Genomic DNA, 288,358 nt, shown 5'->3' with positions numbered 1-288,358 from the left:
TTATTTCCTAAATAATAGGGTGAAAAACTTCTATAAATTGTGAAGTTGAATTCATTTGTAAGGGTCCCCAAATTGATGATTTGTGGCCCACTTAGAGATTTTAGAGATTTTTGCAAATTGTTAAGAAGTTTGAGTTATTTTTGCTACACATTCAGGGAGATTAATATGAAAAGCAGCTTGTAAATTGCCTGATTTACATCTATATTCTACCAAATTGTTCTATGTAATTGGTAACGTCTATTATTTTGAGTTAGCAATGTGGTAATATTTTTGTCTATTATGATATGAACCATATTGCGCATGTCAGTGGTGTATGGGAATTACTGTGATAGGCTATATTGTTGATGATTCTATGTCCACAGATTTGTGAAAATGATGATTTTGCAGGTTTTATGGAAGTCCGTTGTTGAATGCTAACTTGGATAATATTTGATAATTGCTCAAATTGTAGGGAACTAATTGAATAGTTTATTGAGTTGTCATTGTATTGATTTTCATTGTTATTTTCTTGTTTCCCTTACGCTTTGCATTTTATTTCCCTAGAGAGTCTTAAATCATAAAATACAAAAAAAAAAGTAGCATTGTTCGTAAACCAGCGAGATTTAGTTCTAACCAGCAGGCCCCTTTACAGGTATAACCACATCAACCATTGAGTTATCCATCACCATCGAGACCCGACTACAGAGACCTTGGGGTAGTGAGTTCTTCTGAACCCGTTACTTTTCAGGAGAGGTGGTGAGTGTTTGCATAAACTACCTGACTGGTGGTGGGTGTATCAAAACGCCTGTCAACAACTACAACCCGTGCTAAGATTTCTAAGAGAAGCACAATCTCTCTGTGTTGAAGTGGGCGCTCTCATTAACAAGTCTATGATTTTTATTGGTCCTAAGCTCCTCATAGCCCAGGGTTTAATTCTAATGTTGTATGCTGCTCAAGATGAAGATTTGAGAGAGAAAGGGGTTATAGACCGCAAGCAATTAATCAGGAGGACTAATGTCTTCATCAACCAGCACAGGGTGATCATGCATGTATCAGCAGTGCTTGAGCCTTTATAGGATTTCAGTTCCAAATATCAAGCAACGCATAGAGAGGTTTGTTTCCTTGGGTCTGCCTTCTCCTTTTTCCTATGGATGGTTCTATGTTAGGGATTGAACAAGTGTTGAATCAGATAGACAAATTACAGCAAGATAGGACCTTCCTACAGTGCCTGAACAATTCTACTTCGACAAAGGAGGTTGAGTGTCTCCTGCATCCCCTGGCCCAACTCTACGCGCTTCTGAAACTAGTCCATGATGAACTAGCAAACTTGTCGTTCGACGAATTAATTTGTTTAGATCAACACTACCAAAATTTGGAAGCACATGTTTTGCCCTTCAAGGATGAATGGTTTCCGTTGCAGCAGGTGTTCAATCTACTTCGCCCCGTTCTAACATGAAGTCTGGTCTCTGAACCAGCAATTTTGGGTTCTAGCATTTCGCAGGCAGAATTCTCCATTTAGTCGCCAAGAAATATTAACATTGTTTTGAGATTGCTCATAGGCGGTGTTTTAATCAAGTGGCATCATTTCTTTTTATCTTTGGCCATTTCCCGTCCGCTAACGTGTGTGTTAGGTGGTGTCTCGACATTGCCTCTAGGTGATCATTTTTTTCGTTTAAAGTTGAGAGAACACGGAGCTACCGCGTGGCTCAGTTTTTATAGTGTGGTATGCTTCTCGGCCCCACCATTCATCGTGCGAAGGTAAAGACACTTGGTGTCTCTGCGCTGCCTGATCTGGTTCTCTTTTTGTGCTCGACTTCGGGTGTCCCCCGAGCTGCCGCGTGTCTTCCATGATAGTTTTTGAACCAGGATGTAGTTTGCATCGTGGTTTTCTTGTTGGGAAAGTGCAGGGATCACCACAATGCGGTGGAGATAACAACTTTGAAGGTTGTTTTGTTGGATAGTGTCTTGTTGTGTTCCACGTTAGGTTTTCTTGTCAGAAGCGATTGCTAGGATGTTACTGACACCGCAAGCTGTTAGTTAGGAGTCGTGGACTCTATTTAGGCTTTCTTTTTCTTGCTTAGAAGGGTTCAAATTTTTAGATAGATTTTAGACTTTGGCTCATTTAAAGAAGCCTTTATGTTGATTTAATTTGGTGAATGATAGACATGTCAAATTGTGCCTATGGCCTTTGTGATGGTTTTATTTAAAGCTAAATATATTGACTTCTGTGTTGTTTTCAAATTCAATAACTTCTATGATATTTGTTGTGAGACTCCACGGATTAAACTATGTTTTGAGACTTGTTATCTATAGGATGAATAGTTAATATCATTTTATGTTGAATGAGAATTTTGTTGAATTATTCTCTCGAATGGTTCTGAGCATGCAGATTGTTGAATGAGCTTTAAAACCATATGTTTCTAGGTTTTATATGTTGTTAATGCTTTTCTAAAAATGTTCCGGTGTATCACCTAAATAGTGTAGACCATTTTGTTTTAAGTTTTCTCCTTCCCCTTTTCTCTCCCAATTGTATGAAGAGAGGGCTTCTCATACCCGAAGGTCATTCAGTGAGTTTCACGCAACAGGTCCCCCATCACTGCATTTCCCATAAGGTTGTTCACATTTAAGGTAAAATTAAGAGTCAACATTTATGAATGCTACTTTAAAAATAAAAAATAAAAAAATTGATATCTCTCGACATCCTCTACATGAATTTTATTTATAAAATATAAGTGTGCTAGTTATAATATTCTAAAAGAAAAAAGTATTTTAATCTTAAATTAATATTTATTTCTCTAATAAATTTAATAAAATGGCATACATAAAAAACTTGCACACAAAACCAAAAAATCTTAAATTTATTATTAAATTAAAAATAATTCTCTATGTTGATATTTAAAAATATTTAAGATAATATATAAAATATTCTTTAAAAAATCATTATAATCTTATTTTTTAAAATATTTAACAAATATTATATTTACTTATAATATTTTTAAAAAGTTTTACTAATAATCTCATCTATAATATTGTAGTTATAATATTATATAGAAAATATAACCAAACAAAATTATAGAATTTTAATAAAATTGTATAACACATCTTGATGTAATGAAGTTTGAGATGTCAAAGAGGCTGCGAAATTAGATCAACCAGAGTTGGACACATGTCCTCTTTGTGAGCTCAGAAATACTAATGATTAAAGTACCTAAAGTTTGTTCCTTCAATCTAACTAATTTATATAAATATCAAAATAAATCAAAGGCAATGTCAAGTGTCTACACCAAACTGTAATCAAGTATTTTATGAATGAACAACTCTAGATGATTATGAACATGTAATAATCGTTCGTTATTGATAGAAGCATATGTCTTAGAAAATGTGAGGTAGCTATACATTTTCAAGGAAATTATGTTAGTGTCTCAAAAAGGGTCCTCATTAGCTATGAAACTAAAGTGTTTTTAATACGTAAGAACAAATGCCTTTGAGGTTTGTGATACAGATAGGTGTGTACTTCATATCATTTTCAATAAAATTTAAGACATTTTTAAAACCTATCCTCATGAACAACAACAATAAGGGTTAATAGTTCATGTGTCCTCCTAGCAAGGTTTTAACATAAGTTTAGTATCTCACGGGTTATTTAGCCCACTATGTCCTCTTCCAGCATGGCTACCTTTGTCTATTTTCATTTTTGAATACCTTCAAACCTCTGTTCAGAGAGACCATGAGCTAACTTTGATAGTGAAATAGAGAACATTGAACAATGACTCAATAGAAAACACCAAATGAAGGATCACATGATTTTTATTGAAGTTGTGGATATTAATTAAAATTATCATCTTTCAAATTAAACCTAAATCTCTCTCTCTTACCATCCATTATCACAATATTTGTTTTATTTCTAATTTCATATAATAATAAAAAAAAAATCTTTCTAAATAGATTTTTTAACGTTATCAATGATAATATTTTATTATTAGATTTCCATTTTAGTATTATCGTAGTTTTCATTTAAATAGTTAGATTTTAAGCAAATTAGAAGTTTGATTTTTGTTTATTTGATTTATATTAAAAATTATTTATTAAGAATTTGATTTGCTATTTAGGTTGTAAAATTTATTTATATCATTCTTATGCTTTTTAAATATAACTTAGGCTTTTGATATTGATAAAATAATATAACATAGTTTCTAAAATATAAATACACTTTAAAAATTTTAAAAAATAATTTAAAATAAATACATGATTAAAACTATTTAGATATAAAAAGTAGATGTCAATTTATCTTTTTGATTTTTGTTGAATTAGCTTTTTTAAGTTGTCAACCACATAATTTTTTTATTATTGGATTTTTTTTAGGGAGATATCATATCCATTTTTTTATTATTGTAGTTTTCATAGGTAATATTATTAGTACTTGTCATAGGCAATACTATTGCATTAGTGAAGTTACTTTATTCAATTAGTTTGCACCAATCAAAAGTGATTATTACTTTTTCTTGAAAAAAAAACTTGGTTTTTGTAAAGTTAAGATTTATAATTTTAAATTTAAGATATTGTAAAAATTATTTATTTAACACTATCATTGGTTTAAAAAATTTGGTGTTATAGGAGAAATTTTTTAGGGATGATAGATTTTTTAAGTTTTTTTTTTTTTCTGGATTTCTTTGTATTTTAAAAACTAGAATGCCTATTTTAAATAGTTTTTTTAATTTTTTTATCATTTATAATATTGTAATAAAATATTTTTTCTAAATAAACATATAAATTTTTAATAATTATTTTTTATCTGAAAATATAGATAATAAAATCAATTATAAGGATTTCATTTAATTTAAATGAAATTAAATGAAAAATTAAATACAAATAATTATATTAAAAAACTAAACCTAATTATATATTCTTTACATGATCCCCTAAAAATCAAGGGCTTTGCAATTTTCGTTTACTTTCGCAAGGTCTTTGTTGCACGATAGACCGTCGGCATTCTAGGGAACCCTCGACTTCTGGCAGGGCTCCCCCTCGGCAAGAATAGCCATGGCAAACAGTGAAAATCAGGCGGACACGGATGAAGGAGAGGAGGAGGGAAAATTAGAGCAGTGATGAAATTCACCCAAATTCTAGATTATGAGTGACATCGGTAACTTCATTGACTCCCCCCTTCGCATCCGGTGCAAATAGAAAAGAGCTTGGTCGTAGAAATTAAGATCATTCCCAATATTGGCAAGGGTCTCACCCATTCCAGAACCGTTTTCAGCCACTCAACCATGCTGAGGGTTTTCTAAAACCTGTCAGAGGTCGGGGTTTTCAAAATAAGGTCAAATTCAAAAACAGTATGAACAATTGCAAGCAGAAAAATAATGCAAATTATCACACAAGACTCCCCAAGAACTTCGCGCACCTAGGGCAAAATCGAATCAAACATCTCAGAATCCTAGAATCAAAGAAGATGCACCCATCGTGATCACAAAGAAAATTCACTCAAAGACTCTTTGAAATTACTGTTCCAGACACGACATTTTCTCCAGATGGAGCGGCAATGACACTCCCAACTCTGTGATTGCAGAATGGTGGGAAGACAATTTCACCGACCAGGTAGGTATCACTCGACTCCCAAATAATTTTATTTATTTAGAATGCTATACGAAATCCCTTAAAGAGGAACTGCTTCATGGAGACTTTGTTTTTTATAAAGGATTCAACTTTAAATATATATATAGGCACCCGAAATTTGATGCCAAAATGTATAAGATGGATAGGATACCAAGATGGGTAATTCTTAGGAATGTTCTAGTAGAATTAATGCATGCACAAATATTATTTGAGATAGGAGATATATTGGGTGGGTTTGTAGGGTTAGAAGAAGACTGGTTAAGCAACACAGATGTCAAAATCTTAATAGATATGGATGTCAAAGCTATGAATCTAAGTCCGATCAGTTTTGAAATTTCGGATGATAAATATTGTCTGTTGTCAGAATTTTACTCGGGGCCAATTTTAGAAAATATTATGTCTCGAACAAGGAGGAGAATTCAATCAAAAGAGACACAATAGGTACCACGAAAGGAATCTGTGGTAGGGGTTGGGATTGAATTAAAAAATGATATTGGGGGATTCATAATAGAATACCAAAAAAAGGGAATAAAATAAACAAATCTCTTAGTCACCCCCTGGAGAAGTCTTATTCCTAGAAATAGAACATTGCACAGAAAGCGCAAACATGCCCTTTGGATGAACGCATACAAAGAGAATATGATGATGTCATCAATAAGGTAGCAGGGAAAATTGTAGAGGAGATAGTGGATGATGCAAAGGTAGAAAAAAAAGAGTCAAACGCACAGTCAGGAGGAAACCAGATTACAACAACCAATGACGAGGTTGAATAGGGTACAATTTCCCCTGAATGGGATGATCAAGAGAAGATTGGTTTGAATTAGGTAGAAGTTGTTAAAGATACTCCCATGGACGTGGATGACACAAGCCTGGTGATTAAGGGAGTGAGCGAAGAAGAAGAAAGAGAATACATTATTGAGGAGTTAACCAGAATGCAGGAGGAAGAGGGCAGAATGGAACTAGCAGACAACCATGATTCCATAAATGAAGGAGGCATATTACAGGAGACATATTACAGGAGGCAGGTAATAAGAAGACTCTTGATTGTGGCAAAATATTTGCAAGTAGAAGAGGAAGGAAGTCTTTTTTAGACAAATTGAAGATGGATGGGGAAGCTGAAGGACAAGCGAAGATAACAACCATGTTAGGACTAGGGAAGGAGAACTTGGCCCCAAAAGAACAATAAAGATTCTTACTTGGAATGTTAGGGGCATGGGGGCACCTAACAAACAACGCATCATCAAGTGTAGTCTTTTAAAATACCAAATGCACTTAATCTTACTTCAAGAAACAAAACAAACTTAGGATGAGATGGCCTAATTTGGAAAAAAAATTCCCCAATGGCATATAGAAGTAGTAGATGTAGAGGGCACCTTTGGTGGTTTGGTAGTACTATGACGAATAAGAGAATTAAATTTTACATGTTTAGCCAAAATGCACCATTGGATTGCAGGGTTCGTAAGAGTACCTCAACATAACTTAGAATTTGGCGTGGTGAATGTCTATGGGCCAATCCCAACAAACAAGAAGAAACATGTTTGACTGGAAATAAAACACTTCCTGGAGGGACAAGGAATCGAAAAAATTATTATTGAAGGGGCTTTCAATACGATTCTTCACTAGTCTAAAAAACATGGTAGGGTAAGGGTGATGAGACAACCCCAAAAAGATTTCAAGGACTAGGTGAATAGCAATAACCTGCTAGAGATCCAAATAGAGGAAGGTACATACACTTGGAACAATAGGAGACTTGGTTTCTGCAATATTGCGGAAAAGATAGATAGATTTTTCTTGAAAGGGGATTTGTCTTCCTTTCCTTCAAAAATGAAAGCCTTAATTTTGCCTTGGTCAGGCTCGACCCAGTTATACTAGAAATCATGGGGGAATCCAAAATTATCAAGAGCCCTTTCAAATTTGAGCTTATGTGCATGAAACATGAGGATTTATATTCTAATATTCGGGATTGGTGGTTTGAGGAACCCCCCACAGGGTCCAGAATGTTCTGTCTGGTGTCCAAACTCAAGATGATAAAAAAGAGATTACTGAAATGGAACAAGGATGAGTTCAAGAACATCTTTGAAGAAAAGGAAAGGATAGAAAGAGAATTGGAACTGGTTAACCGGGATGTTATGGCTAGAGGAATTTATCAGGACACTCACTTAGAATATAAGAAATTGCTTTGCGAGTATGAAGACGTATTGGCCAAAGAAGAAATATTCTAGAAACGAAAATCGAGGGAGACTTAGCTAGAGGCAGGAGACAAAAATACCAAGTTCTTCCATAATAGTGTCAAAATAAGGAGAGATGCAAATAGAATCACACATATATCACAAGAAAATGATCAGGTTTTAGAAAATCAAAAGCAAATTGCAGAGGATGCAATGACATACTTTAGGAACATCCTAAATAATTGGGAAGCTTAAGATCTATCCAATACCATAGAACTATTAGAAAACATTCCCAAGTTAATAAGAAGAGACGAAAACATGATGCTCAACACAAAAATCATGAAGAGTGAAGTAGAACATGCATTAGCACAATTCCAAGCAGACAAGGCTCCTAGTCCAAATGGTTTTCTAGCTGGATTCTACCAAAAATGTTGGCACATCATAGGAGATGAGGTGTTAGAGGCTATTGAGTCTGCATGAAATGCAGGGAGATTTTCAAAAGAAATAAACAATACATTCATAGCTCTTCTACCAAAGAAAGAGAATCCTACAAAATGGGAAGAATTCAGGCCCATATCCTTATGTAATATGATCTACAAATTGATGGCTAATAGACTCAAAAAATTGCCCCCAAACATAATCTCAGAAGAGCAAACAGGTTTTGTGCCAAATAGGTCAATATTAGATGGAATAATCATCGTCCAAGAAGCCATACATTCAATCCAAGATCAGGGAAAACCAAGCATGTTGATCAAATTAGATATTAGGAAAGAATATGACAAAGTGGATTGATATTTTATGTGCAAATGCTTGAGTGTGTTTGGCTTCCACGGGCAATGGGTAAACTGAATTTTCTACTGTATCTCAAGCCCCAGATTCTTAGTATTGGTTAATGGAATTCTTGAAGGATTTTTTGAGGCTTCTAGGAGGTTGAGACAAGGGAACCCATTATCTCCTTTTCTATTCATAATAATGTCTGAAGCTTTAGGAAGATCTCTGGTGGCGACCAGGGGGAGAGGGAGATTATCAGGCATTCAAATTTCTAATGGTGTTGAGCCAAGCACACACCAACAGTTTTCATATGACACAATGCTCATGGGAGGAGGAAAGGTTTCAGAGGCTCGGGAATTCAAACGGATACTAACCCAGTATGAGATGGCCTTAGGGGAGGAAGTCAATGTGAGGAAATTTGAAGTCTTCTTTTTCAATATGACAGAGTAAGAGGATAGATACATAGCTAACCTTCTTGGATATAACATCGGACAACTACCCTACACCTACTTAGGATTGCCCATTCAAAAAGGGCTTAGATCCAACAAACTATGGGATCCCTTGAATGGGAAACTTCAGAAATGCTTGTCTTCTTGGAAAGGTAAATCGTTATCAGTGGCGGGGAGATTAAAAATGATAAAATTTGTAATGCCCCTCCTCGACCTAGTTGATGCGATACCTGTGATAGGTTTGCCAAGGCCATAAGAGGATGTTCAAAATTACGATTAGGATGCTAGGTATTTTAGTTGCTTAACGTGACGCTAGGCATTATGCCGATTCATGTTATCTGATGGTTGTACGGAGGATGGCGTAGTGTTCACCTTTTAGTAGATTCCCATTCCACTTTGGTAGACTTGATCGGATCTTTATTTTTGAGCGATGGATATGATAGACAGGATTAGATATACATGATGCATGGAAGTTATTTTTGGCTTTTCATATGTACCTCATTGTTGATCATTGATAGACATTACATGATTTCATGATTTCTGATATTAGTGATTATGCTCATATTTAGTTACGTCTTTGTGTGATTTAGATGTTTAACATAATGATAATTGATTGCTATATGTATTGATGTCATGACTGATGCATAGATGGATAGTGTTAGCACAGATTATCATGTACATGGATTTTGCTTTATTATGTAATCGACATACTAACCCCAGTTCTTATTTATTTATGATGCAATGTTTGTTGTCTAAGTATTGTTTGCGTGGGGGAATCAACGTCACATCACTCATTATGAGCAGATGTGCCATTGCAACATTCTCTCACATCCTTGTGATGTATGGATATATGCATATGTATATGCTCATTTACTTTGTCGTGGTTGTAGGTTTGTGGGTACTAAGGCATTCATTCCTCCTAGGCAACCGAGTGCGAGCTCCCCTGGCTTGATAGGTGCGAGCGTGCCTCTTCCCAATGGAAATATGTGGTCGGAGATGTCATTGGTTCCCTACTCACACCCTAGGTCTAGTTTGGTTGCCAGTGTCGTCGTAAGTCTTGGCGTGATACGCCATGTTGTCATGTCTTTGATTCGTGAGTATGTGGCGTGGTGAGTTGTGTATTTGGTCAATTTATTTAATTTGTTTAATTATGCCTGTTGAACAATTATGTTCAGTGGTCATTAAATACTAATTATTGATTTATTTAATAATGTTTATATTGATTTATTTAATAATGTTTATTTGGATTTATTTAATAACGTCTACTTTGATTTATTTATTGTGCTTATATTTCGCCTTAAAGATTTGATTCATTATTAACGATTTGATTTTTATTATTTATTATTATTGTGATTTGATTATTTAGTCGTCTTTAATTAATTAGCAACATTTGAGTTATTTTGAATAATGATAATAATAATGAGAGAAAACTAAATAGTTTTCTAATATTCATTTTTGTATTGTTATTAAAATATCGTTTATGTGATTTAATTTAATAGAAATAATAAAATGCATTATAAGTTGATTTTTACATCCCATGAAATAAATGAAGATTAAAACTTAGTAATAAAAGCTTATTAAATATTATATTGAGATATTTTAATAATTTAGCGAGGGTTTTATGGAATTTGGGGGAACATTATTGTGCTTTCATGTGAATGCATTTCCTCCTTCTCTTCTACATTATTTTTGCAAGCTTTCTCTGGTTTTTGGTTCTCTTTTGACAATTTGTGAGTTTGGAGGATTTTAGTTCATGGGTTTGTTGATTTGGGTGTTGAAGGCTTGCATTAGAGGAGTGTTGCAGCTGTGCTGGAGAGTGAGCAACTACAAATTCCTCTTCCATTACTCAGGCTAGAGGTAGGTTTCATACTTCCTTCTCCTTTCAAATCTCTCAAGTCAAATTGAAAAGAGCTCTTTGTTTAAAAATTCTCCTCTTTGTTTTAATTTTTCCTAATCTGGAAGTATTTATGGGGGAGAATTTTGGGTTGCAAGTCAAAAGTATGTTATTTTTTTTTTGAATGGCTGGGCAAAGGGGTTATGGTTTCAATTTTGAAATTGTTGTGATTACTTATTGTTTGGATTGAATAAGGGTTTAGTATTCTACAGATGTAAACTATTTCCAACCATGCTTGAAATTGTGATTCAATTTGCATTAAAACTTACCCATGTTCAATAGGCTTGAAACCCGAATTCATCTGTTATCCCAACAAAGGAAATTATCACTATTCTTTTAAAATTTTGACAAGGGAATGTTGTGCTTAAATTTTCAATGTTCTTTTTTTTTCATCTTCCATGTTTCCGTTATGTTGTTGCTACTGCAAGTTTTATTGTTTTTTAATAATGAAAAAAAAATTAAATTAAATTAATTTTTTTTTTGCCCCATGTGGGGTGTGCTGCCCTCCACCCCCCCCCCCCCCCCCCCCGCCCGACCCCCAAAAAAAATAAAAAATAAAAAGAAAACATTTTATTTAAATAGAAAATGGCATCCAAATAAAATATGACAAAATAAAACTAAGTTTTAAAACAAAAAAATTTATCAACAAAAGCTAGAATAGAATTTAACTGAACTAAATAATCTCCAATCAAAATCAAGGAGAATTAGACTTGTTGTTAAACGTCAAAACAATACCCTGCTGAAAGTAGTTTGCTAATCCACAATATGGGTGTAAATCCGGTTCTCTCTGGTATTATAGATTATGAGATTCATTTATTATCAGCCTGCTACACTTATGCACAATTTTGTTATTTAATTTATTCGTTACAGTTGGCACTAAGGTGTTTTCAAATATGTGACTCTCTTTAACTGTTATTTTAATTGGATTTGATTTTCTTCTTGAATTGTCAAGTGTAATGTCAATGTGCATAAATATGTCTTCAGCTGTAGTTAGTATTGAATGCTAACATTCGGTTATGAGTCTAAGTGTGTTGTTGGTGAAGTTTATCCGTAATTTTGGGGTGAGCCCGCGAGTGTTAGCGTGGGCTAAGTGTGAAACACTCGCTGCCCTAATTCATTTCATCACTTATTTCAGTGTTAGTTAAATTTCAAGTGTTGGATGTTTAGTTCCAAAGGCCGTTTGTGGGAATTGTTTTAAATAAAAACTAACTCTACTTTTTCTTCTGGTTATTTAAAAGTTGGATTTTTTCGATAATATGTACCCTCATGATGGTTCTTACCATGAGGATGGATTTATCATGCTGCTGATTGTGTGGCAGCGAGTGTGAAGACCTCGCTAAGTTGCCAATTACTTAATAATAGTTGTATTATGACTTACTTTATGCCTTCCTTTGGTCGGGAGGCTCCCCTTTGTTGAATTGATGTTGGTCTTTTGGGTATGTGATGATTTGCGGTATGGCTTGAATGTTGTTCGTATTAAATTTACTTGGTTGTTAAAAGCCTCTTGACTTGCTTCTTTGGATCCATGTCAGGAGAGTGGGCTTCTTTACATTACCGGAGGTCTTTACTAAATAATGAATGGGTATGGGTAGTTATATAATCTAAAAAGATAATAATTTACCAGTGCCTCATGAATCAGACCTAGGGAGGATGTTTTAGGCTGAGCATGAGAAGACCATGGAGACGGTAAGTCAATCTCCCTTGGTCTCTCTCCCAAGGTCGAGATGGCTCTGCATGCCCATGGGCTTGTGCCTAGTTCTTATTTCAGCATGTGATGATACTTCCTTGTACATTCGAGTCCCTTGTGTTATTTTGGAAGTATGTTTGAGTGTGTGAAGTGTTGAAGTTAGTCCCTTTGGTCAAGCATCAAGTTAGGCTTAGTGTGTGAGTTGGGACCTAATGACATCTCCTAGCTTGGGGGGTGGTTCCTTGTAGGTTCCACATTGGTCGGGTGATTGAAGCTTTTCTCCATTGGGGTTTCTCCCTCTTGTAGGTTCTTCTCTTCTTGTGTGGATTGGATCTTCCTTTGTGGTGGCTATGGTTTCTTGGAGCAGATTTATGTATTGTATACTTCATGTTTGTGAGATGTTCTTATTATGTATTAGAATAGGAATGTTGGAAAGGAAGTGTGTTGAACTCATGATGATACTCCTTATGTAGTAGTAACACTCATTGTATTCATGGTTTCTTATTAGACTTAGACTCTTATGGAAACTTGTAAGACATCCTATGAAAGGATGATGATGTAATCATGTTCTTGTATATTGCATTTCATGACTTGGAGCATTGTAACCTAGATTAGAGAACACAAAACTATGTAATGGAATTGCTTTACTTATATTAAAAAGTGATTAGTAAGTTGTAATGTAAGAGTTCATGGTTAAGATTAATTTGGATCAACAATGTAGATATTTACATGGCATCAATATGTTTAAGTAGAAGCATATATGTACGTGGCTATGATCATAATGCAATGAAAGGGAAAATACTTTATTTACTTTCATTATGTTATGCCTTAAACAAAGGAAATGAAATAGCAAATGACAATGATGTATTCTCATGAGAATGCTGATGCAATATAAGTAGATGTTAGTATTTCATTTATGTGATTCTTGACTTGAGTAAAGACGCTTAAAATAAAACCTTATCAATCTATCAATAGTAGGGCAAAAAAACTTAAGACACAATGTTGACAAAAGAAAGCATCATGAGAACTAAATCAGCCATAAGGCTGAAAGTCATAATGAAACCAAGTAGAATGATATAATAAAGAACATATATGGTCATGCATGCATTCACTGAGATAGCTGAAAACTATAACAAAACTAGAGAATTGATAACCTCAAGACTTTATGGGATATTTGTACTTGTGTGAATGTTGCAATAAAACTAATAACGCATGAACAATGTCATGGTGGTATATAGTTGCATAGGTAAGTTAGTGTGCATGTATTGGTGATGGAATTAGTTAATATAGCACTTAAGTGATGCATTATGTAAGAGGACAGCAATATGGAAATAGTCATTGTAATGGTAGTAGTTCATACTTGTCATGTTGAAGCATAATCATGAAGGTTATAGGTTATGCAATGAGTTGGATGCATTATTCTCATAGGTATTACGCATATAATGGTAGCTCCTTATTTCATGTCACGCACTAGGAGGGGTGTGGTGTATCAATGCATTAGTAAAGTCATAGTTTGCAGATTTTGATATGCATATGTGATTGTAGGCTTGTAGGAACGTACAGTTTTAGTTCCTAGATGAGCTAGTGATTAGAAATGTGTGTAACATACTTAGTATGCAGTTGTTAAGCATTATTACTGGTAGGATGCATTAGGAGAATACAAGGCAGCATATGTAGCATATTCTTGGGTGAAGATTCTATGTTAGATAGTACACTTGGGTGTACATGTAGTGGTGTTCCTTGATAAGTAAGAATATTAGGTGTATATATGTGCATTGTTATGATGATGGTAATGTAATGAATTGATCATGAATTGTAAGTAAATGTGATTTAAGTAGTGATGTCATTTCCCTAGGGAGATTAAGAAACCCCATAAACATGATTCCACTTGAATTGGAAACATAGAGTAACAAACAACGATTAAGCATTTAACTTTAAGATAAAATTTATGAACCAACTCTTTAACTCATTGCCTAATGTAAGTAGATGGAAACCTAGTTAGTAAAAAAAAAATATTCCTCTCTTTTAGGATAGATGTTGTAAGTTTCCTTGGGGTTTATTGTTGGGCACTACAAAATCTGTCTTAATAGCTATGCCCATCTACCTCATGTCATGTATTCCCCTTTCAAAAGGAGCCCACAAGAAACTAACTCAAACAACTAGAAATTTCTACTGGCAAGGGGTAGAAGATAAAAAGAAATTAGCACTAATAGAATGGGAGAATATCAGTAGAGAGAAACAAGATGGAGGCACTGGAATTCGCAATCTGCTTTGGCAAAATAAGGCTCTAGGAGCCAAGCTGGTCTGGAGAGCTTACACTTTCATGGAGGCTAAATAGGCTAGAATACTTCGATATAAATATCTAGACAAGAATAATTTGGAGTCAATATTTAGGACCAGGGATCCACAAAAAGGATCAAGGATTATGGAACTTTATGATTGATTGTAGAAGGCACGTTATCAAATATTTAACCTGGAACATATTTGACGGCAGATTAGCTCTATTTTGGAAAGATTCATGGGGAGGACAACCACCTATCGAGAAACTTATGGACACCAATGCCTTCAAGGATCAGTTAGCTCAAAAGTGGGGTAGATTTGTTAGTGACTATGTAGTTATGGATTTGAATCTTGCTATTGGATGGAGATGGAAAGATATGAGCAATGTTATGGAACTAGAAAAATGACATGAGTTGATCCAGATATTACAAAAGAGACGGATAATTTTTAGATCAGGATCAGATAAATTAATATGGTTAAGATTAAAGGATGGTCAATGCAACTACAGGGATGGTTTCAGAACAATTTACAATGAAGCAAGAGTAAACATAGACTGCTTCCCAATCAGACTTTGTTAGGATAAATTTTGCCTTCCCAAAGCTGGAGTTTTTGCATGGGCTGCAATGTAGGAGAAAGTTTTGACAATAAAGAAATTTAAAAAGAGCAATTTCGAAGGTCCATCAATGTGCATGCTATGCAGGCAAGATGAAGAAACAAATGCACATTTGTTTGTGACATGAAACTATACACAATGTTGTTGGAAGTGGCTTATGGGTCAGCTGGGATGGTCAAGTGCACTACTCTCCAATCTATTGGATTGGCTCAGAAGTTGGCCAATCATCAAAAAGAAAAGCTTGTTCCACAACCTTTGGATTTGTATCCCTGCAATAGTAATTGGGAGGTGTGGAAGGAAATAAATCATAGAATTTTCAGAGAGTTCGGGATGCAGGTAGAAATTTTGATAGCGAAAATTAAGGCGTCCATCATAGAGGTAGCCAATAACAAGAACACAACAATTCCTCAACATAATAAAACATTCTTCGAATGGGACAACCTTATTAGGAAAAAATGGATTGGCTTAAAAATTCCTTCATTCTTTGGAAAAGAAGGGAATGACAAGTTAGCAACATGACGGGCATGTAAATGGTATCCCCCTAAATCAGGATGGTTCAAACTCAACTTTGTCAGGACATCAAGGGGAAATCCTAGGAAAGTCAGAGCGGGATGTATCATCCACAAAGACAATAGGGAGTGGATCGGTTCAAAATCAATCTATCTAGGGCATTTCTCTAATAACACTGCGGAACTATTTAAACTCAACATTAAGAGAGTGCAAATCGAAGGGGATTCTACAATAATAATTAATGCTTTAAGAAAGAAGAAGATGCCAAGATGGGAATTGAAATGTCTCTTGGGCAGAGCCATCTCCTTGTTAGATAACTTAGGTGACTACACGATCAATCACACATATAGAGAGGCCAACACATTGGCTGACAAACTACAAAATGATGGGGCTGATGGAATTAATAAGACTGTTTCCACTCATCCTTTGGTAGGCCCTAATAACACATGAATTAAGGACACCCTGTTGGGACTAAGCTCAGATTCCCGAACACAAGGCCCTTGACGCTACAAGGCGATCATCGAATTCCTAATATGCAATGTTGGTCTCCACAAGCAGAGGCGAGGTCGATATAATAGGTTAGGCACATGCTTGGGTTGGCACGGTATTTTTCGTAGTAAGAACTAATAGACAGTAATGCCTTTGATCGACAATTCTGGTCAATATCGATAAAACTTTACCCAAGGGAACAAGGTCGCCTATGATTTCTCATAGAACTTAGTCTGGCTATGGATTGGTGGTCTTTATATTTACATAGAACGAAGTACAGTCTTATTTCAATCTAGGGGATAGAATTACATGTATATAATTTAGATATCTACTTGGGTTCTTCGTTCCACGTTCTACATAAGTATTATGTTATAATAGATGCAATTTACCCAGGGGATTCATGACGGCTGAAATTTTACTATGCTCAATTAGGTATGATTATACAACAATGATAAGATTTAGGTAACGTCAAGAAAAGAGGTTGTTCTCATTTGACAATTAATGGAGGTTTCAACAAGGAGCTTTAGCAGACAGAGGTAATATTCTGGCTTTAGCTATTTATTTCAAATGTTGTAGCTTTATACTTGGATTTCATAATGGAATACACTTGTTTTATGGTGACTTTCTGGTTTTTGTGATCAGATCTCATAGCATCAAATTATTATTGGGAGAGATCTTGAGTTGACTAATTATAAGGACTGATTTCTCATAAGTTCTTTCTGGGATATATCTTTTTGGACTCTGAATTAGGGTTATTGATATCAGTTTTTGAGTAACATTAGGAAGAAAGCTATATTCTTTGTCAAAGTTTTGTAGGACTTAACGAGGTGTTATGCACAGGCAAAGGTAACCTCAAAATCTACAATACTTAGGTAATATGAGCCATTATTAGCCACATGCCTTCGTACCAAGATAAGGTGGTTAGGACTTTGTTAATGGTTATTTGGGGATTAATTATGAGCATGATGACTAGTCTGGCTGGTCAAAGGGTAATGTAGACATCTACATCAAATGTGGCACAAAAATCAAATGAGGCTAGAAGTGGGTGAGTTTGGGAATGCAACTAGGAACCGAGAAGATTTTGACAATTCACTGATGTAATACAAGCACATATATGCTTGTCAATGCAATAGGTTGAATAAATTTGTATGATTATGAAAAAGGATGAAAATTATGTATGTAATGATAGCATGAATGTACAGGCCATATATATGGCGTCCAAACAATATCTATTGTTGGAGTACTTAGAAATAAGAGTCCCAAGCGTGACCCGAGTTTTTCTCGACTCTGTTCTTTCCTACTGGTGCCCATACTGAACGGAGTTGTATTCTAATTTGCAATTAATAAAATAAATTTGGTTACGACCCATTACTTAGTAAAAAAATAAAAAATAATAAACCTAATTATTATATGTATTCTTTATAATTATATTTTATATATTTTTTGAAATCATTCTATTTTTTAATACTTTTTGATAAACATAAATTTTTTAATCATTTTAATATATACAAAATAATTTTATAACTTTTAGTCATAAATTTAAATATTTTTCATTAAGTTATTTAAAAAATGTCTATTTTCACTTTTATAATTATTAATAGTTATTTTATTAAAACTAATTAAAATTGATATCACATAAATATAAAAATAATATATTGCATTCAATGAAGCTGCTTTATTCAATTAGTTTGCACGAATCAAAAGTGATAATTATTTTTTCTTTAAAAAAACTTGGTTTTTGTGAAGTTAAGATTTATAATTCTAAATTTAAGATATTGTAAAAATTATTTATTTACACTGTGATTGGTTTTAAAAATTTGGTGTTATAAGAGAAATTTTTTAGGGATGATAGATTTTTTAGGTCTTTTTTTGGATTTCTTTGTATTTTAAAAACTGAAATGTCTATTTTAAATAGTTTTTCATTTTTTTCTCATTTATAATATTGTAAATAAAATATTTTTCTAAAGAAACATATAAATTTTAATAAGTATTTTTTATCCCAAAATATAGATAATAAAACCAATTATAAGGATTTCATTTCATTTAAATGAAATTAAATGAAAAATTAAATATAAATAATTATATTTTTAAAAAAACCTAATTATTATATGTATTCTTTATAATTATATTTTATATATTTTTTGAAATCATTCTATTTTTTAATACTTTTTAAAAATCATATATTTTTTAATCATTTTAATATATATAAAATAATTTAATAACTTTTAGTCATAAATTTAAATATTTTTCATTAAATTATTTTAAAATTGTCTATTTTACTTTTATAATTATTAATAATTATTTTATTAAAACTAATTAAAATTAATATTACATAAATATAAAAAATAATATAATAATAACTATAATTAGTCATTATATTTGAGATTAATTTAATTATTATAATTATAATTATATAATTTTTTTGAATTACATTAAGATTATGCTTTTAAGAAAAATATATATATTCACTCTTACCCCTCTCTATATACCTTTTTCTAGCCCTATCTCAACCTCTCTCGCATGCTTACCCTATTGCAAACATAACATGAGCTTGTTTCTAATAAAACTTGATTATCTTCTCAATTCGAAGGTTTCATTTTTGTTATGATTGAGTTCTTGTAAGTGGATGCATAGTTGATTTTAAGCTATCACCTCTCAATTAAGTCCTTTGTTGCACAAACAACATCAACATACCCATTTTTCCCAATTGACCTCATGAACTACACAAATATATATAAAAAAATAAACCATTTTTTTCCCAATTGACCTTCCACGCCTCTTCAACATACCCATTACACACCAAAGTATAATTGCTAGTTTATATTATTTTATTAAAATAAGAGTTGTAATTAATATTACATAAATATAATTATTCTAATATAATTTTAAATTAATAATGATTCAAAATTACAATGATTAAAAATTAAAACAAATATTTTTATTACAATTTAAAATTATAATAATTAAAAATTAATAATAAATAATAAATTTATTAATCAAATAAAAACTAAAAAATATTTTTTAATTTATCAAAATTAAAATACTAATAAAATTGTACCTAAAAAAATAATTTACAAACGATATTAGTTAAACGAAAGATAAACTCAATATTAACAATTATTTTATTTTAGAAAATTGATTTTAAAGAAAGTGAAAATATTAAATTAAATTAAATTTAAAAAATTATACTTCAAATAAAATATTAAAAATAAAAATAAACTATATTAAAATTTGTTAAGTTAAATTTTAACTTATAAAAGTTACAAGTACAACCAAATTTTTAAAAGTTGAAAAATACAATGAAATCTTTAAAAAATCAAATGAGAATTCATAATTGATAATTGTCTGCAAGTGAAGTGCTTTATTCAATTAGTTTGCACCAATCACAAATGATTATTATTTTTTCTTGAAAAAAAAAACTTATTCAATTAATTTGCACCAATCACAAATGATTATTATTTTTTCTTGAAAAAAAAAACTTGGTTTTTGTAAAGTTAAGATTTATATTTTTAAATTTAAGATATTGTAAAAATTATTTATCTACACTATGATTGTTTTAAAAATTTGGTGTTATAGGAGCAAATTTTTAGGGATGATAGGATTTTTAGGCTTTTTTTTTTGGATTTATTTGTATTGTAAAAACTAAAATGTCTATTTTAAATAGTTTTTTCATTTTTTTATTGTTTATAATATTGTAAATAAAATATTTTTTCTAAATAAACACATAAATTTTAATAATTATTTTTATCTCAAAATATAGTCAATAAAACCAATTATAAGGATTTCATTTAGTTTAAATGAAATTAAATGAAAAATTAAATACAAATAATTATTAATATATTTCAATGGTTTATCCACTTTTATCAAAAAAAAAATTATATTAAAAAAATAAACATAATTATTATATGTATCCTTTATAATTATATTTTATATACTTTTTGAAATCATTCTATTTTTTAATACTTTTTAAAAATCATAAATTTTTTAATCATTTTAATATATACAAAATAATTTAATAACTTTTAGTCATAAATTTAAATATTTTTCATGAAGTTATTTAAAAAATGTCTATTTTCAAAAAAGAAGACATCAATACCTGGGGCATAGATGAAAAAATGGCGTCGCAAAGGAGATTGGGTATGCAACCAAGGGATTTTAGGGATTTCAGAAAAAATTACCGACCAAAATTCTTCATGAACCCTAGTTCTAGATCGTGGTCGAAACCAAAATGGGTATGGGAAGATCAGAACAAGCATGTAGGTTTTGAGTTGGATTTCAGAAACCTAGAAAAATGGCAGAGAGACTTCCCAAGACCCAATGGGGAATTTCGACATAACCCTGGAGAACGCAACACTCTAAATTTTAGGGCAAATATAGACTGGCAAAGGATGCGAGAGAAAGAATGGCGACCTAAGAAGATATCAAGATCTAGACCGACTGCAAAATCAAAAACCAATCCGGATAACATGCATAAGGTGTCATTTTTTCTGGATAGTAAAAGTTGGAGTGATTCAATGACTTTTTTCAAAGACAGAGGCTTCTTCATGAAATGTTTCGGAGATTGGACGACCTTTAGTCCAGTGAAGAAGTGGTGCGAAGAAACGTGGCCCTTCAAGGTGGAGATCAAGACAATGCCAAATGGGTTTTTCCTCATCATAGTGGAAAATAACAAGGACAAGAACTGGGTTTTCCAAAATGGCCCTTTCTTCCTGGGAGGACGAGGAATGTCAATAAGGGAATGGGAACCAAACTTTAACCCTATTAAAGCCTAAGTGGAGGAGGTCCCAGTCTAGCTACGCTTATATAATCTTCCCAGAGAGCATTGGAATGAGGATATTTTTCAGATGATTGGGAACAAATTAGGGTTTTACATCAAGTCGAATGAAGCTATTTCTAGAGAGGATTTTAGCTCTTATGCGAGGATTTATGTTAGCTGGAAACCAAATTTACAACTCCCGGCATGGATAGAAATCAACACAAACGTGGGGAGCTGGTTGCAGAAAGTGGAGGTTGAGGAAACTCTGGAGAAGTGTTTAGTTTGTAACAAAGACGGCCATTCGAAAGAGGTATGTTTGATAGGCCCAAAAGGAAAACAAATTAATGATTCCTTGGAAGCGAGAGTTGAACACTTTGCTGAAATAAATCGAGAGGATGGACAATCGAATTGTCCCAAGGCAGGAGAACTTCATAAGCAACTGACAGAGAGGGTGAATTTGGCACATCCAGTTGTGAACCCAAAGATGGATGATAATTTGGGAGGGGTACTTCAAACAGTCCATCTGGATGCCACACAGTTAGCGGAGGAAGCATTAAACAAGATGGAGGCTGCTATGAATGTAATAGACGCAAGTATGGGGGGATCCCAGGGGGCCAACCCTTTAGAGAGAAAGGATCTTCACTTGTAGGAGAATTGTGAAATCTGGACCACAGAGGCAGATAAGTTGGAAGAAGAAAATGCAAACAACTCTTGGGATGTGGAGGATGCTGAAGAAGAGTGGGGAGTGTTTGATGAAGAAGATATTCTAGAATGCAGAACTATTCAACAGTCAACCTCTCAAACTGAAAAAATGGCTATTGGCGAAAATAAAACGAGGGGTTGTAAACCAAACAGATTTCGGATTGCAATAGCAGGTAATGCAAAAGGCCAGTCAAAGTTATCAGTAGGGAAGGGAGCTACCCTTCCTGAAGAATAATGAAGATCCTTAGTTGGAATGTCAAGGGCTTCAATGCCCCTGACAAGTGACGTCTGATTAAGTGAGGGCTTGATTAGGTGAATCCAGATATTGTCTGCTTGCAGGAAACTAAGCTCAGTAGAGAAGATGCGGCAACCTAGCTAAGTGTTGGGAGAGTCTAGGAAGGATTAATCTCAAGTGTAGAAGGATCTTCAGGGGGTTTGGGTATTATCTGGAACCCAAATCTCATCAATATTGAATAAATTTATCGATCACGTTCATGGAAGGTGTGTAAGGTTCACTCTTTTGGAATCAATTGTGACTTCTTTCTGATTAATGTTTATGGACCCATGAGAGGAAAGCCTCAAATGGATACCTGGAATCAAATTTCTATCATTCTAAGTAATCTTTCCTGGAATTGGTGGTGCTTGGGGGAGATTTTAATGCTATTCTAGAATCTAGTGATAAGATAGGGGGAAGGGTGGGTATCACGGCATCCCAACTGAGCTTTCAAATTTTCATTTCTAATAATGGATTACGAGAAGTTAAGACCAATGAAGGTTCCTATACTTGGTCGAATAGGAGGATTGGCAGAGACCATATTGCTGAGAAGTTGGATAGATATTTTCTGGGAGGTAACTGGATTGTTAAACCTCTTTTGTTTGAAGTCAAGGTTTTACCCTTAGCAGGATCTGATCATTTTCCCATTGAGATTCTCATTTGTTTAGATTGTGCTCCAATTCAGTGTCTATTCAAATTTGAGAAAATGTGGTTAAGGGACCCTACTCTAAAAGAGTTTGTTGCATAAACATGGAGGGAGGCTCCTGTGAGGCCAAGCTCGGAAGCTTTCAAATTTTTCAAAAAACTTCAGTACCTCAAAGGCAAATTAAAGGAATGGAACATAATTAAGTTCAGGAACATCTTTGATAACAGAAACAAGGTTGAAGCGGAGTTAAAGGACCTAGAGTGCTCGATTGTAAATCATGGAATGACAATGGAGGCTTTTAATAAGGAGAAGACCTTAAAATTAAAATTGAATAAATTATTAGAAAGGGAAGAATTCTAATGGAAGCAAAAATCAAGAGAAGGATGGTTAAAGAAAGGTGACAAGAACACAAATTTTTTCCATAATTATGTCAAAGTTAGAAGATCTTGGAATAAGGTGACGAGTATTAAGAATAGAAATAATGTGGTTTTAAATGACTTGGATGAGATCAACAAAGAAGCAATGGATTTCTTCATTAAGTTTTTATCAAAGAATCAGGACTTAGACTCCCAACATCAAGAAACTCTTCTAAAGAACATTCCAAAAATAATTTCAGACAACCAAAATTAGTTTTTGTGCAAGCCTGTCTCTATGGAGGAAGTCAAACAAGCTGTATTTTCAATGGGGAGTGATAAGGCTCTGGGTCCAGATGGTTTCCCCGCCCTTTTTTATCAACAATTCTGAGACATTGTGGATCAGGAACTATGGCAGGTGGTGGAAGAAGTGAGAGTAAGTCTAAAAGTGGAGAAAGAACTAAAGTGCACATTCCTTACACTAATTCCTAAAGTGGAGAAGCCTTCCTCTTGTGGGGATTTTAGGCCAATTACTCTTTGCAATGTGATATACAAGGTAATTACCAAAGTCAATATGAGCCTTTTGAAACCTTTGCTCAAATTTATAGTATCAGAAGGGCAAAGTGGATTCGTTCCTGGGAGGTCAATTGTGGAAGGCATAATTATAGCGCATGAAGCTATTCATTCAATCAGGCAAGAAAAAGTGGATCGAATGCTTATCAAATTAGATATCAGGAAAGCATATGATATGGTGGATAGGGAATTTCTATTCCGTGTCCTAGAAAATTTTGGGTTTTCATCCTCTTGGATTAACTGGGTGAAAGCTTGCATAGATGGAACCTGGTTCTCAATTCTTGTTAATGGCAACCCTCAAGGATTTTTTCAAGCCTCTAGGGGATTAAGGCAGGGATACCCAATCTCCCCTTTTCTTTTTATAATTCTAGCGGAAGCCCTGGGACAATATATTCAAAAGCTAAAAAGTGAGAATAAATGGAAGGGTGTCCGGATTGCTGAGGGTGTGGACCCAATAACATACCAACAGTTTGTAGATGATACAATTCTCTTTGGAGACTCTTCCTTAAAAGAGGCCCGCACTATAAAAAGAACTCTGGATATTTTTTGTAATGCTTATGGGCAACAAGTAAACTGGAGAAACTCTGATATTTTCTTTTTTAATACAGATCTTAGAAAACAAAAAGAAATTATCAAAATTTTGGGTGTGAAAGTTGACACCCTCCCTGGGAGATTTATGGGAACGCCTTTGTTTGGGGGGGCCAATAGGACCCATTTGTGGCAAAGATTATTTGATATACTCCATGATGTGTTTTAAAGTTCCAATCAAGGTCTCTAGCAGTATTAATCAATTGATGCAAAAATTCTTTTGGAATGGAAAAGGGGACCAGGACAAAATTCCCTTGGTTGCTTGGGATAAAGTATGTCAACCCAACAGGCAGGAGGGGCTGGTCTAAGAAAGTGGACATCTTTAAATGAAGCTTTGGGAGTGAAATTGGTCTGGCAGATGTATGCAAAACCAAATCAGAAATGGGTTCAGATTGTAAAAAATAAATATCTAGATTCATCAGAGACAGAAAGGATTTTTACTGTGCAAGAACCTCCTAGAGGCTCTGCAATCTGGAATTTCCTGTTATCTTGCAAGAAACTGATAACAAAACATATAACTTGGCAAGTGGGGAATGGGGAGAAAGATAAATTTTGGACAGACTCTTGGGATGGTCAACCAACTCTCAAGTTGAGGGAAAATATAGAAAGTATCAAACAAATCACTGAGGATTACTGGGGGATAGCATTAAAGGATTATGTAAAGGTAGAACGATCCAATGGAATTGAGATTTGGCAGTGGAAAAATATGGAGGAGCTGTCTCTATCTCCTCAGTAGAAGAAATATTTTAAAATTATTCTGGAAGAATACTCCCCAGTTCTCACTTCAAAGGAAGATTCCATTAAGTGGTGTGGTTCAAAATTAGGTGCATACTCGGTTAAAATTGGATACAATCTTATTGAGAATGCAAATCTACAGATGAAGTGGCCTATCAGATTTTGTTGGAGTTCTAAGTGCCTCCCAAAGGCGGGAGTCTTCACTTGGTTGGTCTTAAAAAGGAGGATCTTGACAGTAGATAGGATGGTGTGCCTGGGTTTCAATGGGCCTTTTCAATGTGTCATGTGCAAAAAACATGAGGAATCTTTAGATCATCTTCTATTAAATTGTGATGTGGCTCAGGGAGTGTGGAGATTTGTCTTGAATAAATTAGGATGGTCAGTACCTCTTCCAGATAATATTACTGACCTCTTTCGAAGCTGGTTTGAAGAAAAGGGCAAATCGGTTCTCTCGAGTGTATGGACAATCTCGCCCTCTACAGTAATTTGGGAATTATGGAAGGAAAGGAACAAGTGGGAAGGTTTAGACAAATTGTGCAGGAGAATTGAACAGGCAATTTCTGAAATTTTCTCATCGGCAAAGCACAATCACAATTTTGTGAAGCACCCATATAGTTTGACAGATAGTTTAATTCTGGCTAGGTGGCCTCTTATCTTGCTCAGACCCGTTCATGGGTTCCCAAGGGTTAATCCTGCTAACAACCGTCTAGATAGAGAGACGATTAAATGGTCAAAACCAGAGAAGGGGTGGGTGAAAATAAATTTTGACGGAGCTTCAAAAGGTAATCCAGGGATCTCAGGAGCGGGATGTGTGGCTTGTGATGAAGAAGGAAAGGTCTTATGTAAAGGGGCTAGAAGACTTCAAGACGACATGAATAACGAGGCATAAATCCAGATGGCTTTACTTGTAGTTGATTTAGCAACTAATCTGAAGGTGTCGAATTTACATTTAGAAGGTGATTCTCAAATTGTTGTCCAGGCTCTGGTTAAAGGACACACCCCATGTTGGAAATTAGACAAGTATATAAAGATAATAAGTGAAAAAATCAAGTTGTTTAATAATTATTGCATCTCACACGTGAAAAGAGAGGGAAACACTCTTGCAGATGAGCTTTCAAATGAAGCATGTGGCCTCGAGCCAAGGTAGGTGAGGTGGCGGAACGACATAGTCAAAATTGTTGAATGGAGTTAAGATGCACTGCCAAGTTGGTACGACATTAAATTCAAATCCCTTGTCAGAAGCTGGTTTTTTCCCTACGCAAGTGTGAGTTAATGAGCAGTTATTGTGATATGCTCTGAAATGGTGGCGATGGTGGAGAGATATGCATTCAATGCCAATTTTGTAATGCCCGCACGGATTATGAATAGACCTGGCGAGTTGATGAAACCAGTTTTGAATCTGGTTTTATCAAAAATCTCTACATTTTTTCTGCAAGCTCAGATATGGAAGCTAATTTCACCTTGGAGTCTTCCAAACTGATGTCGGCATTTTGTGGTCCTGTTCTGCCAAAGAAACTCGAGAGGATGTTTCTCACTAAAGACTCGCTGCTTATAAAAGTGGTTCAGTTGGTTTTAGGTTAAGAGGTGGCTGTCATTGGTCATCGCTACAGATGCAGAGAGGACATCTATTTGTTGCTCTTGGCATGGGGTCTAGAGGTGGGACACACGATGGATGAGGTGTGAAAGGTGATGCAGAGACTAATCCCAAGGGAATATCTGTTAAACCTGGAGACTTTGCTGGAGTGGGCGGTGTCAGGATGGGGATTTGATCTTGTAGAAGGTATCTCGAAGACAAATGAGGAAATAAAGGCGCGTCACTCGCACATTCAGTTTCTTCGACAGCATGAGGAAGTTAAACTACGGTTTAAGGATGATGCGCAAAGAGGGTGGGAAGTTCTTTTAATCTTCGTCCAGATCATGGACATAGAAGATGTGATAAGACAGGAGGGTGGCAGGAGAGCGGTGGAGACCGTGAGCCCTAAGAGGAGAATAACAAGGAGACTATCTGTAGAACTAGCTAAACTGGTGGGAGATTATGCAGATGATGGAGGGGATGGCGGGGTGGTTTCTCCGAGCCGATGAGGTGCAGGGAGCAAGAAGGCAGGAGGAAGAAGGAGGTGACAACATGTCGAAAGTGGAGAATCTCGTCGTAATTGGATGACTGGTGAATTGAGTGCCTCGGTTGTAAGAGGCATCAAGGAGGAACCATGAATAGCTCACTACAGGCACAGTACCCATAGGTTCTAGTTATCTCTGTTTTTTTATCAGTTAATTTCACAGTTGAACTTTAACTTTCAGTTTGAAACGCCTATTTTTAATAGGCAAGATGTAATAAGTTTTTTCGTACTCTTAAGTTTGGGGAGGGGATGTATGGGTGTCGGTTACTGGTTTTGAATTCCAGTTTTTGGGAGGGTGGTGATGGCAGTCATGTCTTGTTTTGGGAGAATTTTGATAGTTCATTATCTTTGAAGCTGTAATACTTTAAGTCTAATTAAATAAAAATATATATTTTACTGATAAAAAAATTATCTATTTTCACTTTTATTATTATTTATGGTTATTTTATTAAAACTAATTAAAATTAATATTACATAAATATAAAAGTAATATAATATTATACTTCAAATTAGTAATTATTTTTTAGATTAATTTAATTATCATAATTATATTTATATAATTTTTTAAAATTAAACTAGGATTATGCTTTTAAAAAATATATATATTTTCACTATAACATTTGTATTATATTATAATTATTGTGTCAACGCATTCCTTGTATGAAATGAACCACCTACTTATTGAAATCAATGGTTTAAAATTGGGGAGAAGAATGAAGACTATACAATTAATCGTTTAAATTTATATTAATTCTAAAAAAGAGATCTTTTATAATAAGTAATATATATATATATATATATTATTTTTTAAGAGTTAATTTTTCATTAAGTTTAAAATTTATTTTAATTATGATAGAATAATTATATTTTGAATTAAAATCTTTCCTTTCTTACTATTTTCTTTTAATATTATCTTCTTTTATTAGATATTCTATTATTTATTTATTTATTCTAATTCTTCCACTTCTTCTTTTAAGGGTTGATTTTTAATTAAGTTGAAATTGTAGTCTAATTATTTGTGCTTTTAAATGGAATTACAAATAACAATTAAAAGATATTAGAATTTATACATTTTATCTTATTTAAATTTTATTTATTATAGAATAATTATATTTCAATTTTATTCTAATTTATATAATAAAATAAATTTCAACTTAGCACCTAAATTAAATGTTTAGAGCGAGAGAGAAAGAAAGACTAAATAACTTTTGATTACTCATTTCATGCAAATAATTTAAGGATATCATATGTCATTTGATTATTATCTCCTTACCTCTCCCTATATATCTCTCTCTCTTCCCCTTCTCTCTCTCTCTCTCTCTCTCTCTCTCTCTCTCTCTCTCTCTCTCTCTCTCTTTATATCTCTCTACTTCTATATCATCTCTCTCCCTCTCCCCCCCCTCTCTAATTATATATATATATATATATATATATATATATAAAATACAAACACAAACACATGCTCCAGCCTATTTCTCCCTCCCTATCTCTATTCTATCTAACTATCTCTAGATATAATACACTCATCTTCCTTCATCTCTCTCACTCTCTCCATATCCCTCCCTACCTCTCCATATAACACTTCCTATATCTTTATCTTTCTATCTCTCTATCTCCCCCTCTCTAATTCTCACCATATTTCTATCTCTATTTCTTCCTCTCCCCCTTTTTCTCTCCTTCTATCTATCCCTCTTGCTCACCTCCTCTATATTTTACAAGTTATATTTACTCTCTATATCCTTTCTATCCCTATATTTATCTCTTTATATCCTTATATATCGATTATCTCCCTCTTTCTATCTCATCTCTCTCTATGTCCCCACCACTCCCTCTTTTTATATTTCTCTACATCTTCTCTCTAATGTATATACACACACTCCATGTTTCTCTCCCTCTCTCTCTATCTGTCTATCTCTATCTTTCCCCCTCTTTATCTCTCTCCCTCTCTCTTAAGTCTATACCTTTCTCTCTCTATTACTTGTCTTTGTCATCTCCTTTCTCTTACTCTTACCCCCCCTCTCTCTCATTTGCTCCATATCTCTTGCACAATATATCTTTTTCTATATTTCTCTCCATCTCTTTTCGGCTCGTCTATCCATCACTTTATATATATATATATATATATATATATATATATATTCCTCTATCTATATCAATTTACCCCCAACTCTCTCTCTTTGGGCCATGCCTCTCTTTATCTTACCCTCCTCTCTATTTCTCCCCATCTCTCCCTCCCCCATTCCCTCTTTATCCCCTTATTTATCTCTTTATCTACCTCTCTCCCTCTCTCTCTCTCTCTCTCTCTCTCTCTCTCTCTCTCTCTCTCTCTTCTTTTATATCTCTTTCTATCTCTTCCTATTCGTCTCTCCCTCTCTATCTCCTCTCATTCTATCTTTATCTCCCCCTCTTCTGTGCTCTATCTTTTTTTACCTCCTCTTTTTCTCTATCTTTATCTCTACCTCTATCTTCATCTCTCCCCCTAATCTCTAGACATGCCTCCTTCTATCCATCCATCTCGCTCTCATTCTCCCTCTTTTTGGACCTCTATATCCATATCTCTTTTCCTCACTATATTTACCTCTCCCTAACACTTCTTTCATCTATCCCTCTATTTCTATCAATCTCTACCACTATATCTTTCCCTCTCTCTATATATCACTTCCTATCTCTATCTTTATCTTTTTATATCTTCATCTCTCTCCAACTATTTATTTTTCTCTTCCATATCTATTTATTCCTCTCCCATCTCTTTTTGTCTCTCTCATATCTCTCTCCTTCTCTCCATCTTCCTCTCCCCATTCTCCATCTCTATCTTATTCTCTATCTCTATATCTATCTCTTTACCAATCTCTCTCTCACTCTTACCCCTCTATTGATAAACTTTTAAGGCACTAAGAGGGGGGGTGAATCAGTACAAGCAAAAACAATATGAATCTAATCACCAACTTAAATAACTTAAAACTTATCAAGCACAAAAGAAGTATCACCACACAAGCTATCATCCAATATAACAAACTCCACATAACACAAGACATTTATACGTGGAAACCCAAAAGGGAAAAACCACAGTGGGAGTTAGTACTCACAAGATTCACTATTCGTAGAATAGAAATCTCTGACTAGTTAAGGTCTTACAAATATGCCATGTTAGGAGCAAACCCTGTTAGGAGTCACCTGGTGAAGGGATTTTCTAAGATGAGCCCTGTTACGAGCTTTGCCATGTTAGGAGCAACCTCGCAAGAGGATTTAAACTCAGATGTTGAGCTACCCTGTTAGGGGATTTACAAATTAAGGTCTGATAGAACCTACCCGTTTAGGGGATTTGACTGTTGTAACTATTAGGATAACAATAGTTAAGTGATCTTGATGCAGGAGCATCCTCGGTTCACAACAATCTTGCATCAACCAAAAACATTTTCCTTTCTATTTTGTCTCTGTTTGTAGTTTTTAGTTTTCCTTTATGTGTATCTTGGTTTTGGCTCAACAGATCCTATGGAGTTGGATTCTACTCGAATACTTGATCATCTTTCTTTCTTTCAAGACCACATCGCATTTGGATCACTTTCCGACAAGATATCACTATCGGTTTCCATGACAGTTTCTTGTTATCGGTTGTTCCTTTGTTATCGGTTGCCTGAGACCTATTCTGGTAATCTACCAGAACCCATTCCATAATTTGTGGAGTCTTGGACATTGATTTTGATGTTCCTTGGCACGTGGTCAACCTTCTACATTTCATCCCTTGGATTTTTCGGAGGAATCTCTTGGCGGAGGCCGACCTTGGTTATTTTCATGTTAGGTCTTGTTCTTCGGGTTTTGATCCCTTTTGGGCTGATTGGATTCTTTGGATCAATATATATATATTTGTAATCATGCTTTAGAATGAGAGAGGATAATCAATCAGAGAATCCAATAGTTATATTATACATAGAAGATAGATCTTTCATTTCAAGGTCCCGGTGAGACCTATTCTACTAGGCCCATGTGTCGGTATGTTGTAACTTGGTTGTTATTGGTTGGATGTAATCAATTTTCATGCAATAAAATTATCTATTTTGCATTTCCTCCATCATATTTGTGCCTTTCCATTGTGTTTACTCTTATTGACCAGTCCAGATTGATCTCCTTGAGGTCCCTCCTTATCGGTGACTGCACCAAGTGGTATTAGAGCGAAGTTTCGTTCTGAAGGTTGCATTCCTGAATTTCTTGTTGTAGGGTGGCAACTTGCGGATTCAACCTACAATTGCAGAGGACTAGCGTGAATCAATGGTGCGTGGGAATGCAGACCCTGCTATAATGGAGATGTTGCGAGGAATAGAAGCCTAGTTAGAAGTTGTGGAAACAGCCCAGAGAAGAGCTCCTACACATTGAAGATGTAAGTGAAGATGAAGGAGAAGAAACCCCATCAGAACAAGTAAACCTATCGGCGGTTGATCTGAATGAAGAAAGGTTTTTAAGGGTTTTGAGTAGGACGAACACTAAACCTCATTTTACCCCACCAAAATATGATGGGAAGTTAGATTTAGATGAGTAGATGGATTGGATCTTGGAAATGGAGAAGTATTTCAATTTTGAAAACACTGCAGAAGAGAGGAAGGTGAAATATGCCTCTACCCGATTGAAAGGTCATGCATCTCTTTGGTGGGAACATTTGTAGGTTCATAGAAAAATAAGAGGTAAATAAAATATTAAGACATGGGATAGGATGATTGCTAAGTTGAAATCAAAGTTTGTGCCGGCGAATTATCAAGTGGGTTGTTCCGGAAGTTGCAGAATCCGAGACAGAAGGAATCTAGTGTGAAGGAGTACACCGAAGAATTTTACAAGTTGAACATCAGATCCGAACATATTGATGATGAAGTTGAACAAATTGCAAGATATTTGAATGAACTACGGATGTCTATACAAGATGAACTTAGTATGATCAAATTGGAGAGTGTTGAAGAGGCTTACCAGTATGTCCTAAAGGCTGAAGAGAAATTGAACAAAAGACATGAGCAAATACAAAGAGGTAGATGTGGAAGGTTTACCGGAGGAATATTTCAAGGTGGAAGAGGATATGCCAAAGCTTAGTACAGATCAGAACAAGGACAAGGAAGTGAGCAAAGAAGGTAATTCATACCAGAAGAATGATATAAATTTCTACTGGAGGAGAGAACCGGATGGTTACCGAAATGAGAACTTTGGAAGACAAGACAAGAGGATATTCAGAGGAACCTGCTTTAAGTATGGAGGATAAGGACACCATGCATTTGAATGTGAGAAGCAAAGGCTACTAGAAGAGAATCAGTGGTGGAAGAAAACCCCATCGGATCAGACAATAAACTGGAAGATGGAGAACTATTGATGATGAGGAGAGCTTTGTGTCATACTGGAGGAGATGAAAATCCCTTGCAAAGGAAGAATCTATTCAAAACTAGATGTAAGGTATTCGATAAGTGTTGTAAAGTTTTTATTGATAGTGGTAGTCAAATAACCTTGTTTCAGAAGAGATGGTGAATAAGTTAAAATTGGAGAGATTGAAACACCCTAAGCCTTACCAGATAGCATGGATTCGAGATGAACATAAGTTGCTAGTAAGTGAACAATGTTTGGTGGAATTAAAAATTGGGAATTATCATGATGAAGTTTTATGTGATATTATGCCTATGGATATTTGTCATCTTTTGTTGGGTAAACCTTGGCAGTTTGATAGACAGGAATTACATGATGGAAGGAAGAATACATACACTATTGTGGTCAATGGGATGAAGCAAACCTTGTTACTTTTGGAGGAACCTTTGAAGACTGAATTATGTACCAATGCTAGAATCTGTTTACTAAATGGAAGAAAATTCATGGATGGACTAAGACATGAGAATGTGTGTTTTTCCTTGATTCCTAAAAAGACTGGGAGACCCGAACTGGAAGGAGAACACCTGGAAGAGATAAGCGATTAGCTGACAGAATATGAGGATATCATTTCAGATAATGTACCTGATGGATTGCCACCTATTAGAAGTATTAGTCATTGCATGGACTTAGTTCTCGAAGCTAGTTTGCCTAACAAAGTTGCACACCAATTGACACTGACAAAGAATGAAGAACTGAATAGACAAGTGCAGGAGTTGTTGAAGAAAGGTTTGATCAGGGAAAGTCTGAGTCGTTGTGCAGTACCAATGATATTCACACCTAAGAAGAATGGATAATATGTACCGATTCAAGAGCAATAAACAAGATCATAGTTTAATATCGGTTTCTTTTGCCTAGGATGGATGACATAATGGACTGTTTGAGTGGAGAAAAATACTTTACAAAGATAGATTTGAAGAGTGGATATCATCAGATTAGGATCAGAGAAGGTGATGAGTGGAAGACAACATTTAAGACAAATGAAGGACTATATGAATGGTTGGTGATGCCTAATGTACCGAGTACTTTCATGAGGCTGATGAATGAGGTATTAAAGAAATTCTTGGGTAAGTTTGTTATTGTGTATGTGGATAACATTCTGGTTTTTATTAAGACAAAAGAGGAGCATTTGTTGCAGTTAAGACAAGTTTTGGAGAGGCTGAGAGAAGAAAAGTTGTTGATCAATATCAAGAAGTGTACTTTCATGAAGGATGAGTTAGTCTATTTGGGCTTTGTGATATCTGAGGATGGTTTGAAGATGGACCCTAAGAAAGTGAAATCCATTGTTGTGTGGCCTACACCGGAAAGCATTGGAGAGGTAAGATCATTTCATGGATTGGCTAGTTTTTACCAGAAGTTTATCAAGAATTTCAGTTTAGTTTGTAACCCTGTGGATGAGACCATGAGAGGAGATCGAAACGAAATCAAGTGGACCACCAGAGAAAATAAAAGTTTTGAATTGTTGAAGCAAAAAGTGACTGAGCAGCCTATGTTGGCTTTACTAGATTTCTACAAGGTATTTCAAGTGGATTGTGATGCAAGTGGAACAACGATAGGAGCAGTCTTGAGTCAAGAAGGGAGAGCAGTAGCCTATTTTAGTGAAAAATTGAATGATGCCCGAAGGAGATATTCAGTGTATGCTCAGGAATTGTATGTCATAGTTCAAGCCTTGAAGAAATTGAGACATTGCTTGTTGCCTAAGGAGTTTGTGTTGTATACAGATCATCAAGCTTTGCAGTATTTGAATAGCTAGAGTAAGTTGAATCAAAGACATATGAGATGGGTAGAATTCTTGCAGAGTTGCACCTTTGTGTTGAAACATAGAAGTGGAAAATATAATAAAGTTACTGATGCATTGAGTAGGAGAAGGAATTTGTTGACAAAGATGAGAGTGATAGTATTATGTTTTGAAGATTTGAAGACCTTGTATGATGAAGACCCAAATTTTGCAAAACCTTGGAAAGCATGTAAAGAACCGGTTGTGGTAGATAGAAACAAATGGTTGGATTATTTCATTCAGGATGGGATGTTATTCAGGGGAGTTTAGTTGTGCATACCTAAGATTTCCATGAGAGAGAATCTGATAAAGGAGAAACATTATGGAGGACTAGTTGGACATTTTGGCATTGACAAAACAGTGGCATTAGTGAGTGAGCAGTACTTTTAGCCCCAGATTCATAAGGATGTTAAGAGATATGTGCATAGTTGTAGAGTTTGTCATGTTGCAAAAGGTAGTAGTCAGAATGAGGGATTGTATTAACCTTTGACAATACCGGTAAGACCTTGGGAGGATATAAGCATTGATTTTGTACTTGGATTTCCTAAGACACTGAGAGGGAATGATTCTATATTTTTCGTAGTGGATAGATTTTTGAAGATGGCTCATTTCATACCTTGTAAGAAGACATCAGATGCATTGCATGTAGTAGACCTATTTTTCAAGGAAGTGGTGAGATTGCATGGATTACCTAAGAGAATAGTTTCAAATAGAGACACTAAGTTTGTTGGCTATTTTTTTAGAACACTTTGGAAGAAGATGAAGATAGATTTGAATTTCAATTCTACTTTTCATCCACAAACTGATGGAGAGACAGAAGTTATTAACCGAAGTTTGGAAAATTTGTTGAGATGTTTAGTGGGAGATAAAACCGTAAGTTGGGATTTAATCCTTGCACAAGCAGAGTTTGCCTACAACAATTCAATGAATTGAAGTATCGAAAATACACCTTTTGAGATTATTACCGGAGTGCACCCTAGAGGTATAGAAGAATTGAGAGACATTAGAAGTGAAAACTGAAAGAGTTCAGAAGCAGAAGATTTTGCAGATCACATGAAAGTATTGCATACTCAGATTAAACAACATTTGGAAGACATGAGCAGCAAATATAAGGAGAAGGCAGATGGGAAAAAGAGATGTAAGGAATTTGAAGTTGATGATGAAGTAATGGTATATATGAGAAAAGAGAGATTCCCAGTTGGAACTTATAATAAGTTGCAGATGAAGAAGTTTGGACCCTGTAAGATTTTGAGGAAATTCGGTTCTGGAAATGCATATGAAGTGGAGCTACCAGATAGTCTAAGTATTTCACCTATATTCAATATTTCAGATCTTCATAAGTACCATGAACCAGAATTATGTAAGGATAATGTTGCATACTTGGAGAAATAGTTGCCCCAGAAGGAACCAGATCATATTTAAGATATTTTGGACAATACGATTGGGCATAGTACCCAGAGTAGTCAGTATAAGGAATATCTTGTGAAGTGGAAGGATAGAGCAGTTGTAGATTCATCTTGGATTTCTCAGGCAGAGGTAGACCGCCTTGGTTTTCCTCTGACCCTAGTAAAGTGAGAGGCTCAATTTTTCAATAACCTCGGATGTCTGATGCAGGAGCATCCCCGGTTCACAACAATTTTGCATCAACCAAAAACATTTTCCTTTATGTTTTGTTTTATGTTTGCAGTTTTCAGTTTTCCTTTCTGTGTGTCCCAATTTTGGCTCAATTGATCATGTGGAGTTGGATTATGCTCGAAGAGTTGATCATCTTTCTTTCTATCAAGACCGGATCGCATTTGGATCACTTTTCGACAAGATATCGCTACCAATTTTCATGACAGTTTCTTGTTACCGGTTGTTCCTTTGTTACCGGTTGCCTGAGACCTATTCTGGTAATCTGCTGGAACCCATCTTGTAGATTGCGGAGTCTTGGACGTTGATTTTGATATTCCTTGGCGTGTGGCTGACCTTCTACGTTTCATCCTTTGGATTTTGTAGAGGAATCTCTTGGCGAAGGCCGACCTTGGTTATTTTCATGTTAGGTCTTGTTCTTCGAGTTTTGATCCCTTTTTCGACCGCTTGGATTTTTTGGATTGGTATATATATTTGTAATCATGCTTTATAATGAGAGAGGAGAATCAATAAGAGAAACACATAGTTATACTATACATAGAAGATAGATCTTTCATTTCAAGGTCACAGTGAGACCTATTCTACCAGACCTGTGTGTCGGTATGTTGTTACCAGTTGGATGTGATCGATTTTCATGCAATAAAACTATTTGTTCTGCATTGCCTCCATCATATTTGTGCATTTCTATTGTGTTTACTCTTGCTGACTGATCCATATTGATCTCCTTAAGGTCCCTCCTTACCGGTGACTGCACCAAATCTTCATATAACACCTTCGTGCTGGATAAGATCCACTTCAAATCCTTCAAAAACTTCAACAACACATCAATACAAAGTTTTACTAATCACCGCACAATCAAATACACATCCTTCGCTTATGATCTCACACACACCGACTCATAACTCATCACACTTTTTATAAACATCTCTTTATTTGGCTACAACCTTGGAACAATTTCCTAGGTTCAATGAATCTAGATATTCTTACATTATACGCCTTACTTATGTTGACCACTAACATAACAATCCAAAAATAAAAATAAAACTGTATTGGTTTACCGATCCAAGTAACTTTATCACTATTGGTTAAATGTTCTTTAGGTTTGTCTTCTATGTACATCAAAACTCGATCATCCTGTTGGTTGCCAATATGGTTGTGAATATAGCTCCAAATACCTGTCTCCAACACTCCTATAAAACCACATCATCCAACTTTTCATCAATCGCCTATACCGGTTGCTTGAATGCAACTTTGTTCCTCATTTACCGGTTGATGTCCTATTTACCAGTTCACTATTAAACTATCTTTTGTACCCGTTATGCCTTACCAGTTGATCTACAAGACTTAGACGGCTAAAAAAACATTGTTACTATAAATGAAAACATAAAACTTAGTCATCAATCAACAATCTTAATCTCTTCATCACATTCCAACACCAGTCCTTTATTGATTGCATATCATCAACTATGCCAACATTTTCCAAAACATCATAAAAAATGCCAACATTCTCTCCCTTTGGCATTGATAGCAACACTTAGGAAATTTTTGGTCAACTAAGTGTGCAATACAAAAAATTACTTGACTCGTGACATCTACTCCCTCTTAGCAGTTACATGCTATTACAAAAAAATTGACTCATACTACTACTCCCCATTATAATTACAACAAATTTTTTACTAACTCTTACAACTACTACTCCCCCTTTAACAACAATGACAAAGGAAAGTAAATACATGAAAAGATAAATATATTTATATCAAAATTTCATATCATATAAATGTGAAAGTTATAATGTCTTTTACAATGCAATTCTAGAAAAAGCGTCACTAAAATGAGATTTCAACTACTTCAGATCATTACGCTATAGTGTCGGTTATCTCCACATGTGTTCTAATTTTTCCAACAAGCTCCTCCATGGAATCTATGGTGCTCATCTCTAGTTTTGCAACGATTGCTTCAGACTCTTTATAAGCTCTCTGCAAGATTTCAACCTTCAATATCAACCGTTTTTGTAGCTCCTGCAGGGATCTTGTCCTCTTAACCTATTCATTCTCATAAGCTTTCAACTTATGTTGAAGGTCTACAACAGATCTTCCAAAATTTATTGCAGAGTCATTTAGGGGTTTAAATGACTCACTAAGAAATTCAAGTTCTTTCTCTGCTTCTTGCTTCTTCTTGTTCAAATCATCACAAAATAATGAAAATTTGGCCATAGTTGAAAGGATCTTACCACCATTCTCCAATGCTTCCTTCAAGTGGTCCTTATTCACAGTCAAAGAAACTTTCCCTTTATCAATATCTTTCATTAATTTCTTAGTCTGTTGCTTCTTGTATTCCTTTTCAACATTTACATATGTTACATCCTCAAAGGATTTTATCTGTTCTCTAGAATCAGCTATCAAGTGACCAAGCTTGTCAATTGGAGTAGCAAAGTTATCTGTATCGGTCTCTGGGAGTATATTAGGAAAATTTTCAACTGCAATCTTTATTGTTTCAGCCTCTTTCTGTTGCTCCTTCATCCTCTTCTTCTTGGCTTAGGATTACATAGTCATTGCAATCTCCGACAATTCAGCTGAACTCAAGTTATCTATATCAATCGGTCCTTGAATGCTTATAGCATCATCATCATCCACATCATCAACAACTTTCTTCTTAGAAGTAAATGATACAGGTGTCACTTTGGGCTCTGTTGTCTCTATTTTCTTCTCCTCTTCCTCCTTCATTTCTTCAGTCTTCTCCTCTTTCTTTTCCTTGTCATTTTCTCTTTTCTTTTCTTCTTTACTATCCTTTACAGATGGTGGTTGTGTATCAATAGTCTAAGTTATTACCGGTGGCTCTTATGTTCTCTTTTCTTCTTCATTTTTCTTGTCTTCCTGTCCATGTTCCTATTGGTCATTCATCTGGACATCTTCAACCTACACATGAATATCATCAGTTGCATCAACATCATCATTACCACTGTCATCATCAGGGATGACAACTGTCTTTGTCTCAGTCTGTGCATTCACCGGTTGATCATCTATCAGGTGATCACCCATCACAATTTCATCAGGCTTAAAATCCGTTATTTTAACACCCTCCGGAAGATCTTCAGCCTTAGGCCTCTCTGGTTCATCTTCCTCATCTTTTTCCTCTTTATCCGGAATCAAACCCAGTAACTTTTTCAAAATTTATTCAGTTTCCATATGATCTAATTGGGTCTTACCAATTAACATTCTTGTCAACCTTTTCTTAGACCTAAAAGATGATTTTACCTTTGCAATAATTTCACCTATCTCCTCTTTTGTAGCTTTAGGTTGCAGATTTTTAAGAATGAATTCAATAAATTCTCTATCTTGTCTCATGGATGTCTCCATCTTGCATCAATATTATTATATAAATAATTTGGAATTTTCCCTTTCAATTCAATTAGGGCTTTGTTGTATTTATTCATCGTGAAAACAACTAAATCCTCTATCTGTCTTTGTTCATCCTCCTTAAAACTATTATAGAGTTTCTTCACACCAGACAATAAACCATACTCCATAATGTTTATTATTGAGTTTTCAAGAGGTGTGAGCTTTGTTACCGGTTCCTTTGAATATTTCATAGTTTAAGTACCAACACCTTTAGACCTTTTTCTGCTGGCCTTTAGGGCTTTCTTCTCTCCTTTAGATTCGATCTCTTCATCATCTACAACTGTCGGTTTTTGTGCTTGTTGTTTTTTTCTTTTACCAGTCTTTATCGGTGCAGCAGGTGGTTCAACAATTTTACCTTTTCTTTTGAATTCAATCGTAGAAGGTTTTTCCTTCTTAGTCTCTACTGGTTTCTCCTTCTTAGCTTCTGCTGGTTTGTCTTTCTTTGCAGCTTTCTCATTTCCAGCTCTTGTTTCCACACCAATGGAGGTACCAGCTGGCGTACTTGATGCACTTGCCTATTGTGCAACATGTTTATCTCTTGCCTCCTCAATTTTCTCCTTGGCGAATCCTTGTTGCTTAGCAAACGCCTCAACTTCTTTCCTTACCTTCTTAGCAATAACTGATTTATTAAGTTCTGAATGCACCTATAAGGATTTTTCTTTGTAGGTGCCAAACCGTTCAACAATTGTGTCTACCGTTTGGGCTAGCAGATGATCAGCATAGGCTATTAAAAGATCTTTTTCTACTTCATATCCCATGGGCATCACCCAAGTTATCCTGGGATTAGCTTCCTCCATCGTGCAAGTATCTATGCTGACCATAAAACAAATTGTATTCTCGTACTGGTTGACAACTTTTGTCGGTATTCTCTCCCTTGCATGCATTTTCTTCTGAAAATATTTGAAGTATCCCCATGCAATTTTACCAAAATCATTTCCCAACATTATTATGTTGTTCTTCATCAGCATCAATGCTGGAGTGCCATCTATCTAGTGCACATCACCGATACCGGGGAAACAATTATGAAAATAGAAGAATAAACCAAGAATCAGCTGTCCAAATTTAAAATTTAATCTTTTTTCCTTCTTCATGGACTCAAGATTCAGCATTAGTTGACTCATCAATGCCTCAGATAAATCATAATCAATATCCTCCTTTATCATCTGGTAGGCAGTGTGAATGGCAGCAATTGGAATGTTGTTCATCCTACTAGAATGATAAATCCAGTAACTAATAACCATAGAAGCATATCTAACTGCCAGATCATTGATATTATTTACTGTCATAGCTCTTCCATTCCATTTTGAACCTATCAAATTAGATACATCATCCTTCGGAACGAATCTTAAAACTAGAACCTCACCGGTGGCACAAACTTCGATGACTGCGTGAATAGCTTCTTTTGAGATTTTAAGTGGTTTTTCGAGCCACATAAATTGGTCATGAATCCTGCTAACAATATATCTAATGAGTTCATCATCAAAATCATCAATAGAGTTAAGGGCATGGCGAAACCCTTTCTCGGTAACCCTCTTGAATTGTTCCTTTAACACACCATTCTTATCGCACGACACTCTATATTGATTAAAAATCACAAAAATACCAAGATCCTTCAGTTTGCAATGATAAAAAGATCTAACATCTTCTACATGTAACACTTCATAAGGAACTCCAGATAAAGCTCTAGTGGGATTAGTTTCCTTAGACTTAAATGGGTGCCTTTTGAATTCAGGTCGAGGTCTATGGGTAACATCTACCAAATGTGGGGTGTCCATTCTCAAATATTTAAGTAGATAAATAAATAACAAGATAAATACCTTTCAACGCTTCCACACTAGGGTTCCAAACATCGGCAATGTTCTCTCATTGATTACCGATCACAAATCACACCAAATCTCCTGCCAATTTGTTCAGATGATGCATACACAATCTCTACACTACTCTATTCGCTCTCCATGTGCTCACAAGAATGCAACATGACAAATGATTCAAAAAGTTCCTTTTATTTACCCATTATCTACTGCATTAATTGCTTTTATCGATAAAACCCTAAAACTTCTTTTAACATACTACTGGTTGCCAAAATTATAACATTTCTACCAGTTATGATCCAAAATCACTTCATAACATCAAAAAGTATCAAAATATGTAGATCTTACTTACCACACTTCATCCAGGGGTTTCTGAAAAGATATGACAATAATCTCTCCCCGAGTTGTATAAACAACTTAGTTTACCAGTGAAGGGTTCTCCACACTAGGTGAAGAATGAGACTCTTCTGATGGTTTCTCATCGCTCTTTTTCATCCAAATTTTGTCCATTACAACTCTGGTTTCCTCAAAACTAACTTTCTTCTTTCCTTTCCGGTCAATAATTGATTTACCAATTGATTTATGTTTGGTTTACAAAACTTTCCAAGGTGTCCAGGTTGGTGACATTGAAAACAAGTCATTCCAAATGGTCTCCAAGGTCTTGCATTACCTCTACCACTCCTCCTTCTACAATTCATAGCCACATGTCCAAAGTTATGACAGATTGTGCAAATCACATTCATCCTCTTTTCCATCTCATAGGGGCTAGACCAGTTAGCATAGGGTCTCTGCAAAGTAGGGTTTCTCCGGTCATTAAAATTCCTTCTCCAATCACCACCAGATCTTTGATTCATGTGAGGTGTTGGATTATTAGCTCTAAACCTGCATTCAATAGATCTATGCCCACACATGTTGTATGTGTAACAATGTCCATTAAAGTTTCTAGGCACATATCTTTGATGAGTATTAAATTTATAACCAGTATCAGCATTAGATCTGCTTCTACAAACATTAGCAGTATGTCTTGCCTTATGACAATTAAAACAAATAGGCTTATAGGATTTCTTATCGATGGATTTCTGAATTTTAGGTGTAGATTTACCTTCTTCGATGTTGTCCTTAGTATCGGAAGACTCACCTTTCTCAAATGTTGTATAACCCAATCCAGTTGTGTCACCTTTCATCCTTTGTGATTGAATCTGTTCATCAAGTATGGTAGAAATTTTGTTAAACTTAGCAAGTTTTTCATTAGCATCAACAATATCTTTAGTAAGATCTTCATTCTTCTTCATAAGGGTCTCTCTAAGAGACATTGCCATATCAAGATCTACCTTTATTTCTTCTTTTTCTTCATGCCAATGAGCATACAAAGTGCCAACTTCCTTATTCAACTTAAAGATCTCATGTTCTTTCTCTTTAATCTTGTCTTTTGTTGTCCTCCTTGCTTCAAGTTCTTGGCTCATTCTGATAGTTAGTTCTTCTATCTCTCTCCTCAAGTTAGCATTCTCATTATTCAATTTCTCAACTTCATCAACCAATGCATCTATGTTTGCCTCATTAGAAGAACTGCTTTCAGAAAACTCCAACAGTTGTTCAGTTAGCTCTTTTCTCTTAGCAAGAGAGACTTTATACTTGCCTCTCAATGTTTCTAGGGCTTCCTCAGTTTCTGCAAGTCTTTTAGGCATCTCTCTATAGCTCATTCCTTCCTCTATGTCTTCCTTTTGGATCCTTCCCAAGCGGTTAAGACTCAAGGAAGTTAGGATCTGATACCAATTGATAAACTTATGAGGCACTGAGAGGGGGGGTGAATTAGTGCAAGCAAAAATAATATGAATCACCAACTTAAATAAGTTAAAACTTATCAAGCACAAAAGAAGTGTCACCACATTAGTTATCAAACAATATAAAAAAATCCACATAACACAAAAGATTTATACATGGAAACCCAAAAGGGAAAAACCATGGTGGGAGTTAGTACCCACAAGATTCACTATCTATAGAATAGAAATCTCAGACTGGTTAAGGTCGTACAAATATACCCTATTAGGAGTAGACCTTGCTAAGAGTCACACGGTGAAGGGATTTTCTAAGGTGAGCCCTGTTAGGAGCTTTTCCCTGTTAGGAGCAACCTCACAAGAAGATTTAAACTCATATGTTGAGCTACCTTGTTAGGGTATTTACAAATTAAGGTCTGTTAGAACCTACCCGGTTAAGGGATTTGATGTAATGCCCCGCCAGGAAACCCCGAAGGGATAAGCCAAAATTACAAGAATAGAGTGCAAATTTTTTTCTTAAAAGTTACAACACATAAGATGCAACAAGATATCAAAGATTCAGATTACATAGCGGAAGACTTCAACTAACTCCTAAAGAGTTTCCCAACGAGATTACTTAAATTTTCACAATACACTTTACTCACACAATTAATCCAAAAGCCGAATATCTTAATAACGAGATAATTCACAATCAGGATAATATCATTCAAAGATGGAAATATAAATCACAAGCAAGATTCATCATAAGATCCATTCCTAATACTCATTCAAGCTTTTCAATTAAAATTGCAAATCAACATCTAACATCCTAATACACTAGGAATTTCACCATAAACATAAGAGGTCTTTCCAAGCATAATTTAAATTTCTTAACAACAACTGAGTATAATTCATTACTCTAAGATACATTGTTCCATATTCTAACTTATTGCATTAAAAAGGGTCGATTACACACATGCATTACGATAAATCGCATCTCAACCAATTGTGCATTCAATTAACATGGCATTCAAGGAAGAAATGAATATAAGCATTAATAGTTAATTCCAATTATCCACTTAACCATTTTACATAAATTAATCATACATGATAAAGCTGAATAAAGGAAACATAAGAGAATACACCACATAACACCATAATGATCTCGGAGTTCACCCCTAATGGGCTACATCTCCGGGTCTGCTCAACTGCAAGACCCCCTCTGATAAATAATAAGGTTAAGAGTACAAGAGGTTACACCGTACAATCCAGCCATCAAGGCGATACATACAATATACAAACGACCACATCGGTCCATAATACAAAAACGATCCTTACAAGGAACAGGATCCAACTAAACATAATCGAAGCTAATAACATAAGAGTCCATGAGAGCATCCATAAAACTGAACCATCACTACCCCAGGGGCTAACATGAAACCGACACTCACAAGGGCAGCGACAAAGGACGACTCACAAAGGTACCCAAAACAGGACAAAACGACAACACACTAGCGAACGTAGGGACAAGTGTCATCACACAACCTGGTATGGATACCATGGCAAGTCTTCATAGGTACCGGCCCATACACTGGTAACCCTGGCAACCTAATCCGAACTTCTAGCCCATCCAAGCCTCATGTGGACCCACACATCCTCTCGTGAAGACAAGGAAGGTAGTTTGCCATTTCAGGCCTTCTCACAGCATGCCGAATCTATGATAGCATTCGTCCCATGTGTGAGGCACATTATCTTATTTAGAGATTATTTTCTAATCTACTTAGGTTATCACTTATTAGACTCACTTTCGATGGGTTACCCAGCAGCCACTTTGGGCGCGGCCCCCAATCGAAAGCCACTTTCCCATACGACACTAGACTAACTCAGACGAACTCAAACCACGGAATACACATGGTAAGACGAACGGAGTTCAAGAAGGAGAACAATCATCTGGTCAAACACGACTCAACGGTAATCACTTACTGACGGTACTCTAACTAGATACCCGACCAACAACGGTCAACCACAATCATCATTCGACTCACACACACAAGGAGGAGATGATCAAAACGACACTACCACAATACAACAGTCAACTCGGAAATCGAGGACTAAAACAGGAACACCAAATCATCCATACGACAGGGTCCTTTTAAACAAAGCAAAACATGCCATTTCATAAATTAAAGCAAATACAGTAATTAAACTCGCAAAGCAATAATCAGAAAGGACAATATTTCCTCAATTTGATTTAATCATTAAACGACGATCAAGATTTCTACAAGATCCAAATCAGATTACAGTTATCTATCTCATCAAGGGTTAAGTTGTTCTTGGGTTTCTAACTCCTAAGGTTCAAGCATTGAACAGGCAATTTAAGCCATAAAGAGTTTCAACCAATTCATATTATTAAATCTCAGACAACCGTTAACCAACTCAAATAAGGTATTTAATCTCCCAATCAAAACGTCATTACATACTGGTCTAAAATTAGTCTCGACAGATTCATAATTTCAATTCCAGTTACATAACACGGATTACGGAATTAAAGATAAAGAAATTCAGTTGTAGATACTCATTTCCAACGCACATGATATAAACTTATTAATCTAAGAATGGACCCAAGCATAGCCAAATAACATTTGATGATGAAATTATCAATGTTAGAACTCAATTAGACGAGGTGCACAAATCATGAAATGAACTTGAATGACTAATTCACCTATAACTTCCATTATATACTCAATCAGAATCAAGTTATCATTTATCGTGATATGCCCTTTAATCATAATTCAGAACAAATAAAAACTTAACATTAAAAATTAACTTCATTGACATGATACTAAAATCATATGTATTTTTTTTTTTATACCAAGCCAAATACAATGAAACAACCATTTTATTTTATTTTTTTTAAACCATGTTTGAAACAACAAAAAACGCACTTTAAATAAAATGATGCTTCTTTGTTATAAAGAAAAACATGATCAACACAGTGAAAACGCGGCGGCCGTGCCCTAACCCTAGCCGAGGGAGAGGGCGGCGGCGCTCGCGGCGGTGCCACTCCACACAGCCAGGCGGCGGCGGCGGCGCCCTGCGGTGCCCGCAGGTCCGCGGCGCCCTGTGGCCACCGCAGTGTGCTGCGGCCCGGGACAACGCACCAGCGAAGGGTTTGACGAAAACCAGGGGAAACGAGTGGGGCAAAGGGGTGCGAGCGGTGGAGAGGGGAGGGAGCGGGTGGAGCTCCGCTCCCCGCCTCCCATCCCCAAAACACAGGGTTGCGCTAAACATAACGCCCAGCTCGGCTTTGAGCATAAATTTCGCTCATAAAAAACCATAGTCCGAAACAATAACAAAGACGCCCAGCTATGATTCGAACCACAAAGCACAGGGGGGGGGTAAAACAATAATATATTCTTTTTTAAAAAAAAAAAAAAAAATACACACACAGTCCGAAAATTACCACCAACGCCCAGCACAGGTAATTTCATAAAAAAAAATTCGAATTCAACATACAAGAATTCCATCTTTTCCTTTCAACACAGCAAACCCCATAATAATAAAACACAGTCCAATCAAGAGATTAACACTATGATTCTTCAATAACAAAACCAATTCTTTCAACCAGAATTTCTTTTGGCAACAAGAAAATGATTCAGACTCCTACCTTTATTCGCAATACTGGCTAGATCGGCTGAAGAATCCCAATCTCAGCTGCCAAGCCTCCAATTTTCCATCTCCAATCCAAAACTTCCCAAAAAATGTCCATCCTCTCCAATTTCCCCAAATTTGGGTAATATGGAAGAGTTGACTCCCAATTTCTATTTTTGGGATAAAATCTTTTATTTACAAATAATTCATAAAATTAATCCTTTTCTAATTATTAACAATTTAACTTGCTTTATCAATTCAAGACGATTTTCTCAATTAAACAAATTTAACCTTCTAATATAATAATCCAACAGATTTCAATAAAATTCTGTTGCGATAAAGTACAAAACTTCATTTCATCAGCATATATAAAATGCATTAAATATTCGAAAACAGTCATTTAATCAAACTTACTCCAAATTTAAAACAGGCAATTCATTAACAACGAAAATCGCATAACGAATACCTGATTAATTAAATCCATTAATCCTCAATGCACAAATGCATATATTTAGTAAAGAAAATTACTAAGGACTACTAATCAATTTATTCATGCACACCAAGCACGCAAACCGAGAAGGTCAACCAAACAGACGACTTGCAAACCCAGACAAACAGGGATTACCGACGACGACTGGCGATGCTCACTTGAGCACGACTAAGGCCGACTAAGGTCTTACGACCACCTAATCCAACTCTAAGGATTAAAAAGTATGCTCAAACCTGCAAAACCAGGTGACGACGAACCTCGCACTCATGCGACTTCGTACCTGAAATCTCCTGCAACAAAAGATCATACATGCATACATTTATAAAATCTAATGAAATCATTAGTCCGATACTAACATCACGAAATAGGTACACTGAATAACCTGCATACAACTAGTGTGAGAACCACATCAATAGCTATGCGTTAAATCAAACATCTGATTGTAACATCATATTACGATTAACTAATTAAGATTAAACCAAGGTTAGAGATCGATTACAGTAGGGGTACTACATTTGACAACTGCAGCTATTAGGATAACAACAGTTAAGTGATCTTCATATAACACCTTTGTGTTTGATAAGATCTGCTTCAAATCCTTCAAAAACTTCAACAACACATCAATATAGAGCTTTACTAATTACCGCACAATCAAATTTGCATCCTTCGCTTATGATCTCACACACACTGACTCATAACTCATCACACTTTTTATAAACATCTCTTTAATCGGCTACAACCTTGGAGCAATTTCCTAAGTTCAATTAATCTAGACATTCTTACATTATACGCCTTACTTATGTCGGCCACGAACATAACAATCTAAAAATAAAACAAAAAATGTATTGGTTTACCAATCTAAGTGACTTTATCACTACCTAATTAAATGTTCTTTAGGTTTGTCTGCTCTGTACATCAAAACTCAATCATCTTGTTGAATCTACCAATGCGGTTGTGAATATAGCTCTAAATACCTGTCTCCAACACTCCTGTAAAACCGCATCATCCAACTTTTCATCAATCGCCTGTACCGATTGCTTGAATGCAACTCTATTCCTCATTTACTGGTTGAGGTCCTAATTACTTATTCAATGTTAAACTATCTTTTGTACCGGTTATGCCTAACCGATTGATCTATAAGACTTAGATGACTACAAAAACATTGTTTCCATCAATGTCAACACAAAACTTAGTCATCAATCAACAATTTCAATCTCTTCATCACATTCTAACATCAGTCCTTTACCGGTTGCATATCATCAACTATGCCAACATCTATATATCCTTCTTCTAGCCCTATCTCAACCTCACTCTTGCACTCACCCTATTGCAAAGATAATACGAGCTTGTTGCTAATAAATTTTGATTATCTTCTCTATTCAAAGGTTTCATTTTAGTTATGATTGAATCCTTGTAAGTGGATGCATATTTGATTTTAAGATATCTCCTCTCAATCAAGTCCTTCATTGTGCAAACAACATCATGGCCACAAATCTACCTCATGCACTACACAAATTTATCCAAAAAATAGACCAAATTTCACCAATTGACCTTCCACACCTCTTTGGCGTACCCATTGCACACCAAAGTGCAATTGCTAGTTTATATTATTTTATTAAAATAAGAGTTGTAGTTAATATTACATAAATATAATTATTCTAGTATAGTTTTAAAATAAGAATAATTCAAAATTATAATAATTAAAAATTAGAGCAAATATTTTTATTACAATACTCTGATGGCAAGTACTCGCCACTAGGTGGCACTTGTTGTAATGAGATTTTCCTTGATTAATTAGTACTAATTAGATTCATTTTTGCTTATTTTAATTTTTTTACAAATTATTTATTAGATATTTGATTTTCTACTTAGTCATATGACTAAAATGGGATTTTACATGACTACTAAGTTAGATAGAAAAATATATACTTTTCATGTCTAGTTTAATAATTTAATTTTAAATTAATATAAACTTAGATTGATTAATTGAGAATGAAATTGAATAATTGGTAAATGAATATATATTAAAATTGATTAAATTTGACTATAATTACTTTGACTTTACTGTAATCTTCATCTTTATATTTTGATGTTGACAAAGATTTAGAAAATCTCTCTCTCTCTCTCTCTCTCTCTCTCTCTCTCTCTCTCTCTCTCTCTCTCTCTCTCTCTCTCTCTCTCTCTATTTATATCTCTACTTATCTTTATTTTTCTATCTCTCTATCATTTTCTCACTCCCCCCCCCCCCCCTCTATATCTCTATCTCTCACTTTACCTCACCACCTATATATATATATATCCCTCTTCCTATATATCTCTCTATCTCTTCTTCTCTATCTCCCTATATATGTCTCTCTTTATCTCTCTGTCTACCTCTTTATATCTCTTTATCTATTTATCCCTCTTCTTTTGTCACTCTATATTCATCTCTACTTACATCTTCCTCTCTTTCCTACTATCTCTAGACATGTCTCCCTTTCTCTCCCTCTCCTTTTTCCTAAACATCTATATCTATATCTCTCCATATTTATTTAATTCTCCCTTTATCTCTATTCCATTATTTCTCTCTCTCTCTCTCTCTCTCTCTCTCTCTCTCTCTCTCTCTCTCTCTCTATATATATATATATATATATTCCTCCTTCACTAGTAGAAATATGGCCAATAAATGACCAAGTGACTAAAATTTTAGTCACGATAAGTAAAAATGACTAGATTTTAGTTATTTTTTGCAACACAACTATAAATGACTAAATTAATGACTAATTTGGTCATCGGGTAAGAAAACACAACTATAAATGACTAAATAAATGACTAATTTGGTCATCGGGTAAAAAAAACACAATTATAGATGACTAATTTGGTCATTAGGTAAAAAATACAACTAAATGATTAGCTACATAAATAAAAATGACTAAATAAATGACTACCACTCCTCTATACTATTAGTCATGAGGTATCCCTTATTTGATAACATGTTATACAAAAGTTGGACATTAAACCAGCAAGTATGGGGCATTAAATCAACAATTTCTTTCACAAGAATTGGAACATGCTCAACTACAAGGTACTTTCCCCTATTTAGCTTTTAATTGAAAATGAAACAACATTGTTTTCAAACTAGATACTTTATATTTTATGCGCATTTATACATAACTTTTGATTTATAATAGATTTATTTTTTTAAATGATCGATTGTAATATTTTTGTTTGTAAATTATTAATTATTTTAAATATTAATTTTCTTTATAAATAATAAATAATTATATTAGCATATGTATTATATTTTATTTTAATTTTATTTCCATTAAAAATATAATAAGAATAAAAGTAATAACATTTCAGCACTGCTACATAAAAAGGAGGTTTAAGACAATTTTTAAAGACAAAATAAATATTTTCTTAAACGTTTAAATTATTATTTAAATTATCTTAAATTAAAAGGAACAAATATATTCGGTGGATTCACTCACTATCTATTGTACATGGAGTCAATTTAAAAGGAACAAGACATGCAAATGAAAATATTTTAAAGGTCACATGTCATGCCCACTTTTCGCAAGATGGAAACATGACACATGAATACACAAACTTCAAAAATAATATGTTTAAAATTGCAAATAGTGTGGAAGGAAATAGATAAAATAATTTGCCTCCAACCATACGAACCTAGCGATGTGGTTATGTGTTAGTCCCTCTAGTTAAAAAAAATCCAAGGTATTTAAAGTTTTAATAAGGTCACCTACTTCAATGGTACCCTTAATAGCCATTGTCATTTGCTATGAAACTATTTTAAATAAATTTCTCAACTTGTGTGTGAGAATTAAGTAGTAGAGCATCTTGCATGTTGTTGGTGGTCCATAAGAGTAGACAATAATTATTGGACTCATTGAGAGTTTGGAACATGAGTCATTATAAAAGAGTTGCATGTCAAATATGTTGTTTATTATTAGTATGGAGGTTATTTTTGTTATTCATGACTCATTGAGAGTTACGTTTACTATTCTCAAAAGAACCTCTTCATTTTAGATATGAGAGTTTTTGCATTTCACTATGATTTGATAGGACACTATTTTGGAAAAATCTTTGTGATATCCTTCGATTTCTCTTTAAAATGAGAACATAATTATACAATAGTTTTCCAAGCAACTTTGATAATTCTAAAACTTCCCTCTTGAAAAATAATTGAGCAAATTATCCTAGCACATTTTTGTTAGACAGTTTAAATAACTAGAAGACAACTGAGAGGGGGGGGGGGGGGGGGGGGGGTGAATCAGTTGTCACAGATTACCGGAACTATAAGCAATTTAAAACTTTAATACTGAAACCCGAAACATTAATACCGGAATAACAGTTAAACCAATTAAGCATAAAAAATAATCACAGAATAAGAGCCATCCACATGACACCAATATTTATATGTGGAAAACTCGATAAAGGGAAAAACCACGGTGGGAATCCTACCCACAGTCAGATAATACTTTTGCAGTAAGTATGTGAATTACAATTGAAGGGCCTGCACTTGCAGGAAGGCCAACAGCCTAGAGCGCACTGCTCATCACCAAAGGAGCATCACTGACTACATAGAAATCCATATTACAATCCAGAGAAGTTTTGAACTGCAAAAGATAGCATCTTCTATGCCTGAGTATAGTTTCAGTTAAGCTCAATACCAGAGGACTAAATCCTCTTACATAAACTGAATTTGATCTCCAATGTTTGACCAAGTTCTCTTCCTAAATGATATTACATTATTCATACATTACATTCCTTGACCATGACCTCTAACATAACCACAATGATCTACAATGAGATCTTACATCTATATATACAAACCCTCGACCATAAACAATTAGGTCGACCACCAGATAATAAACCAATTACATAATTACAAACTATGTCGACCTTAGACCAAACAAATAATATCCAACACATAAGACATCCCGAAAATACATCGAGAGGTGCAATCCACTTGTTACATTAAAGTCAGTTCATAACCTAGATCAACTGGGACCCAATATAGGTCCACACGCTACAACAATGATCTCCATTCACCAAGTCTCGAACATGATCACCAATAGCATCCTGAAACTCCACCAGAAGCTTCACCAACACCACTTATGCAATTCATCAAAGATCTTCATCAAAAGCTCTACCGGTGAAACCCTCGTCGGAACCAAAAACTAGGCTTCTGAGCAAACAGGATAGCATCCGATCACCAAACCAAAACCAACTGACCAAATATGAGCATGAGTATCATGAATAAGCCAATTCCATCACCAAACTATATCGGAGCCTATTGGATCATGTCGGATCCAAATCAACTAGAAACCACTCAACCTACCAGGACCAGAAGGGTGTCGGTAAAGCATCCAAACAACTAGTGTTGACATCAATGATAAAACATCAATATAACACATAATCAATTCCACAAAATGGCTAACAATCTCTCCCTTTGGCATTGATGGCAACACTAGATGTGAAAAACATCTAAGTACCAAGAAATGCCAAACAAGTCTCCCCCAATGGAAGACAACCAACAATCTCTCGCATACAACTCTAAATGTCAATATCTCTCCCTTTTATTTTCTTATTCATATATTTCCATTTTTGACTTTTGCTTTTGCTTTCTTTGTCTTTTTCACATCAATATCGCTCCCCCCTTGACATCAATGTCAAAAAATGACAAAAATATCAAAGCAAAAGTCATAAACCACTGAATCCCAAAGCCAACTACTCCCCCTAAGCGGTAACATCCCACATCATTGCTGGAATGAATGGTATCTCTGATAGTGCATGCCAGACTGATGCCAAACCGCTTCAATCAAGTCTCTATCGGAGGGGCAGAAACTCCCAATCTGTCTCTCAGGTACTCAAATGATTCCTTGGGCAAAGGTTTAGTGAAAATATATGCAACCTACTCTTTAGTGTTCACATAAACCAGTCTAACTTCATTTTCTTCCAACTTTTCTTTCAAAAAGTTATACTTGATAGATAAGTGCTTTGTTTTGAAATGAAATACCGGATTCTTTGATATATCAATAGTGATAGATTTATCAAAGTGAATAACTACCAGTGCATCGCAATCCACCTTTATATCCTTCAACATTTGCTTCATCCACAAAACTTGTGTACAGTTAGTAGTAGCAGCAACATACTCAGCTTCAACAGTAGACAAAGAAGTACATGATTGTTTCTTGTTGATCCATGAAACCATATTCTTTCCAAGAAAGAAAGCTCCACCAGAAGTACTTTTCTGGTCATCAATATCTCTAGCCCAATCAACATTTTTATATGCACATAAGGTAAATTTATCATCCTTAGGGTACCACAAACCATATTTTGATGTACCTTGAAAGTATCTATTAATCCTTTTCACCACAATCTCATGATTTTCTTTAGGATCACTTTGAAATCTTGAAACAATACAAATAACATTCATAATGTCAAGCCTAGTCTGAGTCAAATAAAGCAGACCTCCAATCATAGATTTATATCGTGTAGGATTTACTGGTGAAATATATTTTCTTGTCAATTTATCACTTGTAACAATAGGAGTACTTACCGGTTTAGAATCTCCCATACCAAATTTCTTCAACAATTCCTTAGCATATTTAGTTTGACAAATGAAAATACCTTTGTCAGTTTGAGTAATCTACAAACCTAAGAAAAATTTCATCTCACCAATCATAGACATCTCACATTCTTTCTCCATATTCTTAGAAAATTCTATGCATAACTTATCTTCACCTCCAAAAATAATGTCAGCAACAAATACTTCAATAATTAGTATATCATCACCAGTGATCTTATAATATAAATTACTGTCAGCACTACCCTTAGTAAAACCAAGATTCAAAAGATATTTATCCAACATTGTATACCAAGCTCCAGATGCTTGTTTCAATCCATATAAAGCTTTCCTTAAGATGCAAACCATATATGTATCATCTGATAGTGAAAAACCATCAGGTTTCTCAATATAAACTTCCTCATCAAGATCCCCATTCAAAAATGCACATTTAACATCCATCTGATAAACCTTGTAGTTTTTATAAGCAGCATAGGCAAGAAATAATCTTGCAGCTTCAATCCTAGCTACAGGTGCAAAAGTCTCTCCATAATCAATTCATTCCTTCTAAGAATATCCTTTACAAACCAATCTAGCCTTATTCCTTACAACTTGACCATCCTCATTCAATTTATTCCTAAAAACCCATTTAGTTCCAATAACATTTTTATTTTTAGGCCGGGGAACCAAGGTCCATGTGTTATTTTTCTCAATCTGATCTAATTCTTCTTCCATAGCTTTCAACCAATATTCATATTTACATGTCTCAATTACTGATACCGGTTCAACTTGTGAAATTAAACATACCTCATTAGTTGTCAGTCTTCTTCTTGTCATCACTCCATTTCTCTTATCCATAATGATATGATCTTCTGAATCATTCAATCTCACATACCTAGGAGTCTTCTGACTTTCTGTTCCTCTTCCATGTTCTTCAGTCACTGTATAATTCTCTAATACTGTCAGAGTAACTGGTTCAACACTCTATTCTGGTAAAGGTGCTACCGGTTCAGATATAATCATTTCCACTGTCGGTTCCTTCTCATAAACTCTGATTTGACTTCTGTTGAGCTCATCTACTTTGACATTAGCACTCTCCATAATTCTCTGCAATCTCTTGTCATAACATATATATGGTTTGCTTTCATTAGAATAAACATGAAATATGCCTTCATCATATCTAGGATCAAATTTGTCAATGATATCATCTCTCCTAATATAACATTTACTACCAAAAATTCTAAAATACTTAACTGTAGGTGTATTGCCAAACCATAATTCATAAGGTGTCTTACCGATTTCTCCTTTGATATGTACTATGTTGAATGTATAAACTATTATGCTCACTGCTTCTCTCTAGTAGATATGAGGTAGACTATCTTCCATCATCATTTTTCTAGCAGCATCCAAGATAGTTTTGTTCTTCCTTTCCACAACTCCATTCTATTGAGGTGCTCGGGGAGTCGAAAATTGCCTTCTTATACCATGCTTCTCACAAAAGTTATTAAACTCACCAGATGTGAATTCTCCACTGTGATCTGACCTCAAACATTTAATCTTCAATCATGTCTCGGTTTCTACTTTGGCCTTGAAAGATTTTAAACTTTTCAAATGCTTCAGATTTTTCTTTTAGAAAAGTAACCCACGTCATTCTAGAAAAATCATCAATGATTAGCATGAAATATCTATCACCATGAAAACTTTTAACTCTAGCAGGACCACACAAATCAGTATGAATAAGATCAAGAACGTCATTTGATTTATCCTGTATACTCCTAAAAGAGGTTTTGACCTGTTTACCCATTTGACATTCTTTACATACCGGATTATAGGGCTTCATAATCTTAGGTATAGCCCTAACTGCCTTAGTTGAATTGATCTTCACAATGCAATCAAAATTCACATGACATGGCCTTTTATGCCATAGCCAACTCTCATCAATCTGTGTAATCAAACATGTCTTCTCACTGGAGTTCAAATGAAATATATTACCTTTTGTCTGTGTACCCGTTGCAATCTTCAAACCAGTTATGTTAATGATTTTGCATTTTCCATCCTTGAACTGTAATTGAAATCCCTTATCTACCAATTGTCCTACACTCAAAATATTATGCCTTAAACCTTCAACATAATAAACATTGTCAATATTGTTCTTACCATCTAATGATATAGTTCATTTTCCTTTGATCATACATGCTTTGTCATCTCCAAATCTAACTAGACCGCCATCAAATTCTTGCAAAGACAGAAACTTCCCTTTATCTCTAGTCATATGATGTGAACAACCGCTGTCAATTACCCATTCATCCTTGTCTTCAATTTTAGAAGCAAGTTCCTTCTCTTCAAGTACATTATTTTCCAGTGTCGGATCATCTTCTTTGATAGCTAGGAACGCCCATTCCTTCCCATTGCCGAAACCACTAGCAGTCTTCTGTCGGGTCATCATCAGAATCAGTAATGCCTTCTTCATCCGCTATGTAGCATGATTTGTCTCTATTTTTCTTGTACTTATACTTGTTCTGATATCTAGGGTTAGGCTTAAATGATCTTCTAACTCTTTCTTTAAATCTTGAACTCCTTTCAGGACATCTAGATGCAAAATGACCAATCTTATTACATGTAAAACATTTAAAAGGTGCTTTCCCTTCAAACTTACTTCCTACCGGTCCTTTAGGTACTCTTCTAGCAAATAGTGTTTCAAGTTGCTCAAACTTATCATCTTCTTTCTTCATATCTTCCAATTCATTTGCATACAAAGCTTTCCAATCTTTCTTACTGGTTGTAGATGCAGATGTATGAAAAGTAGGTTCAGACTTCACAGCTCCAGAAGGTCCAAATTATTCAAACTCAAAAGCAGATATTTTCCCAACCAAAGTATCTATATTGACAGATGTATTAGCCATTATTCTCAACTCATTAATAGTAGTAACCTTCATTTTATAAGCCGATGGTAGGGCTCTCAATACTTTAGAAACAATTTCATCTTCACTCAGAGTTCCACCACAATATTGAATTCCCATGACAATCTCATTTACCCTTTACATGAATGCAATAATCCTTTCATCTTCTTCCATCTTCAAGTTTTCATATCTTACCCGATAACCATCAAGTTTAGCAATCTTCATTGTAGGGTCACCTTCATTAAGAGTCTCTAACTTATCCCATATAGCCTTTTCAGATGATTTGTCTGTTAATCCCATTATTTGTTGATCAGAAAGTGCACACAAGAGGGATTCTCTTGCTCTACAATCATTCCCAAGCTCCTTATCTAGGTTTTCCGGAGGAGGATTGTCAGATCTCGGATTATAAGGTGTGACACCATTCTATGTGATCTCCCAAATCTCCTTGCCAAGACATCTCAGATGAGTCTCCATCTGAATCTTCCATACTGTGTAATTTGTTCCATCAAGCCTCAGAATATCCCTCTGAAAGATAGCTCCAGAAGAACTGGATGAACTTGAGGATCTTTCTCAAGCGGTTAAGCTTTCTACAGAGAGGACCAAAGCTCCGATACCAATTGTTAGACAGTTCAAATAACCGAAAGACAACTAAAAGAGGGGGGGGGGGGGGGGTGAATCAATTGTCACAGATTACTGGAACTATTAGAAATTTAAAACTTTAATACTGGAACCCAAAACATTAATACTAGAATAACAGCTAAACCAATTAAGCATAAATCACAGAATAAGAGCCATCCACATTACGCCAAGATTTATACGTGGAAAACCCGATAAAGGGAAAAACCATGGTGGGAAGCCTACCCACTATCAAATAATATTTCTGCAGTAAGTATGTGAATTACAATTGAGGGGCCTGCACTTGCAGGAAGCCCAACAGCCTAGAGCGCACTGCTCATCACCAAAGGAGCCTCACTGACTACATAGAAATCTAGACTATAATCCGGAGAAGTGTTGAACTGCAAAAGATAGCATCTCCTATGCCTAAGTACAGTTCCAGTTAAGCTCAATACTAGAGGACTAAATCCTCTTACATAAACCCAATTTGATTTCCAATGGTCGACCAAGTCCTCTACTTGAATGATATTACATTATTCGCACATTACATTCCTTGACCATGACTTTTAACATAACCATGATGATCTACAATGAGATCTTACATCTATATATACAAACCCTCGACCATAAACAATTAGGTCAACCACCAAATAATAAGCCAATTACATTATTGCAAACCATGTCGGCCTTAGACCAAACAAATAATATCCAACACATAAGACATCATGGAAATACATCAAGAGGTCCAATGCACATGTTACATTAAAGTCGGTCCATAACCTAGATCAACCGGGACCCAGTGTAGGTCCACACGCTACAAAAATGATCTCCATTTGCCAAGTCTCGAACATGATCACCAACAACATCTTGAAACTCCACCAGAAGCTGCACCAACACCACTTATGCAATTCATCAAAGATCTTTATCAAAAGCTCTGCCAGTGAAACCCTGGTCGGAACCAAAAACTAAGCTTCTAAGCAAGCATGATAGCATCTGATCACCAGACCAAAACCAACTGACCAAATATGAGCATGAGTATCATGAACAAGCCAATTCCATCACCAAACTATATAGGAGCCTAGTGGATCATGCCGGATCCAAATCAACCAGAAACCACTCAACCTACCTAGACTAGAAGGGTGTTGGTAAAGCATCCAAATAGCTAGTGTTGACATCAATGACAAAACATCAATGCAACACATAATCAATTCCACTAAATGGCCAACAATTTTTACTTCAACTCCTCTTGCTCTTTTTGATCAATTTTCTCTAACACGTTTGTAGTAGCAGAGTAACAAAAAAATAATCTTTCAAATGCCAGAAGCTTAATAGAAAAGTAGTGGCGTTGCCCTAACAGAAATATAAGCACCCATCTCTTTCCTACAAGATCTGTTTACCTTGATGCCCAGCTCATTCAAGGATTTGCTTGCCCAAAAACCCACCAATATGCTTAATGTTGAACAAGATCTTCATTGTATACTTAGTCAAGAGGTACATATTTAAATTCTCTCCTTGCTTATTTTTAAATCTTGAAAATAGGGCAATATTTTAGAGTTTTATGTTTAAATTGTAAAATGATTTGAAGGCAAACTCATGGTTTTTAATAATTAAAAATTGATGATTATGTCAAAAACCCAACAACCAAGCACCTATTTTGAATTTCTCTTAGCTCTTTTTTTTTATTGTTGGGGAAGGAATTTTTTTCAAGGGTTTTAACTCTTACAATTATAGGAAGTTTATTCACTATTATTACATGATTTTAAGTAATCTTGATGGTTAATGTAATTTTAAGTAGTGTTATGGTCATTAGATTGAAACCACTCGATATTGAAGAACACAATCATTGTTTAATGAGCTAGGAGGCACACATTTGGAATCTTTGCATTTACATTTTTAAAAATGTTTTAAAAAATGGAAGCATTGTAACTATATTACATGGAAATGTAATAGGGTTGAGTTCAAACCTCATACTGACATGTTCCACGCCATGATAGCTTCAATCTCTCCCTTGAGATAAAATAAAATAAGTTTAAAAATTTGTAAATGACCCACCAAAGTATCGTTCAAATCCTGGACATCAGAATCCAAAGCGAGTTTATTAATCCCTCCTCAATCAACACAACCCCAACAAATAATAATATTTAAAATTCTACCAGCTCTCCAAATGTGGTGCAACATGTTAATAAAATATCGTGTAGAGATTAGTTGCCCAACTCTAAGGGAAAATTTGTTAAAGAAACCAATGCAAGCCAAGGTTGCAGATTTAAATGTATACAAGCATACATTGGGTCAAAATAATTATTTCCAGCCATTTAGCAACATTATTAGGTTTGTATTATTTCTCTATGATTAATAACTTTTTTGAGATAGCATACATCACAAGGGTTAAACTTTGCTTAGCTTTATAACATAAAGGAACAAAATTAGGAGCGTTTATTGAGAAAATAAATGGTGCAATTTTTTTTTAAAATTTTGGAATCCGAATTTGGAAGAAATTTTTCTAATTATAAATATTGCAATCCTAACTGGATTTATGGCCACAAAATTTAGTGGCATAATTTTTGGCTACTGAGTTTATATGCAACAACTTGTTGAAATTTCTAGTGAGATGTATTTTGGTCTCTGAAAGTTTTAGAAAGTAGTAGTTCCTATGGAAAATAAATAATTAGTTTTGTTTGAAAGATTAATCTATGAATCATTTCTCATTTGTGAGTGTTTTTGTTGTTATTGGCTAATTTTCATGGTGGCAGGTTTTAAGTAATAGGTTTTATCAGAGGGATACATGATATGCCTTTTGTAGCAAAGAATCTCTCTCGTTCTCAGCACGATTTTAGGGTCTACATAAATGTCAAATGGTATGTTGAGATATCTGATTCAGGCATTGAAATGGTTGTTGTTCAATGCTAAGAACTTTGGTTTCTTGATCTTTCTTACTTACATGTATGTGGATTTCAATCCAACCCTATTTCTTCCTAGAAAATAAAACTAGTTATTAAAACATGCTTTTATAATTTTATTTCAAGGTTCATTGTTTGATCTTTGTTTGATAAGAACATAATAAAAAATAATTTATGATAATCTGTTGACCAAATGATATTAATTGATTTTGTAGGCTATTTTTTATTATTTTATATGTTTTATAACCTAGGCTAGTCTAAGGAGATAGTACATAGCATCATCATGGTGCATTTTCCCTTTATCCTACATTGACAAGTCCTCATTTGATTGATAGGCCAAGGTTTTTTTGTTTACAAAAGTAGGGATCTAAGAGGTTCAAGTATATGCAGAACCAACCAGTACTAATGTTGGTGATATAATATAATAGTAGAACATATTTTTTCCTTTTATGGTTAAAAAGGAATTTTCTTCAATTGTAGAATTTGTTGATCCTGAAACATGTAGATATCCATCATTGCCAATTCGTTATTTTGTAGAAGCCTTGGCAAATATATTTTATGTGTTGTTCATACATGTAGCCTATTGGTGGATTTTCCTGAGCCCATTCCATTAGTATTCCCTAAAAAATGTTAGAATCCATTAGCGTAAATCAGAGAAATGGTTTGACAGATTCTATGCTTGGTCACATGAATCCTACAATGTTCATTGGTGAAAATTACTATTGGCCTTTTATGCAAAACAGAATATTTCTAGTGCTTAAAAAGGTCAATCCTATAAATTCTTAGGATTGTTGGTCATTGGGGAGCATTCTTTTTAAATGGGCAAATTCATATTCATTGTCATTGTAGTGTCAAAAAGAAGAGATGAACTTAGGGATACTCTTAATGCAATGCTTTGTGTTGCAGAAAATAAACAAATCTATAGCTTATATGGCACAACTTGAGTGCCTAGAGACCTTGGTATTGGTTGGGTGTGTCTTTGTAGATGATTAAAGCCTTGATTTTTTGAACGATAGCTTCAAATCACTCTAGTTATGTTGGAAGTTATTGCAACAATATTGGAAATATCTGCCCATCATTCTAAAATCTAGGAATTGTGTTTTACTTTTTAATTGGCTACGTAATGTTCTTCTTTTGTATTTTTAAAGCTTCTAGTTTTTGAACAATCTCAGGATAATGGGTTGGATGGTGCAGCAACCTTGGAAGATGATGATAGTTGGTTATGTTCTTGCACGTGCTTTACCTAGTTTTCTAATTGGACACTATAGCATGTTGCACTTGTTCTTGAAACTTTGAGACTGGATATTAGTTGGGATTCTGACATTTTTTGTTATAATTACGTGATAGTTGGATGATTCTATGTTTACAGAGACATGACATTTAAAAGTGTTATAATGTAAGTTTTAATGGCATAATCTTTGTCACAAATGATTTTATACCCTTGCAACACCTTGGTTTAGATGATGGAATGACCTATCTTTGATAAGCTTATTTTAGGTGTCTCATTGAGTGTATATGTATTTTGTGAACAACAGGTCACAAGTGTTCTTTTTGCATCTTTGCAAAAGTTTGAATGTCACCAGTTAATTAAATTTTATGGCAGTAAAGTTTTCAACTCAAGGCTTGAGTCTATTGGGAAGAGCTACGAATATTTGCAGGAACTAAGCTTACAATTACTTTGCCTAGACAAAACTCTGATTACTAAGATAATTAATACACCAGGTTTAAGAGAATGTCATAAAATTAAGAACTTGTGATAGTAATGTTAATTATAATTTATAATTACAAATTAAAATTTCTGGTGTTTTAAAGAAAATCAAGGTTCATAATTCATATGCAGTTGCATGAAACTATATGAACAATTTCACATGCTTGCCAAAATAAATAACGAGTTACAACCTTGCTATTGACAAACATTTGACAAATGCTTCTTTGTAGGGATTGGACTCCTTTTTTAGGATACCTAACATGAGTTGGATCCACATGATAAGAGGGGAATAATCAAGCCAGGGTCCTTCAACATGGCAACGACTTCTCCAAGACACCAAGCCGAGTCTGTGTAGCCTTTAGAAAATACAGGAATGAGTATGGCATAGCTCTTGATTTCTTTTTCCAAGATAAACCCAATCATTTCTCATTTTTCCAATTTGTCATTGTCTAAGAAGACATTGAGTCATGTTGTAGGTAGAGCATGGTAGAGATGATCAACATGTCTTCCTCGCATCTAGTCCCTTGACACTCAGAAATACATGAAACCTTTTACCATTGTGGAAGGCAAGTTTAGTTGTGAGAGGCTTATATATGGTTAAGGTAGGAATTAAGGGTCCATGAGAAGCAAAATTAGATGTAGATGGTGCTAATTTTTCAAGCTATGGTGACAAGGCTCCAATACTATTAGGGAGCTTATGTAACCACAAACACCATTTCAAATTCAAGTGTTACAGTTGTGATGGGTTTCCAATTTTATCAGGGAGACTATTTAAACTCCAACACCATTCCAAGTTAAAGTGTTGCAACTATGATAGGTTACCAATGGTGTCAATGAGTCTATTCAAATGCCAACACCCTTTCAAGTTTAATTTTTGTAGTTGTGCCAAGTAGCCAATGTTTTGAAGAAGGTTATTTAAATTCAGACAACTTTGCAATCCTAAGTGTTGCAACTGTGATTATATACAATTGCCCAAGCCCAAATTTTGTAGCTGTGAGAGGTTGCCAGTGATCAATTACAAGTAATAGTTATCATCTAGTTGCAAAATATGCAGTTGCTCGATGTTACCCACAAATCTAAGGTGACGTGGCTTTCTTAGTGCTCCATCCGTCCTCCTTATTGTTGTAAGAAGTTTCTTTAGTGCTCTTTTCTTCTCAATTGCAACATGACAATTTGTCAAGTTTAACCATATAAAAATTGGAGGAAGCATGGCTAAGATTTCTTCTATAATACCTTCAATAAGCAGATCTTGTAAATGACGATGACGAAGACTAGGTCTATACAAAATTTTTAGCCTTTGTGGAGTGCCTACATTGAGCCGCAAGTGAGAAAAATCGTTGTCTTTAGACACAGTTCTTAAATGGGTAGCCTCCCATAGTCAAGTACCTAGTTTTTCTTTTCTAGAAATGACCCACCCCATATCTTGCAAATGGTCATGCATCTCAAATACACCTTCATCATTAATCCTACCCCCACTAATTCAAAAATATCTTTCCCACTAGGAAATTTTTTTACAAGAGATATATGCACGAATCTTTTGAGAGCATGGGTGTGTTCCTTGCAAACAACCTCTACATTCCATGCTTGGTCGTACAAGTTCCATTGTAAGTATAAGTGTTTTGATAAATTTACAATTACTATTTTGGTGCCAATGTTATGTCTTTGCAGAGTGTTCAAGTTGAAGAAGATCAAATGCGGTAATTGCTTGCCATACCACATCAAAAGAGGAAGGTATGTGAAAGAACCAATTGAAGCTCCTATGTTTTGGGGCACATTCATCCTATCTTAGAGTCACCTTGAATTTATTTGAATAATCCATGTAGTTTTTTGTGTGGAAAAGAGAACATATTATGAGATACATTGATTTTGTGCTTGTTGATCCCGCAACATCGACAATAGTAATGTTTAGTTTCAAACTTGTTATGCGTGTTTTGTTACATCAAACTGAAATATCTTTCCTTCCAGTATGTTGAGTTGAAGCTTGGATGTGTCTTGAGGTGTCTTTCAGTTTATTAAATATTTGGTGGTGTGTTGGGAGTGAGTTTGCTACGATTTATGAGCATTTTACATGCTATTCAAACTTGTCCAATGTGTTTGTAGTGCTTTTCAAACCCGTATTAGCAATAACACTCAACATCATTAAGGTATATTGTTGTTGTTTCAAGTTGGGAGGGTTTTTTAATGATTTTGGGGTTCCATTTGATGTGTTGCGACAATTTATTTTCTATCAACACCCTTATCAGCGTTTAATTAGTGATAATATTACATATGGACTAATATTGCAATGCTTTGGATGGTCATATTGCTAGTGAGATTTAACTTTTGGTTTATTACCGATACTCACCCCACTGAATAAGTGAATTATTGTATTCACTCACCATTGGATAAGTGGAAGAAGTTGTGTTTTATTTGTAGTACTATATAAGCTTTCTCACTGAGCAAGTGGATGTGCCCATAAGATTTCACATTGAAAGGTAGAAGTGCCATTTTAATTCATTGAATAAGTGGATGTTTACTTCTCTTAGTATTGTATATGATCTCAAATGAATAAGTGGTATTGGTTGGCTTGCTACCTGATGCTTTCCAAATTCATATAGCATATGGTCCATGTTGATTATTTTTCTCAGTTACTCCTAAAGCCATTTGTTAATGATATAAGACTATGGCATAATTGCTTAGACATTTGAGTTGTTTGATAAAATCAAATGATTTTTTTTTTGGTCAATATCCATTGTCTATGTGGCTTGAACATTTTAACTTGGGATTTGCTTAGAAATCTGGGTTGTTTGGTATCAAATGATTTTTTGTTTGTCAGTATCTATTGTCTATGTGACTTGAACATTTTGACTCGGATATTAAAAATTTGTTACCATCAATATTCTCTCAATGGATCAATAATTATAATAATATTATTGGACTCTTTTACTATTAAATTTTACAAGTCATCAAAGAAAATTGACAAAATCACTATATAGATTTTGCATATTATTTTAAGTTTAATTTGCTTGCATGGAATTTCAGTTCCTGATTTATAAAACTACTCTGCCAAAATTTGGCAGGAACTTCGTTGCAATGCAGCTCTTGTTGTAGATGGGTCGTGATCTAAATTGAGTTATTCATATTGATTATAAGAAATTTTATATTCATTTTACTACTACATGTGTTAATCTTACACCAATTTGTTTTTGGTAGTGGGGAGTGCAATATCTCATACGTATATCATGCTCTTTGATAGAGACAAGATAGCTTTGCTAAGATTTTCAAAGCAAGCACTCTGAAACATTGGTTCTGGTGAGTAGAATTCATGGCAAAATATTTTCTCATTTGTAATTTAAATTTGCAGGTACTTCAAGGAAGCCAGTGATGAGGAACAAAATCTTGTAGAAATGTTAATGAAATATCAGGATTGTATGAGATCAAGGTCTTTTGTTTGTGTTCCTTGTCTGTTATGTGACATGTTTGTTGTTGCTCTTGTATGTGATAGAAATGAGAGGCGAAAAAAGGTATGTTGCAATCCATTTTGACGCATATCATGGAGTTTGACCAAGCCTATAAAGGAGATGCCCTCTATGGTGAGTTTTATATACAAAACAATCTTATATTTAATTGTTGTAATATTGGAACATTTATTTAATGTACATTACTATTTTCTATGTTTGTTGATTAGATTTTTGTGTTTTGATTTTTTATAACAGCCATGGAGCTGGCCTTATCTCTAGAGAAGCTCACCAACAAGAAGCCTCTTAACTTTCACAGTGTAAATAGTCTTTTATTTTCTAATCTTTAAAATTTGTTGGGTATACAGATATTCCTTTGCTATATTATTGGGACCGTGTCTTTAATGGTGGGTTTGATTTGTTACAAGCAGGTTTCTCAGGAAACTAATGATAGTTAGATTACATATTACATTGAGGGTAGTTTCCTCACAAAGCAGGTTATAACCTATTCTTATTTCTACTTGAACATTTAGCTGCAAAGTTTCTTCAAAATATATAATAATCTGGAGGGATTTCCATTTTATAAGATTAATAAAACATATATATTTTGGCAAATTTATTGCTAATAGTTGAAGTGATCTCATTCAGGTGGAAGGAATAAGCAGGTTTCATAATATGTTTCCCAATTGAGAAGGATAAGCAAAGGACAAAGTATGCCTAGGATAAATCCAGTTTCTTATTTTGGGAAAAGTTTTACTACAATGAATAGGATCTGATAAACCTAAAGTTCAATTTACACCGAAATAGCATTTTAAAATTGAACTCAACTTTTTTGATGTAGTTGTATGGCATTTTGATATCAAGTGCTTCTCAATGGAAACGATGTTGCTGATACAGGAGGAGTTGTAGTTGCTTGATCTGTTTGTTCATATATCTCTTACATTTTTAGAAAGTTGCCTTTGATCCATTAATTAACATCTTTGAATGAACGCAACTACATCTATATCTTAACCTTAACATGTATCTTATTAGTTAGAAAGCTTTGTTTTGACCTCCATCCCTGGATTAGACGTAATACTATTTCAATTTCATATGTGCATTGATTTTACATTATATTCATATAATTGTTTTGTATTACATTCTATTGGAAAATGAACTCTAGTGATATGTTGTAGATAACATCTAGAGTAAACTAACACCGATTTCAAATTTACTGCAATATTGCAGTCATATTACTGAGCCATTCTAATTCAGTTTAGGTACAATACACTCATATCTATTGTAAAGCGGAAAAATCGAACCCTAGTTGTTCTCCCCTCCCCAACTCCAAGGAGAGAAAAGGGAGAGTCACTAGGGTTGATGGTTTTCACTTAGGAGAGACTTTACATTCAAAAGAGGGGTTGAAACCCACAAGATCCATTCCCACGCAATGCAAGATTGGATTCTATATGAGTTTCAAGGGTTATGACATCAAGGATACCCTCTTTTGTAAAGAATGTAGATAGAAAGATTGAACTAGGAATGCATGTAAAGTAGGAAAGATTCGCTTATAAACAGAGATAGGGATATGGGATGAAGCTGCGGACCTAGAATTAGCAGTAAAATGTCGAGATGGTGCTGTTCTGCAAATTTGAGCGAAAGTTGACGGGACGATGGCGCCCGGCGTGCACACGGTCCTCCGAAAAATCCGCGAAACGAAGGGGGATCTGTTCGTCTCTGCACAAAGATTCCAGATCTTCAATTACAGCCGCGTACCTGCAACCTACACACAGAAAAGAGAGGACGATTGGGGGGTTAGGGATGAGGGGTTTGCCTTTAGGTCAAACCCCGGTTTTGGAATTAACCAAGAAATGAGAATGTTGTAAATGTAAATGTTTGTAATGTAAACAAGTACTGATACCTTGTTGTAAGAATGTTTGTATTCTTACATGCGAAGGTGTAATGTATGTAGTATGTTGTATGTTGTATGTGATCTCCTCTTCAATGGTTGAATCCTTGTCTTGAATGCAACACCTAGCCTTGAATGGAGACTTAGAATGCTCAATTGCTTGAAGGAATGCTTGAATGCTTGAATTCTTGAATGTTTGAATATCGCTTTCGCCTTTTGTTCTTGCTTATTTCCTTTTTTCGACCTCCTCAAATGGGAGAGGAAATGTAGTTTATATACTTGTCAATTAGGGCTGATAGACTGATTTTCCTGACCTTAGGCCGACCAGGAAACATTATTTTCCAATTTGCAAACTTAAAGACCCGAAGCCCCATAAGAGACCGGGCCCAAAATAGGGCCAGGGACCAGGGCGCTGGGCGCCATGGTCCCACCTCCAGGGACAGCAGGGTGCAAGGAGGATCAGGCCAGGGTGCTGAAAAATGCAGTTTTTGATGTCATGAACAAGTTTCGGGGTCTCCATTCAGGTTCCATGTTGCGCCGCCATCGTGAAGACCCAAATGCAGTCAAAATTGCAAGTGTCGCAATTTTAGGACGCTACATTTAGCCCCCACTTTAGCGGGAGTATAAGCGTACACTCATACTTCCGGTAAAGTACAAGGAAACAACATTGAAAAACTTTCACCACGTCAAGGAGGCAAGATACACTAAGCCCCCAGTGGACTAAGGATCTTATGACTTCGATTGACAAAGTAAAAGGGAAGATCACGAGGGAGAACCATGACTGTCAGTAGTAAGGTTCCCTCACTATGAGTCATGCAAGAAAGATATCAAAAATTTTCAAGGCAAAGCTAAATTTGTCAAGAAATTTTCAATTATCTTGAAAAGATATGGACAGGATGTATGCCCCCCTACGTTAAAGCGATCGCACACGCCTCACCGGGGGTGATTGCTTTAAGGTAGTGATACATATAAGAAATGAGAAAGGAGCACGTTATCACAAGGATTTAGCCCCCAAGTGTGAGATAAGCCCAAGGATAATAGACACAAAACACAAAGCACAAGGTGACTTCGCTTTCCTCGGGGTCAGTATGTTGTATGATAATTCATGTATATCATATGTATGTATGCATAATTGTTCTTCATTCCCCAATCAAGGAAGGTCACCTAGAAGAAGGGAACACATGTGTCTTTTGAGTCAACATGAGAGAGACCAAAAGAGATCTCAATGTTTTGCATCGTCCTCAAGTAGACAACACTAAGGACAACAAATAGAAGAATGAGAATAACACATAGAAGAAGTAACAAAAGAGAGGAGGAGAGAGTCTGCTATGCTAATGAACTAGTCTAGCACGTCATCTACCCCCCGATCTTGCTGATCAATATTTCGGGAAGGCAGGAAACACGCTAGAGGAGGAACATCCAACACAGCAGATCGAGCTATCACAAGATCCAAACAAGGGCTATGTTCATATCCCAAGCCACGGTGTTCTTGTCTAGGAGCTAGGATAAGTGCTTTAGAAAATTCGTTAGATAGATGGTTATCAACATCAACATATTCATATTCACTATCAGAATGAACAGGAGTAACATTTTCATCATGAATAACATTTTCATCTATATCATCATCAAGATTTATAAAAATAGGATCTTTAACTCACACCGGATCAAGACCATCATGCACCTTATGTATAGGATATTTCGGCTCAATCGTCGGCTGAGGAGAAAATGGAATAATACTAGCTGAAGGTGTTTTTGGGGATTGCAAAGTTTTAGAAGCAGCTGCCTGAGCTCTAAGACGACGCTTTCGTCGGCGTTCACGTGCAGAACGATTTCGTCTAGTCTTAGTAGGAAGTTGAGAAGATTGAGGAGGAGGAATGTTCTCATCCTTATCACTTGGGTGTTTAGGTTGTGGTCTCTTAGGTTGAACAATAGGAGAAGAGGAAGGTCTCTTCTCTCCATAAGAGGAAGGAGGAGGAATTGCTCCATATAAGGGAGGAATATTTGGTTTAGGAAGGAGACCAAGCCCCTCATGACGAGGAGGTATAGGTCTACTTTTAGGAAGTTTATTAGATATAGGCATAGTCACATCCATAGGGATGGGTTGGGAATCTTCTTGAGGAAAGACATTAGTTTTATCTTTCAAAGGAAGAACTTCCTTCTCAAGAACAATAGGAATGTCAAGTTTGGGTGTTCTAGGTTCACTTAGAGATAGGATCATATCTTTTTTCCACTTTTGATAAGATTTGAAAAGATGATCACTTCATGGAGGAAGAGATTGGAATTGTTTAGACCAAAAGTAATCAATAGGAACGCTAGAAGTTCTTTCAGCTGGTTTAAAGAGACTATGATTGACAGTAACAACTTCACCATTATGGGGAAATTTCAAACACTTGTGAATAGGAGAAGCAATAGCTTTCATGGAAGATAGCCAAGGATAGCCTAGCTTCACACGAAATTGTTCGGATGATGGAATAATAGCAAAGTCCACATCAAGGGATTTGTTATGGACCTCAATAGGTAATGTAATAGAACCAATTGTAGGAGAAGAAAATGCATCAAATAATTTCACAACCACATTTGTTTCGTCATAGATCACTTGATTCAATTGCAAAGTAAAAAGAAATTCTTCAGTAATGATATTAACCATACAAGAAGGATCAATAAGCACTCCATGGCAAGGTGTATTCTTGACTTTTGCAACTATATATAAAGGACCATCAGGTGCCCTGATAGTTTCACTGGAATCAAAGGTGATGGAAGGTTCTTTAGGGATTTTGTGCTGCTCTACAAAGTTAATCACATTCGGAGTCATAGACACAAGATCATCAGGTGAGACAGAGGAATCATTAGTATCAATCGCATTAGAGGTATGAGAAGGTAATGGATCAGTAAAAATTTGAAGATTTTGGTTAGGAGGAGCTACAGATATGTTGCCTTTATCATTCATACCAGAAACAGAGATAGTATTATTATCAATCAAATCTTGAATTTTTCCCTTTAAAGCAAAGCATTTTTCAGTATCATGCCCAGGATGATGATGAAATTGACAAAAAGATTTGTTATCAAAATAGGGTGAATTAATCTTTGCAGGATCTATTTGCCTTATAGGAGGAAGAGTAAGCACATTTTGTTCCAATAACTTATTCATAATACTATGCAATGATTCATTCAAAGGAGTAAACTTTCTTTCTTTCTTGAAAAACTTAGAAATAGGAGGCACACCTGATGCTGCATTCACATTGTTGTTGATGATGTTTTCATTGAATTTAATGGACTCTCTGTTCGGTTTAAACTTCCCAAATGGTTGTTGACTACTATCACCCTTATCACTCGGAGCCATAGGATTTACTTGTTCCATTTGACTCACAGTCAGTTGATAATTGTGAAGAGTTGCGCACAACTGTTGGAAAGAAGTAAACTCAGAAAACAGGAGTTTTTCTCTAATATCTTTTTGTAAATTAGAAATAAAGATTCTTTGAATATCATTGTCAGGCACTGGAAAAGAAATTTGAGCATACAAATGCTTATATCTACCAATGAAATCAGTCACTTTTTCTTTAACACCTTGTTTACAATGCATTAAATCAATCAAAGTAACTTTAGGACTTATATTGTTTTGAAATTGTTGAATAAAAGCATTTGCAAGTTGTTCGAAAGAAGTAACAGAATAAGAAGGCAACGAGCAATACCATTGTAGGGCTTTATCTCTTAATGTTCTAGTAAACAGTTTTGCAAGCAACCTTTGGTCATAAGCAAAATCAGTGCATATTGTTTGAAAGGTCTTAACATGTGTTAGAGGATCACCCTTACCATTATAAAGCTCCAAATGTGGAATTTCAACATGTTTAGGGGGAATAGCTCGAACAATGTCAAGAGAAAGTGGGCTCGCAACATCAAATGTGGGCACACTAAACTTAGATTGATTCATAGAGGCAATTTGTTGCTGTAAAGAAGAGACAGTTTGTGCAAGATTGTTAATGGTCGCTTCAATCGAAGAGTTCATATTAGACGTATTAGATTGTGATGGAGGTGTTATGTTATTGAAAGAAGGTAGAGAGTAAGGTGGTGGGACACTATGATAGTTAGTCATAGGAGATGATTGGAAAGGAGGAACACTACAAGGAGGAATGGAATGGTTAAATGAATTGCCCCCTTGTGTCATGTTCATTTGTGGAGATATAATAGGAACACTCATTGAAGGAATGAATGAAGAAGTTGGATTGACTGAAGGAAGAGGGTTGATTGAAGAAGAAGGATTGCCCCCATGACTAGTGATCATAGGAGGAATGTCTTGTATTGAAGTAGTCATTATGTTTGATGTAAAAGTAGGTGTACTAGCAATAGGAGTTGTCAAAGGAATAGAATGATTAACTTGAGTAGGAGGTTGTGTATAACCTAAGGTTTCGGCACAACTCTTCATAGGCATCACATTCGAATCCACAATGTGTGCAATACCACGCAAAATATCAATTCCATGCTTATCACTTTGAACCATACGTTTTAGACCCTCAATTAAAGGAAGAGCTTGACTATCATGGTATTCTTGAGACATCCATTGTCGAAAATCATCAAATTGGTTATCCAATTTTGAAAGTTGTTCTACAGAAACCTCATGGAGAGCTTCTTCATCATTAAGAGGATTAGAGGAATTACCCATGTCCTCATTAAAAAGGCCATTCAAATTAGGTTCCATCTCCTTGGTAATTACACCTTGGAAAGACTTAATTCTAAGGCTTCGTCTAACAGGAATAATGTAAGTAGGGCTTATTGTTGTAAAACTCATGCACTAAAGAGAGAGAGAAGATTTTGAATTTTAGAGGTAGCAAATTTCAATAAAATCAGCCAATCTCCTAGATTTAAGCTGTTAAATGCAATCAGGACAATCTACCGAAATTTTGGAAAAAATGTCTGGGACCGTGGCGAACGGAGTGCACACGGTCCTCGCAACTTTTTTCGAAATTTTCAAGGATGAAAGTTATGATGATTTTAAAGCTAATCTGAAAAAATTGCGTGATTTTATGATCTGTAGATAGGCCAAATTAAAGTTGCAATCTCAAAATTGAACCCTACCAAGATTGTTGAAAAATGTAAATTTTGAATCTTGAAAAAGAGGGGGAAACTGAAATTTTGAATTTTATGATTTTAGAGGGAATACTAAAAGCAATGCAAGTTTTAAAATTTAAAAGTTGACTCGATTTCATGCAAAATTCGAATTTGAAAGTGGAAATCAAAGATGTTGCAATTAAACACTTAATTTCAAAAGTCACAAATTGTAAAAATTTGAATAAAGCACTGAAATTTTGAATGAATGCTAACACACTTTTCAAATTTAGGACTGTAAGAAACACAATTTTGATATGAATTTCAATTTCAACAATTTTTGAATGATTAGAAGCCTCAATCCAAGCAATCGCTAGACCAACTTTGACTTTAATTTTGAAGGTGTTAAAATTGATAAAATCAGCCAAAATTCTGGATTTTAGCAGAAAAATACAGTAAGATCTAGCTCCCGAAATTTTGGAAAAAATGTCGGGGACGATGGTGCTTGGGGTGCACACGGTCCTCGCAACTTTTTTTCCAAATTTTCAGGGATGAAAGATATTGTGATTTTATTGCGGAATCCAAAGTTACAGCCAATTTGGAGGTGTTTTGATCAGTGAAATTATCAGTCAAAGGTTGAATCAAGAAGGTCTTAAAAATTAGGGTTTTGACATTTAACCACTTAATTTTCAGAATTAAAGCACAAATATGAATTGACAATTTGCAATAGAAGGGTAGATCTAAAACAAGCATTAACAATTAAACATTTCACAAGTTTAATTACTTAAAAAGAAAATTTTAGGGTTTTTATGCAATTAGCCTCTAAAATTTGCAAAAAATCAAACATGGAAATGTAATTAAGGAAACAAAATTTTTAGATCTAACCATGAATAATCAGAATGAGGATGTTCACGTCGGGTTCACCAAAATGTAAAGCGGAAAAAATCGAACCCTAGTTGTTCTTCCCTCCCCAACTCCAAGGAGAGAGAAGGGAGAGTCACTAGGGTTGATGGTTTTCACTTAGGAGAGACTTTACATTCAAAAGAGGGGTTGAAACCCACAAGATCCATTCCCACGCAATGCAAGATTGGATTCTATATGAGTTTCAAGGGTTATGACATCAAGGATACCCTCTTTTGTAAAGAATGTAGATAGAAAGATTGAACTAGGAATGCATGTAAAGTAGGAAAGATTCGCTTATAAACAGAGATAGGGATATGGGATGAAGCTGCGGACCTAGAATTAGCAGTAAAATGTCGAGACGGTGCTGTTCTGCAAATTTGAGCGAAAGTTGATGGGACGATGGCGCCCGGCGTGCACACGGTCCTCCGAAAAATCCGCGAAACGAAGGGGGATCTGTTCGTCTCTGCACAAGGATTCCAGATCTTCAATTACAGCCGCGTACCTGCAACCTACACACAGAAAAGAGAGGACGATTGGGGGGTTAGGGATGAGGGGTTTGCCTTTAGGTCAAACCCCGGTTTTGGAATTAACCAAGAAATGAGAATGCTGTAAATGTAAATGTTTGTAATGTAAACAAGTACTGATACCTTGTTGTAAGAATGTTTGTATTCTTACATGCGAAGGTGTAATGTATGTAGTATGTTGTATGTTGTATGTGATCTCCTCTTCAATGGTTGAATCCTTGTCTTGAATGCAACACCTAGCTTTGAATGGAGACTTAGAATGCTCAATTGCTTGAAGGAATGCTTGAATGCTTGAATGCTTGAATGTTTGAATATCGCTTTCGCTTTTTGTTCTTGCTTATTTCCTTTTTTCGACCTCCTCAAATGGGAGAGGAAATGTAGTTTATATACTTGTCAATTAGGGCTGATAGACTGATTTTCCCGACCTTAGGCCGACCAGGAAACATTATTTTCCAATTTGCAAACTTAAAGACCCGAAGCCCCATAAGAGACCGGGCCCAAAATAGGGCCAAGGACCAGGGCGTTGGGCGCCATGGTCCCACCTCCAGGGACAGTAGGGTGCAAGGAGGATCAGGCCAGGGTGCTGAAAAATGCAGTTTTTGATGTCATGAACAAGTTTCGGGGTCTCCATTCAGGTTTCGTGTTGCGCCACCATCGTGAAGACCCAAATGCAGTCAAAATTGCAAGTGTCGCAATTTTAGGACGCTACATCTATAATTCATGGAATGGATTATATAACATCTGGTAATATGATCAAGATAGGATGCTTTAGATTAGATTTGCATTGTGACCAAATAATTAAGGTTAATTGGGGCCAAATAAATATGAGAAGAGTATATAATTGAATGATGTCCAATGATTCTACTACATTTGGTAGTATGAAAATTTGTGTATTCATTTTTTCATAAATCAGGATAAATGGGTATTCATTTCTATCAAAGTTGTATGGTTCGATCAAAGATATTGAGTCTTCAATTGAATTACAATTTTGTGATGAACAAAATTTTAAAAACTTACCCTAATTTATATCATGGTAAAACTCTTCTATTTTCATGAAGGTTAAGATGATTAAGCTAGCCAGTATGTTGTGTGTTCATGTTAATTTTTTTGGGAATGAACATAAGATTTATGAAGAATATGCTACATATTGAAACTTGAAATAATTGGATTAGAATATATTCTTTACGAAAAGAGATTTATAAATGTTGTTTATTATAATTATTTTTTCTATCTTTCTTTATCTAAATAGTGGCTTTCTATTGTGAAAAAATAGTTTTATTTATAAATCTTGTGTGATAATTTAGTAAAAAAAAACTTAAAATTAATTTTGTGATGATGAATAGCTTGAAACAATAAAAAACCTAACACTTCCTTGATTGTTGGTCTCAAACAGGTGAGAATGGAGACTCTTTTCCCATGTTATTCTTTGAAGAGTTGGTTTTGGAAATATGAAGGAAAAATTGTCTATTTTTTCACATGAGTAAAAAAGTGGAGTTTGGTAACTCTATTGGTATCTTAACTTTTTGGTGCTTTATTTGGTGGTTGATTTAAATGTGACATAAATACACACTCTCTCTTTGTTTGATTAAGATCAACAGTACTCCATTACCTCTTTTTTTTTTGCCTTTTTCCATGAATATGAATTTAGTAGACAATAATACTCAAGTGCTTTATTTTGTCTTTGACTATATTGCATATTTTCTTATGTACTCTACTCTTGTTTTTTTCACAAGCCTAAGGTTGCATTAGATGCCTTGGATACATATCATTATTATCAGCTTTTTTCTTGGTCCATATCATTATTATCGGTTTTTTTCTTGGTCCATATCATTGCATGAGGTAATCTAATGATAACTCTTGCTGATTGGATTTATCAGGATAAACAAAGTATATCACTAGAGCCAGGGGAAATTTGAGCTCAACAGTGCTACATTAGAAACATTGCATCAAACATGTGTTGAGGTCAACTCACATCTATACCAATTACGGTTTTGATTCTATGAATTCAAATTTGATGGTTGATGTAAACTTGAAATTGTACAAACAGAGAGAGTGTGTGTGTATTTGTGCCCTTGCATGGTTGTCTTGTAGCAGCAATGAGACAAAACCTAAATTTGGTTAACAACTTCAAAATTTAAAAAAATTGTGTTTAATAGAGAGAATAGTAGTAATTTATAATGAAGAAAAAAGAGGTGCTATAGAAAATAGTAAGAATGGATCTTTTTAAATAAACAATAAAGAAGATTACTAAGTGAAAAGCAAAGAGGAAAAAAACCATTATTACTTCCAAAGGCTTGTGTCTTGTCCCTTGGCACTTGTCCCTTGGCACTTGTCTTTCATATTAGGAATATGACCTTGTCTCAAATACAACTTGACCCTTGGCACTTGTCTTTCATATCAATAATATGCCCTTGTCTCCAAGACAAATACAGGGACGAGCCTACATGTTGTGATACTTCAAATCATAGTTACTAGACTTGGACTTGGCAAGTTGATTTTGATTTGGACTTGGAATTTACACTTAGTCTTGGGAAAGACTTGAAAAGATTGAAAAACAATGAAAATTTAGAGATTTTTAAAGATTGTTTATATATGTTGCAGTCATTGTTCAACTTTATGAAGACAACATTTCTTGTTCAATTTAATTACTATGGATCTTCTTTCCCAATTCTTGACATTTGTACTCTAGTTGACAATTTGGGAAGCATTTACCTCTATCAACATCTTCTTTCCCAATTCCTAACATTTGTACTCTAGTTGACAATTTGGGAAGCATTTACCTCTATCAGCATATGACTTTGTCATCAAGAAAATTAAATTACATCACTAGGCCACTAGGAAATATAATATGACAAATTTTGCATATTATTTCAAGCATTACTATCCTTGCTTGAACTTGGGACTGCCCTTTGGGTGAATATTTTAAAACCTTGACATTGATCTTCATGTATGTTGCTAACCCATTGTTATGATAGTGTTCCAAAACAAAGTGCTACTCTTTGATATTGCTTTGGACCCTTTTTGATAACTATCGTAACCCTCTTCATGGCATTGATCTCTACCCTATCTTTGAGATCATTATTACTTTAATAGCACTGTTATGCTTCTGTCCTTAAAGTTGCACTCTTTGTTTTTCGTTGTGACTGGCCCAAGGGTTTGATCTCCTGTGTGGCCTCCTTGGACTATCTCAAGCTGCAACAGGATGCTTGAAGTTATTGTACCATACTTTTTGAAAGACCATATTGACAGTAAATCAATGCCCTTTATGACTTATTGTCATTCATAACAGTCCTTCTTCTTTGCATCGAAGATGTTGTCCTTTGCTTTCACTGCATCTCTCATTAGATGGGGGCTCATTGCTTATTGCCCTTATTGAAAATGGTGTTCTTTTAATGAGATAGGGTTGTGATGACTATGCTTTATGAGATAATTTTGAATGCTCGTACTTAGGATTAGCCAACTATCCATGATGCTCCTATGGTTTAACTATCTCTCTTACTGCTCAATAGGTTTCTTTGTGAAAAATAACCCATCTGTGTGCCTTTGTTCCATCAAACCTTAATGCACTTTTGAAAAACATTGATGAGCTACACTTGGTCTTCATCCACCTCTATCATGCACAATGCAACTAAATGCCCCTTTTTATTGAATATGTCATCTCTTAATATAGGCATCACACTATCAAATCTTCACAAGGACTGCTCTAGGATCTATCAATAAGGTTATTGACTGTGGGTGGGCTTTGTAACTTTTGACCACTGCCTTTATTTTTATACAAGGACTAAAGTGTTGCCTCCTCAATATTTATTGTTTTTGTATGACCTTGAAGCTCATATAGGCCCCTAGAGTGTTATCATGACCCTGTAGCTTTTGTGCATCTGAGACTTAGACTCTCATTATGCTCTATGACTGGTCTATTAGGCTCTTTTGATAATAAATAGATTTGGTCTATTAATGTTGATATCGACAAAGGACTGTCAATATTATGTTTTCTCTACACTTTTGTTTTCTTCTATTTAACTTAGTTGTTACTTGAATTTTCTTTGAGTAATGCCAAGGATTGTCTCATACTGCCTCATGGTTGCATTCTTTGTCATAGGTTTGAGTTTTTCTCATCAGATGTCCTTTTGACCTATGGACTACAACCAAACCTTGTATGTCATTTACTATTACTGTACCTACTCCTCTGTGAGAGTTGAGAAATACAACACCACAGGAGCCCAAATGATCTCTACAAGCTGAATAACCTGTTACAAGGAGAAGCAAGGAAGCAATAATAGAAAAACAAATACACATAAAATATGCTCAAAAGATGAGAGCTCAATATTCACAAAATGTGTAATGTGATAATGGAATGATACAAAAGGAAATAATTCAACCTCTAATAGGTCAACAAACCCTAAAAAGGAAAACTTAGGCTTGCACATAATAATTAATAAAAGAATTAATTATTATGCACCTAAAGTTAGCTTAAGTGTGAAAGAGATAAAGGGAACATAAATAATTAAACAAATGTTGCTTAATTAATCAAGTAAAGACCCAATTACTCTAACACCCCCCTTAAGCTAGACTTAGGAAGAAGCTAAAACCTGGAACAGCTATTGAAAGCAAGAAAAATGGGTCCCGGCAACAAGGCCTGATCAGGTACCCAACTATAACCAAATCTCTGTGAACCAGAGAAATAGAGAAAACCACATGGGAAAAAACTCTACTCCAAACAGAGATGGAACAGGCAAGAAGAAGGATTGAAAAAGCCTCCAAACAAGAATGTTCCAAAAATATAGGAACAAGAGAAGATCAGAAGAATCATTGAAGCATGAAGAACCTGCAAACACTATCGAAGAATAACTACTGATCTAAAGAACCTCCACTAAAATATAACATGACCAGGTAGAGAAGACTGTAATTTGTATGAGTGCCCTCAAATGACACTACTCGAATCAGAAGGCAAACAAAGGCAAACAACTGAACTCGAAGCTGAACTCGAAGATACAAATGGCATGAGAAACCAAAGCTTGAAGAGTTGATCAATCAAACCAAGGAAGCATTAGAACCACCAGGACAAACCTCCCCATAATATTGAAGAGGGAGAGGGAGAGGGAGAGGTACAGGTACACTGAAAAGAACGGCCAACAAGAACTGCACGATGAAGAACCAGGAACATTGAAGGCGCAGAGAAAGAACATAGTGTCATGGAAGGAACACTCACTTGACACAAAACATGAGGTGAATGTCATGGAAGTAACACTCACTAGAAAAAGGTAGATGGCAAACAAGAGGCAAACATCAACCCCCTCATGGCACTTTATAAGTAGTGCATGTACAATAAGGCACAAGATGTGCAAGATTCCAAGTAAATAATGCATGATGGCACTTTATCTCAGTGTGTTTGCATAAAAGAAGCTACAATGGTAAGAAGATTGGAAATAGAAAGAACAACCAAAACTAAGACATCCTACTCAAAGAAGAAATCCCAGGACCTGAAACAACCAAGATATCTACCAAAGTACTGAAAAGCAAAAAAATTGAATAAAATATTTCTGGAGTAGAATTTGGAAAGAAAACCCATATTTCTGGAAAGTACATAGAACAAGCTTTCCAACGATATAAAGTTTTCGAAAAACGAAGTTCGGATGCTCATTTTACGACCCCAAAAGTGCAAACAAGAGACCCCACTTTGATCGGAAAAAGTACAATCAAATGATTTTTTTTTTAAAAAATTCCAACACCACGAGGTCCATCTCAGAACTAGCTTTTCGACACCTATTCATTTACAAAAAAATGACTCTGTTTGCCCAAGTTATGGCAAAAAAACCAACCCCCCCTAAAAGAGGCAAGAGGGAGGTGCAACGGGGGCAGGGTTGGGTGGAGGTGGCATGTGGGCGATGCTCCGGTGGCGGGCGGGTGGCACAGCGGTGGCTAGGAGGAGGTGCTAAGGTTTCCAGCGGGCGTGGGCAGCGCAAGGGGCGGTCAAGCGGGGCAAAGAGAGCGACGACCGGGAAGCGGCGGGTGCGGGCAGGAAGGTCGGCGACGACTGAAGGAGAAGCGGTCGCGGGGGAGCAGCGGGGCCGGTGGGGGCCGGGAAGGCAGGGCCAGCAAGGGTCGGAGGTAGGGTGTGGGCCCTGACAAATCTGCGGCAGCTAGGGGGCCCCAAGGTACCCTGTGGGGTAAACCCGAAAAACAATGATTTTTGATTTTTTTTTTTAAAGCTTTGCCGTTTTGATTTTTTGGTGATGTTTTGAATATTTTTTTTCAAAAAAAAAATTCATTCGGCCTACATGCCGTAAAAAAAGGCATTTTAAAAAAAAAATTGATTTTTTTTCTCGAACTGCATGCTAGGGCCATACGTCTTGGTACTGGAGAAAAAATACCCCCATAGGCTCAAGAGCCAAAAATGGTCAAGTTTTATATGACCATAATGGTTTTTGGGCCTTCTAAGCATGATAGTGAGGTCCGTTTAGGCCCAAAGTGCTCAGAAAAAAAGGCCTATCCCTAGGTGCATAAAAAAAACTTCCCAAAACCCCAGATCTACTTCCAATGCAAAAAATTCTCAAAACAAGAACAGATAGCTACAAATCTTAAGCTTTGATACCATGTGAGAGTTGAGAAATACAACACCACAGGAGCCCAAATGATCTCTGCAAGATGAATAACCTGTTACAAGGAGAAGCAAGGAAGCAATAACAGAAAAACAAATACACAGAAAATATGCTCAAAAGATGAGAGCTCAATATTCACAAAATGTGTAATGTGATAATGGAATGATACAAAAGGAAAGAATTCAACCTCTAATAGGTCAAGAAACCCTAAAAAGGAAAACCTAGGCTTGCACATAATAATTAATAAAAGAATTAATTATTATGCACCTAAAGTTTTGATTAAGTAAAAGCAGGTATTTGAAAGGTACCCGAACCTTTTACAAGCCAGGAAAACAGAACTGCTAAAAAAAGTGTCTGATCACTTCAAAAAGACAAAATGAACCCACCGGAAGGGAACACTTAACACATCATTACATTAAAAACTCGGAACAAACAACAAAAGGAAAGCACAAAGACATCAAAGAGACAGAACCAAGGACAACAACTGAAACTAAATACTATTTAGAATTTCCTCAGCGTGAACAACCATTTGTTTCATGTTGTTCGCTGAGGTCTTCATATCCTCTAGCTCACGACCTTCGATGTCATCCTTATTCTTTGTGTTAGCTCTAGTCCTCCTTTCATGATCCTTCTTGTTCACCTGCTCTTTATCACCATCCTTCTCTACATTATTCTCGAACCCATTGATAAAGATGTTCATGTTGTCCACCGAAGATTTGAGGATTTGGAAATTTTGATCAGCAATCTGCTTGATGTTGTGCTCCAGCCTGTCAATTCTGCTGCCAAAATCTTTCACTTTGTTTTCCATTTCCTTTCTATCTCCCACCTCATTGACCTTTTTTTCCATTGCTAAGAATTTTCCAACCATACATTCAATAGCTTCCGCATTATGCAGAACGACCACTGACTCTTTAACATGCTCTGCCAAGGGCTTGTCACCAACTATAATTCTTGCCATGGCCTATGTATCAGTTTTCAAACTGTTAATATCCTTCACCATAGTAGCAATGGTCTCACAGAAGGCCTTAATAGTATCTTTGTCACCACTGTCACTTTGACCCCCTTTTTCCTCCTCATGCAGGCTAGTGGTATTCACGGTCTCCAAATTGTCCTTAACCAGGTTACCCTCCCCTTCTTTGTCCTGACTATCAATCCTCTTATTTTCTTCATCCTCCTCAGATTCAACCAGAACATAATTGAGATCAGAATTGCTACCCTTTTTAGTGTTCTTTTTTTGAGCCTTCTTTCTAGGGGCTTTCTCTTTCCTCTTTTTAACAGATTTTTCCTCGAGGGATTCAGTTTCAGAATCCGACATTTCAGATTCCACAATAATCCTCCTCTTCTTGGCCCTAATCCTCCTTTTTTTCTAGTTTCTTCTGACTCTCCCTCGGTCTCCGAATCAAAGTTGAAACCACTATCCTTGCTTTCCGTAGTCTCATCTCTGGCATTTTTGCCTTTAATAGGCTTTTCAATGCACTTCCCCTTTAGCATTTTATAAACCAGGACCATAAGCCCCTGGTGGAGGGCATGATTACCTTTAGGGTCCTTTTGGATCTCCTTTATAGTATGATCCATTGAACAGGCAAGGTAATAGGGAAGGCTAACCCTTTCTCCATGACGGAAATGGTTGAGAAGGACGAAGTGATCCCCATATGCCCTGGTAAAGCTACCATCTAAGGTAATGTATTCAATAGAAGAAAATAAAACAAACCTCCATGGCTTGTGAATTCTCTTTGGGGAGTGGTAGGAGTTGTCAATTTTGATCATCTTTCTTCTCTCACCATCCATAACAGGAAACTTGTCTGCTGCTTTATCTGATATCCCTTTGTCTTTGTAATATTTCATACCCTCGGTAGTCATCCCCGTGGCCTCAGTGATAACCTCTTCGTCTACATTCATCATATGTGATCCAATCAGAATTTTTCCATTTTTCCAGTTCTTGATGAAATAACTGGTGATTGTGGGGTCCTTCCCATTTAGTCGTTTCATGAAAACATTAAGACCCCCGTGCTGAAGGATATCCTAGGCTTCTTTGTTCTTTCTCCATTCAGAGCAGGAAGCAGGTTCAAATCTTTTCTTGTTACCTCCCATTTTTCCAGCACCTTCCTTGTAATGCCTTCTCTCATTTTGATAACTTTTCCTCTGGTTTCTGTGGTTATTCTGTAAGAGCGCCCATAATCCGTGCCAAATAATAATGATAAGACACCTATTTAATAGCTCATTATCTTCAAGCAAGCCCTGCATCGAAAAAGGAGGTCATTAGAAATAATGATTAAAAGTACCACGTTGCCTTGTATAGCTTCGGTCCTGATTGAGCAAGGATTTCATTTCACTTGCAATCTCCATTTCACCATAACTAGTAATGATGTCTCCAGATTGGCAAGCCAGTTTGGCTGCCCAATCAGTGCAAGAGTTGGCCTCCCTGTAAATATGTGTAAAAACACACATTTCAAACTCTTCGTTGATTTTCCTAGTAGCTTAAATAGCATTACTAATTGACCAAGATGGCAGGAATTTCATATTTAAACAATTGATAATGTTTAAGGAGTCTCCTTCACACCAAACTTTAGTGCAATTGGCTTCCTTGGCAAGGATAATCCCATGATAAGCCGCCATGGCTTCGGCAACATGATTGGTCTGATTTCCTATAGGAATACATTTTATGATTTTACGTATTCCCCATTCATCCCTTAGGACCACTCCACATCCTGCAACCCCCGGGTTTCCCTTAGAGGCCCCATCAAAATTGATTTTCATCCATCCCCTAGGTAGGTTGATCCATATCATTCCCTCTCTAGGATTACTTTGGATGCTCTCTTGAGCTTTTAATCTCCATTTTTTATAGATAAATTGATCCTCCTTAGTGTTAGGATTATCAATACCACCTATAATATTCATATTTTCCACTATACTTCTTATTTTTTCAAACACAATGTTAGCCTTAGTATTCTTTTCTCTGAAAATTCTATCATTTCTCTCTTTCCATAAACCCCAGCACATGTGAGGTAAAGCAATTCTCCACAATAAGGTAGTGGTTCTGTTTTTTGAAGGATGATGCCATGACTTGAAAATCTCCTGAATCGAGTTGGGGAAGCTCCAACTGATATTGAATTGATCCAGACAACTTCCCCAAACATCAGCTGAGAAGGGTCAATGAAAGAGCATATGATTTATAGTCTCCTCATTCTGCTTACAAAGAGTACAGAAACTTGGCCTGTTGATACCTCTTTTTCTGATATTCTCAATAGTAAGAATTTTGTCTTGAAGGGCTATCCAAAAGAAAATGTTGATCTTGGGGGTAAGACCTTTCACCCAAGCTTTAGCCCAACAAGGACTTTCCATGTTATTGTATTGTTGATGATATAGAGAGGCCACAGTAAAAGTACCACTAGCTGTGAGTTTCCAAATTAACCGGTCTTCTTCTTCAATCCTCACCATTGAGTTCATGACTTTGTTCAAACTACCCAAAGACTGATCCACTTGAGATAAGTCTTTCCATTGTCCATCTTTCCAATAATCCTTCACCTTGGTTCCAAATCTTTCCTTGCATTGGTTTTGATATCTGTTCCACTCAGGGTTTTCATTTAAAGGGGGCTCTAGAAGCCAGGGGTCCTCCCAGAACTGAATAAGATTCCCTTTCCCCAACTTCCATTTTGTGCCTTTGATAATTAGGTCTCTATTCCTAGAGACATTTTTCCAAATATTGGATCCAATTGGGATAATCTCCGCTTTGAAGAAACTTTGAAGATTTGGACATTGGCTTTTATATTTGTTGTCCCATATTTTTTTCCACTCTCCTTGATTTCTATATCCTCTCCAAATCTGCTTGGCCATAAGGTAATCATTTATGTCTCTTATTCTTCTAAGGCCCAGACCTCCTTTATTCATAGGCTTATAGACCTTCTCCCAAGCAATTAAGTTCATTCTCTTATTCTCCTCAACCCTAGTCCATAAAAAGGATCTCTGAATTTTTTCAATGGCCTCGACATACTTAGTAGGAATCCTGAACAAATTGATGGCATATAGAGGGATACTTTGAAGAGTGGTTTTTAGAAATTGAACCTTACCTGCTTGACTAAGAAGAGCTCCCTTCCATCCAGATGACTTTTTATGGAATTTATCCACCAAGGCTCCCCAAAAGGTATCTGGAGGATCTTGGCCTAAGGGGAGCCCCAAATAGAAAGCAGGCAAGCTACCAATTTGGCCGCTCAGAATGTTACTAATTTTAATCCTCCTTCTCTCTGGGGTATTGATAAAATAAACAAAGCTTTTAGACCAGTTTATAAGCTGACCAATAGCCTCTCCATAGTTATCCGAAGCCTTTTTTAGTCTTCTAGCGTCCTTCACAATGGCTTTTCCCATTATTATAGAATCATCCACAAACTGCTGATGAGAACATATTTGATCTGCCGAAGAAGGATTCAAACCACAAAACTCCCTTTTCTCAACCAGCTTTCCAATACATCTCCCCAAACATTCCGCCATGATGATAAAGATCACTGGAGATAGAGGGTCCCCCTGCCTGAGGCCTCTTGAAGCTTTAAAGAAAGGAGAGGGGGAACCATTCATTAACACAGAGAAAGAAGCCAAATAAACAAGTTGCCTGATAAGGTTAACACTCCTAGGATTAAAACCAAAAGCAGAAAGAACATCCATCATAAAATCCCAATCCACTCTATCGTAGACTTTAGAGAGGTCAAGCTTCAGAAAAAAAACCTTCTTTTTTAGAAAAGGCTAGAGAATGGATGTTTTCATGAACGGAGATGATAGAATCCAAAATTTGCCTTCTCGGGACAAAACCACTTTATTGAGGCAAAATAATGGAGGGAAGCAATTTTAGAATTCTAGAGGTAAGGACCTTAGAGATAATCTTATAGAGAGAGTTGCATAAACTTATAGGTCTGAAAAGATCCATTGAATCCGCCCCCATCTTTTTGGGTATAAGAGCTATAAAAGTACCATTAACTTCTTTCAAAAGTTTTCTAGCACCAAAAAACTCTTTCACAGCTCTGGTAACATCATCTCCAATAATATACCAGTACATTTGGAAGAAGAACATGGGAAAGTCATCCGGACCTAGGGCCTTGTTGCCCTCAAAGGAATTAACAGCTATCAGAATTTCATCATGGGAAGGAATGGTCGTTAAATTATCATTCTGATCATTCCCCAAAATGGTAGGTATGTTGTCCAGAAGTTCCCTTTGGGCCTGTATATTCAAATTTTGATCCTTCGCAAGTAAATTAGAGAAAAAATCCGTAGCAGCCTTGCTCATGGAATCATCATCTTCAACACATCTGTCATTCACTTTAATCTATACAATTCTATTTATGGCCTTATGTCTTAGGGTGGACATATGGAAGTATTTAGTGTTCCTATCCCCCTCCTTTAACCAGACATTTCTCGATCTTTGTTTCCAGTAGGTTTCCTCTTTAGCTATTATTTCATGATATCTAATAAGAATAGCATCTTCAGTGTTTCTAGACATATAGGTGTAACCATTGTTCTGTATCTCATCCTGGATTTCCTTGAGTTCTAAGAGGGTTGTCGCTTTTGAGGTAAAGATGTTCCCAAAGCAATCCTTATTCCACTTCTTAACATTATCTTTAACATTCTTCAACTTTTTGATCACTTTATACATGGCATTGCCTTCAATACTGACTTGCCACCAATCCTTAATCTTACTTTCCAGATCTGGGTGTCTAGTCCACATTTTTTCAAATCTATAAGGGAAATGTCTCCTTCTATTCTTTACTTCAGCCATGAAGGGTATAGAGTAATGATCTGATCCTGCCCTTATGTGAGAAGATAAAGAACATTCATGGAGATTAAACCAATCTAAGGAAAGAAGAGCTCTATCAAGTCTAACCTGAATCAAATTCTCACCACTTCTTCTATTAGTCCAAGTGTATTTGACTCCTTGCAACTCCAGATCATGAATGGCATTATTGTTTATAAAGTCCATTAGGTCCAATCTGCTATCCAGATTAGCATGACTCCCTCCCTTTTTCTCATTTTCCTTCAAGGGAGTGTTGTAATCTCTCATAATTATCTAGCTGTCCTCAACAAACCTTCTTCTCAGCCTAGTAAGATATCTCCACATCTCACTTCTACCAGTCTTGGTGTTAGGAGCATAAACATTAGTTAGGACCCACGTAGTGCAATTCTTAATGTGCTTAAATCTTATACAGGCCAGATTGTTGTCCTGAATTGACACCTCTCCTTCTACATTGTTTTTGTTCCAGAATGTAACAATTCCTCCCGAAGCACCTTCTGAACTACCTCTGCTGACTCCTTCGTTTTTGAAAATATTCAAACTTTCAACCTTATCTTTAACCATCTTAGTTTCTTGAATCAAAAAAATGTTAGGGTTTTTTTCTCTAATCATATTTTTAACTAAATTATGCTTGTGAGGACTATTAAGTCCCCTAATATTCCTGGAGATGATTTTCATGGATTTTTAGAAATACCTGCCTCAAAGATGGTTCTTTGGGTACCATCTACTAAATTCCTGCTTGTTTCCAATGATCTTTTTTTGGCATTTGAGTGTCTTCCTAGAGAAGTGTGTTGCGCTCCCACATCACCAAGCCTGCTTCTAGTGTTTCTAGTCAGCGCACTATTTACTGGGTTATTGTTATTCTTTTTTTTGTGCTTGTTCCTTCTTTTATCCTCTGCTACTTCTTCGTCCTCCTGCTTTGTTTCATTCTTCCCCAGTGCCTTTTTTATGTCCTCTTCATCTCCCCATTTTGGATCTTGTTCCTCCGAATAGGCCAACTTTCCCTTTGCTGGGGTGGTTAATGAGATTTCCGATAGCCCTTGGCCCAAAATGGTATCAGGTTGGGCCTCTTGGAACCAGTCTATTTCTTTATCTTGATCTTGAGATTTTGAAACAAGGTTGAAGTTATCTCCTTCCTCTTTATTATCTATGGTCTTTTTATCTGCTTTCTCTACCTCTGTCTTGTCCTCTTTCTGATCCTCTTACTAAGTGTTGTCTTTTTCTTTGTGTACTGAGTCCTTAACACTCTATTTCAACATCTGAATCTTTAGTTCATTACCCACTTCACTGGTGATTTCTTCCTCCACCCGTCCTATCTGAGACTGCTTCTCCTGATTAGGATCATTGGATTCCTGAGCTTTTAGTGGCTTGTCCACTTTTTTCCAAACCTTAGTTTGGATATGGGGTTTATCCTCTATAGTTGGACATTTTTTAGCCCAATGTCCAACTTTTTTACAATGAAAGCAAGCGAAGGGGATTGTTTCATAAACAATATTCTGCTTCCACTTCCCTAGTTTTGATTCTATCTCTATTTCCTCTGGCATGTTCGTATCAGGTCCAACTCCAACACAGATCCTAGCATAGATCAGCCTTCTTCTAGAACTCGTGATCTGGTCAATAGCGATAAGCTCCCAAAAGGTATTGGCAATACCTGCAAAAACATCTTCCTCCCAGAATTCCATTGGGAGCCCAGGGAGCTTGACCCACACTGGAACTTGGACCAAAAAATTCTTTCCTTTCGCAACATTAGGGTACCACTTCTGGATGCACATGATGTATTTGCCTATTGCCCAAGACCCACTACATAGAATGTTTCTTCTATACTCATCACAAGAAAAAGAGAAGGATAGACAACCTTTGTTCATTGCTACCACATCAACCTGACCTTTCAGGTTCCACTTTCTTTTGACAAATCCATGAACTATTTCTATATTAGGTCTAGATCCAAAGAAATAACCAATTAAAGTATTTTCCATTCTAGCGATGTTTTGATCAATGATTTGGTCAGGAACAACGATAGCAAACTTGCCCTGAGACACATTTGAGGAGTTTTTAACAGGAGGCGATGAGGACTTACCTTTAGGCTTAACCCCAAACAATGAGGACCACTTACGTGTCTATCCATTGGGTCCCCCTTTAGGGTCCATTGACGAAATAACCTTTTCCGGATGATCTTTACCTTCCACCGTGTTCTCTGAAACACAAGTCGTTTGTTGTCCTTGGGCTCCTTCCAAGTTGTCGTCTTCTATTTTTGAAGTTTGAACCTACCCTTTCCCGCTCTCAACTGCTACCCGCTCTTCACGTGGTGTTGGTCCTCCCCCTGGGTCCCCCAAATTCACGGGATCATCAGGGTCCTTACCATCTGAGCCCCCTCCTTCAGCAAGAATCTCTAAATCATCTGCCGCATGTTGTCTCAATGCCGATCCAGACTTCCCGCTCAAATTTGAATTCTGGAACTGCCCGCCTTCCATGCACCTAAAGTTAGCTTAAGTGTAAAAGAGATAAAGGGAACTTAAATAATTAAACAAATATTGTTTAATTAATCAAGTAAAGACCTGATTACTCTAACATCCTCTTCAAGATTGATTGGGATTGATTTTCTTGACTGTGTGTGACTACTAAGGCTGCAATATTGTTTTGTAACTTCTACCTTGGCTAATAGAACTTGAAACCTCTACCTTTTGGGACCGTGTCACTGTTATGACTCTTTGTCTTACATCTCTACAATGGAACTTCCATTCTTTGTAACTGTACCTTTGATTCTTTATCAATATTGGTTGGTGATAAACTTGTGTTTTTTGTAAGCTTAAATCACTTTGTTGTTAGACCTCTATTTTGCATACATGGTTGATCCTTTTCACTGTGATATTTCTTTTTCTATTCTTTATTCTAATATTCCCCATGATTCTAAAGTTGCTCATGCATTATTTTGATTGGTTTGTACTTTACTTACTATGTCTTTAATCCTCAAAGCTTCTCATTAACTTTATATTGCCTTCAAATTGATCAATCTCTTTGATGAGTTTGAGAAAGCCTTTCCACTATTTATGTCTTGAAGACTGTTTGAAGATCAATCATTTACTTCTCTTTTGATCTGTGCTTGATGATTCTCACTGTGTTTGAGCCTATATACCTTAATTCTTCACTATTATGATTTCATTCTACAAAACTCCTCCATGAAAGCTCCACATCCTACCACATTTCTTCCATTAGCAAGGGGTTGTTACAATCATTTATGCCTATCACAGTCATGGATCCTTACTTTTTAGATTATTTGAGATGTCTCTTTTAAGGTCTGCAATGCTTATTAGTAGCCACTATTTTGATGCTTTGATTTCTCTCATCATGGAGATTTGGTGTTGAACTTCTAATCATGCAGCTCCTAACTACATCCTTCATGGATATTGTGTATCAAAAATCAATCCTAAACCTGTGGCTTCCATTAAACGAAGAATCTTCGTGTTTGTTCACGAGCATACATTCTTATATTCACTATCCTTTGAGGATTGTAAACACAAAAACCTCATGTGGACTGTTATGTTGTTCAGAAGCTCTGTTATAAGCCTTATGACTATTATCATACCATTTCCTCTTGATTCTTCACTGATATTGATGCTCTTTTATGTACTTTGTCATGGTTGTATACCTTAGATGTAGCTCTTGATTGCTCATATTCAATCATAAATATTGTCCATGGACTTCTCTAAGACCTTTTAGACCTTAAAGCTCTTATGATTGTTATGACTATTTACTCATTAGGACTGCATTGTTATTTCACTGTGCTAACAGTCTTATTGCTTAGCAATATCCTTTGATTGTAAATACCCTATACTTCTGTAAGCAAACATTCTCATAATGATTTAGAACTATCATCTAACATCTTGCCCTGCCAATATGATTGCTCTTAATGCTCTGGGTTGTCATCATGCCACCATTAATGGAGCATGTCTTCTTTCTAGAGGTCGCAGCTTGCCTGGAATTGTCTTTGCATGCTTTTGTGATTAATAAATGCTATTGATTGATGGTCACGAGGCTTATTCACTACTTTAACAGTCTTTCGACTGTCTTTGGTGGCTTCTTAAAAGTTGATCTAATAGCTCTTACATAGATTTAGGCCTCCTTTCTACCATTGCACACCTCTATCTATGAGAAATATCTCATCATGTATGTGTCTTATATTTAACTGTCTTTAATAAGACTGTCTTTTGGTCTTTTTTATGAATGTTTGCTCCACATTTCCAGAAGACTAACCCTAAAGGGTTTCAAGAAGAAATCTTACAAACTAATCAAAAACTTCCTTTCATTATGACTATTACAAGTTGTCAACTCAACCTACTTGCCTACTTGCAGTGTCTTGGTTGACTTTGAGTAATTGATTCCATTTGACAATCTGTGTTCTCCTATTTTCTTGTATAGTAGGTCAAATCAGGAACCTTATTTGATAATATTTTAGTTTCCGATGACCTTGAATATGCAAAGAAGTTAGTAGAAGATATATGGGGAAAAAACAAAGATGTCAGTAAATCTTGTAACAAGGTGTTTATCATTGTATTGATTCTGATGTTCATCGATATCTTTTGCTTCCTTATTTTGTAGGTTCTCTAAGAGGCATTGACTAGACATAGAGTAAGCTGGGAAAAAGCCCTTCAATTTCTAAATCAACGATTCTCAGAATCAAAGCAGACAAGAAAGAATGATTGTCAACCCTACATTCTACTTATATATGAGCTTGATCTTCTTGTCACAAGAAATCAATCGGTAATTCTATACTTAACTAATTTTTTTTAATTGTAGATATGGAGAAACAAGCTAGAAATAGAGAATCAATGAGAAGCTTTCTATTTTTAAATCCACAACTCTACAATTTACATAAATTGTATTTTTGTTTCCATGTGGACTATTTTTTGTATATGACATAGAATAACCAAATTCTAAAATATCTATTTCTCCTTTTTAGGTTCTAAACAATATTTTTGATTGGCTAACTAGAGCCCATTCTTAATTGATAGTCATTGGTAAACAAATTTCAAACTATTACTTGCACTAACTACATAGATCATAATAAAAGCACTATATTTAATTTGGATTGTTGAGATGTTGATTGTTATTTGAAATTTATAATAGGTATAGTAAACACAATGGATCTGCCAGAGAAATTGCTTCCATGTATAAATAATCATATGGGAATGAAAAGATTATGCTTTGGCCCCTATTCTTATCAGCGACCGCAAGAGATTATTTCTAGTCATCTAAATGGAATTAAGGCATTTAAAAAATAGGTTGTTGAGTTTGTTTTACGAAAGGTATGCATATAGTAATGAATTTATTATTTATACACTTTGCATAATAGGATTAAGAGATTTGCTAGGTTTTTGTAAGAGATAAGTTGCTTAAACTAATGCAATTTTTTCTTGTTGTATCATCAAAAAATATTTTAAATAGTTTCTTTCCAAATGAACTTTTGGATAAACATGTATTACAGGTTGCAGTAGTTTTTGGAGATTCTCGTTGAGCATTGGAGCTATGTAGACATGCTGCAGAGCTTGCAAAATTTAGAGTCCAACAGTTGGATGCTCCTCAATTTGTTATCTTGTTGTAGATTATCTCCCCCTTTGTGGATGTTGGGGATCCTCCTCTTGTGAGCTCGAGCTTCTGGTTTTTGGCTTCTTGACTGTTGGGTTGATTGGGTCTCTATTTTGGGTTGCATCTACATGGTTGATGCTTTTTGTTCTCAACTGTTACTTGTATCGAGGTTGGTAATGATCTTCATGTATTCGACTTCTATATGTACTGGGGGACTTTTGGTATCTCGACTTGTGGGGCCTCTCATATGTAATGGGTTTTTTGGCATTTTGGGTAGCGTTAGGCTTTTCTTTTTATGGGCTACAACCAAAGGTTTTCTTTCGGATTCTTTCATGTCGGTATGCCCTTTTGAATCCGGTTGTAAATAACTTAATATTAATAAAAGTTTAATGGCTTTGCCATTTTTATCAAAAAAAAATGATTAAATTAATGACTCAATATATGAATAAATAAATGACTAGATAACAACAATCAATGAATAAATTAATGATTAAATATATGACTAAATTAATGATTAAATATATGACTAAATTAGTGACTATCATGACCAAATAACAACAATATATGACTAAATTAATGATTAAATATATGACTAAATTAGTGACTAAATATATGACTAAATCAATGACCAAATCGATGACCACATCGATGACCAAATTGATCAATCAAAACAACCAATGGTCACGTGACCAAATTGATTTACAACTTGCAATAAACTACCAGTGGTCACATGATCAAATTTAGTCATCTACAATTTTTGGTAGTTTATTTAGTCATGTATTGTTGTTTTTGTACTAGTGCCTCTCTCTCTCTCTCTCTCTCTCTCTCTCTCTCGCAAACATAACACGAGTCTATTGGTAATAAATCTAGATTATCTTCTTGATGTATAGATTTTGTTTTAGTTATGTTTGAATCCCTGTAAGTGGATGCATAGTTGATTTGAAGACATCACTTCTCCATTCAAACTTCTTTTGTACAAACAATATCATTTTCCAAATGGCCTACCAATTGATCTCATGTACTGCACAAATGTATGCAAAAAATAGACTTATTTTTTTCCTAATTGATCTTTCACACCTATTTGGCGTACCTTTTGTACACCAAAGGGCAATTTCTAGTATTTAAAAAAATTACATCTTACAATTTGTATAGGTGGCCCAACAAAAAACTCCATTGACGCCACCAGTATTGAGAAACAACAACCCTACCTAGTATGGGAAATTGATTACAAACTTCAAAATCCTTTCCCAACCCAACAAAAAGGAGAGAGCCCTAGAACCAAGCCAAAAACCATAGACGAAAAGATACAAAAAATGAGACCAACTATATCAAGATAGACTCAAAATAAACTAGGGACAAGTCATCCTCTTGGTAGAAAGCATCTGCCACCACCTTGAGGAAAAATTGGTCCAACCAAAGGGAATTGGCCCCCAAATCTACTTGGTAGTGCACTTAAAAAATTCACATCCTCTAGTCACCCACAACTGGTGTCGAACCAATTGTTCAATATTAAGGTTGAGCATAAATGGTTGTCTTTCTAACACTTCTCAAGGTTGTATACTCTTCAAAAAATCCCTTGGCCATATAATTCCTTATTTGATTATAAATAATTCCATTGGCTCCACGTTGTTTCCTAGGAAATACAACTCGATAAACTCTCGACCATTGCCAATGCCATTGCTTTTTGTTCTCTTAAGTTTAGAAGAGAGGCCAAAAATATTGATGAGATATTAGTGTTTACCCAATATCTATCGATCGAATTCAACACATCCTAACCCAGAACCATGCAGAAAACCTCCAACTATAGCTTGGTTCTCACCTTAAACACCAATTTCAACTGGAACTCAATTATCTCCAAAAAAAAAAGACATTTCCATTTTGTTGCTAGTGATCTTGATAGGAGTCTCCATAGAAAAATGGTGCTAGAACTTACTTCGACCTTTATATTTATTTCATTCCACCATAAATTCACATGAACTAGCAAAATATTTAAATAAATTGTGTGCATTACATAGCTAATTATTTGTACATAATCAAACAACCATGGGTGTAGGCACCTTACGGGATGGTCAAGTGTTTCATAAAACATATATTCAAATAAATGCATATGTTACAACCACTCCAACACGCAATATATCCATGTCACTTCCACTTAGATGCCATTACAGAGGTGATACATCTTCATTCATTGCCATCTACAACCTCGTTGGCCAACAAGTCAACATGCTTGTTTTCTTCTCCATAGGCATGGTTTATCAAAAAGGATTCAAAGAATTTTACAAGATCAACCACTCTATCCATGAAGGCACAAAATTTCCAATTTTGGGTAGCTCCTATATACATAACATTAATAACCAAAGAAAAGTCTCCTCCAATTTCAAGCTTAGAGATTCATAAGTCTTTGGATAAAAGTAATACACAAATGAGAGCATTAAACTCTAGCTCATTGTTAGTGCCTATAGTGTCCTACCCCTTTTTAGCACCCAAAATTTTGACTTTCCTTCCATTTTAGTTCATTGACAACTCTGTAATTTCCAACCTCTATTTGCCAATGAATTTCTTTTGCATTCTTCTTGAAATAATTTTGTCAAATAGTTTGCTTGCGAGACAATGTTGGTTATGTATATAAATAGATCTCTTTTAGTTATGCATGAAATAACATTCACAAAATATTTTGGACAATGTTTCATTAATGTTTCAATGTCACAAATGCTAATAAATAAGACCAAAATCTCCAGTACTGATCTGACTATAAATTCTTTGGTTCAATCATAACATGATACTCGATAAAATTGATAAATGCAATAAGAGAAATTAAACTCAATTCTAACCTTCTTACACTTGTTTAAATTTGTACATGGACCATAACAACAAACTAGACGCCTTTTAAATTCATAAGTCTCTGCTTTGTGAATCAACAACTATAACTCAAACTGGAGATATACGAAACTATGCATAGCAAGGGCTCAATATTAGCCTTCACATTGCCTCCTTAAACTTCAAATTTAGCTTGTCCACAACTAAACAACAGAAAGGGAATGGTTTTAGATTTAAAAATCAAATATTGTAGCTACATTATTGTTCATGACCACTATAGCATTCAACATAGACTCATTACCTCCTAGCAAACTCTATCATAGGGGCAATTAGCTGGAGCTTCACGACCATTAATTTATTCCATCATAACTATTCAAAAGATGCTTATTTCATACTAAGATTTGTCCACAATTTTCTCTTTTTTTGTTCTCCAAACCCTGGCAACTATAGACCTACAAATAAATGACAATTCCATCTCCTCCTCAATGCCAAATACTTGCAAAAAGCTTAATGTGAATTCTAGATTGAATCCACCCAATAGGTTGGATGGGTTTTTGTCCACACAACTAAGAAACTCCAAGCACGAGGGTTTCCATCCTCAAACCTACTAAAAGCCAAAGTTCCCAATCCTCCAAGAGGAATAATAAAAATAATTAGAAATCCAAACTTCCAAGCCCCCCAGATGAGCTTCTCAAAATTGCTTTTATAGCTCTCTTAAAGGGGTCGATCCTCTTCTCCAGGCCAATGTGGGATTAAAATTTTTACTTTATTTTATTTCCCCATTTTGGCGTCCAACTTAAGAGGCACTTTTATCGCCAAAAATTGAGATAATTAACTTTTAAAACTTTTTTGACACTTAAATCATTTTTAAAGCATCCCATCATTTAAAACTTTCCATTATCTTTCCAACGAGCTATAGCACTAAGGTGCTCGATAAATAAATTTAATTGAAAAAGCAACCTTAGTGAAAATAATTAAATATAGCTCATTAATGCACCCAATTGGTGGCAATGGTTGAAATGCATCGAAATTGAGATATGATTGCATAAGAGCGATCTTGATGATAAAAGATGACAAACAGATCCGATTGGGTGGCTTACTAAAAAAAAGACTCTCCCTCCAAGAATCCTGGAGCTTAAACTAGAAGATAGAACTAACAACTAAAAGCATCATATGGCTCGTCTAAACCCTTCAATCTCACAGGTAACATCAAACTACCCCTTTGAACATGCTGACAGAAACCCAAAAAGTCGGCAACAACTATATTACTAGAGAACTTGAAAATTGGGGACATTACTGTGCCTATTTCGATAGGAATAACTAATCGACCCACAAGGAGCCATCCCAAAGTATCACATTGCAACCCCACCCTAGACTATCCCAAATCACCTCTTGAAGCTCCATCAAAATTTAATTTTAACCAACCCCATATAAGAGGTTTCCATATAGCTTGGGCTCTTATATTTTCTACTTTTTTGCCTCCTACTCCAACAAATGGATGGATTCTCAATCCATTCCATTGCAGATCTCATCTTCCCATCCCAGTCCATGAAAGAAGTGTGCTTCTTCAAGTGCAATGAGGATCTGTTGTTTATAGCTTCCACTTTATTTAGGAAAGATGAAGTTGGCATATCTTTCTCTTGGAAGATCCATTTATTTCTTTCTTTCCAGAGCTCCCACAACAACAATGATGGGGTTGGAATCCATAAGCTTTCAAATAGAGCTAGTATGTGTAGAATTAGAAAACCCTTAAATAAGATCAATATGTTATTGGGAAGAGCCATCACCCATTCAAATTTGGCATATTACAATATCCAACAAGCTTGTGAGAACGCACAACCGAAAAATATATAGTCAATAGATTCTTAGTATTTTTTGAATAATGCATGTCTCTAAGAGCCTTGATACCCCATTCTCCTAAAAAAAAATTATGGTAAGGATCATCCTTGGAAAAATGTGTGGTTATGATCTTCCTTGGAGAGAAGCCCAAGCAAAAAACCCTACTTTGGGTAAGAAGAACTTTGTCCAACACAAGTGTATCAAAATCTTTGTTTTGTGTTGTAGGCCTATACATGCCACCAAGTTATATCCATCTTTGGCATTACATTGACCATTTGTGGTTCCACACCAAATTAATTTATCCCTTCCCTTTCGAAACACAAGCAATATGTTGGCAAGGATGGTACCCACTTGATTAACCTCATTGACCAACAAAGTTCTTACATCCAATTTCTTCCACGATGAACCCAATGAGTAATCTTCATTATTAAAATCCACATAATATTTCACATATCATTCATAATTGTGTTTTAAAAAACCCTTAATTTTCTACACTATTACTAAATGGTCAAGGATTGGATAACGCACCCCCCCCGGAAGAGTCCTCCCCGAAAAAATGTTGAGCCACCATAAAAAATATCCCAAGATAGGTAATTTTTTATCCCTGGTTTGTAGCTTTGAAGGAAGTTCCATATCCTGGAACCTCAAGGTGATTAAAAGTTTTGAGGATATTAGATGGGTCATTACCATCCAAATGCTTATGTAAAAATACCCATTTCAATTGAGGTTCCTTATGCATCTTCCAAACCAAATTTTCTCCTAAGGCCTTATTTTGCCATAGTTGATTTTTTATACTAACCCTCCCCCACCACCCACTCCCCCTTATCCCTACCACCTGCACATTCTTAGGTTTACAAACTGTTAGTAATATGAGTTTAGTGTTTTCATTGATGCCAACTTGATATGTGTGGACTGCAACCTAATATGTAAAGGTCTAGAAATGAATGTCTAGATGTTGTTATGATGTCTAATGGTGATATTTAGTTAGTATGTGATGTTTTCAAAAGGTGAAATTAGTGGAAGTTGAAATATGCAAGAAAGAGTATTTAAAGTCTTTATGGGATAATTTTTAAAGATAGTGACTCATGGCTCTAGATTTAATGTTTATGTTATGTGGATGATACACTATTATGTTTTCTTGTTCTCAACAGTTCAAGTGTTGAAGTTGGTTGTTGCAGTTTTCTGACAGTGTGGTTGTCTGTCAGGACTAGTCAAGAGATTGCTTTGTAGTGTTGGTTCAAGTATTGTGGCTTGGAGGTCATGTTTCATATTGTTTATGTAGTGTTCTAGTTTATAATTCAAGTTTTGGTTTGCTCTACAACTGAAGTTATGTTGTTTTGTTGTTCGACATTATCATTTGTGTTGATCTCTGGTCAACTCAGTTGGTTTATCTTCATACTCTTTTAGTCTGGATATACATTAGAGGTTGGGTTAAGGTGTTATCATGGGTCTTATCGTGGCATGGAAAGATCTGCATTGTGTAATTTGCATTGGATAATGTTTTTGGGCCGACTGGTTAACATGCTTCATTGTTTATCTACATGTTTTATTTGATGTTGATCGACTTTGGAGGATGTGTTGTTGTGTGTGGTTTGTTTGAATCGACTTGGATATTTGCCCAAACCTGATCCTGATTAGTGTACCAACGCTCATGTGGCTTGGTAATAAAGCTTGGCTAATAAGATAAGCTTGATGGAAGTCGAGACCTCCCTCTTGCTTAGGTCTACAAATAGATTCATATTTAAACAAAGTCCACTTAGATGAAGCCAAGTTACCAACCTATAAGAATTATTGAGAAAGAACATCCAAATCTCGAATAAAACTTAAGGGAGCAATTTGGATGAAGAACTTATAAATGGGCATAATGTGGAGCATTGATTTCAATAATAATGATCTTCCAACATAAGAGAGCCACCTGAAGGTCCGATGATTAAATTTCCTTTGAAACTTATGAAGCACATATTGCCAAGTCCCACTCAGCAAGGGCCTAGAAGAAAGAGACAAACCCAAGTATACAAAAGGGAGATCCCTGATCATAACTTGAGAATATGAACTATTTGAGTATGGATAAGAGGGGGGTGTTGAAGAAAAAGATGAAAGACTTCCCTTCATTAATCTGCATACCTAAAGCGGCAAGGTAGATATCCAAAGCTTGTATTAAATTAGTCACCTCTCTTATTCTGGTCATTCCTATGAGAGTTGTATCATCCAAAAACTGTAGATGTGAAAGAGACAGGAGACTATCACCCCATCTCCATCCTTAAATCAACCCTTGATTCACATGAGGTTTTAGCAAATGACTCAAGCCTTCAATTGGTAAGATAAATATATATGGGAAGAGAGGATCTCCTTGCATAAGATCCCTCAAAGCACCAAACAAAGTAGTGGATCAATATTAAATAACATAAAATATGAAGTGGAGATAACACTATACATTACCCAACCAATCCAATCATCTCTGAATCCAAAGGCTCTAAGAAGACTTTGAAGAAAAGACCATTTGACCCAATCATAGGCTTTCACCATATCAATTCTGATGAACATTTCCTTCTCACTAGAGGACTCCATATAGTGAATGGTTTCAAACACAATAACCACCGCATCAACTATTTTCCAACCTAACATAAAAGAACCTTGTGCCTTTCAGAAAATTCTATTGAGCCACCTCTGCAGCCTTTTGACTATTGGCTCTGAGATAATCTTGTAGACCACATTGCACAGAGTGATTGGCCTAAACAAGTCAAAAAAAGTAGCTCCTTCTTTCTTAGGAATAAGCACCGTAAAGGTATAATTCATAGCCTTAAACATTTGCTTATTTATCTAAAATTCCTTCACCGCTACTAATAAGCCAACTTTGATAATTTGTCATGTTTGTCGCTTGTGAAAAGTGGGCAATTTATAGATTGTATTTTAATAAATTTCTTAGGAGATGCTTATTAAGTTCTATTGTAACTTGAGAAATGTGTTTTATATTAAGATTAAATTATGTTGATGCAACTTTAGCTTAGTTTTATTGACCATAGATGGTGTGTTTTCTATTGCGTGTTTAGGATGGACGAGTCCTAAGAGGTTGAAAGCTAGTAATTGGAACATAATGTAAGGGGTTCACAAAATTATGGCATTTAAACCTTGTATAAGGAATGGAAGTTTCGTATAACTAGTGTTTTGAGTGGTGCCTTACACCATGCATCCTTTATGTTTTAGGGATTAGTCCTTATTTGCCAAATAATAGATGTAGTATCCTAGTTATGAATTTTGTTAGTTATAAGGATGCATTGTAAAGGGTTAGTTTAAATTTAGTGCAAGTATGGTGAAGACATCAATGCCCCTCCTCCGCTTCGATGGCTTAAGAGAAGCCATGCAATTTGTTGTTGTGTGTGAATTTTTCATAGTTTCAATTCCTGGAGTTTTTATTCATTTAACCAATTATACTACCAATAATATTTTAAATTCAAAATGTTTGGTCAATTGCCATATAGTTTGAGCAAGGTCCTTTGCCTCAAAGATCTTATCTTTTATTTCGATTGAATGAATTTTTTTATTTTTACTTCATTGATGTTGAAATTTATGTTTTTGTCTATGAATCTTTATTGTGATTTTGTGATAAATTGATTTACGCTCTTTGATTTCCAAGCCTTGTAATTTGAGACCTTTCGATTTTATTGGCTGCTGGTAGATTTTATGCGATGTGATTTGTGTGCACTGTCATATCTAGAAGGATCCCTAGCATGGTTGTGTAGGGGAGTAGCCACACCGAGGAATTGTTGCAATTAAAGTACTTTTGAGGAATGGTCTAAGGTGGTCTTAGCTACTTATAGTTTTAATATAAGACTTTTTGTGTTGTGGATATTATTGCCCTTGTTGATGAAGAAATTGTACTTAAGTGATCTACTCTTGTTGATGAAGAAATTGTACTTAAGTGATCTACTAGGATGATAAATTTGTGTATTTAAATATACAAGTTTTGAGTCTAGTTTGAACAGATTTAAGTAAGAGTCTAGTTAAACACAAGTATGTCAGGTTTTGTCACCTTCTCAAGTAGAATGTTGGGTTGGTGATGTAGACACGAATAAATTAGAGTTTTGATATCTTGTCTTTGAAAGAAATGAAACTAGGTTGTGCTTGTAGACTTATAGATAAAAATGCTATCAGAGAGGAGACTAGGGTGCATGGCCTTGATTGTGACACAAATGTCTTATTCCCATGGTGTATAGATTTAGTCATGATAGTTATGTCCTATAGATGATTATCTTGTCAATGAATGAACTACTTGTGTCTCTATGTTTCAATGTTGGGTTAATAATTATTTTGACCTTGGAATTATAGAAACTTCTAGGACGAAGTTTGAACTAAGGGAGAGAGAATATAAGGCTACTCCCATTGTGACCTTGATATCCTAGTGTTATGATCTAGTTGTGCATTCATCTTTTAATATGTTCTATTTGAGTGATTATATGTTAAGGTGTACTTGCATTCTTATAGTTCTATCATAAGTGTGATGTTGTTAGATTGACAAGGTTTTGTATATTGAACTTTGAATATTAAGATGCTAAAAGCATATAGTGTTTTGTGTTGAGGTTATTCTATATTGTGATATTGGATATTTCAGATATATGAGATTGGGTTGATGTGATTCATGACTATGAACCACTCTTCTTCATTTGGAGCCTATGCATCAAGTTGTCCAGTATCTGTAATTATGCTTGAAATTAATATTTCCATTTTCATTGTATGTCATAGATGATTAACAATTTGTTGATGAGATGTTACAATCAATTTCCATGTATGCTTGATTTTGATGTTCAATTATGGTGATGGTGTCATAATGATAACTCAGTATGTTTTAGATATATGAGGATGATGTTATTCAACTACTTTATGGTGATGATGTTTAGTATATTATGATGATGTTTTATGATGTGTATTCATATGGGTAAGATGATGCGATGATTAATGATGTGATATGACTATTAATCCTTGGATGTAATTCATTTGATGGTTGGTGTATTTCAAATTTTCATTGTTATCTTCTAATTCGACTATATTATTTATGGATATAAACTTGACACCTATTGCGAGTGTGGAGGTATTTGTCAATGGACATTGAGGGTTGAACTCCTACTCCTTGTTGTGATTCCTCAGTATGGTTGATTCTCTTTCATATGGAGGAGAGTGGATCATATTTTAATGTTGTAAATACATTTTATTTTGTAAATTTTAGTTTGAGTATGATTGTTATATTGTGTTAATACGTTGTAATATTGTTTTGATTCGGAACCCTGAGATTTCGTGAGGTATTGAGTGTGGTATTTTTTCATCTTTATAATTTGTACTTTCTAGGCCTTTATTCGATTCATTAGGCCTATTGGAAAATAAATTTGAAGCCCTTAGGGGTATAGTATGGGTTTAGGGGTATTTTTAAAGGATTATATTGAAAAAATTATGAGTTTTACCCATTTAAAAAGTCATACACTGATTTGGAAAAGTGGTCGGAGAGGATAAGATTCCTCTCTCAACCTCTTTTCTTTGAAGAGTTGGGAGAGAATTGGTTGAGAGGTCAGGTGGAAGTGAGAGGGCAAGTTGGTGGTTTAGGGTAAGGAGAAGTGGAACCATCCTATGGAGTAGATGGATTGAATAAGGAAAGGCTACTTGGCGTCCTCTCATCCATCCTCACATTCAAACCCCTTTGCTATAAAATAAGGTAGGGATGACAAAGAGGGGACTTTTTTTCGGCCATTTTTCAAATTTTGGGAGAAGAGGAGGATAGAGAAGAAGTTAAAGGAGAAAAGGCAAGGATGGGGAAATTTGGAGAAAGTTGTAGAAGACCTATCATTAAGGTGAGTCTAAGTCTTCAGCCTATTATTTGTATTTTGATTATTATTGGAATTGTATGTGCATGTTGATGGGGGTTTTTGGGAGTATTGTACATGATATTTGCCATGGAGTTACTTCTCAGAGTGTTTTCACTTTAGTTGATTTTTTTTAATTTTATGTTGAGGAGAGAATCCATATTTCCATGGGGGAAAGAAAGAGGATCTCCTTAGGTTCTCTAGGGTTAGGGAAAGTACACTCCCGGGAAGGGGTATGAGTACCCATAGTACTATTATGTGGAAGTCATTTTGATATAGGCATGTATTAAGAGATAGGGATTTGGAGGTATAAGGAGAGAATTAATGTATATCTTTAAATATTTTACCCCAACATGTACCCCCTACACCCTTTGGAGGGTAATTAGTACACTCTCCTTATGTGGGTGTAATGTGTTGAACCTCTAATGTGAGTATCAGGGTGTAATGTGTTGAACTCATAATATGAGTATCACGTGGATACATAATGTTGTAAATATGTTTTGATTGTATCTATGTACAATGTTGTGATTTTTATTGGATCGAGCATATCCTAGAGTAGAGCTTCAACCCCTAGCTTGGGGGTAGAAAGCTTTGATTTCCTAAGGTGGGCTCCCCATTAGCTTATTTAGCTTTTTTTTTTTTTCTTTTTTTCTTTTTCTTTTTGCAAGTTATGGTTACAAAGGTGGTATATCGTATTGGTTTTTTGGAGCTCATTGTGTTGTAACATTAAAAATTTATGTTGTAATTGCACATAGGATGTAAAATATATTGTATTCAAAGAAAACTTTGGATGTGTTAAAGTTTGTGTAAATAGTGCTTGTTGATAGGAAACTATTCGTTGTGTAAAAGAATTTCTACCTTCATATTTAAAGAGGAGGGGAAAAAAAAACAATTTATGATATAAATGTTGATTAAATAAGTTTTGGCTTGGGATAATTAATATGCTATTTACCTTAGAATCTGTGATTTAAATAATGTTGTGTTATTGAATGTTAATACTAGATTATGTAATAATTTAAATGTTTTATTGCAGGGCTAAATTGTTGTCATGGAAAAGTATTTCCTAGGGCTAAAGTTATTCTTGTTTATTTATCGAAGAAGAACTAATTTATATCTAAAAAATGAAATATAGACCCCTAAAATTATATTGTAAAACAAAAAATAATATATAATTACAAAGTGAAATTTGTTATTGATTTTCCTAAAGATGGAGTATTTTTGGGTGTTCTTAAAACTCTTCGCTTGTTGTGTGGGAAACCCTTCTTCCAACTTGGACACAAGTAAAAAATTATATATATGTAAAGTAGCAAGAGATTGACAAATCTTTGGTTAGAGAAAAGAGTAGAGAATATTTGCATCAACACGCAGAGGAAAAATCTCAATAGAGACCATTCATGGCCATTTGAGTGGGGACTCCTTCCTTTGTGGATTATTTCTCTTTCATTTTTTTTATTATTAAAATTGAAATTCCTCAATACAAACGAGAAACAAAAGAAAACAATAAAAATAAGAAAAATAGGTTTAAAAGGAAGAAAAAACAATCTATAAGCAAAAATAAAGGTGTAGATTGATGCATAGATTTAGTCATGTCATAAACATGATCTTTTCATACTCCTTCTCACCATTGGCATCTTGCCTCTGTCTTCTCCTCGCAGCCAAACCTGCTTGTAATAGTAATTGGAGAAAAAAAAAGATCTTCTTCTGTTCTTGTTAAAGGATTAGGGCTTCATGTGATAAGTTCTAAATCTAATGATCTAGATTAGTTTAATCCAGTGGTGGCAATTTAACAACACTTAAAGTTGTTCTTATTATTATTAAATATAAATTGCCTTTTAAAAATTTTAACCATATATACCTTTTGCACTTGTTGAGGTAATGAAATTGTTATGAATACTATTTATGCATGCTTTACGAATAAACAATCTTGTGTATCTATTTCATTTTCTAGTTAATTATAAGAGTTGTAACAATTTGAAATATAGAATGGATGATATTTCACCCATCTACTAGTTAATTTTAGCTTAATCCTTACTAAGTTGTTAACTTTAATTAGTAAGCATTCTTTAAATCTAATTTTGATCTCGCCATGGACATCAATTCACTTCATATATTTGATCTACTTTTAGGGTTTTTTTTTGTGTTTGTCAAATTTGAATCAAGCATAAACTATGAATCAATGAGTTGTGTCAATAATGTGTCATGTTTTTTAATTGTGAAAAAGTGGGCATATGACATAATCTCCCATAAATTTTGAAAGAATCCATCAGGACCTGGGGCTTTCCCTTTCTTCGTTTTAAAAACAATACCCTCAAGTTCATTGAGAAATACGAGACTGATGAGTATCACATTCATCTCATTAGTAACTAGAGAAGGAATACACTCTAAGATAAGATTATCCTCATCAACAGCTGATAGAGAGTCTTTTGAGAACAAGGAAGAGAAACAATGTATAGAATTTGCTAGGATATCATGAAAGGAGGATATCTAAGCCCCTTGAGAAGAGAAAATAGAAGATATTGAATTTTCATGTTTTTTATTCTTAATAGAGTTGAAGAAAATGGGTGTAGTTTTGTCCCCTTCTCGGAGCTAATCAATGTGAGACTTCTCTTTCTAGAAGATATCCTCTCAACTCCCATTCCTATAACTCCTTTAGGGCTTTAACTTATTCTCTTAGATACCCCTCAATAAGCCCATGCTCTTTGTTTTGTCTAGTGATGTTGTCCAACCGAGTCTAAGCCACAACCTTGGCTAGGAAGATATACTCGAAACACTCCCTATTCCACTTCTTAAGTTGGAACTTAACAAATCGTAACCGTTTGACAAAAGAGTACATAGATGTTTCGTGATCAGGTTGCCACTTTCTCCACCAGACATCTATAAGGTCCTATAATGAAGATTCACGTAGCAACATGAGCTAAAACTTGAAAGTAGTATTCTTAGTTGTACTGTACTCTATCACGATGATTTTGATAGGAAAATTGTTAGAGCCTCTCCACTCCAAAATTTCAAAGCTAATTACCCAATCTCTACTAAGCCAAAAACTTGAAACGAGACACCTATCCAGTCTCTTTGAGATAAAATCCTTACCACATCTCCTATTGCTCCAAGTAAACATCCCTTTACTTGGATTTATGTCAAGCAAGTTTAAAAAATAAATATTTTCTTGGAACAACAAAACAAATGACTTGAGCCTTACAACCCCAACTCTTTTATCCTCTAGGCTAGTGATTGGGTTAAATTCACCAGCCAATATCCACATAAATAAAGGAGCTGAAAATTTTATAGATAGGATGTGATTCCAAATCCGAAGCTTTCCAGAATAATCAAAAGGAGCATAGATATTGGTAAACAAGATGAGCTCACCTGAATCAAAGCAAGTAGCAACCATGGAAGTAGAACATCTACTAGAAAACCACCAACGGGTGGACAACTTACACAAATTCCATAAGCAAGAAATGCCTCATGCAATAACATGCACACCTACACCTTAACATTGACTCCTCCACTAAAGCCTCAAAGCAATGTTGAGTATTCCTACCACCTACAACTTGGTTTCTTGGATAAATATAACATCAGGAGAATGAATCCTTATCAAATCTCAAACAACTTGTTGTCTAGGTATGTTATTCAACCCCCTTGCATTCCAAGATAACATAACCATTTACGAGAGTTAGAGAAATTAGAATTGATGGTCTTAACAAACTATAACTCCACCAAAATTTTCCCCATAAGCTCAATTTTATCTAGGTCTTTTTTGCCCCTGACCTTGGACACTTTTTCTGGTCCACCCTTTTTGATATTCTTCCATTGTAATCCCAAAGAAGGTGAACTTTTACCACTTTTCAATATCTTTGGAACCCCCTCTTCTAGAATAGAGGCCAAAATAGTTAGAAGCAAAGTCTCTAATACCCCACTTTTCAAATATGATTTGGCGTGTAGCCATTTAAGTTGTTGCTACCTCAACTTGCACTTTACTCTACTTCGACTGTGCCTCTCGAGGTCCACCTTGCATTAGAATGAGACTATACATTTCCTTAGATTATGCACATGAACACTATCCAAAGGGCCAACCCCAGACTACACACCTATTAGGAGTCCCTCCTCGTGAGTCAGATCTTCCAAAGCATCAAACTAATTAAACCTCCCATTATCCTATATGTCCTTGAGAGTTCTCTTTTGACCCTTGCCCTTATTCTGAGGTTTGATAGGAATAAAGCCCTCTTTGTCTACACCCTCATCAACCATAGGAGATTTCCCTTTATCAACCTTAAGAGTCGACTAAGGAGAAGGTTTGACTACAGATGTTGCTTGGTTTACTCTGGGGATCTTCCTTTGCAAGTGACTATACTCATGATATATTCAATATAAAAAAGGAAGTGTTTCATTATCTAGCTGCTAAGTCTAAGAAGGGGTTCCTAGAAAGAGCTCCACGTGATTTGACAAAGGATTATTCAAATAGAGTTCTACAAAAATATGAGCGTAAGAGATTACCTTTCTATCTGTTGTCTGTTGCGACTAGCCCACATGTTTTCCTAATACGAGAGCAATCATTTGAAAGATATCGTTCCTTCACAACTCTAATGACACCCTCAAAGGCCAAACCCACACTAGAACTTGTGAAGATAGCTTCTCCAGAGAGTTAAAACCTATGTGCTAAGGTTTGATGAATAATCCCACTTGATTGTAGAAATAGGGACCTCCTTCAAAAACCCTATTTCTATCCACCATGCATGTAAAAACTACCATGAAGTAATTGTTGGCTACCACTATAGTCTCCATTTCCCTCTCCATATTTCATGTTCATTGGGCCCATGAATCCAAAAAGGACAACAATGCATGAAACCCCATGAACTTACATATTAGCACATGATTGTAAAAATAATTGACATAATCCATGATGAAAATAGGTTGAATCACCAAAATTGGATTCTCATGGCTTCTCTCCAAATAACCATTAACTTTCTTGATTTTGGGTATTCCTCTTGCAAAAGATTTTTCACCATTTGATGCCTTATGTATTTGGTCCATTGCCTTTGCATACATCTAAGAAGAAGGCTCTTCCCTCTCCATGACCTTATAGATTGCCAAATTTAATGCGACTCCAGAACCATCCATCAAAAGGCTAACAAAAACACCAAAAATAGAAGATCAGAAGAGAAGAGAGAAACCCCTCTTTCCAATCTCTGGGGTCCAAATCCCTCCTCATCTCTTAAACTCTCCTTACATCAACTTCCTTCGAACCCCAAGCTCCCTAATTATTATGAAACCCCACACACAAAGTTGTACATCAACTCATGCTTCATCCCCACCGCATGTTGAAATGCACTAAATGCCACTTGTCCAAACACCTCACACACCACCCTGCTCATTGTAGAAACAAAAGACCTTGCCCCAAACACTTGATAGCACTATACAAACCAAAGTAAAGGGCTAGGGCCAACCCTAGCCAATAAAATCTCCTTCGCACTACATGACTGCACACCCATCCTTTTGTACCGTGGGCGCCCCATCTAAAAAATCCTAATCCAATAATAATTTAATATCAATTACAATATAATATTATAATTATTTTCCAAATGAACAAACATGATATCTTTGAGTGTACTTTATCTATAGTTATCTAAAATAAGTACACTCGTAATACTTACACATAATTTATTGATAGCCTAATTGAAATATATCCAAAATAAAACAAGAGACACATTGCATCAAGTTCTTGCCTATAAGTATTATAGTAGTTATTGTTAGGTAGAGTAGTTGATTATTGTAGTTAGATTAGTGGAAACATAGATCATTTATGTACATCATTAGTCATCTAGTTAATTGTTCTTTTTTGATGCTCTATATTAGTCACATGGCTTATTAGGTTCAAAATTGTGCGCAAGTAGTCATATTAAAATTAAAAAACATAGATGGTTGAAATTATTTGCAGCATCTTGCACCCTTCTTTACAATTCACAACCATGCATTTCAATAAATAGCTTGTTGATTCCATATATGAAACATCTTCAACGTAAAAATAATTATTAAATTAAATTAAGTATAATTAGTAAAAAGTTATTAATTAGAGTTATTATACATAGATTTGAAATATTTGTATCAATTTTTTTAATACAATAATAATGTATTGTATATTATAAAAATAATAGATACATAAAAAATAATAACAAAGTATTACAAAAAAATAAAAACATTAAATATGATCAATTGTAAAAAAAGAAGACGGTACAACCAGAGTTGGCCTGGTGGTGGAGAACTTGTGCTCTTGAAATAGAGGTCATGAGTTCAAATCCCACAAAGGGGGTAGGGTATGTACATCTTATCAGCTTCAGCCCATTACCTATCAAAAAAAAAAGTTGTAGAAAAAAAAAGAGATAATTGTTGCATACACAATATATAAAGTAGGTGGGTATTTTATAAATTACACTGTGTTTAATTTTTTTTTTTAAATTATATATTTAATTGGAGAGATACAAATGGCATGACTTTAGAGCATATTTAGCTATTAGTTGCTTTTTACAACTAGTTATGCTTTTTTGCTATAATTCACTTAGGAGTGCTTATTTTAGTTGTGCACCTAATTTAGCTTTTGTGCATTTAGTTTAGCTAGAGTTGAGCTTTATTGAGCTCCTCATGTTTGCACTTTAGTTCTCCTAAATTTAGCTTTGTGCTTTCTTTATAGGCACTTCATTATACAATTATAACTCATGTAATTTTGTATTCTTTGATTTTGAATAATATAGCATCTATTTATGCAACTCTCATTTGTGGAAGGTGTTTTTGTTTGTTGTTTGATCTTGCAGGCTTGCATTGTAATATTTTGTGTTGCAAAATTCAACATGATATTAGAGCTTTGAAACTTCAATAATCACAAATGTCATTCAAGGAGGCAACATAATAACAATGTACTTTTATGATGATGTATAAAATATTTTATATGTCACTCAAGTCATTGATTGAATTGACAAAAAAAACAAAACAAAAAAAAAACTGATTTCTGCAATCACTATTCCCAACATGAATCAATATAGAGAAATATATATGACATTTTTTAAATGATTAAATATAAAAGTAATTATAGGCTAGAGAATTGTTGCTCAATAAAAAGATTGTACAATGATTGGTTGAAATAATAAAAAAATCAAATGCAATGAATGCTGCCTATGACGAGAACTAATAAGCATTACAACTCTTTTATTCAGATTTTTAGTGGGTGCACACATTTACATGTACATGTGATTACTACCCACATAACTCGGGGACGCATCCTCGGGCTAAAATCCCTCGTCCCTGTATCAGAGACGTTTTGAGGACTTGGGGACGTCCCCCCGCCATCTCCAAAATTGCAAAATTTGTGGAAAACGTCTCAAAAACTTGGGGATAGCGGTGATTCTCAAAGGGGACATCCCCTAGACGATTGGGGATGCCCGTGACGTCCCCTAGCCGTCACAGGAACAACCAACCGTCCCCCTTTTCCCAACTCATTTAAAAATTAAAAAAAAAGGCTAAAATGCTTTAAAAAAACTTATTCTTTTTCTTTTTGTGGTCTCCACACCTCAACAATAGTACATTTATGAGGGATTAACTGTATTTTGAGAGTGAAATATTGATGGTTGCCATTTTTGTTTAGCTTGTTTCAATAAATAAGTTATTACATATTCAAATCTATTGGTTGTCCACATTTTGAAAGGCATGTTGCATTATATTTACAAATTAAACATTTAATGAATTTCTGGGAGGTAATTTTCATTGATATAAAAGGTAAACAGGTCTAAATCATAGCCAAAAGCACTCAGAAATATGAATAGTAGCTTGGTAATGAGTTTCACAAGCACCTAAAGCTTGGTAGTGCATAAAGAAGCGGTTGTAGGTCATAATAGTAATGGAATACTATCAAAATAGCTTCTAAAAACAATAAACCACATGCAAACAAGTGTTGGCATATTAACAATGAATTTTGAACACAAATGTGACATGTTAAGGTTCTATAATGTACATATACATGCTTTATCCATGTTTCATATGAATATAAAGTATATATACACGTTTTATCTATTTTTCATATAAACGTTTAAAATTTTCTTATATATTTTAAATTTTTCCCATATTTTATATAACCATCTTTTTTGCCGTCCCTGACAAAAAAATATTTTGTCGCTGGAAAACTCATTCCGCCGTCCCAAAAACTCGGGGTAGCATAGATTACTACTTATCCTACACCACGAGTCACAAAGCCAAACACATAACAAATGGTGTACCTTGTTTACTATTTTGGAAGTTTAAATTCTTATGATTTAAATAAAATATAAAATATATTTTAAATTTTTCCTATATTTTATATAACCATCTTTTTTGCCGTCCCTAACAAAATAGTATTTTGTCGTCCATAAAACTCATTCCATCCTCCCGAAAAGTCGAAAAGTTGGGGTAGCATAAATTACTACTTATCCTACACCGTGAGACACAAAGCCAAACACATAACAAATGGCGTACCTTGTTTACTATTTTGGAAGTTTAAATTCGTATGATTTAAATAAAATATGAAAAATAAAGAAAATAACATCTCTGTGAGAGGGGCGGGAGGCGTATATGTGTCCTGTAATCGGGATTTAGCTTTTCAAAATCTGCTTCTAAAGAACTTGAGCTTTTTCGACGAAGTTAACATCATCTGTTGCTTGGGGACTATTAACATGTAGGTGATACTTTTCTTAAAGTTGCAGGTTTTACTGTATGTTTTGCCCATTTGACGAATGTTTGCTTGCTCCACTTTTCAGATTTTCTTTAAATCAATTAAAAAGTAGATGAGAACGATATTTGCCAAGAAAAATGTTTTTTTAGCTTTGGTTTGTTTTCGTGATATTTACTCGTAGATTTTTGGCCTGGTGTCCAAGGCTATGTATTTCTTTTCCTAATTTTTGGTTTAAAAGCAAAATATACAAAATTTCAGGATGAGAAACATGTTAGGGTTCTATTTCACAGATGTTTCAGTAATCATCAGAATTTTTATATTAAGAGGATTTTAAGCTTTGTTTTACTATGAATATATTATAATTTGTTTTTGACTCTACCCAATATGTAGTCATTACTTGAGAATAAACGTTTTTATTTCGGTTAATTTATGGGAGGAAGCCATTTGATGAAGTTTTGGATGCCATTGAAATTAGAGGGTGCTTGTCGCTTGATGTTAGGAGATTTTCACCTGGTGATAGGGTTTAGGTTTAGGATTTATAAGTATTTTACACTTGGTTTACGTATTTCCAGATTCTGCCAGAGATTAGAACTCATGACATGTTGAAGGGCAACGGATTCCACCTCATTACTGTGAGTTGAAGGAGACCCTCTTTAAGGTATGACTTTAGAACCTGAGTTTTTGTTTTTAATGGAAGTGAAATATTGTGATACCATATGACCGATGCAATTTTTTGGCTCTTGTTAAAATATAAATTATTCTTTTATTATGTTTAGTCAATTGTTTGCTCTAGTACATCTGTTCTAAGGATTAATTCTTTCTATAGATGTGCTAGATCCTAACAATGTGGTCACATTAGCTACTCTCCAATGCCTGCAGTTTGCCTTATATAAGAATGGGAAAAATATTTCAAGAAGAAAACATAGTTTTATGGTTCTAGGTTTACTCTTCAAAATTCCTATGTCATGGAAGAGTTGAGACGCCTTATCAGAATGCTGTAAGATGCAGAATTGACAACGAGTTCAAGCACTGTCTTTTTATCGGAAGTCCCCTCACAGCATTTTCTAAGTTCACACCTTGTCTCAACATTGGAGCGAAGATGAGGCTTTATCTTCTCCATTTTCTTACGTAGATAATTTGTATTTTTAATTCTTCCATATTAACGGAGCTAATCAAGGAATGTATTGCAGGTGACTATATCTGGCTTACATTTTCTTCTGTCACAGCCCTTTGAGAAGTGTTATTGTAGGTGATGAAATCAGGCTTACATTTTTTCTCTTCATAATTAGCCAAATAGATAAAAAATAATAGTGTGCGGTAAGGAAAAGTGTTACCGTATATGTTAGAAAAGCAACTCTCAACTTTGGAAGCAGCTATAGTTATGTTGCATGGAGTGAATATGTGCATTTCACAAAACTGGTTGATATTGATGCCCTGCAAAAATGGCACAAGATTAGTCTATGATCAAATAACACAAAAACACACAAAACATTAGTGTTAGTCAATTGAAAACTAATTTAAAAAGGCATACCAAAAGAGAGACTACAAGCATGCAAGCATATTTAACTATCAAAGCAAACATGATGAGGCATCTCCAAATACCTCCTAACATACTCTTAGTTCCTTCTCCCTTGTTCCTCTCCTCTCCAAGTTCCAAAATAGTGTAGCTCTCAGCAGTTTTTTGCACTATGGATGCTTATGGAGGATTGAGATTTAATATTAAGCTTCAAATATGAAATGAAAAGCTAAATACTATGCTATTGATGCTAAAATGATTGATTTTACCAAAAAGACAAGATTTTAGTTATGTTATGCTAAATGCTCTCTAAAAATGTCTATAGCCTAAATGCATACAAGTTTTCAGGATCTGGATTATGAAGGAATGGGCTCTATTTATAGGAAAAATGGAGCAATGGATGGCCAGGATTGAAAGGTTTAATCAAGGGTCAAGCTTGAAAGTTGGGGATCCATGTGCACAATTTTCACCAATGAAATGGTGACAAGTGTCAACATAAGATTGGGTTGAGAGAAGAGGTTGGAGGCATTAAAGGCTTGAGAAGACCTCATGGTTATCTAGAAGGTAAGGGTCAAGCCTAAATTAGGATTACCCACTGGATTAGGAGTTAATGCAAGGATAAACCTTTGTGCAAATGATTAAGAGATAATCATGGTCAAAGCATTAAAGGCTTGATGAGACCCTTGGGTTGGGTAGAGGTTGAGTCAAAACAAATGTTTTAACCATGTGGGAGGGTTTGAGGTAACCATTAATGGTTATTGGAGACTTTGGGGATTAAGTGGTTGAAGGTTGAAAGCCTTCAATGGTTATCAAAGACTTTGAGCCATTTAGTGGTTGAAGGTTGGAAGCTTTCAAAGGTTATCCAAGACTTTGAGACATTTAGTGGTTGAAGGTTGAAAGCCTTTAATGGTTATCAAAGACTTTTAGGCTTTGAGAAGTGACTCCATTTTGCTTAGGAATGTGACAATAATTAGGGGATGGATTAAGTTAATTAGGAAGAGGTTAGAAGAATCTAGAAGGGGATTAGATTTTGCAAGTGGATTTGGTGGGTGAGGGAAAATAGGATTTTATTAAAATAAAAATTCATTTATTTCAATAAATGTGTGCAAGTTGTATTTGGATAAATATTCAAATAAATATTAATTTATTTAAATGAGAAAAAGGAAGATAAAGCATTAAAATGCTTGAAGACTTTGAGGGGAACCATTAAAGGCTTGAAGACTTTAAGGAAAACCATTAAAGTCTTAAGAAGACTATAGAAGGAAGCCATCAAGTTTGAAGACTTTAAAGCCATCAAGTTTGAATACTTTAAGGGAAACCATTAAAGGTTTCAAGTGGGTGAGGATAAATAGGATTTTAAATAAATAATTTATTTAAAATAGTTGTGCAACTTGCTTTTGTAGGAAAATACAAGTGGGTGGAGGATAAAGGTGATTTAAATAAATTATTTATTTAAAATAATTGTGCAACTTGCTTTTGTAGGAAAATACAAGTGGGTGGAGGATAAAGGTGATTTAAATAAATGATTTATTTATTTAAATGTGAGAGGTGGGATTTTGGGGGATTTAAATAAATATTAATTTATTTAAATGTGAGAGAAGATTTAATTAAACAAATATGATTTATTTATTTAATTAATGGTCTGAATTTGGTTAAGTGAATTAAATCAAATAAATTGAATAATTTATTTAATTAATAGGAGAAGAGGGTTAAGATGAATTAATTAAATATTAATTTAATTAATTATTAATTGATGGTTAAATAATCAAATAAATACTAAGTATTCATTTAATTAAGTGGACAGATTTATGTGACTACAGATATTAATCTTTGCTTCCTAAGAATAGTTAACAATTCACTAATAAAGTCCATGGATATTTATTCTCGAGGCTTGCAGGGAACTAAAAGTAGCTGGTACAAACCAAGCTTTGTATTATAAGTTTTCAATTGACTGCACAGGAAACATCCTTAGATAAAATATTGCACATGTTTTAGTATATGAGGCCCATAGAAATATCTTTTTAAATGCTACAAAGTCTTTGATGTTCCAAAATAACCTTCATATGATGGGAAGTGTGCCTCTAAAAGAGTGTGAATTGAGTTGAAACTGTTTGAACATGAAGCTGATTTAATTTGTACATAAAACCATCTTGTAATGAATGATCAAGAAATGGCATTTGATTTACTTATGTAGGTTACTAAAAAGAGGTAACAACCTATCTGAAGCATGGATATGAAGAGTAAAGAAACTTCCAATCTTTAGATGCAACAAATTTGCAATTGAGATATTGCAAAATATTTGGAGAAGTTCTTATCAACTTATCGAATCATTATTGAAATTGTTGAATTATAAGTCCACTCTTAGGGACATTGCTTTTGAATTTTGGATTGTGAATTTATAAACATGAGAGATTTGTGATCAGTATGAAGGATTGTGTCCTTACCAAGCCCATATTTTCAGTGTTGAAGTCTGTGTGGTTGTTTCTGTTGTAGGCAAGTGTTTTTGAATGGTATGTGATTGGGTGACCTCCCTCCTTAAGAACAATGCCTTTGGCATATCTGGATGCATTTGACACTATCTCAAAGGGATAATGCAAATTGGGAAGAACAAGCTCCGGGCTGTAGCAAAGGGCATCATTGAGCTTTTAAACTACTTAAGTTATTTTTGCAATTTATAGAAAATGCTTCTGATTGGATAGTCAGTAAACTGGTATGACAGTGTGAGAGAAACATCAGTAGAATATTTTATGTGAAAATTCATGCTATACAATGAAATTTTATGGGCAACATTGGATGGAATTAACTAGTCCTTAAGGGCTTTGACCTTTGGTAGATTTGCATATTTACCATTGTGACCAATAACTAGACCTAAATACGGATTGGAAGTTTAGCCAAGGACTGATTTTTTCATTCTGGTTTTTATGTTGCCTCAGAAGATCAACTCCAATTTGAAAATGTTGACATGGCCCTCCTAGCTGCTACTATAAATCAATGTATAATCATAGTATGTTTTTATGAATTTCCCTAAATATGAGTGAAATACAGGCTCTGCTATTCTCATTTGTGTTATTGTATTAGTAAGACCAAAAAACATGGCAAGCCACTCATTCATAAAGTTCAGAGTCTATTTAGAAAGTTACTATTCCTGACATATGAAGCTTTTGTACTTTCTTAATGTTAGCTTGAAGTTAGATTAATCTTGTATAAATTATTGCCCCTATTAATTAGATTTGAAATCAACATATCTTGGGCAGTGGATATTGATCAGTCATGGTCATCTTGTTCAGTGCTTTGTAATATGTGCAGGATATTCATTCATTTTATTCTTTCTTAGGCACAACTAATGCTAGAGCCACAAGGGGAAGTGTTTGCAACCTTTTTGCTATATTTGCACTTTCAATAAGTGTGGTATGATATAAATGAAAATTAGGGACCGAAGAACCTCAAATAAATCAATGCTATGTTGAATGGATCTGAATCGGAGGCAGTCTTTTAGGATATTCAGAAACATATAAAGATGCATCAATGCTAACCCAAATACTTGAAGGGGCAAATTCCCTTTGTTGTCTTCTAGTGGTTGGTAGGAAGCATAGAGTGATAAATACAAGTTGATTCTCACTGGTTTCAGTGCCTCCCTTCCAGCTGAAGAAAAGGAGAAGCAAGTCTGTATACTTTCTACTGAATTGTGTACGTGTTGTACCAACCCTCATGAATGGTATGCCGATCATATTACTAAGGACACTGAAAGATTAACTTAAAACAGTTGAGTGGAGCAATGACAGATTGAACTGTGTTTTAAAGTTTTTAAAGGGTTCGATGGCAATGGCTTTACATTGCCTTCCTACTGCCATTGTATTCCCAATATCTGTGAACCAACCCAAGTGTAGCATTTTGCCCATGTGTTAAATATCAATTGGATAATTGTTTAAACTTTACTTCAAACTAGGAATTTGCAATGTACATCCAGTCACACAGAATGCCTATCACATAACCTATATTAACAGAATTGAAATTAAGGAAATAACAATCTAACTAATGGGGTTGGTATCGCTTTTTCTTGTGAAGGAGGGGATACTGCTTCCTTGATTTCTTAAAAAGTTAAAATCACCAAGGCTCCATTAGGAGAAAACACCAACCACCTACATTTTTTTACACATGTAATAAGCTTCTGCCTTTGAATTAATTTTGCAATCATAATTACAATGGGGGAAAGATTGATTGATTTTTCCCTTTTTCTTGGAGCCATCCCCCCTTTCTGCTTTGTTTATGCACAACCATTTGTTGGTTATCACACACCTAATTTTTATAAGCGACCATTCACTTATTAATTAGGGCTATTTATTCTCTTTGTTAGTCTTACTAAGGATAACTAGAGAATTCTTTTTGATTTCATACTTAATATTTATAATGACATCCACACTCACAAATTATTATCAATATTTATTATATAACGAATGACAAAGTATAAAACTTGCGAACTATGGGCATGATAGAATACTGATAAACCATTATGTTTCTTGTCAAGTTGATTTGATACTCCATATAATTATCAATAATCTTTTTCATGCCTTCGTTACATTTCTGTAGGTATTTGCACAAGGAAAACTAAGAACAACTAAGGTATTTGGAATGTCTTGCAATTGCAACAAATTTGTATGATATAGACTTATATTGAAGGAGATATTCTTAGTCTATCTCATGCTGATTCATAAACTACTGAGGGTATTTCTTGTTGATGTATAGCTTCAGTCGGACTCCTCAGGGCCGACTTAGCCATTAAATGTGTGAATGGCTATCAATTTTATAATGTGTATGTGTATTTATATTGAACACGCTACCCTTGCATAATAAAAAGATGTGTTAATTAAATGTAACCAACTTAACAAAATGACGTGATTGTTATTAAGGAAGATGACTCTAGAGGGAGATGTGTTGGTTGACATATCCAATGCGCGGGTTTATAGTTCGATCCTCTTCACACTTCCAAGACATCGATTATTCGTTAAAAGGCAGATCAGATATTATACATGCAGATCGATTCAACTGTAATCCTTCAGCAGTGAGAAAACATATAAGCAGATTGTGTTCACTCAGTCATACACAAGCAGATTGTAGAGCACATTCCTCAGCAGATTGAGTATATCATCTTCAGCAAATTATCTCCAGCAGTTCGGATTATTCTTCTACATATCGTGATTGATGTTCAACAGATTGTTAACTGGTCTGCAAGTCGTCATCTTCATACAAGGCATATAGAATCGATATTGCATTGATTGATTCTAGATTGAATTAGCTTATTGTATAGCTTCAAGTGTGAAGCCTTTGAAAAGACATTTGCTAATATTACAAGAGATTAATTGCTGGGTTTTTCACCTTCAAGAGGAAGGTTTTCCCAGGATATATTCTGTGCATTTGTGTTTAATTTACTGTCTATCTAATCTGATCATAAAACTTAACATTTCTTAGGTTAGTCACCAATTTTGGAATTCAAAATAGAGTAAATTATGACAGCAACAATTTATTAAATTACTTGCAGAAGATCAGATTGCAATTAGAAACAAGAAATCAGAGAATACTACCATGAAAAATGGGGACACAAGAATAAAGTCCCTTGTGGGTAAAATCTCTACCAAATCCGAGTCACACTCATTTGAGTACTCCAAAATAGCATCAATAAGATTGATCTCAGGCCATATGTCTTGTAAGAGCTCTCATGAACAACTAAAAATATAAAACTCTCACCAAAATGGATTTGCGATTCTCTAATGAACTCACTACTGTATTGTGGTTAAAATTAAGTCAGTTAAGCTCACATTTAGCTCTCATCACAACATATAGAAGATGCTACAAACTCATGTGTCTCAATTTGACCTCAAGCATGATGTTTATGAATTCCCAAGCATGAAGGAAGCTAAATTGATCCCCAAGGAGGGAGAGGAGGACCAAAAACAAGAATCTAGATTGCCAAAAAATAAAAATGCTCACATCTTTGCAAAATGAGTTCACCGCTTTCTTTAGACTGGTGAGCATGTGTTCATTTCTTCCATGATGAAGTGGCCGATTCATTAGCCTTCCATCTTTTTGAAATTGCGCAAATTTTCAAGAGAAATCCAAATGTGCAATCATATTTAACCTTTGATTCCATCGAAACGTTGATTTTACCTCTACAAGACAATTGCATTTATGAGGCCAACAACCAAACCAAACCCAAAATGATATCTCCTTTACTAAAGAATGTTCCAAGATGTCTAGTATCATCTCCAATCTTCCCAAGCATCAAAGAAGTGGGCCATTGTCTAGAAACATGCCATGAAGCACAAAATTGGATCTATTCTTGGATTACACCTCACTAGCTAGGGAGATTTTAGTCCCAAAAGCTAAGGACTCAAAGGATGAGGATGGAAGAATCCCTTAACAAGCTACACATATGCCACTTCAACTTACACCACAATAGCCAACCAAAACTTAGTGCTCTTTTGCCTCCAAATGCCTGAATGATACAAAGAAAGATTGCTTGAACAATGAGTAACATTTACAATATTGTAATTCTCCATGGTTACAATCTGTGTGTTGGCATTCATCTTCCCATGAAGATTTCAAAATCATAAAAGACTATTCTTCACCATGAAGCTTCTACCATTTTTGATGAGAAGGTGTTTGTTCCCTCTCTTATAGAAAATTGCCTTTTAGCCATCCTAATATGAGCTGCCCAATACAACACAATAAATAGCTATATGTTCAACATCTACCACAACCTCATCATTGAACCTAGAACCAACGGAAAAGTTTATCTTACGTTGCCTATTAATTGGCATCTTTCCACCTTTAATCCAAAGCAAAACATAGGGTTTAGGTATTGAAAAGTTTATCTTACGTTGCCTATTAATTGGCATCTTTCCACCTTTAATCCAAAGCAAAACATAGGGTTTAGGTATTGAAAAGTTTGAAGGCCTATTTGATTTGTTAAAATTTGTGCAATTTAGTTTAATTTGTGAGCAAGTATCAACAAAAAGATATAAAATATATTGTCCAAGGGGTTGAGCTTAACTAGTTAAAACATTGGGTTCTCACTGTGGAGACCCAAGTTCAATTCCCAATAGGGACATCTGAAGTGGAATTCTAAGCTGTGACTCTTGGCCTTCCATAGAATGGGGAAGGTCTTGGGGTCAATCTAATCAAACATAATAATAATAATAATTCAAAGATATGTAATGGGGATGGGGGCCCCTACTGTGTCCCCACTGGTTCATAGCTCCAGTCAAAAGCTATTTAGGCTTCGGCCAATTACCGATAAAAAAAAAAAAAAGATATAAAATATACTTGGGGTGGACCTTGGGTAAAGCCTAAGCCATCTTGGCATAGAATGAGGATCTGTTTCATCATTTCAAGGTGCAGGGACCTTTTGTTTGATGCTTGGTTACAGATTAATCTTAATTGCACAAAGTTGAAAGGATTGGTATCATTTCGGTGTCTCCTAAAGGGGCAATGATTTTAAAAGTAGTTGATTGTGAGGCGCAAGTGAAGGATGCAACCTTCATGGCCATTATCCTCGTACAATCCATTGAGATAGTGGGCCTTGAGAATGTTGTCTAAGTCATAATAGACAATGCTAATAATTTCACCGTAGTTAGTTCAATAGTGGAGGGTGGGCATATTTTTTGGACACAATGTGTTGTCCACTTCCTGAATTTGATACTGCAAAATATTGGCACAAAATCAAGTTGGTCAAAAAAATCTAAATGGAAGTCAAAGAGATTCAAATGTTTGTAGCAAATCGTATATGTTACAAGCCATCTTTAGGACACTCTCCAACTTGGAGCTGTTGAAGCTAATTTTATTTTTTAGTATATTTTTAAAGATCTTGATGCCATATGCTTTTCAATTTGTTTTATTTGTAACATCCTGTTACATTGCTAAGATTCAATACACATGACACATTTGTATTGAGATGAGTTGTAAAGGTGTGAGATCCATTGAGTGTCAGAGTCATCAACACTAATTGGTGTGTATGGAGGCAATCAAATGTAGAGAGAGCCCAAAAAGTCAAAGTTTTGATCCTAGATGATGAGGTATGGGCTGATGGAATATGTGTTACAGTTTCATTGAGCCCATCATGAGTATGATTAGGTGTGCTGATATGGATCAACCATGTTTGGGTGAAATTTATTATGGTATTGACTCCACACTCGAAAACATAAGGAAACCATGATACAAGTCAAGGAGCAGGACCCAACGAAATTTATTTGTCGAAAGAGTGGAAAAGGCCATTGCTGACTATTGGAATCAAATAACAATACCCATCCATCTTCTAGCATTTTCTTTGTCCTCAAAACCTTATAGCCTAGAGATACTTTCCTTGTTGAGGAAGGTGGCACCATATAGAGATGAATAGTTCGTTATTAGCTGCAAGACTGCATTCAGAAGAATATTCCTAAATGTAGATATATAGAGTCTTTTTCATAATATTAAGCAGCAAACTAGGGTGCTGAACCCTTTAAACACAAAAGGCTCCAAGGGCAGACAAAATCGGTCAACAGGGCATTAACAACACACTAACAATGCATAAAGATCAAAGTTTTTATCAAAAACAGAAGCTAAACAGAAAAACACAGAGTTAGCCAACTTACTGCCCCCAATCTTCAATAAGAAATTTGAAGAGTTACCTATTTTTGCTCGAGCTGGCTCCTTTATCTCCTCCATGTTTTTTGAGTTCCATTTCTTGTTGCGTACAGAGTCGTCTCCAACCCATGCATTACTTTCAAACTGAATCGCGAGGTTTGTGCTCTTTGAGACAAGTGCAAAAAAGAAACTCATAAATGGTGGTACATACATGGCCAAGGCTCTATTTATTTGTAGCCTCTTACAATCAAAATTCTATTTCAAGTATGTATTATTTAATTTTTAACTTCCTTGCTTTTCTGTGCTACTCTATATTATAATTTATGTTTTATAATTGTAAATGTTGCGTGCAATTTCAAAAGGTCGTGAGTTCTTGTAAGACTAGTGTATATGATCCTAGGACCAGTAGAATAATACTTTATATTTGTATTTCCTAGATACATGAGGAGCTAAACAATCATTTAGAAGATGAATTAAATAGTCATTTTCACATTGATAAATATCTACATTTTTATTGAATGGAATAAGCGTAATATTTTTTTGGCTGCCATTTCTTGTCTATTTTCATTTGTCAATCTTTTCTACATTTCATTCCTGTATTTGACATTTATCTCAAAACTTTTTCTAATTGAGAAGGATGAAGAAGTGCACATTTATGTTATGAGTTTTTTTAGCATATTCATTCTTATTTTGAATGCGCATTCTTTTTGCAAGGATTTCAATGTGCAATTTCTAATTATATTGTGGAGAAAAGCATTTTAGTATTTGTTGTGACGTATTCACACATCGCCCCATTGCGAATGGGGACCCCTGCTTTTCGCTTTCTAGGATTAGTCCTCTTAGCTTAGTTCTAGGTTAGTGTTGAGTCTTTCGCTATGAACCTTTGCATTGAAGAGGTATAGTGGGTCAAGAGGTCAAAAGTTGATCAAGTTTGTCTCTTTAAGATGAACCGAGGTTTGACACTTCTTTTACCCAACCAAGATTTTATCACTTCCACTTCTCCCAACACTGCTCGTGGGTGCCCAGGCCCGATCACTCTCATTTCCATTCCTCGCCTTCGCCATCACCATTCCACCCTTTCATCCTTTCGTCTCTCTCTTCATTCCATAACCCTCCATCTTAACGGCTTCCCACTTCCCCTTTCCTACCATCACCATTTCACCCTACCCTTTCCACTTCCGTATCCCTTACTTTCTATCTCTCTTTATCTTTTATCACCTTCACCTAACATACTCATCTACTACCCTTCACCTACATTTAGTCCTACCACTACACCCTCACCTCCCTTCACTTAACTTAAACCTACCCTTCCATCTTACACCCTCACCTCCCTTCACTAACTTCCTTTCCACCTTACCCCTATCCCTATTCTATCCTAACATCTCTCTTCCCCTCATACCTTCTATCTCACACTCCCTTTAGCCTACCATCCACACTAACGTCCTTTCCCCCTTTATTCCCCTAAAATCACCTATTCTAACCCACATCCCATAAGTCTCACTTCCTTTATTTCCCTAAGCTTACCTCTACCCCTACCCCTAACCTTCTTACCCATCTATCCCACCTTTCCTTCCCCTAGTCTAAACCTCATCCCATTATAACCTACACCCCTCTACCCTTTCATTACCCCCTCATACCTCCCATTACATTTTACTCCCTAACCTTCCCTAACTCCATCCACTACCTCTTATACCTCCTAACCCGACGCCTCTCCTACTTCCATCATTTATATCCCTTATGTCCCCCTTTCCTCCAACATCCCATTTCCCCTCTTTCTCCACGTAGCAGCTTCCCTTACCACTTCCCTCACATTCCTCTCATCACCTTTTTGGGCCCCACTTTAAACTCAAAATGGAGAATTGAATTAACTTTTTATTAAAGACTCTTGTTGGGACCCACCGAGCTTTAGCCTAGGGATTTTAAGTGTTTTTAATTACCATGCCACATATTGCTTGGGCCCCACAAATCTTAAATGGAGATTTTAAAAGCTTGTTTTAAGGCATGGTATTTCCTTTGACTTCCTTTACCACCGTAGCCTTGATTGGGCCCCACCAAACTCTAAGGTAAAGGGAAAAGGTTTTTGAGACATTTTTTATTTTTATTTGTTTTAAAGGAAAGCAGCCACCTCATCATTTTATTTGGCTCCTAATATTCCCAACACATGCCACGATGAAACACAATGTAAGGTGTGGCACTTAGGAAATAAACAAGATGGCCTCTGAAGTGGAAGATGTGTCACATAAACAAAATATTGGGGGGGATTTAAATTCAAAATCAAATCATAAGAAGAGCAGGGCAGGCCCGAATATGATCTACAGCAGAAGAGCATAAAACTCTCAATTTGAACAAGGCAGAGATAAAGGTAGTTAACTTCCATCATGGGGGAAAGGTGAATCAGACTTATTTTGAAGGTAATATCAATCATGTTGATGCGAATTTCACCAAGTGTCATCTTTAAGGGTCCAATCTGATGGAAGGTGAAGAATATTAGATTTCAAGACAGTAGTACTGAGAGAGAATTCATTTCCAGATTGATAAAGCTAATAATGTTGTTAAGTTTTGCTTGATTCTTCTTAATTGAAATTGTCTTTTTTTACTTTCAGGTGAAAAAATAAAAGACTCGGGAAAATCAGAGCAAATCAAACCTAAATTAATTCAGGAAGTAGGATTCAAAAGGAGCAGACCTAATTAGATGCAAGCCATCATAATCATCCAACACTAAATTTACAATCAGACCTGATTTGAGGTCAATTTCTGCTTGAGATGAAGCAAAATTAACTTGTTTGAAGCCTAGTTCTGTGCTTAATTCAAGGTTGAGGCAGAAGGATCTTAATTTGAATAACGAAGAGCAGATTGGGGGTATTTCTACAGACCTGGTCCATATTAGATTCAGGTTGGATTTCATCAATCTGAAAGTGACAGATTTATGGGAAAAGGAAACCTGAATTTTACAAGGAAGAAGTGAATTCAACACAATCTAGGACAATTTCATTAAGCACAATTGCTTGGGCAAATGACGACAAAATCACTGGTTTTCCTGAGACTTGAGCGTGTAAAATTGGAGAAAATTGGAGACCCTGGGCTAGATTATCAAATTTCGCTCATGTCCCTTCCAAGGGTACAGGAGCGAATTCTCTTTAGGCTCCCTTTGCCCCCCTATTTGGATCAAAGACTTCACTTTAAGGCTTTGTTTGATACGAATTCCATTCATTTCCCTTTGAGGAGCAAGGTCATGAGGTTTAGACGTGAAGATTTGAAGAAAGAGATGAGAATTTGAGCTAGAGCATCAAATTCGCTCCTGACCCTTCCAAAGGTACAGGAGCGAATTCTTCTTAGGCTCTCTTTGTGCTTCTAATTTGGATGGAAATCTCACTTGGAAATCTCACTTTAGAGTGTTGATTGGAGAGGAATCAAATTGAACTTACCTTTGGGGACGAATTTAAACAAGCTTGAACTTAGAAATTTGGAGAAGAAGCTAAGACAAGCATAAAATTCGCTCCTGACCCTTCCAAAGGTACAGGAGCCAATTTTCTTAAAAACACCTTCTTGCTCCTTACTTGGACCCAAACTCATGCCTTCAAGGCTTGATTGAAAGAAACTTGAGTTATGCGTGCCTTTAAAAGAGAATTCAAACCAAATTGAACGATGAAGTATGGAGAATTTGAGCAGCATTGTCAATTTCGCTCTTGACCCTTCCAAAGGTATAGGAGCGAATTTTACTAGACCTCCCCTCTTCCTTCTCATTTGGATCAAATTCATGCTTTTAGGCCTTGAGTGAAGGGGAGGTGATTCTTTTATGCCTTTGAAGTACATTGAAATGAAGTTGAATGGCAAAAGGTTAAGGATTTGAGCTATCAAGCAAAATTCGCTCCTGACCCTTCCAAAGGTATAGGAGCGAATTTTCCTAAGGGTCCCATACCTCTCTAAGGTACACAAGCGAAATCTCTTGGAAGGACCTCCTATCTCACCTAAAACACTAAGAAGATCTTGTTTTAAGCAAAGTTTGCAAAGTTGGGAGCAGATTGACTTGAGCACGATGAGAAGAGAATTTCAAAAATCAAGTCTAAGGCAAAGTGATAGGAATGAAGCGTGAATTGAGTCAAGAGGAAGAAATTCGCTCATGTACCTTCCAAAGGTACAGGAGCGAAATCTCTTGAAGAAGAATGTTTAGTTAATCAAGATATCAAGACAAGCCTTCTTGAAGGTAATTTAAGCCTTTGTTGCAGCATGAGCCTTCTAATGATAATGAAAATTGAGTATGTGAGTGAGAAAACTAAGATCAGCCCTTAGTTCGCTCAGGTACCTTCCAAAGGTACAGGAGCGAAATGCATTGAGGATGAGTAATATGCTAATGATGGTGTGTTGTAAGTCTTCTTCATGGTGGTTTCAAGTGTTCAAGCATCCTAAACTTCATGCAGATCGTGAGAACTAAGCTTGCCTTCATCAAATATTGATGAAAATTTGACTTATATCCTAGCTCGCGCATGTCCCTCTCTAAGGTACCAAGGCGAAATTCTATTAAAGGCAATTGAATTATGGTAAAAAACCGAAAAGATCAAGAGAAGACTAAGTGCAAGTCAACCTAGAAACATTTGATGCATTAATAAACCAATCTCACTTTGGCGGCAAAAGCAAATTCAAATTTTTTAAAGAGAAGTCGACCAGCTAAAGGGAAATACAATTGATTTATTCATCCAAACAAAGTTGGCTTTCATCAAAGAAGTGCATTCTCCCATAAAAGCGCCTATATAAGGGAGGTTGATTCTTAAATTATTCATCATTCATTTCAAACATTCTTCTTCAAAGAGTGAAATCCTTCAGCAGTTAAGAAGCAAATTCCAAATTTGTCAACAATCTTCACAAGCCGAATTCGACAAGAGAGAATTTGAGGAGCAACTGAATTCATCAAGGTGAATTTCAAAAGCAGATTTCATTAGACAGATTGGTGATTGAGGAGGCAAATTTCAGGTCTTATAGAGATCAGTCACTTTAAGGCGCAGAGTACATCCTAACAACGGTAAAATTCAATAAAGGAAGGACTGAATTCATCATAGCAAGAGCAAATTTGCTCAAGAAAAGGACAATCTCCCCTAAACCTGCACCTATCAGACCTGCAAATCACATAAAATCAGAGATTGTATAAGCTATATATCATGTGTTTGATGTTCATTTGTTTGTTTTGCAGCAGGAAAAGAAAGAAATCAGAAAGACCAGGTTGGAGGAAGATCGGAACGAGGATCTCAAGAAGAATATTTCAACATCAAGGTCAAAGGAAGACCTCTTCAAGAGGATCTCATAGGCAAACACAAGAGAGCCAAGGAAGGGTACATCGTTCATCAAGTATATCAAGGACGATGGAGGATCAATAAAAGTCATCACAGAGGAAGTACCAAACAAGGTGGCATCCCAGTCACTTTTCCTCTAGTCAGATAGGTCCACATCAGCATGTCCAGATTCAATGTACCTGACTCATCAGTGATAACACAAACTTCGAGGCACCTACCCCTGTTTCCTATTGGTTCTAATGCATTGAATGTAATTTTCTCATTGGCTAAAAGGTTTTGTTGTAACAAACCCTAATTAGGGTTTTCATCTTGTAATCCTATCCATTCATCCTAAATCAATCTAAGCCATTGAAATGTAAAGGGCTCTCTATATAAAGCCCTGGCTCTTCATTTGTAAAAGTTAGTAGTCAGAAAATAGTTAGGAGTTAGCAAAAGAGAGATAGTCAATAATTAGTAGCTCAATAGTAGATAGCATTTTAGAGTAGAGTAGAAAGAGAAGGCAAAGATTGTTGCCAAGAGATTGTTGCAAAAGACATGTAAACTTCATTGAAGGAATGGTGAATTCTATGTGTCGATTCTACAATTTGCATGGTCTCTATACTTCTCAAATTTAATTTCATGTTATTAGATGAATGGAAGAAATTTGTATGATCAATGGTGAAATTTGTATATCCATACTACTAGCGGTTTGTTGATTGCAAACTTGCCTTGCGTAGTCAATTGGAATCATTTAACTTAAGCTTAACTTCAATTATCGCTTCTTCATTGATATGCATCAACCTGACGGTGTCTATGCTTGTAGTGTTGATCTGAACATCATAAAGCTTTCCTCAGAAGATCACACTAATCTTGTGAAGATGGTCTTAGGATGTCAAAGCAAGACTTAGTTAGAATTTCATCAAAGGTTATTCATTGCTCCTACATTCTTAGCATCAGAATTAGATCCTTTCCTTGCCCTCATCCTTTTCCTTTTTTTTTCAAAATCTAGACTAGTGAAATCCTATGTTCTAGCAATATTCAAAGCAAATCAGACGTTCAAGTCATCAAGTGTAAGTCCCCTTGTGATTCCAGCAAAATCACATCATACCACAAAGAGCTTATCCACACGTAGAGATCCTACAACAAAGAACCTTGAAGTCATCCCAATTGATCCTTTTTGCGACATCTTCAGCATTCGGAGACTTTATTCAAGAGAGGATAAGATACCTCTGGGTATTTTATTCTGTGTTTGGTCGTGTACAAAATACACATCAATAGTATTCTATTAAGGTGCATATTTTTTCAAGAGCTTGGAATTTTGGTAATCGTCCCATGCATAGGGTTTTATTTCATCCTTCATTTTTTTGCAGATCATTCAGCTCATTTTAAAATAAATTAAAATAAATACCTTTCCATTCCCATTTGTGTACCCTTTGAAATACCCTACTCACTAGCCATGTGCTTCCTTGCAATCTCCCTTTCCATTGACTTTTTTTGTGCCTAATTTTCTTCTGGCACTTGACAGACGACAACCACGTTACTTTGCAAAAGAAGCATGCTTCTTTCTGCGTTGTGATGACTTCTCTAAAAAACAAGAGCAAATGGAAGAAGCCTTTGCACCCATATTCTCTAGTAAGGACAACTAGGGAGAAATCATTTTGTTTTTATTAAAACAAATTTACTTTGCATGCCTAGCACATACTTGCATCCTCCATTTTCCCACTAAGCACATAAATAAACAACTTACATTAGTTTGTGTTTTGACATACATAAATAAACAACTTACATTAGTTTGTGTTTTGACATATTGAAATGTGGGAAAATGGGGTCTAGCCTAAGAATGCAAACTAGGAATGATTTCCAAACTCTTTCATTGGGCAACAACCAATTAGGCTTAACTTCAGTCCTTTAGGAGAGCTAAGTACTGTGACTGATTGTTCACTTTTGAATGTTGATTGATTGGATAATGATTTCGCAATACCAGGAAATTGACAAGAATCAGTATAAATAGATAGATACAAAAATGAAAGTCAATTCATAAGCACAAAACTGGAAATGAGGCGCAGAGAGGAACCTCTGTTTGAAATCTAGGCCTAAAATAGGACTATGGAACTAGGTGCCATGGTCTAGACAAGTGTCCGGGTGCAAATAGGTGTTAGATCTAGTCTCAAGAGTCTTCAAACTGTGTTCCCTCCAAATTTCAGGTCAATTTACTTGGAGTATGGCACTATAGACCAGGGGCGCTAGGCGCCATAGTCTAGGCCTTTTTTGCTAAATTTTCTCAAGTAGCCTCTGTCTCAGTTTTCTGTGTGCTCCTATACCTACAAACTGAGTTTGGAACCTATATTTGAACATGCAAATGCATAAAAGAGGAGGGAAATGATGTTGGGTTGTGTAGGGGCTTGCCTAAGTCAAACCCTAGGTAGGTGTTAACTTCCACTACAACTATGATTGATTTGAAAAGAGAGCTTACTCATGGTAGGGCAGAGGCTAAATTTGAAATGAAATGCTGAATTGAAGTGTTGAAATGAAATGATTATACCTTTGATTGATGATGCAATGCTCTTTAGATAAGTCCTTAAAGTGTTGGTGCAATAGCATGATAAATCATAACAAAATCCATCATGAAAACATACTCAAAGACAACTTCTTGTAGCTTAATGCTCCTTGTACTTGGATATGCTCTTGAATTGAAATGATAGAAATGTTAGATTATGAAAGATAAAGATGATCGAGTGAATTAGAGATGATGCCTTATATAGGGTTCTCAAGGTATTTTTGCATTTAGGTCGACTTCCAATGGTCATATCCAAAAATTGAGACCAAATTCTGCAATGTCAAGGCCAACATGTTAATCCCCCAAAATTTCGGCAAAAGTGTCCCCCACTTTTGCAGGAAGCAAGATATTAGGGCCCCGATATTGGATTTGGACCTAAATTTTGTATCGATGACGATTAAATGTGGAACAAGATGCCTTGAAATAAAAAATAGAATAGGATTCAAGTAAGCTTGAAATGGTACAAGAGAGGGCACACTAAAGCAAGGGCTCATAAAGGAGTGTTAAATTGTAAGGGGTTAAAATTTACAACACTACACATACATTCTCTTTGAGAAGCAATAATGCATGTTAAAAGGGTAAATTTTGAAGTTGAATTGTACAATTTTTGTTTTTATGTCATGGGATTGCACATAGATGTCAAAGACTTGAGTAGTTTTGTTTCGTGGCTTTGAGAAGAATTTGTAGGTACTCAAATATACTTGTGTTTTGCTATCAATCCTTTTGAGTTATTTTCTCACACCTCGACAACTACTTGTGTCTTTTGTTCAACTCTCCTTGATCCTGTTACCCTTGTTGCCATACTATTTATCTTAGTTTGATTTACAAAGATTTTTTTTTAGGAATTTCAATGGGGTTTTCAAATAATTTGTTTTTACATTATAGTTTGAGTGTAACACCTTGCCAAAGATCCCTAGAGGATATGAGAAAAATACATAAATAATACATGGACTTTTTTTTTTTGAAGTAATTAAGTGTGAACATACATAACATAACCAAGAACAATTCTCAAACCTGAAGATTAGGCTATATCTTCGATGATTGACTACGCACAAGCGGAAGGCTGAACACTCGAAACTTCAAATGGACAAGGGGAAAGGCCGTCCAAAACCTAGGACAAGGTCTAAGAGGTGTTTAGGGTCATACAAGACCATCCCCGAAGTTGCAAAGCTCAAATTGACAAATAGGGCAATCGGTAAGAGCTAGGTGTCACGAACGGGCTTCGATGAAACTCTAACTGAAATCAAATGCCCTCGGCACCATCCAAACTCACTCAAAACCTACTCAAGACCCCTCTAAGAGTTCCTTGACATTGCTATGTTTGCAACGCATCCGAAACAGAGTCATTCTGACACCCCTAGCTCCCGAAAACATCTTTGGATCAAACGGCTGAATGCAAGCTCCTGAACTTGAATTAGGTCTGCCAACTGGACATATGCACGCCACGTGGACACTCTCATGATGCGCTAGTGTTCCCCACCTACACTAGTGTACCTAGAATATGCTAGTGTCCTCAGGACTGGTAAACTTGCGTTGTCATCCTTGAGATGTGTGTTTGTTTGGACTAGTGAGCTTCTTGGTTGGATAGTATGACATCTCGAACACCCTGAACCCCTAAGTGAAGTCAAAATAACTGTACGTCTCTTGAATTGAGAGAATTAGGCAAAAAGGTGCGGAAGTGGGACAAGTTGAGTGACACCAAGTCACTGTATTGCTCCTACAAGGGTAGGCGGAGACCGAGTGGACTCATATCGCAACCATTCCACCCATAACACTCAAAACCGATATAAACATACACAAAAGGGTCCAAGGCAACTAGAAACCACAATTAGACTCCATGGAACACTCACTAGGTGGTCTTGGTTGAACCCAAAATAGCTCAACACTCAAATCCACTCTAATTCGGTCAAGAGCCCATGACCATATCAGGAGATGACTATATCAATCTTCGACACTATGCAAATCACATCTATGTTCATTTTAAAGCACCAATTGAAGTGTTCCTAAGATAACCATCGTAATGCATCAAGAATTGAGAGCATACAAGATCATACATTGAGATGGATTCTAACATTGATCCACGCAAATCTACACTAATCCATTTCCATTATGTTTTCGTTACATCATTTTTCACTTGGAGTGTTCTCAATATACAAATAGTCAATGTTTACAAGATCACATCAATAAACATATGGTTTGCTTCATTAAGGAATGCCAGAGTAAGAAGATTATGTGTTGAGGACAAAGATGACTTCTTCAATGCCAAAACCAAAACCAAGTCCACCGGTTCCCAATAGTGGTGTGCATTGCCACCTGACCATGTAGAACCCTTAGGTCCACCCCACCATGCTCGTGGAGATAGTCACAAGGCTCGAACAATCAAACAATACAAGAAAGGGTACAAAAGGCTAACACACACATCATACATGACACATCAAGGCATACAAGAATGCAAAGCAATATCAATGATGGGACTGATACCAAGTCATGATTCCACATAGGGTCACTACTCAAGTCTACATTGGGGTTGGATATTAGAGACCAAGAAGCAAGAGTGTCATCACATAGCTTGAAGGGATGGCTCATGCGGAACCAAGTCCTTTCGTAAAGACAAGGAAACTTGATCATGCCAGATCAATGCCCCATGGACGGCCAGGCCAGGCCTTCCCAATACTTCCTTAGCCTAACGAAGCACTCAAGGCATGCAAAGGGCATACTCAACTATCTTATTAGTGTGTTTACCCCATTGTTTTAATTATGTTTTCACCTGTTAACTCAACTCTCTAATAGGTTACCCTGGCAGCCACTTTGGGTGCCAACCTCCATTGGGAGCAACTCCAACAACTCCCCTAATTGACTCTAATACTCACACTTAAGCTCATATCATTCCCATGAATGAGGAACAATGCATATATAATGTCAATCCCAATGACAAAACTTAAGAATTTGTTGCAAACAACTCATTTGAACACCACTATTCCCAAAATGCTCAAATGGCCTCAATAGCATGGAATTGGATACAAATCGACCCCAATTCGAAAATTACATAAATAAACCTATAATGCCACAATATAATATCATGTGAAAACTCACAAAATCCACTTTTTATTAAACCCCAAATTGAGCCAAAAACCAGTCATGGAGGTCGTCCACCATTGATGGACCTCCAAAAAGATTAAATTTTCAAACTTCTTGAATTGAAATTTTGAGAAAACCCATTGGGCTCTAACTACACAACATCCCAAAAATGTAATCAAAATGTCATTTCACCCATCCAATAAAATTTGGGCAGAGTTTCTCGATATAAACCCATATTTTCAAATTTTGAAAGCATACGATTCAAAAATCATCTAAATGAAGAAATTTAAATTGCAAGAGTGCTTAGATTCATAAAACAAACTATTTGCAACTTACAAAAATCAATTCAATCAAGAAATAAGGGAGAAATTAAAGATCCTACCTCAAAACTTGAGGAAAACTTCGAAGTGAAAATGTACACCAAATAAACCGAGAGAGGATGGAATTTCCAAACAGCTGGTAGGAATCACTAATTAAAATCTTTTAAAACAATGCCCACAATAACCTACCCAAGAAATCTCTCTATCTCACCAATTTGAATTCCACACATAGGGTTTTTGAGCCAAGGAAGAAAAATAGACTAAGTGTTTTAAAAATGAGCTCAATAACAAATTATAAATTGACTTTTTGAGTGAGAAATAAAATAACAATAAAAATTAAATTAAACTTAAAATGCCAATTAGATTGCAAAGGTTCCCCAAAGTAAATCATTTAAATCTCATTAAATCAAATACATATAAGGCATAATACTCATTTAAGTTTTAAATTGCCATTATAGTAATTTAAATATCGTTAATATAAACATTATAATAGCAACAATTTGCAACTGATTGACTATGCACAATCAATCTTTATTGGTCTCACATAATAATGCATTAGGGTAACCGAACGTTACTGAAATAGTAATTGGGGGTGTAATCACATGTAATAAGGGTAATCGTCCAAATTAGGAACGATGGTTAGGGCTGTGTGACATTATTGGTCATTGTGCTGTCTCTTATAACCACCATCGGGGATATGGGCACACTCAAACCTGTGGAGCCAAGTGGAGTTGATGCTCTGTACTTGCATCAACCAAAACATAAAAATACTTGTGCATGCATATATAATATAATATAACAGAAAGCATAAATAATCATTCCCCAATCAGGGTCACATGTCAACATGGTTAGCAACATCATATCTCATCAAGTCAATATAATATCATTAAAACATCATGATGTAACCACATCATAATCAATATAATCCAAAGTATCCTCATGATATAATCCAGACATCATTATATAACGTCATGTGACATCATCATAGAGACATTATGCATATATGATCATCACCAAGACTACAAGTAGAACTTACTATCCACATCAATAGTGATATCACATGAACAAAAGAATGTAACTATAAGCAAGATGCACCACATGGGTTCCTATACAAAAGAATGATATACACATAGTTAGTGTATAGCATATACAAAGTTAATCTTGGATCAAAATAATGAAATGACAATGCAAATGCGGGAGGCATTACATTGAGGATTAAAAATATATTTTGGCATTTGTTTAAAAATATAGTGTGGGGTGGGGTGAATTTAGTACAGTTTTTGTAGTGAGGTAGCTTTAGTCAATATAGTTCTAGTGAGGGTATTTTAAAATTGTGAAAGCGAGAATTCACTTTAGGAGTTCATTTTACGCATTTTAGAATATTTTGGGAGGGGGTACATTTTTTGACTCATTTGATATTTTTAAGCACTAAATTGGTTTTTAAAACATTTTGGTGCAATCAAAAGTCCAAAAATCAAAACAATTGCAAACCGAAACAGATTATAGTGTTTGGTGTACATGATGCCTTTGGTTCACATTTTATGGGTCAATCTGTCATCATTGAATTACTGCATTTAATGAATCTGTCATCATTGAACTACTGCATGTAATGCATAGTTGCAAAAATGACTTTTTGGCTTTTGACCCTATAAATCACTAAGGATAAATAAAGACATTGTCATTTTCATTTTAATTTCCTTTGTATGCCATTTGTTGCTATTGTAAGATGCAAATCTTGACCAAAAGAAAATTTGATTTCTTTCTAAGTAGGTGTCATTGTGTAATGTCTCCATTTGGGATTTACCTTGATTTAGTCCCGAAGCAGCAATTCCAACTTAAAGTGAGAATTGCAATACATTTATACATATAATTTCATCAATTCGGAAGACATTTTTTCTTTGTATTTAACTCATAATGCTATGAATAGTTTAGAAGATAGAACTTATGTTTGTTAGCTTCCTCTGATTTGACAATGTGAGTGTAATGTCCCCTTGCATGCCACCAAGGACAAGATGCTACTGGCTGTAACTTAATGACTGTTCTGATCTAATCTAATCGATGGTGATTCCCTGGATGCTTTTGATTCTTTTCCTTTATATCTCTCAATGTGAGGGAGAGGTCACACCTCTTCATCATGCATGCCCTTTGGTAAGAGACACACCCTTTCACCATTTGGACCCTTTTGAAAGAGTGCAACTCTTTATTATTTCTGCCCTATGAAAGGGACACAACTTTTCACAATCAGATCTGCACCTTCTTACTTAAATCAGGTCTGCACTTCTGATTCCCAAAATTTACCCCCCTCCCAAATGAGGTTCTCTTCTCCCTTTTATATCTCATGTTTGAGGGAGTCACAACTTTTCATTCCATGTCTTTTGACCATTCATTAACTTAATCAAATTTTAATTATATTCTTTTACATTTTAATTTTAATTTTATTTTTATTCTTTTGAATTTTAATTTTTATTATTATTATTTACTGTTAAATTTTATTTCAAAGTGGGGACATTACACATTGAAAGGGCAATTTTTTTTATGTGCTGCCTAAGTGCCATCTACCTCTATGCTGTCATGTGCTCTAATGTCTTTTTCACATATTGTCAAGTTTATCGAAAAGACATGCTTCTTCCTTATATCGATCAGTATATTATAAGAGTGAGCATATTGAGGGGTTTGGTATATTGGTATGGTGATATATAGAAAATAAATGTAATGCCCTAGTTTTTGCCCTGAAATCACAATCCCATGTAAGGAATGAAACAGAGATATCATTTACCAATTAGATCCTGATTGAGATCCCTCAATCATGTTAGATATAAAATCGATCATTCCTACTAGAATTAGGGATATTATCTTAAACATTATTGTAAACTACATAATGTGCACGTGGAATTCAATAATGCTTTCCCAATCAATCCATCCATATTATGGAGCTCCTTGGAGATCATACAGGGAGCCTTGAGCTGTTCCATCAAGCCCGGGAGCATGGAATGACACCCACCATTCGGCTTCGCAGCCCCACTTGGGGTGTCTCTACCTGAATGGATTCCTAGCTACCTGCATCCCTTGTATGTATTTTCTCCACTCTATAATGGGATGGTTCGTTGTTTTAAGTATTAAAGAATCTTACATATATATACTCTATTATGCATAGACATCGTAAAGGCAAGAATGACAACAAATAAACACATATCAGTAGCAATACATTATCTGCTCTGATTCTGCTTATTTTCTGATTATCAATTACTTATTTTCTTTTAATCCCATTGGTGAATCATAATTATCTTATGCATATATATATATTAGATCAGAACTTCTTCCCTTTTCATCCTGTGCCTTATTTTAGAGCAGATGCTTATTCCATTTCCATTTTCATTGATCCTTCCTGGATGATTGTTCAAAAAGGATTCGTCCTTCCTTTTATATCTCTCATATCTCTATGAAGAGATGTATCTCTTTGGAAAGAGATGACCCTTTAAATGGACACGTTTCTTTGTTACTAATGCTGCCTTTAAACTAATGTTACCAGGAGACGGGGGTACTTGGAGACTCCGGAGACTGGTACCGGTACTGGTACGACTAATTTTCAAAAATAGGAGACAGGGGTACTTGGAGACGCTATTTAAAAAAAATATAATTTAATAATTTCCAAAACATATCATGACAGAGAACTTTGAAAAAAAGAACAGTGGTAAACTTTAACATTAACTTTAAAATTGAACAAAAACTGAAATTAAAAGTGCTTATATTGCTGATACAATAGCCCGTCTAAATTGTTTAGTGAAAGTAAGGTAATATAGATGTTGAGCCCACTCAATATTGTCGGCTAAATAGTAAAGGCAATCTCTCTTTAGACTATTACAATGATAAGAAATCAGTCCTCTCAAAAAGTCTACACTATCCATAGATCCAATCACTATAACTTTGCATGGATTTTGTCTTCCTGCAAATCAGTTTCCTTATTAGTCATTTCCCTACGACTTTGCTTTGCTGCAAGCTTATCTTATTTGTTTGCTTTTTTTTTTTTTGCCTTTTTACTGCACTTTGCCCTAAGTTTTCTAGGAGGAGACGTCAATTTTGGTTGGGAGACTTTAGAGACTTTAGAGACAGCAGCCAAAAGCACCTTATGCGTCAAGAAGTTTCCTAAGAACTCTCTGATACTGGAGACCCTTCTCCGGTACCGGTACGGGTCTCCAGGGGTAGGAGACGGGTATTTTGGTAACTATGCAGTTTAAACTAATTACTGCTTCTAAAACTGATCGCTGCCCCTTTTTTATTTTTTCCCTACATTAATAACAATTGCTGCCTTCTATATATGTCATTTAACTTGGTCACCTAAACCATGCTAAGGGAGTCGGCCTCTATTATTAAGCATTTTCATAAGAGGTGAATCCTTACAGGGTTCCGCTCATATAAGAAACATAATTTAATTTATGTTATTCTCCCCAAGGTGGTGCTGCATTCATGATGACTGGTCGCCCTATGTAAATAGTGGTAAATCCCTTAAACTGTTCAGCTCCTCCTGGTAATAAAATGTTAATAATTAAACTCTTTTTTTTTGCATCTAGGTTGGCTATAATCACACTCTCTTGGTCGGCTTTTCCTGGTAATTATTGTTATATTCCTAAGTTTAGTTGGCCCTATTTTCTAATCCATGGTTTAAATGGCTATTTAAGGCTATGCTTTGATGTATAAAGAAATAGTCCGAAGCAATGACCATTTAATTTCTTTGATCAGATCTTTGTGTTAACTTAAGAACTTAACACATATTAAGACGAGGATTAGAAGCATGACCTCAAATGCAATAAATCCATAACTTTTTGGTTCACTCTATTTATTCTCTTATTCTAAATCAACCAAAAATAGAACACATATTGGAAACACATCAGTTATGAACCAAACACGGAGCATGCACATAAATATATGCAGACACGAGCATACATGCTAATAAATGTACTGTTAGATTCCTTCTCATCCACTAAAACGATTCATTGATTCATCTATACCCTACAGGATGGCAGGATCAAAGCTCTGATACCAATTGTAATGTCCCCTTTTGCAAAAGCCCTAGGTTTTGCCCTAAAATCACAATCCCAAGTAAGGAATGAAATAGAGATATCATTTACCAATTAGATCTTGATTGAGACCCCTCAATCATGTTAGATATAAAATCGATCATTTCTACTAGGGCTAGGGACATTATCTTAATCATTATTGTAAATTACATAATGTGCATGTGGAAGTCAATAAATCTTTCCCAATCAATCCAGCCACCTTATGGAGCCCCATGGGAGATCGTACAAGGCATCTTGAGCTGTTCCATCAATCCTAGAAGCATGGAATGATACCTGCCATTCAGCCTCCTAGCCTCACTTGGAGTGCCTCTACCTAAATGGATCCCTAGCTACTTGTATCCCTCATATGTACTTTCTCCCCTTCATAATGGGATAGTTCGTTATTTTAAGTATTAAAGAATCTTACATATATATACTCTATTATGCATAGACATCATAAAGGCAAGAATGGCAACATATAATTATATCAGTAGCAAGATGTTATCTGCTTTGATTCTGTTCTTGTTCTACTTATTTTCTGATTATCAATTACTTATTATCGTTTAATCCCATTGGTGGATCATAACTGTCATATATATGATCAGAACTACTTCCCTTGTCATTCTGTTCCTTATTTTAGAGCAGATGCTTATTCCATTTCCATTTTTATTGATCCTTCCTGGATGATTGTTCAAATGATTCGTTGTTCCTTTTATATCTCTCATGTCTCTATGAAGAGATGTATCTGTTTGGAAAAAGATGGCCCTTTAAATGGACATGTTTCTTGGTTACTAATGCTGCCTTTAAACTAATTACTGCTCCTAAAACTGATCACTGCCCCCCCTATTTTTTTCTTCCCTACGTTAATAACAATTGCTGCCTTCTATATATATAATTAACTTGGGTGCCAAAACCATGCCAAGGGAGTTGGCCTCTATAATTAAGCATATTCATAAGAGGTGAATCCTTACAGGGGTCGGCTCATATAAGAAACATAATTTAATTTATGTTATTCTCTCCAAGGTGGCGTTGCACTCATGATGACTAGAAGACCTATTTATATAGTTGTAAATCCCTTAATCTGGTTGGATCCTCTTGTTAATAAAATGTTGATAATTAAACTCTCTTATTCTTGCATCTAGGTCAGCTATAATCACACTCTCTTGGTTGGCCTTTCCCAGTAATTATTATTATATTCCTAAATTTAGTCGGTCCTATTTGCTAGTGCATGGTTTAAATGTCTATTTAAGGTCGTGATTTGATCTATAAAGAAATGTTAACAGCGAGGGTCATGACAAGAAAACCTATTAGAGTGATGTTGCAGTAAGAAATCAATAGGCTGCAAGATCAAATACACAATCAGACACTGAATGCTTAGTAGAGAAGAAAGATGATTGCAATAATGATGTTCCTTCTTTAAGCAATTCGACTCAAAAGGTTGGTAAAGACAAAAAGTCCTTGAAGAAAAGTGTGAAGCCCCCTTCTATTTCATAGAATAATGCTGTGGAAAAGAAAGATGTTGATGTTTCTTCTTCACGCAATACAACTCAAAAGGTAGGAAAAGACAAAGTCCTTCAAGATTTAAGCTCCCTATGGTGTCATAGAACGATGTGTTTCGTTCTTATTCAAAAAGTGTATGTCAAAGTCCATCATGGATACAATACCTGTTAGTCCTCCTATTATTGAATCTCCACTTGTTGTGCTAGTCTAGGAGACAATGAGTCTCAACAAACATCATATTGGTCTAGGATATAGAGGTTCTGTGAATTTTCATGTATCAAATATATCAAACCTATCAATTTTATGTTTGGAGCTATTCTGAACCATAGTCGAGTCTTCATCTATTGGCCAGCCATGTGAAATTGATAGGTTGTCATGTCAATCAAAATCAACTTGCACCAAAACTCTTCAAGTCCAAACATATTGTTACTGTGGATCTTGAGGCCATACCTTTAGTGATTGTTTTGATCTACATCCTTGTCCATTATGTGGTCAATACACAGTTTGCAAAGCAACGTTATGTTAAAGTTCCTCTTATAAAATTAATGAGGCATATGCATTTTGGGTGGATGGATCATTTTTAAATGGAAAATTAAGGCTTGTCTATTGTCAAAATATTATAGGAGACTCAATCAAGTGTATAAAATTTTAGCTCATCTTCTCTTAATGTGGGTGTTGTTGATCGAGTAGATAATAATCTTAGCATTATAGATATTGTTGAGCATTGGTACAAAAGCTTGTTGGGCTTGTCTACTTATGATGCGGTTGTTGTTAGTTGATGATGAGCTTATCATTGTAGATATTGTTGATACCTGTACTATTTAGTGACAACCTACAAAGAGACTTGTAGAGTTGCACTGAATACCCACAACCTATGAAGAGACTTGTAGAGTTGCACTCAATACCCACAGAGGATAATTATGTACTTAGTGTCTATGATTACCATTTTGATTGAGATGTTTTAATGAGCATGCTGAGGCCACTCGATATGCAGCTTAGTATAGATTATTTGAGGCTATTGATATTGCTTCTTGTCAATTCTACTTTTGCACTTGAGTTGTAAGTTGAAAACTTGAAAGGACAGCTTTCAATCTCTTACCATTAAGTTGGGACTCAAAACAATAGCTTAATGGATACTTGTGATGAAACTTTAGAGGGCATTATTGAGTTGTGCATCTCTATACATGGGTTCATCTATGATCTATTTCTAGTGGGGCCTTTCCACTATTTTGGTTCTTTGAGCACGGTCCTTTGAGCTTTCTCACATTGTCCATTAAGGACCTGTCATTGCAGTATATTGTAAGTTATTAGTATAACATCTCAACACATAACGTTCAACTCAACACTTGAACACTTGAGATTGCACGCATTATTTTTCCTTTTGATGATTATACATGGAGAGATATCATCACGTGCCTACATTTTTGACATAGGTCTTTGACTCGAGAGCAGTTATTTGTGTCAACATGTGTCTTCATTTGAGAGCATTGTGGATGGCAACTGGTTTGCATTTTCAATTCGACAGAAAGTCAGATCATTCAATGCATGCTTCGACACATGGTTGGGTAATTTTTGGGCACAATTATCAAAGATTATCCAGTTTTCAAATCACATGGTGCAGTTGGCACACTTTTGGGTTACTCATAGGCACAATTAGCCTAGGTTATCTAGTTTTAGGTCACATGGGTGCAATCAATCTTGAAACAGAAGTGTTAGAGACAGAAGTTGAACAACCTTTCGCAAAATTCATCGTTTAGAAGTGATGCCATTTTTTCAATTAGCATAGAAAACGGTGATGAAAACTTTCGTAGCAAAAGTGTGTAGTATCATCTCAAAATGCGATATAACATCATGAACGACTAACTTGACTTGAGAAAACAAACACAAATCATCTTGTTCTTGAAAATTCTAAAACTGTGGAAGCAAACAAGCTATCACTTATAGCAATATCACCCATTGACACATGAAACATGGGTCGACGAGTTTGACTCGTAAACAACACAGTTGAATCGCGATAGTAATATTATAATTTGACTTTTTGTAGAAATATCTCCTACTTATCAATTGATGAGCTAAAGGGGCTCTATAAAGAATGGTTCATAAGGCACAACGCTTGCTGCAGGTTTTGCATATGGGGTAGCAAGCTGAGTGGGCTTTAGCTTGGGGGAAACTCTATGATTAAGTCCACTTGAGTTGGAATAGTATTGGGATGAATGCGCTATTGGGAAGGCCTAATGTTTCACCTCTGTGAGCATCACCTAGATGCAGTGAGTTTAAGTGTACCATTCATTCTCATGAAAGATGGGTTCTTGTAAACTTCTACTTATGAAACATGGGTTGTTGTAAACCTCTACTTATGAGACATGGGTCTATGAGTTGAATTCGGAAACTACACGGTTGAATCTTGATAGCAATATCATAATTTGACTTGTTGTGGAAAACATCTTCTTCCTATCAATTTATGAGCTAATGTGGCTCAATAATGAATGGTTCATAAGGCACACCATTTTTTGAAGGTTTTGCAAATGGTGTAGCAAGCTAAGTGGGCTTAACCTTGGAGGAAACTTTATGGTTATGTGCACTTGAGTTGGAGTAGTAATATGATGGGTGTCTTCCTGGGAAGGCCCAATGCTTCACCTCTGTGAGCATCACCTCAATGCAATGAGTGTTAAGTGTAACAGTCATTCTCATGAGAGATGGGTTCTTGTGAACCACTACTCATGAAACATGAGTCAATGAGTTTGACTCAAAAACTACACAGTTGAATCCTAATAGCAATATCATAATTTGACTTGCTGTGGAAAATATCTCCTACTTATCAATCTATCACTTAGTCAAAACCTTTTGCAGAAGACTAGAGCTTTGTATCAAGAAAATGAGGTTGCCATAAACAAGTTTCCCAATGCACACCACAAATAGTGGTTTCACCAACTACCCTTGTGGATTAAGAGGGGATGTGAGACTAGTATATATAATCCTAGGAGTAGTAGAAATAGAATAATACTTTATATTTTGTATTTCTTGTTGGTTAACTAGACGATGAACTAAATTATCATTTTCATATTGATAAATATGTACATTTTGCTTGAATGGAATAAGCTTTTAATTGAATATTTTTTGGTTATGTAATTTCTGTCCATTTTCATTTGTCAGTCGTTTTTGCATTTCATTCCTGGGCTTGATACTACTTTAGTTGGAATTGGAGTACATACTCCTTTACCCACTTAGTTAAGTGCAACCAATTGGGTGCAAAAAAAGTTGAGGATTTGGTCTATGTAAACTCCAACTTGCATCTATTGTAACTTAAATAACTTGATTACAATGAAGGGGTGACGAGGAATATAATCTAACTCTTGAGTGTGCTGACTTAGATGCTATTTTTGAATAGCTTGCTGAAGCCATCTTTAGATGGGACACCTTCTACATATGACATGGCTAGTGGGGGTGGCATTCTAGTTAATTGTGGTTCAAATGAATCAAATGTTGACTTTGATGCTCTTGATGAAGAGCAATAAGAAAATTAATGATTGGGATTTTCATTCCATATTGACATTTAACAAATCAATGAATTATATATTTATGAGTGTTTTTTTTTGGCAACTTCTGAATTATTTTATAATATTATATTTTAATATTGATATAAATATAATATAATATCTAATACTACATTAATAGTACTCATAATTGCTAAATAGATAAATAAATTTTTAATCTATAATGTAGATATATGTAAACTTTTAATCTATTAATTGTAAATGCTTTTGGATATTAAGTAGATGATATCCAGTCCGATAAATATTACGATATAAAAGTTCATATTTTATAGCCTTTTTTAGATTAGTACTAAATGCCCGTGTATATATTAAAGTTTATAGCCAGTCCTCTATTTACTCTGATATACTAATAGAAAATTGGGGATATGCCATAATCCTGATATCCTTGGTAAATCATTATTTTTTAGCTTTCACAAGTTCATATTATGATTTGTTTTTCATGACTCGTACACATGGACGTTTACTTGAGGTGGAATAGATCGGTGTCAATATGAGCTGTTTTAGCCTTTTAGGGTTTTGTATTACATAGCCAGTTTTTGCAGAGTTTCTTTGAATGGGAGCCTGTATTTGGGATTCCAGGCTAGACCCTTAACATACCCAGGGCTGATTTGGACCTGGACCCATATCAGAACCATATTTTTGCAATATGTGGGCCTATATAGGTGAACTCAGCAACATAGCTGGTTTTATGTATCTTTAACATATATACATTATAGTTATATTGAGTATTACTGTTTATACATACATGAACTTGTACCCTTAGTAGGACCAGCAACTTAGCCAAAAATAGGAATCTGGATCGCCAAAAGATGCCTAGACCTGTACAGAATGAATTAGCTTCTTTTGGCAGACTGGCAAATGATGGGTTTTGCTGCTTCATCAACTTTCTTTTGCTGAATTTTTCTAAAGCCGTAACTTTTGCATACAGACTCAAAATAAGGTGCAATTTTTTTTTTTTTGAAATGGCACAACTTTTTAAGAGGAATCCGAATGTGTGATCATATTAAATTTTTGATTCCAACTAAATATTGATTCAGTCTTTGCCATCTCTCTCTGTTCATCCTTCCAGCAAGATTCTATCATCTTCTCTGTATCAACCAATATTCTTCACTTGTTATTTTGTCAGCAGCCTAGTCAATCAACCATTCTGATTTTTCCTCTACTTTCTATCTTTTGATGCCAACAGTCTACAAAAGATCACACAAACACATTCATTTATGAAGACATTAATTATTTGAATATTTTTAATTTTAACTTTAACCTCCCATTGTTTGTATTATAGAAACATTTTCTGTGATGTAAATTTGAATATAGACTTGTGAAACTCCATATGGTTGATGCTGGAACATGTTATAAATACAGAGAAACCCTAGTTTCTCATGTGTAATCAGTACATTCTCTTGCTTCTGTGCTAATAGTGACCTATGATGGTAAATTTAGCTTGTTAGCAACCTCATGTGGTACATGTTATGGTGTATTATTAATATGCACTGCTATTGATACTACTATTTATTATTTAGTTATTATCTGATCTAGTAATTTTTAAATTAAAACAAGGATACAGTCAATTGGAAAATACATAATGTTGAATTCAACAGTTACTGGTGTTTGATGGTATGACGATTTCCATGTTAAGCTATTTAATTATGGTACCTGCTTTCATGTAAGTTGATGTTTTATGTTGTATTAAATTGCATTGTGATTTTCTAATTAATATATGATACTCATTTAAAATTTTACACCTGTTCGATATGGCTGTTAATAACCGTGATTGTTTATGCAGATAGCTGATAAACAACATCCTTTGGAGTTCATTGTCTACTGAAGTCCTCCAACATGGTGAGATGCTCTTTTGGTGTTTTTCATACTTTGCCATGCAAGAGGAAAGAATATTGGCTAACTGGGAATTCTGTTCCAGTACAAGATGCACTGAATGGGTGGAATCATATCTTTTATGTGAATGTAAAAGAAAACAATTGCAGTTTGTTTAAATTTTAAATCAAACAATTGAAGGAGAACAGGAGATTATTTGCATTTCGACTGCTATACATGTTTGCTTCTTGACATTTTTCTTTGTCAATATATATTTGATTTGCCTTCATAGTCAGCAGGGTGTGTGGGTATGAATTTTAAAGCTAGTATGGGTGTGCACATGCTTGTGTATGCTTGTACATATATGAAGTCTGCTACAAACCTTTTGTGTTTTTCTACTCCAAAGCCCTGCCAATCCATGACAAAATTCTGCATTTGAAAAAAAGCCCACATTTTGTCCTCGATTGCTGCTGAAAGTATGAAATTTTTAGCATTGGGTTTTCACTTTAGATGGTTTACAGAGGCTGTTGGTTGGGTTATTGATTTTCTTAGAGGTCAGGCAGACCAAAATATGTTACGAGATAGCAGGAGACATTTAGGGTTTCTTCTAGACGTATTTAAACTGTCTCTCCCTTCTTCAAGATGCCTGGCTTGGCCCAGAGATCAGGAAGTGTGCCTTTTGGTCACGGTGCTTTGAGTTCTTGTTTATGTGCTTTGCTGCCTTGTAGTTGCATGAATAATATGTTAGCACAACGAAGTTAATTGCACTGTTAGTAACTTCGTAGTCATGTTTGGGTCCTTTTCTGATGACTTTTTTTGCATCACTGTAATTAATGCATAATAGCAGCCCATACTTCTTATATTTTTATTAACTAAAATATTGTATCCTCACAAGTACTGCACTATGGGTAATCTATGGATTGTTTAAAATTTGTTTCTCATATGTGTTCTAGTTTTTATCTTAAACTGACTGGCAAGCAACATGATGATCTGGAATCTTGATGTTTGTTTCACGAATTGATTCCATTATATCTAATAAATAGATTTATTAGGTAAAAGAAGTTTATTTTTATGTAATTTGCTTAGATCTTCAGTCTAGACAGCAAACATATTATAGATGCTTAGTATTTATTTATTTATTTTTCCTGGATGTATTTCAGTTTGTCAGCACTTACTTGAGTGTAGACAAGTGCTTTAATAAATCCTGTGGGTCCTTATCTTTGATCTGTACTGGTTGTTAGTTGTATGGATTAAGTCATTTTGCAGTGCATATTTTTGGATCCTTATGGTGTAACTTCCTTAAGTTTTTCACGAGTTCTATATATATATATATACCTAAAAATGTCTCATCGATTGCATTAATTATTCGTCTTATTAATTAAATAATTTTTTAATTATTTAATTAAACTAATCAAATACTTCTAAATTATATATATATACACACAACGAAAAATGTCTCATCGATTGCACTAATTATTCGTCTTATTAATTAAATAATTCTTTAATTATTTAATTAAACTAATTAAATTCTTCTAAATTAATTCTAATCATCATTTCAACATTACTAATTATTATATTTCTATCTCCTTAATCAATTAATCATTTAACCCTTTCAATACAGTTAATTAAATATTTGTTATTTAATTAATTGCAATTTAATCCTTTAATTAAATAATCTTTATTATTTAATTAAATTCATTTCTAATAATTAAATAATTTCTTTAAATTATTTAATTATCTAATTCATTCTTTTCTAATTCGAATTTCACCAAATTCTAATTTCATCAAATTTCATCAAATTACATGTGCATTTCACTATTCGAAAATTCAAATTGAATTAAAAAATCAAATGCAATTTCATGTCAAAATTCTACAGCGCGTGTTGAAATTCTAACTCCCACTGTCTTTCAGTTTGACTGGGCAATCAATTCAGTCAATTGAGTAATCTATTCAGTCATCTCCCCAGTTAACTCAGTTAACTCATCAATCACCTTTTTCAACTTCAAATCAGCTTTTTGGAACAGAGCAATCAAATTAGTTAACAAACCAATCAACTCAGTTCAGTGATCAATCTAATTAGTTTACTGATCAATCAATCCAGTTGACTCATCAATCAAATGAGTTAAATTCTCAATCACTTCTGTCTCAAGCAATCTCAGCCATTGATCAACTCTGTTCCAGAATGAATCTCAACTGTCCATTCTCATCCTCCAGAATCTATAAATTCAGCATCCATTCTCTAATTTTCCTAACCACTATCTTCAAAATTATTGTGCCATCTTTATGTAGGAATCCCAACATGACACTGAGAGCCACGCAACACAATGATGAAGAAGAGCAATGGAAGCAAATTGAGTTAACAAAGGGGGTTTTTAATTTAGAAGTTCATTATTGTTTTGTTAATCTCAATTGATTTTCATTGTGTTTATGGAATTGCTTAATTAGATTAGAGTATTGGTGGTTTACTCTCTTAAATCTGATTAGATATGGCTAATTTTTCCGTAAATCGATATATCAGTATCAATATATATATATATATATATATATTTGTGTGTGTGTGTGTGTGTCTATGTATACATATATACATATATGTGTGTATGTATATGTATACATGTATATATATATATATATATATATATATATATATATGTATGTGTATACATGTATATATATATATATGTATGTGTATATATGTATATGTATATATGTATGTATTTATATGTATGTATATGTATATCACACTAACTTGGAAAAATTAGGCATGTTTAATGGTGTTATGGGGATGGCAAGGGCTGGTGGGATGTGTTTTGGGGAGGGCAGCCTAGGGAGCCAATTTTTGGGGACCGCTAGGGGACGACATAATTGATAGATATATAATAGACATGGTTGAATCAATTAGTGATAGGCTTGGCTCATATTGAGGAGAGTACAGGCGCGCTTTGAGGGAGGTGAACAACCACCTCATCTTCCTTGGAGTCTGTGCCTGTTATCTTGCTGGTTTTCTTCGTTCCTTTCTGCCATGTTTGCTGCGGTTTGTGTTTCATCGACTGTCTCTTTTTTTGTGCTTTTATTGTTTTTTTTCTTTGGTGTTGATTGTGTTCGCCTCTTGTTCCCTTGTATGTGCGTTTTTATTATCCTGTACGAGGTTGCCCCTGGTTTTCTCCTTACCATTCTTGGCCTGGGGTTCGGCCACAAGATTTTGTACTCTTAAGTCTTTTTCGCTCATGGCACATTGATGGAAGGTAATGATGCAGGAATGGAGGGGATTAAAATGATTCGGTTGAGAATGATAAGAATACCGATCGGAAAACTGAAGCCTTTATATAAGTTAGTGCTCTCGGTAGACAACCTTAGAACAGAGTGCCCTTCCTCTACGGTTTTTCATGGAAGATTTTTGCGAGTCTCCAGTTGGGAACCGGGAGGACTATTGGGGGCCGAAGGACATGGAAATAGAGATGGAGGGGATGTCGAAATTGGAGACCCCGGAGGAAGTAACGGTAAGTCTCCCCCTTCTGGCCCTAATATCCTCCCGTTGACTTTGAATGAAGATATGGTAAAGGCTATTAGGAATGAGTAGATAAGGTTAAAGAATGTGGCAATTTTCTTTGTTTGTATGGATGGAAACATTTCGTCGTCAAGAAATTTTTTTGATGATTGGATTAATAATGTTTGGGGAAAAAAAAAGGCATCTATGTGAATTTTTCTAGACTGATGCATAAAGGTTTTATTGTTCTTATTTTGAAAAATCACAGTATGCAAGAGCATGTTTTGAAAAAAGGTTTTTGGAATGTGGGCCAGTCTCTGTTTAGGGCTTTTCCATGGTCCCTCGAAAGGGAATTTGGAGCAAGTCATTGCTAGGTCTTTGCCTAACTGGTTGGAAATTCATGGGGTCCCAACTGAATATTGGCCCTTTTTACCGCAGTTGTTGAAACTCTTGGGGAATGTTTTACAGATTGAGGAGTTCGGAGTGACCCTCCCCCATTTGAATGCTAGAATTTTAATTGCTCTTGACCCAAAGGTCACTATCCTGGAAAAAATCTCTATTAATCTTGATGGGGATACCTTGGTTTGCGATACGGAAGTTCTAGGGTGTTAATGTTACAGCTATGGTCGGATTCCTTCAGGTCGACATAGCAAATGTAAATGTGTGAATGGCCTATCTGCCTTACACATTTAATAAGTTCGTTTTCTATATATTGCCGACTTTGTATTTGTAAATAAAACATGTTTTTAAATATAAACCCGCCACCCTTGGTTAACAAGACGTGTGGATTGTAATGTAACCAATCTCTAATGAAGAGACGTGTTGGTTAATATCATAGCCGACTCTTGGAGAAGTCGTGTTGGTTGGAAGCACTCATGATTGGGTATATATATCTAGTTTGTCTCCCTCTCTCATGAGGCATCGAATAAGTTCATTACTAGCAGATTGATTCCTTCACAGCAGTTCGTGTTCTATCTTCAGCAGGTTTATAATCATCTACAGCAGATCATTGATCATCAATATCCTTCAGCAGTTCGATATCATCTTCAGCACATCGTGGTTCATCTTCAGCAGATTGATTTCTCCTTCAGCAAGTCGTGTTTCGCATGTAAGGCAGATTGACTTTGTATTCCATTGTATGGAAGTTAGGACTGCATTCACTGAGATCTAGGGTGAATCTCTTAGTCATATAAGCTTCAAAGTGTGAAGCATTTGTAAAGACATCTTGCTAATATATTTCAAGACATTTGTTGCTGGGTTTTTCACCTTCAAGAGGAAGGTTTTCCCAGGGTATATATTGTGCAATTGTGTTTGAATTTCTGTTTATCTAATCTGATCATTAAAACTTAACATGGTATCAGAGCCACGGTGAAGTAGACCATAATCAGATTTCCCTATAACAGCGAAGTTCTCTTTCATCTCTCACATTCAAGAAGGAACATCAAAGCCTCGAAAATGGTAAACGGTCTTAAAGTTGAGGATAGGCTTGAAGGTGTATCAAACTTCACTTCATGGAAGTTTAGAGTGGTTATTGCATTTGAAGAAAATGATCTTCTTCAGTTTGTGGAGGAAAAAGACTTATCCAAGCCAGAAGATCAAGAGGAGAAACTTCAATTCAAGAAGAATGCCAGAAAAACGAAAAAGATATTGATTGACTCCGTGAGAGATCATTTAGTGCCTGTCATTTCCAAGATGACAATTGTGAGAGACATGTTCAAGACCTTGGAAGGTCTATAGGAGATTAACAACACAAGTAGGGCTCTTGCATTGAGGCAACAATTTCATCAAGTCAAGATGGCGAAAGGAGAATCTGTCATGTCATTCTTCATGAAGATCTTTGAACCGAGGGATCAACTAAGCGCTGTTGGAGATCTAGTGGTTGATAAAGACCTTGTCATGTTGGCATTGAATGACCTCCGTCATTCTTGGAAGTCATCTATTCGAAGTATATGTGGGAGATCCAAATTGCCTAAGTTTGATCGTCTTCGTGCGGATTGCATTCAAGAAGAATCTAGATTGGTTACCAAGGGAATGGTCAAAGGTTCTCAAAACGAAGACACTCATGTTCTTACCACTCAATCCACCAAGAAAGGAAGAAATTGGAAAAAGGGCAACTTCAAGAGGAATAGAGATCAAAGATCAGTTTCTGCACCTCATTCAAAGAAGAAGAAGGATCTCTCTCATATTCAGTGCTTTAGATGTGACAAATTTGGTCACTATGCAAGGGATTGTTTGACAAGACCTAAGCAACACATGGCGAACATTAATGAAGTCTCAGCTCAAAAGGAAGCTGAAGACAACTCCAATGGATTCCTCTTCATATCTGCCTTATCAAGTAATGTTCCCACGGATAGTGACACTTGGCTAATTGATAGTGGAGCTTCTCGACACATCACAAGATATCGAGAACATCTTTTGGATTTGGTGGAAAGGGAGTCTAATCTCCAAGTGATCATTGGAGGTGATGCACGCTATTTAGTGAAAGGATTTAGTGCTACATCACTCAACCTAGAATCTGGAATTTCTCTTCATCTAAGTGATGTCCTATTCGTGCCAGGAATCAAGAGAAATCTTGTGTCCATTTCAGCCTTGGAGGATAAAGGTTGTCAAATAGCTTTTTCAGAAGGAAGAGTTCTTGCATGGCCAAAGAACTCCAACATCAAAACTGCTCCTGTAATCGGGAATCGACATGAGAGTTTGTATAAGCTTTCCACTCATCTAGTTCAAGCTCTTCTACATGACTCTTCTAGTTCCAGCAAACTATGGCATAGAAGACTTGAACATCTACATTTCGGGGCTCTTTCATCATTGGAGAAGATGGTTAAGAGTATTCCTAAACTTAGTCATGTGCATGATGGTACTTGTAAAGGTTGTGCTATGGGTAAAAACATTGAGTCCATTTCATAGCAGTGGAAGTAGAGCAAAAGAAATTTTAGATCTTGTACATTCTGATTTATGTGGTCCAATGTCAATTGCATCTCGTTGTGACGTATTCACACATCGCCCCATTGCAAATGGGGACCCCTACATTTTGCTTTCTAGGGTTAGTTTTTCTTGGTCTTTTAGGTTCTTGGCTATTAGCCTTTGCATTGGAGAGTTGTCCGAGAAATCATTAGGATAGCAGGCTCTGCTTGAGTTGAGGTGGGTCAGTAGGTGGTCCAGGTCAGGATTTCTTTGAAAGCCTTCTCTAGGTCAGGCTTGCTCTTGTTGATAGGTTATGTCTTGTTTGAGTTTGAGGAAGTCAATGAAGGTTTGTGAGTGAGTATCATCAAGGATTTTCCCTTTGAGGTTTTGAGATTAGTCCAGTTGATGAATGATGAAGTTCTAGGCATTGATTGATGTGAAGATGACCTATTTATCCTTGAGAAACACCTAGCAACCAAGTCTACAATTGAAAATTTGGAGAAAGGTCAAGAATTTGAGCATTTTTGCAAATTTCGCTCCTGGCCCTTCCAAAGGGTCCAGAGCGAAAGGAATCTTCCTTAACTCCCTTTTGACTCCTATTCTAGACAAAACTTTCACTTTAAGGCATGGATTGGGGGGAAATAAGCTTGAGTTCACCTTGGGAGACGCCTTGGATAAGCTTGGACAAGAAAATTTGATGAAAAGCTCAAGATTTAAGCCTAAAGGACAAATTTCGCTCCTGACCCTTCCAAAGGGTCCAGAGTGAAATTCCTGAATAGGTCTTGTCCTTCCAGGGGTACTTAGATGAAATGGTTAAAATGCACTTTTCATCCAACGTTTGAGCCAAGAACTCCTTTAAGGTGGTTTGTTAGCATGTCTTGAGGTCAAGACAATGTGATTAAGGGTAAAGTTTGAATGTTTGAGTGATATTTAAGGCTAAAACACCAATTTCGCTCCTCACCCTTCCAAAGGGTCCAGAGCGAATTTCCTTGGATCTCTCTTCTAGGTCCTAATTTGCCTTATAAACCTTGTCCTTATGGCGTAGTGAAGAGAGAATTGATGTGTGAAACAAAGTGAAGTGAGGAAAAGTGAGGAATTTGTGCAAAATGCAAAATTTCGCTCCTGACCCTTCCAAAGGGTCCAGAGCGAAATTCCCCAAAAGACTTATTCCTTCACTAAGAACATTGAATGGTAGTCATGCATGGCAGAGAAAAGGATCAAAGATCAAGTCTAAAGCGAAGATGAGTGAAAAAGGATGAGAATTGAGCCTAATTGAGCAATTTCGCTCCTGATCCTTCCAAAGGGTCCAGAGCGAATTTCTCCATGAAGCATTATACCTTGCTCCAACCTACAAACTAACTCATTCTCAAGCATTTCTTCAAGGCAAAAGGCTTGTTTTTGATGATTAAAGGATGAGAAATGAAGTTTTGTGAAGGAAGATCAAGCAAAATGCAAATTTCGCTCCTGACCCTTCCAAAGGGTCCAGAGTGAAATTCCTAGCAAGACTCTTTATTTTGCCTAAGGACCTTGTTTTAAGCTAAATAGATGGCGAATTGACTTGATTATGGTAAGAGGAGATTTGATAAGTCAAGTTCAAGGCAAAGAAAAGAGAAAAGAAGTGTGAAATGAGCCGAAGGAAGAATTTCGCTCTTGACCCTTCCAAAGGGTCCAGCGCAAAATTTCTTAAAACACTATTTTCCTCCTTATTCAAGTCAAGATCTTTGTTCCTAGGACATGGTGGAGAGAGGATGGATATATACTTGCCTTAGGAACTGAATGGAAGTAAAAGCAATGATGGATTTGAGGTTAAAAGACAAATTTCGCTCTTGACCCTTCCAAAGGGTCCAGAGCGAATTTTTATAGAATCCTCCCTTTGCTTCAAATTTGAACTAAATTTTGTGCCTTGAAGCCTTAGTTAGGATGTCATCATGCCTTGGGAGCAATTGAGGGGTGAAAAGGTGGAAGAATTAGGCCTAAAATGCAAATTTCGCTCCTGACCCTTCCAAAGGGTCCAGAGCGAAATTTCTTATAGGTCCTGTCCTTGGCCAAGGTCCAAAGCGAAATTTCCTAAAGCACTATTTTGCCCCTTGTTTGAAGCCTAGATTTTGTCTCTATGGCGTAAGATTGATGTATTCTTGCTTTGAAAGGAGATTTGAGGCAAAGAAATTGTGAAAATTGAGCTAAAATGCTAATTTCGCTCACGACCCTTCCAAAGGGTCCAGAGCGAAATTCCTTATAGGTCCCGTCCTTGGCCAAGGTCCAGAGCGAAATTCCTAGGGGTCTAATGTTTTGACTAGGTCCTTGAGCAAAACCCATTCCTAAACAATTTTGGAGGCAAATGATTTGATCTTGGTAAGGTAAGGTTGAAAATGAGGTCTAATTGAGCAACTTTGTCTAATTTCACTCTTGACCCTTCCAAAGGGTCCAGAGCGAATTTTATTATAGGGCTTGTCCCTGGAGAGGATCTTGAGTGAATTTCATTCTAATGCCCTCTTGTTGATGATTTAAGGTGAGAAATATCATGTTAGAACAAAGCGAATTTTATTATAGGGCCTGTCCCTGGAGAGGATCTTGAGTGAATTTCATTCTAATGCCCTATTGTTGATGATTTAAGGTGAGAAATATCATGTTAGAACAAATATATCATGTATACTTAATCATCCTTTGTTATTTTTGCAGATTAATAAAATCAAGATGGAGGAGGATCAGGCCAGGACAAGGAAGACCTATTCAAGTTCCATCATCATCAAGGACACTTCAAAGGCATGGAGGAGGACTCAAGGTGCTTCTAAAGCGTTGGAAGACTTCAAGTGTTCGAGGAGTTGCAAGCTATTCTCAAGATCTTCATTCTACCACATGGAGAAACCACAAGATATCAGAAGAAAGATCTTGTAAGCATTTCAAGGTGAAGTGGGCTACTAAGGAGTGATCTAACCATAAGGAGGCTTCATCAAACATATGAGAGTCAAGGGGTTACATCATTCACTAAGTACATCAAGGATGAAGGAAGATCAATCAAGGTCAATGCAAGGGCAAACACAAGACAAGGTGGCATCCCAGTCACTATTCCTCCAATCAGATAGCTCCACCTCAGCATGTCCAGATTCAATGTACCTGACTCACCAGTGATGGCACAAACTTCGAGGCACCTATCCCTAGCATCTATTGGTCCACACTCATGGAGTGTAATTTTCTCATTGGCTAAAGGAGTTTGTTGTAACAAACCTTAATTAGGGTTTCCATCTTGTAATCCTAGCCATTCATTCTAAATCAATCAGAGCCATTGAAATGTAAAGAGCTCTCTATATAAAGCTCTGGCTCTTCATTTGTAAGGGTTAATAGTTAAGAGTTAGCTAATAGTGAGTTGATAGTTGATAGTTAATAGTTAGTAAAATAGAATAGCAAACAGAATAGCAATAGAGTAGATTAGGAAGAGAAGGCAAGAAATTGTTGCCTTGGTTGTAAAAAGACTCCATTTTCATTGAAGATATGGTGAAATGTGTTGTTTCTTTGCAATATGCATGTTCGCTTGTTGAATCTTCATTTTAGATGATGGTTAATTAGATTGAATGGGAAGTTATTGAATGCACTCGCGTGGAATCCGCCTAGTCCAAACCACTAGCCTCTTGCTGATTGTAAGTGTGCCCTGCGTGGTCAACTGGCATAGAATGAGCTTAATCTCAAGTCGTTACGCGTCTATTGTTCATGCATTAACTTGAATGATGATCAATGTTTGACAATAATGATTTGAACATCTTCAGAACAACCCTAGAAGATCACACTGAGCTGGTGTCGGATTGTTCAGTTTGATGGTGAGACCTAGCCTAGTAGGACTCCAACTAGTCATTCATCCATCTTGCATTCTAGGTCTTAGAGTAGACTTTCTGAGCCTTTGACCTTTTGTTATTTCTTTATTATTCGGTGAGTAGATAGGACTCAAGTTCCAACAGATTAAACGATCAGACATTCGAATGTAAGTCCCCTCGTGATTCCAGCATAATCAAATCAGACCAAATTGAGCTTATCTACACGTAGAGACCCTACATATAAGAACCTTGGAGTTATTTCGATTGATCCTTAGGCATATCATTAGCATTTGGATAACTTTGTTCCAGAGAGGATAAGATACCTTGGTATTTTATTCTGTGTTTGCATGTGCATAAAAAACACATCAACACATCCCTAAGTGGTTTTTTGTATTATGTAACTTTCATTGATGACTACTCTAGGAAGACTTGGATTTATTTCATAAGGTCTAAAGAGTCTGATGAAGTCCTAGGTAGATTTAAAGAGTTTAAGGCTCAAGTAAAAAATCTATCTGGAAAGGGAATTAAAGTTTTAATGTCTGATAATGGAGGTGAATACACCTTTGGTAGCTTTTGTGAATTCTGTATTGAGGCAGGGATCAAGAGGGTGTTTTGTGTCCCTTACAACCCACAACAAAATGGGGTTGCAGAAAGAAAGAATAGATCCAGTGTTGAAGCTGCAAAAGCCATGATCCATGATCAAGACCTTCAAACCTTTCTTTGGGCAGAAGCTTCTAGAACAACACTGTATGTTTAGAATAGATGTCCTAATTGGATATTGCAGAATATGACTCCAGAGGAAGCCTTTTCAGAGATTAGGTTTGATATCAGTCACTTGAGGATCTTTGGTTGTCCAGTGTATGTTCATACTTCATATACCCAAAGACAAAAGAACCAAGTTGGAACCTTGTGGCAAGAGAGGAATATTTGTGGGCTACAGTGAAACATGTAAAGCCTACCGAATTTACATTCCCGGTCAGAAGCAAATAGTAGTGAGCAAAGATGTTGCATTTGAAGAAGATGTTGCATTCAGAATTCTAAAGGTTCATGCATGGAGATAGATGATGAAAATCATGAGACTCCTCAAGACATGGACATTGATCATACTCCTGAGATTCAGAGGGAGTCCATTGAACTTGTAGCAGATCATGATCCAATTGAACCTTTGGATCCTACTGATGAGCCTAGAGATATTGTTGTGAATCGAAAGAGGCCTCTTTGGGCAAGGAACACTATATAGGAGGCAGAAAAATTTGCAGCTCCTAGAGGCACGTTCAGAGAAAGTAAAAGACCACAAAGTTTTTCTAGCTATGTTGCATTGACGTGTAATATTATTGAGACTGAACCTTCCAGTGTTGAGGAAGCCTCAAAAACAACAAGTATGGAAAGATGCTATGGATGAAGATTATCAATCCATCATTAAGAATTACGTTTGGGATATTGTACCTAGACCTGAAGGAAAGTCAATGGTATTTTCCAAATGGCGATACAAGATTAAGCATGCAGCTGATGGAAGCATTGAAAAGTACAAGGCTAGATTTGTGGCTCGTGGTTTCTCTCAGAAAGAAGGAATAGACTGTGAAGAAACATTTGCTCCCGTTGCTCGCTATACTTCCATTAGGACCATCATTGCCATTGCAGCAGCTAAGGGATGGAAGCCACATTAGATGGATGTGAAGACAACTTTTCTCAATGGAGTGATTGAGGAAGAGGTCTACATTGAGCAACCTGAAGGGTTTGTGATTCATGGGAAAGAGTCTCATGTATGCAAATTGAAGAAAGCATTATATGGTCTTAAGCAGGCTCCTTGTGCATGGTATGAAAGAATTGACAAATATTTGGCGGGTTTGGGTTTTTGCAAGAATTATGCTGATCTGAATCTTTACTTCAAGGTATTCAATGGCGAAGTTTTAATTTTGGTGCTATATGTTGACGACTTATTTCTTACCGGGGAAGATCATCTCATCCTTAGATGCAAGAAGGAGTTGACTTCAAAATTTGAGATGAAGGACCTAGGACTCATGCATTTCTTTCTAGGTTTGGAAGTATGGTAGAGGCCTAATGAGTTTATCCCGAGTGAAGGAAAATACTCCATTGACATCTTGAAGAGATTTGGGATGTTAGATTGCAAATCTATGTCTACATTGATGGAAACGAACTTGAAGAAATTGAGGGAATTTGCAGTTAGTTCAGATCTTGTGAATCTGGTGGAGGAGCACCTAGATTTCTTGATGAATTTTCACAATTTTGGAGTGAATGATCCTTATTGGATCAATGAGTGAATAAAGGACTATTGGAAGGTCCAGAAGTGTGTTTTAAGGTTATTTGTAGTTTGATTGTCTCTAGTGTTAACTTATTTTCTCAGTTTTGGCCAATGTGCCTTTGTAAGCCTAAAATGGCATCATATAGCAAAATTGGTTTAACTCCTTGTAAGGCCTCATAAGGTTTTTGGACATGTTTACTTGATGTTAGGAAATCATCCTAGGGGTCAAGAGTGTGTAGGTATGCCCAAGTTGCAAAAATGCATTATGGAGCAAAAGTTGTCATGTTTGCTTGACAACTTTTTGCAACAATATGAGCACCTTTTTCAAAATGCTCAAATCGGTGGTTAGGAGTCCGATGGGAGGTTGGTTGTGAGTGAGCAGGCTTATATAAGGCCTTTCAAATCATTGTAAAGGGGTTGGAAGATCCAGATAATCAGATTCCTCAATAAGCAACTTAAAGTATTTTCTTGTTTTCACAAAATTTGCAAATTTGTGTATTGTAGTCCGTATCAGATGGATTGATTTCTGTACTGTACCTTCATGGATGTTTAGTTTGTGTTATTGTGGTGCTTAGAAAGTATTTGTGTTCAATCATTGTGCAGGTTTAGTTGGTGTAAAGAAATTCTTTTTAGTTTATACTGCTCTCGGCCTGAGTAAGGGGTTAAGACCCTAAAGATGGCTCCAACTTGAATTCCCATTGTGGTTTCTCAATGGCCTTTGGGATTCAAGTAATGGAGTCCGTGTACAGTGTAAATACTCTTTGTTGTGTCCTGGAAGTTGCATTGGAGCAATTTACTCTCATTTCCTAGGTGAGCTCTGCCATAGCCTGGCTAGGGAACATGACTGCTATTTTCATTATTGCTTGCAGGGTGATCAAATCCAATAATGCCAAGTGATCGGCATTGTATTAGGATACTGGACAGTGCTTCAGTGTGAGTATGGAGATCAGTAAACCCTATTGGAGAAAGCTTATAAGCCTAAAACCCTTGAAAAGTGCCATTTTGGGGGTCGTATCTGTACGGACGTATCAGACCATCTAACATCCTGAATCTTAAAGAATGTCCAAATGGGTATCTAGTTCACAAAAGCTTTTAGGGGGTCCTTTGGAAGTTTTTTGAGCAAATGAGCAAAACCCGTGAAGGTAGGGCTTAAAGGGGCTCATAGGGCTACTAGGCCTTGAAAATAGGAACTTATGAAAGCGATGACGAAATGAAGGGAAACAAACTACAAAACCACATGGTAGGAGTTGTTAAATCATCTCAGACTCCTCCTAGTCCCCTGCAAGTGAAGGTTAAAGAATTTGACACATTGCTGGTTGGATTTACTCCTGTGAGTCCTAACCTTGATTGAGTAATCAGAGCAAACACACTGATAGGGAGTTCTCCAAAGGAGTTTGTGAAGTTGTTGTTGTTCAAACAAGGGGAGAAGGGCATAGGACAAACAAGGAAACCCACAATGAGATCAATTTCTAATGTATAAGTCTAATTGCACTTCTTTGTGAGATTCTCCCTATTAGGATCCTACTATGTACAGGCAATTGATTGGATCCTTGATGTATCTAGTTAAGACTAGACCGGATATTTGCTATGCAGTGAGTGTAGTTAGTCAGTTCATGTGTGAACCAAGGCAGATACATCTTGTTGCAGCCAAGCATATCTTGAGATACTTGCGTGACACAGTTGGATATGGCTTGAAATATTCTTCCAGTGTGGACTTGAATTTGCAAGGCTATTCTAATTCTGATTGGGCATGGAGTGTTACTGATCGGAAGAGCACCTCTGGTTGTTGCTTCAGTTTGGGATCTGCTATGATTTCCTGGTGTAGCAGAAAGCAGTCTTCAGTGGCACTGAGCACCGCAGAGGCTGAATACATTGCAGCATGTGTGGCAACTCGCGAAGTAGTGTGGCTTCGGAAGCTCCTGGGAGGGTTGTTTGGACAATCGTTGGAGCCTACAGTTATTCATTGTGATAACCAAAGCTATGTGAAGCTATCTGTCAATCCAGTGTTCCATGATAGAACAAAACATGTTGAGATCCAATACCACTACATCAGAGATATGGTGCAGAGAAATGTTGTTAACTTGAGATACATTTGTACTGAGGAACAAACAGTTGACATTCTCACCAAGCCCCTTGCCAAAGTGAAGTTTGTGCATTTTCGAGATAAGGTTGGAGTTGTGGAGAATGAAGCACTTGCTGAGAGGGAGTCTTAGCATCAGTAATCCCTTGAGATGTACTATAATGCATTCTTCTCTGTGGGAGAGAAGTTTGAGGTGAGGGCCTTGTTCCACCCTCTGGGAGTAGCCATGGTGGATCCACCCTCTAGGAGTAGCTATGGTGGATGTCATGTTGAGAGATTCCATGACTTAGCACTTGTTTTTATTCACCCTCTAGGAGTAGCCATGGTTAACGTCATGATGAGATGACGACATCACGTTGTGATGGGCACTTGTGTTCATTTTCTTTTCCATACATGGGTGTAGCCATGATGGACCCACCCTCTGGGAGTAGCCATGGTGGATGTCACTATGTGACTCAGATATCGAGAAGGATTCTTCGCTAGCTAAGAGGGAGTGTTAATGTTATAGTTATGGTCGATTCCTTCAGGTTGACATAGCAAATGCAAATGTGTGAATGGCCTATCGGCCTTACACATTTAATAAGTTTGATTTCTATATATTGCCAACTTTGTATTTGTAAATAAAACATGTTTTTAAATATAAATCCGCCACCCTTGGTTAACAAGACGTGTTGATTGTAATGTAACCAATCTCTAATGAAGAGACGTGTTGGTTGATATCATAAATGACTCTTGCAGAAGTCGTGTTGGTTGGAAGCACTCATGATTGGGTATATATATCTAGTTTGTCGCCCTCTCTCATGAGGCATTGATTAAGTTCATTACAAGCAGATTGATTCCTTCATAGCAGTTCGTGTTCTATCTTTAACAGGTTTATAATCATCTACGATATCATCTTCAGCACATCGTGGTTCATCTTCAGTAGATTGATTCCTCCTTCAGCAAGTCATGTTTGTCATGTAAGGCAGATTGACTTTGTATTCCATTATTTGGAAGTTAGGACTGCATTCACTGAGATCTAGGGTGAATCTCTTAGTCATATAAGTTTCAAAGTGTGAAGCATTTGGAAAGACATCTTGCTAATATATTTCAAGACATTTGTTGCTGGGTTTTTCACCTTCAAGAGGAAGGTTGTCCCAGGGTATATATTGTGCAATTGTGTCTGAATTTCTGTCTATCAGCAACATTCACCGGCAAGCAAGTGACTTATGCACAGTCACCGGTATCTGGTACACCGGCAGGATATAATGATCACCGACACTTGGAATGATATGGAAAACACTTGGTTATGTCGAAAACATCGTGTGGACACCTTGTCTTGGAGTTTTGTTAATTGGTATATTCATATTTACATATTTGCTGTTACCGGCAAATAGGTCCAGGTTACACCGACAGGTTTATCTTTTCCAGATCAGCATAGCACGCTATGGAGATGACTTATTGTTGTTGTAAATGCATTGAGCCGACATGTTGAATCGGTTATTGCATCGGATATTGTTTTGCTTGTAAAATGATTTTATTGTAATATATCTTGTAGAGCCGACCTACTAAAATTGGTCCTAGGTTATGGTATAAATGTAAGATCTTATTTGTAAGATCGGATGTGGAATGCGAAAAGGATTGTGTGAAGGTATATGCGAGAATAAGCAGAGCTATACACGCAAACATCATTTGAAGGTTGAAGGAGGTTTTTTGTGAAGACAATCAGAACTACACTGGTACTGAACCCAGCATATGAAGATGCTATTTTGACCAGTACATTCTTATTGGATTTAACCATCCAATTGTAGTCAGTGTGACTCCCATTTTGTGTTTGAGCAGTGAGCTCTAGGCGCTTGGCCTTTCTTCATGTGCAGACCCCATTTGTATACACTTACTATCTGCAGTAGTATCATCTGATTGTGGGTAAGGTTTCCCACCGTGGTTTTTCCCCTTACAGGGTTTCCACATACAGATATTAGTGTTATGTGTTGTGGATGACTTTGTCTTTTTGTTTCATGCATTAATCTTTACCGGTATTGCAATTATCTGATAAAATTGTCCACCGGTATAAAAGACCGTTTCACCGTTATTAAGCAGAAAGTTGATTAAGTTGTTTTTGGTTTAAATTTATTAGACAATTAATTCACCCCCCCGCCCCCCCCTCTCAGTTGTCTCCGGGACCTAACATATATTGTGCAACTGTGTTTGAATTTCTGTCTATCTAATCTGATCATTAAAACTTAACATAGGGAATTTGAATGCTTGTTTTCACTATGAAAAGATCGAACATAAAAGAAAAGAATGTCCGCTGTTAAAAAAATTACATAATGGGACCTTTAATGTCTTGAAGACCTCGGATGCCCCTGAGCCTAGTCACTCTAACCTTGCAAATAATGTCAATTTTGATCTTGTTAATGGAGGAGTTAGCATTGAAAGCTCTAAAAATTTGGATAATTCTACTGATATTCAGAGTGATAGGTGTTTGTGTGAGTTCAGGGATGGCCCCAATTTTGCAAGAATTTTAACATCTCTTTATGCAATCCCCTCTTTGAAAGGAGCTGGAAGTAATCTCGGCCTCTAAGCAGGAAGATAATGGTCCCCAACTCTTTCCCTAATTTAATGAATCAAGAGATAATGGTACTAAAGCTAAGTATGTGCAAAAATTAGGTTTGGAATCTCTTCAAGCCAAGTGAAATGAGGTTAGAAGATTGGATGAGTTGTGTTCCCATCACATGGATGCCTTCCTGGATGGTATAATTTCCAATCTTGTCCTTGGGGATATGGCATATGGAAAGGAAATTGTAAATTAACCAACCTTGAATATGAGATGGAAGTGGCTGATAAAGTTGATGGAGGGGAACCTTTTCAGGAAGTGGTTAACAAGAATGAAAAGAAAAAAGAAAGATGATGGATGGACAATCCTTGTTTGGTTCGGGCTTAGGAAAAAAACCCCTAAGAAACGAGGTGAGATTCCCCAATGTTTTAATAGATTGTATAAGAATTAGAAATCCATGCAACTCGAATGGTAAGTTGATGATAAATATAGCAAGTTGGAATGTGAGAGGCTTAGAAACGAGTGACAGGAAATATGATATTAGAAACTGGTGTAGGAAGCTAAAAGTAAGTATTTATATGTTTACAAGAAATTAAAGTTTTTGAATTCCAAGCTTCAAACAGTATGAAATTTATTTGGAATTAGGCCTCTTGCTTCATAACTGATCATGAGAAGGGTAAGGGTGGAGTTGCATTATTGGTTGATCCCAAGTGGGTGGACAAGATTGTCTCTACAAGATGCTCCCCCTGTAACAAAGCATGTTGGGTTACCATACAGTATATGGGGAAACAGTTTGATATTTGTGCTATATATGCACCAAATGACTACAGAGAGAGGACAAGCATGTGGGATTGGTTGGCTTCATCACTTTCTAAGACACATTGGATTTTAACTGGGGACTTTAATATGGTTGAGAACAAAGAGGATAAATTGGGAGGTATGAAAATAAGTTGGAAAGGTAATGAACAGTTTTTCTAGGCTAAAGCCAAAAGGAAACTCAATTTGGTTGACCCATTGGTGAATAATAAGTTTGTTTTATTTGGGATATGGTATACTTTGCGTAATAATCAATCTGGCAGGCTTAGAATTTATTGTAGGCTTGACCGGATATACGCTTACCTTCTGAGTGCAAGTTTGCCTTGGCCACGTGGTCTCTGTTTCTTGGCTCACCTATTCTTTGGAATGCTCGGCTTGGCTTATCTTGGATTGAAGTTTTAGCTGGTTATGTTGAATTTTTTGATAACACCTCGAACAAGTTTTGGTTTGTTTTATTTTGTGAGATTCTCTGGTTTTTGTGGAAAAGGAGGAATGAAGAGGTGTTTCGGGACCAAAAGAGGAGTCTTACTGAGTTTAATGGTGAACTCACCTTTACTATGATCATGATGCCGGTTTTAGTAGTGTTGGAAATTCCAAAAGCCAGATTTATGATACTGGTACAAGGAGTGTTGCTTATATATCGGGCTGATATCAAAGCTGCCCATTTCTTTAGTAAATATAAGGATATGTTGGACCAAAAGGAACTTGATCTACTGACCCAAGTGCTTAAGGACAAAGGTATTGAGAAGAAGGACATAGAAGCGGTTAATGATGCTATTTGGGCTAAGGATATTCCTAGATGGGATGTCATATAGATCCCAACATTGAAGCCCCTCTGGGTGCTAATGATTGTGACCAGGCAAATGTCAGTAACAATATCATTGGGTCATGGGACTTGTTGGGCGTAGTTTTATCATCTACCAAACATTAGAATAAGGTACCTAAAGGTATTCTATCCTCTCTTGAAAAGTCACTGCTGATTCCAAGGTCTATATGTGCGAACAAGCGACTTTAGTGGGATAGCTACTCGGGTAGTGTTTGTTGAAAATCTCAAGGCGGACTTACGTTAACAATTGTCTTTGAAGCTGTTGGACTTAGCAATTTTAGGCTCTTTCTTTTTTTTGGATTTTTCGGGATTTAGACTTTCAAAAAAGGGAAAAAGGGATAGGGTTCAAGAAAGCCGATCTAATCCTACGAACTCTGGAGACGGTATCAACTGGGTGCTCTTGGGAAACCACACTTTGCTTCGCCACACTGAGGACAACTACACAAAGCGGGTGCAATCTTCAATGGGTTGTGCTTATGATTGAAATATTGGCATGCACAGAGGATAGGCTCAGACTAACTTTGCACAGTGAAATGGAAATCATCCATTCACCAAAAGTATGAGCAAAGATACACCGTTAATTAACACTTATCAAATCCTTCATTCAATTTAACAACATGAAAGCAAATCTAGATTAATTTTAACTAAAGTGTTGAGGAAATTGAAACCATGCTAATCATTCAAACAATAGAGATTACAAAGCCTTAAGAGAAAGCGTGCATGCAATATATTATTCGAAAATGACCTTCACGCAACAATATGTCAAAAACCTCACACTCTCCAAATGAGAGGAGGTAGCCTTATATAGTTTTTCAAAATAAATGAACGATCGAGATCAAACAATGATCAAGGGACCAGATTGAAACTTACAAACCCTAATTAGGGTTTCCCAGAACTAACTACCCTCGACCAATGAGAAAATTACATTTGGGACACTTGTCCTTCTTGCTAAATATGAACCATCAATGAAAATAGAAGGTTGTTGCATTGTGAAGTGTGCCCTTCTAGAAGCTTCTGGATAAGTCAGGTTCATCGAACCTGGACATGCGGACTTGGAACAATCTGATTGGTTGGAAGATGACGAGGCACCACCTCAACGTGTTGGATGTCTTTCTTGAATTCTCCAATTTGTTTCAAGATATTGTCTAAGTATGGAAATTTGATTCCTTCTTGTCACCATTTGATTCTGCTTGGGAGCTTGTCTTTTTTAATTTCTTCAAGAGATGAAATCCTTAAAGAAGTTGGAAATTTATTTAATTTTTATAAATTTTCACCAAGTCTGAGAACTTTTTCTTTCTTGATGCCTTCGGATTCTTTCAAGTGCCTCGAATTTGGAGAAGAAATCCCTTCGTGAAGTATTTCTCATACTTAGCCAAATTTTGGCCCTCTCTATGCTTGGACGAACCTTGCTCGTGGTCCTGTCTTCAATTCTGAATTTGGCTTGAAACTCCATTTGTGTTTTCTATGACGATCATGCCTTCAACTGCCAATTTATGTTGCGTGGGAGGAGGGTGAAAGCTCTAGATAACCCCTTGCAAATATGAAATGATAGGATCAAGTTGTTCAGACATTCGCTATGATCATGCCCTCCTTCTTGATACCCTGAAATTTGGAGAAGAATTTCTCCATGCCTTCATCATAATTGAGGAAATTGTAATTTTCTTTGTGAAACATTTCCCATACTTAGCCAAATTTTGGCTATCTTCATGCTCGGATGAACCTTGTCCGTGAACTTGTCCTCAATCCTCCGTTTGGCTTGAAACTCCAGCTGCGATCTCTAAGATGATCCCGCTTCTACTACCATCTGCGACTTGCAAAACCAAAGGAAATTAAGTTAGAAATCTATCTTTTAGTGCAAAGTTTTGAAGGTTAGATGGCAGAATGCTTTGGTCTTCTGATTTCTCAACACTTTTAGCTTTGAAACAAGCTGCGAACACTTAGAAGATCATGCTTGAAAGAAAGAACGTTCAATCCAAAATGATCCTCTTATCAAAATTTTGGATAAACCTGATAAAGACACCCCCAATACACTCAGAAAAAATGAAAATTGATAAGTCTGCCCACCAATAAACTTCACCTTTGACATAAATGAGAATATAGAAGGAGCAAAACTCAGAAAACTTGAAAGTTCTGCCTTCTACTAGTGTTGATTGGACTCCAAAATCTGCAGATACTTGATAAGAATGAGGTTAAAAAATTAAAACTCCTTCAAAAGTTCGCTCAATCTGCAAGAGATCACCCTGCAATACCTCCAATCTGCAATAAAACTTCTTAAAAACCCTCAGACCTGCAAGAAGCTCGCTTGAAAATGCTCTCTCTTCATAAAATTCGAACTCTTATTGTGCAATAATGAGAGGAGAGATTGTTTATTCGTATTCAATCTTAAATTCAAAGTTATAAACACGCAAAATGCACTTCCATTCTTGACACTAATTCGATCTTGTTCACAAAGGAAGTTTCTAATTTTAAATGAATTTGTACAATCATCTCCTTCAGTTCGAACCTCTTTACTCTTGCAAGTTTCTAAATTAATTTTGAGTTTAAATTCAATCCAAATCTGCAGACCTTAAACTTTCTAATTAAGGTTCAAGTTCGAACTCCTCTCTAAATCAAAGTTTCCAATTTAATTTTTTGTAGTTCTGATCCGAACTTGATCTTTAAATATCCCTTTTCAAAACTTTCTAATTTGGAACTTAGTTTGAATCTTATGAAGATTTGGATGACATCACCATGGAGTATTCTCCTTTCCTCAATACTTAGCAAGTATTTGGGCTTCACCTTTGACTTAGGCGAACTTCAAGAAGTTTGTTTCTCATTGTGTTGCAAGGCAAAGTTGGACTTTAATAACTTTCCTTATGTTTATGTGCACTTCATGTCTTAACTTAACCACATCTTTCTCAAGGCGGACCTTGTTGGTCATATCTCTAACTTGTTGCAAGGTTGGGTGAACTTTCTAGACGTAGGCGTCATCTTTCAACTTCCAAGTAGAGCGGACTTTCTTTACTTTGAAACCATCTTTCTTGCCTTCCAAGGCGGACTTTTGCTTGCCTTAGACTTACCTCTTGCTACCCTTAACATCTTCAAGGCGGAGTTCTTCTTGCACTTGAAATTTGCCTTCACCCCACAAAGCGGACTTCATGAAACATGTGTACCTTGCCTTTTAACCAGATCTCCCTCAAGGCGGACTTTTAGGCATAGGTGGATCAAAACTTGGAACAATCTTCAAGAAGGCAGACTTCAAACCACTCCTTAAACTGCATATGTTCATCCTAAGGTGGACTTTGGAGAGGTCAAGGCAAAACACTCATCATCTTGGGCGGACTTTAACCTCTCTCCACAGGGCGGACTTTGGAGACTTGGCATCATGGGCAGACTTTCATAGACATCCACTCAGCAACACCTTGGGTGGAGTTTTGGGAGACATGCTTCAAGGGCGGACTTTGAAGGCTTCAACTTGGGCGAACTTTTGAAGCATCTCCATCATCTTGCTTGGATAGGGCGGAGTTTTGAGTGACTACCTCCAAGGCGGGCTTTTTGAAGTATCAAGAGCGGACTTTTAGACTACCTCCAAGGGCGGACTTTAAAGACACCTCCATCATTATGCTTGGGCGGAGTTTTAGGCTACCTCTTTCATGTTTGAGCATGGCGGACTTTTGGGAGATCACCATGCATGGCGGACTTTTGAAGGCTCTTGGCATAGAGCGGAGTTTTGGAAGACCTCAAGAGGGCGGACTTTTGAAAGATCACCAAGTAGGGCGGACTTTAAGACTACCTCCAAGGCGGACTTTGTGGGCATCTCCAAGGTGGATTGTATGTGAAATATAACATTTAAGTATAAGTGGCATTTCAATGTCTTTTCTCTTTCTTATACTTTAAGTTATATTTCATATATATTGTCAGGATGTTTGAGAGTGGTTTCGGACCTCCAGAAGTTATAATGCAAAATCTAGTTTTTGGAGGATTCTTCAATTTTCCAGACTAAGTCAAATTTCAGGATCAGGATGACATTCCAGACTTAGCCAAATTTCAGGACATTTAAGGATCAAGATGACATTCCAGAGTTAGATGATTTTTCGAGCTGATTATCCTTTGAATGTGCCATGGCCCCCTAAAATATAGGAACTTAGCTCTTTAGGTCAAAACTTGGAAATTTTCGATAGCTTTCGATGCATGCCAGTGCCACCAGTGCAAACCCTAGGCCCCCATTCCGAAAAAGCAAAAAGCAGACATCCCTAAAAAACAGGAAAAACTTTCTTAAAATAGCCATACTGGGGATTGGGCTAAAAATGCCAACAGCGAAACTTCCTAAAAAATAGGAAAAAGCAAAAAAGCAAACTTTCTAAAAATAGAAAGTTGTTCAAATTCGTCCAAATCAATTGCGATCTTCGTCCTTTGGCCTTCCTTTCTGGGCACTTGGACGGTATCTGGACTCTGTTATCACTTGGCTTGCAAAAACTAACTTTCAATCCCTAGGACTTGAGTCGTTCAAAACGGAGCAAGGCTTTGGCAAAACTGAAGCAGAAGGCCACGAGCACTAACAAAAAAACCCTAGAAAGCAGGAAAAGAGAGGGTCCTCATTTGCAATGGGGCGATGTGTGAAAAAGGTCACAACAGGACTGATGACCCATACTCTCTTGTTGTTTTTGTCTTGAACTTTCGATCATATGTAATTTGATGGTGTACTCTCATACATACTGATAGACGGTGGTAAATTTTGGTTGTCTGTTGATCGTGTAACACTCTTATGGTTAGATTTGGTCAGTGATATATTGTTCAGATTGTTAGATAGTTAAACAATATATGATGTATTTTGGTGAACTATCTTTAATATAAAAAAAATTAGTGATAGGCTTCATACATAGACACACATGTATGTATGTATATGTATATGTATGTACATGTATATGCTTATCACAATAATTTGAAAAATTAGGTATGTTTAATGGTGTTATGGGGATGGCAAGGGATAGTGGGATGTGTTTTGGGGAGGGCAGCCTAGGGAGCCATTTTTTGGGGACCACTAGGGACGACATAATTGATAGATATATAATAGACATGTCTGAATCAATTAGTGATAGGCTCCATACACAATATTTTGATGTTTGCTGCATTAAATATGGCAATTTTGTAAATATAGCTGTTTATATTATGCACACACAACTATGTTCATGGGGACGCATTCCCACCCCTTAAGCCCCCTTCCATACCTAGCCCCCTTCCCATCCCTTGGGGTGTTTTGGAGAGGGTGGTATGCCCCTTGTTGTTTGGACAAATGCGGAGATATCACATAATGCGTCCCTAAAATTGGGATGGAAGGAAATGCATAGGGGATGTGTTGAGTGGTGCTTTGTGACAACACCAACACTGCATAAAGTTTTCCAACAGTCACTTTATCCTCTTGATTGAGGTCCAATGTATGCTAAGATTGCGACAAGTTCATAGAATTGACTCCAAGGTTTCGATTATGCAATGGATGTGAACTCAATTGGCTTGATGTGAAATGCTAATAATCGAAGGGGACTTACGCACACTTAAGAAGATTCAGGCAAACTTATAACTTAAAGGATATTCTTGCGAATGATTCGGCAATGAAATAACTCTTTTTTTGGGACTTTTCAATTAGAAAACGCTGAGAGTAAAATAGGAAGGGTTTAGGAAAGCTATTCTAAATCTAAGAACTCAATAGATAGCAACGATTCAGATGAGATCAACTACACTTCACTTCGCCACTAGAAGACAACTACATGAAGCGGGTGCAATCGTCATAGTTCTTGTTTAAAATATTTTGAACCATTGATAAACACCATCAGAGAACAATGTTCATCCCACGAGTTAGATTAAGCGCACACATAAAATAGCTTAGTCCAACCTTGCACTATTGATAAAAATCATCCATCAACAAAAGGTATGAGCAAGCGATCTTCACCTTAAAAAATTGCAATCAACCTTGTTCATCTAAATGCTTAAAATAAATCTAACCGAGGAAAGTGAAACCATGCAAGCTACAAAATAACACAAGTGTATACCATTAGAGAACAATATATCACTGTTTATTACTTCAATAGCTTATTGCAACAATTGCATACAATCTCCCCCTCTTACAAATGAAGGGGTGATCTCCTTTATAGGCCTCCAAGGGGAAAATGGACGACCTAGATTACAAACTGATCAATGACCAATATTAAACATGCAAACCCTAATTAGGGTTTGACCAAAAGATTCCAAGTTCATGATGCCACATAGTGTGAAAATACATTTACGATGCATCACACCCATTACTAATTAATTGCTCTTTGCTTAAAATGGTGCCAACAATGCATTAAATTCCCCTTACATTAAAAAATCGTCGATTGTGTAACTAATGCACCATCATGCTAAAATTCGCACATTGTGCAATGAATGCACCACTATCTCCAAAATTGGCCACATGCAAAAGATGCTTCATTATCTCATTAAGTACGACGACTGCTATGCATTGAATCAACCGCCACTTGGTCAAATATTTCGGCTATGAATGCCCCACTTATGCCATCATGCAGTCAAAAGATCTCGTCCAAAAATTGGACTACCATTATCTCATTCGTTAATGGTGAATGCAGTGAATCTAGCAGTGATGGCCTCCAATTCTCCTATGGAGACACTTGGCACATTCTCCATCTTGAATTCCAGCAGGGAAATATCCTCTTCGCACTTGAAGAAAATTTTCTCCGAACTTGCTGCTTCCTTCGCATCGTGCTGGAGAACAAGGAAACGTTTTCTAGATGACTCTTGGAAGAGGATTCCACAAAGAAGAACTCGTGCAATTTTTCCTTCAGAAAGTCAACTGTCAACTCTTCCTCAGTCAACCTTCTTGTAAATAATGCCTCAATTGCATTGAGGACCTCTTCCTGAACTTTCCTGATTGATTCCTTCAGTGATGTTGACTCTTAGCTGAATCTTTCAAAGGATTCCTTTTCAGTGCAAACAGCATAAAACCACTGTGGGAAGTCATAAATTTCATTCTCTTGGACAACCTTCCCATCAACCAACGTTTGCCTAGGTACTCTCATCAATGCCCTAAGTCGTGGAATAGTCAAGTCTTGGTAAATATGCACATCTTCCCATGAACTATTTGCAGTCTCCAGCCTGTTCAGTATAGCTAGAATTCTCTAGTGGAATTGAGCCAAGTCTTCGATGAATTTTCCAGCTAAAGCCAAGACATCTTCCGCCCATTCCTTAGAATATTGAGCTCTTCTCCTTATTTCTTCAATGTCATTAATGGATTCCTTGGAAAGAGAAGGAGGAGGAACAAAGGATGGATCTTCCTTTGTGAGTGGGTTCTTTAGGCTTCGCACATATTCACACAAGGCCCTATTTTTCGCCCTTCAACATCTTATTCTTTTTCTTCATCCTTTTCATTTGTTCTTTTAGTGCTAAGGAAGATTCATCAAAATCTTCAACCACTTGTGCTGTGGAAGCACACCCTAAATTGACTTTTTTGATCTCATACTCATCAGGCGTGATTTCACTTCTATCCTTATCCACTCTAGGCTAAGCTAAGTGTAATGTCGTGGATCCCGACTTGTCTCGTGTGATCTTAGAAAACTTTTTAGCTGCCTTCTTTTTTGCTGGTTTGTCTATTTTGCTTAGAAGTTTTTCCAATTCTTGTGCAAGGTCCATTTCTTCTTCTGGCTCCTTTCTAATCCTTTCCTTCATCTTGTCTGGAGCGTTTGTTGGCTGATCCTAAACTTCCATCCGCACCTATTCCTACGAAACTTCCTGAAAAGTGCCCAAGTCACCCAAAATTTTCTATGAAACCGTCCTAATCGTGTTGTTCTGGATTGGGAGAAAGTTCCTACCTCTGATTCTCATGCTGAACAGGTCGATGAGAAGCACTGATGTTGAGCATATCCTGCACTTGTCCATTGTTAGGAACATTTTCTTGTGGCTGACTCCTTGTGACTCCTTGTGTGAACATCTCAACTTCTTGCTCACTGGAAGAACTAGTTGGTGATTGTGCTCCCTCCATCCTTGGCCTTTTTTGCTGTGGCTCTTCTAGCTGGACTTCTTTTCTTTTCCTTGTTCGTGACTTCTTAGGAACATTCTTCTCTTTACTTTGTTCCGTTTCTTCTTGCGGAACTTCTCCTTCTCCAGCTTGGGCAATTGATTATCCCTTTGTTGCTTTGCTATGGGAGTCCAGGTCTCCCATCAATTGGTAAGTCAGGCGAGTGTTACTTGCCTTTAGCTTTGTGATGAGTTGTTCAACCTAGTGCCTAGTGAATTCTAGGACTAGTACTTAAAACATTCAAATCATCGACTTTTGGCTCTAACCAATCCGGAGCTTTAATAGGCCTACCCTTTTCATACTCTAGTTGAACCACATTTTCATCTTTGTTAACCTGATCTGGCACCTGAATAACTTCACAAAGTCTTATCATGTCAAGGGACAATCTGGAGAACATCCTTTCCTGATTTCAAGATCATCCCTAACATTAGCGCAATAATCCTCCAGTTGGATTTTATGCTTGTGCTTCACTCTGACAACCATCTTGGTCTTGTTGTACGGATCAAAGTAGGATCTAGTCGTATGGGATGTTAGGTGATAAAATAACAATTCATTGCAATGTCCACATTTTTCCTAGCCTTTCATGAAGATTTAGCCTTTTGGCTAAGTGGAGAGATAAGGAGAAATTAATTTCTTATAATTTCATTAAATAAATTAAAAATTAAAAAGTGACTTTATAGTTAATTAATTTAATTAAATAGTGACTAAAATAAAATATTAAATTATAAAGTCACTTAATAAATAATAAAGTGTACCTACCCTCTTCTAGAAGGAATCTCATGATGGGTTATGAAAAAGATAAATAGAAGTGGGTGATCGATGATCAGGAGATTGGATATTTGGATTTTGGGAGTTGATGAATTGACTGATGCTTTGCATTAGTTAGGTCTCTGAGGACGCAAACCTTCAACAGACTGATAGAAGGGCTGGACGAAAATCTAGTTCTTCATCTTGGGAGTGGGTTCATGACGGAATCTACATCAGTGCCAACATTGTGAAGTCTTCTTTGAAGACTAATTTGCAGCTAAGAGAGGAAGACATTTCAGTCTTTCTTATTTGAGCTTCATTGTGGCCAAGGGCCAACTACTAGGGTCCATTTGGAGTTATTTTGGCATTTATGTGCATCGATTTTATTGAGAACATAAGGTGATTCTTTCTAGCAGCAGTTAATCTAGTCTGAAGTAAATTAAACCTCACCCCTCCATCCCATGATTTTGCTTATATTCCTTGGTTGAAGCATCATAACAATCAATTGTGGACAGCGCTATGATTGGAGGCTTTAGGTGATTCCATCAAGGGCAGATTGGAGGAGAATTGTGAAGGTTTTTATATTGCAGATCTGAGACAAGTTGTATCAGCCCCTTTGTCTACCACGATTTTGCTCATATCATCTCAAAAAGGCTTCGAACTTCACCTTTTGAGCTAGGCGATTCGGAGTACAAGGAGGGCGATCCTCTTAGCAATAAATTGGAGGAGTTTTGAGGAGATAACAGCCACCAAATCAATGCATATCAGAATTTCGGATCTGACTGTCTCCATCTTCGATTTGGGCTTCTAGTGCATGCAATAGACTCCAAAGACACTCAATAAGGAGGGCGATCTTGTCTAGTGTATTGAGCAATCATTTTGTGAAGTTTCTTGGTGATTTGGGGTATCAATTCTCCATGGTTTCAGACTGAGATTGCAGCAGCAGGGGTGGCACCAAAGGATGGTCTGTTTGTCACATTCAAGGGCCTAGATGTGTGGTTATTGCTCCATCTTCAAGGCGATTTGTAATCAGGTTCCTAAATCTTCTTTGATATCCTAGTTCTTTGTTATGAGGTGAATCCATGGCTGTCCAATGTACTCAGAACTGCTGTTAATAATTAGAGTGATAACTGAGGTCATGGTTATTATTGTCTCATTGTAATAAGACCCCTCTATGTGAATAAGGAAGATAGAAGTTTGCTTGGAGTCTACATTTTGTTGTATGTACTTTTCTGAGGACACATGCCAACCGTTTGACAAAATGACACCTAGCTGTAAGAGTCTGATTTTGAGTCTAATTTGGTGACACCATAATTTGGTTATATATGCATGCTTGGCTATCAAACTTTCAATTACAACACTCAAAACACCTTTAAACTCAATATTATCAGACTGATATTATTAGACCAGCAAAATGGAAGGTTGCATATGAAGTGTTCGACAATATTCCTTGGGTTGGAATACATCATTTCTACTCCTATTTGACCAAGGGATATTACATTCATCTACGTACTTTTCAGCCGCTGCCAGTGTTGAACACATTTTTGCATAATCACCTAGGACAATTGGAAATTCAATTGACAACTTCTTTTGGATTTTGTCGTAGGCGGTTAACTGCCTGGTAAGCTCCAACAACACCATCTTGTCCGTTGGATACCTCGGTAGCTTATGCGGCTGAAAAGTAAAGCCTTAGACTCGGATGTAGGTAAACTTTGGAAATTGAATGTACTAGGCTCCGAACTTTTGTATCATCTTTTTGGCTTCTTGTGACAACCTTGTGTGGAGTCCACATTGTAACAACCTGGTTATGTGCACTGTAAAGGTGTCGCTGACTAACTTGTAAGTAGTATTATCATACAAGTGCAATTGTGGATAGCACCCGTGGACTATCAATTTTCCTGGTCCACATCACATGGGTCCCTTTCCTGGCAAGCCATTGAATTTGCCCATCCTTGCCAGCGAGTAGATGACATATGAACTCTTATAAAAAGATTGGGATTGCTTCTGCTTCAAATTCTTCAGTTGCTCATGCAAGTAGTGGCTGATCAATCTTGCTCTGTCTACTATTCTATTGATTTCGATTACTTCACTAATAAAGAAAAACATCCAAGTTTCGAACATGAAGGCATGTGGACATCCCATAATTCTGTTCAACATCAGCACAAGGTCGTTATACTCTTGTTTGAAGTCAAAACTGGTGATCTGCTTGGGCATCTTGGAAATATGTGGTTTTGACTTCTGCATCTAGACCTTGTTAATTATTCCAGCACATTTTTCAATGCCAGCATCATAGATCATCGCTGCTCTCTCTTTGGTTCTGTAAGTCATGGATTGGTATGTCAAGATCCTAAATGTCTCTCCAATTGCTTCAGCTGTTAGGTTGGCCAAGAGCTTGTTATCTGGTGCCAAACTTACTCCTCTCAGCGTTACAATGTTTTGCGCATTCCATACTCAGATCCAGACATTGGACGACTGGAGGGAAGTCGACAGCTGCAACAATCCCGCTCTTGCCAATCTTGGTGGCGATGGCTGACGGAGCATGTCCAACCATTCCAAAGATTTTGTTTCGGAATTCTCCTAGTTGGAAAGTTCCTAAGTTGGTGTCACTGATTTCCTTCCACTTTGAAATAATCTTTGATTCTGGAAGGAATCCTTTTAGTTCAATATTGATCTGTGCCCGTCGAGAAGTGTTCGTAGCTTTGTTGGATTTTGCCAACATTAAAATCATCATAAGGAATTTAAATAAATCGATGAAGAAGGAATTCCAGCCTGTAAATTCCAAAAGGAACATAATAAAACCTCCAAGAACAAGAATTGGAAAAATAATAAACTCTTTGCTTCTGACTTTTCTCCACCTCTCTCTAACCTCGAATTTCTCCAATAAGCGTTGTGAGAAATGAATTCCAATACATCATTTAAATAGAAATCTCTTACCAAGTTGCTATGTTGGCGAAAGGTTAAAATTGGTAGTTGCATTAAAAATGAGTCATGTTTCCTTTGACAACTCGCCATGCAAACGGGCCCTGTCATCAACGTTGAGTTCAAAAAGTGGAAATTTCCATCAATTCTTAAGTTGTGTGTCATGAATGCGGAATATTCCCTTTGCATGTCGCCAACTCATTAATTGCGAAAATCTTTTCGTTCTGGATGCATAAAGATATTTTAAAATTTTTTCCTTTCATGAAAGAATTTTGTCAATTTGTCCACTTGGAAAGAAATCTTGTACATCTGGAATTTTTAGGAGAGAAAATTCTTGTAGAGAGAAATCTTATCTTGAAGGAATTTTCTCGTGTTCTTGTGCACATCTTGTTTTGAAGGAAATTTTTTGATCAACCAATCACTTTTTCATTTTTTAAGGATTTTTTTCCATCTTGAGCTCTAGAATTTAGGAGAGAAAATTTATCTCTCAGTCAAATTTTCCTCGTGCTTTGGAATTTCTTCATCTTGGGTGCAATTCTTCTTGAGAAAGGAATTTCTTGAAAACTTGAAATTTTCCTCCTTGGCCATGAGTTTCACTTCAATTTTGTCCTTGGGTGTTGTTTCTACCTTTGGAGGATTTTGGAAAATTTTGAAAATTCCTTAACTCATTTTGGTGCTCACTCTCGACTCTGGGTGGAATTTGCACATGGAGGAAGAATTTGTCACGGAGGAGAGAATTCCTCCTCTACCCCTATCTAGCGCTCATGAACTTGCTTGAGCGCTCCTTGACCATGCAAGAAGAAACTTCACTATGGAGGAAAAATCCTCCTTGACCCCACTTTAGCACCCTGAGCTGGCTAGGAGCGCATTTTAGCTATGTAGGAGGAATATTTGGTATGGAGGAAAAATCCTCCACTACCCCATTTCAGTGCCCAAGTCTCTTCTAGAGCGCTATTTCACCTTGGAGCAGGAAAATGTGACTTGGAGGAAAATTCCTCCCGTACCTTGATTTGGTGCCCTCATCCAATCTAGAGTGCCATTTTGCCTTGGTGGAGGATTCTTGATCGATCTTGGAAATTCTTCCTTGACTTGGATTTGGCACTCATTCCTCATTTGATATACCTTTTGATCAGGATGAAGGAATTTAGAAATTTTCCCGTGCCTTAGACATTTTTACTCGTCATCTGGATTTCTTTGCCATTTTCGAAATGAAGTGGATTTTTTGTGCCTTAGAAGATTTTTTTCTTGCTTCTTCCACTTCAGGAAAGAACTTCATACTTAGCCATTTTTCTGACCACCTATCTGCTTTTTCAAATTTCTGGATTTAGACTTAGGTTTTCAGGAATGCCTTGCCTTCAGTGTCCTAACCATTGCCTAAGATGGGCCTGCCAAAAATAGACTTACCAAAAATAGTAAGTACTTCAAATCATCAAATTAGGGCAAACCGGGACAAGGTCACACTTACTAAAAATAGAAAGTGCTAAAAATGGTAACATTGTTTTTTGGCAAAATTAGGCCAATCTAGGACACAGTGAAACTTACTAAAAATAGTAAGTGCTCAGAATTCGCCCAAATTTCACTAGTAGCTTCCTTGAAGGGCCCTAACTTCATTGCAATGTTCAAATTTTCCGAAACCCTAAGGAAATGACTTCAAATCTAAGTCTAAAGGGCAAAACCCTAAAATAGACAAAATAGGTTCCAGACTTAATCAAATTACATCAAAACACTTGCAGACTTGATCAGAATTCAAAATTCATCAAAAAAACTTGCAAACCAGGGAGACCAAAGGGATTGCTGCGAAAAGACCCAAAGAACCAAAACCAAAAGACCAAGAGGACCTAAAAAGAAGGGGTTCTCCATTTGGGATGGGCTGATGTGTGATTAGGTCACAACAGGATGCTTGACCATCCTTGAGGTGATTGGGGATGCCTCAAATGTCACTCAGCCATCCCAAAGATGGTTAGGAGCCCCTTGTAGAAAAGCATTTTTTTGTTATCAACAAAAATAGTGTTAAATATTTCATGACAGCATTGTAACAATGGTATAATATGACAACATTATAAGAACAATAAACATATCATGATAGTAGTATATGTCATGTCCCACTTCTAAAAATAGCAATATGAACTGGTAAATTACCCATTTTCATTTCCCGTGGGTTAATAGAAATTTCAAAGGGAAAAAAATAATTTAATGCTTCATATTGTCCTGATATTTCTTATTTTATAGGATAATTAAATATTAAATTTATTATCTCAAGCTGAATGGGGCGTTGGAATCTCTTGGAATTACCTAGTTTTAATTACAATATGAATATGTTACATAAATATATAATAGATTTTATATAATTGTATAAGTATATTATATATTATAGCTTGATTAATTCTTAATGTTTATTAATTAATATAATAATATTTAACAATAATTATGCATATTTCATTATAAGAATATTAGTATAATTATATTTTATGTTACAGAATAATCTTATTTATTATAATTAGTGAATATTTTCATCCCTCCCATCTTAAAAATGTATGCCCCTGAGTATGCCTCAGTTTCTACCCACTATTATTCCTTGGTTATAGTATGTAACTTGCACTTCAATATAACATTGAGTTTTGTAGCTCTTGCCTGGATACAGTTGACATTGCTCCTGACTTTTATCTGACATCTTTTCTTTGCCTCTATAAGATCTCTACCTTATACGTATGTTTATCTATTATGGATTCTGGAATTTTGAAAGTTTATACATGGTTGACAGTGGCAGTCATAATTTTACAATTCTATTTTATAATGGAGAAGAAATTAGGTTACTTCTCCAAATTGGCCTCAATCAGATGTCACAGTTTATTGCATGATACTAACAGAATTAAAATATTGTTTACATCTGATGCATTTCTAAAATTTGTATCACAAACTAAGGTATATGTTCATATTTGGATCTGGTAGCTAAAGCTAGGGAATTTTTGCTTGTGGATTTCAGTCAGGTCGAAAGGAAACTGTACTGGATTTAGCAAAGTTTATTGACAAAGGAGTTCAAGTAAAGCTCACTGGTGGCAGGCAGGGTATTGTATCTTTTCTATATCTCTAATGTTGTATTCATGGCAATGAAACTAAGGGATGTAGTCTTAGAACTGTAACACTTCGATTTACAATTGCATGTCGCTTTCTCAATTTTTTTTTTGCATATGGTAGTTGTTAATCAGCAAGGTTCTTCTTTATGGATGGAATTACTTGCTTTGCAGTAATTTAGGCTGTTTTATTTACCAGAAAAAAATTAAAATATAGTTTTTTTTTAATTGTACTATCTTGAAGCTATTAGAAATGGAAATGGAACCAGAAACAAATATTTATATGCAAATGAGTCATAGGAAAAATCAGACATTTGAACCATTAGCTCATTGGAGTGGAGTTTAGATATTTGAGTGTGAAATCATCATTTGACCAGTATATAGAGGTGTGGAAGGGATTTGTGCACACTCAAAATGGCAAGAATGGTGATTTTGCCGGTTATAGACGGGGGATGCTCTGCTAGCCCCCATTGAATTATAGTTGCCTTGGTGAATTTTTTGATTGCCCAAGCGAACACATTATTGCTGAAGTGGCATGTTTAAACTTCCACCATGGTGCTTGACTTTTCAACTTATTTTGTTTTGGAGGTTGTTGGAAGCATAATTGGAAAACTTGGACTTTCCAACCCAAAATTTTGACACGAACTTAGGGCTTGGTAAAATGTGGCCAAAAATATAAAACATAATTACACACAATGAAAATAGAAAATAATGCATTTAGAGAGCACATAAGTGTATTTTGATCATCAATTTGTCATAATTCAAAGATCATATATAATATAACCCTCAAAGTCAATAAATTATTTAGTTCCAATAAGTCTTGAAATGGTGAGACCAAGGGCTTAAATTTGGAGATGACAAGGAAATGGTGATAGTGAGGCATTTGGGAGCGGAGACACCTGTAGGGTCAAGGGGCAGTGCCTTTCATGGGGTTATGAGGGCAGCATTTACAATATTATACTTTTCAATTAATGGTTGGAAGTATATAACTTAGCAAATTGACCAATAAGGGAGGGTATTTAAATAATATTGTTATATTTTGTTTATAATGGTCAATTATGTCATTAGGATAGTATTTAGAAAAATTCTTTTATTCTTCAGTTAAGTTCGCTTTTCTTAGTTGTTGATCTTATATGTTATGGAAAGATCTTTGTAATCTCTTATTTAAGGAGACTTTCGCTCCTTAGTTTAATATCAAATATCTTATTTTAGATGGATATCTCTACTGAATGGAAAAATTCCATAATTGCAGAATATGTCAAAGATACATTACCAAATGATATATTACAAGGAAAACTACAAGATGAAAGGTACCAAGTATTAGACGAAGTCATCCTCTACAAAAATAGATTATATTTCACCCCAGGACCAAAGATGAAGGGAAAAATTATGAAAGCTTACTGTGATACCCCTTTAGCAGGGCATCAAGGTTACTATAAAACTTACAAACAAATAAGGGAGAGATTCTTATGTAAAGGTCTCAAGAGAGACACCCGGAAACATATTAGAGAGTGCATGGTGTGTCAAAGGAATAAGGAAGAACCTAATAAAAAATACCTAATAAAAAATGGGAAAGTATTTCGATGGATTTCATTATGGGACTCCCAAAGGTACAAGGAAAGGATTGTATATACGTTGTGGTGGATCATTTGACTAAATATACACATTTTCTTGCCATATCCACCAACTATAGAGCCCCTCAAGTGGCAGATGTCTTCTTCAAAGAAATTTCCAAACTGCATGGTTTACCCAAAAACATTGTTAGCAACAGGGATAGCAGATTCCTTAGTTTGTTTTGGCAAGAGATCTTCAGAATCGAAGGGACTGAACTTACCCCAAGTACAAGTTACCACCCACAAACCGATGGACAGACTGAGATTGTCAATAAGGGCTTGACGGATATCTAAGAAACTGTCACTGGGCGTCAAAATGCATGGATCAAATGGTTACACCTCGAGGAGTATTGCTATAACACCACTCATCATATGTCAATTGGGATGAGTCCTTTCAAAGCATTGTATGGGTACGAGGCAACCTCATTGGGAGATTTACTTCTCACTGAAAGTTGAGTGCCAAGGGTTAGAGACGTAGTACAACAAAGTATAGACATTGTGAATACACTTGAAGATAATTTGCACCATGTGCAAAATCAACAAAAGATATACTTTGATCAAAGAACTGAAAGGTCATTTGAAGTGGGGGACTTAGTTTTCCTGACATTGCAACCTTATAAGCAATAATCAATCAAAGGAAATGGGGCTGAGAAATTCAAACCAAGATTCTATAGGCCTCACAAGAGTATAAGAAGGATCGGTGAGGTTGCTTACGAATTAGACTTACTGGGAAATGGCAGAATTCATAATGTCATCCACTTGTCTCACATCAATGGTACTGGGATAACATATTACACCATGTTCAGAATTATCCCCACTTGATGACGGAAAAAAATTAATTTTGGAACCTGAGGCCATAATTGATATGCGAGAAAAGAAGTTAAGGAATAAAACTATTCATTAGTATTTGTTTAGATGGAAAGGCTTGCCATGGAAGATGCTACTTGGGAAGGAGCAGAAACCTTTGATCATCCCAATTTGAAATTGCTTGCAGACAAGCAATCTTGGGAAGGGTGGACTGTCATGTCCCTGCCACAACATTAGCAGATTATTACAAAGAAACACTTAATCACACTCTTCAAATGGAAGAAGAGTCTCCTATATATTAATCGGATCCCTGAAAACAATCTAACACTAAGCAAAAACTGGCTGGCAATCCTAAATGCTGGTTGGCTATTCTTATCTTAAATGCTAGTTGGTTACACTTAGAATAATCCTAGTCGGCAACCATGAAATAATTAATTATTAATTACACAATACTTGGAAAGGGTAGCGCTTCTTGTAGGGTTGTCTCTCCAAATTAAAGGGTCATGACCCAACTGACAATTAGGGTATAAAAGAAAGAAATCACACTCGGTAAAAAGCATCAATTGATCAAGTCTGAGTCTGATTATAATACAAAGGAAACACAACAGTCTATAATATTTTAAAAGTGATTGGTATGAAGCATGATTATATTTAATATTTATTTATTAGAGATCTGTTAGGCAGTTATAATTTAATTATTTAATTGACTTGCAAATCCATCAAGAATTATAAGATTAGTAATTATTTATATGATTTCCATCAAGCAATCATATTTGGAATCAATGTGAAACGTTTGGTAGGAAGATGCAGCAGTACCGGTTCCCTCATCAAGTACACCAACCCCAAGTTAGATTGTTTGTCAGCCAAGAGGCCAAATGACTCAGAGGCTTATTTCTTGCCCTTGGGCTTGGTTGAGGAGGAGAGTCCCCTGGCACCCTAACATGCTTTCACATCGGATTCCTAATATGGTTGGCTGATGGAAATAAGCTATGAAATGGATCCATATGAATTGAGGATATTTTGTTTTCAATAGGGATTATTTATGATCATAATGTTTGGTGTTGATTAATTACAATTCTCTCTAAGTTTAATTGCAATTATGTAATTTATTTATAGAATACTATTTGTAAATAAATTGTATTGTTGGAATTGTTATTTTGGCAAAAAAAAACAGGTATATCCCCAAAAGGGGACATTACATTCCACATGTGTGAGTCCAAGTGTTGTTGATGTGTTCACTAGGCACATGCAAACTCAGAATAAAATACCAAAGTATCTTACCCTCTCTTGATCAAAATCTTTTGGATGCTGAAGATTTGCTTAAGGTTCATCCTAGAAAGACTCCAAGGTTCCAAATGTAGGATCTCTACGTGTGGATAAGCCTAGTTGGTCGTTGTAATTATTGTTTCATCAAAGGGCATTTATGGTTCGAAAAAATTCAATCGGCTGATTAACAGATGGTATGCGATGAGGTTTCTTCCTAAAACTACTAAATGATTACCAAAAAAAATGGCAAAAGATGAGGGTTTAGAAGGAATCCTAGGCTACTCTAACATGAATGGATGAATCATAAATAGAAATGGAGCTCAACTAGTTGTAGCATCGCCATACATGAACAACTTTGCTATGACTAATGCAATCTTCTAAGGATGTTTTAAGGTTTTCAAATCACTGTCAACCATTGACACCATCAATTTGAATGCATACCAAAGGTTGAACAATAATTGAACTTAAATATGTAAAATTCCCGACTATGACTGACTACAGTTAGATTTTCCTTTCCAGTTTATTTAGTAATTGTTTACCAGTTTGATCATTAAAGTCCAAGAATGTAGTTCAGAAATTGTAACCTGTACTGTACTCTAATTGATTTCAGGTTTAAAGCAATTTTAAACAACATTTCATAGCATTCAATATCTTAAAAAAAAATGGTGCACTTGTTGAAGTTGCAGTGGATGCCAACCACGTGACTATCTGCTCTCTACCTCATGGAACAATAGTTCGGCTGGAACACTCCTTCGCAGTTCTACCGACTAATACAATTAGAATATCACGACACAACAATCTTTATGAGAATATAGAATGCCCGATATTAACCCCGTAGTCGGGTTGGCAGGATGAGAAAACTCTCGTGTTGGCTGGACGTGGTCACCCCCGACAATTCCACTCTACTACACTTCCGCAAATACCACTGTCAAACCATTACTGATGTCACTTCCGCTCGTTCCCTGCTCTTCGTGAACACCAAACCGGACGGAGATACTTCCGATGTCACCCCTGTCTATAACGTGAAACAACGAAACTGCTCGTATTTATTCCTTACCCGATATCGGGTTGCCTTATGTGATGGGTAGGATGTGAGTTTCGTCCCTGGTAATCTTCGTACAGATGCTTCTGGGTTCTATTCCCGATTTGTATGAATAATACAAGTGTCAATGCTTTCAACGACCCGCACGCTGTAAACTTTGCATTGTTTCAAAATTCCACTAGGCCCGTGCCGCAGGCGAAAGGAATTCCCTTCAACGCTTGATGTCTCACTGAGAACCAATCTTCACTCTAAACTTCGTACATCCTTCCCCTCTTCCTCCCGGATGTCCATCTTTATATCCACTCGTTTTTGAGAATTCCCGTAAGAATTCCCGTATTCATTAATAATAGTAAAGATTAACTATTAAGAATATTAATTAGTTTATATCAGCGAAAGAGCACTTAATATAAAGTAATTAATACCTTTATACCTTTGATAATTAATTATTATTTTCTCGGGGACATGACAAAATACTTCAAAATGCTCCAGTTTACCATGCGACCCTTGCTTACAGTCAGCAAGAAAGCTAGTGGTATGGATAACGAGCTTCACAATGTATCAAATGCAACATTCCATCATGAAATCTAAAACTAAAACTATCATCAAAAGATTAGCTTGAGAAGATAGAAGAATCATGCAATGAGCTTCAAGGATTGAGTAAAAACACTATAACTTCAATGTTTCATTAATCCAATGGCCAAATAACAACAATTCTTCAAACCTTACTCTTTCTATTATTGCTCTCTCACTAATTGTATCTTGCTACCGATTATTAACTATTGACTATTATCTACTTACCTTACAAATGAAAATGAGTGAAGCTTATATAGAGCTTGCAAATACAAATGAAGGGCTGAGATCAAATGGAGATCAAGGGCCAAGATTTTGCCACCTAAACCCTAATTAGGGTTTGACACAAATAAAAACCCTATTAGGATAATCATAACTATGAATGGACCGATAAGAAGACAACATATGCTGACACGGAAATTGAGGAAGCATCCTCCAATAGGAATGCGAAATGCCACATGGGATCATAACAAATTATCTTCCAGAATCTGGTTCCCTTTCTCACGTTCTTCGTGGCATATTCGATCAATTTAGACACCATTTCCTCTATCTCCTTCATTGGAATCTCTAGTAGAGACTTGAGTTGTTCTTCCATGTGCATCACTTCATTGAAAGCTTTGATGATGGAGTTCTCCCATTCAGGCTCGAAATCTTGAACCTTGTTTGTCAAAATCACATACTTGAGCATTTCATCTATTTGTTGTTTGGTTACCATACCACCTTCGCCGTAGAAGATAATCTTTATTCTTTTTTTTTTATCCTTTGGATTCTATGACTATTCCTGGATCAATCTTTCTTCTCAGGACATCCTGTGCTACTCCCACTATCTTGGCATGGATACGATGCATCTCATCTTGAACTTGTTCCCATCCCTTTCCGATCTCTTCGAAGATGATCTTCTTTGTGCGAAGCAAGCTGCTCCATTGCAAAAGATTTGGCGTTGTTTCTTCTTATCTTACTTTTTCCCTTGACAAAATCTCTCTTGGTGTCTTCCTTATTACTTGAAGCACCGGGATGATAACATCTCTAGCATGAGTGATTGCTTCGGAAGCCTCTATAAGCACACAAGTTCTTCCAAGGACTCTTATAACTGTATCAAGTGTTTGCATGATACGTTTGATGAACTTATTCACTCTAGAATATGAATCTTCTATCCACACATCCATCAATTGTGCTGAATTCCTCATTTTCTCCATATGATCTATTGACTCAGCAAGAAGCAAAGTAAGTGGTGTAGTTGCTGGACCTTGTTGGGTCAAAGGCTGCTGGAATTGTTGAATGTAGTTTCTGTAAAAGATGTTCAATTTACATTCAATATGCAAGTTATATTTCTATTATCTGATATGTATTATTAAGTTCTTATTGTATATGTCTAACTATCTTCTTGCTTGTGGCAGATGAGAGGAGCATTTAATATTTTCTATATCCTATCTCAAGAATGCCACTTACTATAAGTATATGACAAAGGAGGCACAATCAAGTAATGCCTTGATCGGTCATGACCGATCAAGACATTACTTGATCGTACCTTTTTGTTTATACTAACAAAAGGCATGTTACAGTAAATGCAAATCGGTGATCATAACCGAAGTTCATCGGTGTATTTAACCCAACGCTAATGACCGAAAGTATATCGGTGGTTGTCAATGCTAACAACCGATAGTTATCAGTGTGTTAGCCTTGACAACGGATAACTATCGGTGTAGACTAACACACCGATAACTATCGGTGATTAATTCATTGCCACCCGATATATTTTACGATATACTTTATATGCACTTCGATATAATATAACATGCAACTCGATATAATATAACATGCAACCCGATATAATATATATATATTAATCGGTGTGATTATTATTTATGTTTAGTTGATATTCATCTAAATACAGAATTCATTAGATAGATGAACATGTGATTATCAATAGATTGCTCATATGCAAATATAGAATTGCTATCAAGGATGAGTTAATTGCTTGATGGTTTTATCATAGTTAGCGATATGATAAATGATTGAATGAGAGACTTCATTTATCTCTCATTCAATTATGTATTAACAGTTTCTCCATGCATTTATCTCCTTTTCCAATTTTCTATTCTTCTCAATTTCAGCCCTCAACATATCTTTGACGACCTTCACTGAATCAGTTGCATCACCAATAGCTTGCTCGGACGTGAGTGGACCCAAGTCAATAGTCTCCATATCATACTCATCAACTGTAATCTCTTCCTTATGCTTTTCAACTCATGGAGTAGCTATTTGTAATTTTATTGATCTTGATTCATCTCTAATCGCCTTTGACATCTTGGTAGCTTTCTTCTTCTCAGTAACTTCTCGAGTTTGACTTGGAAGGCTTGCTATGTCATATGTTTGTTCTTCTTCTTTCGCTACTATCACTTCCTGAGCTAGCCTCTCTTTTAGCCATTCTGGAATAGAAGACTTCCCCTCTTCAATTTGTGCTCCTTCAATCATTTGATCATCTCTAGGTGGCGAAGTAGCTTCATCATCATCCTCGTTGCCATCTTCAATTTCTTGAATGAGATGAGCGAAGTCCTCTTGCTCTTGAGATGCCTTTTCTTTCCCTTTTGTATTATGAACTGTAGATTTAGTTGATTCATTGACTCCTTGACTTAATTCCTTTTCAAGTCTTAGCTCCTCCGGTCGAGAAAGGGGATGATTTGCACTTGATTTACGTTTCTTCTTTATAGGTTCTATCTCATCATGATCTTCCTTCCTCTTGGATCCTCTTGAATGAGATGGTTGAGGTGCGCTGCCACTCGCACCAGCTTCATCTTCTTCCATTTTTTCTTCTAAGTGGAATGTTGGCGTTAAGCCTTGCTCCTTCAACTTTTGGTGCTGCACATCTACCCATATGCGAGTGTACTCCAAGACCCGTTTCATTAATTCCTTCAAATCTTCAATCTCCAAATCTGCCCACTTGAATTTAATCTCCTTATCTTCCTTGGTATTAGCTCCTCGGAGATATTTACCACTGTCTTGAACTTGATCAGCTACATGGAATAATTTGCCTTCCCTGATGAAACTAAGGGGCAATCTAGAAAACATCTTCTTCTTCACCTCCATATCATTTGGGATATTCATCCAATAGTCTTCTAGATGCCATTGATGTTTATTATTTCTTCCCAAAAGTTCTTTCACTTTGCCATATGGATCAAAATGCTCTCTTATTGTGAACAACTTGAGTGAATGAAGTGCTAACTCGTGCTCGGCATCTTTAGTTGCATAAATGGATGGGCATGACTCAAGAGAGTCTCCAAGCATGATGGGGAAAGGAAAACAAGCTCCATGTTTGTGTCTATATGTTTTGATATATGCCAATAATTGTCTTGCTACTTCGAGTAACACCACTCTATTTGTTGGGTATCGTGGCAACATGTAGGGAGGAATAGGAGACCCCTAAACTCTGATTTAGGTGAACTTTGGGAATTGGATGAACTATGCACCATATTGCTCTACCAAAGCTTGAGCCTCTGGAGAAAGTCTCTGTTGTGATCCACCTCGAAACAACCTTGTGACATGCATAGTGAATGCATCATTTACCCTCTTGTAGTGTTGTTTCGGTGGATGTTTGAGCTGTGGATAGCAATCGTACACCTTGATTTCTCTAGGTCTTCTTCCTACTACCCCTGTATACATGAGTCCTGAATATTGAAAGTTTCTCGCAATAGAATATATGATGTAGGAACTCATATAGAGTTTTCTGGTACACATTAATCTCCTTAGCTGTTTACCAATACTATTACTGATAACTCTTGCCCAATTGATCACCTTCTTGTCATGAGTGACAGTCTCAATGTAATAAAACATCCATTCTTCAAAGTAGAAAGCCTCAGGTGCTCCAATTACTCAATGGAGTAAGGTGATGAAGTCCCTGTATTCATCATGGAAGTCTACCTTGTGCAATCTATCCGACCATTTGCTTCTCCCTCTACTTTTCTTGAACCAAAATTTATCAATGATCTTTGCACAATCCTTCGGGTCATCTTTATAGGCCAATTTAGCTCCTTCCAAAGTTATGTAAGTCATTTCCTTGGACTCAGGTAGATGAAATGTCTTGCTAATAGCCGTTTCCGAGAGATATGCTGAAAGATCCCTAAATAGGACTTGTGCTGCCCTATTTAAATTTTAATTTAATAAACTATATTTTGGGGCCTTTTTGGTGTTCTTAGAGACTAGACAGAAGATGCAGAAGAGTTTGTTTCTTTTGTGTTGTTTTTTGGTGATGGGGTTTGCAACATATGACAAGAAACAACATAAAAATGAACTATAATCAAGAGATCAGCTTCTGATTTTTATATGACAGCAGATTACAATCATCTAGAAGTGAAATAACATTCACATGTACAAGTAGAAAACATACCAAGGATCCAGTGCTAGGGTTTGAGGCTGGTTTGCTATCCAGAAAATGAATACAAGCTGAGAAGGATGGTGTAGGAGCAGATCAGTGGATCCAATCTGCTTATTCTGCCATAAGATGAATTACCAATAACAAATTGGGCAAGAACCCAATTACCAGCTGGAAATCCAACTTTTGCTAGGCAAAATTTTACAATTTTGACCTTCTTTTCCCACTGTTTTGCTCACCCTGATCACAAATCTAATCAGTTGACTGTGATTTCTTCCACACTCCCCTTTCTAATCCCAACAATGAGATCAAGCACTAGAAATGGAGTTAGAAACCTCCATTTAATTTTAAATTGATGCACAACCTTCTAGAATGGTACGACACTTCCTGGAATGGTACGACTGCAATAATGAAACCCACACTTGCTGCAATTTCAAGACAAACTGCTTAGAACTGATGTATCATACCTAATGGTGATTGCTGGGCTGGTTTTGTTGCTAAATTGACCCCCAATGGGTCTAAATAAGGCACATCCTTGTCCCATGTGGGCGTGGGCAAATTAGTGGGTACACCTCCACTACCAATGCAGATCTGAGGGTTTACGTCCTCCAAACATCTGCAATTTCTGCTGCTAATGCAGAGCAGAGAAAATCAGAAATAAAATAATAACATAATAACAATTCCCTCCTCCAAAATGTCTAATAACCTTTTCCAAAGAGTGGCATAACCCTAAATGGAATATCCAACTAGAAAAGCATCTTCCTTGGCATTTTTTGGGTCCACGTAGCTTAAAGGCTTAAAGGCTTTTGAAGAATGACAAGGGTCCCGCCATGCCATGTCATTTAAGTGATTTGAGCAAAGGGGTGGTTTATTAAAAGGTACGCATAGCACTTTATTCAAACATAAGCCTTTATTAAAAAAAGAAACTTAGGCTTATAAAGTAACTTTATAAAAGTTACTTTTTCCTTGTTAACTTTTGACACTTGAAATTTTTAAGTGTCTTTATTCATCAAATGCAATGTGGGAATTGCATCAAAAAGATGGGGACATGACAGTCTCCCCTTCCCGGATTTGCTTGCCCACAAGCAAAGACAGGTCTGGATGCTTAAGAATCTCTTCTCCTTCCCACGTAGCATCCTCAATGGGTAAATCTTTCCAACTAACCAAATATTCCTTGATCACCCTGTTCCTCAAATGCCTCTCTCGCTGTTCCAGAATCTCAACAAGAATCATAACCAGTTTGCCTTCATCATCCAACGGTGGCAGTACTGGAGATGCTACAATACCTTGACCAATTGCCTTTTTGAGGCATGATACATGAAAGAAATTGTGAATCTTACTCTCAGGAGGAAGCTTTATCTCATATGCTACCTCACCCATTCTCCTCAGCACTCTATAAGGCCCATAAAACTTGGGCTTCAGCTTCTCAACTCCCTTAACCTTAACCGAGCTTTGCCTATAAGGTTGAAGACGTAAAAAGACCATATCCCCAATCTCAAAAGATCTCTCAACCCGATGCCTATCAGCATACATCTTCTGTTGATTCTGAGCTTGCTGAATATTGTTCTTGAGAGATTTTAATATATCCTGATTCTCCTGTAGCCAATCCCGAGCCAAAGGCACTCTATTATCAGCCAAAGCTAAGTCAGTGAACGTCATGGCTTCATAACTATATAGTGCATGAAATGGAGTCATCTCAATGGACATGTGGTATGTAGTATTATAGCATAACTCTCCCAAATACAAACAACGAACCCATGCACGCTGCTGTCCGGAAACATAGTTACGTAGATACCCCTCTATCCATTTGTTGACAATCTCTGTCTGGCCATCCGTCTGAGGGTGGTAACTAGTACTGGGAGTCAATTCCGTACCAACGAGTTTGAACAACTCTTGCCAAAAGGCACCCATGAACCTACTATCACGGTCACTCACAATGGTCTTTGGAAGACCATGTAATCGGAAGATCTCTCTGAAAAACAAATCAGCAACCTGTGATGCTGTGTAATCTGATGCTATGGGAAGAAATGGGCATATTTAGTCAATCTATCCACCACAACATAAATGCAATCTTTCCCTTGGACCTTGGGAAGTCCAGTAATGAAATCCATAGATATTCTAGTCCACTTTTGATCCGGGATGGGAAGTGGTTGTAGTAGACCAGCAGGGTATGTGTTTTCAATTTTATTTTGTTGGCAAGTAAGACGCTCATGCACATGCTGTAGAATATTACTCTTAAGACCCTTCCATGAGAATCTCTCCCTGATTTGTCTGTAAGTTTTTCCATATCCCTGATGTCCTGTTGTTGGAGAATCATGAAATGCATGCATAATCCGATTTTTAAGTGTGGATTCAGGTACTAAATAAATCCTTCCTTTATAGTAAATGATATCATCAACAACCGAATATCTCTCATCCTGAATAATCCCATCCATGACCTCACATGCAAACTGATTCTTTGAATACTCTACCAATAGCTGAGATTTCCAATTAGCTGAGACTTCACATAAGGAACATAGGACAGCATATGAAGGTCTCCTAGATAATGCATCAGCAGCAACATTATTCTTCCCTTTGATATATGCTATGTCAAAATCATGTGCTTGGATCTTAGAAACCCATTTTTGCTGCCTTTCACTGAGATCCTTTTGCTCCAAGAAATATTTCAGACTTTTGTGATCAGTTTTCACCACAAATTTGTAGCCAACTAGATATTGTCTGAATTTAGTCAATGCATGCATAATTGCAAGCATTTTCTTGTCATAAGTAGAATAAAGTTTCTCATTGAGTTTCAATTTCCTACTCTCATAAACAATGGGGTGATGATTCTGCATCAATATAGCTCCCACACCTTCACCTGAAGCATCACATTCCACTACAAAGGGTTGAGTGAAATCAGGTAATGCTAAAACGGGACAAGAGCTCATCACCTGCTTAAGCCTGTCAAATACCACCCGTGCTTCCGAAGACCAACCAAAAGCCCCTTTCCTTGTAAGATCTGTCAATGGTGCTGCAAGCTGTGAATAACCTTTGAGAAATCTCCTATAGTATGCACACAGACCAAGGAAACCACGTAACTCAAATATGTTCTTGGTTGGTGGCCAATCAACAATGGCCTGTATTTTCTCTTGATGCACCTTAACCCCATCTACACCAATCACATGACCTAGATATAAGATTTCAGATAACCCAAAATCACACTTTGACAATTTGGCATACAATGACTGTGATTCCATGATACTCAAGACCTCCTCAAGATGTAACAAGTGTTCTTCCCAAGATTTGCTGTAAATCAAGATGTCATCAAAGAACACCAAAACAAACTTACGTAGTTGCCTGTTGAATAGATGGTTCATACAAGACTGAAAAGTGGCAGGAGCATTAGTGAGGCCAAATGGCATCACCAAGAACTCGTAATGACCATAGTGGCATCTGAAAGCAGTCTTCTGAATGTCTGACTCTCTCACCTTAATCTGATGGTACCTTGAACGAAGATCTATCTTCGAGAAGTACACTACCCCATGTAACTCATCTAACAACTCTGTAATACGGGGAATGGGGTATCTGTTTTTAATGGTCTTCTTGTTCAATGCACGATAGTCAATGCACATTCTCAGAGTGCCATCTTTCTTCTTCACAAGAACGACTGAAGAAGCAAATGGACTAGAACTGGGTCTAATAAACCCCATATCCCAAAGTTCCCTGATGGTCTTCTCAATCTCATCCTTATAAGCCTTGGGATGCCTATAAGGTGTGGTCATAACTGGTTTGGCATCCTCAAGCTCGATGACATGCTCAAAACCTCTATCAGGGGGTACACCGGATGGAATGTCTCCAAACACCACTCCATGCTCATCTAAGATAGTCTGAATATCAATGTGAAAAGTCCTCTCATCCTTCACTGGTGACTTCCTAGATGATACAAAGCATTGAGTAGCCCAAATAATATCCTGGTGTCTGAAAATAGTTTCCATTCTGTGAGAAGAAACCACCTTAGGACCTCCATCCGAACATGCCCTTAGAATGGTCTTCTTACCACCCTTCATGAACTCAAGCTGCATCTTACGATGATCAATAATGTACCTTCCAATACCCTGTAGCCACTGTGTACCCAGAACTACATCATAGTCCTCCAACCGTAAGACATGGAAGTCATCAATCAGGGTGTAGTCCTTCATCTCTATCCGCAACTGTGGCACTCTCTTAGTGCAACCTAAGATAGCTCCATCCACTACCTTCACTCAAAAACCAGAAAACTCCTCTGGGGTAATACCATACTTGTCAATCAACTCCTCACTGATGAAGTTTTGTGTAGCACCAGTATCAACTAGACACACAACACGCTGCCCTTGAATAGTACCCTTAAGTCTGAAAGCATCAAACTTAGGGTACCCTGAAAGTGTAGCCATAGCAACATCAGCCATATCAGTGCCCTCATGAACATCTAACTCGATTTGAGGTGTCTTCTGATCATCATACTCATTATCTGGATCCGAATCAGCAACATGGTCCTCATCACCATCTGAATGGACCTTAATAAGATGGACCTTTCCCTTTCCACTGCATCGGTGACCAGGTTCCCAAGGCTCCTTGCAAGTAAAACATAGTTTCTTCCTTCTTAACTCATTCCTAGACTCCAAATCAAATTTTGGGGCAGAAGTATTGCCTTGCTGAAACTGAGAAGTCTTTTGGAAAGGTTTGGAGTTCCTGGTGAAGGTTTTGTTTTGCTGGAAAGTGGATGGGGGAGTAGTGTCAAGGTATAAGGTAGGCTGAATGGCCTCTTGTAATGTCCCAGGCCTTAAAGCCTTAACCAATCCCCTGAGTCTCTCATGTAGACCCTCAATAAACAACATAACCACTCTCCTATCAGGCATCTTAGGAACCATCACTGCTATCCGCTGAAACTCATTAATATAAGTTTCCACATGTCCTGACTGCCTAAGTAGAGCTAAGTCCTTGTAATACAACTCTATATCCTTCCTGTCAAACCTGGCAATCAACCTCTCGGTGAACTTAGTATAAGAGTGAATAAGGGTATGGTTTTGTGTAACCAAACCATGGTGCCACCAGTCATAGGCAACTCCCTCCAGGTGTAAAACAACAAACTGTATAGCCTCATCCTCAGTCATGGGCTTCAGGGATAAATAGATGTCCAATTTGTGGACCCAAGCTCGTGCACTGGTAGAACCAACACCATCAATTGTGGACATAGAGAGCTTACCAGTAGCTCTCTTTAGATCATTATTCCACTGTTGTCTGGGCCACCTGTCATTCTGACCTCGGTTAGCATCCCTACGCTGCATACAGTACTGATGTAAGGGAAAGGCATCCCTAACATGCTGCGGTAAAAGTGCCCACTCATCACTGGCTGCCATGACAGTGTCTTGGAAGGTGATTCCATTATGAGGCTCAGCCAACAGTGGTACATCTCTAGGGGTGAACCGTGGGAGCATGGGCCTATCCGCTGTCCTAGTATGGGTCCTGTCCCTCCATGGTGAGATGGATGCATTAATCAGGGAAGATGAAATTCTACTGCTGCCCCTACTTCCTGCAGTTGATATTGTCCTGCTACGGCTTCTGTGGCTTCCCCTATTATTTCCCAAATCCATTTTGTCAAGTGTGCCCTGTAACCTGTTGATTGCCTCAACAATTCTTGGCTGTGCTTCAGCCAAGCTCCTCATAATCTCATCAGGATTGAGTGGAATCTATCTCTCCTGTTTGGGTGGGCTCCTCTGTCCTTCAGGTATATCATCCATATTAGTTTCAAAGGGTGGTTCTGTGACAAAATTTAAATCCACTCTAGGTCTCTTGCGTGTGTAATATTTGTAGGTGCCAAATCTGCCCCGCTGCATAGAATTACTCTGATGAGCCCCAGGCTGGCAGGATCATTAGCTCTGATACCACTGAAAGATCCCTAAATAGGTCTTTTGCTGCCCTATTTAAATTTTAATTTAATAAACTATATTTTGGGGCCTTTTTGGTGTTCTTAGAGACTAGACAGAAGACACAGAAGAGTTTGTTTCTTTTGTGTTGTTTTTTGGTGATGGGGTTTGCAACATATGACAAGAAACAACATAAAAATGAACTGTAATCAAGAGATCAGCTTCTGATTTTTATATGACAGCAGATTACAATTATCTAGAAGTGAAATAACATTCACATGTACAAGCAAAAAACATACCAAGGATCCAGTGCTAGGGTTTGAGGCTGGTTTGCTATCCAGAAAATGGATACAAGCTGAGAAGGATGGTGTAGGAGCAGATCAGTGGATCCAATCTGCTTATTCTACCTTAAGATGAATTACCAATAACAAATTGGGCAAGAACCCAAATACTAGCTGGAAATCCAACCTTTGCTAGGCAAAATTATACAATTTTGACCTTCTTTTCCCACTGTTTTGCTCACCCTGATCACAAATCTAATCAGTTGACTGTGATTTCTTCCACACTCCCCTTTTTAATCCCAACAATGAGATCAAGCACAAGAAATGGAGTTAGAAACCTCCATTTAATTTTAAATTGATGCACAACCTTCTAGAATGGTACGACACTGCCTGGAATGGTACGGCTGCAATTATGAAACCCACACTTGCTGCAATTTCAAGACAAACTGCTCAGAACTGATGTATCATACCTAATGGTGATTGCTGGGCTGGTTTTGTTGCTAAATTGACCCCCAATGGGTCTAGACAAGGCACATCCTTGTCCCACGTGGGCAAATTAGTGGGTACACCTCCACTACCAATGCAGATCTGAGGGTTTACGTCCTCCAAACACCTGCAATTTCTGCTGCTAATGCAGAGCAGAGAAAATCAGACATATGCGAGCACTCTCCCATCCTTAGTGACGATTCTCCTTGACTCTGAATCATAGTGTTGAGCACATTCCATGATGAGTTCGTAGCATTGCACCGTAGGAGGAAAATTAGCTGCGTTGATTAATCCACTTTCAATCGTCTTCTTGGGTGTTGCTATAGGTTCGTTGATGAATGATGGGTGGCGAAACTTTGTAGTGTCAAACTTGCCGAGATGAGTATCTTCAATTTTGCTCCACTTTGATGTGATCCTACTCTCGAACGCACTTGTCTTCATGTCCTCCTTGATGAGTGCTTGACGGGAGAGAGACTTGTTTTGCTTAGGAGCTACCATCTTTTACCTATAAGAGACGTGTAAGTTAGATTAATGGTGAAATGCAGGTAAAACTCAGATTTCAAATCAACCTTCTCTTGATAAATATAATTTTATTGACTGAAAACGTTGATTTAAAAGACCTGATTCAATAAACTTCAACCAAAATTTGACTATAATCAGATCTGAAATGGCTTCTCTATCAAACAAAATCTTATATTTCACCTCAAATTCACCAACTTCACTCTTCCAAGAAACTAAATGCTGATAAAATCTGCAAGAGTTAAACAGACTTGCTCTTCAGAGAACACACTTGCTAATGAATTTGCCTTGATGGAGATGTAGTTCGCTGATAAATTTGCCTTGTTGTTGATGAAGTTCGCTGATTAAAAATGAGTTTCGCTATCTGCTGAAGCAATTCGCTAGCTGCTGGCAAAATTCGCTTAAGGAAGAAGAAGTAATCTGTTTAATTTGATGTTTAAAATGGTTGTTTCAACTCCCCTTATATAAGTGATTCTAGGGAATAGGTGTGTCTCTACGCTAAGGCCGACTTTGCTATGTAGTTATAATAAATTTTACCCTTAGCTGACTTTCTTCAATTTCAAATTCAAATTAGCCTTGGGCGCTTAAATCATGTCACAATTGCTTTGTAAAACACAAACTTCCCTTCATTCTCCCCAAACACTAAGTATGAACTTCGCTCGCCTCTCTTCATACATGAAATATGAACTTCGCTCACCTCTCTTCATACATGAAGTAGTAATTTTGCTCACTTCTTGCTCTAGTTGAAGTTCGCTCACCTCCTCTCAAACATGAAGTTAAATCTTCGCTTACCTCATTCAACACATGAACCTTGCACTTCGCTTTTCTCCTTCATTGCACGAAGTTGATATACTTTTAGACTCAAGATCGCTTCCATTTATTAAATCATGCACTTCACGCATCTCCCCTTGAACCCGAAGTTTGCTCACTTCCACTTGAAGCCGAAGTTCGCTCACTTTCACTTGAACATGAAGTTCGCTCACTTCCACTTGAACATGAAGTTCGCTCACTTCCACTTGAACATGAAGTTCTCCAAATGTGCTCATAGGTGAAGTTGTTGATTTCGCTTCTTTTTCAAAATGCTTGAAGTCAGGCTTTGCCTCACTTCTTTAATTCATGAAGTTGCAGTTTGCTTATCTCTTAATAATTTCACTCCTCTTTGAAATTCGCTTGAAGCTTGCAGCTATTAGGATTTTCAATTTCGTTCATCAACATCAAGAAACTTCGCTCATTAATTGTGAATCATGAAATTCGCTCACTTCCTCTCCAAGTTGAAAGTTCGCTCACTTCCTCTCCAAGGTGAAGTTCGTGAATTTCGATCTACACTTTTAACTTACGAATTTAGGAATCTGCCCATTACATGAAATCATGAATTTCAATCTTGAGTGTTTAGATCATGAAATAAATGGTTGCCTTTATCCTTGGATTCTCTGTGTGAAGAGACAGATTCTAGAGGTTTGATTTGTGAAGTTCATGCTTGAAAGTTTAAAAGTTAAAAGATCATAAGCTTCTTCATCTTAGAACTTCCATTTTGCTTGTAAAGCCTTGAAGATGGAACCTGAAAACTAGGGTAGACTCATAGGTGAGACAAGGAGCTAAGATCACAAAGCAAATTGACTCAGACACAAAGCAAATTGACTCAGTTTAGAAGGAGCTACCTTAATGATCTTCCAAGCTGGACTCTTGATTACCTGATCTGAAATGCAATCCCGTAAGCCCACTCAATTCACCATAAAAGCAGAGAGAGACAAGAGACAAACAAAAAGAAAACCAAAAAAAAAAAGAGGGGTCCCCATTTCGATGGGGCGATGTGTGATGTGGTCACAACAAGTGCATAATGAAATCGGCACCTAAAAAAGTTGATCTACAGCTCTCTGAAATGCCTTACTAGCTGGCAGCATAGGTTACAGCCAAAGGAGGGTTTCTGTGATGTCCCCTTTTTGTTGACATCAGATATTCAATGGGATTAGCCTATTACTAACCCTCGTAGGCTAATAAGATTGAATAGAGGGTCCTTTGAGGGATGCAACTTCTCCAGTGGTCAGAGTTTTATAGGTTTGGCTTTCGTTTGGCTTCATTTGGACTCGGTATGCATTGCTTACTATTTATAGTAAGTCAGAGATGTTAGAGATGGACCCCTGTTATTTTTAGTAAAGGGGTATGGTCGTATGCAGCTTCATCATGTCAGCTCCTAGTTCAGACGACGTTCAAAAAGGATTAGTAATAGTGGAGATATTAATGTTTATTTAGTTTAAATAAACATTAATGGTTCTGAGCTTATATTATTAAGTTATAATATAAACTTAATATTGTAACTTAAGTGAGGGTCGAGGTATAATAAGTCGGGGCCATTGGAATTAATTACTTAAGACTCTCAAATCAAGGTAATTATTAAATGATAAAGTGCATCTAATTTTATTATCACATATATATATATATATATATATATATATATATATATATATATATATATATATATATATATATATATTGTCTTGAAGAACTCGAACCTTATTGTGAATTATGTATTTTGATACTTGAAGAATTTTGGAGAGGAAGAAGCCAAGGGTTTCGAATTTCCAGGCCATTGGAGAACGTGATACTCTTCAATGTTGCAGCTACTGTGAAATGGTGAAATATCCACTGAATTGTGGTATTCGGGAGAGCTTCATCCAGGAGTTCTATTTGTGCTTAAAGTTGGAGAATTTTATCAAGAGTTTGAAGGGGTTTAAAGATTGATCAATTAGAGACTTGCGGCTTTTACTTGGCAGCCATTAAAGAGCAGATTGCAGGCTTTTATCAGCTGCTACAGTACCTGTGAATAGTGACACTACAGTACCCATGAATAGTAAATCGCTATAGTACTAATGCATTTTAGAAGGGTTAATCTACAGAAATTCAAAGGGGTTTGAAGAGCGATTTTCAGATTGTTGGAGGCTACATTTATTGCTGTTAGTACCACTCATTGGCACGTGGGAATTACATGTATGTATGACAAGTGTTTGTGTTAATAACAATCTGCTGTAAGTGCATTTTGGTCTCTTAGAATGCATGCCAAATGTTCGTAGAAATGTCTAACAGTTGTAGATGCATATTTCATGTGATTTCAGTCACACATTGTCATTGAAAGGTTAGTGGTAGGTGTTACATTGCATTCTCATTTAGTTTCAGACTTTGATATATGACCTTTTGAGTTCAATGAATGCATATTATCATCTCGTGAATCAGAATATCAAAAATAAACCACAATCAGCAAATACAAAAGATTCATGACAAGTGTTTGACAATATTCCTTGAGCATTTAAATCAGAAATTATCAATCAGATTTGGCAAGGGATACTACAGTTTCTCCTTCAATCCCGAACTGTCAATTATTGAACCAAAATTAATGAACAAATATAACATAAATTGCTGGTTACTGAAGTCATATCCAACGGTGGATATTAAGAGCTCCAAATCTATAGGTTCAAATTCAAACTTAACTTGCTAATTTCCTTTCTTTAGGAATTTCAAGTATTTTTGCACGAATAGGTCTCTTTGGGAATGTTTAAGGGTTTGCAAGCGTTCAGAGGTGGTTTAGGAGATTTATGAGCACTTAAGAAGGTTTAGAGGTTTTGGGAGGCATAAGTATTGGGTTTCACAAGCAACTAGCTCTCAATTTATACCCTTGTTTGATTCTAGAGGTAGTCTGATCATGCATTTAGCCTACATGCCAGCTTGATTTTAAAGGATGTCTTTGTAGCTTATGGAGTTTGAGCGAGGGATGGGTTAAGACCTTGTTAGAGCCCACTAATCATAAGATCAAACCCTCTGAGCAGAACTTGAAGACACTTCCAAAAGATGAAAGACTAACATAGAATATCTGTTGATGTGTTTTTTATGACACCATGCGAATAAAATATTAATTATTATATCCTCTCTTGAACAAAATCCACTCAAATGCTAAACTGTGTGATCATATGAGGTGACTCCAAGGTTTTGATAGTCAGGTCTTGACTTTATACATGAATAGACTCAATGCGTATTAATTGATGTTGCTGGAATCACAAAGGGGACTTACGTTGATACTTGAATGCTTGAATGCTGCTAGAAAGTGGAATTTAACATGACTTAAAAAAAGATAAAAAAAGGATGAGGGAATAGAAAGCTAGTCTAATCCTAGAATGTAAGAGACTATGAATGACTTAGTGATATTCAACTCGACTTTGCTTCGCCTTGCAAAGCAATAACTTCACAAAGTTTAGTGCGATCTTTTAAGGAGAGCAAAATGATTTTCAAATTATTACCAATGACATAGACACCATCAATGCAATGCATATATCAATGAGCGAGTAGCAATCGAAGTTAAGCTCATGAAGAGAGTTCAGTTGATTACGCAAGATACTTCACAATCAATGAAATACTAGTAGTTTGAACATAAGAATTTCACCATCAATCATCCATAATAGCTTCCATTCATCTAATTAACACCATCTAATATGAGGGTATAACAAGAAACCATGCAATTATGCAGAAAAAACAACACATTCCACCATATCGTTTATGAAAAGGATGTTTATTTACAAACTTGGCAACAATTTCTACCTTCTCCTACTCTACTCTACTTCTAACTGCTGCTCTTGAACTATTCTTTGACTATCAACCCTTACAAATGAGAAAACAAAGCCTTATATTGATAGCTCTTTACAATTAGTAGCTTAGATTGATTCACAATCAATGGCCAAGATCAAATGATGAAAACCCTAATTAGGGTTTGTTACACCATTACATAACTTTTAATGCTCGACCAATGATAAAATTATAGTAAATATCACACATGTCAATTGAATTCCAACCAATAGATGGTGATGGTAGGTACATCGAACTTTGTGCCCACATGTTGTAGTTATCTGCCTTGATGGATGAGTCAAGTGCATTGAATCTAGATGCCTTGACTTGAAATGATGTGTGAAGATGAGTTGGTGATGAATGGGTGCCACCTCAACTTTCCCATCTTGTAACTCATCACAAGGAAGAATGATTAAGGTGTACCTCTTGATACTCAACATTTCAAGCGCCTGATGTGATGATGACTTTGCTTAAGTCGACTCTCTAGCCTTGATTAACTCTTCTGGAACTATCTCCTGCCTTGATCACATTCACTCTTCTTTACTCTAACTTGGAAATTTTCCTAATTGTGATGCATTCACAATTTCAACCTTAAAATCATGAAGTACTTCCTTAACCTTCTTTGATCTTGAAATTCCTTGCCTTGGATTTGGAACAGTTGTTGTCCTAAAAAGTAGACTTTGATGAATGTTTAATCTTCATGTCACTTTGAATGTTCATCCTTTGATGAATATTTAATCTTCATGTCACTTTGAATGTTCATCTTCCCTAGCCCGGATCTTGATCTTGCATTATAATGGCTGAAGTTCCTCATCTTCCTTGATGTAGCCTTGAATGTGCATCTTGACCTTTTTCTTGATGTTGTAAGTCACTCATTGCATCATTGTGAAGTCTTCTTCATGCTAACCCTTGAGGGTCTTTGCCTTAGTCAAGTCCTTTTGCACTTGATTCCTTGTCTTGCACATGCTAATCCCTTGATGTCTCCTTGAATGTTCATCTTTCCTAGCTTCCTATCCTTGCATAAAAACCTGAAAGGAGATACAATGAATCAAAATCATGATAACAAAGCAACCTTCCACACTTCCTAACTACCTTGGCAATTGATGCAACATATTGACATTATTGACAACTTCTTGCAACCTCAAGCAATTTTGCAACGTGACCTCAATCTGACATCTCTTACCCACTAGCAAAGGTTAACGACTAAAGAAACTATTATCACACTTAGCAAACTAAGACACCTAATCAAAGCAAAAAGTGGGGGTCCCCATTTGAAATGGGACGATGTGTGAAAATGCCACAACAACACCCTTTTGAATTCTTAAGGCGAGGACCTCGTTAACAAATGATATTATCAACTACCTCATTACACAAATTGCAAGATCCAAACTCAATTAGAGTGCAAAGTGACCGTGTGTAATCACAAGTCTTGGTTACTCCTCCAAGAAAAGGCAAGACAATACTAATATAATATTGAATATAGTCAAACATGCAACTCCCTCCTATAAGTGATACATTGTAAGTCCAATTTAAAGTTCCATTATTGTGCAAAGTGACTTTGTGCAATCATAAGTCTTGGTTACCCCTCCAAGAAAAGGCAAGCCAATACTAATATAATATTGAATATAGGCAAACATACAAATCCCTCCTATAAGTGATCTATTGCAAGATTCGAGCTCAATTAGTGTGCAATCACAAGTCTTGTTTACCCCTCCAAGAAATGGCAAGCCAATACTAATGTAATATTGAATATAGTCAAACATACAACTCCCTCCTATAAGTGATACATTGTAAGTCCAATTCAAAGCACAAGTATGTTAATTTTAGGATTAGACTGATAACAGTAAACAAAAAATAACAAATGCAACACATAACATAGCAGTACCCTGAGAAAACCTCCCTCTTGGAGGTGAAAAACCCAGCAACAAATATCGCAGATTGTATTAGATCAAAACACAGTAGTAGACTTGCAATATTCCCATGCTAGGGCATAACCAAAACTAGGGCAAGCTTATCTTTCATACAATAATCTGACCAATTATCCTTCAAGGGCAGATTGCTGTCATTGACAAGTTACATTATTGCACAAGGGGTTCACCCATTTAGGGCCAGACCTAATTGCTTTACAAGTTACATGCTGCCGCCCATGATTACATATTAAATTATATCATCATTATGCCTAAGACCAACAGGCCACTTACCCATCAAACGTGCTAGGTCGGCCCCTAGAAGGCTCCGACCTAGCTATAAGGATATAAGGAGAACATCAACATTCACAAGGGAAACTTACCAATCAAGGGCACAAAAATGTATCAAAGGATATAAGGAGAACATCAACATTCACAAGGGAAACTTACCAATCAAGAACACAAAAATGTATCAAAGGATATAAGGAGAACATCAACATTCACAAGGGAAACTTCATTGTCAAGATTGATTTGTGGAGAATCAAACTTATCTTATTGAGATTTTTAGTATTCTGAAACTATCAATAGTTGTATTCATTTTCAGATATATATTAAAGTTCATTTTTGAGTGGGCTGGGTTTTTCACCCTCAAGTGGAGGGTTTTCCCAGGATAAATTTTGTGTATTTTGTTTCAGATTTCTGTGTTGCTAAAACATTAACATGGTATCAGAGTCAGGTTCCTTCTATAGAGCCTAACTGCTTGAAGGTAGATCCTGTGCTTCAAAGGGAGTTTGACATATCGTCAGAAGTAACCTTGGAGAAAGGGGTCAGAAGATTGATTTCAGCTTCAGAGGGAGCCACGTCATCATGAAAATTTGGTTAATGCATTTTTCTCTATGATGGAGAAATTTGAGGTGAAAGCCCTTGCTAATGAGTTCTTCTTTGTGAGAGAAGTTCGAGGTGAAATCCCTTGTTAATGAGTTCTCTGTGAGAGAAGTTCGAGGTGAAATCCCTTGGTTAATGAGTTCTTCTCTGCGAGAGAAGTTCGAGGTGAAATCCCTTGTTAATGAGTTCTATTCTGTGAGAGAAGTTCGAGGTGAAATCCCTTGGTTAACGAGTTCTTCTTTGACAGAGAAGTTCAAGGTGAACTCCCTTGTTCCACCCTCTGGGAGTAGCCATGGTGGAAGTCATGTGTGTGACTTCATGACTCTATTTTCTATTTTTCTGATTCACCCTCTAGGAGTAGCTATGGTGAATATTGTTATGCTGAGATAACATTTTAATTTGAGAAAATCCGTGATGAGATTTTTTTGTTGACATTCTTTTGGTTGCAGCTTTGTGTACTTTTCATGTGATGACATTTTGAAGATCTCTCTCTTGCTAAGAGTGAGTGTTGAAGATTTATAGCTGCGATAGAGATCTAAGATAATATCTAACTCCTCTCAACCGTCGAGTCTCTTCACTTTCCTGTCGGTGACTCTTCCTCTCCACCATGGAGTCTCTTCACTTCTTTGCTGGCGACTCTTTATGTCTATGTGGCTGACGGTGTAGTTGTGGCTGTCGGTGACTCTTCACGTCCATATGGCTGTTGGTGAAGATGTAACTGTTGGTGGCTTTTCTTCTTCCTTCCTGGTGTCTCTTCACTTGCAATTCCGATTCTTTATATTCATTGCTCTTCTTCTTCGGCAGATGGATAGATATATATTGCTGGCTTCTCTCGTTTGTCGGTAGCAAGTTGAGAATATTGTGTATGTAGTTTGTCAGATCAGATATATTATATGTTTTCTGTGTTCTGAATTTTCAGACTTGTCAAGGTTTATAGAATGTATAAGATATGTGTCATTTGACTTTATTGTCAAGATTGATTTGTGGAGAATCAAACTTATCTTATTGAGATTGAGAGTAATCTGAAACTATCAACAGTTGTATTCATTTTCAGAGATATAATAAAGTTCATTTTTGAGTGGGCTGGGTTTTTCACCCTTAAGTGGAAGGTTTTCCCAAGATAAATTCTGTGTATTTTGTTTCTGATTTCTGTGTTGCTAAAACATTAACAAAGCTCACTATCAAAACCTCGACATCAAGCACCCAATAAATAGTAGACACAATACACTAACCCATCAAATGGTAATTAGGAAACCATGAGCTAAAACCACCCAAAATGTGGCACCCAAATCCCAACATACAATTCCTAAGGTGAGTCCATATGCTAAAAAAATATATTCCTTTCACTTGCCATATGCTCTTCATAATCCACACACTGACTTGGGTGTTTTAGCTCCATTATCTCCATTCAAAGATGCCTTAAATGACGTGTCATAAGTTGGCTTACAAATGAAACTCTCTTCTGACCTTTAATGTGTCATAGATGTTTTTACATTTCCATTGTGGGATGCCGAACTTTTGGAGACCACAACTTTTGATTTGGGAGGCTGTTTGGGCCTTTTTGTTTTCAAATTTCAGAGCTCAAAGAGATCTACATATTGGGCATCCTTGGAAGTGATTCTAAATAGCTTGGAATTACTTTTGAAGTTAAAATGACCTTTATAGCACACAAAATGATTTTTTTCCTTTTATAGCTTGAAAATTGCATTTTTACCTTCTAATAAACATTAGGAGCAAGGTTGAGACACCTTTCATAACAGTATGGTCATACCCGGCCACCCCAAGCCTTGGGGAAAGAAACTGCCATACTGGCAATCCCAAACCCTGAACCGATAACCATTTGTGTATCCAAAGCAACAACTTAACTTCCTTTCCTTAGTTTTCTGAGGTAGAAGAACTTGTAGTGCCTGTTATTTTAAATTGGACTTTTCCATGAAACATATTTCATTTTAGGAAATCTCATTTGAAGACACATCATGATTCTTAGGTATTGTGACAGTGGCAAAGGGGTTAGGAAAAAAATATTACATGAAAAGTTGAATAGATTGAATTTTTCATCATTATCAGGTAATCATTTTATATGTTGCACTTTTTCTTCTAGGAACACAATCAGTTTTTTCATTTTGCATATTTCATTGTTCATAACTTCCAATATTATTTTGTTGGGATTGTTCTCAAGTATATAATGTTTTCCAGTATTAACATGAAACATAGTTGAGCTTTGGGTTTGTAAACTTATTTATTGATATTCCAAAATTAAGGGTAAGGAATATGTTATATATCGTGGGGCAGGGCTGCCTTCCCATCCTAGAGGGATATCTGAACTTATATTGGAGTCAAGTGCTTTGTTGTCCAGATATTTGAACGTGGCAGCTTCTAATTTATGATATCATTTTTAATTTGGCCACACTAGGATCTAAAATCATATCTTTACCCTCCCCTCTTGTCTGTATGTCTACTTTTACTGGTGAGCTAAATCTCTGGTTAATTAAAAAATCTCTGATTAATTGGGACTTTGATATTATTGTCGCACTTTAATTAAGAAGAAGAAAATATGAAAAATCAACAATTGTTTTCCAAGAATTTCATCAAAATTTCCAAATTTTGTCCTCTTACTCATTTTTCTGTATTAAATCATTAATATTTCTGGGATTGTTGTTGATTGTTTGTCATTGACGAGTTATTGCTAACAGGTTTTACTATTGTGTCCCCATTATTAGCTATGCAGGAATTTACGTCTTCTTGATTCATTCTGATTTGATGACCATAAAATGAGTTTTCTCAAAGAATGTTATTGTTGATTGCTAACATCATATATCTTTGTTGCCTACTCACAGCTGCACAAAAAATCCATTGTAGTTGCATGTTCGTCATATTTTATAGACATCAATTTTCAAACGACAAGAAATCTCTTGGCTTAAATTCTCTTTTAATCATTTAGACAGCTGTAAGAAACTTTGATTAGGCATGGATGCAAACTGGGAGAAGATACAGGATTGTCTCATGAATGAGATAATATCTTTTAAATAAGCTTGCTGCATAGTTAGGTTGCACATAGCTGATAGATGTTTCAATCTGAATTTCAGTGACAGGTACCCTGAAAGGCTATGATCAACTACTAAATCTTGTGCTTGATGAAGCAGTTGAATTTCTCAGAGGTACTCTTTCATAATACTTATTTTTTAATTTTTCTGTTTATACTGCCAAGATAATTATAGGGATCTTTTATGTGCAACACTCTTTGGTGTAATCTCTGTTTTAATTTGTGTTCTGGTTAGCTAGATCAAGTTAATGGTCATTGCTATTGAATTAAAGTGTGGTAAAGAGTACTCGTTTGACTACCAATTTTTCCCTAGCTGAAACCCTTTAGTTGCTAATATCAACTTTTTCTTGTCTTCAGGTCATTTGGCTAGTTTGCAGGTGTGGTAATTCATCGTAATAATATAATTTATTCTTCTTGAATTCTAGATGTATTTCAAGCTCATGTGGCTCCCTATATAGGTCACTTCTTCCTTCCGTCAGTTTGTTTTTCTCTCTTGTAGATCTATGTTCTTTAGTTTGTCTCCTTGTTTCTGAGTTTGCTGTGTGCAGCCGCAAGCTGATGATTTACCTTCTTTGTTATCAATATATGTTATGTTTGGCTTTAAAAATTGCTTTTGTAAGTCTTATGAACTTCCTGTTTTCATGCTTCTAACATAACATTTCTTGTTACTGTCATGTAAGATTTGTTACTGTCATTTAAGATTTATCCATAAGCACACAGTATTGTAAGGTTTTTGATACAAGGTATAAGGTAAAAGTAGTGTTTTAGGTTTCTTCCGAGTGAGACACCAAATTGGTGTATGAGACACACTTGTAGAAGCCCACAAAGTGATAGTTCTATTGATTAACCTTAATTATTGCCTATGATGTACAACTTTAACCTTCCTCTAGGTTCAAACATGTTACCTCTTCTATATAGGGCACATGCCTTCACTCAAAGGGGTCTGATTCATGAACAATTTGAGTTAGCCTAATGTGAAGGCTTGTCTACTTTGAAGTGGAGGTCATAAGTTTGAATCTAGAGTTGGATAGGGTTGCAGATCTCATTTGAACAAATATACAAGGTAAATGGAAAATTACTTCCTTCTGGAATGCTTGCATAAGGGGTTATCATACAACAAATTACAAAACTACCTTTAACTTTATTACTGTCAGTGTAATGTTCCCTTTTGGGATTGCCCTAAATCTTTCCGTTGTAAATATCAAAGTCTGCTAATTTTCTCCCTTACTAATTCTGATATTATCTCCCTTGATCCATTGACTCTCTTGTCTTCTTTGATCTTATGGATGATTCCTCGAATTCCCCCTTCTCAATTGAATTGATCTCTTCTTTATATCTTCAATTGTGAGAAGTCACACCTCTTCATAAGAAATGAGTCATCACTATTCATTACTGCCCTTCGAGAATAATAAGTTATTGTCCAAATTGATCTCCCTTGGATGTCCTCCGCAAATGAGACCTCCTCCTTTTTATATCCACCTATGTGAGGGAGAGTCACACCTCTCTACCATGTATGCCCTTTGCAATGGTCACAGCCTTCATAATTACCACTTTTTGAAAGACACAACCTTTCATTATTATTACCTTTTGAAATAGTCAACTGTTCATTATTTCTGCCTGTTTGAGGGAGTGGCTTCCTTATTTACTTCCCATCCTTTCTTCTTCCATTTACCTTAATTCCTATGCTCCATTCTTTTCCCTCTTCCTCCTTTTCCTCTTTCAAATGAACTCTTCTCCCTTTTATATCTGATATTTGAGGGAGTCACAACTCTTCATAGCATGCCTCTTGACTTTTCATTAAACTTAATTAACTCGTATTTATAGTATATTATATTTTAATTTAATTAACTATTATTTATTATTAAATCCTATTTCAGAAAAGGGACATCACAGTCAGACTTGCAGAAATAAAGGCTCTGAACCATGATGTTCAATCTTGAAACTTTTCAAGAATTTGCCATCCTGCAATTATAACTCTTTTTATATGATTTTGACAGTTCAAAATGCATTTTCCCTGAAATGTTTTCTATCACATTAACTATTAATCTTTGGGCAAGTTCTTGAAGTAAGCTAAACCTTATTTTATGTTTGGAAGAAGTTGTATATTCTGAGCAATTATACTCTGGCCTAATCAATTTATCGTTTGTTGCCCTGGTCCATGTCTGTGTTGTGCAATTTTACTTGATCTTTAAACCATATGCTATTGTAGATGTTAACTAAAATTCCTTTTCATTTATCCAAGCTAATTAATGAATGGTTACGAGGTTGTGTAAGCCTATATTGTGTGCATTGGTGGCACAAAAGTACAAATAATATCTTTCGTATGTTCCACCAAGTTTCCAGGATGGTTACAATTGGGTATGTGGGGACGGGTTTGTTGGCGGCAATATTGTACACGGAAATAATTAATTAAGTTGTAATTGTCTTGGTTAGTTGGCAACTGCGGGGTGGTAGTTGCGGTGCGACGGTTGGCGCTCGCACCCCCTCGGTATCTTTATATACTTCGGAATGTAACTTGCAACGGATATAATATTATGAATGGAATAACCTCTCTTATATTTGTTTGATATCTATGGCGTTATTGTTCTGCATTACGTGCTTTATATTTTAAGTTATTCACCCGAGAGGGTAAACATTTGGCGTCGTTGCCTAGACGTACTCGGGAACGGAAGACGCGGATGGCGCACGGACGCGATGGGCCTACCCGTCGGTGAGATGAACCCAGAGGCCGATGACGCTCACACGGAACAATCGGCGAAGGGGAAATTGAACCCTGTAATAATCCCGACACAATGTTGAGATAAATTGTGGCTGAAAGGAAAAATAATAAAAAGTTTTTTTTTTTGTGTACATGGCGTGTGCTTGCTATGTACGGAAGTGATTAATGCCCAACCTATTGAATAAAGATAGAAATAAAAAAGCAGAAACGAACGAGTGGGAGGCTGCGCAGAGGGCCTTGATTCTGGAGCAGTGAGTAGAACGTAGATGGAGGCTGAGGCAACTTGCCGAAGGGTGGCTCGAGGGGAACCAAGGAGGTGTCACGAAGGGTGCAGAAGCCGACGAAAATTTCTACGCGTCGCCAGAACACCGTAGGGTGCGGAGCCACGAAGAGTTTCTGGAGGAAACAAGGTTACAGAGAGATCTAGTCGAAGAGACCCGGGATCGGTTCAGAAACTTATCCCTTACACCACAAAGTGAGGATCACCAAAGGGAGCCAGGAGTGGGCACGGGTGACAACGAAGGGGAGGATAACCATACGGTAGGTGCCACACTCGGCAGGCAAAACACCGACCTCCAGTCACCCACGCATGACACACCACTGGCATCGGAGGGAGTGGCGCAGGGGCACAGACACAGCCACAACCACCTCCAGGAAGACGACCCCCATCGATGGGGAGTAAACAGAAACTGCCGAAGTTCAATGGCGACGGGAAGGAAGATCCAGTCCGCCATTGTCGAACGTGCGAAATCATATGGTCAGCGAACGGTGTTACCGACCAAGACGAATGGGTAACACAATTCCCAACAACCTTGAGAGGAGTGGCTATAGACTGGTACTCAGATATGGACAAGGCCAAAGTCGGCACATGACTCGACCTGAAGGAGGAGGTTGGGATAGAGTTCCGCCTCCTGAGAGATGACAACAAAATAGTCACCGAGATCTATGGAACGAAGCAGAACAAGAACGAGACTGTCCGAGCCTATAGTTGGCGGCTGAAGGAACTATTGGGAAAAATGGAGAGTCAACCAGCAGATGGGTTGAAAAAGTGATGGTTCGTGGAGGGACTAAAACATTCCTTCCGAAAGAAGATGAAAATCGTTCCACCTACATCGTACGAAGATGCATACAATAGAGCGATGGATCTCGAGAGCGAGACCAAGACATCGAAGAAAAAGAAGGATAGCTCGTCCGAGGAGGATGACTCGTCACAGGAAAGCAGTAGCGACAACGAGGCTGGCAAATGGGTGCAAGCGCTCTAGAAAGACATGGAGCGAATGAGGAGGGAATTCAAAACAATAAGAAGCACCGGTTGGACCGAAGGGGACATATGGTGCACTGAGTGCAAAGAGGAGGGGCACACAAAGGGTACTTGCCTGAAGAAGGCATTCTGCGAGATTTGCCAAGTGAAGGGACACTCCACCAAGGAGTGCCCATACAAGATGAAAACCCGGAATACGCAAATGAACCAGGTGTTGTTCATGGAGCAGGCCACAACGTCCTGTTGTGACCATTTCACACATCGCCCCATTTGAAATGGGGACCCCCTCTTTTTGCTCGCCTTTCGCTTCGTTTTTTAGGTTTTGTTAGTCAGTCAATTGTCTGGATTTAGGGTCAAGCCTTAGGGTTTTAATTGCCGTCTTTTCGGGCCAGAATCCAGTCAGTTTTGAGAGCTTTTGAGCTTCTTTTGTAAGAATGCAAATTTTGAATGCAATGATTTCGCCAAAATGGTCTATTTTCAATTGGAATTTTGAGTGCAGAGCTTAAATTTGTCTAAGTGTTGAAGATGAAATGTGAATTTTTGTCCAATTGAGTAATTTTGACCAAATTTTGACTTTTTTGATTTTTGATCCTGGGCATTGGGAATGATTCGTTTTTGCCTCGTGAATTGATTAAACTTGTGAAATCATGTTATTTTGGCCTGTAGGAGCAAAATCGCTCCTGTCCCTCAGTGAAGGACCGGAGCTCGTTTTCAAATATCTTACTGTCCCTGCAGAGTCAAGATGAATTTCGAATTGGAAGTAGTAGAGAAAGGCGTGATCTTTCCGTTGAATATAAATTGAAGAATTTCACGAACACGGAAATGCCTCCAGGATTCAAAATCGCTCCTGTCCCTCAGTGAAGGATCGGAGCTTAAAATCAAATATTGCCTCGTCCTTGCAGGATTTTGACGACTTGACGATTTGAAGAGATCCAAGGAGATGTGTTTTGCCAAATGAATATAATTGGAAATGTCGTCGTGAAGGAGAATGACCCAAAATGACAAAATCGCTCCTGTCCCTCTCCAAGGGACCAGGGCGAAATTCTTTGTAGCTCCCGTCCCTCTCCAAGGGACCAGAGCAAAATTCTTCATAAGGCAAAATTCGGGCAAAAATCAAGCAAGTTATAAGTTTGAAGGCAAGAAAGGAGGTGAGTTGAACCCGTTGAAGATAAATTGAAGATTATGAAACGTCAACAAGGGACTTAAATGCCTAAGTTCGCTCCTGTCCCTCAGGTAGGGACCAAAGCGATTTTTTGTTTTAGACAAATTTCTTGCCAAGTTAAAATGGATTCCAAGGCATGGATGAGTGGAAAGGTACATTACGAATCCGTTGAAGATAATTTTCGAAGATGATAAAGTAAGATGAAGCCCACAAGAGCAAGATCGCTCCTGTCCCTCTCCAAGGGACCAGGGCGATATAATGACTATGATGCCTTTTCCTCCAAGTTCAAGACACTCCAAGACAAAGTACATGGTGGTGAAGACATTTTAAGGCGTCTTAATCAAGCACAAAGTTACAAAGGTCGCCAACATCGAAAGATTTGCACCAAAATACCTAAGTTCGCTCCTGTCCCTCAGGAAGGGACCAGAGCGAAATTTGCATAAAGGCATAAATTTTGAAAGTTTATCACACATCAAGCAACTAAGAAGGATCAAGGGACTTTATTTTACGCGTTGAAAGTAATTGCAAGTTGGCCGAAACAAGGACAAGCTCAAAACATTGAAGTTCGCTCCTGTCCCCCAGGAAGGGACCAGAGCGATATTGATTATATTGGCCAATTCATGCAAAAATCACGTTAAGTCAATGATTTGCAAGGTCATACAAGGTCTAAGGTGTCTTTTGAAGATGATATACAAGGGTTTTGAACATCAAAATGTTAGCAATTGAGCCAAGGAAGCTATATCGCTCCTGTCCTTTGGACAAGGACCAGAGCGATTTTCATTAAAACACTCATGATCCTTCAAAATCAAGACAACGCAAGGATAGGCGAGGTAAAGAACGTCTTTTGAAAGGTGATGAACGTGGAGTTAAAATCAAGATCAAAAGTTTGCCAATTTAAGCTAGAAGACAAGGATCGCTCCTGTCCCTCTCCAAGGGACAAGGGCGATGATCCTTCCAACGTCTAAATGCCTCATAAAAGTCAAGTGATACAAGCATGGAGTAAAGAAACAAGGTTATTATTCACCTCGTGATGGAAATTTGAGATCAAAGATGCAAGATCAAGGAGAAAACACTAGGATCGCTCCTGTCCCTCTCCAAGGGACCAGGGCGATATTACATCCAAAGGCACTAGTTCGCACAAAGCAAGGCGATCAAGCTCGAAGGACCCAACTAAAATGCCGATTTGAACGTAAGGATCAAGACTTTGGACGTCAAAAATGCAAGGATCATGACCCAATTGATGGATCGCTCCTGTCCCTCAGTCAGGGACCAGGGCGATGAGGTTTGTATATTTCATTTTCAAATTTTTGGCACTCAAGCACACATTTTTGAATTTATTTAAATGCTAAAATTCGATAAGTTTGAAAATCTAATTAAAATGGCATTTAAAATTTGCGCTTAATATTTATTAATTATTTTGCCTTTATAAAAATCGAAATTGTTAAATTAAAAATGAAGGCATTTAATAATTAATTATTAATTTAATAAAAAATCAAAAGGAGCGCTTGGTTTGTGAGAGTCGGCCTTGTTATTTATTAAAAAATCGTTTTAATTACCTAATATTATGAAAGTCGGCCTATATGGAGGTGAGAGGTAAGCGCTATAAAAGGAGGGTGAAAATCTTCATTTTCTCATCATCATTTATCATCTCTTGCATGCGATTTGGAAGACAAAGGGAGAAGTGCGAAATTGAGTTCAAGTGCGAATTTCATTTCAAGTTAGGAGGTGCGAATTCATATCCAAAGGAAGGCGCAAATATCATCCAAGGAGATCACATCAAGGACATATCAAAGGTGGCGAAGTTGATATTTTAAAGAAGAAATCACGTTGAAGAGAGATCTAACGTCAATTTCGCCTAGGCGATTTTATTCTTTTGCATTCTAGAGTTAGTTCTCAAGTTGAGGTATGGCGATTTGGTTTTATTGTTTTAAGTTTTAGATCGTCATAGCTTAAATTTTGAATTTTTTGAAATTTTGAATTCCTAGCTCAATCGTTTTTTAGGAAATGATAACTCAAAGACTTATCATGAGGTTTCCTAAAAATATTCTCTAATCTATGTTATACATTGCAAGATCTAGTTTCTCATTATGAAATGTTGTGTAGGTATGGCAACCCCGAAGGCGGGAGCATCCACCAGTTGTTCAGCTCTCATGAAAGAAGATCAGAAGACCGAAGAAGTGGAGACTAAGATCGTGTCGAAGTGGAGCAACATTGGAGATACTAACTTGGGTAACTTTAGCACGAAGAAGTTTCGAGAGGTCCCTTACATTGGCAAGCCATCACCTGTCGCCCGGAGAATAATCGAGAGTGGCATCATTAAGGCGGCCGGCTTTCCTCCAGCTGTTCAGCGCCATGAGTTGATGATCGAGTGTGCTCGCCACTATGATCCACAGTCCAGAACGATCGTGTCCAATGAGGGAAACACTTTGGCGTACCTTTCAGAGGAAGCTATAAGTGAAGCTTTCCATCTTTCAGAGCACAGAGACATGATATACAAGAGCATAGAAGGAGCCAGGTCTATGTACGAAGATGATCCAGATGCTTGTCTAAGCATTATCAACAAGAACTGGTTACTCAAGAGCCGTCCCCGTCTAAGCAAGGTACCGAACACACCACACAGGATTGATTTCCAGGAGGAGTACAGAGATTTGATTACAATGCTCAACCGAGTTACAGGAGCCCCTCACGCCTTCTATTTTGAGAAGTGGATGTTCTACTTCATCCAGGTGATTGTTCAGGGAAAGGGTACGATACATTGGGCTAGGATGATTAGCCATTGCTTGGACGTACAGTTGAGGAGACTCAAGGCTACTAAGTCCTTCCACATGAGTTCATACGTCATCTATGCCTTGATCAGGAGTTTTGAGTACGCAGGACTACCTCACAGAGGAGTGATTGGAAGAGGACCCGGCGAGGTCAGAGCTTGTGATTCCTATGCCTACTTGCATCATCCGCCAGGAAGCAACTACAAGCTAGTTAATGATACCTTCACGATGAATATCACAAGGACGTTGCAAGGTGGGATTCACAACAGGTTATCTCAAGATGCACAGGAATTAATCAAGAGGTACGGTGCTTGGTTTATTCAGTTTCCGAAGTTCATTTATATTAAAGTGCATGGATGTCCTTTACCTCCATACATGTTGCCGAGATATCCGACAGACAAAATTGTGTTACTTGAAGTAACAAGGCAGTTGGCAGCATATGCGAAGGCATTCAGACACAGACATCAGAATGGAGTTCCAGTACCTATCATTTTGGGCAATTCAGTTGAGGTATGTCCTAATGCTTTAGCTATGGATGACGCAGAGAAGGAGTTAGCCTTGTATTCTTTTCCATCTTTTGCTTTGAGAGAAAGCTTTGATCCACATGGACATTTAGAGGAGACAGTCGGTAGGAAGTTTAAGCATGAGTGCCAAATTGAAGATTTTATGATGAATCTCTTAGATGATCTTGAAGTGAAACGAAAAATGCATTCTAGATTGCCTTTGGATTTCATCAGGAAATGCAGGATTTATAGAGTGGCCGACCAAGCTCAGGACAGTGGCAGGCATATCCAGTCATCCTATGATCGAGAAAGCAAAACAATAAGGTTGGATTGGAATGAGCCCGAGGTCATGGATTTAGATGCTTTAATGGCTCCAGTTTTGTCTTGTACTCGCAGATGGGTTGACGTACAGCATCAGAAGTTGAGAGAACAAGGTATAGCTATGACTTTCACTTTGGAAGAGAAACCAGCCGAAGGTGGAGCTAGTGTGAGTGAAGGCAATCCTAATCCTAGAAATTCAGGTGAAGGTAACCTTCGATGTGCCAGTGAGGGCAATCTCCATCCAAGAGGTTCGAAGAGGAAAGAAAGACCTGGAAAGAGAGAATCTTCCAAGAAGAAACAAGAGGCCAATCGAGATTGTTCATCCGGCACATCTTCTAGACCAGAGAAGAGGACACTTCAAGTGGAAGAATCCATGGAGTCGATGGTATAGAACGACAGGCAGGAAGAAGGACAGGCACAACAAGGGTCACCAGATGGATCTCTCCAAGATTATGAGTTAGATGAAGATAAAGAAGACAATGAAATGACATCTCCTCCCAGACAAGAGGAAATAGTGCATAAAGAAATTCAAGTTCAAGAGACAAGATCGGCTATCCCAGATTGGTTGAAGGAAAGATTAACCAAGGTGATCGTAGTAGAGGACGAGGACAATGCAATTGATTTAGAGAGCCTTGTTGGACGTTCTCATGAAGTAACAGAGAAGAGAAAGGCTACCAAGATGTCCAAGATGATTCGAGATGAGACTGGATCCAGAAAACTGTAGATAGCTACACCGGCAGTAGACAAATATGAAGGTGAGATCCTGGCAGAAGAATATGATATACAGACTTTTGAGCTAGGACCATCCACAGCAGAGCAGACGTTGGATGATGCCACCGATTCATTTGAAGCATTGAAAGACAAGCTTAGAGAAGAAATGGAGAAGAATAGAAAGCTTGAGAGAGAGGTCGGTGCATGGAGGGCATATTTCAGTCACATCAATGAACCTTTGGGACGTCAGGATCCAGCTAGATCACCAGTGCAGGCACTTCCACTTCAATCAATCAATGAGGCAGAAAGATTCAGGAATATGGTCCAGCGTACAAGTTCTTGGATGGATAGATCTCATACAGTGGCCATAGAGTTTGTAACAAGGATGATGAAGATTATTCATCAAGCTATCCAGGTTCTTGAGATAATCCACAATTTGATGATAACAGTAGCCGCATTTGCCCATACCAAAGATGTTATCATCCCTGTCTTGAAAGTAATCAGACACACATCGAGGAAGGTCTTAGCGCAAGAGAAGATCTTGGATGGAGGATCTCACAGTTTGCTTCAGTGGTCAACCTTACTCCATATGAAGAATGTTCTCTTCGAGGACATCAGTACTAGATGTAGCCAAGTTGAGGAGGTGATCAATCCGATCCAGGACAGGGTATTTGAGGTACTTCGTACCATTCTTGGCAGAAGGATCGAGGTCGAGACAGATGTGGATATGCAGGAATTAGAGGATAGAATCAAGGTCATCTTTTGCAAGGACGCTAATGTTACAGATGAGCAATATGATCAGATGTTTGCCACCATGCTCCTGATTGAAAGAACAAAGGAACTTGAATCTACTTGGGACGCAGCTCTTCTAGATGCATTCGATCAGGTCATCCACTTCGAAGAGAGTATGAAGAATCTTCCCGAGATTCCAATTGCAGAAATCGAAGGAATCGTGACAAGATTCATTGCATATGCCAAAAAAGAACATTGGAAAGGGAATAAGATTCTAGATGAAAGGTTGTTATAGATGACATGGCATCTTATTTGTCATTGGTTTATGTCTCCTAGGTTTTTGTGCCAAATTTAATATTTGGCTATGCATTTAATATTGTTCAGTAAAAAGGAGGCCATTTGTAACAAACCCTAATTAGGGTTTAGGTGTCATGATCTTGACCGTTGATCTACTTTCAATCTGGACCTTTCATTGTAATTGAGGATGCTATTTATACCCTCACTTTCATTTCATTTGGAATGTTTTTTTTGTAATAGAGAAGAGAGATAGCTAAGAGATTAGAAGTTAGAAGCAATTTTATTTTGTAGCAAGATTGAGTTTTGAAGAGAGGAATTCAGGCAATTGTTGTATATGATGACTTGGAAATCAATGAAATATTGAAGTTATGGTGTTTTGTTGCAACTTTCTTGGTTATCTTCATGGTTGTTCAATTTACTTGAATCATGCTCAATCAAAGTAGTGTGTTAGTTTGAAGGACATAGTGTGAAACTTGATCTTTGGTAGGATTCGTAATCCAAACCACTAGCTTCTTGCTGATTGTAGGAACGCCTTGCGTGGTCGACTGGACATACTTGAATCACTTTATCTTCAATCGCTATTGTATCTTAGATATGTACCTTCGTGGTAGTGTCTTTGATCTTTGATGCATTGAAAATCATTTGTTACCTTAGAAGATCGCACTAATTTCAATTGAGTTGTTATCTTATGGCAAAATTGAAGTTGGTTGAATCTTGCCAAGTCTTGTTCACACGAAGTCATTCTTAGGGTTAGATTAGATTAGACCTCTTTCAAACCCTATCCTTTTGTTATTTTTTTTGAAAAGTTTCTTTAGTTTAGTAAAATCTTGAACTTTCGGAAGCGTAAGACCCCTTGAAGGATACAGCAAATCACATCGTACCGCTGGAAGCTTGTCCACACGTAGAGACCCTACTAACCAGAACCTTGGAGTCTTCCTAATTGATCCTTTATGCGAATCTTCAGCAGTTAGAGGCTTTTTTTCAAGAGAGGATAAGATGCCTATTGGTATTTTATTCTGTGTATGATGGTGTATAAAATACACGTCAACACGTCCACACCAGCGGGTACGGGCCAACAAGCGAACAACAATGCAACCTCGGGAGGCTACCGAGATAACCGGTGGGGAGGACGAAACAACAATAACAACAATAACAACACAAGGAGCCAGATCCAATACGACTCCAAAGGTCGACCGATGGTACAATGCAGAGCGTGCAGCTAGTGGGGGCACTTCGCTCGAGACTGCCCGAAGGGAGAGGCCACACAATATTTGTGCAAATGGTGCGAACCGGGAGACCATGAAGACGCCGCTTGCCCGAAGTTCGGCGTCAACTTACTCAATGTCGAGGAAACCAAAGAAGAGGAAGTGCTAGCCATAACCCGCGCCCAAGCCAGTCACGCAATGTGTCCAGACTCGGAGATGGAGAAGCGAAGGGCACGGGAAGCACGGGATGAAATTGAGAAAGAGATACGAGAAATGGCGAAGGCGAAGGGTACGACGAGTACTTCCAGGCGACCGGAGGCGGAGGATGCTATACTAAATCAAATTTTAAAATTAAAACTGGAGGTGCCTGTGAAGGTACACGACCTCCTCCAGACGATGCCTCAATTACGAACGGCGTTGCTGAATAATCTCTCCCAACCACGCACCAATACCAACCACCGCACAGATGTTCCTGGGGGGTTTGCAATAGACCCCATGCTGTTGGCAGTTAACATTGGAAGGAACCCGACCATTGTGGAGATGGGTATCCTTGGCATCATTCTAACCGATACCATCGTCAATGGTGGATCAGGAGTGAATGTTCTTCCAGAAAAAACTTGGCGGAAGTTGGGGAAGCCGACGCTGTGGCCATCTACATTCAATCTGCTTGGAGCAGATCAGCATGGAATCAAACCCATTGGGACACTGATGGGCCAACAAGTTACCATCGGGACGCAACCCTTCATACTGGACTTCGTGGTAATCCCACTAAAGAAAAAAGGGTATGATGAGATCTTAGGGAGAGGGTGGCTGGTGGCAGCCAAGGCCACCCACAACTGGAAGAAGAACACTTTGTCTACGGAGAATGGAGGAAGGAATTTTATCATAGACCTCGGGACACAGTTAGTTAGTGAGGAACTGGCATCATCTTCGGAATCGGACGGTGAAGGAGAAGGCAACCTGAGGAACGAAGGACGAGGCTGTAGGGAGCCCAACGACGAAGGGATTCTCAAACTAGGAGAGTGCTTCGAGGATGAGACAGGGTCATTGAACGGGCTCTTCCATTGGCAGATGGAGGATTACGAAATGTTCCAAAGCTATAGGCTCGAAGTAGAGGAACCAGAGCAAGCAACAGAGGAGGTGTACCTGCCAGAATACAAAGAATATTGGAAGGGAGACGCCCCAAACCTCGGTGACGTAGATAATTCCAAGATCAATTGTGTCGGCAACGATTGGAACCCTGTGTGGAAGGCCGCAACTTTCAAAATCTTTATTTTTCTTCTTCTTCTTCTTATGTACGGGAAGGAGACCGTGGTCCCTGTAGAATTTGTGGTTCCAGGTCTTCGGATGGCCATTGAAAATAGACTTGCGACCAACGGATCCAAATTGAAACCCTACCACGCGAAGCGCGCAGGGGACCCGAGAGGATGGAAGGGGACTTGAGAGGCACGGGACCAATGCGGGAGACTCTTGGGCGAGGAAAACCGAGAAGGATGAAGGGCGATCCCAGAGATAGGGGACCCGAGCCGAAGACTCTCTAGACAATTAAATTAGGAAAAAAAAACAAAAAAACTTATGGTCGTACAGGTCTGTACTACAGTTGACCGTACGACTAGAAAAAAAAAGAAAAAAAGAAGTCACGGTGGAGCCACTGTACGGTAGCACCACCGGCGGTGTGACCACCGACGGTGGAACCACCGTGCAGTGGAACCACCGTGCGGTGGCAACACCGACGGTGGACCACCGTGTGGTGGAAACCACCGTTGGTGCAAGGAATAAAGGCATAGAGAAAACGCAAACAAACACACAGCCGTACGGTGGAGAGGTGTTGACCGCACGGGAAGGTGGCCGTAAGATTGGAGGTGCCAGTGTTGTTGTTGACTGTACGGGGAGGTTGTATGGCCAGGGTGCCATCGGGGACATTATAGTGGACAAAAAAAAAAAAAACAAAAAAAAACGACGACGACCAGATTGAAAAATCATTCGATGACATCTGGAGCTAGGATGCTGCCCCAGACCCCTAGTTTATTTTTGAGCTACAGTACACTTGTTGGAGTTGGGCGAAGGGCATTAGAGATGTCACGGGAAGTGTTGTGGTTGTCTGTATTGTGAGAAAGAAGCCTGCAGCTAAGCATTGGCGGGGAAGCCATAAGCCGTAGCGGGAGACGGATTTGGAGGTTGGGAACAAACAAAGTTTGAGGGAAGGCATTGTAGGTCCGCGCAATTGTATGACACCAGAGAGTTATTCAGTTGAGTTAGCAGCCTTTGGGGAGTGTGATGGAGGATTTGAGGTGCCTCCTAGCCTTTGTGCCAGAAGGTTGTGGCCACCTCCAGGTAGGAATGGTACGCTTGAGGAACTTGGAGTATGTCTCGGTTGGACGTGAGGTTGCCTTGGTGGATGCACAGAGGGCTCAGGAGGAGCTGACCACCAGGTTGGGGGCAGGAGTAGCGTGAGACTTAGCTCAGCGTACCCAGGAATTGGATGCCGAGAGGGCAGCGTGGGTGGCTATCGAGGACAAATTGGCTAGGGAGACAGTATCATTTGAGTAGCAGTTGGTGGAGGTTGAGACTGAAAAGCGTGTTTTGCAGACAAGTTTGGTTTAGGCACAGGAGGATTGTGATGTCAAAGGAAGCAATAATGGTGAAATCCGCACTTGAGCATAGGAGAAAAGGGTTTTTAAGCGAGGACGCAGCAGGTGTATAAGTTCCGGGCTCGACTGGCATCAGCAGTTCTGTTTAATGTCATCTCTATTTTGTATTAAGTCGTCCGGAGACGACTTCTTTTCTTTTGGGGGGGATGATGTTGGCGGCAATATTGTACACGGAAATAATTAATTAAGTTGTAATTGTCTTGGTTAGTTGGCAACCGCGGGGTGGTAGTTGCGGTGCGACGGTTGGCGCTCGCACCTCTTCGGTATCTTTATATACTTCGGAATGGAACTTGCAACAGATATAATATTATGAATGGAATAAAATCTCTTATATTTGTCTGATATCTATGGCATTATTGTTCTGCATTACGTGCTTTATATTTTAAGTTATTCACCCGAGAGGGTAAACAGGGTTTTTTGGGAAGCCATTTTTTAGGGGACAGCTATTAAACCAATAGGGAAAATATAAAATTTAGGGAAATTCAAATACTCATATGATCACATTGATAAGGCATTTATCAGATACATTATAGAACCTTATTGCATAGTATTAGAGCTGAATTGAGATTTTACGTGAGGGTCGACATGAAGTAACTAATCTCAAAAATTTGTTGCTTTAAAAAATGTACATATATATTATATAAAAATTACAACAAAATGCCCAAAATTACAACAAAATGTCATTTATGTATGTATTTGAAATATTGCTTTTCCATCCAACATGACCTTAAATTATTTTTTTATTTTTTGCTTTTTAAAACTAGATTGGGCATCTTGAGGTGGCATCCCTCGTGGAGCTGAGGGGCAGACGCTCTTACAACTCGAGGGGCAGAGCCCCTACAACCTAGCATGGGCTCTTTTCTTTGAGGCCATATAGATCTTCAAGGTGCATGACATTTTTCATAACTTTTATTGCTTTTAATAAATAAGCTCCAAGAGTCCTCCAAACCTTTTAAATTTTTCGAGTAGAAAGCATTGGTATCTCAATAAGGTCTTCCCAATTCTAATTTTCTACACGGCATAGTAAATTGCCCCCAATGAATCAATTGGGACATATTCATGAGTAGGGTCCAGATGATAGGATTTTAAGTTGGGGAAAGCCTTTAAATGGGCCTTAGACAATAACATTTTGGAATTTTTTATTTCTTTTTCCAATTAGAAAATGTTTGTTCCCTCAGAGTATCATCCATCTAGAGTTATTAGAAATTTTGATGGAAGCAAACAAGATAGGTGTTTATGAGTGAGATGATCTTTCCATGGCTCTTGTCGTGCCTTCTTAATGCAATACCAGCTATCCTTGAGAAATAGACCATGTTATGCTTGTTGAGTTTAGAGTTCATCTTGTGTTTTATCACCATACATATTACTGAGATCAATTAAGAATTACACACCATGACGGTAGATAATAGTGAGAAAGCATATGTTAAAAATTCACTTCGGAGCCCTTAATGAGTCTGATGCTTTTGTTTTATATTTTACTAAGTGTTTCTAAGTGGGGATGGTAGTGGGAAAGCATATGTTAGAAAATAATTGGAAAGGCTTTATTGAGAGGATAATACTTCTGTTTTTTATTTTTCTAGGAGTGTTTTTAAGTGGGGAAGGCAAAAAATTTCTGCATTTCTAGAACATTTTTAGGATGGGTCTGCACAAAAATAAGGGACAGGTGATGGTGGGGCAATGTTTCTGAGGTGTCCCTATGTCCTTGGAATGTCCCTGGTATGGGTTGCTTCTGAAAGGGTAGGGGATGCACCCCTATGCATCACAGTATCTCTTTGATGTTAAGGCCACACAAGCAAATCATATATTGTGTCATTGGTGTTTTGTTGTTTTTGTTTTGAGAAGGGAGTTTTTGCGAGATCTTTTTCTGAGCTTTGCATTTTGTTAAATACCTCCTTAACTGAAAGATAGCTAATCAACAAGAGTTATGATGTTATCTCTAGCATGCTTGGATTATAAGGAAAAAAACAAAACTAAGTTACTATTTTGTAGGGGTAGGAGGTTGGGTCTTGGGCCGGTTCAGATCTGGTTCGCGATCTGGGTCTGGTCTGCTGTGGGTCAGGACAGGGCTTTGACCCTAGCTTGTTGTTCTGGCCCTGCTGAACTTGGGACGAATTTTGTCCCCAAAAGTGCCAAACCAACAAATTGGCATGTGAAACTTTTTTTTTTAAATTTGTTTCCCAATGCCATACAAAACATCTAAAAGGCAAAACCAAACTCATTTTTATATTATGAATGAAAAACAGAAATATTTTCCTCCATTGCTGAACTTATTTTCTTGCTTGCCATTGCATGGATAGAGTTGAAGATTGATCGTTGAATGCTCCAAGCTAATAGTTTTGTTATTCCTAGGAATTTTCAATTGTTGGTTTGTAGTCAAGGAGATTATAGAGGAAGATTTCTTCAAAGAGGTAGGTTTTTGAAAGTTTTTTTCTTTTGATTTGTTTCAATTGTGTTGTTTATTGAAATTTTTGCCTTAGGTATTACAATTACAACTGTTTCTAGCTTTGTGAACCAACCACACTTCAAAACGAATCCAAACTTTCCCTTTTGGAAATATGTTGAAATGGTACAACAGCTTCCAGGTGGTGGAGGTTATGTTTGGATTTGTAAACATTGTAAGTTAGATAATTGTGCTCATGTAGTCGAGTGAAAGGCCATTTGTGTAGGCTCCTTGGACAAGCATCAAATTTTGTCTAGGTGGACCAGGTCCAAATGATGAAGCCTTCCTAAATGTAGTCTTGGCATATATTAAAGAGCAAGAAAAAGCAGACCAAGTATCGGGGCATAAATCAAATCAAAATCATCCTTTGCTAAAGAAAGGATTAAGAGGGATGAAGCCCCCTCCACAACCTCCTTATTTTGAACCTACAAAGAGTCATCCATTTTTTTTCCATACCCGAAGAACATGTGGCCTTTACACACAAGAGATCAAAGGGACCATTAAAAAATACATTTCATAATGAGTCTAGAGAGATTGGTGATCAAGACAATGTGAGATGTATCTATGTGAATGGATTTGTATTAAATGTTGTTCGCTCACCATATTGGCAAAATATGGTGAAATCAATTAATGAGGCTCCAAAAGGGTACAAGGGCCTAGGCTTTGAAAAGGTGTGCAGCACCTTATTGGATAGAGAGGTGAAATTTGTAGAGGACTTCTTGAAGCCTATAAGGGATTCGTGGATTGAAATAAGGGTGTCCATCATTTCTGATTGATGGAAAGATGCAAAAAATTGGCCATTGATCAAATTTATTGTAGTGTCCCTTAAAGAAGCAAATGTCTTTGAGAGCAGTGGATTGTGAAGGAGAGGTGAAGGATGGTGCATTTATTGCTAACATTCTTTGTAAAGTCATTAAGGATGTGGGCCCTTGAAATGTTGTTCAAGTTATAACAGACAATTCCAAAAACTGTAGGGCTGCTAGGTTATTGGTTGAGGAACGTTATTCACACATTTTTGGACACCTTGTGTTGTCAACTCCCTCGACTTAATACTACAAAAAAATGGTACGAAAATACTCCCTCGACTTAATACTACAAAAAAATGGTATGAAAATTGATTGGATTAAACAGGCGTATGTTGAGGCCCAATGTTAATTTTAGGATCAGACTGTAGCTATTTGATAACAATAACAGAAAATAAGACAACGTGCACAATAACATCAATATACCTTGGGAAAACCTCCCTCTTGGAGGCGAAAAAACCAGCAACAAATCTCAGATCTTTATTAGGCAATAATTAGAAGTAATTTTACAATATGCTCCAGCACTTGAAGCTGTCAGCACATAATGCACAGTAATATCTTCAACCTAGGGAGTGAACTTATCTGCAATTCGGATGCTGCTGTCCCAGAGATGAAGTTCGCTGCCCTTTAAATGGAATTCGCGGACCTCCCAAGGTGATAGCAGTGCTTCAAATAAGGTTCGCTGAGCTTCCAATAATATTCGCTGTCTTCTGATAGTGTTCGCTGTCTCCTGATTATGTTTGCTGTGCACTCAATGATGATCGCTGATCTCTGATCATGATTTGCTGATCACTGAAGTAATTCGCTTATGGCAGATAGGAATGTATTTGCTGAATGTGTGTCTTAACAATGACATCAACATTACATATATACGAGACTCTAGCCATCAATTTGCCTTAGGTCGGCTAGGAGTCTAATTACAATACAAAATATAAGTGGCGCCAAAACCAAATAACCCCACACGCTAGGCAAGATAGGGTAGGGTTAACAAAACGTGCTAGATGCAAGGTGAATCCACAAGTTACATGTACCGCCCAATTTAGGGCTTGATTAATACAAACACGTTTTATGATTTGGTAGGCTCATACACACGTTAGGTGTGCTAGGTTGGCCCTAGAAGGGCTCCGACCTAGCTACATACAACAACACCCAAGATATCCAAATTCTGAAACTTTTTAATTTAATTTTTGTAAAATTAAAATTTTAATTTTAATTTTCAAGCAGGTTGCTGAGACCCGTTTTGCTTCCAACACAATTGTGATAAAACAACTTGTGCAAGTTCATGAAGCACTTTCTAACATTTTAGTCAAGCCAAATTGGTACATATGGAGGCAGTCTGACACTACAAGGGCAATAAAGGTTAAGAAAATGATCCTCGAGGATGTTTGATGGGATCTTGGTGAGTATCTCCTCAGTTTCACTGAGCCCATATTGAGCATAATCTGTTATACTAACATGGATAGGCATTGTTTGGGTGAAGTATACGGTGGTATTGACTCAATGATTGAGAAGATGAAAGTCATCATAAATGCACAAGAGCAAGAACCTAAAGAAAAACTCTCTAAAGAACTACACCAAATCTTTGTAGGGAGATGGAACAAAATGACCACTTTGTTGCATCTTCTTGCCTTTGCATTGAGTCCCAAATATTATAGTTTCAACTCCTTTCTGTTGCCACAAGAGCTCCTCTATATAGAGATCTGGAATTTGCTCAAGGGCAGTGCAGCACTTCATAGACTCTTCAACTATCGTGACATGTGGGATGTAGCGAGGGCTGAGTTCATCAGTTTTGTATGCTCCAACGACTATGGTCTTGATGCTCTTCAAGACAAGTATATGGTCGATGCTCATAGTTGTGGTACTTACATGGCAAAACATACATGCACCCACAACCTCTTGCGATTAAAATTTTATGGTAAGTTTTATTAGTTATTTATATTTTAATTTCATAACTTCAACTTTTAAATTTTATAACTCTTAACTCCCTAATTTTTTTTTAAGAGGCGGCTAGTTCATCTGCATCCAAGAGGAATTGGTGCACATACTCCTTCATCCACACAATAAAGTGCAATGATTACTCAAAAAATGTAGAGGACTTGGTGTTTGTGCATTCAAACTTGCGGCTCCTTGCAGACAAGCAAAGTGGCTACCAAGAAGGGGAGACAGAAAAGTGGGATATGGAGCCAGAGAGTATGGACTTGGATGCTTCCATTGTCCACTTTTCTGCACTTGATGTGGATGATGACTATGAGCCACCTTTTGAGCTTGAGAGTGCTAGTACCGATGCTAGTGGCACTATTTGTGGTTCTTCTAATTTACCACAACACTTGTCATCTAATATGGATGATAATGATATTTTTGATGACGCATATAATATTTGATCCATGATGGCTGATTCTAGACACTTGACATTATTTTTTTTGACTTTGAAGTTTAATATATATCATGACATTTGAGTTTGACTAATATTTGAGTATTAATATGTTGGTGAACTTAATTACTGCTGCAAATTTGTATATATTTTTTATTTTTATATGTTTTTGCCCGAAATTTTTTTGACTGAGCCCGTGAACCAAACCTTTGAACGCGAACCCGAACCTGAACCTGAACCAGAACCAAAACCTGAACCTGTAATTTAGAAACAAATCACAAATACATTTGAGTTAAACACCCCATGATTTGATGTTGACATGTAGTCAATGAAATTTAAAGTGGTCGACCTTATTTGATTGATGCCCTTCTTTAACTGAAAATGAAAGACTGAATTGGATTTTGTTTTCTTTACTGCTTGCTTAATTTTTTTTTTTCCTTCCCAGATTGCATTTTCTGATCCCTCTCTACCCTTTTCCCACAACGTTGTCTTTTTTAATTACTTTGAGGGTGCTGCAAAGTTGATCTCATGGTTACACTGATGGATATTCTGTCAGTTGACACCATTTCATTTTCATGCTTTTAGACGACTCATAGTTATCATCAGTGCAGCATACATCATATTGATTTTGTTGGTGATTCAAGAGATGCAGGGATGATATAATAAAACTCTCATGATACTGCAGATCAAGATGATCCTCTCAAGACTACCGATCAGACGAGGCCCCTTGGTCTAATTGTAAGCTCTTTCTTTGATCTCTCAAGCAAATATATACATTTCCAAGTTCCAGCATAAACTAGCAACAAAAAATAGAGATAATGAAACAGTTGAATATTTCCCTGGCATCTCTTAACCTGGCTTTAGGCATCAACCTTATTTAATTTTATATATATTTTCCGTTTAGTCAGAGTTAAGAGTGTTGTTAGATGCTAGAGAGCTGTTTCATTTTGTAGAATGATTTTGTTTAGAAGGAAATTATGGAACATTCTGGTGACATTTTTTTATCTTGTTTACAAAAGCTTTAATGATCTCTTTCTAGACGCACTACATGCTTACATTATTGTCCTAACTGTTTATAATTTGACAGGTTTGTAGAGGGACTGCTGTTATGCTTGTTGCACCAACAGATGGAACTGATGAGATTGCAAATCCATTTGTTCAGACTGATGCTGCTTAATTAATTAAAAAATGTATTTTGATAATATGGGAAATCTGATCTTGTATTCTTTGCTCTTTTGTACAAGGCAAGACATTTTTGTTTTCATAATGTTATTGAATAGCAAACTTTGCAATCCTTTTGTGGGCGAACTCTGCCCAACAGATTGAAATGCAACATCTATGGATTGGAAAGCTTTTTCCCAGCGAATTTCAATTGTGAATGGAAAAGTATGACCGCATATTATAGTGTTGTTTCGATATTCAAGACAGCACTCTATGCTATTATAAAGATGAAAGAATATACATAACTACAATTTACCTGTTAGTATTGTTTGTTAAAATTTCTTCCATGAATTGCTACTTTTGAGCCAAAATGGTATATTTTTGTAGTTGAGGGTTTGTCTCTGAGGGAAAGTCGTAAGTACAATGCAGGGAAATGGAATCAAGAAATAAATCAGAGATAGAAAATCAATTTTCTAATAGTACACCAAACTCACTAGAATGAGTTGTTATCAATGTATAAATTTTGGCATGGGCCTATTGTAGTCATTAGTGATTACCAATTACATTTCATTGCATTATTACGAACCTGAAACAGTCTGGCAAATTGAAGTACAATTAGTTGTTATGTAAGAATTTTCATTTTGTAGTTCTTAGTATTGTATGGTGATGGGGTATAATAATGCTGTTAATAAGATTTAATTACTTACTTTAAAAGTGTCATTTTGATGCAAGAGCATTGCTCTTACTAAATTTTGGTTTAACTTTCTTTTATATTTTGTTCGTTAAGCAGACTTTTAATTTTGTTTTGAGGCTAATTAGTTGCTCTTAGTTTGTCGACACTCACTCTCCATAATGAGTGCGGTTTTAACCTTGGTGTTTAGCACGAAATGGACATCCTGTCTCCACGCGGGCAAGAAAGCAGATAGTTGGCTCTTGAACTGGTTGGTTGACAGTTATAGATCGATCATAATCGATCAAAGATTGATCATAACCGATCAGTTAGAGAGCCGATGATAAAAGGGTGAGGAATGCAGTATTGAGGGGTTTGACCATCACGAAAGGAAAGGTTTAGCTTGAGGAGTCGGCGCACAACAAGCCGATTGGAGAATAGAATAAAGCAGAACCTTGAGGGGTCGACGGGGGATGAGTTGCAGATTGAGACGTAGTAGAATAATCCGTTCAGATAGTCGTAAAACGGATTTGTGAGAAGATAGAAGCTGATCCTACAAGGATTGAATTCCTTTTGTAATATCAGACTTTGAGCAGAATGAATAAGATTGCCCATTCTATTTCTCTGAGTTGAGAGTTGATCTTTTTGAGAGTTTGGATTGTTATGCTAAATTCATATTTCTGTGTGTTTTCTCTATCTCGCTTTGCCCCAAACCATTCTAGTTTCTGTCCATATTATTGCAAATGTGTTTGTAAGGAAAGCTCTGTTTTAATTCTTAACTTCCTATCGTTATTATGTTACAGTTTTGTCATTCTAAGTTCTTGTCCTTTGTTAGTCAGAAAGATTGCCATTATATTGGTATTAGAGCAGCAAGTGATTGGTGTTTGAGGTGTGGGTAGCATGCCATCGAGAAGAATGAGAAGAGGATGTGTTAAGAGGAGGTCGAAGAGGGCATTAAGGAGGAGTTCTGGAGATGCTGCGAAACTTGGTAGCAAGGATGAATGCCATGGAACAAGCACAACGAAGAAGAGTAACAGTTGATGATGTTAGTGAGGTTGAAGATGAAGAGGAACCTTGCGCTGTTGGTAAAGATGTTTTGGCAGAACCAGAGGGATTTGAAGAGAGATTGTTGAGAACAATAATGAGTGTGGGAGCCAAACCAAAAATTGAGGTCCCTACATATTTGAGGAGTTTGAATGGTGAATAACTCATTGATTGGATCGATGACCTTGACAAATATTTTGAATATGGAGTTGTAGAAAAAAGGAAGGTCAAATTTGCTTGTACTAGACTTAGAGGCCACACAACTATGTGGTGGGATTATGTTTAATAAAAAAGGCGGAAGAAGAATAAAGAGAAAATTGCTTCTTGGGATCAAATGGTTGCAAATTTGAAGGCTAAGTTCGTTTCGGGAGAGTATCAAATTAATCTTTTCAAGAGTGCAAAACCTAAAGCAAAATGATATGTCGGTAAAAGATTATAGCAAAGAGTTTTACAAGCTAGTGATTTGGTTAGGGCATAGTGAAGAGGACATGGAGAAAGTAGCAAGGTACTTGAATGGTTTGAAGTATAGTTTGCAAGATGAGTTGAGTCTTGTATCCCCTAGGACGCTTGAAGAGGCTTATCAACTTGCCATCAAGGCAAGAGAGAAACTATTGAGGAAGCAAAACCAACAAGAAGAGAGGAAGAGGATTTAGAGGAAGAGGACAACAACACCATCAAGAAGACGGGGTTGGTATTTCTAGTGGAACAACAAATATTGAAAGGGGAGGCTGTTAAAATAAGGGAGGGATCATATGTAAGAGGAGGTTTTCAAGGAAGGGGTAGAGGATTTGCTGGTAAATGTTTCAAATGTAATGAATATGTTGGCCACAAAAGTTGGCAATGTCCCGAATCTTTACGAGGAGGGTATACAAAGTTTGAAAGGAGCAATCAAATTGTGCAAGCATACCAAGAGAGTGTGGGGTCACCCATCCATCATAAAGAATCAAAATCGGGATAATCATTGCTGTTCAAAATAATGTTGTTGAAGACACCTCGAGAAAGTGAAGAATCAGTTCAAAGAAGAGCTCTATTTAAAACCAAGTGCAAGGCAAAATGTAAGTTCTGCAAATTAATCATTGATAGTGGTAGTATGGATAATATTGTGGCTAAGGAGATGGTAGAGAAGTTAGACCTTAAGAAAATTAAACATCCTTCTCCTTATAGAGTTTCTTGACTACATGAAGGGCACCAATTATTGGTAGATGAACAAACTCTTGTTGAATTTCAGGTTGGTGGACTTTGGTAATTTGACAAGAAATCAGTACATAATGGAAGAGATAACACCTACACTTTTGAGGAGGACAGTATCAAGCATACCTTGTTGCCTATGCAAGAACAAGAAGGGGACACTAGTAGTAACAACAACAATACACTAATGTTGTTGAGTGGTGTTTATGGTAAAAATAGAACAACAATATTGAAAGACTAAAATAAATTCAACCACAAAACTCTAGCTTAACAACAACAGCGATCCACCATAACATATGAAGATTACCTAAGACAATGCAAATCAACCAAATCACAAAGATTATATCATCACATGTCCATTAGGGTTTGAATCTCCATTCTTTTTATCTCCATTGATTTTGCTTGATATATTTGTTCTCAGATTTTATGTGTGCATAAGAGCTCAACAAAGAACGAAAATTTGGTTGATAGCTTGATCACATATGAAAGTTCGAATGCTAGAATGCTTGGGGATCATTGATAATGAAAGAAGTATCTTCTTATATAGAAGACATTGTAAGAAATGGAGGGATAAGATTAGGAGGTGTAAAAGGTAAATAGTCGGTTAGGATTAGAGGGTAGGTAAAAGAAATAAGAAAATAATAAGAGGGTAGGTAGTGTAGGAATTAAGAGATGAATGACATGTGTCATAGGTAGAAAAGACTAATGAATTAATTAAATAAATAAAGATTTAATTAATTAATAGAAGAAATGAGATCAATTAAATAAATAAGATATTTATTTAATTTAGGAAAATGTCAATTTAAATAAATAAAAAATATTTATTTAAATGAGAAAAGATTTAGAATAGGATAAATGAATTGATTAAATAAATAAAGATTTGTTTAATTAATAGAAGGATTAGGCTAAAATAATTAAATATATAAAAATATTTATTTAATTAGACATGGCAATTTTAGGTGTCTACATTTTGCCCCTCTTCGAGACAATGCAACTTGTCGCGTTGTTTCAAAGAAGATAAAATGAACTGATGCAAAATTGCTCCAAGACGGGAATGATATGCCCCCTCGAGAGATTGGATGAAAATGTCTAAAAAAATCGCACGCAATCTCTCGATAAAAAAGAAAGGCTAGAAAAGACTGACAAGATAAGATAGAGTAACAGAGTCACGAGATAAAGAAGACTGACACGAGAGACTAGGGCTAGGGTAGTCTATAAGATAGACTACGAGGGAAAACATCCTCATTGTCATCCACACATCTAAGAGATCAAAGTGCAGAGAGAGCAGAAAGCAGTCAACAGTCAACAGTCAACAGTGATGACATTGGTGCACATATTCGATCGCATTTGTCGATATCAGAGGCTAGCAGATGCAAGAGAGCCAGTGAGTACCACAAAACCTCTTTGTACCTTGGTGCATTAATTGTTGTCATAAATGCACGCTAGGTAGGTCAATAAATGTGCATTAGGTATGTCGTATAAATTGTCAAGCGGGTTAAAAGACGGGAAGACGTGTCTGCGTTGGTGCCAGACGCGTCTAGGTAGGTTAGGCACGTCTATGCAAAACAAAAGGCACATTTGTGTAATCTAGGCACGTTTGTGAAGTATGCAAATACGTTTGTGTCATGAATGCGCGTTTATGTCTTCAAGGTCGAATCGACAGTTCTGTGATAAACATATGCCGTTGATTGGATAAGTCGCTGAGAGGATACACTCAAACAGGTCCTCTAGGGAAGACTAGGATAACAGATAGGGCTAAGATTGACAATTATGTGATAGAACATATGTTGCCAATAAGGAAACTACTCAAGAAGATACACTCAAATAGAGACCCTAGGATAGGATAGAGCGAGACACTTTGTGATGAACAAAGAGTACCAAAGAAATTGATAATTCTGTGATAGAACATACGTTGTCAATTGGATGAGGCTCAAATTGACAATTCTGTGATAGAACATACGTTGTCAATTGGATAAGCTACTCAAAAGGTTACACTCAAGTAGGTGCCCTAAAAGATAAGATAAAAGCAACACTTTGTGATGAACAAGGAGTACTACTAGGATAGAGTGCCATATGATATATACAAGTACTAGGATAAAAGGAAACAACACTTTGTGATGAACAAGGAGTACTACTAGGATTGACAAAGTTGATTTGCTTGGCTGCAAGAGGACTTACCTATGCCGGAGTTACAAGAGAGATACCCTTCGACTCAGGGATTACGACCACAGTTGATATTGGAGAATAGAGGAGTAGTTGAGGCCACGAGATTACGATATATTATGTATATGCCTGAGTTTCGGGCGAACATGAGATTGCTGACTGCATTAGCTGAGAGATGGCACTCAAAGACATGTACTTTTCATTTACTGATGGGTGAGATGACAATCACCTTAGAGGATGTGTACAGGATGCTGCGGATACCAATCGATGGGGAGTTGGTTCCTTACGATCGAGAGGGAGACAAGGATACATTGAGACGAGTGTTCCAAGATACATGACTGAAGATGAGGGCAGGACATGGACAAGGACAGCCACAAGAGCAGCCACAGGGACAGGGGGAGGTGGGAGGAAAGGAGGAGGATGAACTACTATCCTTGAGGGAGATCTTCCAGGGACAGGTAGATGAGATCCAGGATTTGGAGAGGGACGGGGCTAGGCTCAGGAGACAATTGAGGGACACTGAGCGAGAGAGGGATCAAGCTATTCAACGCTACACAGAGGCTGAGACAACATTGAGTGCAGGTAGACAGGCAACAAAGGACACATGAGCCAGATACGCCTATGCTCTACAGACAGGAGAGGAGATAGAGTGGTGCTACCAGATCAACGAGCTAGGAGCTTCCGGAGACCATTACAGACTACGATGACCACTGGAGGGAGAGACAGGAGACATGCGTCTAGTGGTGGGGTCATGGGTCCTCCTCCACCACCAGATAGAGGGGGCAGGAGAGATGATCTTGGGGCGGGGACTTCCAGGGCTCAGACTCCATCGAGGCCAGCTGGTTCCGAGGGAGGGAGTTCATCATAGCCTTAAAGGGCTCCCTATGTATCAATTTTGTACCATTTTGAATGATGATGTAGACACCTTCGGGTGATTGTGTAGCCATATGTATTTTGACATCATTGTATCATGACACTTATGATTTTTTGATATATATATATATATATATATATATATATATATATATATATATATATATATATATATATAAGATGATTCATCCTTGTGGAAACTATATGCATGTGTACCTATGTGATGTTGCATCTATGTGATGCATGTTGCTATATGATGCTTATGATATGAATGCAAATATGTACACGATGAAATGCAATATTTTTTTTTGTTCTTTTATGTTTTATATGTTATGCATATGCAAATGTGAATGTATGAAATGCAGATGAATATGATAATGCAAGTAACTATTTACATGATGAGAATGTAAAATGTGCTAACATGTGTTATGTGAAGGACATGGTACAATTGTGATATCTATATGTATGAAACACTAATATGTGGTAATGCAGGTGCAAACTACATGAAATGCAAATATTTTTGGTGTGTCATTATACTTAGTCATGTGATAGCAGGCTACATAGATTCAAGAAGGACGATTGAGGTCAATCAAGAAAGGGGGATGAAAGATAGAAGATATGGAAGTGAAAGAGCTTCTTGTGCTATTATCATCACGGAGCTTTATTATGACAAATGGGTTATGACAATCGAGGTATATATTTGACCCAAAAAGTCATTGTACCCGTTTGCACGGAGATCAGACAGTCGCAAACAAGGAATGCCCCAATTCACACTAGACTCACAACGTCCTCATATCCTTGGACAAGTCATAGCATTACTAAGAGACAATCCACAAACAACAAAATAATAGGTGAACATGTCCCATCCTCGCCTTTCTAGTCAAAGACATCCTGAAGATAGAATCTCTAGTCAGAAACATCTCGGAAAAGCTATAAGACATGTTACCAAAAAGATAAAATCAAAAGAAAACTAAGACTTGACACCAACATCCACTGTAGTCCTCAAGTTTAGTGTCTCTTGTCACTTGTATAAGTCTATTTGATTGCGGTCATGATGTTTTCGTTCACAAAAGGATAAATAACACTGAACCATAATGTTGTCTGAGTCTGTTGAAAAATTTGATTTGTTGAAGCCCATTGCTACTTGTGTCTCATATAAAACTAACCAAATCCATGAAATTGATACTTTATTGCGGATCTGTGATGCAAGTGTTGCTTTATTGTGGATTGTGTGTGGATAGACTGAAGAAAACAAGAAGTAACCGTACTTCTCAGAATGTGCGATGCTCTTAGTTCCACACCCATCACTAGACTTAGGATTTGCCTTAGCCACATATAGGAGTTGATTTATTATGGATTGAAAGGGGTGAAAAGGGAGGTTTATTATGAATGGCTAACCAATCTTGGGTAGATCAATAACAAGCCATGATGGGAATGGGTAAGTTTATTATGAATGGATAGGCTGTGAGTGTGTGCAAAGGTGAAATGATGAAAGTGAATCCTGAAGGAGAGAGGAGCAATGTCTCTACAAATGACGTCAATAACCTAGTTTTCACCATGGTACTTGCACAGGGTGCCACTGAAGTGGTTTTCATTGTTGGACGAATTTATTTTTCTTTACTTTTTTTGATTTTTCAAAATTTTGTTTTTGTGTCACAAGGCGCCTATTTGCCAGGTTTTCACCAAGTAACAATTTTTTATTTTTATGATTTTTTTGTATTTTTGATATATATATATATATATATATATATATATATATATATATATATTTTGTATTTTTGAATTAGGATATGCTAAAGAGCTATGTGTAAAACCTGCGAAGGTGCATGCTGTTGATAGGATCTTCTAAAGGTTCGCCATCTGGGGTTGAAAGCTGATATGCATCGAATCCATAGATTGCTGTGATGATATAAGGACCAAGCCAATTCGGTTCAAACTTGCCTTTCTTTTCTCTGTCTTTTTGATTTCTAAAATTTTCCTTGAGAACTAAGTCACCCACCTCAAATGTGCGAGGTTTAACCTTATGATTGTAGGTTCAACGTTCCTTGATTGAATGATATGTAGTTCAAGTGACTGTCTTCCTTGATAAAGGAACTGAGATAGAATTACTAGAGTGTGGACAACATAGGCCTGTATGCGTGTCACCTAAAGAAGTTTGGGCATCCCTGATAACAAAGTCCTTCGAGGAAGCTCCATTAAAGGTCCATGATGTATCGCCAAAAGGGGATGGATGTGTGGAACAAGTGGATGAGGAATGAAGGCTTATGATTGTGAAAAGAAGTGAAAGTAGCATGGCATGATGGAGACTTAGGATCAACAAGTATGCTTTTTTACTTGAAATTTTAGAACTTTTGCCTCCAGTTATTTTGATATTAGGGGAGATCAGCTCTTGTTCTTGTTTCTTCATAGGATTTTTATCCTTGACTTTGATTTTTGTAGAGTCCAATAGGTTTTGATTTTGATTTGGACTAAAGGACTTCTCTTTATTTTTGACTTTTAGATTTTTCTTTTCATAGCTTGATTTTTTATCCCCAATGAGTAAGGGCTTTTGTGATTCGTGTTGATCCAAGTCTAGGAGAGGAGTGGAAATGGAATGAGTGGATGAAATGGTAACTATGTGAGTTCTCAAGAGGGCTGGCGATACAATCAATAGATTCTTCGCTGTAACCACTCTTAGGACTATTTATATCAAGAGCTGCTTGCACCACTAGAGGAGATTTGCATTCAGACTTAGTAGCCACAACACTAGGTGGTTCACACCCAATTCCTTGGCATTGCAAATTGTTTGTAGATTTTTCCTGATGACTGGATACCTTAGGAGATAGTGGGAGTTGATCAACATGAAAGATGTACTCACCACATCCCATGTATTTAAGCTTGATTTTTTCTTTTAGCTTTGCTTGCTTTGATGTAGAAGGTTTTAATGATTCATGATCAACATATGCTGATGAAGGAATAGCCTCTCGATTGACTAAGATTGTTATTTATGATCTAGGTCGCAGATTGTTGCAATATATGAATGGGTTTGGATCAACTTTGATGGTCACTTCAACTCCATTGTGTGGGAACTTGATACATCGATGATATTTTGAGGGAACAACTCTCATTTCATGAATCCATGGGTGTCCCAAGAGTATGTTGTATGTGAGATCTAGATCAAGGACTTGACAAACCACATCCTTAGTAACTAGCCCAACTTTGAGAGGTAAGGTGATTGTGCCTTTGGATGAGCGCTCCTCGTCATCATATGCCTTGACGGTAATTTTGTTTGTAGCATTCACAACTTTTTCAGAATATCCCAATTGCTTAAGAGTATTCAATGTACATATATTGAGACCGACTCCTCCATCTATCAATACTCATTTTATTTGGTGTTTGTGTAGGAAGGATTCAATGTGTAAAGGTGCATTATGTGGTTGGCTTACAGAGGCGTCGTCAGCTTCAGTGAATGTAAGGGAGTGTGGAATGGAAAGGTATCCCACCATGGATTGAACTGGTCCATGTTCAGATCAGTGGGGACATAGATTTATCTTAGGACTTTGTCAAGTATGGCTTTATGCAAAGAAGAGATACACAACAGTTCTAGGATTGAGATAAGCACGAGTGTCTTCCCTAATTGTTCTACTAGGTCGTACTTAGGTTTGGCCGATGAGGAAATGGTGGTTTTAGATGGAGCACCTTGCAAGGTGACCTTACCTCGACGAGTTGTGACATTACATTTGGAGTTAGATTCAAAAGAAGGTCTAATGCCTTTTAGGACAACTTTGGTTCTTTGGGTAGAACTTTCAGGCGTTTTGTCCTTTATGACAATAGTAGAAACATAGTTGTCCATCGAAATGTGATTAACGGTTGAATCATAATCATAAGACACTTTGGTATAGTTAGCTTGTTCATCTGTGGCTTTGGCTTTTCCCTTGTCATGTTTAGGGAATGGTTCCTTAAACATCTCATGTTCCTGATTAGATGTATGCCCCTTGATCTCAATGTCACCTCTATCAATAAGATCCTTTATAATGTTCTTCAAGCGATGGCAATTTCCTGTTTTATGTCCCTTTCTCTTGTGATATTCGCAATACTCATCGTCATTCCACCAATTGGTTTGACTTTTGGTTCATATGGAGGATTGTCTGGCATTATTATTATCTTGTTTGCCACTAGCTTCCTAAAAGCTGACTCAAGTGGTTCTCCCAATGGGGTGTATTTCCTTCGTGGTTTTAAAGTTGCCTGAGTATTTACTTGGTTGCTTGTAGAAGAACTTGATCCTGAAAGAGTGATTTTTGGTCTCACTGTGTTAGCATCAACAACGCCATCATTTATTGTGTTCTTGTTCTTGTTCCAAAATCGTGGCTTGTCCTTTCCTTTAAAATCCTCTTTATTTTCTTTGAATATCTTGATGATTCCTTTTTCAATTAAGACCTTCTCTGTTGCTAAGCCTTTCTCAATGACATCCTTGAAAGTGGACAAACAAGATTTCCTCAATTCATAACCAATTTCTCTGTTGACATTTTGTGTAAACATCTCTACCATTTGTTTTTGTGGAATTTCACAAGAGCATCTGCTGGCTAAATTTCTCCATCTTTGTAAGAATGATGAAAATGACCCCCCATCCTTTTGTTCGGTGTTGCATAAAGTGGTAACTGATATATCTATCTCTATGTTATATGAGAAATGTTGTATGAAAGCTTCTGCTAGATCACCCCATGGCTTAATTCTAGGTGGAAGTTGGGAGAACCATTCCATAGCTTGTTCATCTAAGCTTTGTGGGAACAATCTCATTAAGTATGTTTCTTCTACTGCTACCTGAATGCAAGCTGTGAAAAAGTGTCTTAAATGTGCCTTAGGATCCCCTTTGCCTCTATATTTATCAAACTTTGGTGTTATGAAGTGTGTAGGAAATGGAGGCATTGGAATGCTTTTATCAAATGGATAGGGACATATATCTCTCATTGTGTAAGCTGGTTTTGGTGTATTGATGTCCTCCATCTTCTTTTGTAAGTCCTTTATCTGCTGTTCCAAATTGTTTTTGGGTGGAGACAGACTTCTTGGACCATATCCCATGGCTGAGCCACTTGGTGGAGGAGGAGGATACTGCATATATGGATGGTATTGGTCATAAACATGCTCATATGGAGGAGGTCTATAATGATACTACGTGTAGGGACCACCTGGTATAGAGTCATAATGAGGAATGGAATATCGGCTTTGTCCATGCATATCATATTCTACAGGTATGCCATGAGTTTGTTCTTGTGTGGTGCCCCCAAATTTGACACAAGGTTTTCTTGTGTCCAAATTTTGAGCATGCCTTTGGATATCCAATTATTTTGGAGGTTGGTCCTTAGCATTGGTATGCAATTGAGTGTATTTATCTGCATAATGTTAGGATTCCCACAGATACTGAAAGGGGGGGTGAATCAGTATCTAACCGGTAATAAGATTTTCTTAACTTAAAACATGTAGAGCATATTAATACTGTGTACAGAAAGTAATGCATTAAATAGAGATAAAAACAACCACATGAAAAACACACCATAACACAATATTTTAACGAGGAAACCCGGTGTGGGAAAAACCTCGGTGGGATTTGTGACCCACAATATTCACTTACTGACCAATAAGAGAATATTACTGCTACAAGAGGGGCCTGCACATGCAGGATTGCCAAGTGCCTAGAGCTCACTGCTCAATTACAAAATGGGAAGTCTCATTGACTTACAAAATAGATTATATAAATTCAATGTCTTGTACTACTTCAAAATAGCATCTACTATGCCAGATCCAGTACCGGTTTATAGCTCTGCTTCTTACATAAACCCTTAACCTATAATTCGCATATAGGGTTTGCCTTATTTCACCTAATTACATTCTTCCATCTTTTTCAAAATGTTCTACAATGATCTCTCTTATATAAGAGTCATTTTACAACTTGCCAAGTCGTCTTACAATGATTTTACAATAATAAACAAAATATATTAACAACAAAATTCCTGTCAGCTTCTGTGCCGGTATGCTTCCTTTCATTGCCGGTGCCGGTGGTCTGAGTGCCGGTGTAGAATCTAACTTTGCTGGTGCCGGTGGATTGCCTTGTCGGTGACATAGGATTGTAAGGTTGCCATCAATGACAAAACCATCAATCACCTTCAATGTCTCATTGGAGTGTGCATTTGCCAACAATCTCCCCCTTTGGCATTGATGGCAACACTCATGAAAAAAATTCAGAATTGCATCAAAAAATTGTTACCAAAAATGTGTGCTCCCCCGGAGCAGATGATCCCTAAGTTATTGGATTTTTCTCATACCACTACTCCCCCTTTGGCATCAATGACAAAGGTTGTCAAAGTGTCAATAGAGTGTAGTTTCCTATCTCAACCTTGTAACCGGTTGGTTACAATCTAAAAGAGTTCTGCCAAAACCAAATTTAGGCTTTCAAGAAACTTTTTACTGTCTTTTATTGTTGCCTCTATTCTTTGAACTGTACTGGTGAGGTGTTGCATTTTCTCTGCCGGTGTTTTCTGTCCTTGAACTAATGCATCAGATATTTCTTTCCTTAAACATGCGAGGTAGTCCAACTTTGGACTTAATCTCCATTTGAGATCCTTAGCCTTACTTTTTATTTTCTCCTTTTCTCTTTCTAGCTTTAGTAACTCTTCCTCAAAATCTGTTATCTTTTGCTCAAAAATTGACAATGAATCAGATGAATTAATAAAATTGTTAGCTAGCTTATTAATTTCCTCTTGTATCTTGCTCATTTTCTTGTCTATGTCAACCGTCAAAAAGTTTGCCTTACAAGTGTCTCTGTACAAAGTTTTGAACTCCTTAAGTGTGCTGCACAGTTCCGGTAGAAGTGTGTCAAATTGCCTTGTACACTTCTTTATTTGTTCAACTGTCATTGTGTTGTCGGTAATATACTTAGACAAAGTGTCAAGTTGACTCAAAGAATCCTTATTATCTACATTACATTTTGGAGCTATCATCTTCAAAATTGGAATTGTGTCATCTATAGCTTTATATGCCTGTGAACTACAATCTGTTATTTTCTTTAGAGAATCTAAAAGAACTTCAGTTACATTTGTTGATTTAAATCCTACAGTTGAAGAGCCAATACTTTGAATTCCGCTGGTGGGACCAATATCCTTGCTTGCAGTGACCTCTGGTAGGTCATTGTTTGTTTCCATTTCTTTAAACAAGGGTTTGTCTTGCTCAGTAGTTGCCGGTGGCATTGATTCTGTATTAACCTATTCCTGTGCTGGAGCCTGTTGCTCTGCTTGTTGCTCTATTTGTTGTTCTGTCTGTTGTTCTGTGTTACTATCTACTGATTTTCGTTTAGTGTTATCTGCGTTATTAGTTACCGGTGGCTCACTAGTCATATCTGTCTTACCGGTTGTGTCCTTGTCTACTACAATGTCGATCTTCTGAGTATCAACATCTACTATATATAATACCTCAGAATTAGGATTTGTATCCTCCTGTGATATATCCATACTCTCATCAGCCGGTTGATCTTCAGTTGTTGTTACCGGTGGAGTATTTAGAGTTGGTGGGGATAAGTTATCTTTTATTTTTATGCTTGGAGGTCCACCAACCTTTCCTTTACCCTTATCCTTGTCTTTCTGATATACCTTGATTGGTTTAGGGTTTCCATATTCTTCCTATTTTTCCCTCTCAACAAGGAATATATCCCATGCATTTTTAGTTTCCTCTGCAACCTCATTTACTCTACCAACCATAAGTGCTACATGTCGGTGTGCAGTTGAGAATACTGTCCGGTTAGCTTCTAAAATCATATCATCTATCTCCTTTGGTGAGTTAACAGGATAAACATCAAGTAGTTTCTCAATCTTTATTTTCTTGTCAAGCTCTATAACAACTTGCCTTCTAGCTTCAAGTCTCTTAAATAGTTCTACCGGTACTTCATCTACAATTTGCATCAAAAATTTCTTGTAGATATCCAAGTGTAGAATTACACTATTTTCAACTTTTTCTTTGTCATCAATTGATAGTGAATCATATAATTTGTTGATGTTTTTCAGTTGTCCTTCCTCTGTTATTTCATCTAGCAGTTTGTCAATCGGAGCAATATTTTGTTGAGTCCTTTTCTTTGGTGTTATCTTTTTATTCTTTGGGGTTATCTTCTTGGCCTGGTGCCTTACTGCCTGTTGTTTTTGTCTGGTTCTTCTAGGCGAAGGTGTGGATACCGGTGAAGGTTGTCTTTTCCTTTCAACTCTTTTAAATTCAGCTAGCATGTCACTCTCTGAAGAAGTTGCTACCGGTGAAAGGTGAGTTTCTGGTGGTTGTGCTTGTAACTCATCTTCAGTGATACCGGTTTGTTTCAATACATCTTCTTTGATAGCCTTAGCCTGCCTTGAACTTCTCCTCACTATTGCTTCTACTTTCTTCACTCTCTTCTTGGATTGAATTTGATTTTCAATGGTTTTAGCACTGCCAAATACCTCTTCCTTAGGTTCATTTGGTGCTTCCAGAAGGGCTTTTGCATATGTTTCAATGATGTGATCATCTGTCTCATAACCCATTTCAATAACCCAAATTGTTCTTGGGATAATTGCTTCCATCCATATCTCATCCTTCTTGATGACAAAACATATCTCTTCCTTGCATTTATTTACAATTTCTTGTGATAGTTTGACTCTATTTTTCATCCGGGCCTTCAATGCTAGAAAATACTCAATGATATTGTTCTCTTTGTTTTCACCCATATTGTTCAATAAGTCAGATAACTGTTTCCCTACCAGTATGTCAAATCCAAGGTTCTTATTACCTATACTGGGCACCTGTTTGGTTATATGTAGCATTGAGCAAACAAGTAAGTTACCAAATCTGAATGTCCCTTTCTTATCCTTCTTGATCTTTCCCAGATTGTCAATCAATTCATCCTTCAACCATTCACATACATCAATTTTTACATTATCTTTAACCATATCATGATCACTTTTTATGCATAAGCTGGAAACTGAATTTAATCTGTTTGCATGTGTTGTTTTGTAGCCTAGAATCATGCTAATGAATCTCACATTTATGTCAGCTACATCATTCACCCTTAAAGACCTTTGGTTGGACGTTGCACCTGTTACGTTCATTAATAGGTCATTTGAGACCTTTGTCTTGTCTGGTCTGTTACCGGTGGAAGGTAACCCTGTTACAACTTTCACAGCTTCCTTGGTAATTTTATGAATCGAATCTAGCCAAAAGATTGCACCATGTACCTTGCTCAATACTATCCTAATAACTTCCTTAGGGAAATCCGGAATGCTGAGGATTTCAGTGAATCCTAGGGTTTCAATAATTTTGTGTTCAGGTTTCACATTACCAGAATCATCACATATGACAGTCTTGTACATGTTTTTAATTTCTTCATCTCCTAATTCTTCTATTTGGCAATGAATATAAATTCTAGGGTCTTCTGCAAAAACAACTCCTTTGGGGATTTGAGAAAAAGCACCAACATTATCATCCTTCTTTGCTATTTTGAGAACTAACTGAAAAACGGGCCTAGGGTGCTTGATTACCTCGACTACAGTAGGGTTTGCTATGAATTCAGGTACATAAGAGGATGCCATGATTATAATTACCTTTTTTTTTGCCTTTGGAAAGTTGATTGCTGAAATGCTTTGCCTCTTTGCTCGAAATGCCTTAGCTCTGGAAATTTCGCGCTCTTCGAATGTTTGAATGCTCGGTGAAGTGAAATGGAGCCAAAAACACTAATTTATAATGTCAATCTACCAACTACCACATTTAATGCTTGCCGGTTAAGTAATCACTTAACTTTATCTACTGGTATAGAAGTAATTTCAACTTCTTACCATCAACCGAGGGAATAATAGCATATTTCTCATTTGATTGCCAAACCCTCAAAGAAATTTTCTTTAGTTGGATGAAGAGTCTCTTGCCGGTGGAGTGTTACTTTCTTCTGCTGGTGGAGGAGTATTCCTATCAAAATTCAATTCAGATTTCTTAATCCATTGTTTTGAAAATTCCTGCATTACTTCTTCAACTTTTTCTTTTCCTTTCAAACTAGAACCTTTGTTGTCTACCGGTGAGGACTTGCTTCTACAAAATTTAGCAATATGCCCAATTTTGTTACATGCATAACAAGTCACATTATTTCTCTGAATAACCTTTCCATAGCCTATGCTGGTTTGTGTTATGCATTGATTAGATAAGTGTCCAAATCTTCCACAAACATAACATCTCACATTCATTCTGCAATTCTCAGAGTTATGACCAATTTTGTTGCATTTTGAACATTGACCGGTGGGTGCATTGGTATTCTGATAATTTCTAGATCTACATTGATTTTCTCTATGACCATACTTGTTACAGTTAAAGCATTTTCCGTTAAATTTATAAGCAATAGGTTGTCTTACCTGTTTTCTATGATCTTGTGTGTTTGCAGTACCAGAGCTTTTGCCAGTTTCAAAGCCAAGACCATTATTGTCACCATTAGGTTTTTGATTCTTCAGCAAGTTACCAAGTTCTTCTGAGCTTTTCTTGAATTTCTCTTTATGCTGATTTGCAGTATCTAGTTCTCTTTCTAAGACTTCTTTCTGCCTCATCAGTTCATTTGAGTGATTCTATGCATGCATTAGATTTGTCTTCAACATATCATTTTCATAACCGAGACTTGTGTTTTCATTTGCAACATCATTCAGTCTTCTAGTCAAGTCTTCTTCATTCTTCTTTCTATCTTCAATTTCTTTACAAAATCTCATAGTCATATCCTGCATCTCATTCTTTATTGTCATGTTTTCTTGTTTCAGCTTATTCATTAGATCACTAAGAGTTTCTTTTTCATCATTCTCATTTTGCATCTTTTCACAAAGTTATCTTCTCTTGTTTCTTGAAATAGTAAGATTTTCTTGATGTGCTTGAATAATATCCTGAGCTGCTTTTAGGTCATCTTCAAGTTTGATATTTTTCAATTTTTCTCCATCATAATCTGAGAGAGCTGCTTCAAGTTGCTTCATCAAGTTTTCCATCTCTATCGGTGTCAAGATCTTCCTCAAGCTGTTAGGCTTCTGAAAATAGAGGACCAATCTCTGATACTAATTGTTAGGATTCCCACAGATACTGAGAGGGGGGGGGGGTGAATCAGTATCTAACTGATAATAAGATTTTCTTAACTTAAAACATGTAGAACATATTAATACTGTGTACCGGTAAACAGAAAGTAATGCATTAAATAGAGATAAAAACAACCACATGAAAAACACACCATAACACAATATTTTAACGAGGAAACCCGGTGTGGGAAAAACCTCGGTGGGATTTGTGACCCACAATATTCACTTACTGGCCAATAAGAGAATATTACTGCTACAAGAGGGGCCTGCACATGTAGGAAGGCCAAGTGCCTAGAGCTCACTGCTCAATTACAAAATGGGAAGTCTCATTGACTTACAAAATGGATTATATAAATCCAATGTCTTGTATTGCTTCAAAATAGCATCTACTATGCCATATCCAGTACCAATTTATAGCTCTGCTTCTTACATAAACCCTTAACCTATAATTTGCATAATAGGTCTGCCTTATTTCGCCTAATTACATTCCTCCATCTTTTTCAAAATGTTCTACAATGATCTCTCTTATATAAGAGTCATTTTACAACTTGCCAAGTCGGCTTACAATGATTTTACAATAATAAACAAAATATATTAACAACAAAATTCCCGTCGGCTTTTGTGTCGGTATGCTTCCTTTCACTGCTGGTGCTAGTGGTCTGAGTGTCGCTGTAGAATCTAACTTTGCTGGTGCCAGTGGATTGCCTTGCCGGTGACATAGGATTGTCAATGACAAAACCTTCAATCACCTTCAATGTCTCATTGAAGTGTGCATTTGCCAACACATAAGACTTCCATAATGGTCCACGTAGACAGAGTTGTTCATGAGATGCTCTTTCATGAGTATCATAAGCTTGATCATGTGTATTTGGGATCTCAGGTTTTTGAAACCTCCACTATTAGGTCTCCTTTGATCCATATTGAGTTGACTTTCTTGAGTAGGTCGATTTTCCACTATTTGGGACATGTCAAAAACATGAGGTATTTTAGCTCCACCTTGTGCCATCACTTGTAGGAAATATTTTCTATCTCTTCTCATGATCTCTTCAACCAATCTATTAAAATGGGGATCCATGATAGTTTCCTCCACCTCTGCTGAATGTATTGAAATGTTGTCAACATTGTCATCTTGTGTATAATTGTTGTTTGTATTATCCATGTTCTCAACATTTTGAATGTTTCTATATATGTCCATGTCAGATAATGTGGTATGATCAGAATTGAAAAAGATATCATTGTCGTACTCATAGCCACTCATATTTGCAGACTCTTGAGCCTCTTTAGCTTCTCTCCTAGATTTTTGGGAACGGGTTTCAACCATGAACTAGGTCTTGACCAAGATGTGTGAGACTAGATGAAAATGGAAAGAGTATGGAAGACCAAGAGTTGGATGCAATGTAAATGAATCTGAGGTGTACTTGCAATGTCCAAAGTGTAAGACCGAGTATGTATGTAGTAGAGTAGGTGTGACTTCCAAAGAGATGATAGATCTCTTGATGAGGTAAGTTGACCTTGACTCTAAGTAAGACCAAATGAGACCCAAAGGTGATAGACCTTGATGAGGGACCACTTAGGAAAATGTTGTTGTATGTATCGTGTTGACAAAGCAAGATGAGGACAAGCAAGTGACCTTTTGACTGAAGTTTAGACAAATGTGAATGTAATGCAAGGTGTAAAGTAATGATGAACTTTGTGAGACCTAGAAATAGGTTGATTTCTAGATGAAAACACAAAGAAATAACCTAGGAAGCTCAATAATTCTAAAACTGATTGCTCTTGTTTGCTGCACTGTAGATATTTTCAATACTGAACACAGACATTCCTATATCCTTCACAGACATGGTTATCCAACACAGACGTGATTAGACACTGCACATACGCGTTTATGAGAATTTTGTGAATGCAATTTTGCTTATGATAACACAAACATAGATGCATTTCCCGAATCTAAGTGCAATTTTTCCAATTTGTGAAGTTGTTTGTTGTGACCAAATCTGAATTTTTGACCATTTTTCGTGACAAGAGGACACAATGTTGATGAGGACTCAATGTTTTTAAGTGTTTAGACTCAAAATGACTCAAAAGAAAGTGTGTTGTTTGATGTATAAATGTTTTTGCATACACTTGAAGACACAAAAAACAATGTTTTGATGTTTGATCTTGAATGTTTGAATGTTTAAAAGAAGACAAACACAATTCTTATGGTTGGCCAGGACAAAGTTGTTGATCCCACATGGGGTTTCCCCCGATGCTACGCAATTCAAAGCAGATACTTAGGTGCTTGACCCCATTGGCTCCACCCTTGACACTCACTTCTTCGGGGCAGCCAAGCACCAGTCCCCATGAAAACTCCCTATGGCGAACTTTGTATCTCTACTAAGAACCGTATGTGTGTGGGCCGCTCCAGAGATCCAATCTCCTGCCCCAACAACTAGAAGGATTTGAAATTTTTAAAACAAAAAGGTGCTTGTAAGGGCATCTTCTCGTGTGGTCATACATGCAACACTTTCATCTCTATAAATACAGAAGGCTCCCAACTAGTAGGGGTTACATCCTACTATTGATCAAACGGGTTTATGGGGAGACATAGTGTCAGTATGAACTAATCAACACACGTTACCCATGGCTTTCACCATGGATACAATTATTTATAGTGGTTCGAAAGAGGGGGATTTGCCTCGCTACCACTTGGGTCATTCCCTCCTCACTAGTAGTCTTAGTGACCACACGGGGAGGTAGACCCTCTAGAGATTAAACACAAAGAACCTATTGCTCAAGACACAAAAGACACTGGTTCAATTTTAGTGCACCAATTGAAGTGTTTGCTAGATTAAGAAGACAAAGAAAGCAATTTTAAAATCAAATCTTTGCCAAAATTCCTGCTCCAAGATTATTAGTAGTTTTGAAATAATACCCTTCATGCAAGCACACAAGTTAGGTAAATTTTAGATCCAAAAGACTTTGAGAAATAGGGGCCTTCGACAATGCGTTTTTTGACAAATTCAAAGATCTGATTTTCAATGAGTTATTTTGCATTATAAAAAATAAAACACATGTAAAATTTCAAGATATTTCTAGAAATGTAAGAAAATCCAAAAAATTTGCTAATTTGCTTCAAATTTTTTTTTTTTTGAAAAATCATAAAAAATTCATAGAAAATGAAAGATTGATCCAAAAAATATGAATTTTTTACTGGAAACTCCTGATAGCATTCCAAACCTACATTAAAAAATTCTTGCAAACAATTCCAAGCAGTTTGTGAGATATGATCAAAATAATGCAAAACCCTAATTTTTAAAGATATTATTTTTTTAAGAATTATTTTGCATCAAAATTAAAATCACAAAGAATAGATCCTGTGTATAATTCTGAGAGAATTCCAAAACTATAAACAAATCCAAAATATTCACTCATTTTCTCTTAAAATTATTTTTTTATGAAAATACATAAATAATTCATAGAAAATTCAAATATGCTCCAAAAAATCTAAATTTTTTACTGAGCACTTGTGATACAGTTCTTGATCTACAAACAAAAATATATGAAAATTTCCAATCCATTTGTGAGATCTGATTAAAATAATGAAAAACCCTAATTTTTAAAAATCCATTTTTTATGAAATATTTTGCATCAAAATTTAAATCACAAAAAATAGACCCCCTGTAGAATTCTGAAAAATTTCTGAAACTGTAAAAAAATCTGAAAAATTCGCTCATTTGCTCTCAAAATTTATTTTTTATGAAAAATCATAAACAATTCATAATAAATTCAAATATACTCCAAAAATTATGAATTTTGGATTGAGAGCTCTTGATACTATCTCCAACCTGGAAACAAAATTTTATACAAAAATTACAAGCCGTTTGTGAAATTGGATCAAATCCCTTCAAGATCTTAATTTTGTGTCCAAAACCCTAGTTGCACAAGGTTATTCTCCAAATTGTTTTACAAAACAACAATATAGGGTTGAAAAACCTACACAAAAAAATATAGATCTAACAAAAATCCATGTCCCACCGGGCGTGGCAAAATGTTTATGGTAAAAATGGAACAACAATATTGAAAGACTAAAATAGATTCAACCACGAAACCCTAGCTTAACAACAACAAAGATCCACCATAACATATGAAGATTACCTAAGACAATGCAAATCAACAAAATCAAAAAGATTATACCATCACATGTGCACTAGGGTTTGAATCTCCATTCTTCCTATCTCCATTGATCTTGCTTGATATATTTGCTCTCAGATTTTATGTGTGCACAAGAGCTCAACAAAGAACGAAAATGTGGTTGATAGTTGGATCGCATATGAAAGTTTGAATGCTAGAATGGTTGGGGAGCATTGATAATGAAAGAAGTATCTCCTTATCTAGAAGACACTGTAAGAAATGGAGGGATAAGATTAGGAGGTGTAAAAGATAAATGGTCGACTAGGATTAGAGGGTAGGTAGAAGAAATAAGAAAATAATAAGAGGGTAGGTAGTGTAGGAATTAAGAGATGAATGACATGTGTCATAGGTAGAAAAGGATAATGAATTAATTAAATAAATAAAGATTTAATTATTTAATAGAAGAAATGAGATCAATTAAATAAATAAGATATTTATTTAATTTAGGAAAATGACAATTTAAATAAATAAAAGTATTTATTTAAATGAGAAAAGGCTTAGAAGAAGATAAATGAGTTAATTAAATAAATAAAGATTTATTTAATTAATAGAAGATTAGGCTAAAATAATTAAATAAATAAAAATATTTATTTAATTAGACAGGACAATTTTAGGTGTCTACAAGTGGGAAGGAGTTTTTGCACACCATGAAGGATGAAGAGAAGGGATACACTTTGGTATTCAAGCTTGGGGTTGTTCTTATATCAACAAAGTTGGATGAATTTCCTAAGGAGTTACAAGTGATCTTAAAGGAGAAAAATGACATCGTTACAATGGAGTTGCCTCCTATGAGAAACATTAACCACCATATGGATTTGATACTAGGGGGTTAGCCTTCCAAAGAAAGTTGCATATAGATTTACTCCCAAGGAGAATGAGGAGATTAGAAAACAAGTAGAAGAATTCCTCAAGGGGGGTTTGATATGGGTGAGTCTTAGCCCTTGGGTTGTTCCTACAATTCTAGTTCCTAAGAAAAGAGGTGAATGGAGAATGTGTATGGATTCTAGAGCCATTGATAAGATAATTATTAGATACAAATTTCTAATTCTAGGGATTAAAGATTTGATGAATTGTTTAAGTGGTTCAATGTATTTTTCAATGATAGATTTGAAAAGTGGCTATGATCAAATTAGGATTAGACTTGGAGATGAGTGGAAAACAATATTTGAAACTAATAATGGACTCTATGAATGGTTCGTTATTGCCTTTGGACTTTCTAATGCCCAAGTTCATGAGGCTTATGAATGGGGTTTTAAAACCATTCTTAGGAAAGTTTGTCATTATGTATCTTGATGATATTTTGGTGTTTAGTAGGCCAAAGGAAGATCATTTGGAGCATTTGAGGATGGTGATGGCAAGGTTGCATGAGGATAAGTTGCAAATTAATTTGAAGAAATGTGTGCTTTTGCAAATCGAGCTGATCTATTTGGATTTTGTAGTGTCCAAGGATGGATTGAAGATGGTCAAGGAAAAGGTTCAAACCATTATTAATTGGCCAAAACCAAAGAGTGCATTGAAGGTACAATGTTTCCAAGGTCTTGCTCATTTCTACATGAATTTTCTTAAAAATATTAGTCATGTAGTTGCTCCCATGCTTGAAACAATTAAGGGGTCTAAGAAGCAATTTGAATGGACAGTGGAGGTTGAAAGAAGTTTTAGATTTCTTAAATGAAAGGTGAATGAGCAGCCCATGCTTATGTTGCTTGATTTCAATAAAGTCTTTCAAGTTGAGTGTGATGCTAGTGGATTGACAATAGGGGCTGTTGTTAGTCAAGAAGGTAAACAAATGACATATTGTAGTGAAAAATTGAATGATGCTAAGAAAAAATTCTCAAGAAGCTTTTTGTCAATGTGTGTGAGATTTCCCTTCCTTTAGGCAAGGGTGTTTCTCCTATTTTTAATGTTGCAAATTTATATCCTTACTAAAGTGTTGAAGATAAAGATGCAACAAAGGCATAGTCCAACATTCATGAGGATCCACAAGTGCTCCATACAACTCCGCTTGACATTGAATGCATTTTTGAAAAAAAATTTGTTGAAGAAGATTCACAAGCAAGAATATTTTTAGTATCTGGTAAAGTGGAGAAATCATTCCTTGGAGGATGCTTCTTGGTTAACTGAACTAGAGATCACCAAGCTGGTTCATTCTGTTGCTGAAATCTTGAGAAGAAGCTCATGAAACCTTTTGTGTTAGGGTAACCTGGTGCAAGAGCATTGCTCTTTCTAAATTTTGGTTTAAGTTTCTTGTTATGTTTTGTTTGTTAAGCAAATTTTAATTTTGGTTTGAGGTTAATTAGTTTCTCTTTGTTTGTCGATAATCTACTCTCCATATGGAGTGCAATTTTAAAGTTAGAGTTGAGCACGAAACAAACTTCCTATCTCCACGTGGGCAGGAAGGTGGGTAGTTGGTTGATAGTTATAGATCGAGTACAACTGATCAGAGAGTGATCATAACCAATCAGTTACAAAGTCGATGATAAAAGGAGAGGAATGTATTGAGGGGTTCAACCATCATGGAAGGAAAGGTTTTACTTGAGTAGTCAATGTGCATCAACCGGATTGGAGAATAGAACAAAGAAAAGCCTTGATGGGTTGACGGGGGATGAGTTGCAAATTGAGGTGTTGCAGAATAATTCGTTCTGAGAGTAGTAAAATGGATCTGTCAGAAGATAGAAGCCAATCCTAGAATGATCAAATTCCTTTTGTAATATTAGACTTTGAGTAAAATGAATAAGATTACCCATTCTAGTTCTCTTAGTTGAGAGTTGATCTTTTCGAGAGTTTGGATTGTTCTAATAACTTCACGTTTCTTTGTGTTTTCTCTATTTCACTTTGCCCCAAACCATTCTATTTCTTGTCCATTGTCATTCTAAGTTCTCGTCCTTTGTTAGTAAAAAAAGGCAGCCATCATGTTTGCTAGGGTTGAAGTTCAAAAAGAAATATATGTTTATATTGAATAGGAAATAAATAAATAAACTGGATGGATGGATGGATGTAAACATATATTTATTTATTTATAGATAGATAGATAGATAGATAGATAAGTAAATAAATAAATAAATAAATTAAAAAAAAAGTTTAAGAGTATTGTGTAGCTGGATTGGTTGGGAGATACTTGTGAAGGCACTTTCATTCTATGTGGTAGATTCAAATGTTTGAATCTTTGTATAATGGAACAAATTGTACAAAAGAAGAAATATGTTATGAATGGTTGACAATACTAGAGAATAATAAACCTTTGATGGAGAAAACTTCAAAATGTTATAATCTAACCACTACCTTTGCACGCGTGCACACACGCACACACACACACACACCCGTGCACACTATAGGATTATGGGCATAGCATGCCCCCCTCTTCAGAGTAGCATTATGTTGATGTATGTGTGAAATCTTTATTTTTTCACATGACATGTTCAATTGTCATTTTCTTTTATTGCATGAGATACTTGGTGATGATCTCATCCTTAACTTCTTTGTGCATGTTTGGAGAAATAACTCTAGATTGAACATGTCGTTCTTCTTTATCTAGCTTTCCTAATATTGTTTGTGTAATGATGTGTCAACCATTTATATTTGAAGAAGAAACAAAAAAGAATATCTTTGTTGTTTGAGGTAGCTCAAGCTTATAAGCTACAATGCCTATCTTTGTAGAATTTGGTATACACCATAATATTTTAGTGTTGAATTATTATTCTTTATTTGTTATTTAAGGGACATATGGTTATAAGATTTCAATGGAAAAATAACTTAATCACTTTCTTCAAAATTATTTTGAATATCGTTTTGGTTAGATTGTTTTTTCACTCTATTTTGTGCTAAGGCCAAATTCTCCATGAGTCTTGAAAGTGCCTCTTATTAATGAAAGTGCCTCTTACCATAGTTTGAATTTTGATGTCTCTTTCAATGATGATGTGATTGATGGGGGATGATATCTATATAGTGCCATAAATAATGATAATTGTGAAGAACTATGGAAAGAAGTGTTATACCACCATTCCTACCAGTGGCAACCATTCTGCCCATTGAGATTGCTTATTTGAAGTGAAACAACATAGAAGAACTTTGAAGCAAGTATTGATGAGCTCAATTTACCCATTTTGACTAAGGATAGTATAAAGAGTTGTGAGCCAATTGAGTACTCAAACAAGAATAAATCTATTCAAAAGTTACTTTGTAAATATATGATAACAACAATTGACCATAATCTATTGGAACTTGCAAATTTTCATGTCACCATGTTCATTTTCTTGGGTAAGCACTCAAGTTGAAAAGCCATTTTTTTTAGTGTGAGATTTGTCAAGATTCCCACATCACAAAATGATGAATTGGGCATCTCCATTTCAAGTTTGAAGAAAATTGGGCTAAAATTGGAGCTATCACAAGTTGGATCTTTTTACATGTTCAATATTCAACAAGTGTCCTATTTATCGGTAGGACAAGGTTTTCCATGTTTCTTTGAATGTTATGATTTCCATCTCAACTTCATCACCATGACCTTATTCCCTTGTAAATTGTTTCAACTGTCAAGCTTTGGAATATTGCTATTCTCCTTTCCGCCATGCCTTTCCTTGGCACATAATATGAGTTTTCCTTGATTACTAAAAGCTTGTTGAGACTTTGTGAAAAGTGCCTAAGTTCATCCTTTCGATGTTTTCCTTCCCACCACATCATTTTGGTTACAAGGCATGATGCCTCCCTGATTGCCAACCCCAAAAGGAGTAAGGAAAAATGATTGAGTTCAAAGAGGTTGGAGCTAGAAAAGGTTCTTGGAAGCTTGGGAACCCTCGAAAAGTTCTACGTTCTTAGTTCTAGATGAACCCTCAACATGAAAAGGAAGTTAGCATTGACAAAATGATTGAAGAGAGAAATGAAGTGTCAAGAGTTAAGGTGGTTGTTAATGCTCGAGAAAGCCCCAATCAATTCCAAAGTGACAATCAATCTTTATGGTGAGTAAAGACAATGATAAAGTGATAAACAAGATATACAAAGAGGTTGGAGGTTTTGGATATTCTAGGAATCCCTAGAACCATTGTCATGGTTTATTTCCTAGTTCCTGATGGGGTAGGAACCCTTGATAAGGAAGATTAAGAACAAATTTCACACTGATCAAAGGTTCAAGATGGAGGGAGGGATACAAGGATACCTCTAGTTCTGGTTTGGTGCCAATTGAGCATAATGCATAGGAGTAAAAGATAATTTTAAGGCATCACAAAGCTCAACTATGACCAACTCAGGGTTGACAAGATCATGAAAACATGATAAACAAGATGACAAATTGCCTACACTAAAAATCTAGGAGTTTTCTTCTTTTCCAAAATTTCTAACCTTCAACAATTTTTCTTAGACTAACGTATATACCCATCTTGAATTACTAATACCATCCCTATAAGGGTAAGTCAGTCTGCATCTTAATTTGATTCTTGAGCCAAAAATATACAAGATACACTTATTCTTAAGTCCAATTAATAACATATGTAATTTAATTTTGGGGCCTAATTTTGAGAAAATAAGTGTAACATACATTTTTATCCCAAGGATAACTTTAGGGTCTAGTCCAAGCGATTTGGTGGAGTATAGAATAAGTTGGAGCTTGAGGTGGTTCTGAGAACAATCGTTGGTATCAACAAACTTTTTGTGAACCATCCTCGACATTGAAAAGTAACCAAGATAAGGTTCAATACAAACCCCCATTTTGACTTAGGTTCATTACAAACCCTTTTGTGTGTTGAATTGTTATGAAGTAAGTTCCTGAGTGACCATTGACATAGATTGATGTGTTATGAGATGAATATGTATGTTGTAGTGACTTTGTAACCCTGATAGGCACCAATTAGTCTTTGTTCTCCCTCTAGAAATAATTATTTTAAAACAATATGGTGCAGTCACTGGTTAGGAGGGACCTCAAAGAGATCAATCCAGACTAGGCAAAAAGAGTAAACACAACATAAACAAGAGGATATGATGGAGGCAATGCAGAACTGAATGAATTAGATCATGAAAATTGATTATAGATAATCGATAATATTCGGGTTACAAGGTTCGACTCACTGGTCTGCTACATACATGCTGAATTACGAAATTGGTCAACTTTGGACATCTAAATCTTAGGATATATCTTCTATGTTCTATCTTACTGAATTATGTTGCTTTATTATATTAATTTATATGGTCTAGAGGGATCCAGTTGGACCAAGAGGGATCAAATACTGAAGAACAAGATCAAACATGTAAAACACCAGGTCAGCCTCTGCTAAAGAGATTCCTCCAGAAAATCCGAGGGAAGAAGTGTGGATCAAAGGGAAGGTCGACCACATGCCAAGGAAAATTGGAATCAATGAATTGGGCTCTGCAAGATATGGAAGGGATCTGTGAGATTCACCAATGCAAATAGGTCCAAGAGGTTCCGATGCCAGAAAACTGTCTAAGAATCTAGAATCGATAACTTGTCAGTAAATGATCCAAATGCTCCACGGTTTAGGAATAAGGAAGATGATCATGTCCTCAAGAAAAATCCAGCTTCGCAAGATCTAGTGAGCAAATGCAAGAAAATGCAAAAAGAAATGTTGAAACTGCAAAACAGAAAAGAAACATAATATAAATGTTTTTGGTTGATGCAAGATTGCCAAGAATCGGGGATACTCTTGCATCAGACATCCGAGCTTGTTGAAAAAGTGAGTCCCTTAATTTTCTTGAGTCAGAGGAAAACCAAGGTGGTCCACCTCTGCCTAATAAATCCAAGATGAATCTTCAACTGGTCTATCCTTCCACTTCACAAGATACTCCTTATATTGGTTGATCCGGGTGCTACGCCCAATCCTACTATCCAAAATGTCTTCAATCTGTTCTAGTTTGTTTCAAGGCAACTGTTTCTCCAAGTTTGCAATACACTCTTCACTGAACTCTGATTCATGATACTGATGTAGATCTGTAATGTTGAATACAGGTGAAATACTCAAACTATCTGGTAGCTCCACTTCATATGCATTTCTGAAGCTAAACTTCCTTAAGATCTTACAAGGTCCAAACTTACTCATTTGCAACTTGTTATAGGTTCCAAGAGGAAATCTTTCTTTTTCTTAGATATACCATCACTTCATCACCAACTTCAAATTCCTTATGCCTCCTCTTCTCATCTGCTTTCTCCTTATACTTGTTCATATTCTTCAATTACCGCTTAACCTGAATATGTAAGGCCACCATGTGATTTGCAAACTCTTCTACTTCTGCACTCCTCTTATCTTTATTACTGATATCTCTCAATTCTATTATACCTCCAGGGTGTGGTCCGGTAACAATCTCAAAAGGTGTTCTTTTAGTACTCCTGTTCATTGAATTATTGTAGGCAAACTCTGCTTGTGCAAGAATCAAATCCCAACTTCTGGTTTTATCTCTAACTAAGCATCTCAACAAATTTCCCAAACTCTGGTTTACTACCTTTGTTTGTCCATCAGTCTGTGGCTGAAAAGTAGAACTGAATTTCAAATCTGTCTTCATCTTTTTCCAAAGTGTTCTCCAAAAATAATCAACAAACTTAGAGTCCCTATCTGAAACTATGCTCTTAGGTACTTCATGCAATCTCACCACCTCCTTAAAAAATAAGTCAGCTACATGCACTGCATTTGATGTCTTCTTACAAGGTATGAAATGATCCATCTTTGAGAATCTATCCACCACCACAAATATAGAATCATTTCCTCTCCTCCCAAGGTCTCTCCGGTACTGTCAAAGACTTATATAATCCCACATTCTGACTACTACCTATTGAAACTTGACAAACTCTACAACTTTGCACAAATTTCCTAACATCCTTATGAATCTGAGGTAAAAAGTAATGTTCACTCACCAAGCCTATTGTTTTATCAACACCAAAGTGTCAAGCTAATCCTCAACCATGTTTCTCCTTTATCAGATTCTCCCTCATAGAACTCTTAGATATACAAAATTGAACTCCCTTGAATAACATCCCATTCTGAATGAAATAATCCAACCACTAACTTCTTTCCACAATAACAGATTCTTTGCTTGCTTTCCAAGGTTATGCAAAATCCAGGTCATCATCATACAAGGTATTCAACTCTTCAAATACTAATACTGTCATTCTCATCTCTGTCAGCAGATTTCTCCTTCTACTCAATGCATCAACAACTTTGTTTGACTTCCCACTCCTATGTTTCAATACAAAGGTGTACCTCTATAAAAATTCCACCCATCTCATATGTCTCTGATTCAACTTACTCTGACTATTCAAATACTGTAAGGCTTGATGGTCAGTACACAACACAAATTCGTTAGGTAACATGTAATGTCTCCACTTCTTCAAGGCTTGAACAATAGCATAACATTCCTGATCATACAATGAATATCTCCTCTTGACATCATTCAACTTTTCACTGAAATAAGCTACAAATCTCCCTTCCTGTCTCAATACTGCTCCAATTGCATTCCCACTCACATCACAATCCACAAGAAATACATTGTTGAAATACAATAAAGATAACACAGGCCATTCAGTGACCTTCTGCGTCAACAATTCAAAACTCTTATTTGCTTTGGTTGTCCACTTGAATTCTTTCCTATCTCCTCTCACTGTCTCAGTCATAGGACTACAAACCAAACTAAAATTTCTAATAAACTTTGAGTAGAAACTAACCAATCCATGAAATGATCTTACCTATCCAATGCTTTCTAGTGTAGGCCATTCAAATATTGCTCTTACCTTCTCAGGGTCCATCTTCAATCCATCTACAGATATCACAAACCCCAAATAGACTGACTCTTCTTTCATGAAAATGCACTTATTTATATTTATCAACAACTTCTCTTCTCTCAACCTCTGCAAAACTTGTCTTAAATGCAACAAATGCTCATCTTTTGTCTTACTAAAAATCAGAATGTCATCTAAATATACAATAAAAAACTTACCCAATAAGTTCTTCAATACCTCATTCATCAACACCATGAACGTACTCGGTGCATTAGTCAACCCAAAAGGCATTACCAACCATTCATATAATCCTTCATTAGTCTTGAATGGTGTCTTCCACTCATCTCCTTCTCTATATTCCAATATGATGATATCCACTCTTCAGGTCTATCTTTGTGCAGTATTTGGCTCCACTCAAACAATCCATTATGTCATCCATCCTAGGTAAAGGAAACCAGTACTTCACTGTGATCTTGTTTATTTATTTGGAATCCATACACATCCTCCATTGTCCATTCTTCTTAGGTGCTAAAATTGCTGGTACTACATAAGGACTCAAAATTTCCCTAATCAAACCTTTCCTCAATAATTCCTGCACTTGTCTATTCAACTCTTCATTCTCTGTCGATGTCATCCAGTTTGCAACTTTGTTAGGCAAACTAGCTCTGGGAATCGGGTCCATGCAATGATAGATACTCCTCACAGGTGGTAATCCATCAAGCAACATTATCTGAAATGATGTCTTCATACTCTGTCATCAACTCTTTTATCTCCTCTGGTTGTTCTTCTTCATGCTCCAGGTTCTCAGTCTTCTTAGGAACTAAGGCAAAACACACATTTTCATGTCTCATTCCATCCAATAATTTCCTTCCATCCACCAAACAAATTCTAGCATTTGTGTAGACTTCACTCTTCAAAGGCTCATCCAAGGGTAACAAGATTTGTTTCATCCCATTTGCTACAATAGTGTATATGTTCTTTCTCCCATCATGTATTGTCTGTCTATCAAAATACTAAGGTCTACCCAACAAAAGGTGACAAATGTCCATAGGCATAATATCACACAAAACTTCATCATGATAATTCACAATTTTCAATTTCACCAAACACTTCTCACTTACTAACAACTTATGATCATCCTGAATCCATGCTATCTGGTAAGGTTTAGGGTGTTTCAATATTTCCAACTTCAATTTATTCACCATTTCTTCTAAAACAAGATTATCCAAACTACCACTATCAATAACTACCTTACAACACTTACCGAATACCTTACATCTGGTCTTGAAAATTTTTTGCCTCTGTGAGGGCTCTTCATCCTCTCTGGTATGACACAAAGCTCTCCTCATCATCAATAGTTCTCCATCTTCCGGTTTGTTAGCTGATCAAGTGGGGATTTCTTATACCAATGTACATTCAAAAGCATGATGTCCTTCTCCTCCACACTAATATAAAGTACCTCTAAACACTCTCTTGTCTTGTCTTCTGTCATCTTTTCCAAAACCCTCACTTTGGTAGGCATCAGGTTCTCTCCTCCAGTAAATTTTTTGTCTTTATTCCAGTATGAATTGCCATGTTTGCTTAGTTCCTTGTCCTTGTTCTGATCTGTACATGTTCCTCTTCCTTGAAATCTTCCTCCGGAAAACCTTCCACCTCTACCTCTATGTCTCTGCTCATGCCTTTTGTTCAACTTCTCTTCTGCTTTCAAGGCATACTGGTATGCTTCTTTGACACTCTGCAACTTGATCAAACTAAGTTCATCTTGTATAGACATCAGAAATCCATTCAAATATCTCACAACTTGCTCAACCTCATCATCGACATGTCTAGATTTGATATTCAACTTGTAGAATGCTTCGGTATACTCTTTCACACTAGATTCTTTCTGCTTCAAGTTCTGCAACTTCTAGAACATATTTACTTGATAATCAGCTCATATAAACTTTGATTTCAACTTAGAAACCATCCGCTCCCATGATTTGATCTTCTCTTTGCCTCTTCTTTGTCTATCAACTTGCAAATGCTCCCACCAAAGAGATGCATGATCTTTCAACCGGGTATAGGCATATTTCACCTTCCTTTCTTCTGCGATGTTCTCAAAATCAAAATACTTCATCTCTAAGATCGAATCCATCAATTCATCCTAATCCAACTTATCATCATACTCTGGTGGCGTAAAATGTGGTTTAGTGTTTTCCCTACTCAAAACCCTCAAGAACCTATCTTCATTCAGACCGATCACCAGTGGATTTGCTACTTGTTCTGCTAGTGCGTCTTCTTCTTCTTCTTCTTCTTCACTCACATCTTCAATAGGTCGACCTCTTCTCTAGGCTGTCTCAACGGCTTCTAATTGGGCTGCAATTCCTCTCAAAATTTCCATTACAACAGGGTTTGCATTCCCACACACTCTACCATTCTTATTTCCTCTTTGTGCCATATTCACGCCAATCCTCTGTAGCTGTAGGTTGTATCCATAATCCGTCACTCGACAACAAAATTTCTAGGACAATGCAATCTTCAGAATGAAATCTCACTCTAATACCACTTGGTGCAATCACTGGTTAGGAGGGACCTCAAATAGATCAATCTGGACTGGGAAATAAGAGTAAACACAACGAAAACAATAGGATATGATGAAGGTAATGCATAACTGAATGAATTAGATCATGAAAACAAATTACAGATAACCGGTAACATCTATGTTACAAGGTTCAACTGACTGGCTTGCTACATACATGCTCAATTACAGAATCGGTCAACTCCGAACCTATAAATCTTAGGATATATCTTCTATGTTTTATCTTACTGAATTATGATGCTTGATTACATTAATTTATATGGTCTAGAGGAATCCAGTCAGCCTAAGAGGGATCAAATGCCGAAGAACAAGATAACACATGTAAAACACTAGCTTGGCCTCTGCCAAAGAGATTCCTCTGGAAAATACAAAGGAAGAAGTGGGGATGAAAGGGAAGGTCGACCACATGCTAAGGAACATTGGAATCAATGAACTGGGCTCTGCAAGCTATGTAAGGGATATGGGAGATTCACCAATGCAAATAGGTCCAAGCAGTTTCAGTGCTAGAAAACTATCTCAGAATCATAATCGATAACTTGCCGGTAAATGATCCAAATGGTCCGTGGTTTAGGAATAAGGAAGATGATATGTCCTCAAGCAAAATCTAGCTCCGCAAGATCCGGTGAGCCAATGCAAGAAAATGCAGAAAGAAATGCTGAAACTGCAAAATAGAAAACAAAAATAAAAGAAATATTTTTGGTTGATGCAAGATTGCTAAGAACTGGGGATGCTCCTGCATCGCAATAAAACTTGTAAACTTACCTATTTACTTGTTTCATATTATTGTTTAAGTCCTCAGAATATTTGAATCATAGTGATTACAAGGAATTTTAACATTTAAAGATATTATGCACAAATCCTTGTCATAAGTGTATGGAGTAATATGCTACGAATTGGTTTATAGAGCTATTGTATATTTATAGTTAGTACCATAAAGAGAAACCCACATAGGTTTTGCAGTTGCTAAAGTGTAGATGAAAACATAAGTCAAAGTGTTTCCTATTTGTTGACCTAATCTATGAGACCTTTGAGCATAAGGTTATAGTTAGTTGTTAGAAGTTACTAAAATACAAGATGGAGAACCAATAGATTGACAACTTTGATGGGGAATACAACTTAGTAGTTGTCATGGGAGTTTAAATTGTCCATATCCAATGTTTTTCCAATAGTTCAGGGAGATCTATTATTTTAGTTTCCCTTTTCAAAGTGACAACTTTGCCAAAGGTTAATCAATGAAATTACACAAACAACATCAAACATGGATGGCCAATCTCTATTTCAAAGTGATCCATAAAAGAAATTGCTAGGATATTTACATAAGGACAAACAAACTTGAAACACTAAAAATATAGGCAGGCCTTCCACTCCCAACACTAGTTCTCTAAAGATAAATAAGAGTAGCAATGACATTAATAAATAATCTACTGGTTATATTCATAGGTTGTAGAATATATTATTTTTAGATAAAGATGAAAATAGTTGGATGGGTCCTAAGTACCATGAGATCTTGAATAATCTTGAAAAGGAAAGAGAAAGGTTACATATAGAGAATGAGGTAAGGAAAAATTATTTTCTTGGGTGAATCCCCTTGAAACTAAATTTTAAAGATATTGTATTTGATGAACATATTTTGTCTTCTACAAAGTAAATTGAGCATCCATTTTGGTTTAATGACATTGTTGCTTCTAGATCAAGAGATTAGAGAAATGGCGTGGAAACTAATGATGATTCACCAAAGGCAATTATATTTAACAAGAAAATTGAAACTTCAAAAGAGTCGAAGCTTATAAAAGAGGTGAATAAGCTTAATGAAGAACTCGATAGGATTGAGGCTTAGAGTATAATAGATGGTTTGAAGAGGCTGATCAAAGTGGCGAGAAATATAGATCAACATGTTAGTTCTATTAATCAAATGAAGTACTCTTAGAATATTCTAGCCAATATTGTTGGAAGTTCAACTCCACAACAAGGGTTACAAGTAAATGTTTGGGGGCTCAATTCCTAGTGGATCAAGAAACAATCTATTTGGAGGAGGTGGAGGTCATGTTATTTCTAGGCCATCCCTAAATCTAGAAAGATTCAAAGAATTGGAGGTGATTAAAATTTTCGTATATACAAATCTGGTTCTAGCTGAAGTTAGAATTGCTAGAAATATTCTAAAAAAATACATTTTCTAGTGAGGATCATCTAAAATCATTTACGAACCTAACCAATGATTATGATACCAAAGATGATGTGCTTATGAAGTTATTTGTGCCATCCTTGATTGATGAAGCTAGGGAATGGTACAAAGGGCTTGGAGACAAAAGTATTGGCCGTTCATGGGATGAATATTAAAGGATTTTCAAGGATTAATATGGTGATAGAATAGATCCAATATTCATGTGATCAACGCACTCACTAATATCACAAAGGGAATAAATGAATTTTTATTTTATTTTAATATAATATTAATTAAGGTTATGAACACAATTCTTGTTTATATTTGACCTAATGAATCCACATATTTGGTTGTATACTGCTATGCTTATGATGTTAATGTGGGCTTCTTGTTGAGAGACAAAGACTCAAACATTCCGGGATTCAAATAGGATGACTACTGATATAAAGAGTAACCAAAGAAAATAAAGGAAACTCCGTAAAGCGAGTGATTTAAAAATCTTGTCCATTAAAAAGGGTCATTAGAATAAGGGATCTACATCTAAAGATAAATTGGAAAAAGTCATGAATGATTTGAGTTATAAGGTAGCTAAAAATGGATATGGATTATCTCATGATAGGATAAACTATAACAAACAAGAACGGATGCCAAGGCCATCTAAGTAGCCCTATCATACAAATTGGAAAAATGACAAACTTGAACATAATAATAAAAAAAGTCTTCAAACAAAGAAACATCAAATCCTCTCAAAAAACCTGGAGCAAATATTGTAGAGGAAACTCCTTGGTGTATTGCATATTAATTCTCTTATTCTCATGTAGTATTTGGTGGCACAATCCATTAATTTTTTTAATAATCCATGCGATGAATACATCGATTTTGACCATGGAATGGGTCAAGATGACGAACACGAGGATATTAATACAATGTCAATTGGACTGTTCTTAGTTTGTGACGATTATTCATCGTAAGATGAATTTAGTATTGAATCACATTAATAATAAAATATTCTTGAACAATAATTATCATTAGCAAATTTTTTTGGCGATGAAGACAAAATTTACCATGTCAATAATTTTGAATATGTTGTTCCAGATTTTAGATATATGGTGACTTTTAATGAAGAAATAATAGCTCTAGTAGCTGTTGTCACAACTCTAATAGATGTTGTAGTTGCTTAGGTTAAGATTAACTACAACTTGAGAATTAAAGGAAGTAATTTTATTCAAGGTAACACAAACAATATCTATTGAACACACACTAGATGTTGAGAGGGGGGTGTATAAGCAATAACTAAAATTTCAAACTTCAATCTTGCATCTAACAAGTTTATTCCAAGCATTCACTTCAAAGAGTATTAAAAGATGACATCATAAAATCATTCACACCAATCACACATGAACACCAATATTTTATACGTGGAAAACCCAAACTGGGAAAAACCACAATGAGCACCAACTCATGAAAATGATCCGCTATATATAAATGTTTTACAAAAGGGAGCTCATTGCTCTATACTTGTAGACCAAGGCTAACTACTCTTGGTGAAAGATACAATAAAAATGACTTGCGCATTGATGCTAACTACAATAGGGAAAGATATGATATTACAACTTATAGAAAAAGAATTGTATGAATAAAGGCACATCTACATGTTGATCATAGTCTCTATTATAACACAAATTCTAACCTTAATATCTGGACCTCCAAGTTTTCCAATCACTTCTCTTATATTAATTGTTACCTCTGTACTACAGTTGCTTGTGATGTAGCAGCTGATGAAATAGCTATGATTTTGGGTAGACAACTGAGAGGGTGAGGGGGGGGGGAATCAATTGTCTCAGAAACTTACACAAATCAAACTTATTCTTAGATTTGATAATTAAGCATGAAAGCATAAATCAACAACACATCAAGAATTCACATAAAAACAAGATTTTTGACATGGAAAACTTGGTCAAGGGAAAAACCATGGTGAGAACCTATCCACAATATGATGATACTCTATTAGAAGTATTAGAAATATTACAATGGGAAATGCACATGCATTTAGGCACATTGCCTAGAGCTCACCGCTAAAAAACAACAAGGGCTACAACCCAGGGAAGACTCACTTTCTTACAAACAGATTCAAATCACATCCAGAAGATCATGAATTGAAGAATAACATTTGCTTAAAGCCTGGTTACAGTTTCAGTTAAGCACAAAACAACTTCCTTCTTCTCACACTTCTTCTCCACCTCCAAAAGATGTATACATTCAACACACATACAATCTGATTCTCATCCATACACACACACTCAATTACAAAGAAATTACAAAGATAATCAAGGTTGGATCAACACACAGCACTTAATTACAAAGATATAACCACACATGTTACAATATCACATACAGACCAATCAATGTCGACCAAGACATAGCACAGACCCATATCACATGCCTGGAACATGAAACACCTCCAAGAATTATGCATCCAACATCCACAACATGCTACATACATCCAATCATCCACAAATATGAAGAACACTAACACACCAAATAAAATAATCAATTACGCACACAAATATCAATGCAGACCACCAACACAAAAGACACACGATCTAGAAACATCCACAAGCATTGTGAATTACCACCGCAACATCTGCACAAACACGAATTAATGGAATCGCATATCATTATATTGAACTTCAAGAACACTAACTGGAATGACTGTCAACCTTGAAAAATAACTTGCAGACCTCAAAATCATGAACCACTTGAATTGTAGATACACATCAACATCCCAAACATTCCTCCAAATCCATAGATCAATATATTATAATGTGGAGCAATGCAGATCAAAATATTGAACACTGTCATCACTGAACAAGAGAAAAACCAGCCAAAACAAGAAAATCCATCTTACGCAAATTTTCATGTGGACCTCTAAAAAATTGCATTGAATCAACTATAAGAAATCCTTTACTAACGCTTTAATCTGCAAACTCTGATTATCACCATACAAAACAAACCAACTTACTGAACTTCACTGCATCACTGTCACAGACAAAGAAATATGTTTACATCAATGACAACACATCTCTTTGATATCTCTCAAGCACATATTTGCAACATACTACTAGCAATCTCCAACAACAACATCACTCACATCTCCATCCTTATATTAAGTCACACATATATTCACCACTGTATTCCATACGTACACACACACACACACACACACATACCAATTCACCAAGTTGGCCAATTCAGCCAAAAGAAAGGTTGTAACATGTATGCTCATCTCTGACCCAAAATATACAACTAGACCAAAATATGAAATGCATAGAACTTGATCCAGATCAAACCTAAACCAAAACAAGCAACTCCAGACCAAAAGAAGACTTCACACACCATCACCAGACCAAAAATATATGTTACATCTAACTTTGATAACATAACCCAAACACATTTACCAATCATATCATTTCACAATAGCGTAAGTCCAGAACAAAGAAAGTAACTCCTGAACCACAATAATCAAAGTTTCAACTATCCTCATCGCCAATAATTAACCAGATAAACATTCAAACATACTAATATCAATCGGATCAACTGCCAATGCAATCTATCTATGTCCAAACCATAGAACCAATCCATAGAGACCTCTGGTCCAAACGCATAACTATAAACACTTCATCACTGTAGATAACTCTACAGATGTTAAAACTAGAGCCCATCCACACCACACTATTTGACATCAATGACAACATAGCATATATTTGTAACAATATCCCCCTTTGTCATTGATGGCAAACAACCAATTTTTTTTTCACAGTAAACCTTTCTTGAATAACAAGTCCCCTAACTTGAGAATCACCACATAGTATAAAAATAGTTTTGTTGACTTTAAAAACATTTAAGTATTCTCTTCCCAAAGTAGATATATATATATTTTTAAAGTATTCTTCTCTCCATTTTCTATCAAAGACAAAGGCCAAACCAAAGAATCATAATGCATAACACATAAAATCATTAAAAATTACCTTGCCAAATATCTTTGAACTATTTCTTCAACCTAATCACCGAGGCATTCCGAGCATGAGTAGTAGCAACAAGAATCTTGCTCTAATATTCATAATCAATACACTTGTTTTCCACATCATCAAAATAATCTATATTAATAGCATCTTTCTCAATATTTTTGCATTGGCCAACGATCTTATGTAGGAAGAAATTTTTAATTCCATGTTAACTCCCAGCTCTGCAAACATCCTCATGTAATTGTCTCTTTGACTCCTTCACATGGATAATTGATCATGTAATTATTGAGCCTTATTTCTTTCTATGCCATAAGAATCTGCATATATTTTATAATTCTTAGCCAATTCTACCAATTGAGATTCAATACGATCAATTTCATCCTTGAATTTTTGTGTGGCAACATGTCACCTCAAACACAATTTGTACAACATCTCAATAGCCTCCATTGTTTTCTAGAAATTCATTAAATTAAATATTACCATCTGATGTGCTCTTTTACATTTTTCTATCAACTTTTCTTGTAAGTTTGTTTTAGTAAATCCTTCCTCAGAACCACTATCATCTTCTTCAACCATTCTTTCTATAAGTATCTCCACAGGCTCATTTGGAAGAAGATCATCAGTATCAAGAGAAACTAAATTATTCCAAACCAAGTACTTCACAAATGCCTTTTCAATAACATTTTTCTCACAAACATGATTGTGATATGAATTACCAATGTTTTGCACTCCACTAGGCTTCCTGATCATTTAAAGCACCTTCTCTTCGATAAGTCCATCATCATTAGTAACCTCATCAAAATATTTTTGCTCCTTTTATTTTTCCTTACACTGAACAACTTTCTGTTCTACCTTCTTCCTTTCTTCTTCATCATCAATGTCAATTATTACTAGCTCAATGTCGTTCTTCTTTGGAACCATATTTTCACTCTTTTGAATTTTAGAACTAGAGGCAGAGATCTCTACAGATGGCTTCCTTGTTTTCTTTGATCTTTTCTTTGGTTCCATCATTTTAGATCTTCCTAAGATGTCCTCTTTTGTTCCAATCCTTTCTGCATTTGGATCATTCAACATCTTCAATATTTTTTCTACTCAACTCATACATTCATGTTTAGACACCTCATAGGGTAACAGAGTTACCCAAGAAACTCTCAGAACCATGACTTCCAAAAAGCAATTATCTATATCTACTAAAAATACAATATCATTCCCATACCAATCTACAACATGAAGAGGAATCTGATTCCTCAAAATCAAATCACTTCTAAGCTTTAGAAATAAATTTCTACACATTTTTGAACTATCATCCAACCTATCTAAATAAACGTTAATCCGTGACCCAAAAACCACGTTATTTCTCTATACAACATTTTCAGCTCTAGGCAGAGGATTTCAAAAATACAAATTTAAACAAACAATTAGAGAACCATACCAGAATGGATACATTTCTCTTTGACATTTTGATGTTATCTAACAATTGTCGCCATAGAATCTCGCACATATCATATTTTGCATTTTTCTTAACCATCCGATAAGCCACATCTGCACTAATGGAGGCATAGGAACCTTCTCTATTTCTAATAAACTTTGTAAGATATCCCCATTGTTGCATACCTAACACCCACATCTCTGATAGTATCAATTTTTAATGCTATTTTGTCTAAAATTACCCCGGTCAAATGATTCACCTCAACATTCTTCACAGATTTCAATACATGCATTTCTTCAATCGTGCACAACCTTGTTGCAATTTGTAGCACCTCCTTCAAAATCAAATACAGTATATAAAGCTATATAAATTCACTCAGAATTCTATTGAGAACGATTCTTATAATTTATTTATCATTAATCATTGGAAAACACATTCCAAGTGTCTAAACCTTTGTGCCCTCGATTGCCAAATTCACTCTTCAACTTTTGCAAATTGTCAACCAAGTAATTCTGCTTGAAAGTCCTAATCTTCTCATGATTATATTCTTCTAGATTAACATGAATGTATTGAAAAATATTTTCTTTGTGGATAACATGTCCATCGATACTAGAAAATGATCCGACCAAATCTATATCCATTGGAATGAAGGGTTTCAACTCATATTTAGGTCTGGGTTCATTGTTGATACTCACAATTTTTACCATTCTGCCAAATTACCACTCTACAATGTTTTCTCACTATTTTTCCTAAACTCACTCATTCACTCGCCTTATTTTCTCAAATCTCAAGTGCACAAATGATTGTAATCACATAAATAAATGCTCACAAGTGAGGTTTTCAAAAAGCCGATACATTATTTGCCTACCCATTGAGAATCACTTTCGAACCACAAGATATGCTTAGAACCTTCATAAAATCTTCACACATATTTGCCATGCTGAGAGGAAACTTAACATCAAACTAAGAGGGGTCGAAAGATGTTTTCATTAAAGCTCCCCTTTAGACCCTGTTGTTTGAGTTAATTATTGGAAGAGGGAATCACATCCATAACAAATGCCAAACCACCGTCAACATTTTGTTTAGTCTTTTCTTCAGATTTCTTCACCAACAAAAACTTTCCTTTTCCTCTAGAATCCAGTATACTTTCTGAACCAATAGTCTTTTCTTTACTTCTTTTACAAAATTTTCAATATGTTCAACATTGTTATAGTTATAGCATACCGGATCATTCTGCATCATAGTCTCGTTCTCATCTCTTCTAAAGTTCTTATTCATCCCGCTGTCAACAACTTTTTGCCCATATCCATTGTAAATATAGCAATATCCATTTAAAAATTTAACATTTCTATTTCTATTTATTCAGCTTCTACATTCACTAGCCTTGTGCCCAAACTTGTTGCAATAATAACAATTTCCATTGAAATAATAACCCCTTTTCTAATTTCTACACTCATTTGCTTTGTGTCCTACTTTATTACATGAAAAACAATTTCCTTTGAAATATAAATACCTGAAAAAGATAAGAGGAGATATCCGGTTCATCACAAACTTCCTTGAGTTCTGGTTAGACATGAGATTCTTCTTATCTTCAGTAGCATTTTTCATCTCTTTCTTGAGTTTTCCCTTTTCTTCATTGATCTTCGAGCATTCACCAAACTCTTCATTATTCTAAAACTACAAGATAGATTCCCGTATCTCATTTCCACCTTTCAGGTTTAAGCCATTACTATTTTGATCTTTAGCATCTTTGAGTTCCCTTTTTAGATTCATCACTTCTAATTTTGAACATTCTCTAGTCTTCTCGTCAATCTTTGTTTCACATTAATCAATAACCTTCTTTCTTTTGTCCAGTAAACCCCTTAAGTGAGAAATCTTCTCAACTGCCTTCTTGTATTTGTCTTTGAACTCATCCAAATCAACCAATGTAGATCTCAACTCTCCCTCCATATCAACAACTCCTTCAATATCATCCCAATCACATTGTTCTAAAGTATCCATATCATTAATCTCTTCTTCAAACATTGAGTTCAAGACTTTGGATCTACCTCAAGCGGTTAAACTTACTCAAGAGGAACTTTTCTCTGATACCAATCATTGAACATATATTGGATGCTGAGAGGGGGGTGAATCAACAATAACTAAAATTTCAAACTTCAGTCTTGCATTCAACAAGTTTATTCCAAGCATTCACTTCAAAGAGTATTAAAAGATAATATCATAAATTCATTCACTCTAATCACACATGAACAACAATATTTTATATGTGGGAATCCCAAACTAGGAAAAACTATGGTGAGTGCCGACTCACATAAATGATCCATTATATAGAAATGTTTTACAAAAGGGAGCTCATTGCTTTGGACATGTAGACCAAGGCTAACTACTCTTGGTGCAAGATACAACAAAAATGACTTGTGCACTAATGCTAACTACAACATGGCAAGATACAATATTACAACTTATAGAAAAAGAATTCTATGAATAAAGGATACTCTACATGCTAATCACAGTCTCTATTGTAGCACAAATTTTGACCTTAATAAAATATTTAGACCTTCAAGTCTCCAGATCACTACTCTTATATCAACTATCACCTTTGTACTACAATCCTTTATGATGTAGCAACATCACTCACATTGCCATCCTTACATTAAGTCACACACACATTCACCATTGTATTCCAAACACACACACATATATTGAATTTGTTTATCCTATGTGTGTGTGTGTGTGTGCGCACGCGTGTGCATGTGCGTGTACGTGTGCGTGTGCGTGTGCGTGTGCGTGTGCGTGTGCATGTGCGTGTGCGTGTGCGTGTGCGTGTATACCAATTTAGAACAAAAATATCTTCACCAAGTTGGCCAAAAGAAAGGTTGTAACATGTATGCACATCTCTGGCCCAAAATATACAATCGAACCAAAATATGAAACACAAAGAACTTGATCCAGATCAAAACCGAAATCAAAATGAGCAACTCCAGACTAAAAGAATACTTCACATGTCATCACCAGACCAAAAATACATGTTACATCTAACTTTGATAGCATAACCCAAACAAATGTACCAATCATATCATTTGACAATAGCGTAAGTTTGGACCAAAACAAGCAACACCCAGACCACAATAATTAAACTTCCAACCATCCTCATCACCAACAAGTAATCGAATCAAACATTCAAACATACAAATATCAATCAGATCAACTACCAATGCAAACTGTCTATGTCCATATAAAAAATATGAACAGAGAAGCTGGAAATAATTCAAACTAAAACAATACGTACTTCAATTACAATTTAGAAAATATATTTTTGACAATCTTTTAACACTCATACATTTGATAGACATACTTTTTATAACATGATAATTAATGATCGACAAAAATAAATCCTATTTTAAACCAAATAAAATAGTACCATTTTGACAACTAATAAGATATCCTAAAACATAATCTACAACCCAAAATTAACACCTCCACCTATGCCCATACCTTGATAGCATAAAGAGAAGGAATAAGGTACAACACTTTGAACAAGTTGATCCATGACACAAAGTATTTCTCTATAACCAAGGCCCATAATTACATGTGCATGCTGATCTTATATGTTATTTGGATGAAGAACCTTGTTCTTGGCTATTAGAATCCTTATCCGTTCTACCACAACAATTGCTTTATATGTTGGATTCAGATCATGCAGTCCTATTGGATAATCTTCGAGATCTAACATTGAGTGCAGGTTCCACTAAAACAACAAACTTTCTGCCCTTATATAACCTTATTTCTAATTTAGTTTGAAAGAGAAAAAGTTCATACAATATTTGAATCTTCAACTTATTTCTTCAAACAAAATATTGTGGCCATCATGCTCATGCCTTCATAGTGATGTTCCCTTCTGTACAATGCTACAAAGTCTCTAGTACAACCCATTGACCACTCAAATTGAAGAACACAGATTAGACAAGGAACCCACAATGATCAAATTTAGGAAAAAATTAGGGCCTCCAAACCAATAATCACATGGCCTTAGTACCATTCAAGAAAATACAGGTTTCTAGATAGGCATGCATACATCGGGTGAGTGATCTATTCAATAGGGATACTTAAGGACATTTCACCTCATAAAATGCTGCAACCTATGTCCTTCTATTAAAATCCTCTGTAGAACTATGCATATAAGCTATTAGGATGAACGGCTCAAAGAAATGGCACCTGAGAAAATGTAAGGATAGCAAGATCTGCACCGAAATGGAAACTTTGTAATTTCAGTTTTTCACCAGATTTTATGTTTTGAATTACCCATGTATACATATATGTAAAACGTTAAAACATACATAATCCTGTGAACTCCTTCACCCAATGCATCAAAGAGATATTACTTCATGGATTGTAATAATCACAAGGATTAGCACAAAGAAGATTTATTGAAATGATTCCAAAAACCCTTGAGAAAATGCAAATGCCACCAGTTAATATGCATGCAAAATGTGAAACCATAGACAATTCAACCATGAACTAGTTGATAGAATACCTCAAAGAGACTTACTCCCATCGAATGCAATGACTACATGTATAAAATGGACTTGCAACAATCCACCTCTAGAAAAGTTCGAGAATTGCTAATCAGTGAAAGTGAAGCATCGAGCCTCAAATGAAATAAACTACTCTTGCTGATCTTTTAAACCACTATGGCTCTACCCATTTAATAAAACTAGCTCTGATACTATATTAGAAATATGGGCAGAGATAAGTGTTGTTCACCAAAAGTGATAACCCAAGAACACCTGCAAATCTATCTATGAGATAGCCAATCTCAATCAATGAAATACTTTAGGGCTTGGACAACATAACAAGGACCTAAATCCTTCTACTCTTCAGGCTCTGCAAAACCTAGGTGGGTGTACCTATGATGCATTTAATCAGACCCATTACACACAAGACTGCATCAACTAAAGCAGATGGATCTCAAAAGGTTCAAAAACTAAGAGGTTACTGCAGATGGGCTAGATCCACACTTGCAACTCAATAATATTTGAATCCTGAGATGGATGGACATATTCCCACAGAACATAAAACAAAGAAAGATATTCTAATGTTGGATTTTAAAATTCTTGTTCAAATAACTTCGAATTGTAATAGATCAACGCCTTCATCAGGGCATAGAGTCAACACAAATGGCCACAAATAGAATCCAAGCTGCAGATCAAATTCACTGAAAATATATCCCTATATTAATGCCTGGCATTAATACATTCTGAACTTCAAATCAAAAGATCATACAAATCCAAACATTAATTCAAAATTCCCAATTTTTGCTCATTGAATTTAAATCCTTTATGTAAAGGATGCCTAAGAACAGGAAATACACTCTCCCTTGGAGAAGATAAATTCAAAATCCGTTGAATACTGAATTTATTGAAATTGAAAAAATGCCTAAAGATAATCCAATGGAAATGCATATATGCCTTATATATATATATGGCTTGCAACTGAGAATTTGCAACTAAACGTATCTATTCCATGACAGAAAGAATGAGAACATCAACAATTACAACCCATAAAATTAAAATGCACCAGACTGGAACCCCTCTTGGAAATCTCCCTTAGAGAATTTCTCAAAAATTCAAACCCCTACAATTGAGAAGAATTGGGAATAAGAAGGAGAGCGAAAAATATCAGAATCCATCAAAACATGCCATGTGTCCCACTTCTCCAACTGAAATTCATTATTTTCTTCTTTCCTGTGGAAACTGCTTCCAAAATATCCCACATTTGCTGAAACTAACTCCATAACTGAATTCCTCATCTTGAGAGCTTTCCGGCAATATATAATACTCCTACATTTGGCCAAAAATTAAACCCTGGGCGAATTAATCTTGAACAACAGGCCATCATTTAAATTTTTCAAATTTTCTCTATAGTTTCAACTATATCATTTAACTTTGATTTTGGCCCTGCGTCTTGCCACATGGTGACCTCTGATTGGTCGATGGGATCCACCGGGTGCCACCTAGCATGACACCTCATCTTTTGTCACTTGTCGACCACGTCACCGCCACTGGGCTACTTGCTTGTACACCACATCATCGCCACCTCAACGCTACCTGGGTGCCACGTCATCGCCACTAGATAGGACCCGCGAGCTGTCTTTCCACCTAGATCCGCCACCTGGCTTTCGCCATTTCGCAATGGCTAACCGACGTGCATCTTCGACTTGCGAAGTCGTGCCGACCGTCAGATCATCTCTAAGATGCTCACTCTTTAACCTTTGTTTTTCGCAGATGCTTTTCGCCATTTCGCGAAGGGTAAGTTTCGATCATCTTCCCTTCGCGAATCAACGCGCACTGTAGATCTCCATGGAACTTGCTCGCTGCTTAAGTCGCTCCTTTGCAAAATTTTGCTCAATTGCCTTGGGAAGCGTGTCTACGTGGGGTCCACCTGGTCGCCACTTAGCCTCCTCTTTGGTCGCCTCAAGATCCGTGCTCACGTGTGTGGGGTCCACCTTGGGCGCCCTTACCACGTTGCGTCAAAAGCCCTTAAGGCTTTGACACTATGTTATGGTGGAGCCTTATATTTAAATACTAAAAGTTCCCTGTGCACAGCCAATGTGGGATAAATATTTATGCCTAGGACTGCAGTTTTGAAGCTTTCTTGAGTGTTTTCATGGCTGGAAATGCATTTGCTTGAAAAATTTTAATGCCTTTCTTCTTGCTGCGTGGGAGGAGATTGGATGGCCTTTTACATGGCAATGCAAACTTTGAAATTTTTTTTTAAAACCCTGTTCACCAGTCACATGGGAGGCAAGGAGGAGGATTTAGCTTTGAACCTGCTATTTAAATTTGTTGAAGGTTATTACAGGCCTCTTCCACTGCATACCACACATTTGCTACAAGTTTCTAAACCTCTTTATCAATGCCATTCTCCAGCCATTGCATTTGATTTGTTTAATTTTAACTTTCAGCAGTCAATTCTAACTCATGGCAGGGAGGAGGGAGGATTGGGCATTATGCACTTGCTGGAAGTTTCAACTCTTTTTTTTTTTAAACCACACCATTGCATTTGCTGCTAATTTTTTTTGAATTGCCCCTTTCTCATTTGTGTAGGGAGGATGTTGGCTTGCTTTCCAAATGAAATTTGCTTGGAAGCCTTTGCTGTTGCCTTTGATTTAAAGTTTATTTGTTGCTCAAACTTCAATGGCTCTTCAACACCATGCACCATAGCAGGAGGACTGGTTTTATTGCCATTTCAAACTGCCACGTGAGAGGGAGGAGAGCCATACACCATTAAATTGCATTGGCTGAAATTTTTGGCTTTGTACATGCCACATTTCATAAATTTGAAAGTTATTTGCTACTGCTGAACATTGCCCTCTCCATCATCCACACAAAGCTTGAAACTCTGTTAATTTCATTTGCTGAAGCTGCTGCTACTATTTCTTATTTGATTGAAAGTTTCATTTCCTCCACATACCACACAAGGAAGAGAGGGTATTTGCCTTTGTTTTAAAATTCTAATGCCTTTTCAACACCACACATAGTAGGAAAATTTCTTGGGCTTTACATCTGCCTATAGCAATTTCTAAAGTTTTTATTGCCAACCAAAAGAATACCATAAAGCTCCATAAAAACCTCTCAGTTATATGCCCACATAATGAGACGAAATCATCCCTTAATAAACCAATTTGCAAATACACTTACTGGTATTGATATGCATCACCATGAATTAAGACCATTTTACCGTAAAATCTAATGCACAGGCGTGAGCCAGGTCGAGCCCCAAAGTGGGTCCGACTAATTTTTTTTTTCGTTTTCATGCAACTGACCTTCAAAATGCCTCACGAAACTTAAACATACATCTGGCAATGATCGACATCATTTTCGGATCATAAAATTGAGCTTTGCAACTTTCAAGCAATTACGCCACATTTTTGCATTTAATCGTGAAGACGTATTTTTCAAGCCGGTCAAAACACCATTCTGGATCTTGCCAACTGACAGGCGTGTACTCTGATATACAAGGATGAACTTTGCCAAGCGGTTTCTCAAGATGAGTCCCGAGCGAAGAGATATTAATCAGCAAAAATGACCAACTGGCTTTGTCGACACTGCGGACCTGACGAAGTCAATGTTCTGGCAACACATGATGCCTTTCTAAAAAATATCAAACGACCTTCGTAGACCCTCAAATTTGAAAAACAGGTACCTTGAAGTACATATTAAATCTTTGGATTCTCAGTTCGACCAAAAGTTTGACTGGGTGCAAATGGCACGCTCATGAAAATGGCTACATTAACTGACATAGCACTGAAAGTACAGATAACTGAAAACGATGGCTAAATGAACCCTTTTGAAAACCGATCAAACGGATTGACAGAGGCTTGAAATTTGAAACGTAGCTCATCATTTATACCAACAATAGCTCGAAATAAACATTCTATCATGACACTTATTGAGGCAACTTTTACACTTGTGCGAAACAAGGCTCCAATTGGGCACTGAAACAGGGACTTGTCAAAACATTCAAACTGCAAACAGTTTGAGCTTGGAAAACTGAGCAAATGGATTCATAGGACTTGAAATTTTTCAAGATAACTCACATTTATGCATACAATTCAATCAATTTTGAAATTATTCATGACAATCAACAGGGCAAAAGATATAAACACCTAAAGTAGGCCACTCCATAAGATCTGCATTTGTGCCTAAGATGCACTTTCAGCTCACCCCTCAAAATGGGTACCTCATAAACTTATCCAAATTGAATTCTGAAAGTTGCACATCACTGAATCGGTCAAATGAAAGGTGTAGGACATGAATCCCGAGCGTTACCCTCTGAAAATCAACCGGCTCCATTTTGCCCTCTCACAAACTAGGCCATTCAAACTAACTCATTTAGATACTTTTCTGACATGCAGAGCAAAATTTTGAATTGGGCCTCTAAAATTTGACTCAAATTTAATGAGTCCCAACAATAAGAAGCTAAAATAATTAAAAAAATAGATAATATGTGCTTCTTCCTTCAAAACATTACATATTTATATAATTACTCATATCCTATTATTTAGGAAACAATATTCCCAAATAGATTGAGTTGTTTTAACAACTCAACTTACGACCATTAATAAAATAAATTATTAAATACACTCTGACTAATAATAATATTAAGTTGTTTCTCAACAACTTATTATTAATATGACATTTATTTACAACACATATATCAACACGGGTATGTGCAAGATCATGGGGGGCCAACAAGTGGCAATGGAAAACAAAATGCGTTTTCAACCTTCCCAAACACACCAAAATTTGCTTTGAATTTTTGTTTGGCTCAGGAAAAATTTGAATTTGGTTTGGTAATACCAAGCCAAATCGGATATCCGATATTATCGGATATCTGATTTGTGATGTCACTATTGTGATATCATACTTTTCAAATTGGATATCTGATTTTCTCAACATAAAAAATATTGTTTAGTAAAATGGGCATAACTTTTGCGTTTCTTATCGAAATTTTAATTTTTTATAGGGATTGGAAAGGTAATTCATAGACCTATAAAATGGATTAGGTATTTTGATGTTATTATAGACCAAAAATTAATTATAATCATTTGAAGTTAGTCCTTCAATTTTAAAACTTTAAATACTCACAAATTTTTCATACAAAGTCTCATTTTTTTTTCCTATCACCTCCTTTATCTATCACTTGTCTATCTATACTTATATAATATATTTTATATATCTCTTTCTTCTCTACTTATGTCAATTATTTTCTCATTCCATGTAGATAAATAAATTCCCAAGTTACATGCATCTCTACATATATCTCCATCTTTCTATTCATATCTCTCCCTCTCCCACTCCATCATTGTCACTCCTTATTTCTATATTTCTCTCTAATAATATCTCTTCTCTCTATTTATCTCCCTCTTTTACCTTATCCTACCTATACTTATATATTACTTGTCTCTATCACCTCCTTTCTCTCCCTATCTTGTCCCCTCTCTCTGTATATCCCTATAGATCTATCTTCATGTATATTTATATCTCATTATCTCTAAATCTCACTTATTCACTCCATCTCTCCCTCCATTTGTCTTAATCTCTCTATCACGTTCTGTCCATATCTATCTCCATCTCCATCTTGAAATCTCCATCTCTTTCCCTATCAATCTCTCTTTTTATATGTTCCTCTATCTTTATAGATATTCCTCTATACATGATTAATCTACTTCTCTGTCTCTTCCTCTATCGCCCTCTTGAAGTATCTTTCCCTTTCTCTACTTTTATCTCTTTGTTTGCTCCATCTTTATATATATTTTACTCTCTCCCCACATCCTTCTCTATAGTGCCTTTATATATCTCTATATCTTCCTCTTTTTCTCTCTCCCTCTCTATCTATCTCTATCTATCTCTATCTATAATCTCTACCTCTCTTTCTCACTCTCTTTCACTATCTATATATCTCTATCTATCAATATTTCTCTTCCTTTATATCTCTCTATATCTTCCTTTGTTTATCTTTCTCTTTACCCCTCTCTATCCATTTTTCTCCATCTCTTCATATATTTATCTTTGTCTTTACCTCTCTCTTTATCTATATCTATTCACCTCCCTCTCCCTTTATCTTCATTTTTTATCTCTATCTTCTTCTCTCCTTTTCAATATCGCGATATGTCTACCTCTTTATATCCATCCTTGTCCTTTAGTTTTTCTCCCTCTCACTTCATTCTCTTTAATATCTATATCTCTATTTATGTCCTTGTCCTTTAGTTCTTTTCCCTCTCTTTAGTTCTTCATCTCTCTTCACCCTTATATCTCTCCTTATTTGAAAATTAGTATATATGGTCTCCTAAGGGGTTATATCGTGTCCTAAGGGGTCATAGAACATCATATGACCCCTTAGGACACAATATGACCCCTAACGACACCATATGGTCTCCTAAGGGGTCGTATGGTGTCATAAGGGGTCATAAAACACCATATGACCCCTTAAGACACAATAAGACCCGTAATGACACCATATGGTGTCTTAAGGGGTCGTAAGACACCAAATGACCCCTTAGGACACCATATAACCCCTAATGACACAATGTGGCATCCTAAAGGGTCATATGGTGTCCTAAGGGGTCATAGGACACCATATGACCCCTTAGGACACCATATGACCCATAGCACCATATAGTGTCCCAAGGGGTCATATGGTGTCTTAAGGGGTCAAAGAATGTCATATGACCAATTAGGACACAATACGACCCATGACGATACCTAAGGGGTCATAAGACACCATATGACCCCTTATAACACCATACGATCCCTTACAACACCATATGGTGTCCTAAGGGGTCATATAACACCATATGACCCCTTATAACACAAGAAGACCCATAACGACATGATATGGTGTCCTTAGGGGTCATATGGTGTTAGGAGACACCATATGACCCCTTAGGACACAATATGACCCCTAACAATACTTAAGGGGTCATATGGTGTCCTAAGGGGTTATATGATGTCCTAGGAACCTTTAGGACATAATATGACCCCTTAGCACACCATACAACCCCTAATGACACCATATGGTGTCCTAAGGGGTCGTAGGACACCATATGACCCGTTAGGACATAATATGACCCCTAACAACACCTAAGGGGTCATAGTGTGTCCTAAGGGGTCATAGGACACCATATGGCCCCTAACGACACTATATGGTGTCTTAAGGGGTCATATTGTGTCCTAAGGGTTCATAGGAGACCATATGACCTGTAACAACACAAAATGACACCTAACAATACCTAAGGGGTCATATGGTGTTCTAATGGGTCATAGGACACCATATGACCCCTTAGCATACCATACGAGCCCTAATGACACTATATGGTGTCCTAAGGGGTCATAGAACACCATATGACCCCTTAGGACACCATACGATGCATACTGATACTATATTGTGTCCTAAGGGGTCATAGGACAATATATGACCCATAATAGCATAATATGGTGTCCTATAGGGTCATAGAGCACCATATGACCCCTTAGAATATCATACGACCCATAACGACACCATCTAGTGTCTTAAGGGGTCATAAGACACAGTATTACCCCTTAGGACATAATATGACCCTTAACGATGTCATATAGTGTCACAATGGGTCACAGGACACCATATGACCTCTTCGGACACCATACAACATCATACCACCCTTTATGACACCATATGGTGTCCTAACGGGTCATATGGTATCCTAAGGTGTCATATAACACCATATGACCCCTTAGAACACAAGAAGACCCATAACGACATGATATAGTGTCCTAAGGGGTCATATGGTGTCATGAGACACCATATGACCCCTAAGGAAACAATATGACCTCTAACGATACCTAAGGGATCATATGGTTTCCTAAGGGGTTATATGATGTCCTAGGAACCTTTAGGACACAATATGACCCCTTAGCACACCATACAACCCCTAATGACACCATATGGTGCCTTAAGGGGTCACACAATATGACCCCTAACAACACCTAAGGGGTCATATCATATCCTAAGGGGTCATATAATGCAATATGACCCCTTATAACACAAGAAAACCCATAACAACATGATATGGTGTCCTAAGGGGTCATATGGTGTCAGGACACACCATATGACCCCTTCACACCATATGACCCCTTAGGACACAATATGACCCCTAACGATACCTAAGGGGTCATATGGTGTCCTAAAGGGTTATATAATGTCTTAGGAACCTTTAGGACACAATATGACCCCTTAGCACACCATACAACCCCTAATGACACCATATGGTGTCCTAAGGGGTTGTAGGACACCATATGACCCGTTAGGACACAATATGACCCCTAATAACACCTAAGGGGTCATATTGTGTCGTAAGGGGTCATAGGACACCATATGACCCCAAATGACACTATATAGTGTCTTAAGGGGTCATATTTTGTCCTAAGGGGTCATAGGACACTATATGACCCCTAATGACACAAAATAACACCTAACGATACCTAAGGGGTCATATGGTGTTCTAAGGGGTCATAGGACACAATTTGACCCCTTAGCACACCATATGACCCGTAATGACACCATATGATGTCCTAAGGAGTCATATGGTGTCCTAAGGGGTCATAGAACACTATATGACCCCTTAGGACACCATACGATGCATAATGACACTATATGGTGTCCTAAGGGGTCATAGGACACCATATGACCCCTTAGAGGACCATACAACCCATAACAATATAATATGGTGTCTTAGAGGGTCATAGAACACCATATGACCCCTTAGAACACCATACAACACCATGTAGTGTCTTAAGGGGTCATAGGACACCATATGACCCCTTAGAACACCATACGACCCATAACGACACCATGTGGTGTCTTAAGGGGTCATAAGAAATAATATTACCCCTTAGGACATAATATGACCCCTAACAATGTCATATAGTGTCCTAAGGGGTTATAGGACACGATATGACCCCTTAGGACACTATACAACCCCTTGCGACACCATACCACCCTTTACGACACCATATGGTTTCCTAAGGGGTCATATGGTATCCTAACGGGTCATATAATACCATATGACCCCTTAGAACACAAGAAGACCCATAACCACACGATATGGTGTCCTAAGGGGTCATATGGTGTCATGAGACACCATATGACTCCTTAGGACACAATATGACCCCTAATGATGCCTAAGGGGTCATATGGTGTCCTAAGGGGTTATATGATGTCCTAGGAACCTTTAGAACACAATATGACCCCTTAGCACACCATACAACCCCTAATGACACCATATGGTGTCCTAAGGGGTTGTAGGACACCATATAACCCGTTAGGACATAATATGACCCCTAACAACACCTAAGGGGTCATATTATGTCCTAAGAGTCATAGGACACCATATGGCCCCTAAGGACATTGTATGGTGTACTAAGGGGTCATATTGTGTGCTAAGGGGTCATAGGACACCATATGACCCCTTAACACTCCATACGACCCCTAATGACACCATATGGTGTCCTAAGGGATCATATGGTGTCCTAAGGGGTCATATAACACCATATGACCCCTTAGGATACCATACGACACATAATGACACCATATAGTCTCCTAAGGGGTCATATGGTGTCCTAAGGGGTCATAGGACACTATATGACCCCTTAGGAGACCATACGACCCATAAAAACATAATATGATGTCCTAGAGGGTCATAGAACACTATACGACCCCTTAGAACACCATACGACCCATAATGACACCATGTGGTGTCCTAAGTGGTCATAAGACACAATATGACCTCTTAGGGCATAATATGACCCCTAACGATCTTATATAGTGTCCTAAGGGGTCATACAAAACCATATGACCCCATAGAACACCATATGAACCCTTAGAACACCATAAGGCCCTTTACAACACCATATGGTGTCCTAAGGCATCATATGGTATCCTAAGGGGTCATATAGGTCATATAAAACCATATGACCCCTTAGAACACAAGAAGACTCATAACAACACAATATGGTGTCCTAAGGGGTCATATGGTGTCATGAGACACCATATGACCGCTTAGGACACAATATGACCCCTAACAATATCTAAGGGATCATATGTGATAGTTCTGATACTTAATATAAGTACAGATCCGATAGCCAACAAGATGAGGGGGGGGGTGAATCATATAAACTTAATCATCAATGAAAACATCAGATTCAACCTTGGTAACATATATCAGTCATAGAATAAAAACTGTCAAACATGCAAACTCAAAAGCATATGAACAATATAAACCTCATAACACCAGATTTAACGTGGAAACCCAAATAGGGAAAAACCACTGTGGGATTTCAGACCCACTAAGAAATATACTCTTCTAGAGTATGCTCGGTTAAAAGCCAATCCTGTTAAAGATTACAAAACACATTGCTAGATGTGACTCGGTTAAGGGATTTCCCTCAGATCTGTTAGGATCTTCACTTTGTTAGAAGTGACCTTGTCAAAGGATTTCAAACACTCATTTAGAATGTCACCTTGTTAGAGGATTTACTTATAAGACTGTTAAGTCCACTCGGTTAAGAGATTTCCTGTTACTTTCACAAGCTAACAATAATACAATCTATCTGCAACTTTACATCTAAAATGCTAAAGCAGATTCTTATTTGTTCAACACAATCTAGACATAGAACTATTCTTGACTATCTGCTGGGCATCAATACTCTGTTATTCCAACAGGTCTTCAAGATTCTGTGCTCGGTGATCACTATGTAGCATCCCTATGCTACACTTGCCCGCATCCACTGTTTATCAACAGTTCCTTATTTATAAACAATCATCTAACCGCTTAATCTCCTTGATCACATTTCCCATGATCAATCATAGCCATCATATCTTCAATCTTGTCCAGGTTCATTGTATCTTACAATCTGAAAAATGTTTTACCTTGCCTCGGAACTTGCACAATCATCTTGGAACTTGTGTTAGGGTAATGCGGTTCAATTTGAGCTGTAGATCTTCTTGCCAACTTTCCATTGCCTTAGATTTGTTAATAGACTTCTTCCATGGCTTGCCAATCATTGATCCGCTCCAGCTCATCAACTTAATTCATTAAATATCACATGTAAACATTTAATGCATTCTGTTATAGCTCGGTTACAACTCGGTGAATACTAAACTTTACTCGGTAGACATTCTGTCTTCATTAACCGACTGTGATAACCTTAGGGTTTACCGACTAGGTTCCTTAGGGTTTACCGACTAGATTCTTTGCCTGATAACATAGTGTAGTATTAACCTTTACATTTTACAACATATGTATGATGTTAAAACAATCTAAAACATCAAGATCTCATCATTGTCTGACTTGGTAGAGTTGCCCATTGAATAACTTATCCCTTTATTCATCATATTCTTTCCTGTGTCTTTACCAACTTCTTTATAATCTTCATATCACATTTCTTAAGATATGGCAACATCATACTGAATTAGAAAATCAATGACAAAATAATAATATCAAGACAGTAAAACATCTTTAATTAGTTATGTCCATAATCATCAACAACCTTCTCAATATCCTTGTTATATTGCCAACAATATGGTGTCCTGAGAGGTTATATGATGTCCTAGGAATCTTTAGGACACAATATGACCCCTTAGCACACCATACAATCCCAAACAACACCATATGGTGTCCTAAGGGGTCATAGGACACTATATGACCCGTGAGGACACAATATGACCCCTAACAACACTTAAGGGGTCATATTGTATCCTAAGGGGTCATAGGACATCATATGACCCCTAACAACACAAATGACGACTAACGATACCTAAGGGGTCATATGGTGTTATAAAGGATCATAGAACACCATATGACCCCTTAGCACACCATACGACCCTTAATGACACCATATGGTGTCCTAAGGGGTCATAGAACACCATATGAACCCTGAGGAAACCATACAACACATAATGAAACCATATGGTGTCCTAAGGGGTCATAGGACACCATATGACCCCTTAGGAGACCATACGACCCATAGCAACATAAAAATGGTCTCCTAAGGGGTCATAGAACACCATATGACCCCTTAGAAAACCATACAACCCATAATGATACCATGTGGTGTCCTAAGGGGTCATAAGACACAATATTACCCCTTAGGACATAATATGACCCCTAACAATGCCATATAGTGTCCTAAGGGGTCATAGGACACCGTATGACCCCTTAAGACACAATACAACCCCTTAGGACATAAATAAACCTTGATGACACCTAAGGGGTCATTGGACACCATACGACACATAAAAACACCAAATGGTATCCTAAGGGGTCATATGGTGTCCTAAGGTGTCATAGGACACCATATGACCCATAACACCATATAGTCTCCCAAGCATATGGTGTCCTAAGGGGTCATACGACACCATATGACCCATTAGGACACAATAAGACCTTTGATGACACCTAATGGGTCATATAGTGTCCTAAGGGTTCATAGGACACCATATGACCCCTTAGGACACCATATGACTCCTTGCGACATCATATGGTGTCCCAAGGTATTGTATGGTATCCTAAGGGGTCATATGGTGTCCTAAGGGGTTATATAGCACCATATGACCCCTTAGGACACCATAAGACCCATAATGATACCATATGATGTCCTAAGGGGTCATATGGTGTCCTAAAGGGTCATGGGACACCATATGACCTCTTAGGACATAGTATGAGCCCTAACAAAACCTAATGGATCATATGGTGTCTAAGGGGTCATACGATATCTTGTGACCCCTTAGGACACAATATGACCCCTTAGCACACCATACAACCCCCAATGACACCATATGACCTGTTCGGACACAATATGACCCCTAAAAATACCTAAGGGGTCATATGATGTCCTAAGGGGTCATAGGATACCATATGACCCCTTAACACACCATATACCCCTAATGGCACCATATGGTGTCCTAAAAGCTCATAGAACACCATATGACCCCTTAGAACACCATAAGACTTATAACAACATCATATGGTGTCCTAAGGTGTCATATGGTGTCCTAAAGGTTCATGAGACACCATATGACCCTTTAGGACACCATATTCTCTCTCACATTATTTCTTTTCCTCAATTACCTTGATCACCTCTCTCCTCCTATGGGTTTATAGATACTTCCCTCTCCCCCTCTACCCACCCCCTAATTATTCTCTATGTCTCTCTTCACCTCTATCCCCATATCTCTTCTCTCTTTTTTGATTCTTTCCCCTCTCCCCCTCTCCTTCTACCCCCTAATAATCTCAAACTCTCCCTCTCATTCTCTCTTCACCCCAATCACCCTCTCCCTCTCTCTCTTCACCTTCCACCTAATTACCTATAGCTCTCTCTCTCACACTCTCTTCCCCCCAATTAATCTCTCCTTCTGACCTCTCTCCCCCTCTCCTTTTTTGATACTTCCCTACGCCTCTCCTTGTCCCCTTTGAATTTTGTTTCTAGAGATGAGAAGGAAATGTAGAGAGACTATTCTAGATCTTAGGGAAGAGAGAGTGACATAGAGGAGGAAATTATGAAGAGGTAGAAATATAAGCACCTTGTAGAGCTTGAGATATTTAATGAGGTATTCATTGATAGTTAGAGATATAGGTCTAGAGAGAGATGTATAAATATGGACAAAAGAGAGGGAGGAAGAAACAAATAGGTGGAGTGATAGGTTTAGGAGAGAGGTGGAGAAAGGAACAAACAGAGATAACATGGTTTATCAAAATTTATCAAACTCAATACAATTCATAAATTTTCTATTATTAATGAATTACTTATTTAGTTTATTTTGAGATGATTGTTACAAAAATTCATGCAATAGGGAAATCATATGAAAAAGTGATGAGTTTTTTATGATTTAAAAATGAAGGATGAATTTAAATGAATTATAATTATTTTTAAAACAAATAAATGAAAATATACCTATTCCATATCATAGATCTCTTAATTACCTTTCCAACACCTATAAAAAATCAAAATTTCGATATAAAACGCAAAAGTTATGCCCAATTTACTAAAATATGTTTTTTTATTTTTTCAAAAATTGGATATCCGATTTTACAACATAAATTTTTCCCTCCACATTTTGGTTCCGGTTTTCTTTGGGATTTGGCTTGGAAGTGACAAGCTTGGAAAGTCAACTAAAAAAACATGTTTTTCAGTATTCCTTGATTTTCCAGACTTTACACTGGTGGCTGACGACTTTTTTTATAGCCAAAATTGATAAAACGAAAAGGGTTTTTTAAGGATGTTCTTAGCTTTCCAAAAATATAAGGCTTGTCTTATTTTGACTTTAATAAATAATTATTATTTATTTTCTAATTGAATTCTGACAAAAGTCCTGATTGATAGACTGATTGAAAAATACTCATAACTTTCAAACTGCATAACATTTTTTGAATCTGAAACATGCGTCACATCCTATGCTTCGTTTGCTATAGGAAAAAATTAAAAAAAATTGAATTTCATAAGGTTCTGACCAAGTTAAGGTGGTCAGACGTAGGAGTTTCTGAATTTCTGAAAAGCTGTAGTAAAAAATCATAAATACTTATTTACTTTATAAAAAATTATAAAAAAATATGTGTCACATCCGGACATGAGTCTAATTCTTATATTATAAATCTTATAAAAAAATATTATGATTTGATTATGATTAGGGTGGTCAGACATACACCTACTCATCTTTTTCCTGAAATTTTTGTACCACTGCATTGAAATTTGAAATTTTCATCAAATAGGATTTTTTTTTTTCAAAAAACAACTAGTAGCTTAGAAACTACATTCAATTTTCTATAGGTTCTCTTCTTACATATTTTAAAAATAATGTTCATAACTTATTCAATTTTTCATGTCAAGTTGCATGACTCTGATTTTTTGAAATTTCATTGCCACTTAAGGGCCTGTTTTGGCACACCATGATCCTGCACATACACACACCTCCTAATTATTTTATGCCTAATTATTTATGAATCCTATAATGTAATATTACCACCTATGTGAACACTAATTCCCAACAGTCCAAATCATAGTGACCTCCGGTCCAAAACTATAACTGTAAACACTTCATCACTATAGCTAACTTTGCTAATGTCCGAACCATAACTCATCCAGAACACACTGTTTTACATCAATGGTAAAAAAGAATATATTTGTAACAATATCTTCATTATAGAAAATGAAAATGAAACAAAGACTCAAAACCCACCTATGAATGAGGAAGCATGTTGTAGAGACAATGCACCTCATGTGAAAAATTATCATCATAAAGTTAAAACCAAAGTTTGGAGATGTAAATGAGCAACATGTTTCCGAGGATGTTCATGCCCCTAAGGATAAAAAGGAAAAAGAAAAGGAGAAAGTGAGTATACTTGTTCCTACTAGTTCTCTTTTTAATTTACCAACATTACCAATTGATATTACTTAGGTCCTTAGTCATTTCAAAGTTTTAGTGTCCTTACTAGAGATGATGATAATTGAAGAGCATAAAGATAAAACTATGACAAGGATAGGAAAAAATGTTTCCAATTCTTTTAGCATTGCACATATTGCGAGCTAGCCTATAAAGAATAAGATGTTTGTGAACAATCTTGACAACACAAATGTAGGTTATGATATCCTTGAGGTTTAACTGGGTACTATAGTAAGTGTACATCCTGAGTAGACATATATTATGTAACCTTGTTGATAAATGGAAAATTAGTAAATAATTGCATGATTGATTCTAGGGCATCAACCAATGTCATGCTTTTGTCAATCATGAGTATGTTTGGTCTTCAAGTAATAGATTATATGGATTTTTCTTCTTCTATAGATTCAAGGGATGTATTTGTCATTGGAATTATGAAATATTTGGAGTTTAGGTTGGTTGAATTCCCCAAAAATATACAATATGCATGTCATAGTATTTGACATCCCTTTGCACTATGGAATGTTACTATCCAAAAGGCAGTCTATAGTATTAGGGGGAAGTATCCAAATGGATTCATCCTATACCCTTATCCCTATCAATAGAAGATATGTGAAACTAGATATAATACCCTTATCCCTATCAATAGAAGATATGTGAAACTAGATATAAAGAAGAGGTTTTATACAATTATTGAATATCTTGAGTCACATGAAGAAATAGATTTCATTGATATTAACATAGATAACTTCAAGGTTGAGACAACTAAACATGTTGAAGATAAAAACACATCCCTTCAACAAGAAGAACTTATAAATTCATGATTGTGTTACATGGTTGATGTACTTTGATGGTGCATGTTCCAAAGAAGGGTCAAGAGTTGAGATCATCCTTATTCCACCTATTGATAATCCATTGAAATATTCTTTCACCCTCTTTTATTTGTACATATAATGTACTTGAGTTTAAATATGGTTGTCAAACATGTAATAACAACAACTAGGGTTTTAAGAGAATTAGAACTAGTTTTCTCACAAGTCAGAGTGAAGTATGCATCACACCACTAAAGAATTATGAAGACAAGGCTATTGAGCATGATACTATTGAAGTGTTTATTGCATTTTCAATTGATTGGGTAGATTGGGGGAAGAATGTTATGAAAGTATTTTAGCCAATGTTGCTATCTGTAATGATGAAAATTCCAACATTGGATGTAGTAAAACCACTAATTTTGCTTAGTAACCATTACATTAGGGAAAGACAAGAATTAGATAGATCTAAAATTAATAGATCTACATTCTAATCTAATTCCAAGGGGGTTTTGAATGTGCCTCTTCTTTCCCTTGAGTTGAATTGAATTGCTGAATTTTCTGAAATTAGGTTAATGTGCTAAAAATGAAGCTAAAAGCACAAAACAACGAGCTATAGTCGTTAGATTGAGGCATGCACCCGGATTTGAGAAATATAAGAAGATTCAGATCTGATTCCTAAAAGAGCCCCTAATATTTTGGGACCATTGTGAAATTTTCCTTGGTCGTCTGAACTTTTCACACACCAAAGGGGGATTGATTCGTCATTATAAATAATGCTTATTCTGAAGATCGCAGCTCCGTACTCATTTCCTGCACATAGAAAGGAGGAGAGATAGGTTGGGAATAGGGGTTTGCCTAAGTCAAACCTTGGTTTAGGAATGAACCTTGAATGAAATGTTGCAAATAATGAAATAAATAATGGAAAGATATACCTCAGATCTGCAATGACTGATAATGATGCTTTGCTTCTTGAATGTAATCACATCTGTTGTACGAAATGGAATGAACATGAAAACACCCTATTCACACACACATTCTTGTATATGAATGATGTAATTTAATCCAAAATGGTTGAATGAATAAATGCAACCCTGAAGATCTCTAGAAATGCTTGATGATAAATACTCCAATGCTTGAATGCTTTAGGTTGAATGCTTGGAGTCCTAGAATTGATTAGATGAAAATGAGTAGAGAAGGATGCCTTATATAGGGATTTCATAATTTAAATCACCCTTAGGCCAACCTAGGATTGATATAATTTCACACAAGGGAGGATTTAAACATCATAATACTACCAACACATGATCCTGAAATTCAAGAAGAAAAAGTCAGGACCATGGTGAATCACCATGGTCCGGTCGACTTTTTTACATATTTTTAGGGATGCAAGATATCATGATTACAAAGTAAATCTCATCTTAGTGCAAAAGTTCAAGGTGTTTAGGTAAGCAAAATCAGGCCTTGGAGGTCGAAAAATGACCTAATTAGGACTTTAATGAATGAATTAATTAAACAGATAAAATAAAAAGGGGCACACTTAGGATTAAGGGCCCAATTTTATGATGTGTGGAGTGATAAAAGAGGACTTTAGATTTAATTA

General features: G+C 36.5%; 1 protein-coding gene and 1 long non-coding RNA gene across 3 annotated transcripts; both read left to right on the top strand.

Moving 5' to 3' along the window:
* The first annotated feature begins 64,982 nt into the window (after nucleotides 1-64,982).
* Nucleotides 64,983-65,721, top strand: LOC131048830 (uncharacterized). Its single transcript, XR_009106528.1, has 3 exons — nucleotides 64,983-65,083; nucleotides 65,277-65,364; nucleotides 65,488-65,721. It is a non-coding gene; the product is annotated as an uncharacterized LOC131048830 (long non-coding RNA).
* A 44,822-nt stretch (nucleotides 65,722-110,543) lies between these two features.
* Nucleotides 110,544-226,205, top strand: LOC131048836 (sm-like protein LSM7). 2 transcript variants are annotated; one of them, XM_057982910.2, is made up of 7 exons: nucleotides 110,550-110,736; nucleotides 111,306-111,391; nucleotides 143,979-144,034; nucleotides 177,416-177,497; nucleotides 204,825-204,896; nucleotides 225,408-225,460; nucleotides 225,810-226,205. In XM_057982910.2, exons 3-7 carry the CDS (start codon nucleotides 144,032-144,034, stop codon nucleotides 225,897-225,899), a joined length of 300 nt encoding a protein of 99 aa, XP_057838893.1. In that variant the 5' UTR covers nucleotides 110,550-110,736; nucleotides 111,306-111,391; nucleotides 143,979-144,031; the 3' UTR covers nucleotides 225,900-226,205. The 2 variants fall into 2 exon arrangements, with proteins under 2 accessions (XP_057838894.1, XP_057838893.1); XM_057982911.2 differs by lacking the exon at nucleotides 111,306-111,391 and having other exon boundaries at nucleotides 110,544-110,736.
* The last annotated feature ends 62,153 nt before the right edge of the window (nucleotides 226,206-288,358 follow it).

The sequence above is a fragment of the Cryptomeria japonica genome, chromosome 1 (genome assembly GCF_030272615.1).
Source record: "Cryptomeria japonica chromosome 1, Sugi_1.0, whole genome shotgun sequence".
NCBI lineage: Eukaryota > Viridiplantae > Streptophyta > Pinopsida > Cupressales > Cupressaceae > Cryptomeria > Cryptomeria japonica.
Note: the sequence above shows the minus strand (reverse complement) of the source record. Positions and strands in the feature narration are given on the sequence as shown.

Excerpts from the sequence above, each read along its gene's own strand:
- LOC131048836 (XM_057982911.2), top strand. Across the intron at positions 177,498-204,824 it reads GCTCACTGGTGGCAGGCAGG|TGACAGGTACCCTGAAAGGC; the intron begins GTATTGTATCTT and ends TCTGAATTTCAG. Across the intron at positions 204,897-225,407 it reads AGCAGTTGAATTTCTCAGAG|ATCAAGATGATCCTCTCAAG; the intron begins GTACTCTTTCAT and ends ATGATACTGCAG.